This window comes from Zalophus californianus, chromosome 6 (genome assembly GCF_009762305.2).
Source record: "Zalophus californianus isolate mZalCal1 chromosome 6, mZalCal1.pri.v2, whole genome shotgun sequence".
Taxonomy (NCBI): domain Eukaryota; kingdom Metazoa; phylum Chordata; class Mammalia; order Carnivora; family Otariidae; genus Zalophus; species Zalophus californianus.
Genome location: NC_045600.1, coordinates 126,729,475 through 127,017,832, shown reverse-complemented (window position 1 = coordinate 127,017,832; position 288,358 = coordinate 126,729,475). Strand labels below are relative to the sequence as shown.

At 46.0% G+C, this 288,358-nt stretch overlaps 3 protein-coding genes across 6 annotated transcripts; all 3 read right to left on the bottom strand.

Annotated features, from left to right (window-relative positions):
* Positions 1 to 33,548: 33,548 nt before the first annotated feature.
* SELENOS (selenoprotein S) lies at positions 33,549 to 43,072 on the bottom strand. Of its 2 annotated transcripts, none has more exons than XM_027572568.1 (5): positions 42,916 to 43,072; positions 42,076 to 42,210; positions 40,000 to 40,106; positions 36,491 to 36,659; positions 33,549 to 34,139 (listed from the first exon to the last, which is right to left on the bottom strand). In XM_027572568.1, the coding sequence occupies exons 1-5, from the start codon at positions 42,989 to 42,991 to the stop codon at positions 34,060 to 34,062; spliced, it is 567 nt and encodes a 188-aa protein (XP_027428369.1). In that variant the 5' UTR covers positions 42,992 to 43,072; the 3' UTR covers positions 33,549 to 34,059. The 2 variants fall into 2 exon arrangements, with proteins under 2 accessions (XP_027428369.1, XP_035584173.1); XM_035728280.1 differs by lacking the exon at positions 42,916 to 43,072 and adding an exon at positions 42,771 to 42,867.
* A 5,640-nt stretch (positions 43,073 to 48,712) lies between these two features.
* On the bottom strand, positions 48,713 to 63,394 carry SNRPA1 (small nuclear ribonucleoprotein polypeptide A'). Its single transcript, XM_027571710.2, has 9 exons — positions 63,238 to 63,394; positions 61,275 to 61,422; positions 58,945 to 59,023; positions 54,755 to 54,801; positions 54,358 to 54,460; positions 53,667 to 53,746; positions 53,184 to 53,259; positions 52,426 to 52,519; positions 48,713 to 49,153 (listed from the first exon to the last, which is right to left on the bottom strand). Exons 1-9 carry the CDS (start codon positions 63,317 to 63,319, stop codon positions 49,095 to 49,097), a joined length of 768 nt encoding a protein of 255 aa, XP_027427511.1. The 5' UTR covers positions 63,320 to 63,394; the 3' UTR covers positions 48,713 to 49,094.
* A 7,783-nt stretch (positions 63,395 to 71,177) lies between these two features.
* PCSK6 (proprotein convertase subtilisin/kexin type 6) lies at positions 71,178 to 257,428 on the bottom strand. Of its 3 annotated transcripts, none has more exons than XM_027570880.2 (22): positions 257,132 to 257,428; positions 210,868 to 210,972; positions 195,857 to 195,967; positions 195,165 to 195,308; positions 193,874 to 193,950; positions 191,366 to 191,454; positions 154,824 to 154,996; positions 149,575 to 149,787; positions 145,759 to 145,859; positions 141,127 to 141,230; positions 139,286 to 139,403; positions 129,151 to 129,339; positions 125,500 to 125,636; positions 95,688 to 95,867; positions 95,482 to 95,520; positions 89,866 to 89,968; positions 88,772 to 88,968; positions 87,080 to 87,167; positions 83,633 to 83,736; positions 78,901 to 79,030; positions 73,599 to 73,711; positions 71,178 to 72,647 (listed from the first exon to the last, which is right to left on the bottom strand). In XM_027570880.2, the coding sequence occupies exons 1-22, from the start codon at positions 257,411 to 257,413 to the stop codon at positions 72,550 to 72,552; spliced, it is 2,895 nt and encodes a 964-aa protein (XP_027426681.1). In that variant the 5' UTR covers positions 257,414 to 257,428; the 3' UTR covers positions 71,178 to 72,549. The 3 variants fall into 3 exon arrangements, with proteins under 3 accessions (XP_027426681.1, XP_027426683.1, XP_027426682.1); XM_027570882.2 differs by lacking the exon at positions 257,132 to 257,428 and adding an exon at positions 225,481 to 225,498; XM_027570881.2 differs by lacking the exon at positions 95,482 to 95,520.
* Positions 257,429 to 288,358: the final 30,930 nt, after the last annotated feature.

Below are 288,358 nucleotides of genomic sequence, written 5' to 3'. Positions count from 1 at the left end.
AGTGGCTGCAGCAATTTACATTCCCACCAACATTGCAAGAGGGTGCCTATTTCTCCACATCCTCGCCAACACTTGTTTCTTGTGTTTTTTATTTTAGGCATTCTGACAAGTGTGAGGTGATGTCTCATTATAGTTTTGATTTGCATTTCTCTGATGATGAGTGTTGTTGAGCATCTTTTCATGTGCCTGTTGGCCATCTGGATGTCTTCTTTGGAGAAACACCTGTACATGTCTTTTGCTCATTTTTGATTGGATTATTTGTTTTGGGGGGTATTCAGATATATAAATTCTTTATACATTTTGGATACTAACCCTCTAACAGATATGTCATTTGCAAATATCTTCTCCCATTCTGTAGGTTGCCTTTTAGTTTTGCTGATGGTTTCTTTCACTGTGCAGAAATTATTTATTTTGATGTAGTCCCAATAGTTTATTTTTGCTTTTGTTTCCCTTGCCTCAGGAGACATATCTAGAAAATATGCTCTCTTCGAGGATTTTTATGGTTTCAGGTCTCACATTTAAGTCTTTAATCCATTTTGAGTTCATTTTTGTGTATGGTGTGAGAAAGTAGTCCAGTTTCATTCCTTTGCATATAGCTATTCAGTTTTCCCAACACCATTTGTTCAAGGGACTGTCTTTTTCCCATTAGATATTCCTCCTTAACTGGTCATATGATTGTGGGTTTATTTCTGGGTTCTCTGTTCTATTCTATAGATCTAAGAGTCTATTTTTATGCCAGTACCATACTGTTTTAATTACTAACACTTTGTAATATAACTTGAAATCTGGAGTTGTGATACCTCCAGTTTCGTTTCTCTTTTTCAAGATTGCTTTGGCTATTCAAGGTCTTCTGTGGTTCCATACAAATTTTAGGATTGTTCATTCTAGTTCTCTGAAAAATGCTGCTGGCATTTTGATAGGGATTGCATTGAATTTGTAGATTGCTTTGGGTCATATGGACATTTTAACAATATTTCTTCTTCCAATCCATGAGCCTGGAATGTCCTTACATTTCTTTATGTCAACTTGAATTTCTTTTATCAGTGTTTTATAGTTTTCGGAGTACAGGTCTTTCACCTCTTCGGTTAAGTGTATTCCTAGATATTTTACTGGTTCTGGTGGAATTGTCAATGGGATTGTTTTCTTAATTTCACTTTCTGCTGCTTCATTATTAGTGTATAGAAAGGCAACAGATTTCTGCTCATTGATTTTGTGTCCTGCAACTTTACTGAATTCATTCATCAGTTTTAATAGTGTTTTGGTAGAGTCTTTAGGGTCTTCTATATATATTATTATGTCATCTGCAAATAGTGAGAGTTTTACTTCTCCCTTACCAATTTGGATGCTTTCCATTCCTTTTTGTTGTGTGATTGCTGTGGCTAGGACTTCTGGTACTATGTCGAATAAAAGTGGTGAGAGTGGACACTGCTCTCTTGTTCCTGATCTTAGGGGAAAGGCTCTCAGTTTTTCACCATTGACTATGATGTTAGGTGTGGGTTTGTCATGTATGGTCTTTATTATGTTGAAGTATGTTTTCTCTAAAACTACTTTATTGAGGGTTTTTATCATGAATTATGTACTTTGTCAAATGCTTTTTCTGTATCTATGGACATGATCATATGGTTTTTATCCTTTCTCTTACTGATGTGATGTATCACACTGATCATTTTGTGAATATTAAGCCACGCTTGCATTCTGGGACTAAATCCCACTTAACCGTGGTGTATGATTTTTTAAAGATATTGTTGGATTTGGTTTCCTAATATTTTGTTGAGGATTTTTGCATCTATATTCACGAGAGATATTGGCCTGTAGTTCTCCTTTTTTGTGTGTCTTTATCTGGTTTTGGAATCAGGATGATACTGGCCTCATAGAATGAATTTGGAAGTTTTCCTTCCTCTTGTATTCTTTGGAATAGTTTGAGAAGAGTGGGTATTAACTCTTCTTTAAATGTTTGGTAGAATTTGCCTGTGAAGCCATCTGGTCCTGTACTTTTGTTTTTTGGGAGTTTTTTGATTACTGACTCAATTTCTTTGCTGGTGATTGGTCTGTTCAGATTTTCTATTTCTACCTGTTTTGGTAGTTTATATGTTTCTAGGAATTTATCCATTTCTTCTAAGTTGTCCAGTTTGTTGGCATGTAGGTTTTCGTAATATTCTGTTACGATTGTTTGTATTTCTGTGATGTTGGTTGTTATTTCTCCTCTTCCATTAGTAATTTTGTTTATTTGGGTCCTCTCTCATTTTTTTTTTAATGATTCTTGCTAGAGGTTTATCAATTTCGTTTATCTTTTCAAAGAACCAGCTCCTTGGGCGCCTGGGTGGCTCAGATGGTTAAGCGTCTGCCTTCGGCTCAGGTCATGATCCCCGGGTCCTGGGATCGAGTCCCACATCGGGCTCCCTGCTCCTTGGGAGCCTGCTTCTCCCTCCGCTTCTCCCTCTCTCTCTCTCTCTCTCTCTCTCTCCCTCCCGCTCTGTCTCTCATGAATAAGTAAATAAAATCTTTAAAAAAAAAAAAAGAACCAGCTCCTGGCTTCACTGATCTATTCTATTGTTTTTTTAGTTCCTATATCATTTGTTTCTGCTCTCATCTTTATTATTTCCTTCCTTTTGCTGGGTTTGGATTTTGTTTGTTCTTCTTTTTCTAGCTCCTTTAGGTGGTAAGGTTAGGTTGTTTATTTGAGATCTTTCTTGTTTTTTTGAAAGAAGCCTGTATTCTTATAAACTTTCCTCTTAGGACTACTTTTGCTGCATCCCAAAGATTTTGTAGCATTTTATTTTCATTTTCATTTGTTTCCATGTAATCTTTTATTTCTTCTTTGATTTCCTGGTTGACCTGGTTGATTCATTATTTAGTAGCATGTTATTTAACCTCTATGTATTTGTGCTCTTTCCAGATATTTTTCCTGTGGTTGATTTCTAGTTTCATAGTGTTGTGGTCAGAAAAGATGCATGATATGGCTTCGATGTTTTTGAATTTGCTGGGGCTTGTTTTGTGGCCTGACATGTGATCTATTCTGGAAAACGTTCAATGTCCACTTGAGAAGAATGTGTATTCTATTGTTTTAGGATGGAATGTTCTGAATATGTCTGTTAAATCTCTGATCCAGTGTGTCATTCAAAGTCACTGTTTCCTTGTTTTCTGTTTGGATGATCTGTCCATCAATGTAAGTGGGGTGTTAATGTCCCCTACTACTGTTGAATTACTACCAATCATTTCTTTTATGTTTGTCATTAATTGTTTTATGTATTCGGCTGCTCCCATGTTAGGTGCATAAATATTTACAATTGTTTTATCTTCTTGTTGGATTGTCCCCTTTACTATTATATAGTGTCCTTCTTTGTTTCTTGTTATAGTCTTTGTTTTAAAGTCTATTTTGTCCAATATAAGGATTGCTACCCTGGCTTTCTTTTGGCATCCACTTGCATAAGTGTTTCTCTATCCCCTCACTTTCAATCTGTAGGTGTCTTTTGATCTGAAATGAGTCTCTTGTAGGCTAGAAATGGTTTTAAATTTCAACTAGCCCTGCTGCCAGACAGAATAGTTCAGTCATTTCAATGAAGTTGAAAATAATGGGGAGGGGCACCCAGGTGGCTCAGTCGGTTAAACGTCTGCCTTCAGCTCAGGTCATGATCCCAGGGTCCTGGGATCGAGCCCCACGTCAGGCTCTCTGCTCAGTGGGAAGCCTGCTTCTCCCTCTGCCTCTCCCCCTGCTTGTGCTCGCTTTCTCTCTCTCTCTCTCTGTCAAATAAATAAATAAAATCTTTAATAAATAAATAAATAAAAGAATGGGGAAATTCTACTGACCTAGTATAATTTGTTTTCTTCTCTACATGTTCTGGGTTTCCTGACATTTTCCAATAAATATGTTATTTGATTAAATGAGAAAAAAAAATCTATGCCATTGCAAAATCCATTTTATTTCTAAATATTTCTTAGTAATAGAGCCAAGTGCTTGGGTTAAAAGAGGGCAAACATCAGAGGCAAGGGTGAGAAGCTGTATAACTTAGGCTTGGACACTTGCCTGGAACATATGCAGGCCCAAACCACCTCTGTTCTACTCCTTAGTGAAATTCTCTGATGTCAAGAGAGCAAAGCTGACAGAAACTCAAAGATCCCACAGAAAGCTCTGATCCAGCACCGGGACCACCTGGCCATCACGGGCCAGTCAGGGCCTAGAAAACTTGCCTGTTACTTGAACAAAGAGAAGTTCTGAAACTTCTGTGTGTGGTTTTTTTTTTTAAGATTTTATTTATTCATAGATACAGAGAGAGAGAACATAAGCAGGGAGAGAGGCAGAGGGAGAGGGAGAAGCAGGTTCCTCGCTGAGCCAGGAGCCCAATGTGGGGCTAGATCCCAGGACCCTGGGATCATGACCTGAGTAAAACTTCTGTTTTAAAAACAGTTTTATTGAGGTCTATTGATATACAACAAACTGCACATGTTCTAAATGTACAATTTGATAAGTTTTGATGTATGTATTAAATGCATCACTGCTATGGTCTGAATGTTTGTGTCCCTGCCAACACCTAATTCATATGTTGAAATCCTAATCTCCAAGATGATGGTATTAGGAGGTGGGGCCTTTGGGAGGTGATTCGGTCATGAAAGTGGAGCCCTCTTGAGTGGGATTAGTGTCTTTATAATAGGGACCCCACAAAGCTCCCTAACATCCAAGTGAGGAAATGTGAGGACATACTGAGAGGTCTGAGATGTGGAGGTGGACCCTCAGCCAGCCATTCTGCACCCTGATCTCAGACTTCCAGAACTGTGAGAAATAAATGTTGTTTATAAGCCACCCATTCTGTGGTATTTTGTTATAGAAGCTCAAATGGACTAAGACAACTACAATCAAGAAGTAGACTTACCGGGGCGCCTGGGTGGTTCAGACGGTTAAGCATCTGCCTTGGGCTCAGCTCATGATGCCAGGTCCTGGGACTGAGCCCTGCATCGGCCTCCCTGCTCAGCCAGGAGTCTGCTTCTCTCTCTCCACCCCTGCTCTCTCTCTCTTTCTCAAATAAATAAATAAAATCTTAAAAAAAAAGATTTGAGCAGGGAGCCCAATGCGGGACTCGATCCCAGGACTCCAGGATCATGACCTGAGCCGAAGGCAGTCGCTTAACCAACTGAGCCACCCAGGTGCCAATAAATAAAATCTTAAAAAAAAAAAAGTAGACTTATCTGTTATGCTCAGAATTACTCTATCCCTGCCCCCAACCTCCATCTCAGGCAACCACTGACTTGCCCTCATTCACTACAAGTTAGTGTGTTTTTTCCAGAGCTTTGTATAAATGGAATCATACAGTATGTACTTTTCTCATCTGGCTTCTTTCACACACACTAGTTATTTTAAAATCCATCCTTGTTGCTGCACATACTAATAGTTCATTCCATTTTATTGCTGAGTGGCATTCCATTCCATGAACATACCACAGTTTATCCATCCAACTGTTGATGGACATTTGCATTGACTGAGATTTGGACTATTACACATAAAGCTGTTATGAACATTCACATGCAGGTCTTTGTATGGATATATGCTCTCATTATCCTCAGGCAAATACTTATGAATGGAATGGCTGGATCATATGGTAGGTGTGAGTTAACTTTTTAAGGAACTTCCAAACGGTTTTCCATTTTATAGTCCTACCAGCACTGTGTGAGAATTCCAGTTCTTCCATATCCTTGCCAACACTTGGAATAGGAGTCATTTTAGCCTTTCTAATAAGTGTGTAGTAGAGTCTCATGGTGTTTTTAATTTGCATTTTCTTCATGACTAATGATGGTGAGCATCTTTTCATGTGCTTGTTTGCCATCTCTATGTCTTCTTGGTGAACTGTTTAAAACTTATGCCTATTTAAAATATTGGGTTGTTTGTTTGCCCTTCCTTCCTTCCATCCTTCCTTCCTTCCTTGTTTTCTTCTTTTTTTATTTGTCTTTCACCTCCCTGGTTGTTTATTTCTAGGTATCTTATTCTTGTTGATGCAACTATAAATGGGATTATTTTCTTAATTTCTCTTTTTGCTATTTCATTATTAGTGTATAGAAATACAACTGATTTCTGCATATTAATTTTGTATCCTGCAACTTTCCTGAATCATTGATCAGTTCTAGTAGTTTTTTGGTGGAGTCTAGGGTTTTCTATATATGGTATCATGACATCTGCCAATAGTGAAAGTTTTATTTCTCTCTTACCAATTTGGATGCCTTTTATTTATTTTTCTGTCTGATTGCTGCAGCTAGGACTTCTAGTACTATGTTGAGTAAAAGTGGTGAGAGTGGACATCTTCATCTAGTTCCTGACCTTAGAGGAAAAGCTCTCAGTTTTTACCCGTTAAGGATGATATTAGCTGTGGGTTTTTCATATATTGCCTTTATTAAGTAGTTCAAGTATGTTCCCTCTAAGCCTACTTTGTTGAGAGTTTTTATCATGAATGGATGTTGTACTTTGTCAAATGTTTTTTTCTGCATTCACTGAGATGATCATGTGGTTTTTACTCTTTCTCTTATTAATGTGATGTATCTTGTTGATTGATATGTGAATATTGAACAACTTGTAAGAGTGATGACAATGCTGACTCCATCTTTAGCCCTCCATCTTGTTCATACCCATGCAATGACCTCCCTTGGGGCTATGTCCTCCGGGTCCCTTAAAGATTGATGTATGCTCTGACCAGAAGGAGGGAAAGCTTGTTCTGATCCCACACCTTCTGTGTGCCACTCTAGGAGTGCCTGGGTGGCTCAGTTGGTGGCATGTTCCTCTAACATGGACATTATAATGGAGGGTAGTTGGAAGAAAGGCAGGCAGAGGCAAGGGACCCCCATCCTAAGAGGAAACTACCCATAAAAGGAAAAAAAAACCCATTCTGCTATTCTACACTACCCTGGAAGGAGGCCCCCACCCTTTCCCATGTGAACATCTACCTGAGAGGTAGATGAGTGCATGGACAAAAACCTGATTGGGTGATAGGCACATGGAGGGTTAATCAGATTAAAACAGCCTGCCAGCAATCTCATAAAAACCCCTAGACTGAGACACTCCAAGGGCAACCTTCCTGGGTCCCCTCCCTCTTTGGCAGCTTTGTACTATTGCTCAATAAATTTTGCTTTGCTGTCCACCACCCTTCATCTGGTCTACCTCTTCATTCTTCGAAGCTGTGTGACCAAGAACCCTGGAAACTAAAGGAAAAGAAATCCTGAAACAATTATATCCAAAAGAATCCAACAGCAGGAGGAACACTTAGAAATTACAGCGTGTAAGATGCTAAAGATGCATGGGTAATGGGTACAGACCACCGTGCACTAAAGTGAGAATTATTGTATCTCAAGCGAATTGGGACCCTAAAGCATGGGATCCCCCGGATGATGACTCCTCTGATGAGGAAGATATTATCATAGAGGAGGAAAATGATTTACAGGCATGCCCTTCAATTCGCCTGGGGGTGACCGAGAAAAAATTCCCACTCAGCAGGAAATGACTATGACGGAATATTCGATTGCTGAATTAGTGGCGCTAACTAGCCTCTTTAAGCAAAAGGGCCAAGAAGGGTGGCAGCTTGCGTGTTACAGCTGTGGAATACTGGAGGAGATGGCATATTAAATGGGTTTGAGATGTCAAAAATGGCCCCCATCACAGCTTAATCTGCCTTGCGCCAAAGATATATGCGGCAGGCATCGGTGAGAATCGAGGGCACTTAGCTAATTTGATGGACTGGATAAACGCTAGCATTAAGATAACCTGGAATCTTAATGGGGGATGTTGCCTTCCCCCCTACCCCCTGCCCCTATTACACTGGACCTCTATGGAAGAACCACAAGAAATGATATGTGAACAGGGAAGAGAACATGCCATTTATGCCCAGCCTTTTAGAGGCCCAGATGAAGAATTACTTTCCTCTGGCATGAAAGACTGTATCTTACGGTCAGCGCTGGGGGCATGGTATGGGACTTTAGTATCTGTCCTTGCCCCTGTGGTTAAATCAACCCATGGCTACAGTAGCCGCCATGGTGGCTGATTTAATGAAATTGAATTTGTCGTAAGGGAAATAGATGGGTTGAAAAACAGAGAAAAACAAAGGATCCTGCCAATGACAGAATGGCAGAAAGGGGGCCCATCAAGGTCTCTCGTAAGCAACTGTGGCAAGATCTAGTATTATCTGGGATGCCAAGAGAAAATTTAGGCAAACAACCCAATTGGTTCTTGCTAAGCCTATAGAAGGCGTTGCCCCAAGGGCATCTCCATAGTCCCACAATTTGTCATGGGATGGTAGACTGGAAAAAAAATATTGCCAGAGGACATGATATTTTATCATTATATAGATGACGTGATGTTAACTTGTGATGATTTACCCTCCCCGCCTCAAGCAGCTGCGTCATTATAGGCATAGTTAAAGTCACGCGGATGGCAGGTGAGTACCAAGATCCAGGGCTGGGTCGATCAGTAAAGTTCTGGAGGCATCATCTGGGCAGGTAAGACAAAAGTGATGCCAGAGGTGGTCATTGATAAAATACAAGCCTTCCCAATCCCTAAAACGGTAAAGGAATCACAGGCTTTTGTTGGTTTATTGGGTTACTGGAGACCTTTTATTCCCCATTTGCACAGATATTAAGACTTTCATATGCCTTGGTTTGGAAGGGAAGCAGATGGGATTGGGGTGCTAACCAAAAGGAAGCTTTCTTGAAGGCAAAAATGGTATTTAAACAAGTAGAGGCCCTGGGGGTATTGATACCAGATGTGAGTTGTGAATTAGACAGAAATTCATATCCAAAAGGGTTTGGCTGGGACTTGTGGCAATGACAAAACAGGAAACAAATCCCCTTAGGATTCCGGTCTCAATTATGGAAGGGAACAGAAACCAGGTACAGTCCCATCGAGAAACAACTAGAAGCTGTGTATCTTGCACGGCAACAGACAGACAGACTGACTGACTTGCCCGTGATGATACGAACCTCCCTGCCAGTAGGAGGATAGAAATAGGACAGGTTCAGCATACCTAAGAGTACCTGTGCCCAGGTAAGCACCTTACAGAAAAGGCATGCTTACCTACAGAAGAGGCGTGCTTACAATACCAGCCCACTGTGCCATGAACTGCACATGTTACTAAAGCCAGTCATTCCGCGTTGACCCAGCCCAACTTCCAGAAGTTGCTGACATGATGCTTTCCCCCTCCCCAAGTAAAGGAAGGAGTAGGCTTGCCTCCAGTGGATACAAGGTACACAGATGGCGGTTACTGGGGAAGCCCCCCTATTTGGCATTCCTCTGCTGTCTGACTGGATTCTTGTAACTGGGGCCCAAGGGTGCAAGAGCTCCTGGCTCCGCGAGTCTAAGACCAGGTTTGACCACCTGCTGCTGACAAAATCCAAAGGCAGAGAGAGATGAGGGGTGGTGCAAGAAGAAAGGAATTTATTTCAGTGAGGCCAACAGTGGGAGACTGAGGACCAGCATCTCAAAGACTGTGTCCCAAATACTGAAAATACTTCTAGGTTCGTAGAAGGAGAATGGGGAACAAAGGTTGGTGGGGGCATGCAAGGGGGCAGTGAAGAGCAGGGTCATTGTCTTGGGGTCAATCACGCAGGGTCTTGCAGGCATCAGGGCGATGATTGCTGTTCCCATCATGGGATGCTTTGCCCCCCAGGTCTTTGAGTTAAAGATAGGCTGGAAAGAACTGAATCAGTTAGAAAGTACAGACTCAGGTCAAAATGGAGGTCGTTGACATCCTCTTTCATTCTGATGTACTTTGGTTTCAAAGAAGGAACAAAACGAAGTAGTCAGTGGGCAGGATTGAGAGCAGTAGAAGAGCCAATCAGGCTGCAATTATAAAGGGGTTAACAAAACTAGAGAGCAAGTAAGGAACACCAACTCAAATAGTGATCAAGGGACACGTTTTACTGAGCATGATGTCCAAGAATGGGCATAGGACTGGGATATATTATGGACTTTCCACCTGCCATACTATCCTACTGCTACAGGTCTAGTCAAAAGGATGAATAGACTAATAAAAAAACACATTAAAGACGTTGTCACCAGACGGCTGTCTCAAAGGATGGTCTCCATGACTAACAGAGGCAATTTGACTCCTTGATGCCACGCCCACAGCAGGACAGACATTGGCCTGTGAACACCTAACCAACCACACCCCCACAGCTCAGGTGCAATGAGTGTAGATACTGTCATGAGGTTTGAGGCCTATCTGGGGGGAAGAGGGACTCCTTTTGTGATTGCCATAAGGCCTCCCACCTGGTAAGAGTTTAACTCATTGGAAACTGACTTGGAGTACCTTTCCTCCCCTAGGTGGCTGTGTCCTAATCCCTTGAGACCAAGAGCTCACATCCAGTATTATTCTTAACCCCTTGTTCTACATTGATCAGGGTCCAACACCCATGCAACTAACTGCTTCTGAAACTCTGACCCTTGGTACTGCAGTAGGGTTGTTAGTATGGGTGCCCACTGAAATGCCTCTGTACAATATGGGCACACCTTCTGATGATGTTAAGGGGCAAAATATTATGGTATCATCCCCAAGGGAAAATACCTAAGCCAAGGGTGGTATTGGCTCATGGGGACCAAACTGCTACCGTGTAGTTGCTAAATGAAATTTTGCCATATTTATTGCCTGTAAAATATTTGTCTTATCACCCCAGCCTCGTACGGCTGATGTTCCTGTTGCATCAGGAAATGTCTTCCCGTCATGGGCCATCACTTGTGTTGAAGTTCACAATCGCTCCAGCTGTTGGAGCTGCAGAGAGGACCTCTGTATAAGGTTGTTGAGGAAACATAGTTCTAAGTATTTTCTTTGCCTTATAGGTATATTAATATTGCTGTTGTGGCATAGGGATGCAAATCCCCTCCTGATATCTGGCTTTATGGTCATCATGGAAGAATGGCATGTAAAGATTATACAAGCCATAAAGATGGCGGGGGGTAGAGTGCCAGGAGTGTTGCCAACACTAACTCCATCTTTGGCCCTCCATCTTGTTCATGGCCATGCACTTACCTCCCTTGGGGCTATGTGTTCCAAGCCCTGTGAAGGTTAATGTATGCCCTGACCAGAATGTGGGGAGGCTTGTTCTGATCATCCCTAAAGTGGTACACAGAAGGCACCACTTTAGATAACTATCCTTTGACTTCACCACCATAATCCCCCCACTCTATAAAAGCTGTGGGTTAGGGTCGAGAGGGAAGCAGAGAATAGCTGTGTAGCCCCTGGGTTGTCACCCACCTGATTCCCCTGTCATAAGTTACCCTGAATAAAATTCTGTGTAACTGGCATGGGGTGACTTGTTTGGCTTTTCAGTCTCAGGGTACCTTTTTGGTACTTGGTAACAACAACCCCTGCATCCCTAGAATAAACCCCACTTGATTGTGGTGAATGATTTTTTTAATGTATTGTTGGATTCTGTTTATTAATACTTTGAGGATTTTTGCATGTATGTTCTCTTTTTCTGTGGTGCCTTTATCTGGTTTTCGTACCAGGGTAATGCTGGCCTCATAGAGTGAATATGGAAGCTTTCCTTCCTATTCTATTTTTTTGGAATAGTTTGAGAAGAATAGGTATTAACTCTTCTTTAAATGTTTGGTAGAATCCGCCTGGTCCTGGACTTCTGTTTTGTTGGGAGTTTTTTGATTACTGATTCCATCTCATTGCAAGTAATAGTCTGTTCAAATTTTCTATTTCCTCCTGATTCAGTTTTGGAAGATTATATGTTTCTAGGAACTTAGCCATTTCTTCTAGGTTATCCAATTTATTGGCATATAATTTTTCATAGCATTCTTATAATCCCTTGTATTCCTGTGGTGTCGGTTTCATTTCTGATTTTATTTATTTGGGTCTTCTTTTTTTCTTGATGAGTCTGACTGAAGGTTTATCAATTTTGTTTATCTTTTCAAAGAACCAACTCCTGGTTTCATTGATCCGTTCTATTGTTTTTTTAGTCTCTATTTTATTTATTTCTGCTCCAATCTTTATTTTTTCCTTCCTTCTGCTGGCTTAGGGATTTGTTTGTTCTTCTTTTTCTAGCTCCTTTAAGTGTAAGGTTAGGCTTTTTGAGATTTTTTTTCTTGTTTCTTGAGATAGGCCTATATTGCTATAAACTTCTCTCTTAGAACAGCTTTTGCTGCATCCCAAAGATTTTGGGCCCTTGTGTTTTCATTTGTCTCCATCTATTTTTTTTTTATTTCTCCTTTGATTTCTTGATTGACTCATTCATTTTTTAGTAGCATGTTATTTACCCTCCATGTATTTGTGTTCTTTCCAGACTTTTTCTTGTGATTGATTTCTAATTCCATACTGTTGTGGTTGATTTCAAACTTTTTGAATTTGAGACTTGTTTTGTAGCCTAACATGTGATCCATCCATCCTGCAGAATGTTCCATGTGCATTTGAAAATACTGTGTATTCTGTTTTGGGATGGAATGTTCTCTATGCATGTGTTAGGTCCATCTAGTCTAATGTGTCATTCAAAGCCACTGTTTCCTTATTAATTTTCTGTCTGGATCGTCTATCCATTGATGTAATTGGAGTGTTAAAGTCCCCTACTATTATTGTATTGCTGTCAGTTTCTTCCTTTATGTCTGTTGATTGTTGCTTTATGTATTTAAAATGTTAAATCCCATCTTAGGTGCATAGATATTTACAATTGTTAGATTCTCTTGTTGGATTGTTCCCTTTATTATTATGTGATGTCCTTCTTTGTCTCTTGTTACACTCTTTGCTTTAAAGTCTACTTTGTCCAATGTAAGTATTGCTACCCCAGCTTTCTTTTCACTTCCATTTGCATGGTAAATATTTTTTCCATCGCTTCACTTTTCTTTTTGGATTTATTTTTTTTTTTAAGATTTTATTTATTATTTGACAGAGAGAGAACACAAGTAGAGGGAGAAGCAGACTCCTGGGGAGCAGGGAGCCCGATGTGGGACTTGATCCCGGGACCCTGGGGTCATGACCTGAGCTGAAGGCAGACGCTTAACCGACTGAGCCACCCAGGTGTCCCTCCATCGCTTCACTTTCAATCTGCATGTGTCGTTAGGTCTAAAGTGAGTCTCTTGTAGATGGGTCATGCTTTTTTATCTATTTGTTGTATTTTGATTGAAGCATTTAGTCCACCTACATTTAAAGTAATTATTGATAGGTATGTACTTATTGCCATTTTGTTACTTGTTTTACAGATGTTTTTGTAGTTCTCTGTTCCTTTCTTCTCTTGCTCTCTTCCCTGTGGTTCAATGGCTCTCTTTAGTGTTGTGCTTGGATTCCTTTCTCTTCATTTGTTGTTTATTATAGGTTTTGATTTGTGGTTACTAGTGGGTTCATCTGTAACATCTTATGTGTATAACAGTCTATATTAAGTTGATGGTTGTTTAAGTTTGAACCCATTCTAAAAGCACGAAATTTTGGGGCACCTAGGTGGCTCAATAGGTTAAGCATCTGCCTTTGGCTCGGGTCATGATCCCGGGGTCCTGGGATTGAGACCCACGTTGGCCTCCCTGCTCTGCAGGGGGTCTGTTTCTCCCTCTCCTTTTGCCCTTCCCCCTTGCTTGTGCTCTCTCTCTCTCTCAAATAATTTTAATTTAAAAATTAAATTTTAGGGGCACCTGGGTGGCTCAGATGGTTAGGCGTCTGCCTTCGGCTCAGGTCATGATCCCAGGGTCCTGGGATCAAGCTCCGCATCGGGCTCCCTGCTCGGCGGGGAGCCTGCTTCTCCCTCTCCCTCTGCCTCTCCGCCTGCTCATGATCTCTCTCTCTTTCTGTATCTGTGTCTCAAATGAATAAAATCTTTTTAAAAAATCAAATTTTAATTTAAAAATTAAAAATAAAAATAATAGCACTAAATTTTTACTCCCCCCCCAAGTTTTTTGTATATGATGTCATAGTTTACATCTTTTTATTTGTGAATCCCTTGACTTATTTTTGTAGATATCATTGATTTTACTACTTTTGTGCTTTAACCTCCATACTGGTTTTATAAAGATTAATGTACTACTCTTATTTTATGTTTGCTTTTGCCTGTAAAATTCTTCCTTTTCATAATTTTCTTATTGCTAATTATGCCCTTTTCTTTCCACTCAAAGAATTCCGTATAACATTTCCCATAAGTCTGGTTTATTGGTGATGAAATCCTTTAATCTTTGTCTGGGAAACTCTATTTCTTCTTCCATTCTGAATGATAACCTACCTGGATAGGGTTCTTGATTGCAGGCTTTTTTTCCCCCTCTCATCACTTTGAATGTATCATGGCACTTTCTACTGGCCTGCAAAGTTTCTGCTGAAAAATCAGCCTGATGGGCTTTCCCTTGTATGTAACAGTCTTCTTTCCTATGCTATTTACTTTTCAAAATTCTTTATCACTACTTTTTCTTTTCTTTTTATTTTTTTACTTTTTGCCATCTTACTTACATTGTGTCTTGGTGTGAACCTCCTTGGGTTAATTTTGTTGAGGACTCTCTGTGCTTCCTGGATCTGGATGTCTGTTTCCTTCCCCAGATTAGGGAAGGTTTTGGCTCTTATTTCTTCAAATAAATTTTCTGCTCCTTTTTCTCTCTCTTCTCCTTTGGGATCCTTATAATGCAAATGTTATCATGCTTGATGATGTCACTGAATTCCCTTAACATATTCTCATTTTTAATTCTTTTTTCTCTTTGTGTTTCAGCTCGGCTGCTTTCCATTACTCTGTCGTCCAGATTGCTAATCCATTCTTCTGCATCCTCTAATCTGCTATTGATGCCCTCCAGTGTATTTTCTCTTTTAGTTCTTGAGTTCTCCATCTCTGATTGGCTCTTTTAAAAAAATTCTCTGTCTCAGCTGGCATCTCACTGGTATCCTCCACTCTTTTCTCAAGCCCAGTGAATATCTTTTGACCATTACTTTGAGTTCTTTATTAGACATACTGCTTATCCCCATTTCATTTAGTTCTTTTCCTATGATTTTGTCTTGTTCTTTCATTTGGGACATAGTCCTCTGCCTCACTTTATCTGACTCTCTGTGAGTGTTTCTGTGTTTTAGAAAGGTCAGCTGTGTCTCCTGATCTTGAAAGTAGTAGCCTGAAGAAGAGGTTCTGTGGTGCCCTGTAGCACACTGCCCCTGTCTGGGGTTGTCACAGGCTTGTAGTCAGGCCAGGTGCCTGCCCTCAGTCCATCCGTTAGGGCTGCAGTCACACCCAACTGCAGGGCACTCTCCCTGGGCTGCCCACTGAGGTTTTTAGTGGTGGGCAGAGCCAGCAGTCAGACCAGATGCCTACACCCCTCACCAGTCTGTCTATTGGAACTGCAGTCACACAGATCAGGGTGCTCTCCCTGTGCTGTCCTCAGACAGGTATTTGTTATAGGCAGGGATGGCAGTCAGACCAGATGTCTGCCCCCAGTCCGTCTGCCAGGGCTGCAGTCACTGATGGCAGGCACTGATCCCTTATGGGGTTGCTTGTAGGGTGTTTTGGGGCAAGAACTGCTTTGGAGGGATGCCTGTCAAGTGGGGCAGGCTGTATGGAATGGATCCACCAGGGAATATGGGGGTGGAGTGCATGGTGCTAGGAAGATAGATGTAGTTTTCTGGTTGGTTCCTGCAACGGTCCAGCTGTCTAGACGTGGGGAGATTGGGGAGAGAGAAATGGCACCCACTCTAGCACTTCTGTTGTTGAAGAAGTCTCCTATGCATCCCTGCTCCTTCACTGCACGTTCTGAAATTAGTAAATAAATCATCTGTATGTATACCATAAGTACTTTTCAAACTGCCATTTCTATGCTGGCTCTTTAAGGGTGGGGACTGAGTATCCTATTGTCCTGCAGCACTCTGTGAGTTGGAATGGCTGATTTTTAAAGTGCCCGGAGTTAAGCACCACTGGTTGTGAAAACTCAACAAGGTTAAGCCCTCCTAGATTTCAAAGCCAAATGTTACGGGGATTCAGCTTCCCACTGTGGATCCCCCATGCCTGGGGTACCTGGTGTAGGATCTAATCTTCTCACTTCTCCATGCTTGTGGTATCCCTCTGTTTGTGATTAATCTTGCCAGGGGTCTGGTTCTCAGCTACATTTCTGTCCCCCTACCCTTTTTGTTGTGGCCTCCTCTCTACAATTAACTGTGGAAAGTCTGTTCTGCTAGTCTTCCAGGTCATTTTCAGACTTAGTTGTACATATGTAGCTGTTATCTCAGGGTGTCCATGGGATGCGGTGAGCTCAGGATCCTCCTACTCCACCACCTTCCCAGCTGGTTGTTTGTTTTCTTTTTCTTGAGTTTTGAGAGTTCTTTATATATTCTGAAGGAGAGTCCTTTCTCATATATATGATTTGCAAATATATTCTCCCAGTCTGTGGATTATCTTTTTGTTCCCTTAATATCTTTCAAAGGGCAGACATTCATAGATTGTGCTTTTCCTTTTGTAGCTAAGAAAAATTTGCCTGACTCAAGATTACAAAGGTTTTTCTTCTGTTTTTTTTTTCCCCCTCCCCAGAAGTTTTATAGTTTAAGGGTTTTATTTAGGTCTATGAACTGTTTTGATTTAATTTTTGTAGGAGATTTAGACCAAAGCTCATTTTTTTTTCCTAAATAACTTCAAGTATTTTCAGCACCATTTATTGAAAAAGACCATCTTTTCTCTGCCAAATTGCATAGGCAACTTTATTAAAATCAGTTTTCCATATATATGTTTGTTTATTTCTAGATATTCTAATCTGTTCCATTGATCTGTTTATCCATCTCAATACCAACACTACTCTATCTTGGTTGTGGTAGCTTTATAATAAGTCTTTTTTTTTTAAGATTTATTTATTTATTTATTTGACAGAGAGAGAGAGAGAGAGAGAGAGAGAGACATCGAGAGAGAGAGAACACAGGCAAGGGGAGTGGGAGAGGGAGAAGCAGGCTTCCTGCAGGGAGCCTGATGCGGGGGCTCGATCCCAGGACCCTGGGATCATGACCTGAGCCAAAGGCAGATGCTTAATGACTGAGCCACCCAGGAGCCCCTATAATAAGTCTTGAAATCGGGTAATCTTAGACCTCCAACTTAGTTCTTTTTTTTTTTTTGAAGTTGTTTTGGCTATTCTAGATAACTTTACATTCTATATAAATTTTAGCATTTTAACAAAGATGCCTGCTGGAATTTTGATTGATATTGCATGGCACCTTTAGCTCAATTGGGATAGAAATGTCATCTTAACAATATGAAAACTTCTGACCTATGAACATAATATATCTCTTTATTTAAGTCTTCTTCAATTTCCCTCAACAATGTTTTATAGTTTTCAAAGTACAGGTTTTCATATGTTTTTGTCAGATTTATGTATTTCTTATTTTTGATAATGAGAATATAATTTTAAAATTTGTTTCCTGCTATTTATAGGTAGCATATAAAAATACAACTGGCATCTGCATATTGATCTCATGTTCTGCAAGCATGCTGAATTTATTTAGTAGTTCTAATAACTGTAGTTCCATCTGATTTTCTATGTAGATGATCATGTCATCTGCACACAATGGAAGTTCACTTCTTTCTTTCCAATCTGGATAACACTGATTCCCTAATCTTGTTTTGTTACACTGGCTACAACCTCCAACACAATGTTGACTAGAAGTGTCTGATCTTGGGAGGAAAGCAATCAGTCTTTTACCTTTAAGTGTCATGTAAGCCATTGGTTTTTGGTAGATGTCCTTTATCAAGTTGAAGAAGTTTCTTTCTAGTCCTAGTTTGCTGAGTTTTATTAGGAATTGATGCTAAATTTTGTTAAGTGCTTTTTCAGTGCCTATTGAGATGATCATATGATTTTTCTTTCTTATTTTTTAATATAGTGAATTATACTGATTGATTTCCAAATGTTAAACCAAGCCCACTTGATTATGACATCATGAACACTCTACTTTTTTAAATTATAGGATTTTGTAAAACTCAGCTTCATAAAATTTTGTTTAGAATTTCTGCATCTATGTCCATGGGGGGTGTCTTAGGGATATTGGTCTGTAGGTTCTCTTTTTGTGTTTTTGTGATTTTAGTATCAGGGTAATGTTATCCTCATAGAATGAATTAAAAAATATTCCCTCCTCTTCAATTTTCTGGAAGAGAGTGTGTAGAATTTATATTATTCCTCCTTAAATGTTTGGTGGAATTTACCGGTTAAGCCATCTGAGCTTGGGGTTTTCTTCATGGGAAAGCTTTAAACTACAGATTCAGTTTCTTTAATCGATATAGGGCTATTCGGATAATCTATTTCTTCTTGAGTGAGCTTTGGTAGTTTGTCTCTGTCAAGGAATTTGTCCATTTCCTTAAATTGTCAAATTTGTTGGCATAAAGTTCAAAATATTTCCCTTTTTTCCTTAATATCTATAGAATCTGTAATGTTATTACCTTCCTCACTCCTGATATTGGTAATTCGTGTCTTCTCCTTTTCCTCCCTGATTAGTCCGGTTAGATATTTTTCAATTTTACTGATTTTTTTCTCAAAGAACCAACTTTTTGTTCCATTGATTTTTTTTTCTATTTTTTGTTTTATTTTTCATTGATTTGTGTTTTCATTGATCTATTATTATTTACTTTGTTCTATTTACTTTGAGTTTGATGTTATTTAATCTTAATCTAGTTTTTTAAGCTAGGAGAAGTAAAAAATTTAAAACCTTTTTCTTTCCTAATATAGGTGTTTAATGCTATAAATTTTTCCGCAAGTACTGTTACTTAGCCGCATCCTATGAATTTTGAATGTTGTGCTTTTATTTTTATTTAGTTAAAAATATTGCCTCATTTCCCCCTTTGACTTATTTTTTTGACCATTGATTACTTAGATGTATTATTTGGTTTCCAAATATTTTGGGGTGGATTCCAAGTATCTTTCTGTTATCAATTTCTAATTTAATTCTATTGCATCGGAGAAGATACGTTGTATGATTTGAATCTTTAAACATTTTTGAGATTTATTTTATGGCCAGAATATTGCTTACTTTGGTAAATGTTCTGTGTATGCTTGGAAAAAATAATGTATGTCCTGCTCATTTGGGGTGGAATGTTCTATAAATGCCAATTAGGTCAATCGGGATGATAGTGTTGTCTAAAATATCCTTTACTGATTTTATTTGTTCAATCAATTATTGACAAAGAAGTATTGACAGCTCTGACTACAATGATGGATTTGTCCACTTACTTTTGCAATTCTCTCAGTTTTTTTTCTAAAGATTTTTATTTATTTGACAGAGAGAGACACAGCGAGAGAGGGAACACAAGCAGGGGGAGTGGGAGAGGGAGAAGCAGGCTTCCCGCCGAGCAGGGAGCCAGACGTGGGGCTCGATCCCAGGACCCTGGGATCATGACCTGAGCCGAAGGCAGACGCTTAACGACTGAGCCACCCAGCTGCCCCTCTATCAGTTTTTCTTGCAAAACTTTGTTACTAGATGCATAAATACTTAGGATCATTGTGTCCTTTTGATTAATTGATCCCTTTACACTTGAATTGTTTCTGACAATAAATCTCTTGTCCTATCTCTGTTCTTCTGCATGTACTACGTCTTTTTCCCTTCAGCTGCTTTTAAGACTTTCTCATTTTTACTTTTTATTTTATGTTTATTACTTATGTTCATCAATTTATTTATGATGTGTGCTGGTATAGCTTTCTTCATGTGTTTTTGTTTTGTTTGGTTGGTTTTGTTTTGCTGGGTCCCTGACTTTATACTTTTCATAAAATTTAGAAAATGTTGGCCATTGTACCTTCAACTATTCTCTTCTGTCCTCCCCCAGCCCCAGGACTTCAATTGTGCATATTAATGTGGCTGCTTGAATTTGCCCCAAACTCTATGCTCTTTTCATTTTCCCAAAAGGATTTTTTTTTTTCTCTCCGGGTCTTATTTTGGAGTTTTTATGGCCCTGCCTTCAAGGCCACTATCTTGTCCTCTGCAATGTCTAATTCCACCCAGTGTTAATCCCATCCAGGTATGCTTCTCTTCAGACATTGTAGTTTTCATCTCGAGAAGTTCTATTTGAGTTATATATCTATACATACACATATTTTGAGTTATAGATATATATATATACATATTACGTATCTCATATATGTAAAATCTTTCACGTCTCTACTTAACTTTTTGAATATATGAAATACAGTTATAATAACTGTTTTAACGTTCTTCCCTGTTAATCCTAACGTTTCTGTCAATTATGGGTCATTTTCAACTGTTTTTTTCCTCCTTGTCAACTGTTTCCCTGCATCTTTGCATGCCTGGGAATCTTTGGGTGTCAGAGATTATGAAATTTGCCTCATTGGGTCCTGAATATTTTTGGATTCCTGCAAGTCTTGAGTTTGGGCCTGGGAAGCAGTTAAATGCCTTGGAAGCAATTTGATCCTTTTGGGTCTTGCCTTTATGGTTTGTCAGGCAGGTCTAGGGCAGTGCTCAGTCCAGACTAATTATTTTCTGCCACTCAGGCAAGACTTTCCTGAGTACTTTACCCGATGTCCTATGAATTATTGCATTTTCCACTCTGACTGGTAGGAACAGGCCTTCTGTTAATATCTGAGGGGGATCCTTTGCAGATCTCAAGAGCTCTGTCTATACTTATCTTTTTTTCTGGTACTCTGTCCTGCAAACTCCAGCCACCTGGGTCTCCCCCAACTTTCAGTTCAGTCTATTCAACTCTGGGAGTCAGCTAGTTCCCACTTGGCTCACTCTTCTTTTTTTCTTTTAAAGATTCTATTTTAAGTAATCCCTACACCCAATGTGAAGCTCAAACTTACAACCCTGATGTCACAAGTTGCATGTTCTGCTGACTGAGCCAGCCAGGCACCTCTTGGGCTCACTCTTCTATATTATGTCTTGGAAACTCTCTGAAAGCAGTAACCGGGCCAGCCATATGACCATCTTGCATGTTCTCATTTATCTAGGATTGCTGTCTTTCATTACCTGATGACGAGTATGTTGAAACTATTATTTGTTTGATTCGGTTATTTCAGGTGGGTGGGTAAAAGGAGACACTGCTATCCCATCTTGGCTGGAAGTGGAAATCCAAAAAGAGATAACTTAATATAAAGACTTGTTAACTGGGCACAAAGTTGTTAACTTGTTAGGCAAAGGGTCAGGGAAAACACTGAGATATCATGGAAGCGGCAGTTATGGAAGTAGCTACTATTCCTAAGACTGAGGGAACAATGGGAGGAGGTTGGGATTCTTAAGACTTAGAATCTTAGAGGTGGGGCCCCACAGAGCTGAAACTCAGACATCAGAGGACGGGACCCTGGGCGGCAAGTGTTGGTCTCACCTGTGTCAGGGAAAACTGAATCGCATGAGCTGCTGCTGTAGGAAGGAACTGCCTCTGCTGGGATGAAGAAGCATGGCTGGGGTAATGCTCCTAGGAAAAAGAGGCAGACAGGAGAGAAAAGTCCCTTCACCCCCCGCCCCACCCTCCACTGTGCATCCTCCCTCCGGCACCCCCACCATTGGCAGTGACTAGCAAGGAGCTGCTGGGTCAGCAGAGATGTGTTTTGCCAAGTCCCAATCCACACGTCACAAACACCACCCACAGGAGAGTGGGATAAAGCCAAGAGAGAATTAGTAACCAGCATGCCAACCAAGGGAATAGTGAATAGACCTCTCAGTTAGGTGGAGAATGCCAACTCTTCTACATACTTGTTTAGTTTCCAGAGTATGAATCAGCCCTTAATGTTAACATACTGCACTGCAGGCATCATCAGAATATGTCATCAAATTATCCACAAGCCATGGCTGGCAAAAGCTTGGCTAGATTTACTGCAAAGATATATCATGGCCCGATTATAACTGCAAGAAGTTGGAAACAACCGAGGTATCCAATAATAGGGAAATGGTTAAATTATGGTATAGACAAACAATGGGGTACTATAATATTATTTTGTAATATGTATTATGTTGTGATATATTATTTTTACAGTCATGAAGTCGCTCATATTTTTACCCCTTTTGTTCTTTATTCCAACCTGCTTCTCCAACTTCCAACCAGGATGATTTTCCTTTGTATTGAAGAAGAACTTTTAGAATTTCCCTTGGTACAGGTCTGCTGATTGTAAACTTCCCGAGTTTTTGTCTAAAAAATGTCTTTATTTTGCCTTAATCATTGAAAAATAGTTTTCCTGGGTAGAGAATTCTAGGATGGCAGTTATTTCCTTTCAAGTCACTGTAGATATCATTCCGGTGTCTCCTGGTTTCCAGTAGTTGTTCTGATAGAAGCCAGCTATCAGTCTAACTGCTCATCGGGGATAAGCTCCTATAAAGATGTCTTTTTCCCATGGCTGATTTTTAAGTTCTTTCTTTGTCTTTGGTTTTCAGTAGTTTTACTATATTATACCTAGGTGTCTTCTCTGTATTGATTCCGATTGGAATCTGTTGGGGTTTTGAGTCTGTGGATTGATGTCTTTTATCAGGTCTGGAAGAAGTGTCTACCATTATTCCTTCAAATAACACTTCTGTCTGATTTTCTCGCTCCTCTTCTACTGTGACTACAATTCCAAATATGTTAGATCTTCTCTGTATATCTACTATGTATCAACTACAATCTTTACCTTGTTTTCTGTACCTTGTTTTCTGTATTATTCAGCACTTTTATTTCTCTTTGCTTCATTCGATTGTTTATTTTGACCTATCTTCCAACTAATTCTGTCTTTAGTTTTGACTAATCAGCTCTTCAACCTGTCCATGAGCGATTATTTTCGGCTACAACTTGTTTTCAACCCTAGAATTTACTCTTTTTTTTAAATCCTATCTATTTTTTAATGTTTTTTACTTCCATGGCAAACATTTCAATCTTGCTTTTTTATCTCCTTGTACAAGATAAACATCTCTGTTGGGGCGCATGGGTGGCTCAGTCGTTAAGTGTCTGCCTTTGGCTCAGGTCATGATCCCAGGGTCCTGGAATCGAGCCCCGCCTCTGGCTCCTGGCTTCGGGGAAGCCTGCTTCTCCCTCTCCCACTCCCCCTGCTTGTGTTCCCTGTCTCGCTGTTTCTCTCTCTGTCAAATAAATAAAATTTAAAAAAAAAAAGATAAACATCTCTGTTCACAGAATGTTTTATGGTTGTTATACTGGGAGTTTTAGTGTCTTGGATCCCTGAGAGTCCAAAGCTTGCTATTTTTCCAGTTCTCCTTTATATGGTCTTGTCCCCTCATGTGTCTAATTATCTTTGTGTGCTGGAAAGTACTTTAAAAATTATGTATGGAAATAATTTGAAGTGTAGGATGGGCTTACCCTCCTTCAGAGATGATTGTGAGTGCTTCTGTCAGGCATCCGGGAACGGTTACAGTTCATGACTACCTTCATTCTGGTGCCAGGCTGAGATTTTTCTGAGCCACCAAGATGACAGGAAGCCAGGATGCAATCTCTGCTCAGGCCTTGAAGTCAGGGCGAGGGATTTGCAAGGTTCTCACCCTTGGCGGGCCCCAGATTCAGACAATGTTTTCTAGTCTTGAGAGGTCAGAAAAGAATGCAGCTCAACCTCTCAGATATCTCTTATAGGCTGACAAATGTCCCAGGACAAAAATGGGTACTAGCACTCTTTGTACACCTTTCTGTGTTACTGCACCTTCTTCCCAGATCTTGGCCTAATAATTGCATGATTAAAAAAAATGTTAAACTTATCTTGTACAGTTTTTTAAAGTTTCTTTTAGAAGGAAGCCTGGCCTGAATCACCCGCTCTACCATTGCAGGAATACATTCAAGAAAAGGGAGAGGGTGCTGTTATAAGGGTCTAGTCTATTCTCCATTTGAGGGTTCCAGTAGCCAATACCAATTGTGAGGCATATGCAAGGTAATTTTTTTTTTTTAATTCAAGTGGCTCTGCCACTTATTAGCAAGTCACTTTGATTTTCTGAGTCTCAGTTTCTTCATGAAACATTCTAACCCTATTTCACAGGGTTAGAGCAGATGATGGATGTGAAATTGCTTTGTGACAAAGGTAAAAAAACAAATATTATCATTATTATTTTGATATTTTCCAAATGTAATTTTGCTTTTTACTAATAAAGGTCAAGCTCTAGAAGTTTGCAAGTGGCTGAAGTATATTTTTCAAATAAATAAAATGTTTATTAATAATAGTCAAGCTCTTGAAGTTTGTGAATGGGTTATATCTATATTTAAAATAGTTTGGGATTCTTGGTTAGTTGGATGTGATCAGCTTCTAAAAATTTATTGAGCTTTATATCCACAGTGTGGGCATTTTTATGTATATAATTTTATATTTCAATAAAATGTTTAAAAACCAAAAATTTAGATCTTATTTGAATGGGTAATGTATGCATATGGGATAAAATTTAAAAGGTAGAAAGGGGTAAAAATAGCTTTTCTTTTTATCCTGATCTTCAAACTTTCAGTTTCACTCCTCAGCAACCACCACTGTTGGTTTCTTTTCTCTTGCTCCAGGGATTACACAATGCATACGTGTGTGTACAGGTGTGTGTACATACATGATCCCCCTTTTTAAACTCAATGTCAGCAACCTGTACATGTTGTTCTGCAACGCACTTTTTTCACTTAATATAAATCATTCTGTAGCCCTACTTACAGACTCACAGTTACAGCTACTTAGTATTCTGTTGTGTGGCTATTCCATAATTTGTGTACTAATATTAGATATACCACTCTTTTGTACTATGTACCCAAGAATATTATTTACACACCGTTTGTGTGAATGTATCTTGGGATACATTTCTAGAAGCGGAACTGCTGATTTAAAGAGTATGTCCAGAGGTGCCTGGGTGGCTTGGTTGGTCAAGTGTCCGACTCCTGATTTTGGCTCAGGTCATGATCTCATGAGTCATGAGATGGAGCCCTGTGTGGGGCTCTGTGCTCAGAGGGGAGTCTGCTTGAGATTCTCTCCCTCTGCCCCTCCCCCCACTCATGCTCTCTCACTCACTCTCTCTCTAAAATAAATAAATAAAGCTTTAAAAAAAATAGTGTGTTCATTTAAAATTCTGATATATCCAGATTGCTTTCTGCAGAGGTTGTACTAAAATACACGCCCATCAACAATGTATGAGATTTGAGAGTGTTTGGGTCTCCGTACCCTTGCCAATATATTAAGCTTCTTTAATTTTCTTTCCATTTGCCAGTTTGATAGGAGGACAAAAGAAGGAAAACAAAGATATCTCCTTGCATTCCTTTTATATGGGTGAGGTTGAACATTACCATTTGTGTTCTTAGTGCATTTTTTCTAATGATCTGTTAGCCTTCTTTTTATTGGTTTGTGGTTTGCAAATATTCTTTGCTAATCTATCCTTTCACTTTGTGGTTGTTTTAGCCACAGAAATGTTTTATTCTTATGTGGCCATATTTACTAATCTTGCCTTTAGACATATAGACTCCATAGTATAAAGATGTTGATGCTCACAAAATTACTTTAAAAAAATGAATATAAACCCAATAAAAATACCAGTGAGTCTTTCTTCTTCCTTCCTTCCTTCCTTTTCTCTTTTATTTTTTTCTTTTCTCTTTCCTTTTCTTCCTTCCTTCCTTCCTCCCTCTCTTCTTCCCTCCTTCCCTTTCTTCCTTTCTTTGAAAGTAGACAGGCTGTTTCTAAAGTTTGCATGGAAAAATTAAAAATGCCTAAATAATCAGAAAAAAACTCCATAAAAGTTTAATGAATGGCAACTGTACCCATTACACATTTTAAAATATTACAAAGCTATATTAATTAAATCTGTAATAAATTACCCCAAACTGGGTGACTTAAAACAAGAGAAATTAATTCTCTCTCAGTTCTAGAAGCTAGAAGTGTGAAATCAAGGTGCTGGCAGGCCATGCTCCCTCTGAGACTCTGGATTGAATCCCTTCTTGCCTCCTACCTTCGGATGGTGGCTGTCAATTTTGGTGCTCCTTGGCTTGAGGTTACATCACTCCAACTTCCACCCCTGTCATCACATGGCATTCTCCCTGTGTGTCTCGTGTGTGTATACAAATTTCCCTCTTTTGAGGACACCTGTCATATTGGTTAGAGACCCACCCTACTCCAGCATGATCTCATCTTAGCCAATTATATCTGCAATGACCCCATGTAAAAATAAGGTCATATTCTGAAGTCCTGGGGGTTCTAACATATCTTTTGGCGGAGTGGAAGGGAATGGACTCAATTCAACCCCTACTCTGAAGGCGTAGATAGATGTCCACAGACCAGAATGGAGACCAAACTAAACCCGGATATATCTGGGGATTTGGTATATTATAAAAATGAAGGAAAGACAGAACAACTGTATAGCAATTTGGAAAAAAAAAAAGTTGGATCACATTCTTCCTTTTTATACCAAAGTAAATTCCAAATAACAAACCTTTGATTCAAGGTTTAAAAGAAGTACCGGGAGAATGAGGGAATCTTAGGGTAGAAAAAGCCTTTCTAAGCAGGACCTAAAACCCAGAATCTGCAAATTTACTTGTAAAAATAGAAATTAAGATAGATACGACATTCTCCTCACTGTGACAGCACCTCATTCGCTTCTGGTTTCTGGGGTGAGTGCAGAAGACACACAGTTACAGCTGCTCTGCTGGGGACTATGGGTGACCCTGGGCACGCTCATGGGGGCTGCAGGCAAAGCAATGCTGAGGTGAAGGTGATGGAAGACTGAAAATCGCTGAAATAAAAGGATAAGCTACCCATCACTCTGCTGGGCATTGTAGATTCTAAGACCAAATTTGACCAGTGGCCCATATCAACTTAGGCCAAGGTTGGCAGATTTCCTCTCCTTTTACCTCCGTTCCCTGGCCCCCTGCCTGTGGTAGTGTCTAATCCATCACAGCCCTCTGAGCGAGGTGATTCTCAATGCAAAAAGCCCCAGGTAGCTACTACCTACCAATACCAGATGAAGCCTACTGGCCATCATGGGCTTGACCCATTACAAATATTGCCTCCACTGAATTATGTGTTAGTGTGATACCCTTAACTTTTCCTGTTTGTCTTTAGAAGAAAGACCAGCATTCCGGGTTTGGTTTTGAAAAACACATTTGAATTTACTGTACACCTGTTCTTAGGCACATTTATTATGTCTTCTAGCATTTGCTTTTCTTCTGTTCAAGTCCTATGTCTGAAATTCGTCTTAAACTTTAGTGCCAGGATAAACTCTCTCCCCCCAAAATGCCTGGCATCTCTCTTTTTTCTAGTAACGAGAAGCAAACAACTTGTGGTTCCCTGTTTGCCTTGGCTACTGAGACACTCGGAACAAAATTAAATGCTCAATAACAGGAACTATATGAGGTCTTTTTCCTCCTTTCTTTGTCCTCATTTTATATGGCTTTTAGTAACTTCACTGTTCACATATCCTTTACTGTAAGCCACCCCAGAGCCAGAGAGCGTTTGCAGCACATGGTACAGGCCTCACTCTCTGGGCCCCCAGCCAACGCACCATGGGGTGGCCCCCTAGCTCTCTGGAAGGCTCCAGCTCTGTACTCTCCCTTGCTGCCTCAGGCCTGCTGGTGACAATGACCTCCGGAGTGTTGCCAGCCCTGGGCCACCAAACCCTCCCTTCTTCATCTCCCTAAACCCTGCCATGCTTTTGTATGCAGTCCCTTTATTAGGCTCTTCTTGATTACCCACTTCACGCAGGCCATCCATTTCTAGCCAAGACCCTGTCTGCTACCTACAGTGAATGTCCTGGGAGTGGGGCTGGGAAACAGATCCTCAGAATGGGACTGGGGATAATGCTGCATTGATCCCGGACTGAAGGAGTGAGCAACGGGACACCGGGAAGCCCCAGCATGTAGCGGCACGTCAGTCATTCAAGGTGTCACTGGTAACGTCATAGGAGAGGAAAGCAAAGCAATAGGAGATCCAAGGGCTGAGAAACAGTCCCTGTGGCAAAAAAAAAAAAAAAAGGGGGGGGGGCGGGGGACTGGAAAGACAGTGAGTCACCTCGCCACTTCTGATGGCCCCCGAGTGTGTAAGGAGGACAGGGAAGACAAACTACAGGTAGTTGTTTATGGTCAGTGCCGAACCCAAGTGGGAAATCAGAAAGCCCTGGCGGAATTCCTGCAGTGTCTGTGGTTGCGGGAGAGAAATGGCTGTCCAGGGCCTGACTGCAGGGCTTGCAGAGTTGCACTGCCAATTAAATAAATGCTCCGCCGTGTCTGGTCTCTCATGCTAAGGGCGCTGATGGGAAGGAGTGGGACCCTGAGCTATGTGTTGACACAGAGGAGGCTGAAGACTTTGACTTCTAAATCCCTTTGCCTCAGCCCCAGCCAGCCTCCCCGGCAGGAACATCATTCCACGAACACACCTGGGACATTACAGCCTCAGGACTCACCCCTCACCCTCCTCAGGGCCCTCCAGGCCCCAGGAAGAGGTTGATCCCAACATACCCCAGATGGAAGTGACCAGGCCTGCAGTGGGAGGGCAGAGCTATGCGCTAAAATGTGTGGCAGGACCTCGTCTATCTGCGCTGGCAGGAGTCTGGGAAGAATCACAGTAATGGACTCCAAGGGTGTCTGAAGGACAATGAATTATGAAAGGATTGCTGGAGCCAAACTTCTCAAAATGGAATCCAGGGTTTTAACATGTTGGCTGGAGCCCTCAGGAATGGTGTTCAAATCTGCTAGACTCCTTGTCTGAAGCCGGTGGTCAAAGTGGCCTGGAGTCAGCACCCCCGGATGCTGGCCTGAATGGACTACGGTTGATGACTCCCCGCAGCTGATACAGAGTCAGCCCCTTGGGGCAAGAACGGGGTGGAGAGTGGGTATGGAGGGGTAAACAGAAATTACCCAGCACTCTCACTACCTCTGTCCTTGATAGTGATGAACACTGAGGCCTCCTCATGAGCAGCATTTTTAATGTGTTGATGAAGGGGTGTCCTCAGGCCCACCTCTGGAGGGCATCGTTAAGGGGTGCACCATAGGCCACGGTATTAACTTCCTCTGGCTGCCATAACAAATAGCCGCAAACTGGGTTTTATTCTCTTTAAAGTTCTAAAGGTAGAGTCCAAAACTGAAGTGCGGTCACGGCCATGCTCTCTCCAAAGCCCCAGGGGAGGGTCCTTCCTTGTCTTTCTCAGTGTCCTCTTTTTATAAGGACACCAATTGCTATGAACGGAACTGTGTTCCCCGGAAGTCATGTTGGAGCCTTAACCTCCAGTACCTCAGAACGTGACTGCATCTGGAGGGGTCTTTAAAGACATAATTACATTAAAATGAGGCCTTAGGATGGGCCCTAATCCAACCCGACTGGTCTCTCTAAAAGGAGATCGGACACACAGATAAAGAAAGGCTGCACATCCACGTGAAGAGGCACGAGGGTGGCCATCTCTGAGACAGGAGGAAAGCAAGCCTGCAGACACCTTTGACTTCCAGTCTCCAGAATTGTGAGAGAAGAAATTCCTGTGAAGCTACCCAGCCTATGGTGTTTGTGAGGGCAGCCCTAGCAGACTGGTACACAATCACATCGGATTAGGGCCCACCCTAATTCAGTGGGACCTTGAATTATCTTTTTTTTTTTTTTTAAGATTTTACTTATTTGAGAGAGGCTGAGAGAGAGCGCAAGAGAGAGCATGAGTGGGGGGAGAGACAGATGGGGAGGGAGAGACAGACTCCCCGCTGAGCAGGGAGCCTGATCTAGGGTTCAAACCCGGGACTCCAGGATCATGACCTGAGCCAGAGGCAGACGCTTAACTGACTGAGCCACCCAGGCGTCCCAGACCTCATTTTAACTTGATCACATCTGCAAAGACCCTACTTCCAAATGAGGTCACATTCATAGGTCCTGGGGGTTAGGATTTCCAACGTACCTTTTGGGGGACACAGTTCAACCCATAATAGCCACCAGGGGATCAGTTGGCCAGTTTAGCTGGTATGCTGTCCCCAGGGACTCCAGCTTTCAGCCCAGTTCAGCCAGTGAGAGGCACTGGCAGAGACCGGTGGGTGGGAAAATGGGGTCAGAGGACTTATTCTGGTTCCTTCTCACTAGGAAGTGAAAGCTGGCTCACTCTACTACAGGCCTGTCTCTGTCAGGCAGCTTTCTCCACCAGGCCCTCTCTCTCTACAGGTTCTGGTAGCTCTTCTTTTTGTGCATCTTCAGGCTTGCGGGGTGGAGAGAGGGCATCAACAGCTCCCCAGTGTTGCCAACTGCCCCCAGTACTGTACCCTCCCTCACTGGTTTCCCTAGACCCCCAACTACACATTTGCAGTTAGCTCCTTTACGGACTACTCCTCCATCAACCGGTTGGAGTGAGCCCTGTTTCCTGCTGGGCCCTGCCGATTACCAGGCCATCTTCCAGGCTTCTTTTGGGGTTGGGGCGTGGTGTATTTATCCGAGCAGGATTCTTCCCCTTTGCTAGGCAATTCTCTTGATTACAAATCTTGGGGATGGTCCTCAAGGACCAAGTTGGGGGCAGCCTTGATCCAGACTGGGGATTTCATAGGCCGAAAGATGGATATTACAAGATCCAAGAGGATTTACCGTAGTTCCACTGCAAATAGGCAGTTTCTTTCCTTTCTCTGCATCTTGTGCGTGGTTTTTGCTTCTTCCATTGAGAAACGGTCTTCCTCCACCCCTTGCACTGGGCCTGGACTCAGGAAATGCTTTGGCTGATGGGATGGTAGCAAATGTGAAGCAAACAGACTTGGAAAGGTTAAGCACACTATTCTTAGACCTGAACCACCATGTGAACAAGCCCAGCTGGGCTGCCGGAGATTGAGAAACACATGGCCCAGTCACCTGCTGCCTAGCTGACAGCCAGCCAACCAGTGAGTTAGGTGTTTGTACATTTGTGGTTTCCACACCACCACTGACATTGGTTACCTTCTTGCCTTTTCTAACTTCCTCTAACCCCAGTGTTCAGCGGTCAGAAGGCGAGAAAAAAAGCACTGAGGAGTGGCCGAAAAGGTAGGAGAAAACCAGTCACGTGCAGAGTCCTAGAAGTCAAGAGAACAGTGTTTCTCAAGGAGTGCTCAATTATCGCAAATGATGGTCGCTTAAGGGGAGTATTGAGAATGATCCATCAGACCTAATACCACAGGTGACCTTTAGAAGAGCTTTGGTGAGGAACAGGGGAGAGAATGCAGAAAACTTTTTCAGGGAGGGAACTGGCAAAGGGAGAAGTGGGCAGTCGTGGGAGTAAGACCCAGTGTTTGGTGCTACGGCAGACAAGGAAGGCAGACGAGGAAGGGAGGGCAGCAGGGAGGGGCGAAGTGCTACCAGGCCAAATAAGGTGTGACCGAGAGTTCCCCCAGTTTGCAATCTGATGACCTAGTGAGAGCCTGGTCAGTGTGAAGCAGAGGGTAGGGCAAGAGGCAGAGGTCAGGCGGGAACCACTCAAAGTTTTTGCTACAGGGAAGGGCACCAGAGGGAGCCAGGGCTTTGTTTATTCAATGTGGCCTTGTTCTGGTTTGCATGCAAAGCATGTGACTATTTGGTGAAGAGCTAGCAGGGAAGGCAGAGGAAGGAGAGGCAAGACTGGGGTCCCGTGACGAGGGGATGGGATCCAAATGACTCTCTCTCCCCACGTACAGAGGCAGGTGCACTGGCCACGGATGGAATCCCAGCCGCCAGAGTTTCAACTGATAATTCACGCGTACTCCCAAGAATCTACTAACATTGCTCCATGATCAGGAAGGACTGGGTCACACATTCATCACTGAAAGCTTCTACCTCCCATGCCTGGCACACCAGTTCCAAGCTGCCATCCCAGCTGCAGCCCCTCCGCTGAGGCACGCGGCATGCGGCAGGGTCCTGCCAGTTGGACATGGCTCCGACACGGCCCGCTCCCTTCTTCCCCACAGGCCTCACGTTCTGGCCCCACTTCCTCATCGTTTCAAGAGGAGAGCAAGACCCACCTTCCCTGGCTACTTCCATCCACCTTTCTGGAATGCTTTCTGCCCTAGGCTTGTAGCACACAATTTTCACCCATTAATAATAATATTAATAATCAATTATTAATTGATAATAATCAATTGATAATAATCAATTATTAATATTATATTAATAGTATTACTATCCCACATAACTGTTTCATTAGCCAGACAGCTCCCCACCCTGGTTATCCATAGCCCTTGGCTATTAGGAACACAAGGGTGAAGCCGACCGCGGTGATCAAGGATCAGAATTCAAGCATCGTTTCTTCCATGTGCTCATGAGTCACTAATTTCTAGATCTGTGGAAAAAATGAGGCTTGAGGGAAATGAGTCACTCACATCTCAGAGTATACTAAAACATGCCCTTCTACTTCTAAAATGAATCACAGAGAGCAACTTAACACACATTTTCAGCTACAGAAAATACATGAAGGAAAGAATTATTAAAAAGTTCCTTTATAGCCCACAAGGGAATCTCTCGATGTAAACCAACAAATCTGGATGAAATACTTTAATCCAAGTCTGAAACTTCCCATGCTGTAAACCTTCCAAACTAGTTAAAAGCCAATCTAGTTAAAAACTGGAAACTGGGATCTCCTAAACCTCACAAGCCCCACCCTTGGTTTTCACTGACCCTCTCTTCTGTCTGGAACCCCCGCTGTCCGCACCCAAAATTAAACTCAAATGTCTCCAGACTCAAATTCTTAGTCTGGACTATTCCAGCCTATTTGTAAATACACTGTTCTTCAAGTGTTCTGTTTCTGTTCTCCCCAACCTTGTGCAAGGGACTGTAAGTTCCATAGGACCAAACTGTATTTTTTCTTTGTATATATCAAGAAGACCACCTCAGAATACTTCACACATACCAGATACTCAACAAATGTTGACTAATTTATATATGAGACTATTCTAGAATACTTTTCTGGCTAATTACTACTATTCTGCAGGTTAATTTTGTTTCTTCTTATGATTTCGACTTGACAGCAGGATCAGTAAACTACAGCACACAGGCCGAATCCAGCCCATGAGCTAATAAGAATCTTTTGTTTTCAACATTCCTTAAAGAAGTATGCAAACCCTGGGTGACAGATGTTAAGGAGGGCACATGATATAACACGTGGGTGTTATAGAAGACTGATGAATCGGGGCACCTGGGTGGCTCAGATGGTTAAGCATCTGCCTTCGGCTCAGGTCATGATCTCAGGGTCCCAGGATTGAGCCCCACGTCAGGCTCCCTGCTCAGGGGGAGCCTGCTTCTCCCTCTCCCTCTGCCTCTGCCCCTCTGCCTGCTTGTACTTTCTCACTCTATCAAATAAATAAAATCTTAAAAAAAAAAGTGATGAATCACTTACCTCCACCTCTGAAACTAATGATACATTTTATGTTAATTTAAGTAAAAAGATTTTTTTTTAAAAAGTATGCAAACCCAACACTATAATCCTGCATAGCCTGTAATATTTACTCTCTGGCCCTGTATGGTGTACTCCTGACAGAGCCTCTAGACAAGAATGTAACAAATGAGTCACGCTGCGAGAGGAATGACCAAAAGGGCCCTCCGAAACCCGGATGGCCCTCGAGACACCTCTCGACAAGATGTTTGTTTATCCTATTAATTTAGCAACTCGGCTCCGAGCACCCGATTCTGTGGACAAAACCCAAGGGATCCGACCACTCTGGGACTCACTGTAGCTGCCCCTCACCTTGCTCACCGTAGGTGAGAAACAGTGAGTAGGGAAAATAAGTAGCAATAGGAGGAATTCAAGTTCATAAAGAAACTTCCTTGAATTTAATAAAGATGCTAAAAATGTTTTTTGCATTTTTTTTAATATTTACAGTTTCTTTTTTACAAAGTTCTGTACATAAAAATAAATATACAGAAACAACCCCATCAACTGTCTGCATCAGTAATCCTCGCTGGTGGGCTCACCATTTACAAGGAAGACATCATTCAACGCAACCTGTCACAGAGACTGTCCTACCAGCAAGGACTTCTAACGTGAAGAAGCATCACTAGGTCTCTTTTATCAAGATTTTTTAATCACCTGGAGGGCTTTATCTACCAGCTAGCAATTACCCATGAAATCAATGACTGCAGTCACTGGCTTTAGTGAAGTGTGACCGACTGTCACTACCACTAGTGGTGATGTCTACATCCTACTCGGACTTCAACCGTTAAAGATGCAGTGTAGTTAAGGACAGAAACAAACCCCACTCCCCTTGGCTAGTCACTGTGAAAAGTGTGCGTAAGGCAATTGAATTGAGGGTTACGGATTCATCTTGCTAATGTCGAAAGCGACACTAACAAGATTCTTAGCCTCATCCACCCGATGACGGGCCTCTGCGTCCAGGTCTCCAAGAGCAGGCTCCACCTCCTTCACCAGACAACGGGTTGTAACCTAGGATGAGAGAAAGGAGGCAAAACAGTATTGGGAACATTCTGCATAAAACATAAAATCGTGAGCCTGACATGCAAAGCACTATGAAGATATGGATTCTATTCTCACAGACCTTTTCATAAAACCTGTAGCTACCATGTGAAAAAAATACTTTATTCTGTGATTGCACCTTGAATTACTTTCTGGTGGGAATAAAAGAAGCCATCTAGCTTCTTGGTCTTAACTCCTCAGAAACGTAAAAACTCCCCAAAACACACAAGAAATTTGCCCCAAAAAACCTCTCAAGATGGCTGGATTTAAGTATATGAAGGCTTCTGCGACAGTGCTTAATAAATAAAATGCATTCAAATAAGGACTGTGCAAGCTACAGAAAATAAATTAAAAAAAAATCAAAACAGAATGGAACTTGCCCCTTCTATCAGTCAGACCTGGGTCACGTATGTGCCCTTGCACTCACTCCTAACCCCACCCACTCATTAGCTTCCCAAAGTTAATGGACATTTGGTGACCAGGTTGAGTGCTCAGGCTATAGGCCAGCGAGACCTTAACTGAGGTGGTTTTGCTGTGGGATCTTTGGGCAATAACTCCCTGTGCCTCAGTTCCTTTATTTGTAGAACCGAGCAAGTCAGAGAGTATCTGCTCAGGATCGCTGGGAACACTGAAAGAGACAATGCACAGAAGCAAGCCATGCATTACATTTTCTACAATGGGGGCGCCTGGGTGGCTCAGTCGTTAAGCGTCTGCTTTCCGCTCAGGTCATGGTCCCAGGGTCCTGGGATTGAGCCCCGCATCGGGCTCCCTGCTCCGCGGGAAGCCTGCTTCTCCCTCTCCCTCTCCCCCTGCTTGTGTTCCCTTTCTCGCTGTGTCTCTCTCTGTCAAATAAACAAGATCTTAAAAACAAAACAAAAACATTTTCTACAATGTCCACTCCTCTCCTAAATATCCCTGCTGTTTGCTCTAAAAAATACCCTTCCAGCATATTTTTTTTTAAAAGATTTATTTAGAGAAAGAGAGAGGGCACATGTGTATGGGGGTGGGGGTGCGGGGCAGAGGGCGAGGGCGAGAGAATCTCAAGCAGACTACCCACTGAGTAAGGAGGCGGATGCAGGGCTCGATCCCACGACTCTGAGAGCATGACCTGAGCAGAAACCAAGGGTCGGATGCCTAACCAACACGCCCCCCAGGTGCCCAGAGGGGATGGGGCTCAGCCTGTACGGGCGGTCCCGCTTGTGTCCGCGCTGCCTTAGAGCCCACATTCCGGCCTCCCCGTGGTCCTCCCAAGACGCCAGCAGGCTTCCACGCCTATGCCTCCGCAGCACCTGCACAGAAAGCCTCTCCTCCCATGGAGAATAAAAGTATTCAGCCGAGAACTGGCTCCTCCACAAAGTGTTCTGGTGCCTTTGCCCCCTCCTCCTTCGGGATTCATGTGGAACTGCTAGCAGACCACAAGCATGACTTATTTTCATTTGTGTGTGAGTCACGTCTTCCCAAAAGGATGTGAGGGACCTCAAGAATGGGATGCGGGGCGCCGGGGCAGCTCAGTCGGTTGAGCAGCTGCCTTCGGCTCGGGCCATGACCCCGGGGTCCTGGGATCGAGCCCCACGTCGGGCTCCCCCTGCTCTACAGGGAGCCTGCTTCCTCTGCCTGCCACTCCCCCTGCTTGTGTGCCCTGTCAGACAAATAAATAAAATCTTAAAAAAAAGAACGGGATGGAGACAGACAGCGACCATATCACCTAGAGTGCAGAGGGGGTGGGGGCTGCACACAGAAAAAAGCGCTGAATAAACATCTGTCCGTGTCTCCTTGAGAAAGTTATTTGTAAGAAACAAGGTGGCCCCGGCTAAGAGGACAAAAACCACAGTGTTCTAGCCCCGTGACGCTCATCTGAAAGATGGGCAAGCTATCCCTCACCCTGCTTACCTCTTCCTTTTCCAGGGCCGTGTGGGACTAGGGTGAGATGCTTAAATCCGAGGGTCACCATGACAGTTAAGCACCGCAGCAATGACTCACCTCCCTTTTCGATTTCTTATTCAATGTTTGTTTATTTATTTTTTTATTTTTTAACACTGATGGGACACTGAGGCCAAGGAGGTTACAGGCCTCCTGGAAGCAGGACCTACACCCACATCCATGCCCTGGGACGCTGGGCAACAGGGGCACTGGACTCACCAGGTTGGCAACCGCCAGCCATTAAGGGGTGTTTTGCATGTGTTTCTTTTATTTATCTTCATAATCCCAAACTTGGGAATTAGCTTCAATTTATATATAATAAAAGAAAGATACAGAATCTTATTTTTAAAAGGCAAACCTACCCTGTAATTGCTCGGAATACTTTAGTGTCTGGTACTCACCACCTCCCCGCAGAGGCTTCCTGTCAGACTTTCGGTTTGGCAGGACCGATGAAGTAGAAGGCCCAGGACTGTCTTCTTCGGGAGGCTTTCTTGCAGTTCCTTTGTAACTTTTCCCTTCTTGCATGCTGTCCCACATTTCAATCTTCTGTCTCCTTTTTTGTTCTTCAAGCTGAAAAGAAATGCACGTTACAGAATGAATTCATAAGCTACCATCTTTCTCAAAGAAAATGCTAATTTTGATGATTTTTTTATTTAAAAGTCCTTTAAACCAAACCTTCACCTGTTTTCTTTAGTTAGTAACACTGCTGTCATCTAGTGCAATGAGTTTAACTCACAGAAACATTTTTTTTAGGATTTTATTTATTGGGGCACCTGGGTGGCTCAGTCAGTTAAGCATCTGCCTTCGGCTCAGGTCATGATCTCAGGGTCCTGGGATGGAGCCCCGTATCAGGCTCCCTGCTCAGCGGGGAGTCAGCTTCTCCCTCTCCTCCCCACTCATGCTCTCTCTGGCGATCTCTCTCTCTCTCTCTCAAATAAATAAATCTTAAAAAAAAAAAAGGATTTTATCTATTTGGGGGGGGTGGGCATGAGCAGGGAAAGGGGGAGAGGGAGAGGCAGAGTCCCCACTAAGCAGGGAGTCAGACTTGGGGCTCAATCCCAGGACCCTGGGATCATGACCTGAGCCGAAGGCAGAGGCTGAAGGCAGACACTTTACCGACTGAGCCACCCAGGCGCCTGTGTTTTTGTAAACTATTAAAGAAAGCAAAAAGTGTCACGGAAGAAAAAGTACCAATTCAGTTCTTCGGCAACTTGCCCACAGTAGGACATTTTTGTAACACAGAAGAACTCTGACTTGGGATGGGTGAGCGTGGCTGCCAGGCCTGCTCTGTTGCCGCCTGGCCGAGATACCCGAGGAAAGCCGCTTAATCCCTCTGCTCTACAGACTGTGGGGATCCAAAAAGGGCAGATGTGAAAGTGTTTTGAAAGTCAAGTACTACTGGAAATATAAAGGAAAATTAATCTCAGCAGAAAACTGTGCACAATGCGCACTTGAGAAAGCTTGTAAGCACACAGTGAGCAGGCTCCCAAGGTGGGAGGGGAAACCCAGCGCACCGGACCTTTGCTCTGCTTCCTACTCCTCGAAGGGCAACCTGCCTGTTGAGCAACCAGGTGCTGCATCTTACATATGCACAAACCTTCGTGCACTACGTTTCTCATTCCCCATGGAAGCCAGACCAGAACTGTTCGCTCTGGTTCCAGTTAACTGCGATGTCACTGGGATATGTGAGGAGATGCCTTAGTAAGCACATTTCCAGAAAATTTCTCCACGCCTTTCAGGGTCCGCTGCTAACCCCTAATACCTGGCACCTCATGCTTCCACTGTGTGCAAGGACAAGAGGCCCAGGGCTCGAAGGCTAGCCTATACTCCTGGCTGACATGCCGAGCCCCAGGACATGGAACACGGCGGACAAATCCTGGGACTGCAAACAGGAGAGCTGATTCAGCTGTGCGTCAGGCAGACTCCCATCAGTTCGTTACTATTGCTCTGCTTCTAAGTGTAGGAGACAGAACCCCATGCGCTGTAACAATCTTAAAAGCGAACACAGGCTTTTGTCCCTTTTCCAAGTTTGGGGGGCTCACACTACAATTTTATTTTATTTTATTTTTTTAAAGATTTTATTTATTTATTTGAGAGAGAGAGAATGAGAGCCAGAGAGCACGAGAGGGAAGAGGGTCAGAGGGAGAAGCAGACTCCCCGCTGAGCAGGGAGCCCAATGCGGGACTCGATCCCGGGACTCCAGGATCATGACCTGAGCCGAAGGCGGTCGCTTAACCCACTGAGCCACCCAGGCACCCGCACTACAATTTTAAAAAGTGATCTTTTAAAAGGATTATTTTCAGCTACATCAGCAAACTGCATAAATGATCAAGCTAAACACACACAAAAAACTCAGACGCTGAAGTCATCAATTCTGACATGGAGAAGGAACTCAACTTATTCTACGGCTCTTGGAACAAAGCAATAATAATTAAATGGTTGGAGATCAGCAAAGAAAAAAACTAAAATAGAATGGCTCAAAAACGGCATCTATGTATACTATGTTGCCATTTCAATGAAAAAAAATTTTTTTTTTTTTTTTAAGATTTTATTTACTTGACAGAAAGAGACACGGCAAGAGAGGGAACACAAGCAGGGGGAGTGGGAGAGGGAGCCCAACGCGGGGCTCGACAGGGCCTGAGCCGAAGGCAGACGCTTAACGACTGAGCCACCCAGGTGCCCCTCAATGAAAAATTTCTATGTGTGTTTATATATCGATAAATATTTCTAGAAAAATACCTAAAAACCTAAGATGGAATGCTTGGGCAGCAGGAGGTGGAGGAACAAGATCAGAGACTTAATTTTCATGGTACAGATGTTTATAACAATTTTTTTTTTTTACTTTGTAGGATTTAAAAATTTAAATAAGTTAACAGCAACGTGGCATTCTAAGTTAGTGATTGTGTTTAAGCTAAAAAACTGCAACTGAACAGAGAGGAAGGCTGCCGAGACAGGGGGACCAAGGAGAATGAATGTGTGGAGTAGGTGTGGCCTTATTCTGTCCCTTCCTCCTGGGCTCCGGCCAAGCTGGGGAGACCAGCCACGTCCCGGATGACCACGCAGAAACCACAAGAGCCTCTAGCGATGGCAGAAAGGCACAGGACCCTGGAAACACCAGAGACACAGGCAAAACCAACAGGAAAACCCATTTCTCTGCTGCCTTAGAGCATGCAGAGGCTCTCTTCTGAGAGGACGAAGAAGGGCCCAGAAACATCTGCATTGAAACTTCTTAAGAGAGCAGAGACTACAACTTGGTTGTTTCAGTTATACACACTGGGTCAAATCTGGTGGGCGGTCTTGCTCCTGTGAAGGGCAGCACAACCCACCAGATGCTCAGGTCATTTCCAACAGTTGTCCTTGGTTCCTTGGTTCTTCTTCACCCTGCCCCTCCTACCGCTCCCCAACGAAACCATGTGCCCTTAAAAAATCTTTCAAAATCTCCTGCTCCCCATCTCACCACTGCTGCCCTTCCCCTGGCTCTCCTTATTTCCACTGAAGAACGGCCCCACCCAGTTAGATCATGTGAGATACGTGGCTTGAAAGAAACAACGGAGCAAGAAGCTGAACGTGTACTCTGTGTGCCCAGCGGCATGGCACCGGAACACACGGTTTTGGGTGAGAATACAGTGCGAAGAAACCACTGAAAAGCAAAAAGGTAAATAAAAGAACACCTTTTTAAAAGAGTATTTTCCCCATAAACAGTTAAGATACTGCACAAGGAAAGCGTGCGGACCGATACTGAGCTAAGTGGAATCGATTCTGCCATAATTAGTTGTTCCAGTACCTGCCCTGATGGGTGGGGAGGACATGCAGGCAAACATGCTTATACACACACACAAACACACATTCTTTTACCCACAAAGCAGCAAAATATTTAAGACCATGTATTCAAACTAAAACCAGCTCATACCTGTCTTAGTTTTTCCTTATGCTTTTCAACTTGTGCATTTAATTCTTCTTGCATTTTCAAACGAGCAGCTGCTAAAGCCTCCTGTCGTTTAACAACAACATCGGGTTCTAAAATGTCAGGAAAAAATTGGAGAAAAAAAGAAGCTCTTGAGGGTCCATGTTATTAGAAGGATACAGAAGTACCGATGTCAGGCAATGCAAAAACATGTATTTTACATGAAAATTCTCCTGTTGTGCATAAATTTTACTGCTTATGGGGGCAGAAGACTGTCCTACCACCATAATTCTTAGCCCTAGTTAAAGATCCAGGGCACCAGAAATCCCTATTAGAAACATGTATTTCTGGGCTCCCTCAGCAATTCCAATTCAGAGAGTCTGGCATAGCCCTGTGACTGACATGTAAGTGGTCTCAGGGGCACCCTGAGACTCCATTCCACAACCTGGACATCTAACATCCAGTCTCCAGGCTGACCAGAATTCAAGACAACAAGGGAAGATAAAGTTTTCTGACTATTAGCCAACACTTATTTAGCCCAGATCCATACCACAAAGAGGTAAAGATCCTTAGGCATTTTGCCCTTGTTTCTACAGAAAAGGAAAATCCTTCCAATTAGCATTAATGCAAACTAGCTCCCCAGCTTTATCTACGTTTTATCTGCTTTGTAAAAAATAAAGCAGAATTATATAAATATATTGTCACGTTCTCTATCTACTCATCTGTTCAGACCACCATGTTAAGAACCACCACAGGGCAACTACACAGTGGTGTGGCTAATTTTTAAAGAAGAAAACAAAGTAGAACTACATGTTCACATCAGCACTTGCCAAAAGTATAAGCAACCATCACTACCTACACAGTGGTGGAAAAAGAGCAACTTAACTGAATCCACATAAACTGGGCCAAAGTATTGTGGTGCAGGTAGCAACGGGTGTGTGTCGGTGTGTGTAGTGGGAAAAATGATTGGAACTCTATCTTTAGAAACAAAACAAAATTACAGTTCCACTTCACAGAAATGAAAATTTTGGTAACGTGTGTAACTATCGGGTCATTCTTAGAATAAAATCAAGTGTCGATTTTTTTAACCAAATGTTCCTAACAAAATTGTGCAACAGCACAACATAATACTTTTGACCGCACATTTACTTTTCACAGTGCTTCACGAAAACAATTAAGCCTCTTTAAAAACGTCCAGTCTAGCATCATCTCATAAACCTACTCTTCAGTTGTAAGAGTGGGCCTCCCCCCGTGAGCACTTCACTCGTAGAGATGGCTTCACCAGGTGACTAACACTGCCACCCTCTTGAAATCCTGCATCTTACGCAAATGTGTAACTGTAATCTGTAGTTTGTTGTCATATGTACAGCCAACAATCAAAATGACTGAGAGAATGGCAGGACCACAGTTTCTTGGGAGAGAGGAGAGGTATGTTTGAGTGAAGGACATTCTTAAGTCTTTCCACTAGTTACTCCTTTTGTGTTACACTTGCTTTTCTCCCCAAACCCAGTAAGTGTGCTGAGTCAGAAGAGTGATTTGTATTTAACTGAGCTGTCATTCTCAAAACGCTTGACATTTCTTTTAGGTATGTCCTCAGAAACTAGTTTCTACCTCACGAAAAGGCTACTGTTTCAGAGGGACTATGTTTTCGAAACAGCCAAGAGTAATTTGAAATCAGATCTGATGAGGAAGTTGTGAAATCAAAGTGTGGTGGATATAAAGAACCAAGGCTGAGTTTCTTGTCACTCGCAATGGTTCTAGAGATTCAACAGGCAGACCCACAAGTATGGAGAAGCTGTGAAGTTTTCCTTTCAATCCATCCCATACATGAAAAACCGTTCTGCAAGATATGCAGTGAGTGCTCTACACACCATCAAGTAGGTTGTCCATCTCATTAAAATCTCTGAAATTTAAAAAAAAGCTGTTGCACATTCCCCAAAATCAATCCAGAAGCATAAAATGGCTTTCCTTTCATACAGATTAGAATCATGAACTTCTTACTCTTTCTAACAGACTAACTTTTAAATACTAAAAGAAATAGGCGTAAAGCCACTGTCTTCTCTTCTGTTACCAGGCACTAACCCACAGCAGCTGCAGCTCGGTCCAGCTGCCTCTGTCTCAAGGCCCTCAGCCGGGTGGAAAGCTTCTGAAACACCACGTAGAGAAGGATGCAGCTGAAGACGATGTACCAGCCGTAAGTGGCTAGCAGGGAGCCCACTGAAAAGAAGAAAACAGTTTTCAGGAAACTGAAAGTCATACCACTACTAGACTTTTCCATAAAATTCAACGAAGGCAAAGGAAGCGTAGCTCCTGCCCTCAAAACCCTCCGGGTCTAGTCGAGGAAATGGCCTTCTAAGTAGGCAGTTAAAAGAGAAGCGAGCACAATTCAGGGGTCACCGAGAAGGGACTTCTCAACCACCAGGGGAGTTGAGGGGCAAGTCCGGAGGGCGGAGGGCACCGCAAAGCGGGTTTTGATGGGTGAAGGGAAGTTTATCCGACTCAGGAGGGCAGAGGCCTTTCAGACCTCAGGAATTTATAGAAAGCGGGGGGGGGGGGGGGGGGGCGTGGGAGCCGACAAAGCGCCGGGTATGGAGCGGGAGGGTGACGCGAGGCCTGGAGGAAAATGCCCAGGGCCGAGAGGCCTCAGTCTCCGCAACCCAGAAGGGCTTGCTCGGCATAAAGTAAAGGATTCGCGCAAAACAGGGCCCGACGGCGCCGCCCGGAGAAGTGCGGCTCCGGGAGAGCCTCCGCGAGCGTTCCAGGCCCTCCTCCCGGACCTGCGTGCGTCGCCACCCGGCTGCCGGCCAGGCCTCCCCAGGCCTCCCCAGGCCCGGCCGGGTGCGCAGCAGAGGACAACCCACCGAACATGGCGACGCCCGGGGGAGCTGGCGGTACGAGCCCGTGGCCCGCGGCCCGACTCACCCGTGACGTGCAGGTAGCGAAACCCCTCCGTCTCCAGGGCCGGCCGCGCGGACAGCAGCTGCCCGTCCCGCTCCATGGCCGCCGCCCAGCCGCGCGGCCAAGCCGAGTCAGCTGGAGTCTTTCGCCTGCCGGCCCGCCCCTACGTACACGTGGCGCGCGCCCGAGACCAGCGTCCCGGAGTCCCGGCCAATCGTGACGCGACCCGGCCCTGAGGGCTCGGCCAATCACGGCGAGGGCGTGGCCAGCCGGGCGGGGCCGGGAGAGCAGGAGGGGGCGGTGGCAGTGGCAGACACGTCGCTGCTGGCCGGGATGAAGCCGTGTGACGGGATCTCCGGGCCGACTCCCTCTGGCAGGTTTACTTTTGTACTGATTGCGCACCGAGGTCACGGGGGGTTAGGGGCCGCCTGGAAACAGGATTTGCGCCCACATCCTTGCCCCGGGCCCATTGGGCAACAGAACTCGACCGGCAGAATCCCGGCAGATGAGGGTTGCCGCCGGGGTCCGCCCCCAAGGGGTGCAGATGAAACCCTGGCAGCCTCCTCCTCCAGCTGACCCCGGTTGCATTTCAGGCTAAGGAAGTCCCGCCGACCCTCGCGGTTCTCCTCCCCCCCCCGCCCCGCCCCGAGCCAAAACCTCTTGGGAAAGAATTAAAGCAGTGGCGCCAACACGTATCGACTCCCACTGGGTGTCACAGGCAGTATTAGTTGTTTATGATAGTTTCCTGGCTGTTGCCTCGCCTGCAAAGCCCTCCTCCACCGCCTTCCACTCCTCTCCCATCACTCCGCTCCCGAGTCTACTTTCACCACCCTACTGGAAATTTGAGCTTGAGTGTTTTTAGAGAAGGCTTTGACGTGAACACACCTAGCTGTGTCTCGAGAGGAGGGTTGAGAATCAGGAATACGGTTGTGAAAAGACAGCTAACGGGATGACGTCAGAGCTTTTCTTCACCTTGAAAATGGGCTCTAGAAATGGGGAAATGGAGGACTCTGGATTTTGTCAATTAAGGCTGTAAAGACAGCCATTGACTTGATGAGTTTAGGAGGGAGAAATTTTATGCCCTCCTTGATGTTTTCCTCTCGCTTGTAAAAGGTGATGAACCATCACTCTTTGTTTTGAAGTGGTTTCTCCCTCCATCTGGCATCTTGCAGGAACTCGATGTGCTAAAACTGAACTATTTCTTGGGATTATGGCTGCAATACTTGATTTGGGATCAGCTTTAAATATACCTTGTGTATAAGTAGTGATAACCGAGTCAAGAGATGGGCGTTGCCCATCTTGTTTGGTTATGCTCTGGACATTAGGTACACTATACAGTAGGAGTCACTGCTCATGGAAGCGGTTGGTGAGGACCTCTCTTTTCTCTTCAGAGCGTTAATATCCTGAAAAGGGATATGGCACAAGTTTCAATTAATGCTTGGTAAGTTCATTTTCTTACAGTAACTTAGTGGTTAAGATTGCTGGTGGCTTGGGTTGGCTAAGAAGGTTTTTAACAGATAGTTCCCTACCCTGACAAAAGGTGTCAGTTTAAGATGTGAAAGTTTCAAGAATGTTGCGGTGAACATCATTTCAGAGCTCCCAGTGTAGCTCAGGAATTAGGATATTTGGAGTAGCTATGGAGGAAGATCCTACCTCGCAGAGATCCTACCTTACTGTTTGCCAGCTTTCAAACCAAGTCAATGAATTGAGTCAACCTGCATATCATAAAAATGCCAAAATGTTGGATCTGGTAAAATGGGGGAGTAGAGTCTGCCTTATTTGCCTTGTTTACCCACCCTGCCCTGCAGTATCTGCAGGCATGAAGATGGAATAAATTTAACATTCAGTTTCTATCATTTAAACAAAAATAGCGAATAATTCCTGTCACTCAGGACTTTGTGATATAAAATAGAAACCAACACAACAGTAATGAAAATAATGCATATTTTTAAACACCAAGAATAAAGTACCTTTGCATACTATTATCAACTAGTGCCTCTGTTGACATATGTATTCAGTGTGATGAATAGTATATTCACCTAAAATCTAACAGATTTTGAATTACTACGATGCAAGGATAAAGGGGTTTTGCTTCAGTTCCTAGCACCATGCTGTTCTTAAGTTCCCACTGATAGAAGTTATTCTCCCTAGCCAGGCTTATGCGTTACCTTTGTCCCTTTAATCAGGGTGTATCATCTCACCTAGCTTATCTAGAACCATAAAGTTATTTCAGCACACACTTTGTTCGATTTAACTGCTCAGGGCTTATTTGCAAAAACAGGACAAAGATCTCCCAACCAGTCACGGACCACGGTCGACTAAATGATCAGCCCCAATTCATCATTCCTTCTTACAACCGTGTCCTCGCAATAGCCTCCAGGTGGAAGGAGTATTATTTGACCATCCTTTGGCTTTGGACTTGGCTGGGTGGCTTGCTTAGGTTAATGACAAGTAGGCAGATGTAACAGTGAGGCAGTTTTGAACGTAGGTCTTAAGAAGCCTCTAGCGTTTCCGCCTCGTGCCATTGCCCATTTGACTGACTTGCCCAAGAATGATATGCAAAGCTGAGCCACCCTAGTTAGCCCATAGACCTGCAATGAAAAGCAGAGCCAGCTGTGAGAATAAATGGCGGTTGTCACTTAAAAGCCTGAGTTTTGGAGTGGTTTGTTATGCCACATTATTGTGGCGAGAGCTAACTGGTAAATTGCCTAACCTCACCTTTTCGCAAAAGTATCTGGAACAAGACAGGATTAAAGGGTGTTCTTGGCTAAGGGAGATTACAGAGATGGCAATCAAACAGTAGTGTTTCTCAAACTTGACTGGCCCTTTCAGTGACATTCTTGTAGATTCCTATTGTGGCATTTAAAGATTTTATTTGGGGGGGAAGGGGCAGAGGGAGAAGCAAACTCCCCGCTGAGCAGGGAGCCTGACACGGGACTTGATCCCAGGACCCTGGGATCATGACCTGAGCTTAAAGCAGATGTTTAACCTACTGAGCCACCCAGGCGCCCCCTACTGTGGCATTTAAATTATGTTAAATATCTACATATGTAAATATATATATAGATATAACTACATATATTTCCTAAATTTATAGTTCTTAGAATCTCAAAACCTACTAATTACAAATGCTGTTACAGGATTTCCTTCTTCAGTGCCCCAGTTCTTGTTCACACCATTCCAAAGAATGAAGAGGTAGACAAGATCAAGAGTGGTGGGCAACAACAAAGTTTATTGAGTGATAAAGTGATAGTACAAAACTCCCAAAGAGGTAGGGGATCCCGGAGGGTTGCCATCCACTTTTCCAAGTCTAGGGGTTTTTATGGGCTTTGTTGGAGGGCTGTTTTAATGATTAACCCTCCCTGTGCCTGTCATCCAATCAGGTTTTGTCATCTGTCGCGTGGGAAGGGGTGGAGGGCTCCTTCCAGGGTGGTATAAAATCCTTCTAAGGGTGGTTTCCTCTTGGGTGTGGGGGGAGCACCTTGCCCCAGCCTACCTTTCTTCCAACTACCCTTAACCAGTATTACAAAGCTATTAATATTCAAATCAACACTTTTTTTTAAAGATTTTATTTATTTGACATAGAGAGAGAGAACAAGTAGGCAGAGAGGCAGGCAGAGGGAGAGGGAGAAGCAGGCTCCCCACTGAGCAGGGACCCCCGATGCGGGACTCGATCCCAGGACCCTGGGATCATGACCTGAGCCGAAGGCAGCCCCTTAACCAGCTGAGCCACCCAGGCGCCCCAAATCAACATCTTAATGTAGTTCCACAGAAATAAAGTTCTTTTGAGTGTTGCCATGACTGTGCCGCCGGTACCAGTTTCTACTATAACATGATAGAAGCTGTCATCTTTGACTGAACCTCATGTTCTACAAAACTGCACATTGAAACCATGGGGCTTCTGGGAAAAACTGGGTTGAGGCAATCCCCATTTTTCAGGTCCTGAGACACGCAGATATTAGTGGAGCTCTGAGCAAAGGAGCTCTCGCATTCATCTTGTCAATTTTTGCAAAAGCCTCAGTTGGGACAATAGCATAAATACTGGAGCAAAGGTCTTTTGTTTTTTCTTAGCAGCCCTCAAATCCTTAACCATGAGTCATTAAACTGGTGCCAAAGTAATCCCGTTTAGGCCAGATCCACTCAGGTCTTGTGTTACTGCTAAGGATTGCCCGCAGTCAAAGCCAGGACCCGAAGTAAGCTGGAGGTAGGGAATGTGACTGGAGGGAAATGAACTGCAACCAAATGGTTATCACTGAGGGTAACGACCAGAGGCTCATTCAGAGTCCCCTTAAGAGGTAGCTCGTAAATGATGGCAGCAGGGAGCCTCCCTGGATCCTAAGCGTGGAGGAAACTGGACTCATTTTAGTTGTCCTGACAAGCAGAAAAGGCCGACTCATGGCTTCTGTCATGAAAGATGTTGTCGAAGCTAAATTCTAATCCAGCCCAGGAAGATCTCTAAGACCACCCCACCCCCACCCCCACCCCCAAGGCCTTCTGTTCTGATTCCATGTACATTTACTAACACCTTGGTGAGGGGGGACAGCAGAGCATCAACTGCAGAGTTATCTTCCTCGCAAATTAAATTAACTTCTAGTTTATAAATCCATCTATTGTCTATTTGGGTTAGTTCCTGGGTGCCTAAATGTTCCAGGAAATCATTAAAAAACATCAACCTCGGGGCGCCTGGGTGGCTCAGATGGTTAAGCATCTGCCTTCGGCTCAGGTCACGATCCCAGGGTCCTGGGATCAAGCCCCACATCAGGCTCCTGGCTCAACGAGGAGCCTGCTTCTCCCTCTCCCTCTGCCTCTCTCCCTGCTCATGCTTTCTCTCTCTCTCTCTCTGTCTCAAATGAATAAATAAAATCTTTAAAAACAAAACAAAACAAAACATCAACCTCCCCATCTGTCCAAGTGAGGGTAAAACAGCAGAGCAACGCACCCTGGTTTGGGCCATCAGTGAATGGACTACAGGGATCTGTCCTTGAGGGAGTTGAAAGGTGTCAGGTAGACACTGAGGAAGGTGGTGAGAGGGAAGTCTGGAAATCTTGAGGAGCCCTGTCTTCTCAGGGACTGCACCAGCCCCCACAGGATCTTGCATTTGAACAAGGTGCCCTGGAAATTCATAGCACACTGGGGTTGGAGAGCACTGGTTTAGGGTCATACTGAGGAAATCTGCAGGCCAAGTTCTCCTGATACCCAAGTTCCATGCCCTTTCTGAACGCTCTGCCCTCTCTTCTACTGCATGGAGGTTTAGCACCACTGTTGCCCACGGTTCCATCTTCCCAGCTAGACTGCCAGCTCCTTGAAGGTCGAGTTCCTTCATGGCTTACGCATCTTGTGCACACTTTACAAGAAGGACAAATCGGCCCAGCAGCAATCACCCACAATTGTTCAGGGGTCTACTGACAAGAGTGTTTCTCACATTTTGTTTAAAAAGAAAACAACCCAGACTAACACCAGCAGATGAAAAGATGGGATGGTGAAGTTGCTCACCTCCACCACATTGTTTTTATGATTAGCCTAAATTGGCCATAAAAGGGTGTGATAAATGCAACGAAGCATCCAGAAGCCGTGAGAGGACATTGCCGTAGCCTGCTCATTGGGCAAAACCACATCCCCCCCCCGCCCCCAACCATGTCTTAAATGCTGGAACGTGCTGGCCCTCTGCTCAGATTCCAACAAGCAGGAGTTGCATTCCCCTACAATTTTTCAAATCAGTAATTAAAGCCTACCTGCCTTTAATGAAGCTGTTGTTATTCTTTATATGGGGGAAAAATGCACCAGATTGCAGAGTCTTACCAATAACCACTGGCAGCACACAGATAATCTTGAGTTTTATTAAGAATTTAAAAATCTAAACATTTTATAGAGGCCTGGGAAGCCTACCTAGAAACACTGCCCTCGGGCATTTCCAACTTCCACATGTCCGTATACCTCACTGCGCTGCGCACCCCCCGCCCCGCCCCATGACAGACAACGTGGCAGCACAGTGAATGTCGTGTTTTTACTATTTGTAGAAAACTGGCATTTAGGTTTCAAAATTAGTAATATTACAAAATTACCAGCAGCAGTCTTAAGCCTTTCAACAATGCTTATGAACTCCACTTCGCTGACCCAAACAAGGCTATTATTCCAAGTTCAAAAAGCAGGACTTGTCCCAAGGAGGCGTATCATACATCCTGCAGATACTCAGGCCACATTGCTCAGGACCCATTTGTGACCGTGTCTTCTTCCATCTCCTCTTCACCATCATCATTGGGGCCTAAAGAAGAACACAAAGCCAGATGTCATACTCAGTTCAGAGCACGGCCTCCTCTGGATGCGAGTGGCCATTCTGTGAAGCTACTGCATGCTAGTTCCTGGACTAGGTACAAACCCAGCCACAGGAGCTTAGCGTCCAGAGACTACTTCTTTGGCAAGTATCGGAAGGGATGGTCAATTCCTAGGCAAAGGGTCACAAAGGTGTTTTATAAAAGTCAAACTCACTGTATGACATTCAAATTACCCATTTTGGCTGCACTGATATTTCCCTTTGTTGTGACGGTAAAAAGCTTATACTTTGTGTTTTGTTCTTATCGCTACCGTAGGCAAAGAAAATGGGAATACTCAAAAGACATCTGGATACCTACTACATGCCAGTTAATGGGAATACTCACTGACTTATTGTCTCTAAAAATTAGAGAAACCATGGCAACAACCAAAAGTCTTACATTTGTTCATCAATTTATGACAGATACTTGGGTCAATGTGTTCTGAAAAAGGAAATCTTTTAACTGTCAGTGTGTGGGGAAATTATTCTTGTTTAAGCCTACTGCTTCTACAGTTAGCCCCAACATCAGATTTCTAGATACAAAACTACCAGGATGAGAATGTCAGTCAAGTTTTAGTGCACTCAGAAGCCTCGGCCCACTGAAATCTATGGAGTACCCTGAACCATGTCTCCCTTCCTCTTCCCAGTGAACCACCAGATCACAGTGAAAATCCAAGAGATCCTTAGGCCCAAATAAAACATTTCAGGGGAAACAAATCAGCTCAGTAACTCTGTCATATGACAGTCACAATAAGCCATTGTGATAAAGCCTCTTCCCCCACCTGTCACCACTGAGCCTTGAAAACCTTTGACATGGGGCACCTGGGTGGCTCAGTCAGTTAAGCATCTGCCTTTGGCTTAGGTCATGATCCCCCCGGCATCGGGCTCCCTGCTCAGCGGGGAGCCTGCTTCTCCCTCTCCCTCTGCCTGCCTGCCTACTTGTGATTTCCCTCTGTCAAATAAATAAATAGAATCTTTAAAAAAAAAAAAAAGAAAGAAAAGAAAACCTTTGACAGGTTTCTAATGCTCTCGGGACATAAGACCGCATTCATCAGTCTGCAGGGCCCTGTGTGGCCTACTGCATGCGTCCTCTGTTGGCCCATCTCACCACTTCTCCCTGTGCCTTGAACTTTACTCCCATTGGCCTCTTTCAGGTCAAGTGGGCAAGGCTCCCGTTTGCCACAGGTGCTTTGCCTATGTGGTCCCCCCTTCCCCCTAGAATGTCACTCTGCCTTTGTTTAGTTCAGCAATTTGCAAACACTTTAGTTTTAGGACCCAAAGAGCTTTTGTTTAGGTACACTTATCAATACCATGTTAGATTCATCAATACTGTATTAGACATTAAGATCAAGTATTTTAAAAAAATAGTAATTCATTAAAAAAAGTCTCCATTACATGTTAACGTGTACGTTTTTATAAAAAAATATAACATTTTCCAAAACAAAAATATTTAGTGAGAAGCTTGGCATTATTTTCTATTTTTGCCTCGCTCTATCATGTCTGATGAAGAGCCGTCAGCTGGACCCCGGTACTGGCTTCATCAGTCCACCTGCTGTAACGCTTTGTCTTCACTGAAGGAAATGAAGAAAATCAGCCTCACACAGACGTGCAGCTAGGAAAGGAAGGAGTATTCTAACAGTCTTTGTAGACTTTTTGTGGGTTTTCCTGTTTGATGCTATGCTAAAACGTGACAAAAGTGGTAGTTTCTTAAGGGTTAGTTTGCAATGTGGAGTCCGAAACCTTATCAATGAACTTTTCATACTCTCTTACTTGAAAAATCCATAGATCTACCTTTTCTTTGAAGTGACTAGTTCGCTTCATGTTCGAGAAGATGCCTGCCTCTCAAATAGAACAAATGTTCAAGTGCATGGAGACAACCCACCAACCTAGGCATGCGTTTGTGCATACTATCGTCCTGTCACCCAGGCTATCAAAAGATACGCACTTAAAAAGGTGACATTTAATAACACTAATCTCTTTGCTTTGTGAAGGATGATCTTAAGTGAAACATTTTCCTAAGAGAGTGCACAGCAGTTTAGAATGAGGACTGCTAATACATTCTAGGCCATGGCCTTGACCTGTGTCGAGGCCCCGGCAGTTTGACCCACCATTACTCTTGCGCGATCAGTGCAAATGTTAATGGTGGTAAAAGCAAGTAACACCTTAGCGTTATCATACGAAGTTTTGACCTCACAGATGCCCACAGGCTCAAGGGCTATACAGTGAGAACCACTGATCTAATTAATGTCTTACTCATTTTTAGCTTCCGTTCAGACATGACTTGCCCAAGGGAACTTTCCCTGAGTTGCCAGTCTAGGTAGAAGCACCCAATTACATTCATATCAAAACTCGTAATACACATTATTTTGGGTAGTTTTTACTTTATACCTCCAGCACCCAACATCCTGCCTGACACAAAGTTGGCATTCAAATATTAGAACAGCCAACACTTAGCAAAAAATGTATGCTCATGTCAGACACTGTGCTAAGTGCTACCTATAAACTCTCTTTACTTATCCTCCCAAAACCCCTTTGAGGTTGGTACTATATGTTATCTCAAATTTAAAGATGAGGAAACATGGGCGCCTGGGTGGCTCAGTCGTTAAGCGTCTGCCTTCGGCTCAGGTCATGATCCCAGGGTCCTGGGATCGAGTCCCACATCAGGCTCCCTGCTCAGCGGGAAGCCTGCTTCTCCCTCTCCCACTCCCCCTGCTTGTGTTCCTGCTCTCGCTGTCTCTCTCTGTCCAATAAATAAATAAAATCTAAAAAAATAAATAAAAAATAAAAAAAAAATAAAGATGAGGAAACGGACTTAAGATTAAGTGAGGCTGAAGAAATTCACCCAAAGACAGAGCTGGTGAGGCTAAGATCTGAGCTTCATGCTGTGTGGCTCTGAGGCTTGTGTTTCTAACCAACTACTAAGGAATCTAACACACACACACACACACACACACACACGGGTGAAAGTCCACACGGTTCCCTCTGGTGTTTGGTTACACTGCATGGCTAGGGAATAATGTATGCTTCAACTTTTACATAAAAAACCCTCAGAGTCCGATGCCAGAATATTCTCCATCAAATAACTTATCCTCAAAGATCATATAAAGGGATTTCGCATACGTTAGAGGCTAGCATTCCTGGGTCATGGCATCTGAACTGTTTTGGAATCACTTCAAGTATAACATTAACTGGGCAGCCCACAGACAAGAACACTGTGTCCTGACCTGATCTGCGCTCCCTGCCAGGTATCTGGCCAGACTGCAGCAAGCCCTTCAGCCGCTCCACTTCAGCCAGGGTGGATGCATTTGCTATAGCATTCTGGAGGACAGAAAACAACGGAGACGGACCATTAATTGCATCTAAGGATCCACCCAGAAAACCCTACACAAGTCCACAGCAACTTTGTGAGGGGAAGTATTAGTTTTGTTGGCGCAAGAATTTTATTGTCACATTGAAATCAACCCAAGACCGAATCATAAATTCCCAAAATTGGTAAACGGATGCGGACCCGCTCTGCAAGAGAGCCAACAATCACTGCAAATGTCCTAAAATTTGAGTGAATTCAAGCATCTATTTGGAACTATGTTACTGGATAATTTAGGAAGCAATATTATGAAATGAGGATTTCCCACTGATCATCAAGCAGATCTTGCGAACAGCAATCTTTGAAAATAAAAACTAAGGCAAACACTGAGCGTACTAAGGTAACTAATTGTTCAAAATAAAACATATCCTGGGAAAATGAGAAAGAACTAGAGCTGCCTCTGCTTTGACTGGCTCGTGTAAGTAATTCCAGTCAAAGTCAAGTAATAACTTTATGCTAGTTCCTTCTTACACAGAATACAAGCAGGAATCTAACTGGCAGCGGGGGGGGGGGGGGGGGGGGGGGGGGAGCTACAATGTTTAGAATTTGGTCTGTTACATATTTCATGTCCTAAACCCATGGCAACTCTCTCCAGTCCAAGAGTTAACACGTTATTACCTTGATTGCTTCTACATCCCCTGGAGATGGCCCACCTTTCTTTTTGTCAGTTGGCAAACCAGCACCTGGGTTGAAACTTGGGAGGGGGAGGGAAGAATGCAACTGTTAAACCCCGACCAATGGAAGGTGCTTCTCTTTTACTTTCAAAAAAGCTTTTGAAAGTAATTCAACCAGTGTAGTATCTTATCTTTGTTAACAAACTGATACAAGAAACTCTCTCCTTCAGAAACACCACCCAGTTCTCATCTTCCTCTAGAGAAAAGGCAGGAAGTATACAATGTTGCATTAAGACTAAACACGGAAGGATTTGCTAACCTGGTAGAAATCTCATGTGATGTGTGGACCATTGTTGGTCACGGGCTATCATCACACAAATTCAATACTGTATTAGGCACAGGTGTTTTAATTCTGTAGGAGGCAAAAAGCCAGACAGATAGTGTTTCTGAAGGTGAAGTGGAGTGAAGTTGGATATCCGTATCTTACGTTTTGCTTCTCCTGGCAATATCCTTTGCAAGTTGTGCACCCCGTTTGCCCTTGAACATTTTCTCTGCTTCCTGACGCTCCTACAGCAACACCACACACAGAGTTAATGGAAATAGGAATACCACATGCATTTAGATGCATCCCTCAGAAAACACGGAAGAAAACTCTCCTGAAATACTGTGGGCTGGTAAAAATACCAAAAGCCAATTTCAAATAAAAGGAGACAAAGGCCTTGCCTTCTCTGGTGAGGCGCCCTGAAGAAACTTCCCCCTCCTAGTTTTAAGGAGGGGCTCTGGAGGAACTAAGAAGGTTTAAAAAGAGAAAGAAAGAAAAACCAAAAACACTCCCAGTAAAGGGAAAATCACTCTAACAATTAAAGCTGCTGAAAAATGGATTATATTAGCTCCCCACGGGGAATGTATCTAAACAGTCTGCTGCTGACGGTGCTCACGGTGGCTCTGATCCCAGGCTGCCTGAACGGCCAGCACTACTACACAAGACAGTGTACCCCCCCCCCAAGTCCTACTATAAACTCTGAGATGCAAAATACATGATTTAACGTTTTCTTTCCCACGTTTTTATTACAAACCAATAGTAAAACTCATTAGGCAATTGAAAAAAATCAGTAACAAAGGTACAAAATAAAGTACATGAATCTATAATGACTTACAACCAACAGAACCATACTTACTTTTAGTTTCACCTTCTGGAAATCCAGTACTCTGACTTGCGGAACTTTATAAATTACGTACAGTCTGTAATGCTTCTTATTTGTTACAGGATTTCTCAGAATACTACAAGAAAAGAAATAACATAATGCCAATCTTGTTCATGGCGCAGCACACAAGAGGTCCATTTTAATAGCACCAGGTGAGTCCATAAACTAAGGAAAAGTTCACATTTTTTCACATTTCGGTGTTACTAAGTTAACATTAGGGAAGCTTTAATAGAGCACTGGACCTAAAGGAAATATTTTCACTCCTTGTTTTTAAAAGGTCCTTCTTACTAACGGATTGCTTTAAATTCAAGGCTGGTAATGGTATTATTATAAGGGACTTCACTGTCACCACCACCAATCATTTCCATACCTTAGGTAAGTCAGTGATTTCAGAGATGCCAAAGGGTCCAGATCACCCTGTAAAAGAAAAGGCCACAGGTAAGAACACGGAAACCATAGGCTATTTTGAGATTCTGAAACGGCAGATGCCTTTGGAGCAAGGACTCCTCTTATATTTTTTTACTGCCCTAGCATCTAGCACATACTAGCACAGCACAGATGCCTAATGAATTCCTACTGACTAAACTGGTAAGTAGATTTGAGCTTCTTAAACTTACAATCTTAGCCCTAACAGTTTCTGTCTCAATAGCAGAAGAGACAAAAAATTTTTTTATTTCCTGCAGCAACCTCCAAAGGGCTAGAATTTAAACCAATGATTTAGCAAAGAGATGTCAAAGTTTCTGTAACTTCAGAGCAAGTTCTTCACACAGGGAACCCCAAACTGGAACCTGGGGTAACATGGTTCTCCCTGCTAATACCTGTATGCGCCTGGTGGTGGTGCAGGCGTCGCATCATCTTGGGGGCAGGCACCTTTATTCAAGCCTCCCTCAAACTGCTTCAGAGTCAAGGACAAGGAGTATAGTTAAGAAAAAAAAAAAAAAAAGGACCCACTTATGGGACAAGAGCGGGTTAGTTTTTGAATCTTCCCAAAGCATCCCATAAAATATAGTACAACAAGGACAGCAAAAGCAAAAGCAAAAGCCTGTGGTCAACAGGTAGAACTAACAGAGATGAAAAGGCATTGTGGCAGGAAGCCTGAAACAGGAAGACGTAGGGACAGAGCACTGTGAGGACAGTGCGAGGCACACGGGCCCAGCATGTGCACAGGACGCAGCAGAGGGAAAGCGGAGACGCACAGGACAAACTGGAGTGCTCCGAAACGACCAAGAGGCAGTGAGAGCAGCCACCAGCAGATGGGCACATGCCAGTAAGGAGAGCAGCAAGGCTGGGGCAAGGCCCGAGGGGCCAGGCAATTTGGGCCCTCAGTCTTAATACTAACCACAAATGGTGTCCTTTCCAGGACAATGCCCTACAAGGAGGAGAAACTGCTAGGACCAGACTGAAATTGAGCGGGACAGGGGCAAGAGGGACAATGAGGAAAAAGTACTGATAAAGGCAAGGGGAACAGAGCCAGGAGTTCAGAAAAGCAGCTGCCATTAACAACCACCAGAGGGAGCTCTAGAGCACGCTACTGGCATAACACCACTCAAAGAACTACACAGGATGACCTAAAAAGGGACAAAGACAAACATCGCATGATCTCACTTGTATGTGGAATCTAAAACAAAAAAAGACCAACTCACAGCAACACAGAGCTGACTGGTGGTTACCATACCAGAGGCTGAGGGGTGGGGGAGAAGGGAAAATGAGCTATTGATCAAAGAGTATGAACTTTCAGTTATAAGATGAGTAAGTTCTGGAGATCTAATGTACAACATGGTGACTGTAGTTAATAATAATATACTACTGTATACTTGAAATTTGCTGAGAATAGATCTCAAGTATTCTTACCATACAAACAAAAAAGTAAATATGTGAGGTGATGGGTATGTTAGTCTGGTAACAGTAATCACTTCACAATGTATACACCTATCACAAATCACATTGTATACCTTAAATACATAAATTTTTATTTATCACCCATACTTCAATAAAGCTGCAAAACAAAACAAAAAGGAACGAAAGGCAACTTTTGTTAAACTCACACGCAGACACACACAAACTATGTAAAATATAATGATGATGACTTGATGGGTTTCTTAGACAGAATAAATAAATAATACGTTGGGAGGTATGAAATGTTTTTTTTTTAAAGTCACTATTAAGAAACTAAAGGTAAAAAAAATAAAGAAACTAAAGGTATTGGTTAAGTTGAAACTTTAGTATCAATTTTTAATTCCCAGAATACTAAGAGTGGGAATAAGTAATTCCTACACTATTAGTAGGAAAAGAAGAATGAGAGAGAGAGAGAGACAGAGAGAGAATGAACACAGTAAAGGAGAGAAAAAGAAATGCAGAATGGATGGATCAGTAATAACCTCCAGAAAAAAAGACAAACTCAAATACACCAGTAATTAAATTAAATGTGAACAGACCAAATACTTCATTTTTTTTAAAGATTTTATTTATTTATTTGAGAGAAAGAATGAGAGATAGAGAGCACGAGAGGGAAGAGGGTCAGAGGGAGAAGCAGACTCCCCACTGAGCAGGGAGCCCGATGTGGGACTCGATCCCGGGACTCCAGGATCATGACCTGGGCCGAAGGCAGTCGCTTAACCAACTGAGCCACCCAGGCGCCCCAAATACTTCATTTAAAAGAAAGACTTCACACTGTATTTAACAAAACAATCTTACCATATGCTGTTTTAATCTACAATATAAGGTATAGAAAAGCTGGAAGTAAATTTTGGGTGGAAAAAAATGATCATACAAATACTAACTAAAAGAAAGGTAGTTTTGGCATATTATAGCAGATAAATAGACAACAAGGTAAAACAGCACTAAAAGAGATAAAGAGGGACACGGCACAGTAATAAAAAGGTTAGTTCATCAGAAAGGTATTAACAATTTAAAATCTTGTATAACAACTAAGAGAATTTCAAAATATATAAAACTAAAATGGACAGAATAGAGGGCACCTGGGTGGCTCAGTTGGTTAAGCGACTGCCTTCGGCTCAGGTCATGATCCTGGAGTCCCGGGATCGAGTCCCGCATCGGGCTCCCTGCTCAACAGGGAGTCTGCTTCTCCCTCTGACCCTCCCCTCTCTCATGTTCTCTCTCTCTCTCTCATTCTCTCTCTCAAATAAATAAATAAAATCTTTAAAAAAAATAAAAAATAAAATAAAATGGACAGAATAGAGTTCTGACTCCAGAACATCTGACTCCACTACCATGTGAGATTTTGACGAACCTACTTCAGTAACTGAGAGCACAAACTCAGCCTTCATCTTTACAAACAATTTTAAATATAATTACAACATACACAAAAATACAAACAGCTCTGGGCACCTGAGTGGCTCAGGCCATGATCCCACAAACCCCAAGTCTGGCTCCCTGCTCAGCGGGGAGCCTGCTTCTCCCTCTCCCCCTACCCCCCACATGTGCTCTCTTCTCACTATTCTCTCTCAAATAAATAAGTAAAATCTTAAAAAAAAAAATTACAAACAGTTTCTATCATACCACACATTTCCTATGAATGTGCGTTTTGGGTTGAATACCTCATATATTTTAGAAAAGACAGGGCCTCGGACCAGTGCTTTCTTACTTCTGGAGTCAAGTACTCCTTTGAGAATCTGAAGGAAGCTCTGGACCCAGTCCACCAGGAAAGAAACAATCATGGAAACAGGGAAGGGAGGTAAGGTCATAATAACACAAAATCAAGTTATACAATACAGACTTACACATCCAGTGTTTAAGTGAAAAATTTAGGTTACAAAACATTGTATACTATGAGCTCAATTCTGTTAAAAATTATACATACAGAGCAGAAACTTAAAACGCATCAGAAGAAATAGGTCACCATAATTACACCCAAACAGAAAAATAAAACTTGCCCCTTAGCTCACAGGAAAACCAATTCCAAGTGGATCACTGATCTCAATGTGAAGAGTAAAACAAGTTTCCAGGATGTAACTGTCCAACAAAATTTAACATGTTACATATGTAACTGAATATTTTCTAGTAGCCAATTAAAAGAAAAATACAAGTGTAACTTATTTGAGTAGTTATTATTTAACCTATTATCCAAAATATTATCATTTCAATATAAAAAACTGATAACTTACATTTCTGGGGGTACTAAGTCTTTGAAACCCGGTATGTATTTTATAGTTCTTAGTACATCGCAATTCAGAGTAGCTGCTTGTGGCTACCATATTGGACACTGCAATTCTAGAAAACAACTTATGTTTACAGAAAACAACTCTTTCTGTAGTGGAAGGCTGACAGGCCATCAAAAGTACTAGCAACAACAACAAAAGACTGATAAATTGGACTACGCTTAAATTAGGAACTTTTCTATCAAGACACCCTCAGACTGTCAAAAGATGACCTACAGAGTGGAAAAGGCTATTTAACTGAAAGAAGCCCAGATCTTGAATTATGAAAAAGACAAAGCATGAGGACATACTTCTCTGGGTTTTCTAAATTGTCTGTAAGAGGCATGTAACACCTTTAATTCCTCCCCCCAAATACATTCCCCCCACGCCCCATTCGACTTACCAGTTCCACAAGACTATTGTTGGTGAGAATGAGTTCTGTCAGACAGGGTAGAGCCTGATCAAGTCCCTCACCTATACGGCTAAAATGGGGGGAAAAAAAAAAGACTTCGTAAAAGTGAAAAGTAGGTAAGCTAACAATTTTATCTAAGTCCTTGTACAGAAGATTTCAGACTCCAAAGGTGGAAGAACTTTAGAGATCTTTCTTCCAACACCCTAACTGACAGAGGGAAAATGAAGCACAAAGAAGAAAACTTATCTAGGGTCACAGGGTTAGTGGCAGAAGCGGGATGATTTTAGAACCCATGCCTCCTGAGGATTCCATGACCATTTTGTCTAGTGAAAGCTAAGGGAAGAAGAAACTGTGTAGAACAAACTACTTAGGTTACTTCATGACTTTTGTGCAGGTAGCACAGAAATACAAGTGATTCTGCATTCACAGCTCAGGTACATGACAAACAACGACACTATAAGGGAATGGTTAACTCATATGAGAAATACGCCCACTTTAAAAAACCAAGTCACTGGGGAGCCTGGGTGGCTCAGTCAGTTGAACATCTGACTCCTGATTTTGGGTCAGGTTGGGTTATCAGGGTCCTGGGACAGAGCCCTGAAGTCAGGTTCCATGCTCAATGAGGAGTCTGCTTAAGATTCTCTCTCTCTCGGGGCACCTGGGTGGCTCAGTTGGTTAAGCGGCTGCCTTCGGCCCAGGTCATGATTCCAGAGTCCTGGGATCAGGGAGCCTGCTTCTCCCTCTCCCTCTCCCTCCCGCTCCCCCTGCTTATGCTCTCTCTCTCAAATAAAAAATAAAAAATCTTGGGGCGCCTGGGTGGCTCAGTTGGTTAAGCGACTGCCTTCGGCTCAGGTCATGATCCTGGAGTCCCAGGATCGAGTCCCGCATCGGGCTCCCTGCTCGGCAGGGAGTCTGCTTCTCCCTCTGACCCTCTTCCCTCTCGTGCTCTCTATCTCTCAAATAAATAAATAAAATCTTAAATAAAAAAATAAAAAAATAAAAAATCTTAAAAAAAAAAAATCCCTGCCCTCAAAAAGCAGGAATTCTAAAAAAAAGATTCTCTCTCTCCCTCTGCCCTCCCCCAACTTGCATCTGAGTGCACGCTCTCTCTCTCTAAAATAAATAAATATATCTTTTTAAAAAGCAAGCCACTACCAAGGCATCTGGATGGCTCAGTTGCTTAAGTGACTGCCTTCGGCTCCGGTCATGATCCCAGGGTCCCGGGATCAAGCCCCGCATCAGACTCCCTGCTCCTTGGGAAGCCTGCTTCTCCCTCTCCCACTCCCCCTGCTTGTGTTCCCTCTCTTGCTGTGTCTCTCTGTCAAATAAATAAATAAAATCTTAAAAAAAAAAAGGCAAGCCACTACCTAGTACTAAAGACATTGTCTGTAGACCTTCAATAACATTTTCTGATAAAATTTACTCAGAGGTGATGAAAAAGGGTTAAAGAAAACTCCAACTTCAGTAAGTAATATTCTAAAAATCAGTTGTAAAGAAAAACAAATGGCAGAGGATATGAGGTAGAGACACTCAGTCAAAAATATAATTGTTGGGGGCACCTGGGTGGCTCAGTCAGTTAAGTGTCTGACTCTTGATTTTGGCTCAGGTCATGATCTCAGGAATAGAGTCCCGCATGGGGCTTCACACTTTGAGGATTTTTCTCCCTCTCCCTGCTCTCATGTTCAGGTATGCGCGCGCGCTCTCTCTCTCTCTCTCTCAGATAAATAAATCTTCAAACATACACACACACACACACACACACACACACAAATAATTGAACTTTACCTATCTATTTAATATAACCCCTCTGATAATTACAATTATTGTAATTGTACAATATGTACAATTACGTACATATTACCAAAATATGTACAAAACGGCATGTTTGTAATTTAAATATCTATTACCATGAATATGTAAGTATTTCTGAATAGATGCAAATAAAATGACACCAATACCAAGTTAATCTCTGGACCTATATGGGAAAAGTGCAGCTTGTTTCTCATTTAAGAAATATGTAGGCTCGGGGGCCTGGGTGGCTCAGATGGTTCAGCGTCTGCCTTTGGCTCAGGTCACGATCCTGGAGTCCTGGGATCGAGTCCCGCATCGGGCTCCCTGCTCCTTGGGAGCCTGCTTCTCCCTCTGCCTCTCTCTCTCTCCCCCTCCCTCCCTCTCTCTGTCTCTCATGAATAAATAAGTAGAATCTTAAAAAAAAAAGAAATATGTAGGCTCAACTGGCAGTTAAGTACTATGGCTTCTTCAGGGTTCACTGCAACATTACTCTAGGGGAAAAAAATTACTTTCCACTAACAGACACTTACCATATTCTATTGTTGTTCACTAATAATGTTTTCAGTCTTCTCAACAAAGGAAAACCATCCAGTTTCCTGATTTCATTGTCAGAAAAATCAATAGCATCAAACTGGTCTAAGGTAGCACCTAGATTTTCAATGACAGGAATTTTATACCCTGTAAAATAGAAGGAAAAAAACACACAAGTATTAATATGGTTAAAAGGTACATTAAAACCGTAGCAGTACTTCACAGTAATTTGATTCAAAGCTTCCATTTATTCAGAAAGTGTTTACCTAGCACCTACACTGTGCCAGACACTGTGCAAATAACTGGTACATAAAGTGAGGAACAAGAGTCACATGTCCTAGCTGCCACGAAGCTTACAGTCTAGGGAGTGGACAAGAAGATGGTCATGACAACAGGAACAAGGGCTACGGTAATGAGGACACTTATTAATAGTAATACTGGTAGCTAACATTTGCAAGAGTATTTACAGGGTGCCTCACACTGTTCTAACCAAAGCCCCAGAAATAGTTAAATGGCATGAGAATTTACACTGTAAGCTGCTTATTGTCAGTGTCCAAGTCTTGTTCATACATCATGGAAGACAGTTCTTAACCTCTTTTGCATTCCCACAGGCCCGATTCATGGAACTTATCAGATATCCTCTACACCTCCCCCAGCTCCAATTCAGACTTCAAGGTCAATGGTTCATACACAATAATAAACCACCCTGTGAACAATTCACTCAAATACTCACGGATTTGTCAAAATGGGCCTAACTACTGTTCTGGGTGCTGGCAGAAGAAAGAAATGAACCCAAGCCACGGTTAAAGTACATAATTCAGAGCTGCAAGGGTTACACCAAAACAAGTATCCTCAACACTCAATGCACTTCAGATACAGCAAAGATCAATCTGTGCCGAGAGCGAAAGTGGTCAGTTACTACTGAATCGAACTTTTCTCTAAACTTAATTTCAACAAAATAAAAACACTGGGCTTTGTCAGCAAGGAATCCAAACCAAAAGCAGAGCCCGAACTAGTGCTGCACCTCAGCCAGTGTTGTCCCTGTGGAGCCAAATCTCAGGCCTAAATTGTATTGTCTTATTCCCAGAAAAATTGCTCTTCATATCCTTCCTAAAGTCATTTCCTTGAAATGCTGATTAGACAGCTGCACTCCCAATTTCTTCGCAAGCCTAAGGTTTAAATGGCTACATGAATCTGAATAGTTCAGAGCTTCCACCACTTTACACAGGGCACTCGTAGTGCAAGCCTCTTTAAAAAGAAATTTCTTTTTAAGATTTATTTGAGAAAGAGAGCCCATAAGCAGGGGGAGCGCACGCAGAGAGAGCGCGCGAGCAGCAGACTCCCCGCTAAGAAGGGAGCCCAATTTGGGGCTCAATCCCAGGACCCCGGGATCACGACCTAAGCGGAAGGCAGACGCTTAAACGACTGAGCCACCCAGATGACCCTAAAATGTTTTGCTAAAAGGGACATATAAGACAACTGACGCTAATAACAAAGAAATCTTGCGGAAACAATCGCTTTTGTTCTCAGACTTCGTTTCCTCCCTCGCAAATTATAGGTAATTAACACGTATCCTAGCTATACTCCCACATTAACAGTTCAACGTATTTACTGAGAACCAACGAGCCGCTGAGCACTAGGATTACATTTTCCCAGCTCTCAAACAGTTCAGTCTGCGAAATACGCCAAGCAAGGCCTAGCTGAGGCCCACGGGTGCGGATCCGGAAGCGATCAATCAATCGGCTGGGCGAGTGAGTAGAAGCGGGGGTAACTGAAGCCTCACAAGGGCCTAGGGATGGTTTTTGGGCTGCAACGGCAAGACTCAGCCCCCGGCGGTGCTAGCGCCGCCCGGCCTGGCGCTCACAATGCAGGCCTGCTGGCCAAGCGCCGGCCCTCCGCGCACGCGGCGGGGTGCGAACCACCCGGCTGCGCGCGGAAGCCCGCCCACCCCCCTAGACTTACCCCGGAGGTCCAGCTCGCGGTCCCGCACGGCGTTGGTGTACTGAGCCGCCTGCTCGATCAATTCTGCCGTCAGTTTCACCATCCTGCCGCCTCCCGCTGCCGGTACTACAGCCCGCCGGCTATTCCCGCCGCCTCCCGCCCGCCAGACTTCCCGGCGTCCCCCGCGCCCCGCCGCCAGGCAACACCAATCGCAGCCGGCGCATGCGCGCGCGGCTCCCCGTCCAGGCCGAAGCAATCAAAGAGCCACGCCCCCGACCTCGTTCTCTTCGGAGGTTCGGGCGAGCGCTGAGCTTGTCTCAGGCTCTGGGTTCTTCCTTGGGGCGTATCTGGAGGAGGGCCCCTGATTCCAGATGTTTGTGTCCGCAAGTTAAGCAAAATGTGAAGGCACCCGAGTGGAACTATCTCCATGCATCGTTGCAGCTTGAGGTGGGAGGAGACGCTGTGTCTGTCCTCACTCCACCCGGGAGGGGCGGGCACCCGTGGGATCCAGTGAAGGGTCCAGGACTTCAGGTTCCCATTCCGGGCGGGTGCCTTGGCCCCCCGGGCTACCACGTGAGAACGAGGGCAAGGTCAATCACAGGGCCACTTCACTGGGATCGTCCTACCGCCCCGCGCGCCAGACCCGGCTCTGCGCCAGGTTCAGTTTTCTGTTAGGCCAGTGAGCTCCAGACCTTTAAATATTTAATGGAAGCATGATATAAAGAAAAGTGCGCAGACCAGGAATTTGCAACGTGACTAATAGCTACAGAGTGAGAACACCTGCGTTGCTGTCTCCCGGTCCAGAAAACGAACACTTTTCTGAAAGCCTCCCCGCCTTCCCAAGGCAACCAGGAATCGAATCGAACACCATAGATTAGTTTTGCTTGTTTTTGTTTGTTTGTTTTTTAAGATTTTATTTATTTGAGAGAGAGAAAGCACAAGGGGGGTGGGGTTAGGGGCAGAGTGAGGGAGAAGCCGACTTCTGCCGAGTAGGGAGCCCAACATGGGCTGGATCTCAGGACCCTGGAATCATAACCCCAGTGGAAGGCAGACCCTTAGCCGACTGAGCCACCTAGGCTCCCCAACTTTTGCTTGCTTTTGATACAAATAGAATCATGCAGTGTGCTTTCCTGCCCGGTTTCTTTGGCTTTGTATTATGACCGGAACCATCCAGTTTTCGTGCAGCAATGGTTTGTTTACTTTCGCGGCTGTATAGAATTCCATTGTGTATCTTACACCATAACTTAGCCATTCTGCTGTTGATGGACATTAGCGTTGTTTCCTTTTGGGGCTATTCTAAATAATGCTGCTATGCATTTTCCTGTACATGGATCCAATGCACACGTGCCTGAGTTTCTCCAGAAGTAGAACTTCTGAAACATAGGGTATGGTAAAAATGCCTAACAGGCCAAGAGGCTGAAATAATATACATACTGTAGCTGTGCGTAAGGGTTTCCATGCTTTCAACCTCAGCTTCATTGGTATTGTCAGTAATAATTGTGGTGATTCAGGGGAGCCTGGGTGGCTCAGTCAGTTAAGCATGGGACTCTGATTTCCCCTCAGGTCATGATCTCCAGGTAGTGGACTCCGCATGGAGCCTGCTTGGGATTATCTCTCTCTCCCTCTGCTCTTCCATGTGCACGTGTGTGTGCTCTCTCTCTCTCAATTAATGATAATAATAATATTAAAAAAAATTGGAAATTCTGGTGGCTGTGTAGTGATAATGCACTATTGTTTTGATTAGCTTTTCTCTAATAAGTAATGAGGTTGAGGACCTTCTCATGTATGTTGTCTATTCGGATATCTTTTGCCAAGTGCTCATTCAAGACTCTGGTCCATTTCCCCCCACCTCCTACTGGATTGTCTGCCTTTTTCTTATTTTTCTTATTGATTTATGGGATTGCTTTATATATTCTGGATGTGAGCACACTCTGTGGCTTGCCTTTGCACTTTTTGTTGTTGTTAAAACTGCTTAAATACAAAAGAATTCACAGACTTGTCCTTGTACAAATCACCAACGCTGCAAAACAGATTGTAATCCATTTTGTTCTGTTTAGGATAACATCCTATCCCCCAAATCACCAAGTCATAATCTGGACTGCAATTCAAATCAAAAGGCTACAAAAGTGGCCTCCTCACTCATTTTGCAATGGGAACAAGCTTTCACATGGTCCAATTCAAGAGGAGTCATCAGAGGAAGAACTTAGTTCAGGAAGCCCTACCCATTGACTGTCTTTTGTCCTCTTTTTGGGGGGGATTTCACTGTGGTCATGTAGGTCTGGGACAGGAAAAGTTTTTCTGCTTATTGGCCTTTCCACTCTTAGTGGTATTGTTTGATGACTAGAAGTTTCTAATTTTTAATGTAATTCAATTCATCTTTTCCTTTCTGGTTAGAGGGCTGTGTGTCTACATGTGTCCCCAAACATTTTGTTGTTGCTGTCTACTAGTGGCTTAATTGTTTTTCTTTTCACATGCAGCTCTATAATCCCCCTAGAATTGATTCTTTTTGAACTTTTTATTGAATTATGATATACTCACAGCAGAATGCAACCCAAGCACACCCAAGTTAACTGACATCCGGGTTAAGAACAGGACATTGGCACATTCTAGAAGCCCCTCCTTGTCCTTTCAGTGACATGCTTGCCCCAACAGTAACCACATCTTGCATAGATTGGTTTTGCTTAATTTTATATTTATGCAGATAAAATTGTACCTTATGTGTCTCTTGCTTAACATTGTATTTGTGTATAGGTGTAGTTAACCTACGATCGTTGTTATATAGTATTTCGTTGTGTGAATATTCCAATTTATCCATTCTGCTGTTGATGAACATTTGGGTGATTTCCAGTTTGAGCTATTATAAGTGGTGCACCTATTAACATTATAATACCTATCTTTAAGTGAACACATACGCTAATATATACATGGAAATGGAATTGCTGGGTCATAGGGTTAACTTACATTCAGCTTAAGTAGGTTCTACTAGTTTTCCAAAGTGGTTGTACCAATTTACATTCCTGATTAACGTTTGGTATTGTCTGTGTTTTTAATTTTAGCCATTCTGTTGGGTCACAGTAGTGGTATTGCACTGTGGCTTTAATTGCATTTTCCTAAGTACTAACACAGTTGAGAGCTTTAAAAAATATCTTTATTGTCCATTGGATCATTGCTTTTGTGAAGTGTCTGTTTAGGTGTTTTGCACATTTTTCTACTGGGCTGTTTTACTGATTTGTAGATTTTTATATTTTTTGGATATGAGATCTTGGGAGATATGTATGGTGAATATGTTCCCTCTCTCTGTGGATTGCCTTTTCATCCTCATAATGGTGTCTTTTGGTGAACAGAAGGTCTTAATTTTAATATAGTGTAATTTATGAACTTTTCTCTATGTGGTTAATGTTCTTTTAAGTCCTTTTAAGAAATTTGCCCACCCCCAAATCATGAATATTTTCTTCTAAAAGTTTTGTTGTTTTGGGGCACCTGGGTGGCTCAGTTGTTAGGCGTCTGCCTTCGGCTCAGGTCATGATCCCGGGGTCCTGGGATCGAGCCCCGCATCGGGCTCCCTGCTCCGCGGGAAGCCTGCTTCTCCCTCTCCCACTCCCCCTGCTTGCGTTCCCTCTCTCACTGTGTCTCTCTCTGTCAAATAAATAAATAAATAATCTTTTTAAAAAAATAAAAGTTTTGTTACTTTACCTTTCACATTTGGATTTGCAGTCTGTCTGGAATAGATTTTTGTGTATGGTCTGAGGCAGGGATTAAGAATATATTTTTTCCCCGCATGGATATTCATTTGACCCAGTTTATCATTTATGGAAAAGACCATCCTTTCTCCACTGCTCTGCAGTGCCACCTTTTTCATAGAATAAGTGTCCAAATATGTGAAGCTCTGCTTCTGGATTAGCTATTCTGTTCCATGGGTTTAGTTGCCTATTCTTGCATATTATCATACTGTCATTTAAAAACTTGACATTAGCCTTAAAAAAGGGCTCACAGTCTTTTTTCAAGATTGTCTTGGTTATTCTTGGCCTTTGTATTTTAGTATAAATCTTAGGTCCATTTTGCATCTAAGAAAGAACACATGCTTTGATTTATATTGTATTGGATTTGTAGATAAGTTTGGAGAATCCATGTGTTTATAGTATTGAGTATTCCAATCCTGAACATGGTGTAACCTTATATTTATTTAGATTTTATTTAATTTCTTTTGGTGTTTTATAGTTTTTTGTGTAGAGGTCTTATACATCTTTCACTAGACCTATTCTAGGTATATGATAGTTTTTGCTACTGTTGTAAACATCAAAATCTAAAAAAGCATCAAAAGCTAAAAAAAAATCCTATGTTCTATTAGTTTCTGCTACATTGAAATATAGTTGAAATACAATTTCAACAATTTCTAGTTGAAATACAATTAATACTAGCATTATATGCAGCTGTCTTGCCAAATTCACTTCTTAATTCTAATAGTTCATAACGATTCTTTTGGGTTTTCTATGTACATAACCATGCTATCTGAGAATAATGGCAGTTTTATTTCTTTCTTTCCAATTCTTATACTAGTTCTTTATTTTTTGCCTTGTTTCATTGGCTGGGATCTTCAGCATGATGTTGTGGACAATGCTATAAACAGACATCCTTGAGCAGGTGGAGGGGTGGGGGGAGAACCCTAATCAAGTGATCAGTGTTAATATCACCAATAATGAAACAAATCAAAATCATGATTCACTTACTAGAATGTGATTAGAAGGACACAGCATCAATTCTGGGAGATTCCTGTCCAAGATGCATGACCTGAATGGAAATGTGAGGAAACCTCAGATAAATACAGACTGAGGGACAGCCTGCAAATAACTGGCCTGTAGTCTTTAAAAGGTTTAAGGTTGGGGCACCTGGGTGGCTCAGTCAGTAAGTGTCTGCCTTTGGCTCAGGTCATGATCCCGGAGTCCTGGGATGGAGCCCTGCATCGGGCTCCCTGTTCAGCAGGAAGCCTGCTTCTCCTCTCTCCCACTCCCCCTGCTTGTGTTCCCTCTCTCGCTGTGTCTCTCTGTGTCAAATAAATAAATTTTAAAAATAAATGAAAAAAATAAAAGGTTCAAGGTCATGAAAGTCAGAGAACTGATGAATTGTTCTAGATTGAAGAAGACTAAAAAGACATAATGACTAAATGCAAAGAGTGACCTAAAGTGGATTCTTTTGCTCAGGGCATTATTGGGACAATTCACAAAACTTGAATGCAGTCAGAGGATTAGATGGTAATAATACATCAGTGTTAACTTCCTGATCCTGGTGGCTGTGTGAAGGTCCTTGTTTATAGGAAAACACTCTAAAGTGTTTTGGAGGTAGTGGGGCATCATATCAGTAACTTACTCTCAAATTGTTCAGGACAACATTTCTTTGTACTCTCTTTGCAACTTTTCTATAATTTTACTTCGAGATTGTCTCAAAATAAAAAAGTGAAATCAAAATAATCCAGAACACTTAATTCCAGAAGGGACCGCCAGGTGGAGTCCTTAGACCAGAGAACTAGTTTTACTTGTCCCTTCTCTTTCTGGATTAAAAAAAGGGGTTTCTTTATTTTGAAAAATGGAAGTTGTATGGGTTTCCTTTGCTTCAGTACACGAACAGGGACATAAATCAAACTATAGGTGGTTTTATTCATTGTACGACATCCCTACCAAGTTGAGATTACCTTTTTAAATTTCTTTTGGGTAAGTTTTCTCAACCTCAACACTGTTGACATTTTGGGGCTAGATAATTCTTTATTGTGGGGTCGTCCTGTGTACTGCAGGATGTTTAACAGTATCCCTGGCTTCTGCTCACTAGATGTCCCTTTGTGACAACCAAAAATATCTCCAGACATTGACAAATATCCCCTAGGAGACAGAAATCTCCAACAGGTTGAGAACCACTGTTTTTGGCAACAGAATGTTCTCTGCTCTGAGCACTTTGGTTCCTCTTTGCTCAACAGGGAGCCTAAGAAGTATATCTGATCACTCCTAGTGTGGCTGGTACATTGTGTGTGTGTGTGTGTGTGTGTGTGTGTGTGTGTGTGTGTGTGTCGGGGAAGAGTGAAACTTTGGGTGGTGGGAACCGAAACCCGGGACCAGGATTCTGGTGGGTGCTCAGTGCTGTATCACCTAGGGGAGCTGTTCTGTGCACAAACCAAAGAGCCTGGGGTGTCAGGAAAGGCCTTGGGCAACAAGCCAGGAAGGATAAGGCCTGGGCTCAAGGAAAGAAGGTAGTAGAGAAGGCTAGGGTAGGCAGAACCCAGATGCCTCCCAGCTTAATGGGCAGAACCTTAAGATGCTGGAGAATGGCCTTGGTTTCCATTATCCTTGTTTGTTCTCATTAAAATGTCCTTTCTGCTTCACTTCTCCCCCTCCTTCCCTTTCTATCCTCTGATCTGGACTTCCACCCTTCACCTGCTGCCAGGGGCCCCAGCATACCTCAAGCATTCAAGCGTACAGCCTTCTTTTAAATGCAGTGGAGGGCAGTCTCCCCAAACAAGTGCGCCCTACGGCTGGTCACCTTTACGCCATGTTGCCCTTCTGGTTTCTTTAAAGTTCAATTCTTCCCCTTTCCATTATAGGTATATCTTCTGTAAAAAGTGCAGCTTCCCCCAACCCTTTCGAGAGTTACAAAGTATCAAGTCAGCAGCCCCAGGACCGGCCAGCCCAGCCACTGCAATGAGGGTCATGCACTCTGAGGCTGCCTGGTTGGCTTCTTATAGTGGTGGGTGTCCTTTGGGAATAAAAGGAATTTATTTCTGGGTCCTTTGGTGGGTGTCCTTTGGGAATAAAAGGAATTTATTTCTGATTCAGTCCCAAACATGTTAGACCATAGCTCTCAGTGGCTAAAGAGCTCCAGGGGGCTAAAATGGTGCCTTGAACCAGAGATACTTAGCAATTGCTGGTTTTGATTCAATGTCAGTCTCATGGGAGATGTTGAACCCTTACCAATATTCTGCCCTAGTCCTGGCTACTGGCTCCCGAACACACTAACTCATTCCTTCGTTGCCTCACATTGACAGCTCCTGGTGTCATGCTCATGGTGGGTAGCTGTCAGGTTGTATGGCCTACCCCCACCTGCTGAGAGCTACACAGTGCTCCCCTCCTCTATCTCTGAGGTTGCTGGAAAGTTCCCTGCAGCCGTGTTCTACTATATAAACTGTCTCCGTGGCCACAGCTGATGGGGCTGGATGAACACTGATACAAAGCAGGATAACCAGGGCCAAGAAGCAGATTCAGAAAGCTTACCTAGGGAGTTTGATCTGTACCAGTTTTGCTTGGGAGATGTCAGTGGTCTTGTCATTTGTCCTAACTGGAGAGGCCAGGAGGACAGACTACAGGCAATGAGGGTCCAGGTCACATTTAATGCTGGCCCCAGGGTTCCCAAGGCCAAGCTGCACCCTTCCTGAAATTCCGAGTCAACCCTGGAGTCCTAAACCAGGGCCCCTCACCCACTTTTGTTTTTCCCTAAGTCGGTTGTAATTGGTGCATTTCCTTTATTTGTAGCCATAAAGGCTGCAAATAAATGCCAAAAATGTGCTGGATTCCCAGCAAGTACAAGCTTCTGAGCTCAAAGAGAGGCCATGATAAAAATCCCATGCAGCACAAAAAACCGTGGGTACAGGGATTTCAGTCACTGTGAAAAGACAAGCTGTGACCTAATTAAGTCCTACTTGGCAGCTATAGGTGAAGAGGCATGTGGTCCGGGCTGCGGAGGGCGCCCCCTTGACAGGAGGCAGGCATCCCTATATCCAGCCCCACCACCCAACGGGGCTTTGGTGGCCCGAAGAAGGTCAGTTACCAAAGGACACCCTGAGCCTGGAACTCTGGGATTTCTCCCGTGACTTCATTACACCAACATTCGCTAAAGCCCGAAGACCTTCCACTTAATGACATCAAAGAGATCCAAAACCATAAATAAAGCCATTTCACACATCGGTCAACCCCCAGGTTTCATCCTTGTGCCTTGGAAAGAAATACGGGCTTCTTTGTCATGGGATGTTAACACTTTTATTAACTTAGGGTTAACATTGTAGTTGCTTTGTGAATTTATCTTTTGAAGTTGTGGATTCAAAAAACAATAGCTGAGTTCCCCCAGCTCCTAGGGGACAAGGCAAATGCATTACGGTCAAAGAGGGGAGCAGGACAAAAATGGAGAACGAGCTCGAAAAAATTTAAGGCAAATGTCACTCCCATATTGAAGGGAACTGATCAAGCAGGTCTGCATTTCAATGAAAATATATGAAATATTTGTCAAAATAATTAACATTGGTAAAAATTAGAACATGTAGCTTATAAAATGCCTACACAGGTTTGGCAGAAATAAATCCAACCGTGTTGTTAGGCTCATAGTACACAGACACAGGAGCATCCACCTTAGGAACAAGTCTCCCGGCGAGCAGAGGCCAAGTGTATTTCAAAAGCAATTCCACGAAATGGGCAGTGATAGGATTAATGACTCTTGGGCTGGGTTTCCATTTTGGGAAGAGGAATTGCTTAAGTCACTGGGGCTCCTTGTGGCTGGCCCCCCGGGGATGCCTCCTGGGGACCCTCCTCAGAAGGCTCTGCGTCAGGTCGAGGTGATCATTCGGACCAGGAGACTCCTGGAGACACGACAGAACGCGGTGACAAGGTGCACTTGGTTCACCTCCAGGACAGGGCGGTGGAGAAAGGAAGGGTCTTCCCATCCAGATGTGGAATGGGACATTCTAAGACTTCGCTGCAGCTCCAGAAGTAGCTGACTGTGGAGAAACAGACGTCCTCCCCAGTGGTCATGTATTTCATGCCCCCAAGTCTATCTTATTTACAGTCTGACCAGACCGTCCCCAGAGTGCTCTGTGCCCGGCGGGGGAGGAGGTGCGCACCGGGCCGGGCATCCCACACCGGGAGCCCGGGGCCCGCGCCTGGCAGGGGAGATTCACTGAGGCTGCACGAAAGCACGGGGAGAAGAGTGATGTGTGAAGCCAAGCATCTTGCCTTTCTGCTTTGGTCTTGAAGATTCAGTAAACTTACGGTCCCAGAAGCTGCTCCAAAGCCGGAGCTGTGGATTCCGGCATTCCTGTCGTTCCCGTTGGGGGGGGTCTGCCAGAAGAACGGAGCCAGCAAGCAGAGTTTGAGAGGCGACCACTGTCTGAGGGACACCGCCTCGAGGCCCACCACCCATCTGGGCCGAGTGCTCAGGAATGCCGCAGAAGGACCTTGCTCCTGGGGAGATAAAGCTGTCGGGTGTGGGGCACCCCTGCGACAGGCTCGGGCTGACAGTCTGGAGAGGAGGCAGGTGGACGGCCGGAAAGGAGGGGCCCGGCCCTCTGCGGTCAGCTGGGTGCCCCTACCCCGCCAGGAGGCACGTGCGGCAGCAGAACTGAATGAACAGCTTCCGTTCACAGAGCCGGTTGGACTTCACCATCTCACAGAATGTCTCGTCAGCTGGGGTCCCACCAGGAACGAGAAAGGGGGGACGTGTCAGACTTTGGGGCCTGTTAGGATTGTTCCAACCATCCCCTTTCTCTGGCTCCCATGATGGACCGGGCGGGGGCGGGGAGGGAACCGGGGGTCACAGAGAAAGTGGGGACAGCGCCAGGGTGGCCCTCACCGTCGTCCCGCGCCATGCGAAGCCTGGTGTGGCAGAGGGGGCACCTAGCACGCAGGGGTTCATGCGGGGATAGACCGGGGGTGGGGGACTTGAGGCAGTGTGGAGGGTGGAGGGGCGCTGCACCAGCCGGGCCTCAGGGCTCCTGTGCACCTGTCTTTCTAGATAACTGTGGTGGGGGAAACCTAGTAGGAAGACTCTGGGGGTGGCGAGAAGCTAGGAGGGACAGGCATGGAGGCTGCTCCCGCATCCTGGGAGCACCCCAAACCAGATGGGATAGGAGGGAGAGCAATGTCAAGGCTAATGGAAAGGGGAAGGGGAAGAGGGAAGGAGGCCAGCCCATCCCAGCTGGCTGCTAGCTTTTGAAGCTGCCTGGCTGGTGATGGCACCTGGGAGACCCTCCTGTGACCGCCCCACTTTCCCGGGCTGGATACATAACCTGAGCAGGTGTCATCCTACAGAGGGTGCTTCCCAGCCTTTGAAAGCACACAATTCTGCAAACCAAAGAAACGACCAAACACCAAGGCAAGGAGGCCATGTGGAGCTCCGCAGGGCCCGCCGGGTTTCTGCTCGCCCGGGGCGGGGCCAGAGACGGCTCCACGGGACAGAACGAGGTTGAGAGGCGTCCCTGATGGTCACCCAAAGGAGTGGCCCGCACACCCGTTCAGAGGGTCCGCTGTTCTGCATCTCCTTTTCCTTTCTCTTTGACCAAACGCCAGGGAGCTGAGCTCCTCCAAAAGCGGCCCCGAGGTTAACTGAGGTGTCCCCGCTGCCCCGCGGGCGCTCACCGTTGCTGCACGTGTGGTTGGTGATGCACGTGTTCCCCAGCAGCGTGAAGCCCGTCTTACACCTGCTGCAGTTCCTGCTGGAGCCTTCGCAGCTCAGGCAGCTCTCGTCACACCTGCGGGAGGACAAGGTTCATGCTGCTGCTGGGGGAAGGGACCAGGCACCCCTCCCGCAGCCCCCCTACCCTCCTGCGCGGCACCAGCCGTGCAACTGCGTGAAACCCCAGTCAAGCGTCTGCACATCTTTCCACCTGCCTGACTGCACTATTGCCTGGCGGGGGGGGGGGGGGGGGGGGGATGCAGTCGGTCATGGCCAGTTGGCAGGAGCCTGCCCGCGGTGGGGGGTTGATGGGCTCAGGTCCCGGTGGCCCAGACTCCCTGTGGCTCACCTGGACACATTCTTGGACACTGTGGCACCCACCCCACAGCTGGCTCCTCCAGCAGCATCAGCACATGCACCCCTGGGCAGCTGCCCAGCTCGGACGGCCATAGGGTTGGCACTCAGGGACAGGCATATGGCAAACCCGTTTCCGGAGCGGGCCTGGGGGACCGCAGCGGCCCACGAGGCTGAGCGTCCTTCACAGTGATGCCGACCTCCCCCCAGGGCAGGCGGGCAGGGGGAGGCTCTTCCAGTTCCTGCCCCAGAGATGGAACCCGGGGCTCTTTCTAATGCAGAGTTCGGTGACCCCAGGGGAGGGTCGGCACACGGCGGCCCGCAAGCCACATCCAGCAGTTGTACTGCAACAGTCACTCGCTCATCTATAGATCATCTGTGGGGGCTTCCACCGCGGCAGAACTGAATGGCTGTGACGGAGACCACAGGGCCTGCCGAGGCCAAACTACTGGCCACCAGGCCCTCTACAGAAAGAGCCGATCGTCCCTGCCCCAGGGCCTGCATCCGCTCCTGCTGCCTTTTCTGAGTCCAGCTCCTGGTGACTGGGTCTCACCGCGCTCCGGCCTGCCGCCCACCTTCTCCGCGGATGCCCGCCGCAGGTGGAACCGCCCCGGAGGCGGAGCTCAGGCCGGGTGGGCGGGGCATCCGGAGCTTGAGCCTGGCTCCCGCCCCTCGGCCCTGCGCGGCCAGGTCTTTGCGGAGGACACATGCCACCTGCCCAGTCAGCGACAAGATGCCATCAACGAGGCTCCTGTAGGCCTCTCCCCGAAGCAGCCTTGGCTTCTGATTTCACCTTTGATTCTGCCTGCGTGGAGCCCCTGGTGGGTCACGCCCTCGGCCCGGAGGAGAGGTGGGTTTTGTTCTTCTGGGGCAGGATGGCCCCCACACTGGAGTTCAGGCCCGCAGTCTGTATTCCTAAATGGGTAAATCCCGAAGGCAAACTTGCCCTTCTGATGTCTTCCTCCGATAGCGAGAGCTTGGCCACCACTCCCCCCGCAGACAACCTGGAGGGGAGGGCGGGGCCTGCTCGGTGGGACCCTGTTACTGTGCACTTTGGGGAAGCCGCTACGGTCTGGCCCCGGCCCTGCTGCGCCTTGGGGGTGGCCCAGCCACAGACCCGATGCCACAGCACAAGGGATGACTCCCCCCGGGGATTCCTGGCTTCTTTTACCACCACCCCTGTAGGACCAGAACTAGGGCCTCACCTCACTCTTCAATGGGGGATCAGTCCTCTCAAAGGCCTGGGGCCAGCACTCTCAGGCTGTGGCTGAGGGCTGCTTCAACGTAACAGTGAGTGGCGCGTGCTAAGGTAGAGGACCACCTGCTTGGATTTGGAGAAGTAAGCCTTCTTCCACCAAGCTCAGGGGTCTCCCTGCCAGGCCCAAGTGGGAATGCAGGTGTGTCAGTCTTCTATGGCTGTGTAACAGACTACCCCAAACCCGGCAGCTTAACACAACACCATTCACTATCTCCCAGTTCTGCAGGCAGAGAATCCTGGGCAGCCTCCGAGCAGCTCCCGGCTTGGGGGCTCACAAGGCCCAGGTCAAGGAGTAGGCTAGCCTGGGTTTGGATGTGGAGGTCCCAGCTTAGGGGAAGAATCCAGCATCATGCTGTTCCCGGGGTGGGATGATGCTCCTCCAGGTAACCCCCCCGCCATCACCACCACCAACTGCCTTGAGGTCCCTGCTTCTCTGAAAGACCCTCTTGGCTCCCTTCTGCCCCGCAGGTAGTCCTCTTAGGCAGGGGGCTTTCAAACACCTCTGGTTCTGTCACTTTCTATGGCACCTGCTTCCCCCACAAAACACCACGGCCGCTTTGTCCTGGCAAACTCTGGAAGTGGGCCTGCCCACTGTAGCCCCTTTTCCCTTCTTCCCTGCTCCACTGCAGGGGCCAGGTCTTCTTCCTTCCGTTCGCCTTTAGGCTGTTCCGGGTGAGGGTCAGCAAGTCTTCCCACACTTCAGTCTGAGCACAGAACAAAGCAGAAGGCAGGCCTGAAGTCTCTGCCCCACTGATCACCCGGGAGGGGCCCAGGGGGCGGAGGGGGCAGAGCACAGTGGGGAGGCCTGGGGGCATGAGAGGCTAACCACCCCCAGGCACGTACCCCACCGAATTGCTCTCTGTCTTCAGAGAGGTCCTTGCTTGCTCTTCTGGGTCCTCTTACTAAGCCTTGGGGGTGTCCAGGGACTCTTTTGAGATCTTTATCATGGACTCTTTCCACTTTGGGCCTCATTTCGCGGGTCTTCTTGGCATCCTGGTTGCCAACCCAGCAGGCCTGATTCCTGGCCTGGCTTTTCCACGGAGCTGTCCTGGACCCACCAGCCAGGGCTAGCCACAGTACCACGCAGCATCCTGGGGCCTGGAGGAGGCCAAACCCTAAAAGCTGCACAACCAAGCAGCCCAAGTCTATTCTTTCAGGGGGAATCCACATGGAAGGGATCTTCGGAGCCAGGGGACTCTAAAGAGGGAAGCTTCCCCAAAGGCAGGCATTTCACCACCTCAGTGCCTTGTGTGGGGCTCCTCTTGGGGGAGTATCTCCCAGATCTGCTGTATGAGCCCCAGCACTGGACTCCCCTCTGGGCCTGGAAGCTTTCCCTCCTGTGGAAATGAGCACCCAGAAGCTGCTGTCCCCTAATGTCAAGGAGGGGCTTGGGGGGCTGCCTACCTCTCGCCTCCTGGGCTGGGGAGGCCATAGTTTCTGGGTGCCCCACGGGGGGCTGGTGGCCACACTCATGGGGATGCCCAACATCCTGTGGGCATCTGATGAACGAAAGTGATTATCACTGTTTAATTCCACATTCTCCCCAGGCTGCTGTACTTAGTGTAATTACCCTTGAACCAGCAGACTCGTTAAAATGAAAGGCTTACTTCAGATACCCATGCCGAGGATCCTACATAGGATTCAGCAAAGCTGGATGAAGGTGGCAAGTTTCCTATTTCAAATCAGCTCAAAAGAGGGGGCTGACTCCTGCCCAGATACATAACCCCTTGGGACCTTCTTTGGTGAGTCAAAAAAGTACAAGGACTTGGTGATCTCTCATTGGCTGACTGTAAGGTTTTGTTTGCTTTTTTTTTTTTTTTTAAGATTTTATTTACGGGGCACCTGGGTGGCTCAGTCGTTAAGCGTCTGCCTTTGGCTCAGGTCACGATCCCAGGGTCCTGGGATCAAGCCCCGCATCGGGCTCCCTGCTCAGCGGGGAGTCTGCTTCTCCCTCTCTCCCATTCCCCCTGCTTGTGTTCCCTCTCTCGCTGTGTCTCTCTCTGTCAAGTAAATAAATAAAATCTTTATTTATTTATTTGACAGAAAGAGAGAGAGCACAAGCAGGGGGAGTGGCAGGCAGACGGAGAGGGAGAATCAGGCTTCCTGCTGAGCAGAGAGCCCGATGTGGGGCTTGATCCCAGGACCCCAGAACCATGACCCGAGCCAAAGGCAGATGCCTAACTGACTGAGCCACCCAGGTGCCCCGCTTATTTTTGTTTTAAGAGAATAAATTAGAACCCAGAGCAGTTCTTAAACACAGCCTGGGGAGGCAACCCCACTGTGTGTCCCCATCTGTGAGCCGGAAGACAGGGCAAGGTCTCCCCAGCCCTGCCATAGTATGCGTCTCCAGGGTTCCCTAGTCTTGAGTTTATTTCAGAGGGAAGACCCCTCCTCCACCTCCATCATCATTATTACCCAGTCCGCCCTGCACCACCTCATTATTGCTCTCACCCTGAATAAGACGGGCTGCCCTGCCTGTCCTGGGATCTAAGTTATGAAGTCCCGAGGAAAGGCAGTAACAATTCAGCAAGACAAGAGGACACCCAAACAAACGGCTTCTTCTTCCATGGCTCACATCCAGTGAGAAAGAGAAGGAAAACTACAGGGCTGGAAGCCACCAAACAAGAACGGTGCACAATGCAGACACACATGGAAAGGAGAGTGAGAGGGGTTACAGTCTATGTTCACCGACTGCATAGGGAATGGTTTTAGAATGAGGACATTGGACCTAAATTTTCTCTAATGTAAAATGAAAAACAAAACAAAACAAAACCAACCACATGGTTTCCTTAATTACCACCAGTGTGACTGCATCCTGGGCTGTGGCACAGAGGGGAGCTCTTGTGGAGTCTGCTACGGGGGTGTGAGTACCACCAGGCAAGCACCCTGTTATTCTGCTCCCTGCCCTGACCCAGCTACAGAGCGCCCGGCACTCAAAACTCATTAAATGAACAAAGGAATGAAAGCCACCGACGAACTTGTGACCTTGGCAATCACCAACTACAGGGGACCCCTCCGCTCTAAATGGGTTCTGGTACCCCACCATACCTACGGCACTCTCTACAGTGATGTGGTGTGGCACCCTCCCCAGCCCCAGGGAAGAGGCCACCAGACTTGGCCCTCTGGCTGCTACTTCACTCACACAGGCAACCACCATTCCTGGCAATCCTTTTTTTTTTTTTTTTTTAAGATTTATTTATTTATTTATTTTGAAGATTGATTGATTGATTGATTTGTCAGAGAGAGAGAGGGAGAGAGAGAGAATGCACAGCAGGGAGAGTGGCAGGCAGAGGGAGAAGCAGGCTCCCCACTGAGCAGGGAGCCCCATGTGGGACTCGATCCCAGGCGCCCGGAATCATGACCTGAGCCGAAGGCAAATGCCTGATGACTGAGCCACCCAGGTGCCCCAAGATTTATTTATTTATTTGAGAAAAAGAGAGAGAGCATGAGCAGGGGGAGAGGGAGAGAGAGCATCTCAAGCAGACTCTGCTGAGCATGGAGCCCGACGTGGGGCTTGATCTCACAACCCTGGGATCATGACCTGAGCCGAAATCAAAAGTAGGACGCTTAGCCGACTGAGCCACCCAGGCTCCCCATCCCTTCCCCAGCAATCTTGGTCTGAGCCAGGAAGACCGTCCTAAAGGATTGCGTACCTTCGGCACACTTTGTGGGGCAAGCCCGTCATCTCCTCTGGATAGAAACCTTCACCACAGGCTGACACACATTTCCAGTCTTGGAAGTGCAAGTTTGCCGCACAGTGAATACATTCTTCTCTGCTGGGCCCTGGGGGGTGTGGGACAGAAGCAGATGTCAGGGACCGCCCGCCTGTGACCACGTTCCAGGCCTGCCACAGTGCCCTGGGGATCTGGAGTACGGTCCGGATGCCCCATGTCCACCACCGCAGCTGGGGTTCCCAGGTGCCCACCCTCTGTCTGTACCAGGCCATCTTCACCCACATCCCCATTTCATAGGGAGGGATGTGGAGGCATGAGCCAGGCTCAGCATACTTCCCACTGCCTGTGCCATGTCTGATGGCCCTGACTCCAAATATTTCCTTGCCAACAGGCCTCGGTCCTACTGCTTTTTGCTGGAGGTAGCCCTGTGTGGCTTGGAGCACTTGAAATGTGGCTGCACCAAACTGAGACGTGCTGGAAATGCAGAATCCATAACACACTGGATTCCAAACACTTAGCATAAAAACAGAATGAAAAAGTGCTTATTTTTTATATTCATTCTATATTGAAATGATAATATTTTAGGCACACTGGGTTAAATAAGCTATGTTATTATCCTTATTTCTGCCTGTTCCTCTAGGAAATTTAACATTGTATCAATGGCTGACGTGGGACAGATCACCCTGATGTGGGAAAAGCAAAGGAAGAGATCTGGGGGGTGGATGGTGTGGACAGGCAGTCGTGTGGACAACCAGGCCATTTTTGACAACAGAGAACAAACAACTAAGGGCTTATGGAGTGGGGAATGGGAACCCCAAGAGACAAAAGCTCAGAAGGAAGGACCAAGAGGGAGAACCTGCAGGTCAACCAAGTGGACTCATCAGCCTGCGGCAGACGTTGGTCTAGAATGAAGAAACTGCTATCAGTCTGCTCATTTGTTCATTCACTCATTTAACAAGCAGTATGCGTGGGAGTCTACTCTGCCAAATGTCACTGAGAAGCACCTGATGGGGTGTCAGAGGCAGCAAGGTGGCCACTGGCTGATAGCTTAGGGGGTTGAACATGGGGAAGAAGCCATCTTAGATGCGTATGGTAAACACAGACCCTTGTTAAACTTCGTCCTCTAAGTCCACTGCGGTCTTTGGTTGAGGCCTGGCAGCTAAGGCAGTGATCTCGGGCTCTCTTCCTGGAGTAGCTTCTGGACTTAGAAGGGGCCTCTTGGCTGTGTCAAGGGAAGACCCCCTTGCAGACAGGGGTCTGCAGGGTGGTCCCACCAGCCCCAAGGCTCAGTGCTCTGGCAGCTGGTTTCATCTCTCAGAACCACAACTTTAGGCCTGAAAGGGAATTCTGAGCTCATCCAGCATTGTGAGTGGGATGCAGAAGCAGGAACCCTTAGGGGTCAAGGGCCTCCATAATGAACAACTGCCTACCCACCCATAGTGTCCATGTGGGATGTCCTCCTTCCTTCACCACAATGCCCCACAAACGTGCAGGGTTTCTGTCCAGTTATGTTATGTCATTGTAGATGGAAGACTGCTCCTGTGCTTTGCCCCCCGCCGGCCCCCATCATTTATCTCCAGGGAGCATCTGGCATTAGCCACTTGGCCCTTGGAAGCCCAGAGCCTCAGGAGCTGTGCGGTCTCTGTGGCTGTCCCTGCTGGGGCCTCCCCTGCTGAACCCTGTTACCCACATTCTCCTGCCTTGGTCACTAGGGTCCTTAATGCCTAAAGAGCTTCTGTGGTGGGAAAGAACCCCCGTTTGTGTTTGTATAGTCAACCCTTGACCAACACAGGGGTTGGGGCCCCAACCCCTCATGATGTCAGAAATCTGCATATAATTTTGGATTCCCCCAAAACTTAACTACTAAGAGCCTACTGTCGGCCAGAAGCCTTTCTGATAACATAAACAGTCAATTACCACATATTGTGTGTTATATGTATTATATACTGCATTCTTACAATAGAGTCAGCTAGAGAAAAGAAAATGGTTAAGAAAATCATAAGGAAGAGAAAATACATTTACTCTACTGTATTTACTGAAAGAAATCAATGTCTAAGTGGACCCGCGCAGGTCAAACCCACGTCGTTCAAGGGTCAATTGTATTTATTTTTAAAAGTTCCATTTACTAAGCTTGAAAGTGGATGAAGCACATTCAGCTGGGGAAGAGGAGAAAGTTCCGGAAACGGATGGTGGTGAGGTACAATGTGAAAGACTTAATGCCACTGAAATGTACACTTAAAAATAGTTAAGATGGCAAAATGATGATAGGGAGATTTTGCCGCAACAAAAAAAGCTGATTAAACACAAATTTTCAGGACCAACTGTTTTCACAATTCCCACAATCTATGAACTTTAGAACCCAAAGTCTCTTAAGGATTCTATTAAGTCACAAGTCTTTACAGGGCTTCAGATACTTGCAAAGCATCCACAGATCCTAACACTAAGAGCAAAATGGGGTTTGCTTACTCGGGACCCAATACCTCATTTGTGGGGCCTACTACAAAGTGAACACGTGGGGTCCTTGTTCCAAATGCAGGAAAAATGTGCCATTAAGGGTACTAACATATAACATGCTTTCCTTCTGCAATCTCTCTCTCCAGCTGTCTTGGAGCTTTTATCTGCTATTGCATGCCCTTCTCCCTTGGGCAGAGGCCTGAGGAAGGGATGCCCATGGGTGAGGACTGACCCTCACACGGACCTGGGTCACCACCCCTCAACTCGTCATGCATATGCTTTACCAGCTGCACAGTCCTGACCAGTGTGCCATGCCCCAGCTGGGGACAAGTTGAGCCAGGCACCTCCCTGTCCCACGGGTCCTCTACAGCAACCCACAGCTGTCAGGCAACCCCAAGGGGTCACATCCTCTGTACCAGGACTCTGGGTATCTGGACCAGGATAGGCAAGAGGCTTGTCCAAATGCCCTGGGGCACTGCCAGCCCCGGGTGGAAACAGAAGCCACCATGTCCCACCCTGCACTTGTCCCTGACCACCACCCTGCCCATGACCATGCCCTTGTATTGGTGATGGGCAGCAATGATCACTGAGTTGGGGCACGGAGGGGAAGGCTAGGTGGGTGGGCCTGGGGCTTCCAGGGGGTGGGGAGCTGAAACCTAAGAACAGCAACTTCTGACACAGACTCACATCTGACACGTAGCAAAAAACCTCCAGGCAACTCAGAGCAGAGAAGTAGGTCCTCTCCCGGGGAAGCTGCCAGGGAGTGGATGTGTGCATGTCAGGAGCTCAGAAGGAAGAAGCCAGGCAGGCAGGCACATGGAGGAAGGGAGACACCCCCCATTCCCCCAGACAGCCTAGCCCTGAAGCCCTTGAATTAAATGCCTGAAGTGACAGAAAAGTCACTGTGTTGAGATAAGAGAAACTATAAGCATCTCTATAAAGCTGTTTGCCAACAGGCAGCCTGGGGCCACGGAGAAAGAAAAGTAAATTGAATTATTGAAACCAAAAGCAAGAAAAGTAAATTGAATTATTGAAACCAAAAGCGGTGTAAAGGGACACTTCTGAATTTTATGGATACGGTGACTCTGAAATTTAAATAAGTGACATCAGCGATGCTCCTTAATCAACCTGGGCTAAACAAGGGGACAAAGAAAACAAAGAATAAGAATGAGAGCAAAAAAATAAGAGGGCAAATGGCTAGGAAGAACAGCTGAACGGCCAGGGGTGGAGAACACTTCCAACTGCTGAGCTCCTGCTACTGTGGGGTTGTACCAGGAAGGGTGTCCCAGGAAGGCACATCCCCTGCAGGCTTCTGGGGTGCCGGCCCTGGCCACAGCCTCGCTTCCTGTCCACACCTGGAAAGCACAGCTGATGCCCACGTGGGGCTCACATGAGGGTCAGGAGGAGAAGACTTAACCTGTAGTGTATCCGAGCCCACAAAACTCATAATGCACTTCAACATCTAGTGCGAATAGCTCTGCAACAGGAAACCCCATAAAACGAGCACATTCTCTGCTCTTCTGCATGAAAACGGTGCCTGGGAGACATCTGTGCTATCTCTTTGTGGAGAATTAGAATACACATAAACTTGTTTATAGAAGCCTTTTCCTCTTTGAGTAAAATGTTCAAAATGAAAGCTAGGTACAAAGAAGGAAGGCTGTGTTTTTAGAGAGCCTCCTTGGCTTCACCACCGGAATCTGCCCCCACTTCTCGGAAGCTTTATATTCTTGCCTTTCTGACGGCAGGGCTGAGCTCCAGGCAAAGCAGCTCCTGAGCGTTCGCTTCCCTCCGCGGCCCCAGAGCATCCGCCGCCTGGCTGGGCTTCTCATGACAGGGAAACCCAGGCTGGCTCATTCAAAGTGAGGTCTTATGGTTTTTCTTTATTTTGAATTTTTAAAATTGTGAGAAAAGGAACAGAACATCAGATTTACCATAGTAACCGTTTTTAAGGGTACGGTTCAGTGGCATGAAATACATCTGCACTGGCATGAAGCCGTCCGTCACCACCATCCATCTCCGGAACTTTTTCATCTCCCCCAACTGAAACTCTGTACCCATTAAACGCTAATTTCCCCCTTCCCCCTCCCCCCACTCGGGTCCCCTGGAAGGGCCCCTGTGATTGAATGTTGTAATACCCAGCGAAGCCCAGGGAGTCTTAGGGTTTTCCTGGCTTTGAGACAGTTCGCCCAGAGTCAGTGACCCAGGTTCCCACCGTTGGGCATAATGAAAGCAAGACCCCTGCAGGTGATAAACTTACCCACACAGGTTTGGCAGGTGTGATGGCATTCCCCACATTTGATTAGCTCAGAATCAAAGTAGGTGCCCGGTTCACAGTCTGGAATGCAGCTGCCCCGTGCAAGGCTGTTGAAAAGAAAAGAAAAGAAAAAAAAAAAAAAAGAAAGCTTGTTTTCATACCCCTTCCAAAATTCCAATGAAATTACGATCTGCTCTCAATCGCCTTTCATGAGAGGAAAGGAAAGTTGCTAAAGCACAGCTCTTTGTGTCGCTTGAGTTCCAAGCTAACGAAAGCAGGGAAAGAGTGGTCCTAAGCCAGCTCGAGGCCCAGCAGGAAGGGATGCCCTGGACCCAGAAGCCCCAGGCTCCATCCCCAAATCCCCGGGGCCGAGTCCTCAGGCTCTCTCTTGGTCTGCGCTGGCTTCTCTTCACCGACATGAACCAAACTGGAAGCCAAACCCCAAGAGGAGAAAGTGAGCTTGTGTGGGTCACCCCTGGTGGCAGGCTGGCTCAGTCTGACCAATCCCAGCCCTCCACGAAGCGTGAGCACTGATGACGTGTGAATGGGGGTGGCGGTGGCCAGACGGGTCCAAAAAGCCCGATCCATGCCTGACTCTACCCTCAATGTTTTGAAACCTTCGGTGGTGCCTCACAACGAACTGGAAATCAAATCCGCTCCTGGGACCTGACAGGGCCCGCCTGATGCCCTTCCTTCCTTCCTGGCTCAGCCCGTGGATGCCTACTTCACCTTGCTCACGATGCAGCAGAACCTACAAGTGTGTGGACTCTGGAATCCTCTCTGGAGCCGGACTGCCCATTCCGGGATCCTGCCTTGGCCACTTCCTAGCTGTGCCACCCCGACCCCGGGTAAGCCAGCATGGGCTGCCCCCTCACCTGTCTCCTCTCCTGTGCACTGGGACAAGCATGGCTCCCGCATCGGAAGGCTTGTTTCGAGGACTAAATGAGCAAAGACTCGTGAAACCCTGCAATGGTCATCTGGCATACGGTAGTGTGTCTGCTACGAGGATTTCTTCAGTTCGCAGGATTACACTGCGTTTGAAGCACACGTCGTAAACTGTCTGCCACCAGGTGCAGGGGACAAGTGCTCTGGCGTGTTTGCGAGATCCAGAGAATCCTGTGTTTTGTGGGGAGGTGTCAGGGGGTCTGGAAGCCTCTCTGCATCCATGGCGGGTGCGGGCTCGGGGCTCCAGGGCCACCAAGACTGGCAGTTAAATCCAGTCTTTAGTAACTGATGTCTCCCCTCGAACTCTTCCTGCATTTATCCCCTAAAGAGATGGATGGCTGCGAGTCAGCAGCTTGGCCGCTCTCCCGCTTTAACGTGACAGTGATGATTTGAAGCCATAGCTTAAAAGGATATTGGGCAATAAAAGGAAGCTTTCTGTGGATTATGGCTGACGATGTTTTCCGAGTTTGCATGCCTCTCTGAATGCTTGTTGTGCCTGGAACTGCTGCTTCCATCTGGGTGGCTCCTCCTTGGTGGGCATTTTCTGTACGTGACCCTATTCCTGACCTGAGCAGCTGACCTCCTCTCTCCCACAGGACAGGACCCAGAAACCAGCTCCCTGGGACTCCCCCAGTGCTCCCAAGGCAGGAAACAAGTTCCAGTGAGTTGGACCCACAGAGCCTTTCCCCTGCCTCCTCCGAACCGCTGACACCTGCCTGGGGTTTGGGAGCCCAGGTGGGGAGGTGCCTGTTCGGGGCCCCCAGCTGTGGCCCCCAGCTCAATGCCACCTTTCCCCTTTGGGGACCTCCTTCCTTGACCACTTCATCCTTCCACTGTTAATCCTGCCTTGTCCAGCCAACAGGTTTACAGGACCACGGGCGTGATGTGTGACTCTGGGGGTCCTGCTTCCCTTGCCTCTCTCCAGACTCCCAGGAGCTTGGGCCGGGGACCTGCTTCTCTTCTGATCTTCCTCTCCCTGATCTGGAAGAGTAAGGGCAGGCTAAGGGGGACCTCATGAAGGCAGCGTCGTCGCACTTCCTGGGCAAACAGTTTCTCTCCCCAGTGAGTAAAATGGGAGTAATATTATCAATATCCCAGGGGCACCTGGGTGGCTCAGTTGGTTAAGCGTCTGCCTTCGGCTCAGGTCCTGATCTCAGGGTCTTGGGATCGAGGCCCACGTCACACCTGCTTCTCCCTCTGCCCCTCCCCCTACTCACGCACTCTCTCTCTCAAATAAATAAAATCTTAAAAAAAAATAGTATCTATGTCCTAGGTTGCTGTGAAGATTTAAATGAGGCACTATTTACAAGCATCTGGAAGAAGGGCTTGTAAAATTGTTCTCATCAGTACCTACTGCAAAAACATTCAGCTCTACTGGTGAATTTCAGTCCTGGCAGCATCCTCATCATCTGGGAGCCTGTTAGAAATGTAGAGCAGCGGGCTCTGCTCCAAGCCGGCTAGACCAGAATCTGCATTTGAACAGGAGCCCTGGTAATTCCGTGCGCTTACTCCAGGGGGGAAGCATCGCTCTCAAGGACCCTTCCCTTTCTTCCTTAACATGCAGACCCTGGTTCTAGTCCGTGGACTATGGGAGTGTTCATAGCATAGTTCTGAATACAATGTTTTCTAAGCTCTAGACAGTAACTTGGAGGAACATGTAATGTTATGTTTATTTGGTTGCATTCAGTGCAGTTTGGTTACGTTCAATGGGCTAAACAAACATTTCAAAATATTCCAATAAAAATCATTAACCCAGTAAAATGTTTTTAAAGCAGATGTGTGCCGAGCTTGGGGGGAGAGGGAAAACCAGGTATCTAAAAAGCATCCCCAGGGAGCAAACTCCCAGAGCGGGGAAGGAGATACCAGAGCTGGGGAAAAAGAGAAGGCAGAGACTAGAGAGGGAGGGTGGGCTTCGCAATGCCTCCTGCAATGGGAGGGGCACGGGAGTGGATGCTGTTACTGGTGCCTGAAAGCGGGAGCTCGTTAGAATCCTCACCTTCCCAGCAGCCACTCTGCTTTATATGGTAGGGCTGATTTTTGCTTTCACTAGTTCCCCAAGTACTGCATAAAAGGTAGAGATTTTACCTTTCCCCTACCTTTCTATTTTATTTTATTTTAAAGATTTTTACTTATTTATTTGGAGAGAGAGAGAGAGAGAGAGAGAGGGAACACAAGCAGGGGGAGGGGGAGAGGGAGAAGCAGGCTTCCCGCCGAGCAGGGAGCCCAACACAGGGCTCAATCCCAGGACCCTGGGATCATGACCTGAGCTGAAGGCAGACGCTCAACAACTGAGCCACCCAGGGGCCCCCTAACTTTCTGTTTTAAACATCAATCTCCAAGTGGAACTCTGGTTTCTAGACTCAGAATCTTTACCTTGGAGGGCTTTGGGCCTCTGCTTTTAACTTTTAGGAAAAAGTTGCCAAAACTGGGTAAACCAATGACAGAAACAAACAACAAAAAAGCACAAACACTCTGCCGTTCTTCAGGTCTGAAGGAGGGTTTTACCTGAATCCTTCTTTACAAACAGTACATTTTTCTGGTTCATCAATGCACTTTTTACAGCTTGGGTGGCATTTAAGGCAATTTTTCTGACCTGGAGAAAAAGATGAGAAGAGAAGGAGAAGAACAGATGTGACTCAATCCTGGGCAAAGAAGACTCTGGCATTTCAAAGCGGTGTTGATAGAACAGCTCGTCACTGGTGTCAGCCTCCAGGAGGGATGACAGAGTGATCAAATAGCCAGAGGGCACGTCCAGACCGCAGGCCCACGTGTGGGATCACAGGTCTCTCGACTCTCCTTTCGGGAGTAAATGAAAGCCCTTACACAACCTCGAGGCTTTGGAGTGGGGACCCTTTCCAGAGGAGACATGCTCTGCTTCTGTTTGTTTCAACCAGGACTGAAACCAGTTCCTGGCTGACTGAGCAGAGATTAATCAGGTGTAAGTCTTTATATATATATATATATATATATATATATATATATATATATATATATAGTGACAGGGTTGGAACCTGCAAAGGCCTCAGAGCTGCCCACTGGTGCCTTCATAGGGGACCTTACTGAAGACTTGGTAGTTACAAAGACTGAGACATAAATCTAGGACGCCCATCACACCTCCTGGGGAAATGCTGGATCACAACCTCGAGAGCATTTGCCTGTTCTTATCCGGTCTTTCCTTCTGGCGCCTCATCATCACCACCTTGCGTCTGGGCCTGGAAGCTCAGGGCTGTTTGCTACACCCTGTGCCTCCTCCTCGGGGCCCCATACGTGGCTTTACACACAGGCAGCAGCTGTTCAGCGAGGATGCTGCGTCAATGAGGGTCGCTGATTCTTGCTTTGGGAGCAGGGTGGGGATGAAGGAACCTCCACCCGGAAAACAGGCCTGGCTGGTAGCCCAGGGCAGGTGTTTGCAAAGGCAGTGAAATGCATCTTGCGAGATAATTGGTTTTTCCTCTAAAGAGATTCTGGTTCTACGGTGGCTTTATATGTCTTTAAAGATTTCCTGGCTCCTCCATAGGAAGAACTGTAATGCCATCACAGGCTGGATCAATGATCCCTCCTGCCTAGCAAGGGCCTCTGTGGGAAGGCTTTGACCTACACAAATTGCCAACGTCAAAACGGTAGCTTCTTTGAACTTGAGAACCGTCCCCCATCTATTTAACCCAGGCCCTGTCTTTTGCCTCTTCTGGGGCGAGGTGCGTTGGTGAAACCCTGGCTTGGGGTCCTGAGTCCCAGAGCCGCCCCATCCACCCACCTTCCTGGGCCTGGTGGAACAGCAGGACCCCTGGTTTTGCGGCTCTGAGTTCAAGTCCCACCCGTGCCATTACTAGCTGTGGGCCTTGTGCCGTCTCTCAGCTTCGTTTTCTCATCTGCAAGACCAGGAAAGCATCACCCACCTCTTAGGGGTGTGGTCACTACCTGTAAAATGTGCCACAAAGACTAACCCATCTTTGCTGAGCCCAATTAACACTGGCCCGGAGGCTCCTCTTTGTCTTTAAAGGACTGAAAACCTTCTGCCCATACTTGAATCCCGATTTCAGCTCTGCAGCTCTTCCTAGGAAGGGCTTTCTCCCAATGTTGACTACCAGGTCCATAAGCTGGTGCCAGATTCCCTGGGGAAATTCTCCCAGGAGAAGGGACCCCAGCCCAGAGAGGGGGGCTGACTCATCATTCCTATGCACACAGACATGCACTTACTTTCGTCAGCATAAAATCCAGCAGGACAGAATGTCACACAGGTGTTCATCTCCTGATGGTGATAGAACCCGCGGCGGCAGGACAGGCACTGGGTTGGGCTCCTGCCCGAGCAGGTCTCACACCCCTTGTAGCACCGACGACAGCGTCTTGCTGCTGTGTCCCCAAAGTAGCCCAGGGGGCACACGCTCACGCACTTCCTGTGGGATCAGGAGCCACAGAGAACCTTTCCAACCCCGCCCGCCGCCACCCTGGAAGCCTACTGCACTGCTGGGTTCTGCTAAGGCAGGGCACCTAGCTGGAGAGGAAATTCTAGCTGTCCCTCCACCCCCTAAGTCAGCAAAACTCGGAGGGAAACAAAGGCCCCGGGGTGAAGGTTAAACCATGTATGGCCATGGACTTGGTGAGCACAGCTGAGAGGTTCCTGAGGGAGAGGGTCCCGGATTGGATAAGAACCTCGGAATGCTTGCCTTTCAAAGTCTCCCCAGAGGGGGCGCTCAATAGCACCTGGATGATGGTATTTGACTTTTTTAGCTCTGCAGCAACCTCACCGCTTGGTGCCCTTGGGGAGGTAGTCTCGTGGGCAGTGAGTAAAGGCAGCAAGCACGCTGACTCTGCCTTTGCACGGCGCAGGGTGAGTGTGGCTGTGTCTGCGAGCTCGGGGACCCCACGAGGGTCACGCCCGTAGCCCTGCGTGGCTGCATGGCTGACTGGACATTCGGGGGTGGGAGCTCCCCAGCACTGGCCTCTAAAATGACATTTGTCTCTAGTTCCCAAGCAGTCAGCGTTGGCCTACTCAGTCTGACCCATTTCTGTTTAACAAAATGGCCAGAAGACAGTTTAGGAACACAGACAGCGCCTCCGATTTCTCTGTCATGGGCGTGAATTACTTGTGTGATGAGCACAAGAAGTTACTAAAACTTATACAATTCCAAAGTAGTTAATCTCAGTAGAATTTTCTTTTGGGGTGGGTATGACATGACTTCATAAGTAGGGCACCAGGCTGCGGGGGTGCTAAGGACACAGCCAGAAACAGGTCACCTTGGTGGCACTCTGAGGGGCTCCAGGACACGCGATCGGAAGCCCCAGCCCATTACCTGCTGGTCTTCACGCTCCCCAAGCTGAAGTGGACACAGTTCAAGCACTGGTCTGCTTTGGGGCCATCACAGCCCTTGTCACCACACTCCGGATGGCACAGACCTTAAAGAAACAAGCATTTCCTTTCACCCATAGAGATGCTTTGTCAACCCAATTCAGTCCCCTAAGAGCCTGGGTCAGGGCATCACAGCCTAGGAGGGGCCGGAGAAGCTTCCCGAGAGAGTGGTGGGGCTGCCGGGGCTGGACGGAGCGTCCGCCCCCACGGCAATTTGGCTACGGCTGAGAGCTGAGCCTGGCCCCGGGCTCCAGCGTCAGAGGGTCTGATGACTCAGATGGCAGCCCGAGGAAGAGGAAAAGAGCCCAAGGTAGGTGGGGACCCAGATGCACGAGATGAGCAGCGTGCGATGGCAGGAGAGAGGCCGGGAACACCCTTCCTCAGGGCATTGCCCTGCATCGGGGGGGTCATGATCCCGGGACTGGCCATCGCTCCTGATTCCCAGCATGAAGGACAAAGCAACGCAGTATGGGGTGTCAAAGGCATGAGGGAAGCTGCTGCCAGGCAGTGATGGTCTAACAGGAATTAAGCAGAAAAGGTGGAGAAGAGGATTCTCTACGTGCAGTGGGGGGGAACGGGATGGATTTGCAAGCTCAGCACCACGGGGTGCGGCTGTCCCTCAGTGGGGACGGGATGGGCCCTTTTCTGCAAACCTTTGTGGCTTCCCTCCCTCTCGGCCTCTGCTGTGGGCCACCCCATCTTCCCCCAAGTCCCCCGCAATCCCCACATTCTGACTCTGGGGCCTGCGGTGGAGAGAAATGTGGGGAGCTCAGTGGCCTCCAGCAAGCCTCATTCTTGCGGGGCTGCCCTGCGGGGGGGTGCCACACGGATGAGCCCATCAGGAAATGTCTGGTGCCCTCAGGCCCGGGTGCGGCAGGTCCACAGGTGTCCCGTTCACCTGGCCTCAAGAACGTGACCACAGCGTGCCGAAGAAGAACAAGTACTGTGGTGGGACCCTCCGCCTGCCTTATCCCTGACCCTGTTTCTCCCGCTCTGGGCAATGGCTCCAGAAAACCTCCCCATGTTGGGCGGGGGGCGGGGGGGGGGTAGCCCAGCGGGGTATTATGAAGGCTTTTGAGTCTTTAGAAGAAAAAAGCCTTCTGTAAGGTTCGAGTTGTTGGAAGGGGTGGGGAGCGAGTTCAGAAGCCAAGAAGAGGTGATTTGCTGGCCACCAGCATTTCATGGGGATGTAGGCAGAGACAAAAGTCCCCATTCTCTGCTGCCCACAATGGGTCTTTGCTGAGGTGCACAAAGCCCTCTTCATTCGTCCTTAAAGGGCCTGCAGACCTTCCTAGTGTTAGACCCGGTTTATTTTGCTTCCCTCCCCGAAGGTTTACTGTTGTTGATATTTCCAGAGTTTTCATTGTGGGTCCCCTTGTGAACCCCTTTCAAGGCTGCGTTCGTCCCTGCGAGCATGCTGGGCTGGGCTGGGCTGGGGAGGGCTCTGGAGTCCGTGCCTCCAGTCTGAGTTCTAGCACTGGGCCTGACGGGCCCAAAGCTTATCACTGAGCCCCCCCTCACCCCTACCCCCTTCCCCAGCTCCAGACTGTTGGGCTGTTTTGCAGTCAGTTCTCATTTGATTTGATTCCTGTCTGCCTTATTCCGACCATCTATGGGGGACAGCCTCAGAAAGCCTTGCTGCCTGCCACATTGTTTTTAGTGACCCACTGCACTGAAGACACAGAGAAGTTGGACTACTGGGCTCTGACCTTCCCACCCAGCCCCTCCTGCAGTGGCCCCGAGGATACATCACCTTAAGGACCACTGCCTTCTGTAGTGATCTCTCCCCCAGAAATCCAAGAGAAGCAGCAGGTCTGTCTTGTTTGATAAAGTAAACAATTTCTTCAGTCTTAAGGAAATTTTGGGGGGGACAGGGAGGAGAGAGGACAATTTCCCCACTCTTTCCTGGCATGGGAGACAGGAGCTGCAGGAGGCGGGATCTGGACTAGGGTGTTTATTGCTATATTCCCAGCACCTAGAAAGGCGTTTGGCATAGGGCAGGTACCCAATAAACATTTGCTGAGTGGCTCACGGGTGAGAGAATGGATGAAAGAAGAGTGGGTGGCAATTGGGAAACATCCACAAACAGAATGTTCTACGATGTCCCAAGAGAGGGATAGCCTTGGGAAAGGTCTGGTTCATACTGTGTGGACTGGACTTCACCCTCTTGCTCCCTCCCAGGGCCTCTCTGTGGTAGAGAGGTTAGTTAATAACCCGAAGGGAGCCCCGTGCAAGGATGGGGTCCACCCAACAGTGAAGGCAGCAAAACCCAACCAGGCGTCTAGCTAGCCGGCCATGTGCAGCCCCCAGTGAACAGCTTGGTAAGACACTGCTCAAGCCAGGACGCTTGGATGCATATCGATAAGCACCCTCTAGTATGGCTGTCGACTTGAGTTGTCTCAAAAAGCCCAGTATCAAGATTCACCTCTCGAGGAAGTGTTCTTGGATTCAGTCTACTTGGCTGGCTGTCTTAATCCCACTCTCTCCATCACTCCTATGATTGCACGTGTTTTTTTTTTCAGAATGCTGTAGCGCATTCCCTGGGTGAGCATGTATTCCCAAAGCTGCAGATACAAGGGGAGTGTGATTCATGCACTGACTAGCCGCAGACTCCCATCTACGGGGTGTTAGAATGACACAGGCTCATTTGGAATCTCTACCTTAAATCTTTTGTGAAGAAAATCCAGGAGTCAAAAAGCCCCACAAACAAATGTTAGAAAGCAACCTGGGAGTTCCAGAAGGCCTCTGCCATCAGGTGGTGCTTAGACCAGTATCTAGAGGAACGGGAGGACTTGCTCATCTCCATCTTTCCCCTGCCATTCATGTTGTCCGGGAAAAGCATGCTAGAACCTCACTGGCAAACCACTGGACATGAGGCGGAATGCAGGGACAGAGGTGGCTGACCGCAGACAGGAGTGTGGACGAGACTAACAGACCCCTTTCACTGCAGGTCTGGTCTTCCCTCCTGACAGCCTGGGACCCGGGCCTCGGCTCTGCCAGGTAGGCGCTGATGGGCCCTAAGTCTGTCACCCGACACAGTCCTGCACTGGACATGGCACACGTCCTGCGTATCAACTCCCCTGTGTCCATTGAGCTGCCCTGGAACGTGTCCGGGCCAAGGCTTTGGGGGCTCCTGGCTCCCCTCAGTGCTGACTACACTGTCCAGAGCCGTCCTTAGCCCATGCACCCTCCCTTCCTGAAGCTTGGGCTTCCCTTCATCTTCATGACCTTCAGTTCTTCCCTCGAGGCCGCTCTCCTGGAGCAGCCTGAGCACCTCCCCGGGGCCTGCCACCATCCTAGCTCCCCAGCCCCACTACCTGGAATCACCTAGCACAGTCTCCGAGCACCCCCAGACGTGCTGAATCCGCCTCTGGGGTGGGGCTCTTTAACCAAGCATCTGAGGTGGGTCACTGGGGTGGCCTCACTCGCTGCCATGCCTGGTGCTCTCCAGTGGCCTCCAGCTCGTGTCCAGCAGGCAGGCCATCACCACAGGCTCTCCATCTTCAGCACCTCAGCCACTCATGTTTCCTGGGCACCTTACCCAGCCACGCGGCTACTGCCCTACCTTCCTGCCGGACCCCCCAGCCTCCCAATCTCCCAGCCCTACCCCCTCAGTTGGATTTCCACACCTTCGTTGACCTCAGGAACCACAGACTCCACCACTACCGTGGATTTCCACTTGCCATGGCCCTGGGGACATAACCTGTGGCCACCTCCTCTGTCCCCGTTCCCAGGGGCAATGTTGGCTGAGAATTTGACCGTGGTCTGTCTGCATTATGGCCGCCCTTTCCCAGGACGGTTCTCCTGCTCGCTCTGGTGAGGCCCCAGACACCTCACACGGGAGTCTGGGAGGCTGGACTCTGCCTCTGCCCCTTGCTCCTCTCCTCCCCTTTACCTCTTGTCCTCAGGAGCGCTGGCCCCCCCATCTCTGCCCCCAGTGCAGTGCTGTCTAGCGCCCCCTGTTGCTGTCTCCTGGGACCACTGCTCCGTCAGACTCCCCTACACCTTCGTGATGCACAGGCCCTCGGTGGGGTACCACCAGGCTGTGCTCATCATCCCCATGCACCTCTGTGTCCGTGGCCAGCTCTCCGAATTCTTGAGAACCTTCTCCCCCATGCGACCACCCCTGCAAACTCCTGCTTCAACCTGCCCTACCTCGGCTAAAACTGCAGAAAGCTAATAATCATGGGACCACTTCAAAATCACCCTCTCTTTCCCTGAGCTTCGGTACTGGGGCTTATCTGTGACTGAGCTTCTGTAAGAGCCATGGACGAGCAGCCCCATCCCACAAGCCCTTGACCGCGGTATCTAACATGGATGCTCCCTCCTCCTCTCCCACGCCCCCCTCGCCCTTCTCCTTCTTCTCTCCTCCCCCCCACTTCTCTCCCACCGCCCTCCACACCACAGCACCCTCCTGATCTCACCCCTCTCCCGCTCTTTCCCTGTCTCTGGCTCTTCCTGCTGGGACAGGCCTGCCCGTCCCACTTGCCCCAAGACTGCAGGGACCTTCCCTGAGAGTCGGGAACACATCTTCTTCCCACGGAGACACCCTCTGTCCATCTAGGCTGGGCTTGGGCAAGACTAAGTCACTTGGGTTGCAGGGCAGTCTATTTGTGAGATTCCAGGATAGTGTAAGATTAGAGTCAGTAGCAGATTTTAAGAAAAAAAAAAAATCAGACCTTTATTAATAATTACTGAATCTTGCCACCACTTATAAATCACAGGGGGAAACAGAGCAGATTAGTCCATCCATAATTCAATGCTCCACTTTAAAGGGAGAAGAAATTTAAAATTGAATCAACTATAATTTATGCTCGATATGTATCGGTGGAATTCTCTGTTTTGTTACTTTTCTTTTTTCAGAAGCTATTAGATAACTCAAAACATCAATATCCTTAGATATCACCCATCATTTATCAAGCAGCTGTAATATTTTGCTCAGGGAAATATGCCCAACCAGAAACACTCGGTTTCTCACAAATCACCATGGGATGGTTCAGAGGGAAAGGGACCTAACATGCTAATCACAACTGTGCCCGGCCCAGTGGCTGGAAATGTCTGAAGCCCTTCTTCCCCAGGCTGCTGTCTCCAGGAAGGGGGTTGGAGGTCTAGAGCCAGGGGCCCACTGCCGACAATGGAGAAGAGGGGTTCCCACAAGGCATCTTTATTTCCTGTGAGATGCTTAACCTGTTTGTGGTGACATTGGTATCTACTGACGTAAGGTCCTGAGACCTTCTCCTGGGCCATCATCCCAGCCTTCAAGGGAGGTCAAGACCTCCACTGCTCACTCCTTTCCTGGCTATGTTCATTCAACCCAACCCTTCCGGGTCCATTAGGACCCACATCCTTCCCACCTTCTGGCTGTAGGGACCCAAAGTGGATGGACTTGAGAGGGTCGGGAGCCTGAGACATGAGACGAGAGATTTTGAGGATAAGACAGGGCCTCAGGAGGAGGCTCATTAGCCAGGGGGCAAGTCCCAGTTCTGGTTGGGCATATAGAACCTTCTGTTTCCCAGCCTGGGAAGGTTGGAGAATACTTACTGGTTTGAAGTATACTTACTGGTCTGTAAAATATTAGGAGAGCCGTGGGTGGAAGGAGCTGTGTGAGTGCAAATTACCATCATTATTACAACCTCCAGGAAAGAAGGAAGACCCACTGTCATAATCCCCAACTTTTGCCAGGAACGGTCCCACATTTTAAGAGCCGCAGTGGAAAACCAAAACTCAGGCTGGCCTGGCCATCTCCTCTGGCTACAAGTTCATTACCTGTGTAGTCCTCTTCGTCCTCAGGAACCTCGGTCTGGGGTGGTGATAGAGCAGCCTTGGGTGGCTCCAGCATGGGGGCCGAGAGCTCCAGCATCCGAGAGCGTGACTGATGGGAGCTGAAGGTGTTGTAAGGGTGCTCGGCGGTGCCGTACAAGATGAGGCTCCATTCTTTCAATTTCCCTGAAAGGTACCCAAGCCCAGACTCACTGGACAGCCATGAAACCTCCCCCAGAAAGCTCTTGAGGTGCCTGGCCCAACGCCTCCCTCCCTCCCTCACAGAAGTGCGAGGTGCAGGGCTCCCACTGCAGGGCTCCGCACCCACCACCTCCCTTCCTAGTCACCTGAGGACCAGGGATGCACCGCGCCTGCCCGGGCCATGTTCCCTGTCCCCCGGTCTCACTGCAGCTCCCTTGACTGGCCTCCTCTCCTTCTTGGAATATCCAGAGAGCAGATCTGGGGCCTGGCCCTGAGCCTTGCCCCATCTGCTTCCAAACGGGACAGCTGGGTTACACCAGGGAGTCCTGCTATTAGGAGCCCTCACCCCGGACCACAGGAAGATTGGCCTTGGGTTCCTTCCTGTGTAGCTGGCCCAGGTGAGCAGGGAAGTGTGATGGGGTGACAGTAGTAATGCAAACCCAAATGTCCCCAGAGGCTGGGTGTAGGGAGGATGTCCTCAAAAATGGCAGTACGAATGTCACAAACGCCAGACTATGTGGGGGGAGGGGAGAGGCATGGGGAGGACAGGCTACATGGAGCATATCCAGCCATGCGCAGGGCAGGGTATGGAGAAGGCGGAAGGCAGGGACCCCACCCGACCGTCCACCTCCGCGTGGGAATGATGGCCCGTGTTGCTAGCTCTTCCCCGGGCGTAAAGAGAAGTGAGAAACCTCAACTGCAATTTGCCCGTGAAATCCGCGATGTTAAAAAAAAAACGCATCAGAAGCCAAGTTAGACAGGCATGGGGGCCAGCCCAGGTGCAGGCCACAGGTCTGGCCTTCCCTGCTTTACTCTTGTGTCCCTGGGTGGTCAGAGCTGTGAGATCACGTAGAGGAGGTCACTGCTGTCCTTCTTGTGAAAATGAGGGGCCGAGGTCCGGTGTGACCAGCAGGGGACATACTGCTCATGCTCATGGACTCAGCGTGGCTCCAGCCCAACACACAGTCATCCAGCTGCAAGCCACTTTGAGGAACCCTCGTGACCGGCCACCGGAACCCAAGCTGGGGACAGTGGCTTTGGCAGCTCCATCGCTGTGTCAGACAGAGACAAATCTCTGTTTTCCTCTTCATTCTCTATCACTGGGGTTCTTGGCCATCAGAATGCTTTAGGTGAGGGACATGAGTGCTCCGATTCTTCGCTATTGATGTGTGTTTTTATTGTCACTTCTGCTCTTATTACTCCCCTTCTTGGCTCTGCATGGCAGGCCACCTGTCCTTAGATATCTGTCTATACACTATTTTTCAACATGGGCGGCTCTGCCGGTATAACTTGATCTTTTGTTTGAATTCCAGGAATATCTTACTCTCCCGAAATCTTAGAACAGGAGGCTCCTGCTTGCCCACAGACTCCAGAAGCCTATGCGCTGTAATCCATCCTGTCCGAGGTGCTACGTGGAGGCCAGAGGCAGAACTGGTCTGCACGTACCAGGCCACACTTGGGTGCTGTTCTAGTGGTGTGGGATGTTGATCCAGTTATACCATGGGGCACACAGCCACACCCTACCCAACTGAGGTCCCAGGCCCCCAAAGCCTGCAGCCCTCAAGCTATGCCAAGTCAGGCCCTGCATCCACATGGGTGTCTCCAGGCCTGGCCAGGGCTGGAGGATGCAGGTCCTTCAATTTGCAAACACATTCCTGAGCTACTTCCTAGGACACCAAGGACTTCCAAAGGGCCTGGTTCTTCTAGACGCTCCATGGCCATTCCTCTAACGCGTTCCCAACAACAGGCCACACAGCTGATGGCACCACGAGAAGTACTTGGCACGGGTGCAGGTGCAGAAAACACAGTCCCCGGTTATGAATTATCATCTGTTCTCAACCTCCAAAGACCAAATTAGAGCCAGATTTTCAAACCACACAGGAGCTGGGCACGTTAACTGCAGGGCAAGGAATTGATTAAGGGGGGAGCATGGGGACCACACGGTAGGGAGCAAGGGTCTGTAAGCTGTCATTTGAGGCCAGATCTGTTTCCACCCTGTATCGTGTCTCCAAAAACACCCACCAAGGGTGTTGCCACTAAAATTAGATTCGCATTTTCAGATATATCTTTGGTAGGACAAACAAGAGAGGCCACTCTGAGCTCAGGATCAGCACGCACCCAGCAGGGGGAGGGAGAGTGGAAGGAATTCCAAGAAACCAAGACAGTAGATCCTAAAAGTTCTCATCACAAGGGAAAAAAAAAAAAAATCACATTTTTTGGGCGCCTGGGTGGCTCAGTGGGTTAAGCGACTGCCTTTGGCTCAGGTCATGATCCTGGAGTCCCGGGATCGAGTCCCGCATCGGGCTCCCTGCTCGGCAGGGAGTCTGCTTCTCCCTCGGACCCTCCCCCCCTCATGCTCTCTCTCTCTCTCTATCTCATTCTCTCTCTCAAATAAATAAATAAAAGCTTAAAAAAAAGTTTAAAAAAAAAATCACATTTTTTTTTTCTTGTGAGTGTGCATCTATACGAGAGGATGGATATTAACCAAACGTATTGTTTCTATAAGTGTGTAACTATTTCACAATATAGGCAAGTCAGGTCATTATAATAAAACAATAAATAATAAAATATTATTATAAAACAATAAACTTGTACACTGCTGGGTGTCAGTCATAGCTCAATAAAACGGAAAGGCAAAACACAAAAAGAGTTTCAAGAAACCAGCAGTAGGAACTGCCTTGGGGGGAGGCTAGGGTTCAGGAACAGAAAAGAGACTTCATTTTTACTGTATTCTCTTGGGGACTGTTTGATTTTTTTTTTTTTTTTTAAGCTTCAGCATATATAATTTAAGAAGAAATTTAGTTTAATGAAAAAAAGTGGTTGTATAGTCAAAGAAAAAACATTTAAAAAACTGTGGTACTCAGAGCTTTTGGTTGATGTTTCTGAACAAGTAATAAATACGAATAGCTCAAAATCCAAACGTATAAAAGGGAATACGGCGGAGTCTCCCTCCAGCCCCGTCCCCTGGCCACTATCTCTCTTACCACAGGCGACCCCATTACTTGTTTCTTATGTACCCTTCCAGAGGCATCTTATTCATTTTTTTAAATATTTTATTTATTTGTCAGAGAGAGAGAAGGAGCGCACACAAGCAGGGGGGCGGCAGGCAGAGCGAGAAGCAGGCTCCCTGCTGAGCAAGGAGCCCGATGCAGGGCTCCAACCCAGGACCCTGGGATCATGACCTGAGCTGAAGGCAGTCGCTTAACTGACTGAGCCAAGCAAATATGAGCATATATTCTGCCCTGTGCCCTTTATTAACACATCTGGTAGAACCTTCCGCTCCTTGCTTTTTCCATTAACCATGCATCTTGGTGACCTTCCCATCACTGCATCAGAGAGATCCTGAGTCATTTACTTAACGGTCCCCAAATGATGGGCATTTCGGTTGTTTCCAGTTTGCAATTACAAACAGTGTTATAATCTTGGTCACATGAGGAGGGAAGGGATCCAGGGAGGTAGAAAGAGGTCCCAGTGTGTGACTAGGTCCCGGTGCTGACTCCCTCTATGCTCACCATCCCCAGAGTCTGCCCTCAATTTGGGGAGATGACACACATGGGTGTAGAAAACCATGGAAGAGTAGAAGGAGAACATATCTGCGGCGGGGGTGGGGGGCGGCGAAGGGGCGAGCTATGCCCGACCAGAGACTGGGTCCACCCTCAAAGGAACTGCCCTGCAGAGGCAGGAGGATTTAAAAATGTCGGCCTGCTTTGGTCAAAGCATTTAACCAGAACGTATTATTTACTATTCAAGATACTCGGCATGCCTGCTCAAGTTTGCCCTGATAAAACCCCAACCAGTACCATTAATTCCTTAATTTCCAGGAGGCGGGGGGGGGGGGTGTCTTCAAAGACATTCAAATCCAAATTCTTTTTTTTCTTTCCATCAGATTCCTGAGACTGTAGAAGAAAGAATGACAAAATCCACCTGCTTATTAACCACTTGGGGCGGGCACTGCCAGGACTCTGCCTCCAGATGTCACCAGCAAAGCCCAGGCAACAATAATGGTGTGACAGGCGGACGGTAATCCCGGCTAATGCCAATAAATGGCTTTATCATCATTCACTATCTTCAGTGCAGCGTTTCCCCTCGAAGGGTTGAATTGGTAATGAACAAACAGGATTATTCCTATTATTCAAAGGAAGAACCAGCATTAAGGGAGACTAGGGTTGGATTTGCCAATAGGAAAGTACCAGCAGTCATGAAGCTTTTCTTTGCCCGGCATTTTGAATCAAGCATTAGGAATCCTTGAGAGGGGAATTTACAATTGGAGACAAAAGAGGGTAGAAGTGGGGGCAAGGTTTTGTTAGGCTAAGGACTCTGAGCTAATACTTTCAAATTCTTGTGTTTTCTTTGGCCATAAGAAGTTATGAACAATAAAGAATGTATTAATCCTCCCCCCACACTTATATCGAAAACATACAGGGAGCAATTCTCTTTAGTCAAAACGTAGTAAAGAAAGAGGTCTAAAAAAAAAAAAAAAATCAAGAAATACTTTTCAGTCTCACCCCCCCAGTGGAAGTTTTTTCCTTGTGAGGGCCAGGGAACCTGACTTACAAAATTTGCAAACTTTAATGAAGAGGTCTTGGTGGAAGGAATAAAAAAGGCTCACCTCCCTGTTTATAAAAATATACAAAAACACTTTAAAGGGGGGATTTTATGGTATGTGGATTATATTTCACTATATTGCAATAAAGCTATTATATGAAATACACACAACACACACACACACACACACACACACACGTGTATTATACACACATGGAGAGAAACCCCAATATTTACTCAATAAATTTAACACATAATTAAAAATGCACTTTAGGTCCACATTATGGCAACAAAGATGGAGGAAAATAAAGGAATATAGGAAATGATCTGGAAAGGACGAGTGTAGACATGTGTGGGCCCCCCGTGTGCACGCGCGTGTGCACACACATGCACACCTGTGCGTGCTCACCCTCAGAGCCCGATGTAGGACAGGGAGATGGGAGAACCTTCTCTATGATCTTGTAGTCATAAAAACCACTCAAGATGATATTTTCAGGACCAGGAAAAGGATCTAAGAATCCAAGCTCCAGCCTTCATTTAGGTGAAGGGTAGAAACAAATCTACATTTGGCGAAGAACAATTGGCGCCCTGTATGGCAATGCAGAAAAGAGCATTTTCCTTAATGGCACCAATAAGGTGAGATAGGAAATGCTCAAATACCACCTTTTTAACATTTTTTACTTTTTTCAAAGTCATGAATCAACAGTTTGCCAAGTCAAGTAATGCTACACAGTTTAGACCAAAGACAGAAGTCCTTTACATCACCTTTTTGCACTTTGAGCTTGATTAAATTTTCATATGCTATGTCCTGGTTTCTCAATTTTAGACACCATCCAGTGACAACCTACGTAGGACATGGAGAAGCCCCACTCTCACACCATCCCTCATATACTCACGTCCTCCCCCATATCGCCAACACTCTGTTAACACCATTTCTTACTGGGTATTCGATGTCTTCTCCCCCACCCCACTCCCATTTCATGTTGTGGGAGATTTCCTCAGGTCTCCTAACCTGCCTATTGACTTTCTAATTTTTGCCTCATGTTTAAAATTTTCAAGGCATTGATCTGGTTCTCCCAATGTTCAATTTTCTCAAAATGCAGAAACCTGTTCTTGTTTTATAGATGAGATATTTTCTCTTGTCTTCCCTGAGGACACCTATGAGATAATAGAATTTATATATTGGTCTCTGCTCCAGTTCTTGGCACAGAGCTCCTGAGACTTTTGTCATTTCCTAATTGAGAAGAGCAATAGGAGCTTCTCTTGTTATAATATTTGTCTTGGACCCTGTCCCTGACTCAGGACTCCTAAAATCCTTGTAAATTCCTAAGCATCCTTTGTTCTATAGAGGTGACTCTGGGTGGGCTCCTGGATGGGGGCTGGTCACCAAAAAGACCAAGCTATGATTAGAAGCTTGGAATTTTCAGCCCTGTCCCCTACTTCTCTAGAGAGGGGCTAAAAATAAAGTCAGTAACTGATCATGCCTACATGAGGAAGCCTCCTTAAAATCCCAATAGTATGTGGTTTGGGGAGCTTCTAGGTGGGCAAACACATCCACACCAGGAGCGTGACACACCCCAACTCTGCAGGGACAGAAGCTCCTGCTCTGGGGACCCTCCCAGACCTCACGCTCCCTATGTATCTCTTCATCTATTCATCTGTATCCTTTATCATTTCCTTTAATAAACTGGTTGAGTTGGGGTGCCTGGGCGGCTCAGTCGTTAAGCAGCTGCCTTCGGCTCAGGTCATGATCCCAGGGTCCTGGGATTGAGTCCTGCATTGGGCTCCCTGCTCCACGGGAAGCCTGCTTCTCCCTCTCCCACTCCCCCTGCTTGTGTTCCCTCTCTTGCTGTGTCTCTGTCAAATAAATAAAATCTTGAAAAAAAATAAACTGGTTGAGGCTAAGTAAGTGCTTCCAAGAGTTTTGTGAGCTGTCCTAGCAAATCAACTGACTCCCAAGAGGAGTTCTTTAGAACACCAATCTATGACTAGGGGGTCAAAAGCACCAATGAAAACCTGAACTTGCTGCTGGTATCTGAAATGTATGTGAGTGTGTAGGCGTGGAGGGCAGTCTTATGGGACTGAGCCCTTAAGCTGTGGGATCTGACGCTATCTCTGGGTAGATGGTGGCAGAACTGAATTAAGTTGTAGGTCACCCGATGGGTGTGACTAAGAATTTCTTGTTGTGGGGGGAGAAACCCACAAACCTGGCGACTAGAAGTGTCAGAAGTGAAATGCTCTGTATGAACAGTAAAGGATACACACAGGAGGAAAACTCAGTAGGAAATAACTGGAGTTTTCCCTATGCAGGGGAGGAATAACTAAATTTTTCTACTTTATACAACCAATTATAGTTTTTCTAAAGTTTTCTTTTGCTGCCTGACTTGCTTTTTCCTCTCCAAGTTTCTTCTCTGTTAGGGTTTATTTCTGCTTTAACGCTGGATAATTTCCTCAAATGTCTGGTGGTCCTCAAGGGGGTTTTATCTTATTCAGTAGTAAGGTACTCAAAAGCTGACTGGAAGCTCTGTGTGCTGGAATATGGAAACATACTTTTTGTTTGTTCATTCATTTTATATATGGCACACTTGCGAGCTTATACAATATGAGAAAAGAAATGTTATCATAGTATATAAGGTGGCTCAGATGTAAACAAGGCTTACATAGTAAATGTAAACACTTCTCCTCAGAACAATGGAGGTCAGAGGAAAATGTATTATCTTTACAGCACTGAAATCTGATATATTTTTCCGGGATCATGACCTGAGCCAAAGGCCGATGATTAACTGACTAAGCCACCCAGATGCCCCTGAAATCTGAAATTTAAAAAATACTGCCAACCCAGGGAAACCTGCATTGAGCCTCTGACTCTTGATTTCTGCTCAGGTCACGGTCTCAGGGTCATGAGATTGAGCCCCAGGGTTAGGATCCGCCTGCCTGAGATTCTCTCTCCTCTTCCTCTACCCCTCCCCTGTTCTCTCTCTAATACATAAATACATAAAATCTTTTAAAAAATAAAAAAAAATACTGCCAACACAGAATTCCATATCCAGTGAAAATTCCATTCAAGACTGAGTGGAGTCATGGAAATATCACAAGGATTTCCCCAAACCAGAGTCAAAGTCAGTGTGTCAACAAATGAACAATTATACACTTTTAAAAACAAACAAATCAAATTGGTTGAAATAAAGACATTTTGAAGTAAATCCAACCTGAGCCAACTCATGGCCAGCAGGCCAACATGATAAGAAATGATAAAGGAGGGCCGCCTGGGTGGCTCAGTCGTTAAGCGTCTGCCTTCGGCTCAGGTCATGATCCCAGGGTCCTGGGATCGAGCCCCACATCGGGCTCCCTGCTCAGCGGGAGACCTGCTTCTCCCTCTCCCACTCCCCCTGCTTGTGTTCCTGCTCTCGCTGTGTCTCTCTCTGTCAAATAAATAAATAAAATCTTTAAAAAAAAAAAAAAGAAATGATAAAGGAAATTCTTCAGCCAGAAGGAAAATGATAAAAAACTGGATCTATAGAAAAGAATAATGAGCACCAGAAATGGAAATACATGGATACACAAAAAAGAGTAGCTTTTTTCCTTCTCTTTCTTTCTTTAAAAGACAAAGACTGCTTAAAGCAAAAATATCACTATAAAATGGAGTTGGTAATATATACAGAGGTAAAATATATGACATAATCATAGCATAAAGTTGGGGGGATAGAAAGACACTGTCATTAGGCTCTTACATTTGTGTGAAGTGTGACAGTAATTCTATCAAGTGAGAAGCCATGTAATAGTAATTCTAAGTAAACGGTAATGTATTAAGGATACATACTGTAATCTTTACAGTAACCACACAAATATGGCTAAAAGTTCAATAAAGGAAATAAAATATAATATTCAAAATGATTTAATTCCCCCCCCAAAAAAAGGCAGGAAAAGAGAAACTTTTTTTTTTTTTAAGGGGCGTAAGGGAGAGAGAGGGAGACAGAATCTTACTGACTCTACCCACGTTCAGCAAGAGTCCGACACGGGACTCGATCTCATGACCCTGATCTGAAACCAAGGGTCAGACACTCAACCGAGACACCCAGGTGCCCCAAAGAGAAACATTTTTAATACTGTTGAATTTTGCTTAACACTGAACTTGGAATTTTTGTAGTCATGTTCTTGAGTGAGACCGGCTGAAAATTCTCCATTTGTGCTGCTGGGATTTGGCACCAAGGATACACAGGCTTCATTCAACTACTGGGGACTGTTTCCATTTTTTCTACTGTGTGAAAGAATTTATGGAATATTGATGTTATTTCTTCCATTTGAGTGTTTAGTGGAATTTGCCAGTTCATCGATCCAGCCTTGACCTTCCTTTTAAATTATAGAAACAATTTCTGAGGATAATTTTAATGTTTTTTTTTCTTGTGTCAATTTTACCAAGTTGTATTTTTTCTTGGAATTTGCCTCTTTCACTTAAAATTTCTTTTTCTTTCTTCCTTCTTTTTTTTTTTTTGGTCACGAAGTTGTTTATAATACCCTCTTACAGTAACTTTAATGTATACAGGATGTGTTATAATAGTCATTTTCATTCCTAAAATGATATATTCTCATTTTTTCCCCTTGATTGATCTTCCTAGAGGCTTATCAATTTTATCCGTTTCCTCAAAGAACCAATTTATGGTTTTCCTGATTCTCTCTTCCATATCTTTGCTTTCTATTTTATTAATTTCTGCTCTTAAAAACATTTCCTTCTTTCTGCTTTCTTTGCATTGATGTTGGTCTTTCTCTATCATCTTAAGTTGGATGCTTAGCACATTCATTTCCAGGCTTTCCTCCTTCCTAATACATACGGTTAGGGCCATAAAATTGATGAGAGAGAAGGCAAGCTGAAGACCAAGCACAAGCTGACACCCTGCAACCTCCCCCCATCCCCCACTCCTGGGTGGGACAGGTGTGACATTCCTCCAGGAAGATCCCAAATATCTTAACGTTAATGCCTTGCTAGAGGGAAAAACAACCTAAATTTGACAAAAGGGCAAGGGCTCCAGATAACATGCAGAGTCTTCTTTAACATATGAAAATCCTTTTGAAACCTCCCTTTTCCTTACCTCCACCAACTCCCAAGTATATAATCAGCCACCCCTCATAACCCTGGTGCCCCAGCTCTTTCTGCCCAGGGGTCCTGTCCGGGTGCCTTAATAAAACCAGCATTTTGCACCAAAGACGTCTCAAGAATTCTTTCTTGGTCGTTGGCTCTGGACCTCACCCCACCAATCCTCACCTACATTCCAAAACCACATCAAATTTCTCTCTCTCCACTACTCCACGCTGGCATCCCACTTGTTTGCATATGTGCTATTTTTATCATCGTGTAGTTTTACATATTTTCTAATTTAAATTATAGTCTTTTTCCTTAGACACATGAGTTATTTAGAAGCGTTTTTCAATTTCCAAGTGTATGGGCTTTTCCTACTTATCTTTTTATTTTTAACTTAAGTGTAATGTTAGAGGACAGCGTTTATATGCTACCAATCCTTAGAAATATGCTGAAGCTTGCCAAATAGCCCACTGTGTGGCCGATTTTCATAAATATTCCGTTTACACTTGAAAAGAAATTGTATTCTTCTGTTGCTGGGTACAGTGCTCCAACAGGCCCATTAGAACTAACTTGTCAGTTGCGATGTTCGAATCCTGCATTCTTACTGACTGTCGCTGTTTTACTCATCAAATATATTTGAGGCATATTAAATCTCCTACCTTGCGTGTGAGTTTGTTTTTTTCTTTTTGTAGTTTTAACAGCTTTTTGCTTTCTATATTTTGAGGCCATGTTAGAATTGAACCAAATCTTCTATCAAGGTGTAATAATACTCTTTAGTTCTAATGATGCCTATTGTCCTGACATTTCTGCTTGTCTGCTCCTAATAAAACTATACCAGCTTTCTTTTGGTTGGTATTTGCTTGGTATGTCTTTTCCCATCTGCTTTAGTTTTTAACTTTTCTGGGTTTTGTGTGTGTGTGTTTTCTGTTTTAGATGCCATTCTTTAGAGTTCTATGGGTCAGTCCCAGCAGGAAGCAGACAGCATAATTAAACTGGGATAATCCACAGAGGCTTTAATAAAGAGGCTATTTACAAAGGTGTGAGCAGAGCAAAACAAAGCCGCAACTTTGGAAAGTGAAGTTCTTTGGGGCCAGTAACAGAAGGTGTGTTAAGCCCTTAGGTATACTATATTCTACTAGCATCAGGAGGGCTGGGTTGAGACCCTGAGGGATGCTGGCTGCTGGGGGCAGCTAGAGGGAAACAAAACAAAACAAAATAAAACCTCATAAATAAATATCTCCTACCTCCCTCCATTCTCCTGTGGAGTTTCCCCTGGCTGAACTCAACGGTAAGCCACAGGCAAAGAGTCTGTGATGAGGCCAGCCTCCTAAGATAGCGTGGAGTGGAGGAGAATTGAGAACGGGGCCGGTGGGCATGAGAGACACACCCAACACAACAGCAAATACATTTTTTTAACAGCAAATACATTTTTTTAAAAAATCTACTACGACAATTTTTGTCTTCTAAAGTGAAGCCAATGGACTATTTACCTTGATTGAAACTACTGAGAGTTGGACTTGTTTTGTGTGTTCTCATTGGTTTCTTCTTCTTCTTCTTCTTCTTTTTTTTTTTTTTTTCCTTAATTTTCTGTGCCTCTGAGGTCCCAGCTTTCTGCAGGTGCTATAAAACTCTCTGGGTAGGCTCCCCAGATCCAGCAAATACCCTAAGGCACAAGCCACCATCATTATTACTCCACTGACCTCTCTGACTGTCAACATTTCAATCAGCATTTAAAATTCTCTCTGTGGCCAGGCAAGACGCTTAGTCTTCCTATGGCCAGAGGTAGGATTCTAGAACATCTTTTAATACTTCAATTCTGTCTTTGACTTGGGGTAACTTGTTAGTAATTTAGAAAAAAATATTTACCTTATACTAAAAAATTCAAACATTATGGAGAAAATCAAATCCTAAACAAACTGGGAATGAAAAAAAAAAAGAACTATCAAAACTCTGGAGGAAAATTTTAAGATTATCTGTAAAAAATTAAAGGTCAAATAGCATAGCAGAAAAAATATTTATAGGAACTATGACAAATCCTGGGTTATTATTACATCCGTATTTTTACCTGGAGTACTTCTCAGCTTAGTAACGACAGCACTGAGACCTCTTGGGACAAAACAGAAATGGCAATTTTCCAAAGAAAAAACACACTTTGTACACAAACATTTGGAAAAGGTATTCATCCTCATTAGTAATCATCACAGTGCAAATTAAAGGAAGATATCCTTGATTTTCTCTAGAGCTGACCAGTGAGTGTGCCTGGTGAGATTGTAAATTGGTTCAATTATTTTGAAAAGCAAATCAGTAGTAATACGCATCAAAAAGTAGATATGCTTCCATCTCTTATTTGTCCCAGTGATTTACTTCTGGTGAATGATCCCCAGGAAATAATTTTAAATTTAGGAGAAAGCTTTCTGTACTCTGCTGTCTATTTACAATAGCAAAAAAATGGAAAACAGCTTACACGTCCAACAATAGATGTATGGCTTAAATAAATTATGGCATTTCTACTTGAAGTTTTATTAAAAAAAAATATAAAATGCTGCTTACAAAGGATATATAATGACATTAAAAAAGTGCTTGATATGCAAGTAATAAAAAGAAATACAGAGTTATGAAGGCAGCACGGTTAGAACCATGTAAAATATCAGGGGGAAAAAAAAGACCAAGTAGAAACATAGATATATTTTTGAACATGACATGTTTCTGAAAAAAAAGGAATAAAGTCAAATGTTTAAAAATTAAATACACTTAAGGGCGCCTGGGTGGCTCAGTCGTTAAGCGTCTGCCTTCGGCTCAGGTTGTGATCCCGAGGTCCTGAGATCCAGCCCCGCATCGGGCTCCCTGCTCAGCAGGAAGCCTGCTTCTCCCTCTCCCATTCCCCCTGCTTGTGTTCCCTCTCTCACTGTCTCTCTCTATTAAATAAGTAAACAAACAAACAAACCCAAAAAAGGGGTTTCAGGAGAGCTCTTTTCTCTTCATCATTTTATTTTTCATTTTCAGCCACATTTAGAATTTTATCTGCAACAGTGAAATATTAAAGAAAAACTTCCTCTTTCTGTTATGTTCACCATCGGGAGACACAGAACCGACTGGCAAATGCCATGGTTCACAACCACGCACCACAGCAGTGGGGTTGGGCCCTCACCAGCTAAGCAGGAATTGATACTTCTTTTTTCCTTGAACTAGGACACCTGGGGAATGGTGCCACTCTTTGCGGTCCCTTGAACTAGTAGAAGGGAGGCAAAAAGACCAACTGAAATACTGAGTCCTATCAAAGCAAAAGGGGTTAGAAGTGAGACTTTGGGATAGCTGTGCGTATGCTGACCTTTTGAAAACCGTACTGAGCTCTCGGCTTCTGTTTCAAGAGAAGCAGGAGTGATACTCTAACTGCACTTTCCAGAAACCAGAGAGCTCAGTGACAAACTTGCAAGCCAGCACAGGAGGCTCCTGATTTCAATCTGACTTCCTTTCTAGCTGCCAATACAAGAGAGATTGAGCCATTGATCACAGATTGCAAAATTTCAACTCATCCCACCAACGGAGATGAGCTCAAAACAGATGTCAAGTAAAGAGAAGTCAGTAAAATAACAATAAAGTGAGAACAGCTCTGCTCTTAGGAAAAAAGAAATGCATGAAAAAGCTAACTGAAAGGAAGTCAGAAAACCATGGAGCTTTTTATGATTAAAAGAAAAAGGGAGGGAACCCAGTCACACAAGAGAGACTAATTTCTTCCACTTTTAACCGATTATTAAATGTTTTACTGAGTGTGCACAGCCGAAAACAGAGCTGATTAAAATTATACGAGCTCTTGATTTAAACAAGGTTCATGGATGCACGCACATTCAGTCACTCAACAAATCCTCCTCGACCTCGCTCCAAGTGCTGAGCACCGGGGGCGGGGCGAGACAAAAGCCTTAGCACTGCACCCCAAAGGCAAACTCTGTCTGTCTGCCAACACAGGAATCACATTGCACCCGTTCTAAATACGATCCTTTTGATCATCTCTCCCTCTCCACTATTTCCTACAGATTACTAAAACTCATGTTTGGGTTGCTACCTGAAAATGGGCTTTATTTAGCCTAGGTTCCCTTGAAAACGGGAGTCTGAGGCCAAGCCTAGGGGCTGAGGGCTGAGGCTTTTTTGGGAGGTAGGACCCAGGGCAATGGGAGCCAGGGGAAAGGGCAAAGGCTGGGACCACAGGAGCACCAAGCTGGCTCAGCCTTCATAACCAACCAGCAGGGCTCTTGGCCAGGGGACGTCTCCCACAGAGGCTTTGTGGGACTGTAGGGGAAGGGCAGGAGCTTATCTCCTGTCTCTCCTTGGGCAAACCTCCTGAGCACTTCTGGTATGCCCCCTGCACCCCTCCAGGCAGCTGGATGCTGCGGAGCAGCATGGCTTCCCCAAGTCCTGCTGAGAAGGACCTGATCCCCTGGGGCCACTGCAGCTCCTAACTGTGTGGGAACAACTGTGCCCTAGCCCAGCCTTCACCTGGGGGCACTGAGGAGATAAGTTGGGGGCCAGACCTCTCCACTGGGCAAGAGGCCAGGCCCAAGGGCGCAGGGGCTGAGCCATTCTGGAGGGGCACATAAGAGGTCCAGTGTGACATTTATGGGGTAAAATGCAATCATTACATGTGCTTGGAGGTAGCAGGCATGAACTAGCATGAGCAGTATTTGAAAAGAAAAGAAACTTTTCCCCTAGGCTTTCTTTGGTCTTCCATTCAAGTGAGCATAGCACCTTTGTGAGATACTAGAGAAGAGGAAAAGGCAGACTTGCAAAATTGAGCACCTGAGACGCACATATAGGTTCCAAGATGGCTTATCACCGAGAAATATGTGTTGGTGCTTTTACTATTTCAGGCACTACGGCCGAACTCCGAACTTCATTTTTTTAAATAAATATTTTATTTATTTATTTGTCAGAGAGAGTGAGAGAGAGAGAGAGAGCACAAGCAGGGGAGGAGCGGCAGGCAGAGGGAGAGGGAGGCTCCTCGCCGAGCAAGGAGCCTAATGCGGAACTCGATCCCAGGACCCTGGGATCATGACCGGAGCTGAAGGCAGACGCTTAACCAACTGAGCCACCCAGGCGTCCCTGATCCAAACCTTTAAAAAATCCTCCGGAAGTATTTTTCTCATATAAAATCTTCCTACATTTGAATCTCATCCAGGCCCAGGAAGCAATAATTCTAGAGTATTCATAAGTACTATAATTCCCGTCACACATGTGCAGTAATGGGGACCGAGAGAGGTTCTGGGACCAAGCCAGCAAGTGGCCTCGTTGGAACCCAGACCACACCTGCCAGACACCCTGCTCTGGGCTCACCCCAAACAGGTCCCAACACCTGAATCCTGTGCCCCGACTCCAGTTTAGGTGGCAGCCTGGTCTTCCTCCCGCCACCCACAGGGTCACGGTCAAGTCAACTAGTGGACTGTGGCTCGGGCTTGATCTTCACGGCTTCTCTGTGCCCCTATAGTGTACTCTGCAGGTTTTGGCAAACGCACCAAAATTCTTCCTAAACTTCTTTGATCTCGCCCCAGCTTCAACTTTCACATTTGTGCTAAGGAGAGAAGCAAATATGGGATTCCACAGAAGCAAGCAGGTGGAGTCAGGTGTAACCGGGCTGAGCTCCAAAGAAAGCCAAGATGTGTGAGAACTTCGTAAATGGCTCCGGCCCCAGGGGAACGCACCCGCGTGCGCGCGCGCGCGCGCGCGCGCGCACACACACACAAAGGCCACTGAAAAGCCAGTCTGTTGGTGGGGTAGGATCTCCTCACAGCAGTTTCAAAAGCAAGCTGTTGGTTAGCAAGCTTTGGTTTCTCTGGTTGGGAAAGAAACACTGCTTAAGAAGAAGAAAGAATAGACATGTACCTGCTCAGTTTAAGGCTTGAAAGAGTTTTCCATTTAGTCTGTTGACTGGATGGTGAGCCAGCTTGCCCTGAGCACAGCAATCCTGGATTCTGTTGTTTCCCAGTTCCTGGGTTCTTCAGAAAAGCAGAGCCAGTTTAATCTTCCTCAAAGGCACTGAGACTGGTCTCTGCCAGTTACCTCTAGGCCAGAACTTCCCCAGAGGGCAAATGGACCAGTTCCTAAAGACTGTGGTTAGAACATATGCTTCTAGGGGCGCCTGGGTGGCTCAGTCGTTAGGCGTCTGCCTTCGGCTCAGGTCGTGTTCCTGGGGTCCTGGGATAGAGCCCCGCGTTGGGCTCCCTGCTCAGCAGGAAGCCTGCTTCTCCCTCTCCCACTCCCCCTGCTTGTGTTCCCTCTCTCGCTGCGTCTCTCTGTCAAATAAATAAATAAAATCTTAAAAAAAAAAAAAAACTGCTTTAAGAACATATGCTTCTAGCAAGCGAATGGGGGCAGGGGGTGAGGGGGTGAGGGACCTGAGTTTCCATGACAACCCACTATATGCCAGGTTGTCCTAGAAAAGTTCACTCCCATCAGGTGCTCACAACCTGACTGTGAGAGAATTATTATTACTCACAAGGTCCCCCAGCTAGTAGCTGGTAGAGCTAGTTTTGGGTCTCAGGCCTTACTACTTCTACATTTCATGTTCTTTTCACCAAATTACACCGTGATCCCAAGTGCAGCATACCACGGACATTCTGGTATTTGTTTCACAATCTCTGGAACTTCTGCTTGTTGGCTTGCTATCACAATATTTACCCTCCCGTGTTTTAATTTATATTTTCTTTGATTACTACAAAGACTGAATATTTTTTGTTCACTGGTTATTTGTATTTTTTCTTTATAAATGGCCTTTTTAGGCTCTTTGCTGATTTTTCTACTGGGGTGCTCAGCATATTTCTTAGTGATTTGTAAGCATTCTTCATATATAAAGGCTATGATAGTATAAAGCTTTGTCTGCTTTCATCTGACTATGGGGGTTGAGATGCTAGAGATAAAGAAGGTGTCTGCCTGGGTATTGCAATTTTTTTTATGCCAAATATTGTTTTTTAACTCCCTGTCTTGGAAAAGTGACTTTTTAGCATATTGAGAATTCAAACGATAACTGTTTACTGATTAGAAACATTTAGGCAGAAAAACAGTTTGATTTGTTAAATAAGCAGTTAAACCAATGGCAATTAGACCTTTATCCTTCTGAGTGGGTCTTGAGAAGAAATAAACCAAGGAAATGAGAGCCCCTGATTGTGATGTCTAGTCCTGAGGGAGGGACCGAGGCTCTACTCAGAGATGCGCTGACTCTGTTGGGATAACGAGGGGTTGGGGAACAGAGCACATTATAGGGTCTGAGCCTTGGTCATACACTAAATGCATCTCCCTTAAAGATACCCATTCCAAAAGATAGTCCTTTACCTATATGATTCCCAATAAGCAGTGGTGTGCTAGGGCGGGTTTGCATTGATGTACGACTTGTCAACATTTTCAGGAACTTTGTGAACTGATTGATAAATATAGCCATTATTAAAAATATGGGACACCTGCGTGGCTCAGTCGGTTAAGTGTCTGCCTTCGGCGCAGGTCATGACCCCAGGGTTCTGGGATGGAGCCCCACAGCGGGCTCCTTGCTCAGCAGGGAGCCTGCTTCTCCCTCTGCCTGCCACTCCCCCTGCTTGTACTCTCACTCTCTCTGACAAATAAATAAAATCTTTTTAAAAAAAATTTAAAAAACCTAAATGATATAAACTTATACTTAATAAATATATTGAAAATAAAGATAACAAATACTCAAAAATCGTCACTTCCTAATCATTTTACTGGATTTTGTCATTATCCATGCTTTGAGGATTACTTACATTTATTCTACTTATACAGTAGAAATACTATCTACAGGTGGCTACTTTGTATCTCTGACATCCCACTGGAGGCTTGGAATCAGCCATGCTGGGAGCATTTACACGTGGAAATTGATAAACACTACAAAACAGGGCTTGATTTACTGCTGATTTTCTAGACTTAAGAAAGTGATGGAGGAGGAATTAAACTTAAAAGTGCATTACAGGGGCGCCTGGGTGGCTCAGTCGTTAAGCGTCTGCCTTCGGCTCAGGTCATGATCTCAGGGTCCTGGGATCGAGCCCCGCGTCGGGCTCCCTGCTCCGCGGGAAGCCTGCTTCCCCCTCTCCCACTTCCCCTGCTTGTGTTTCCTCTCTCGCTGTGTCTCCCTCTGTCAAATAAGTAAATAAAATCTTTAAAAAAAAAAAAGTGCATTATATCTGTAGCCAGCCATTACATTGGCGACAGCATTAAAAAATTGAGGCAATATTTTTCCAGTGTTTGAAAACTATCATCCAATTTAGCAATAAGGTTGCCCACGTCACCGACAAACAAGTTCTAACTTATATTTATGCCAAAGGACAGTTGTTCATCAATTGCAACCACAGATTGGTTATACATACAAGAGTTTGGCAAAAATCAATGAATGCATTCTCTCAGAATCAATGGGCTATATGTAATTTACAATGTGAACAGTGTATTTTATTATTGTTTGCAAACTGTGTGCTACGCATACCCTTGTATCAGCAAAATTTATAATACTGTTCACGCGCATGCACACACACACACACACACACACACACACACACACACACACGTCCCCTGGAGTGCACATAGGACAATGGTGGTCCATGGGTCGGTAAATGGGGAAGGGATGACAGGCCTCAAATAACACCCAAATAAACAGGCCTCTTAATTACAAGGTAACAGAGTACTCCATTCAACTGCAATTTGTAAATAGGCTAGAGCATAAAGCAACAATGACCATGGACCCACCACCTGATTTTGTATAGTGATGTTGAAACAGCATATGCATTCATTTACATACTTTCTATGGCGGTTTTCATATTATAATGGAAGAGCTGAATGCTTGTCAGAAAGCCTAATATATTTACTATCTGGCCCTTTACAGAAAAAATTAGCAACCATCAGGCTTGAGTGAAGTGAAAGAGACCATCTGTGGATTACTCGAGTTCATCCAAAATATTTCATAAATATTTTTCTAATTTTAATTTTATGGTATTTTTTGCCAAGCAGAAGTTTCTAATTTTATGTGTATAAATCTACCAAAATAATGCTCTCTTCTCCAAAAGGTTAGCCAATTGTTGAGAGCTTTTATTCAATACCTCATTCTTTAGCCTCCAATTTGAAATGCTATATGTAGTGTTTCTCTATGGGTCCACTTGTGGACTCTCTTTTCTGTTCCCCCTGATTTATCTGTCTATACCAGCACCAGGGTCATACTGTTTTAATTATTTTAGTCTAAAAATGCAGTTGAGCTGTGAACAACATGGGTTTGGACTGCATGGGTCCACTTATACATGGATTTTTTTTGATAAATACAGTACTGTAAAAGTATTTTCTTTTCCTTATGATATATTTTTTAAGATTTTTAAAATTTATTTATTTGACAGAGAGAGATAGCATAAGAGCACAAGCAGGAGGAGTGGCAGGCAGAGGCAGAGGGAGAAGCAGACTCCCCACTGAGCAGGGAGTCCCAGGCGGGCCTGGATCCCAGGACCCTGGGATCATGTCCTGAGCCGAAGGCAGACGCTTAACCGACTGAGCCACTCAGGAGCCCTTCCTTATGATATTCTTTTTTTAAATTTATTTTTATTTATTTTATTTTTTATTATGTTATGTTAATCACCATACATTACATCATTAGTTTTTGATGTAGTGTTCCATGATTCATTGTTTGCGTATAACACCCAGTGCTCCATGCAGTATGTGCCCTCCTTAATACCCATCACCAGGCCATTCTTAATGACATTGTCTTTCCTCAAGCTACTTTACTGTAAGAATATAGTGTATAATATATACATAAAATATGTGTTGTTTATGTTATCAGTAGGGCTTATGGTCAACAGTAGGCTATTTGTAGTTAAGTTTCTGGGGAGTCAGAAGTTTTTTGTGTTTTTTTTTAAGATTTATTTATCTGAGAGAGAGAGAGAGCAGGGGAGGGGCAGAGGGAGAGGATCTCAAGCAGACTCCCCACTGACTGCAGAGCCCGATGTGGGGCTTGATCCCACAACCCTGAGATCATGACCTGAGCTGAACCCAAGTCAGATGCTTAACTGACTGAGCCACGCAGGTGCCCTGCGAGTCAGAAGTTACATGTGGATTTTCGACTGTGCCATGGGTTGGCACCCCTAACCCTGTGTTGTTCAAGGGTCAACTGTACATTTGAATACCTGCATTTAATTTTGGGGGAAGTTCTCTTGTGATTCTCTGTGCTCATTCTTCCAGATGAGCTTTATATTCATTCAGTTAGGTTCCTCCCACCTCCTTCATTTTATGGTAATATTGATTGAGATTGTCTTTAAATGGTAGACTTGTAGGGCGCCTGGGTGGCTTAGTCGGTTAAGCAGCTGCCGTTGGCTCAGGTCATGATTTTGGTGTCCTGGGATCGAGCCCCGAGTTGGGCTCTCTGCTCAGAGGGGGGTTGGCTTTTCCATCTCCCTCTATGCTCTCTCCCCTTCTCTCTCGCTCTCTCGCTTTTGTTCTATCTCAAGTAAATAAATAAAATCTTTAAAAGAAAAATAAATGGTAGACTTGTGAAAAATGGCTATCTCAATGATATTGAAGCTTGAAACACAGTACAGAGGAAAACCCTTTAAAAATCAATAACCATCTATTCTAAGTGCCTATTGTGTTTCAAGTGCTCTGGTGGGTCAAAAAAAAAAATAAAGGGCTGTGCCCGCAATCATACTCGCTTGACTCTCAGTCCAGGTGAAGCAGCCTCTCAGCAGAAACCCTTTCTAGAAGTCATGCCCATAGCACACAGCAGATGTTCCTGGTACAAGGCACCTGTTAGACTTCAATATTTGATTTGATCTTTATAATTAGGACACTTAAAATAAAACAAACAACCAAAAATATCCTAACGCCCAGATATAGGAAAACCACTGGCCACAGGGCTAAAAAGAGAAACATTAACTAAAGGCTGCCTGTGGTCACTGAGTCCAGGCTCTGCCCTTGTGGCTGCGTGAGCTCGGTCAAGGTCTTCTGTGTAGCTTGGAACTAGCTTCCCCTCCCACAAAATGAGGATCAAAACACTCATAATAAGATTGCCATGAGGAGTCATGTTAATAATATAACACCAAGCACTTGGCCCGGACTTCTAAATTTAATCCTTCCAACAGCCCAGGAACCGAGATTCAGAGAATGGCAATGACCTGTCTGGGGCCACAGCGGGCAAGTGGCAGAATATAGATCTGATGAGCAGGCTGGTTCCAGAGCTGAACTTCTATGGTATGCGGGTCCTTTAAAAACAAGCAAATACACACACACAGACACACACACACACACACACACACACACACACACTCATATATGTACCCACTTACACCCACACCAGACACACAATACATTCATGCATACATACATACCTGAATGTACATATATACACACACACGATACCCACTCCATTCCATGTACACACACACACACAGTTTGATGCCCTGCCTTATTCCTAGATAGATTTCAGGGTAAAGAAAATCCAAAAAACCTAGTCCAAAGAAGCTAGTTCTCCCATGGCATACTGAACCTTTTTTGTTCCTCACACACATAATGGGGGATTAAGATATATTTGCTCCCAGGCAACTTTATCGTTGTTATTTTATTTAATTGTGCCACTTAAATCTCTAGGACAGTCTTTCATTTTTGACCTCTTGGGAAGAAATGTTCCCCCTAGGTATATTTTTTGTTTCCCAATTTCATGACGGAAATTTTCAAATAAAGACAAAATAGAGAAGGCAATACAGTGAGTTCCCACGTCCCCATCACACAGGGCCAACAATCACCAACGTTCTGCCCATTTTTCTCGGTCTATCCCCTCCTCACTGCCCCCACCCCACATCCCCTGAAGTATTTATTTTTTAAACTTGTATCAGCAAAATTTATAATACTGTACAAAGAAGCTAGCTCTCCCATGGGATACTGAACCTTTTTTGTTCCTCACACACATAATGGGGAATTAAGATATATTTGCTCCCAGGCAACTTTATCGTTGTTATTTTACTTAATTGTGCCACTTAAATCTCTAGGACAGTCTTTCATTTTTGACCTCTTGGGAAGAAATGTTCCCCTTAGGTATATTTTTTATTTTTTAGGTAAGCTCTACCCCCAACGTGGGGCTTGACCCCAAGATCAAGAGTCCTATGCTCTACTGAGGGAGCCACCCAGGCGCCCCTCCCCTGAAGTATTTTAAAGCAAATCCTAGGGGCTCCTGGGTTGCTCTGATTCTTTTTTTTTTTTTTTAAGATTTTATTTGTTTGACAGAGAGAGACACAGTGAGAGAGGGAACACAAGCTGGGGGAGTGGGAGAGGGAGAAGCAGGCTTCCCACCAAGCAGGGAGCCCGATACGGGGGTTGATGCGGGGCTTGATGCGGGGCTCGATGCGGGGCTCGATGTGGGGCTCGATGTGGGGCTCGATCCCAGGACCCTGGGATGGAGCCTGATGCGGGGCTTGATCCCAGGACCCTGGGATCATGACCTGAGCCAAAGGCAGACACTTAACAACTGAGCCACCCAGGCGCCCCCGGGTTGCTCTGATTCTATACTGACTTTTAGCAATGACACCAGTACCTGATGGATAATAGAGAAGCACTGACTATCATCCCACTCCCCTCTTTGATACATTTTACTGCTCCCCCAGATTAGTGGGAATCTGGAAATGCTGGTGAAACCAAGAAAAGCCTGGCCCATGTGGGTTGCTGCTCTTTTGGAATCAGAGGCAAGACGAGGGGGAAAAAGAGAGAAATTTCAATCAGGGAGAAAAAGTGAATTCTCTGCATTCAAGAGAAATGACACAGAGGTTTTAAAAATGCCATCAATTGTCCGAGACAGTCTATTTATGACTCTGTGAATACCAACTTTGTGAAACTAAAGCCCATCGGAGCCCTGGGATAAGATACACGGTGTCGGTTACAGAGAGAGGATTGGAAAGCATGCCTGATGATATTTTCCATTTCAAGTCGATGCCTCACAACTCCCCTCACGGGGGAAGAGGGTGGGAGGTGCCCAAGCTCCTCAGGTGGTTGTGCAGGAAGCATGAGCCCAGGACCGGGACAAACCACAGCCCTGGTGAAGCTCTCCGTGCAGGGCATGGAGCTGAACCCTTAGGGCGGAGTGGGGTGCAGAGGCGAAGAATGAAGAAGCATGCTTCAACCTGCACCTGCCCAGAGGATCCGGCGTGTCGCCCGTGTGCAGTCTAAGTAAGTGCATGCTGAATGAATGAGTGCGCGCCGAGCACAGGTATTCCTGGTGCCCCTCAAGGCCAAAGTCACTTCCAGCTGAGCAGGGGAGGACCCACAGTGTCATGTGCATCCGGGTGCTTACAGGAGCCCCAGGTCACAAGGAGGTGCTAGGGGCTTCCCCGTGCCCGAGGGGGCCACACAGGATACCTACCAGGGCAGGGGGGCTAGCCTAAGTGGTGCTCTGCCTTGTGCCCCAGGTGTGACCACCAACGTGGGCTCTGAGGTGAGGGGGGCGGGAGGGGGAGTGGGGCCCCGGTCCTAAGTTACTTGTCTTATAGGAGAAAAGGCACAGCAATAAGGTCAGGTGTCATTATGGACTGAACGCTTGTATTCCCCCAAATTCATACATATATTTATTTTTTAAAGATTTTATTTATTTATTTATTTGAGAGACAGAGAGCAAGAGAGAGAGCATGAGCGTGGTGAGCGGCAGAGGGAGAAGCAGACTCCCCGCTCAGCAGGGAGCCCGATGAAGGGCTGGATCCTGAGACTGCGGGATCATGACGTGAGCCGAAGGCAGATGCTTAACGGACTGAGCCAACCAGGTGCAACAACCCCCCCCCCTCCCCCCCCCCCCGCCGCGCGCCACAATGTTGAAACCTGCCCCCAATGTGATGGTATTTAGCAGGTGGGGCCTTAGGGAGGTGATTAGGTCAGGAGGGTGGAGCCCTCGTGAATGGGGCTATTGTTTTACTAAAAGTGACCCCAGAAACTTAGCTCGCTGAGCTTCTGCCATGCGAGGAGACAAGGAGAAGGCGACCACCTGCAATGGGGAAGAGAGCCCTCGCCGGAACCCGCCCACGATGGCAGTCTGACCTCTGACTTCCCTGCTTCTGCTTCCAGAGCTATGAGAAATGAAATTATGCTGTTGATATACCTAGTCTCCAGCACTTTGGTACAGCAGTTTGAATGGACTAAGACATCAGAGATTTGGGAAAAACGGAGGCAGGAGGAGCCGACTGATCCCAGGCCTGTTCCAAACCAGATGCCGGGGACTGAGGCTGACATGTTTCCCAGGGGACTGAAGCTTCTTGCATTCAGAAAGACCCAGACTTAAAATTTTGAGCATTCTAGATGGAAACCTTCTAAAATGCAGCCATACTTCTCCAGAAGATGTTCTGCAAGGTGGGACCTTTGCTCTGGCCCCTTGCAGGCTCTGGATGGCAACTGGGGTGGTCTGCGGGGTGCTCGGCTTGCATGCCCACCCTGGATGCTGAGCTCCCTGCGGAGCCCACTCTCCCACCCCTTGGCCCACGCCTGCTTCCTGGTGAGGGGCAAGGTCCTAGTGTGCCGGGATCCAGCACTCAGTAGAGTTCAATAAAGGTGTGCTAAACGCAAGAATGAATGAAAAGCCACTTGTAAACACAACACAGCTGTGAATCAGGATGCGCACTCCTTTCCACTCCTTGCTTGTCTCCCGGAGGAGAGTGATCCTGGGAGCAGACACACCCTTCCCTTGGCCCAGGAACTGAAGAGAAGCAGGAATGACTAATCTGCTACACAGTTTTCAAAGAATAGTTTTAAAGTGAATGACATAAATCAAGTTCAGTCTGACAGGAGGTGAGGATTGTTTGAGCTGGCATATTCAGAAGACTCAGTTACTTAATAAACCCTGGTCTTAACTGAGATTTTAAAGTACTATTCCAGAGCACTCCATTGGAGCGGTGTTGGTGGTTGGTTGGTTTGTTTAAGCAATTAAGTGAGTTGCAGAGATTTGAAGGATATTGAAATGAACCACAAAGGAACCAGCACCTCGCCCCCAAAACAGGGTCCCAGAAGCAGTGTAGAGAAATGGGAACAGCCCTGCTCTTTCTGGTCAGCCTGTCTTTGTATTTGCTGCATTATTCTTGGCACTGAGGCTGGCAGTGACCTGGTACCGAGAGGCCTCCCTGACCCGACAACCAGGGACAGAAAGATGTGCTCTGGGACCGATCATGCCCTGGGCACCGACAACACTGACGGGCAGCTCCCAGGCCCACCTTTCTCCTGGGCCCCAGAATGCTGGACTCAGTGGGAAACTGGTCAACTGGCATCGCCTTCTGTGGCTGAGGTCAGCAACAGACACGGCCGGACAGACCCGAACGTGTCAGCGTTGCGGATAGCCCTGCTGTGAAAGGCAGACTGGTTGAAAGCTCATTCTCACTCCTTTTTTTTTTTCCCTCTCCCTCCCTTCACCCTGGAGAGATGCTGCTGGAACCAAGACCAAGTCCACCTCTTGCAGAGGGAGGAGACGCTAATGCCTGGGTGTGATGAGCGTGCAGCCCAGAGAGAGGCACCCATCCTGCTTGTGCACAGAAAGAAGGGCTTGAAGTAAACAGCAGTGGTGAGGCCGCTTGCCTGCACTTGTTTCTGCAAAGGCCGGCTCGGGAGTGGCACCTCCCTACGGGGTAAATCTCGTGCGAATGAACCGCCGTAGGAACAGCCACAGGAACATGCAGACTCTCTGTGACAGTGTGTCCCAGTCCCCCAAATTCCAATAAACCACCGAAGGTCAGAGCTAGAAGAGCTTCTTCTGGTCCTGTCTCACCCAGCCAAAGACCCAGGTTCTTATCAGGCCCAAGGATGGACATTGGCCTGTGTCGGGACTTCATGCGGGGGGGGGGGGGGGGGGGGGCCTTGGGAGGTAACCCTTGCATTGCTAAGCCGGCGTTCAGCTGTAGTACTGAGAGCAGCTGATCATGTGGTGATCACAGAACGCTCCAACTGGACTCATTCATTCACCAAAATGACCACTGCACACCTGTGATGACCCGCACAGCAGAGGTGCTGGGAACCTGGCAGGAGCCAGAAGACAAAGTTCTAGAGATGAGCGTGGAAGATGAGGGCAGGAGCCAGGGAGCTGAGGAGGTGGGAAGGGGTGTGGGGAGGCGCGCAGCATATGAGTCTCTGCTGGGTACCATGGCAACCCCCAAGCTTGGTACCTGCACTTGTGAGAATCATCATGGCGTAAATAGATCTCCTCCCAGTGCTCACCCCTGGAGGATTCCAGGGTATCCCCACTCGCCCCTTGGGAGAGCTTGTCCACACTGTGGCTTTCACTACCAGCTACTTGCTGATAACACTTAAACGTGTATTTCCAGCCTGGACCTCCGCCCTGATGGCCAGGTGCACATCTGAACCTGGATTTGTCACAGGTAACCCCCCACCCCAAACTGAGCTCCTGATCTTCTCTCCGGCGCCCCCTCTCTTGCAATGTTGCACATCCGGGAAACTGTTAAGTCCATTCATACACTGCACAGAACAAAACTTCTGGAGTCATCGACGCCTCCTCTTTTCTCTCATAGCCCACATCTGATGTCAGCACATCCTCTCAACACTGCTTTTGGAATCTGACTGCTTTGAATATCTCTACTGCTACCACCCTGGTCTGAGTCACCTTCTCTCCTATTGTGATGACCTCTTCACTGGCCTCCTTGCCTCTCCCCACCTCCAACCACACTTGAGGGTAGTATAACCAAGCTGTCAGAGGGAGCCTGTTAACCCAAAAGTTCAGGGCATCTCTCTCCTCTGCTTAAAATCCCCCAGTGGTTTCCCACCAATCCTTGCGATGGCCTACAAAGCCCGGCGCCATCTGGTCTTGCAGGATCTGGGGTACCACTCAACACACCCCATCAGCACCTGCATGTTGATACACCCAGCCACGGGAAGTGCTGGTCCGGGGGTCTGGGATCTCCTAGGTGCCTGCGATCTCAACACCCACCCCACCCCTGCAGGAGAAGGACAGCTCCAGCGTGTCTGGAAGAGGAGTGACATGTGGGCAGGCTAGAGATGGGGAAAGGGTAACCTCAGGCCAGCAAGATCCCCTCCAGGATGTGGATGAGCCACATGGGCCACAGCCTTGGAGAGAGGCACTTCCTCTCTTAGATTTCAGAGAGCATCTTGCTCAGATCTGTTTCCCAGCCAGCCAAGGACACCAAGGCCCAGACCTGACTTGCAAAGTTCTTAGAGGTATAAATAAATATCTACCAGAATCACAACAGCGTGCATGTTCTTCCCCGCTACAGACATGGGCTTTGGACAGACAAGTTGTGCCGTATGAACACACAGCCCCACAGATGCATGTATCTGTGTGGGTGCAGTCGCCAGTCTCAGTCGCGCTGGCCCCCAGGGCAAGGGGCGGTGCTGACGGGCACGGGAAGTCTGTGGGGAATGCTTGAGGATGCAGGTGGCAGGAGACGTTAATCCTTAACTTTTAACAGCAGGCCAGGGCACTCCGGGGCTTTTAAAAGAATTCAGGAGCTTCTACTTTTAAAATATGTGAATTCCAGGTGATCTAAAATTTTGCATTTTTGTATTTTTAGAGTTTGTTACAGTAATGTCTTTTCAAGACGGTCATTTATTATCCTAAAGGAAGAAAGAAAGTGATTTTTTGGGGGGGGAGGCAGGGGAACCTTATAGATGACTTGATCATTTAAGTCAATTTTCTACATAAGGCAAGTCAATGCTCTTTTCTTCTCCCTGATTAAAAAAAAATCCCCCGAAACTATGCTTCATGAAAAATTCAGAAAAGGACCAGAGCAGGAGAAGTTTCTAGGGTGATCAAGAAGTAGGCCCCTGGGAACAACAGAAAAATGAAAGCAAACCGCAGAGAAAGGTCTCCACAGAGAAGCAAGACTGGAGCCTAGTTCCTGCCCTTCACTATGAGTCCGAATCCGACAGAGAGAGATAGGAAGACATCAGAGACCGCTCTCAGTGACCACAGCAGAAGACGTAATGATTATTCTCATTTTCTCTCCTGGTGTAGCCCCATCACCTCCCGCAGTGCCTGGCCCAAAGTAGGGATTCAATAAAGATTGCTTCAAGAAATGGTTATGAACCAAAAAGAGAGTGATGAAAGGCTACCTTCCCAGAGGGGGGGGAAAAAAATCCAGAGGCAAAATTAAGAAAACCCTTCCGTTTACAGTAGCATCAGAGAGAACAAAATACTTAGAAGCAAATGTCACCAAGGACGTACGAGATGTGTGGACCGAAAACCACAAAATAATGCTGAAAGAAATGAAAGAAGATCAGAATAAAGGAAAAGACATTCATATCCATGGATTGGAAAACTCAATAATGTTAAGATGGCCATATTCCCCAAATTGAACTAGATTCAGTGAAATCTCTATCAAAATTCCAACTACTCCCCCACCCCCGCAAGAAATCAACAAGATGATCCTATAATTTGTATGAAATTGCAAGGGACCCAGAGTCGCCAAAACCATCTTGAAACAGAAGAACAAAGCTGGAGAACTCATAGCTCCCAATTTTGAAACTTGCTACAAAAGCTATGGTAATCAAAACAGTGTGGTACTGCCCTAGGGACAGGTGAACAGACCAGCGGGATAGACCCAAGAGTCCAGAAATAAACTCATACATCTATGGCCGATTAATTTTCAACAAGGGTGCCAAAATCATCCAATGGAGGCCAGAACAGTTTTTTAAAACATATGGTGCTGGGGCAACTGAATAGCCATATACAAAAGAATGAATATGCACCTTTGCTTCGCAGTATATAGAAAATTGATTCAAAATGGATCAAAGTCCTAAATGTAAGAGTTAAAACTATAAAACTCTTAGAAGAATATAGATTTCAATCTTGCCCTTAGATCAGGCGATAGTTCCTTAAATATGACACTAAAAGCACAAGCTATAAAAGAAAAAAAACTGAATTTCATTAAAATTGAAAACTTTGGTGCATCAAAGGGCATAATCAATAAAGTGAAAGAACAACCCACAGAATGGGAGGGAAAATTAGCAAATCGGGTATCTGATTAGGATCTAGTATCCAGAATATTTAAAGAACACTTACAACCCAATAATAAAAGACAAACAACCCAGTTTTTAAAACAGGCAAAAGATCTGAATAGACATTTCCCCAAAGAAGATGTAAAAATGTCCAATAAGCCCACGAAAAGATGCTCAGCATTATTAGTCATTAGGGAAATTAGTGCAAATCAAAACCCCAATGAGATATACTTCACACCCACTAGGATGGTTATAATGAGAAGGAAATGAAAATAACAAAACAAGTGTTGATGACGATGGAGAGAAACTAAAATCTTCGTATCGTGCTGGTAGGAAGGTAAAATGGTACACAGCCACTGTGGAGAACAGCTGGACGGTCCTTCAACCAGTCAAACATAGCATTACCATACAACCCAGCCATTCCATTCACAGGTATACAACCAAGAGAACTGAAGACGTACACCCAGTTGGATGTTCAAAGCAGCATGATTCATAATAGCCATTAAGTAGAAACAACCCAACTGTCCATCAACTCATGAAAGGATAAACCAAATATTATAAACACAATCATATACATACACTTAAATCGTATTTAGTCGGGAAAGGGAATGAAGCATGGAAACATACCACAACATGGATGAGCCTTGAAACCATTATGCTAACTGGAAGAACCAGTTGCGAAAGGCGACATATTGTGTGATTCCGCTTACGTGAAATGTCCGGAAGAGGCAAATCCATAGAGACAGAGAGTTGATTAGGGGTTGCTGGGGGCTGGGAGAGTGGGGATAGTCTGATTCACGGGTATGGGGCATCCCTTTGGAGTGATGACAAAGTTCTGGATTTAGGTAAGTGGTGACTATTTTACAACGCTGTGAATGTTCTGAAGGCCAGTTAGTTACACACTTTAAATAAAAAGGATTTCCGTGGTGAATTGTACCTCCACTAAAAAAAAAAAAAAAAGACTTACCAGAGACATTACAGTTAAATAAAAGTCTGGAGTTGACAAAGGGTTGAGATACGAAGTGGAGTGTGAAATTTCTTTGAGCCACTGACCTTGCTTCTCTGGGTTGCGGACCTGGGACGGTATGTCTTGGATTTCCAAGGTCCATTCCCCCTCAGCCTTTTCTCCCCAGCAGTGCACAGTCATGAATTCCCAGTTTGTAAACCCTTCATTGGAATGATCCAGCAATCTGCAATTGGAGACTCAGGATGAGAACACAAAAGGGTCAGGAAAGGAGTGGTGGGGAGGGGGCCAGGTCTGAGGAGGGCTGTCTCCCGCCTCGGAATTACTCCCTGGGTGATGGGTACAATCATCCCTCTGAACAGCACCCCAAGGGCAGCAGCTTTGAGAACGGAAGAAAAAGAGGTCTGGCCCTCAGCTGAGGTAAAGGCAGGTAACTGCTTTCAAACCCTTGCATGATGACCCCGCCCTGGCCAACAGTTTCCCCTCCATTATTCCATTGGGTCCCCCAAATATTCTGAGAGGCAGGCAGGCTGGCAGGACTCACTGTTGCCCAACAGGGACTTAGCCAGTGATGGTCTCCCTCCTGCCACCCTCATTTATAGACCAAGAGATCTCAAGTGTCGTGATTAGTGGCAGGTCCAACAGCCAGTAACCGGCCGAGCTTAATGGAGTTTCAACAGGTGCATTTGGGGGAGATGACATAACTAAGGGGTCTGGTTGTTTTCCAGTGTGTGCGGGAGGCACCCCTGGGTGCAGCGTGGGGTTGGCGCAGGAGCTCCCTCCCCTCAGCCAGCCTCCCCCTCGGGGTTCTGATGAGCCTCCATACCCCAAGGTCTTCCCAGACTGGGACTTCAGCCCAGAACCATTTTCTCTTGTTTGACTTGAGCAGGAAACAGGACGCAACTCATGGGCGCCCTCTTTCTTCCAATATCCTGTGAACAATCTCCAGTTCTTCTCCCTTCCCCTTCCTTCCCCATCTAACTTCGCATCTCTTGGAAGAGGGTCTTAATCCAAGGGCTCTTTATTGCTCATCAGAAGTTCAGATGCATGTTTTGTGTGATGTAAGACTGGAGTCCTGATTTGGGTGTTCTCTGAACATCCAACGAACGTATAAACATGCTTATAGAGAGAACGTTCCCTGCGTGGAGAAGAATGAGGGGAAGGGGCACACCCTGTCCTTTCTGCTAAGAAACTGCAAAGGTCAAGGCTGATTTTCACACAAGATGCCAAGCCAAATGCAACACACTCAGGACAGAACAAAGACAAACTGTCCTTTAAGGGCTGAAAGACTTAACGAATGTCCACTTAACTCGTTGTGAAAAAAATATTGCAACCTGAAAAAGCGGCCAAATTGAGCGAGATGTGAAGGAAAGGAGAAGGTAATAGATCCCCAAATACACACTCTTGACATAATCACAATCTGTCCCTTGGAAAAAAAACAAATTCCCAAGATGCAGAAGACTGCCAAGTGGCCGCAAGGCAGGTTTAATGTGCTTGATGGCACAGGAACAGCAAACGGGTCGTCGTGAACCCAACGAACTTGGAAGGACCCACTCTCTCTCATCTGAGGGGTTCACGCTGGGCCTGAGCAGGATGGAGGTAGGAAAACCAGAGTGCAAGCAAGCCAGTGGGGGGGGAATGCCCGGGGTGCGGGGGGGCCTGGAAAGTTCTTCCAGGTCAGGTAGATGGATGGAAGCTGGACAGGACGGGAAGCCAGCTGCCCGTGCCAGGCATTTTCTTCTGCATCATCATATCCAGTTCTTATAGCAATCCTGCCTGCAACAGGAGTAAAGTGACATTTCCGGAGGTTAGGAGTAAAGAGGGGAGAAATGGCTGGCTCCTGGGTGCCCCACTGGGAAGTGAAGGAGCAGGGGTAGAAGGAGCTCAAGTCTCTGGGCTCCAAAGCCCATCTTTGGTCCTGGTCCTTGCAGGTCACGGCCGCCCCAACCTCTAAGCCTCACGGTGGCTCTCGATCAACCCAGGTCACTCTCTGGTGCCTGTACCCAGCTCCTGCCCCGAAGTCAGGGCTCACCACCTTGGATGCCTCCTTGTGTCCAGCCTGCAGCAAACGGGGCTCCAGGGAGGTGACCTCGCGGGAGCCCAGAGAAGCGGAGCCTTGCCTGGCCTTGGGTGCCTGAAGCCGACCCGCCCATCTGCCCAGCTCCAGTCTGGAGTTCGCAGGGGGAACGAGAGCCTACAGCAGAGGACTTCCGATCTTCCAAGGAATGCTAGAAATCTGGACTTTTCCACGGAATCTCTCAAAGTCCCAGTAATAGTAATTTGCAACTCTGGTTGCAAAAGAGCACAATGCTGTGGCTGACCAGCTGGTACTCTCAGGCTGCTCACGGCCTTGCTTGTCTCCTCTGGGCAGAGGATGGCCCCGGCCTACCCCCAGTGGGGAAAAATGCCCCCTGTGGCTCTTGGGCTACGAGGGTGGAACCTAACCTGGTGGGGCCTGAGCCGGATGGCCAAGCCCTGGGAACCCATGCAGCCAGGATCTGGTCTCAAGGCTGGTTCCAGGGCACCGACCACAAACTCAGTGCTGGCCTGCTGGTCGCTGCCTGTCAGCCCCCTCTGCAGTGAGGTATGGAGGGCAGGGCACAGCTCCCCACCCCGTCACACAAAGGCTGGCATCTGCCTGTCTGTGCAGCAGGCCAATCCGTCTGTCTTCTGCCAAGTAGGGGTGGGGTGGAAGGGGGCTAAGAAAAAGGGCAACTCCTGCCCGGTCCCGAACGGAGGCATTCTCGCGACCCCCAATTCTGAACCCTACAGCCCAACTCTGGCTGCCGCCCCAGGCAGGTAACCCAACTAGGCAAGCGGGCCCAGCGCGGGCAAGCAGGGAGTGGGGCCACAGCCCAGGGGACGGGGACGGGCCGTCCCTGTCAGGTACCCTCAGGGTACCTCCTGAGGTGGCGGGGGACACAGTTCGGTTGCCAGTTCTTTTTCAAGAGAAGCCAGAAATGCTCACTTGTCCTGAAACCTCTCTGTTCCCTCTGCCTCTCAGCTAAGGGAGCCGAAAAGAAAGCCCCAATCCCTCTCCGCCTCCCCTCAGCTCCCACAAATCCCTTCACACCAGTGACCTGCTAGTGACACAAATGCATTAAAGCACTTCTCCTTGTTTCTGACCTTGTGGAAGAAGTGGCTCCAGGACTTTCCATGAACTGTATGTGAAACCCCAGAATTCAGAGCCTGTTTCTCGGGACTTCAGCTAAACAGGGACCCTTTCAGGCACATGCATGACAATCCTGCCCCAGAGCAGCCTCCGGGCGCCCCATGCAAGCCACGTCTCCTGCAGAGCGGAGCCTCCTGCCCACACAAGTTCAACAGCGCTATGTACAACTGGACAACCGTGCCGAAGCTTTGGGAGGCAAGGCAGTCCTCCTCTGATACGTGTTCTCACTTCAGATGCCGAATGAATATGAGAAAAATGACCTTCAGCGCACTTCTAAGAGCAATTAAGTCATAGCCAGGATTCCATAAATCCCTCCGTTAAACAAAGCAACCACAAACCCTTGTCACTCCTGCCTGGCAACGAAAGTTTTCCAGGACGGTGTTGAAGGCCAGGTTTCAGGTTGGGGGAGGGTGGGATGGTACATGTGAATGTCACCAAGAGGAAGCTGCTGGAAGGAAGAACCAACCCGCCTGGGTGCCCCGCAGGGATGCTGTGGCCTCGGGTTGGATGGGCCCTCCTGTTAAGCCCCAGCCCCCGCCCCAGCCCCGCTAGGCCAACCTGGCCTTACCTCTTGGCCAATAGTTGAGACTTGGTTCCTGAGGGAGAAATGAGGTGGATCTGGAGGTCTCCCCGGCGAGGGTGGGAAATAGAGATGCGAGCCATCACGTGCTCCAGGTAGCCCACGCGCTGGTCTGAGTGGTCAGCACAGGCAGTGGTCAGGGCGGTGGTCCGAAGAGTCTGCACCACGGGGATGCTCCTGGAAGAGGAGGAAGGGGCTCAGGTCTCCACACCAGAGGCTCCAGGTCTCGCAAGGGGGCAGTGGATTCAGGCCCTCCCAGGGACCCCCAGGGACAGCACCGGCCCCTCTTGGATGCTCCCATTGGAGCTACCTTGCCAGCCAGAAGATGTTTGCTGTTCTGGAACTTGCTTAGAGATTTAAAGAATGGCTTCGCATACAGACTCAGCTAACATACCCAGTGATCAGCCCCCTCAGTGCCCAGGAGCAGGCTTCTCTCTAAGTAGCCTTTGATCAGCTCATTGCCTCAACTGCTTGGGGTCAGCAAGGCTTTCAAACTTCAAACCCGACTACTTTGTTTAAAAGACTGGCCTTGATAATATAAGTCACAATGCTGAATAATAACAGCAAACATTTCCTGAGCAGACTGCGTGCTGGGCACTAGATGTAGCATTAGTCTGAGAATTTACAAGGATTAATCTATTACATCCAGAAAGAGGTCACACACAGCTACTGAGAAGCAGAGCTGGGATATGAGGTCAAGTTCACTGCCTCCACCTCTGTGCCACACTGTCCTGCAAGGATGCTGGTGTGGATCCATACTTGTGTTCAAGATACCGAGGAAGAGGAGATCGACAAGGTATCCGGGGCCAGAGCTGGGCTCTTGTGCTAAATGCACCGGTCAAGGCCATAGTGACTGGACCAGGGTCACGGAGGATGGACAGGAGCTGGTCTCCTCCCTACTGTTGTGCTGGAGACTGGGGTCCCCTCCCTCTCCTGTCCTCTGATGGGAATGGATGACAATTCTCTTAACAAAGTCAAGGCAGTTTTACCACATGGGATGGAATCTGAGGATAAGCATCAAGTCCCAATCACTCACGAGTTAGTTCCACCAGAATCTTCTAACACTCCCTGGAGGAGGTAGATACAAAGGCTGCAACTGCATCCAGGCTGGGCACTCCCATCTATTCTGGGCCACCGTGGCTCACCCCCACCACTTGCGAACTGAGGAAAGATCTCCCACCGCCCAGCAGCACATTAATAATTCCCCACTGCTCAGCCAGCGCTCAGTTTATTACGGAGAGCGCTTTGCTCACTTTGCCTCGACTTTCCGCTCAGGAGGGGAGCCTTGAAGCATAGGCTCAGCATCTCTCAGGAATTACATTGCTTGGCTCTCCTGGGCCTGAGTCATAAAAAACAACCAAAACAGCTATAAACAGTGATGTAATTCCCTCGGAGACTCTGTAAATATTTGAAAACATGATTTGCATGCATCATAAATTGATTTAGAGATGCTGACTTCTTTCACTGCCTTCTCCGGCATTTTCCTGTCTGTGTTTACAGGTCAGCAGGCCCCCCACTGTGGCAGATGCAGAACCTTTCCTGGGCCCAAGAGGAAGATCAAGTTAAAGCAGAAACAAAAGCCATCACAAAGTTTTAAAAACCTGCCCCATCCCTCTCACACCTTTGGCCAATGGGGAGGAACAATCACTGACCTAGAAATAGACCTGAAATCCCATCGAGGAATCCTTAATCTTAAGGATAAGGCACAGGATTTCAGAGAACAGGAACAGGGTATGAGAAACCGCAACCCAACCCCACCCTCATCTGCCCACCTCCCTGTGGCTTGTGGTGTCCACATGGAGAGGAGAAAAAAAAAAATCTCAAGGAGTATTAAATACTCCATTAGATTATTAAAAAGCTTCTTGCATTTGACACTCTTATTCTTGCTAAGGGACTCTAGTTGCTAGGCCACCCCTGAGGTCAGAAAGCTTGGTTGGTCTAATGCACAGGGGCTGCCTTGCAGCCGTCCCGGGGCGCGGGGTGGGGGGGGGTGGGGAGTGCTGGCTGGGGGTAAGCGGTCCACAGCTCCTTCTGGGTGTTAAATTCTAGCCTGATTAGATTTTCAAAGCTGAGACATTACCCCCAGCTGGGGGCTTGGAGTCCCTTCCTCCAGGGAACAAGGCTAATTATAACAATTAGTTCTTATGAAATGGCTCAGTTACAGGGCACCAGACCCCCTCATTTGTGCAAGTTCTAGGGGAGGGTGGGGAGCCCAGACAGCCACTCAAGGGCAGTGAGTTGTTACTCTCCTTACGTGCATTTAGCCTTCCCCACATTTTATTTCTGCCCCCGTTGGAACAAATAACCTAATATTCCAAATCAGGAGATTTTCCATTTCCTTTAAAAAAGGGGGGTGGGGTGGGAAGAGGCTTGAAAATGTTTCAGAATAGTCGAGCTGAAATTTTTCTGTTTTTCAGATAGAAACTCCAAGTAGAAGAGGGGAAGTCAAATATCAAAAGCCATCACTTTGTAAGGATTAACTCTTACCATCAACAGCGGGGGGGAAAAAAAAGGAAGTTATTCCCCATCCTACAGTTATTTCAAAGATAACACAGAAAATGCAAGTTGACTCCAAAACCAGTTTATTTTTTAGTTTAAACAACGTGTGGGGATTATCTTTGTCCCCTGAACATGGCTAGGTTGTACTTTAACCATGAAAATTGACTGAGAAAGATCTTCAAGTTCCCAAAGTAACTAAAAATGTTGCACTGTGATTAAATTCTGTAATTGTTGTCTGTGTATGCAAGGCCATCCTCCTAGGACCCTAAAGGACCCCAAGGGGTTAAAAAATCCCATAAGACCTACCTCCAGACCCAGTGATATTTAAACTATGGAGACTGCCCTACTTTAAACCGATCTCTGAGGACAGACTTGTCACTTCCTGTTGAACCACATTTCAGACTTAATTACTGATACTCCAGATGTTCCTCTTTCATCCTGAAGTCTCTTAAAACAGCTCCCTTCTCCTGAGGGGGTGGACGGTTCCCAGCGACAGGCAGCCTTGACAATGACTTCCTAGTACCTCCAGACCACGACTCTTTCGACCTCCTACCTCTCTCCAATGTGTAACAGCATCTTGTATCTTGTAAATGTGTAGAAACAAGATCCACATCTACTCAATCCAAGGCCCTCGCCAAATCACAAAGCTCAGATTCTTCTGACATCAGAGTGAAATCCAGAGCCAAAGATAAATATTTTCAAGGACGGGTTTTCCCTGCTCTCTGAAAGTAGAGCGTTCCTATGAAAACTTTCTCAAGCTGAGAGCAAAGGCGTAAAGCAAAGAAGCAATTACCATTCATTTATATGGCAGAAAAAAAACAAAACAAAACAAAACCTGTGTGAGCATTCCCAGACCCCAAAAATTAACCTTTGGCTTTCCTGATACCTTAGGACACATCCTGCTAACGGAGGCACAGAATAAATTGAGATAAAGCATAGATGCTCAAAGACACCATTCAAAGCCCAGGCAGCTTGATGCTGAGCTGCTGAGTGTAGTTCCTGGGGATGAAGTTTGGGGGGCCCCCTCTCGCTGCTCAGGGCACGTCCTGCCTTTATCACACACAGCTTGCTGCAAAACCCATGCTCAATGTTATTTTTGCTTTCTGTCCCTTTTTTGGGTAAAAGGAGAAATCCTCTTCCGATTTCTTCTAGGTACTAAGGCTTTTGTAAAAGCAAAGTGGTGTAAGGTGAAGCTTCAGAAGTGGGAGATAACTACAAACCAGGTGGCCAGGGAAAGCAAGGGGGGAGGGGGACCGGTAGCTTACCGGTAGAAACCCTCCAGTGTTGCGCTTGTCTTTCTACCCTGCCTGGGAACCCACGACAAGCCAGTATTTCGCACTCCCACCTTGAAGACCTCTCCAGCTCAACTACGAGGGCAGATCTGTGCTCTAGCACAGAGCATTTGCAGGGTAATGCCACCTTCCCAAGCTGCAGGGCTGGGGGCGAGAGCAGCCCAGCTCCTCATTAGACAATTCTGAGATCCTGCCGAGTGGGACCCCCACCAGAATCAGAAGGCAGGGGTTCCTTTCCCCCTGTTGTATTTGGTATCTGTGTTGGGGAGATGAGGCTGCCGCAGAGCCCAGGACCATTACAGTGGAAAGAACCCAGAAGGTCAACCAGGAGACCCTTTCGCAGACCTTCTAAAGGGTAATGAGTGGAGTGAAGAGGGGTTAATTGGGACAGATTTGTTAAATGAAGCTGTATGAGAGCAGTTCAGTCTGTTGGAGGACACAGAGTCATCTGAATGGGGACAGTAAGAAGCTTCAGAGTCACTTCTTAGATGTATGTTCTAGGATGAACATTCTTGATAGAATGGTCACAGAGTCTAGGGTAGATAGATTCTGTATGCTTCTTATTCATATTCACTGACATTTAGGGTTTTCCTTAGATGAAATCCCTTTCGATCATGAAACCACAGTACATCATTTAGGCTAGAAATAATATTTAAAAAGAAAAAGGCTAATCCAGTACATTACTCGAGACATGCTGTTCATGATTAAGTTGTAAGGTGTTTTGATACACAGTGTTTCAATTTATAGTGCTTATTTTTCTTCTGTGCAAAACAAGGAGCTAAATTAGCTGGCTCTAAACATCCCTCCCAGCTCTGAGATTCGATCTGATGGGGAGTGAAAAAGACAATACGATATACAGTCAATTCTCATTATTCACGGTTCCATATTTGCAAATCCACCTAAATCAATACTTGTGGTGCTTTTGTGATCACTTGTGGATATATGCAGAACTGCAAAATATTTGAGTTGCCTGGTAAACATGTTCCCAGGTAAGGCCAAACAAAGTGACGCTCTGCCTTCTGGTTTCAGCTCTCATAGTGTGAATAAGTGTCCTTCCTATGATCTATTTTTAATGCCATGTTTTTCACATTTTCCTTTCTTTTGTTGGTGGTTTAATTGCTTAAAATAGTCCCCAAGCATACTGCTGAGGAGCCATCTGGTTTCCTAAGTGCTGGACGGCTGAGATGTGCCTTATAGAGAAAACACGTCCGCTGGATGACTTTTGTTCAGACATGAGTTACAGTGCTATTGGCCTTATGGTCAATGATAATGAATCAGTAATATATATTAAATAAAATGCTTTTAAACCGAAACACACATAAAGCAAAGTTACATATGGATCAGTTGACAAAAATGCTGTGACCGGAGGCTCGCAGGAATCTAACCCTGGATGTCCCCTAGCAGCGATGCTTCTGTATTTGCAAATTCGGTGTTTGTGGTGATGTCACAGAACAGCACTACCATGCATAACGAGAACTGGCTGTATTATTCAAATTCGAATAGGAATTTTTTGAAGTAAGTTGCATTTATAATTTGGGGGAAACAGGTTTGTGGCAAAAAAATAAGCTTGGCAGGGCAAAAGGACTGTAGGAAAACAGGCAGCTTGCTAACGTTCCCAGGTGTCTCCAGGGGCGGCAGGAAGCAGGACAAATACCAGGACCCAGGTATGGTCACCCCCCCAGGGCAGGACAGCAGAGCACGAGTTTTCTTAGGACACCCAGCCATGCCCTGCGTAAGAATGACACGGTGGAAGAAGCCAGAAGCAAGGGCCTCCCTCCTATGGTACCCAGGAGTACACACCATGAGATGTCCTGGAGAGAGTTGCCGGGTGGGATGTGGGGGCAACCTGTATACAGTGCAGACCGAGCCCAAAGGTAAGAGGGAGTTTTAGGTTTTAAAAAAGATGCTAAACTAGGCTGTGTGAAGTTGGGCCCTTATGGGTCCCAGCCACACAGGTATTCCCTATCGGGACACAGGAGACATGTGGCCTTGCCCGCTTGCCTAGCTAAGCTGCTGCAGACAAGACACCTGGGCCAGGCCTCTGGGGTGCTGGCAGCTGGTCAGGGCTGGAGGAACCTCCAAGTATCCAAGTAGCCAGAGTCAAGGTGATTTCCTGTCCTCGGGGCCAGTGTGCCCAGCCGGCTGGGGATGGAGACAGAAGACAGGGAAAGTGTCTCCTGGAGAATGTGCAGGTCACACTCCACTTGGTTGGGTCCTGCCTGAGTTCCTGTGATGCGTCCCTTCCCAGGGGAGGCAAGGTGGGCTCCAGAGACGGACAGCCTGGGGTAGCAGCTCAGCCCTGCCACTGCCCAGCCCCAGGCTACTCCTCGACTCTTCAGTTTCTTCAATATATAAATGGGGGAAAAAAGTAGTTCCCAAACTTCACATCCTTGGTGGGTGTTTTGAATGTATGAGTACACAGAAAGTGCTGAGAACAATGTCTGGCTCATAGTAAGTATCTGATAGTCATTATCCATTACGCTTACCTATGTATTTATAAGTAGAGTTGTTATAAAGTGACCACCACATGTGGTCTGGTTTAACGAAATTAACGTGGTTAATCCATAGTTAATTCTTGAACATCTATAAATATATGGTCTGGCCTACAGATGATTCTTAACATTCAGAGCCTTCAGGACCGAAGTATATTTTGGGGTTGTGTGAGTTCTTTAAATGAAAGACCAACCACACTAAACTGTAAACTCTGGATGGTAACCTTCCAAAACCTACGAAAACTGAAGAGAACTAGATAAGGTCTTACTGCTTGAAGAGATTGCTGTTGTTGCTGTCTTTCCAGCAGGGAGTAGAGAGTCAGGGGTGTCAGAAAATGTCTCATGGGAAGGGCACCTGGGTGGCTCAGTTGGTTAAGCGACCGCCTTTGGCTCAGGTCATGATCCTGGAGTTCCGGGATCGAGTCCTGCATCACGCTCCCTGCTCAGCAGGGAGTCTGCTTCTCCCTCTGACCCTCCCCGGTCTCATGCTCTCTATCTCTCAAATAAATAAAATCTTTAAAAAAAGAAAAAAGAAAATCTTTCATGGGAGCCTGGATTTTTAAAGACACAAGGGAAGTGCCGGCTAGAAACATCCTAAGGGTCAACGAAGATATTTAATAACTGGGCCTTTTTTTTTTTTCATTCATAGGAATGATACTGATGTTGATTTTCTTTTTCACTTTTAGAAAGGTTCTAAAAGTATCAATTTTATCTTACTCTGACACACAGACGTAAATAATTTGGCACAGGCAATAGAAAAGTTCTAAGTAGACTGAAATCCATCTGTGCCCAAGACTGGGCAAGGATCTCTCCTACAGCCTTGGAATGTTACAAGGCATTCTCTTTTGCAAGAGTTACCTGCCAAGCTGCAGTGATCTCCCCCTTGCTGTTGCATTAAGATTTAGCATTCGCGGACAGTGCCTATGATGCACGGTGGGTGCCAGAGAGCTGGGCGAGACTCCATGGCCTCTGTTTTGGGGTCAGGGGGTGACAGGCCGTGAAGAGATGGCTCAGCGAGATCTGGCTGCACCTTGGAGAAGGGGGCCTGGCCCCTCTCGTTCCTCACCACCCCCACCCCTCTGGTCCCCTCTCTCCCCGCTTCTCCAGGCAGGCTCCCTGACCTTCTCCAGGCTCCAAGGGACTTCTAGTTCTCTCTCAGGAGGAGGATCTAGACACAGACAGGCTAAACTGCAAACCCCACAGTCCTTAGATGTACAGTGTCTGGACTAGAAATGCTGACCTATTGCTTGGGGTCCCTGTATGGCTTCTCTTTAAAGAGAATCAGTCACACCTGTTTCCTGATGGGGCTCTTCTTGTCTGTCTGCAGCGGCAGCCCAGCTTCCCTCCACTGTGGTCTTTCCTGTGCTGTCGGCCTTTTTGCCCCATTTTAGCCTGAGTGTGACTCGGGGTAGAGGTGGCATCAGACAGGACGGTCCAACAGAGGAACACCAACGGGGACTGGGTGGTCATTTGGGGCCCAGTGGGTGCCACGCTCGTGTCTGAGCACAGGTTGGGGCAGCAGGGGGGCTCTGCAGAGAGGGTGGCCCGTGGATTCCTCCTGCAGTGGCCGTGAGGACTATCTCCCTGAGCCGTGACCTGTGCCAGGAGCAGAAGGCCAGATCGGGGCTGAAGGGCAGGAGAAGATGGAGAGATCACTACTCTTCGTTCCTGCCCTGGCATGTGACCACCAACACCCAGGTCCTCTGACTCAGCACCCCGTAGGACATTACTGTAGAAACAGCAGGTGTGGACACGAGCTCCTCTAGGACGTCCATCCTTGATGCTCCATGAACACAGTTCCCTGACCTTCATCACGCCAGGGTGGCCCTTCTCTGCTCCCCAAGAGGGAAAAGGTAAATGTATCACATATGTTACACACAGGTACACACGGGATGGCCACATAAAGAGGCTCTCTCTCTCTGTCTCTGTCTCTCTCAATCTCCCCATCTCCCTCTCTTTCTCTATCTGGAGGCCCTTACGTCCTTGGGAACAATCGAGCGTGCAGTGAAGCAAGTGCTTTGGGATAGCAGGCTGGCTGTATATTCTAGAAAGAGCCTCAAACCGCTAAATGTAAAGATAACTTTTCTTCTGAAACAGAAGTCTGATTCATCCCCTCTGTTGGAATTTGCAGAGTCCTTTCTTCCCTCCAAGGACAGGAACAATGTCATACTGTATGTTACGGCCAGTTGCCTCAGCTGTCTAGACTCAGTGTGCTTTCACTTAAAAAACAAAATAAAATAAAAATAAAAACCACCCTTCGCCACCTAGGCACCACTCTACCATCTTAAAACTATTTCTGGGAGGAAAAGAATGCTTCATTCAGGAGCCGCCCTGACGGGGAGACCAGTGGAAGGGAGGCGGGCCTGGACGTGGCGGCCTCACGGGGCAGGACCCAGCTCCCAGAAGCCCAGCATCACCTTACCTGGAGTCTGATTCTCCATGTGCCGGGCATTTTCCGACATGCAAAACAAAAGAAAGCAAAGGGCCTTCTTGATCTCAGAGAACCTCCCACTTTCTTCTGAAATGACAGGCTAAGGCTCCCCGGAGAAGATGATGCTTGAAAATGTCAAGATGGAGATCTGCTGCCTGCCTACCAGCCTGTCAGGCCCAGGAGGCCTCACCCAGCCGTCAGCCTTCACAATTAGCAGCAGGATGTAAATGTAGTTTTTCAAAAGCGCCATTCCTGGCTACTCATGCAACAAACACTTTCTGAATTCCTACCGCAGGGCCAGGTGGCAGCGAGAAACATTTTTCTCAACATTGCATGGCAAAAGAACATTATTATAAGAGGTAGATGCTTTCAAAAAGGAGGCAGTATCAAAGGGAGGGAGCTGCATTTGCTGATAAAGCAAGGGTCACTTTTAATCACTCCAACATTTCTTTTTCCAAACACACATTTTCCCAAAGGTAATAAATAGTTACAGCTAGGAAGAAAAAAAAAGTATTCCATTCTTTATCAGATATTGAGGCCTAGAGAAACACCATTCTCCTTCTTAAAAAGTATAGCGGCAATGGCAGAACTCAGAAGAAGAATCTGATTTCCTCTCCTAATGGAGGAGGGTTCTTGCTATCTGATTTACTTTGCAGCCGTTCTTTGTTTTTTAACAAAAATCTCAATGAACAAATGTGTCTGATTTAGAACAACTCACTACAAAGGGCAATGCTGGGAGTGTCCTAACTGTGGAAAAAGGAGAAACCAGGGTCCTACAGCACACCGCTCAAGGCTTGTTAAAAAATCCCGGTGCTTAAACCTCAAGAAGGCTATGAAAGTCCAGATTCAAGTGACACAGAGGAGAAGTACTCTGCACTTTGGATAATAAACCCCCTTCTGCATCAGGGAAGGGGCAGATGCCGCCTCTCTTGTTCACAGCTGATGGAATCACACTGGGGGCTCTTGGGACAGGTAGGGCTGGGCTGGAGCTAGGGCTCCCACCTGAAAAAGAGGACACTCATCACTGCTGCCCGCTTCACCCTCCTGGGCAGGCCTGATCGCCAGTCTGGCCAGCTATGCTAAATATTCTGGGTAAGAATTTCCGGTACGAGGGACTATGGGGCATCTGACTCCCTACTATGGGGCGGTCTATAATTGACAGCAAAAGGCCTCAAAAGAGTCACGAGTTAAGGAGTGGTTCTTTTCCAGCTCCAGAATCCATAAGAGAAAACACAGACATGTCTATACACACACTACCATGTGCACACAATGCCCCCCACACGTGTGCCCACCGATGTGCATAGGAACGCATGTGTGAACACCCTTACACCTTACACTGTGCCTTACAGCACAGTCAGCTCCGCACTGACATTCCTGAAAAGCCAACTGGTGCCTGAGCTGAGGCTCACCTGGGTCTCTTGTCTGTGGTGGCGACACACACATGCTGGGCAGGCACTGCTCTCCACTTCTTCGCCTCCGTGACCAGGGCCTCTGCATCCACCAGGCCGAATCCATAGAGATGGCTGACTGAAAAGACAGAGCCTTCAGAAGCCGCTGCCCCCCAGGAATGGAGCAAGGCCCAGCTCTTGCACTCTGCTCGGCTCCCACGTAGGGCACCAGATCCATGGCGGCCACGGTCCTGGGACACACCACCTGCACCACTCATGGCAGGGCAGGAACGCGGGCTACCTCCTGGAAAGCCCAGGCTGCAGCCCTTCTGAGGACTGCTCCAAGATCCCAGCTACGTTAGCCTCCCCCTGACCTGTACTCCTTCAGGTCAGGAGTGCGGCCCCCGAAACGTGGCCCATTTTGGTGCAGGGTCGGAAAAGAAGTGTGGAGAGAGCCTAGTACTTTTTTTCTGCAAGACATGGATGGGTCCCCCCCCCCGCCCGCCCCCCCCCCACCACAGAAGGGACCTGTCGGCGTTTGAGCTCCTCAAATCATAAATCGGACTAGAGAAACAAAAACCTGAAACCCTTTGGTTCATGCAGCCATGATGTGTAATAAACCAGAAAGCAAGGCCGGGTTCATCTTTTTTTTTTTTTTTCCCCACCATTTTCTTTGCCTGATCAATTCCCAGGGCATCCTGGGAAAGTGGTATGACTCAGAACTCAGACCGTGAGTGCTTGTGAGTTGGCCCGATCCAGTGTTTATTGGCCACGGCAGTAGAGTTTCAAAGTTTAATTTAAGAGGCAGGGTCAAGAATGAGATACAGTCTATTTTCCTATTTAATTAGGCCAACACTGAAATGTAGGTCAGCTCTTGTTACAGCACACCACTACCACCAACATTCTTGCAAGACAAGGATGCATTAGGCCTGATCGATGGCTTTCTTATTAAAAGGAATGTCCCTTGGAACTTACAGTGACAATACTTGTCCTATATTTTACAGATAGTAGTATCAGGCTCGGTGTCGAAATAGTTGGGCCTGAGCTTTAGAAAAGGAAAAAGAAGTCCTCCCTAACATACCTGGGCCAAATGGAAATCTTTTTCAAGGATCTCTGGTAAGAAGGCAGGCAAACAAAGCCAGTACCACAGTCCTATAATTATCTGCTCGAGAGGCCCCAAATACCTGGGTTACAAGCCCTGACTGTGGGTTGATTTCATGGAACCTCTGTCAGGCTGGGTTGGGGAAAGAAGCCTTGAGTTACTTCTATAACACAGAGAGAAATTTTATGGTTAGAAAATAACTTAAAACATAACTATCTCAATGTCCTCATTGTACAGATAAGGAAACTGAGGGCCCGTTTCAAAATCATAGAGCTACTCAGGACTAAGAATGCAAGATGCCCTTAGGTGGCACACAACAAACATTATTTATCTTAATAGTCATGGATTTGTTTTGATGTGCATTAAAAAAAATAAAAATCTACCTCAAACCCGTGATTAACTAGATATAATAAAGTTTCTTTTTAAAATATATTTCTTTATGTAAAAAAAATGCAAGTCCATGTAAAGAGAACTATTACATCAATACTTGGTACAGGTGGTCTCTGGATGACAAAAGTCGTGATGTTTAGGGAACCCTGAATTCTACTGATCTTAGGCTTATTTCTTAATGTCAGTGTGAGGTTACTTTTCCTAATTCTCCAGCTATGTATTTCTCACCCTTGTGATTCTTTGAGGATTTGGGGATTCTTCTTGGGAAGCTCCTGGCAGCCCTTTAATAGAGATTCCAGAAGGTCACCCAGTGGGCCCTCTGGGACAGGCTGTCCATCCCCGCCCAGCCCAATGGGAGCCACCCCCGCACCTTTATGACCGGCACCGTTGACTTTCCAATCATTGGCTTTCAGATGTGCCGGCCTGGATGTCTTTACCAGCAGGTGCTGGACGTCCCTCCAGGTTAACTGGTTACTGCAACGACACAATGACAGACCAGTGAAGCCCAAGCCCGCATGGGTCAAAATGACGGCTGCCCAGGCCCATCGGTGGTGGTGTGTCAGGAGCCAGCCCCGAGTCGGGACTTGAGTGAGCCCTGCAGGCTCCATTCCTCAGTGAGGGTTTATTTCATAACCTCTTTGTAAAGAATGGTTTCCAGGGATTAAATCCTAAGATAAAACAGTGCAGTGGGTGACCTAAAATCCATAGCGTTAAAAACCCAGCCCTGCTGCCAAGGTACCTGAGTGTGTCCAAGGGCTACCGAAGAAATTGAGGCAGGGGGAGAGGGACATCTTGATGTTTCTAAGTCCTGGGGGTTATTCTTCATCAGGACGAGCAAATGTTATGGTGCATGAAAGCATGCTTGAGCCTTCATCTGCCCAGACCCCACACCCTCCACTCCCTGCCCCCTGTGTGGACCCACCTGCTACCTATTGTAATTCAAGATTTTAGTAACTCTAAATTTCTAATACATTTGTTTTGGTGCAAAGTAGAAACGTTTCATTGAACAAACACATGCCCACTAATAAAAATGCATAGATCAGAGTTTTGTGAGTCTAAGATACATTGTCCCGCCATTTTTTTTTTTTTAAAACACCTCTGAAACCAGGATCCATCTTCTGATGATACTCTATCATAACCCTCTCTGTTCACAGCATCAAGACCGGGTCACAGACAGAGGCTGGAAGGACCTGCACTCCCTCCTCTTGACCCAGGGCCTGCCCCACCCCCACAGCAATTACAACTGTCTTTCTAGGCACCCACTCTTTGTGTGTGTTTAAAAATATACATAAAAGGGGTGCCTGGATGGCTCAATCTGTTAAGCATGTGCCTTTGGCTCAGATTGTGATCCCAGGTCCTGGGATCGTGCCTCATGTGGGGCTCCTTGCTCGGTGGGGAGCCTGCTTCTCCCTCTCTCTTTGCTGCTCCCCCTGCTTGTGTTCCCCTCTCTCATTTTCTCTCTCTCTTGCTCGATCTCTCAAATAGATAAATAAATAAACTCTTTAAAAATATATATATACAGAACAGAAAATTTACCACCTTAACCATTTTTCTGTGCACAGGGCAGAACCATTAGGACCTGTACCTGGTGGTATATCCATCACAAACCATCCATCTCCAGAACTTTTTCATCTTCCCCATGTGGAACTCTGTCCCCATTAGACACTAACTGCCTGTTTCCCCCTGCCTCCAGCCCCTTGGCCACCACCATTCTGCTTTCTGTCTCTATGAATGTAACAACTTTGGGAACCTCATACACATGGAATCACACAGTACGTGTCCTGTTGGGACTGGCTTGTTTCACTCAGCCTGATGTCCGCCAGGTCCATCCACGTCGTACGTAGCAGGTGTCGGAATTCCCTTCCTTTGGAAGGCTGAAGAATACATCATGGCTTGTATGGACCACATTGTGTGTATCCATTCATTTACTGATGGGTCCTGGAGGTATCTCCTCCTTTTATGGTTAGAATAGATCCTACAGCGGCTGCACCATGTCACGTTCCCACCTTTTTGCCTGTTGTCCACGGGGACCTCACCGTGGTTTGAATCTTGGGGCACACATACATTCCTCCCTTGGGACTCACTCTCCAGGTGCTAGCCCCGCCCGGTATTCTCTGATTCCTCCAGCATGTTCTTGTCTCTGTGTAACCTCACTGGCTTCCTGGCCACCTCCCCCGCAACTGTGTCCATCAGTCCAGTTTCCAGGCCTTTGCTTGGCTTTCCTCCCCCGCCCTACTGCCCCTCCTGAGGGCCCATGGCCGACGTCATTGTTCAGGGGGGATTCTGAGGCCCCGCGTGGCCCAAGGCCTCACCCTCTTGCGTACAGACACAGGCTTTAGAACTCAACCAGAGTAGATGGGGCTGCACCCCTTGTTTCCCGTGTGACCTGGCAAGTTACTGCGGGGCCTATCAAGGATGGCTCCAGCAGAAGGTGCCAGGAAGCAGGAGCCGCAGAGCTCAAGACAGAATGGGTAAAGAAAAGGAGAATGTTAGAAACTGTCTCATTATGAAGACATTTTTATTTTGGACTCTGGTAATAAAATCAGACATACAGTTGTATGAGAAACACAGCTAAGAAATGGCACTGGAAATGTTTTTCAGCAAAGATGGGACTGATGGGAAATCCCAGGATGGCCACAAACCAGGACAACCTCTGCACAGTTCGTACCCACGAGGGTCTTTCTTCATTTTTGTTACATGCTGTCCACAGGCCCTCCCTGACCCCCTGAGACCTCCTCCACCCAGGACGATCTGGCTTTGCCTGGATGCCTTCTACGGTGCAAGTGAACAGAGTCGGAAGGCAACGCTGGGCGCAGGAGCGGCAGGCCTGCTCCCTGGACACCTGCACTACCCCAGTCTCCAATCTCCTCACCTCAGGCCCGCAGGGGCCCTTGTTATAACCTGTCTCTTCTTTGACCAGTCCTGCAGGTTTAAATGCTCTGAGCTAACACCGTTTTCAGACTAGCCACCTGTGAATTTCTGAGGAGGAGCTGAAAGGGCAAGGATGATGACTACCAGAGTTTTCATGTGTCCACAGGCCAAGTTTAATGGAACAAGCGGGCATGAAGTGAAGCTTGCTTTCTATTTAATTTTGACTAACAAAATTCCTTGCATGCTTCCAATAAGGGATGGAAGGAACTATAAAACAATGAATTGCTAAGTATGTGAATGCCACTTTCCACACAAGTAAGTAATTATTTAGAATTCTTTTTTTTTTTTTTTTTTAAGAGACTCAGGACACAGAAGCCAACATTTTGGCCTGAAAATCAAAAAATATTTAGCTATTCCTTTGTTAAGCTGGTAACATTTGAGTTGTATGCTCTTTTGCCTCAGACAAACCGACATGCAAATATCCGTAATTGTAAGGATCGAAGCAACCCAAATAGGATTTTTTTGAATCATTTAAAAAATTTCATTGACAACAACGGACTACTTCAAACGGCGGGACTGTTCTGAGCCAGTTTTGACGTCTAAACTACATTTGTTTTTGACACCATGATTGCAGGTGTAGTAAACTCTCTTTTCTTCCTGACCCATCTGGACACTAACAACTCCAGAGTTTTTATTTGGCTTGTGACAGATAAAACATCACCACTGCCTTGTCAAGTTTATCAACTAAAGTTTATGAAGGGCACCTGTAGTGGCCCAAAGTGGGATTTTGGCACGTGATGCAGAATGGGAGGTAGGCTTGGGGTCCTGGCTCCCCCAGGTCTCTGTGGTTCTACAAAGGGCAGGAGACGGTGAGCTTTAAAAAGGAAAAAGAAGGGAAGGAGTCTCTTCATATCCATTAAGGGTAGCCTTAAAAAGGAAGGAAATCCTGACCCATGCTACATCGTGGATAACCCTTGAGGACACTGTGCTATGTGAGCCAGTCACAAAAAAACAAATCCTCTGTGATTCCACTTACATGAGGTGCTTAGAGCAGTCAAACTCATAGAGACAAAAGGTGGACTGGTGATTGCCAGGACCTGGAGGAGGGGTTACAGGGAGTGTTATGGGCTGAATTGTGCCCTCCCAAATTCATATATTGAAGCCCTTGCCTCCAGTCCTTCAGAATATGACTGTATGTGGAGATAGGGTCTTTAAAGAGGTCATTAAGGTCACACGGGATCATTAACCCACTATGACCAGTGTCCTTATAAAAGGATCTAGACACATACATAGATGGAGGGTAGACTGTATGAGGACACAGGGGGAGGGTGGCCATCTACAAACGAAGGAGAGAGGCCTCAGAGGACACCAACCCAGCTGACACCTTGATCTTAGACTTCCAGCCTCCAGAACTGTCAGATCATTCATTTCTGTTGTTTAAACTGCCCAGTCTGTGGTATTTTGTTATGACATCCCTAGCTGACCAGCACAAGGAGTTGCTGCTTACTGGGCGTAGGATTTTAGTTTAGGATGATGAAAATGTTCCACAGATGGATGGTGGTGATGGTTACTCAAGGTGAATGTGCTTGATGAAATGTACATTTAAAAATGGTTAAAATGGGGCGGAGGGGGTGGCGCCTGGGTAGCTCAGTCAGTTAAGCGTCTGCCTTCAGCTTAGGTCGTGATCTCAGGGTCCTGGGATCGAGTCCCGCGCCAGGCTCCCTGCTCAGCGGGAAGTCTGCGTCTCCCTCTCCCTCTGCTCCCCCCACTCATGTGCATGCTCTCTCTCTCTCTCTCTCAAATAGATAAATCTTTTATTTTTTTTAAAGATTTTATTTGTTTATTTGACAGAGAGAAACACAGCGAGAGAGGGAACACAAGCAGGGGGAGTGGGAGAGGGAGACGCAGGCTTCCCGCGGAGCAGGGAGCCCAATGCGGGGCTCGATCCCAGGACCCTGGGATCATGATCTGAGCTGAAGCCAGACGCTTAACGACTGAGCCACCCAGGCGCCCCATCAAACAGATAAATCTTTTAAAAAATTGGTTAAAATGGTCACCTTTATGTGTATTTTACTGTAATAAAAATGTATAGAAAACAAAGGAAAAGAAGGGGAGGCAAGTGGGAACTTACTTTGCTTCTAAAGCCAAGGCGATGATCCCCGCCACCATGGGGGCTGAAACCGAGGTCCCTGTGTGGCCGTCAGTGCAGCGCTGCCGCAGATCCGTGGTGACCTGGGGGACAGGGCGGCAAGAGGCGAAGTCGGCTCTCAGAAGATGTCCGAGGTCAGAGGCTACTCAAGATGCTGCACCTGGACAGGTGTGGCCCCTGGTCCCAGGGACGGAAGAGGCACTACAGAGATGCATCTCCCCAATCAAGGTTTGTGTCTGCTCCTCGCTGCTAATCTGCTTTGCTCTCAAACATAGAACAGGGACCCGCTGCAGGAGTGAGCTAATCACAGGGTGGGGACAGGGAGATAAGGCGAAGGGAAGACAGGCAGCAGGAAGCCGCACAACCTCACGGCTGCAGATGAGCGTGCTGAGACACAAAGGTAAGAGAGGGGCCCTCCATGGCAGAGTCCCCACCTGCCACAGCCCATGTTAACGACCCCCAAGTCACCCCTGACATCAGAGCAGCTGGAAACAAGGTGGGGAGTGCCCAGGTGGCCCAGAGACCACCCCTGCCTTTACCCAGATCAGAGATAAGTCACAGAAGGTCACAGATCATTCCCTACCAGGATGTCCTCCTCAGATAGTTGACAGTGTCCTAAAGCACCCAGTTCCATCTGCAGCAGATGAACCTGGAGTGTTCGTGACCTTCACAGGGCCTGCTGTGTGGGACAATGAAGCTGGCCGTTGTCCTTGGAAAGGCAAAGCTGACTGCAAACCGAGGGGGCTCTGCATGCCTTCCTCTGAGACACTGACTCCGGGCCAGGTGGGGATATTGATTCTGGACCTCATTAGCACACAGCCTCATTTGTTGCTTGTCTTTGAACTGACATGGAGAAGCAGCACCGTGGAATCACCATGCATGGGTTCAGCCGTGCCACACCTACTGTGCTAGATGGGATTCTGGCCCTCAAGTTACACCCGTGCATGCTGCAGACGGCATTAAGTTTGCTAACCAGCACACCTTAGATCAGTGAGACAATCCTGGATTGTCCAGTGGGCCCCATGCCCTCACCGGGCCCTGAAAAGTGGAGAGAGGCCAAAAAGTGTGTCAGAGAGCCGAGGCAGAAGAGGGACCCAAACCGTCTTTGCTGGCTTTGACGAGGGAGATAGAAGAACATAAGCCAAGGAATGTGGGCAGCCTGGAGATGCTGAGAACAGCCCTTCGCAGACAACCCACAAGGAATCCAGAGCTCAGTCCTATAACCACAAAGAACTAAAGCCTGCCAACAAACTGAATGAGCACAGAATGAATTCTCCACTAGAGCCTCTAGAAAGGAACACAGCCCGGCCGGCACACGGATTTCAGCTTCAGGAGGCTCAGAAGAGACGCAGTCGAGGCCGTTGCCCTGCTGACCTCCTGAACTCTGAGATTATAATTCTGTGCTGTTTTAGGCTGCTGAGTTTGGGATAATTTGTTACGAGAGCAATAGGAAACTGATAGCCACACCAACAGCAAGGTTCTAGTAGCCGATCTGCATAACCCTAAAGAATGAATTTCCCCAGTCATAACAATCCAGATCCTCTCCCCAACGGAGCATCTTCCTTCATCACATTCTGGCTGGGCTGACAATCACCCAGGAGACAGGATCCAGCCTGCCTCATGCACATGCCGGAAGACTGACAGGAACACTGGCAGAGACCAGCCTCCTCCTCCCCTGCATCCTGCTGTTCAAGGAAGGGCAGCTGAGGGCGGGGAAGTCCGGACAAGGATGCAACCTCTGACCCCAGGATCTTCATCTGCAAATGGGCCTAATGATGCGTCCTTCACAGGCTTCTTTCTGGTGAAAGTCATAGCTGGCGCCTGAAACATACTTACATTCAGTAAATGGTGGCCAGTGATGGACACTGAGGGTGTCTGGGCAGGAGGCCACGCTCCCAAGAGCAGGGGAGGCCCATGGCTGGCTCTCCAGCCTCTGAGAACTGGGGAGTGAGCAGAGGGCCCCCCTCTGCAGGGAGGGGATGGCTCAACCAAGGTGGGCAGCCCCTGCTTCCTGAGACCAAACGTCATGCATGGAACTCTGCTCCAGGTCAGCGAATGAAAGAAAGTCAAGGAATGAATGGGTGAGCAATGCTCTGCCGGGCGTTACTCCTTTTATTAAAAGTCATGTGTCAGTACCAGGCAATCCCCTCCCTTCAGGCGAACATGGCTCGGCATTCGCTGGACAGAGAGGAACAGAGAATACGGGATGGGACAGAGCCTTGATTTCCAGCTGACACCTGCCTGAACCGCACAGCCTACAAGCTGCCAACCATCCAGAGAAGTCCATCCCCTTGCAGGTTCTCTTGGAGGACTCAGAGCAAAAGCTTGGCTCTAGTTGAGCTGAAAACCACCACCACCACCACAACAAAAACAAAAACCCCAGCAAAAATGCCATTCATACTCTCAGAGGAGAAGCCTAGCCCAGGAAGTACACTAAGTGATTTTCTCTTTTACCCTCCTCTGAACTACACCCTTCTGACCTGTATATTATTGCTTGGAGAAGAGATTAAAAAAAAAAAAAAAAAACAGGAAGGAAGAAAGAAAAAAGAATTAAGGCATTTTGTAGCTAAGGTGTGTGCACACGCAGTGTGATTAACTAAGCAAATAAAGCAGCAAGCCCTGCTCCCAGGGATGGGAGACACAGGCGTCCCAGCAGGAAGCCTCTGGTACAAAGCGTTCAATGGCAAGACTTCTGTTTTGAATGCCTCCAGCCGGCAGGCCTGTTTAACAAGACTCCAGCAAGCCCGTGTTCAAATGAGCTAGATTCCTAAATGAACAGGATACCATTCAGAATCTTGGCCGCCTGTCCCAGGGGCGCGTGCTTCGGTAGAAAAGGAAAATAAATTAAGACCTCTGTTTACTAGCCCGGACCACTGCCAGGCTGGTGGCCCAGCAGCCGTGTGGCTCACCTTTCAGCAGGTGCGGGGGAAAAGCGGGGAACAGGGAGCCTGCATGCTGCCCCCGAAAAATGTAAAAAAATAAATTTGCAAATAATTTCTAGAGATGTGGCTCAGCAGCAGGAGAAATAAAAAGATGCTAGTGAGCATGCTTTAAAATTAAACCATGTCTGGCCAGCTCCACGGTCTCATTTTTTTAAACATCTAAAAACCAACTTAACGACTGTGCATTTGAATTCTGCATTAATTTTGGCTCAAAATCCTCCCCCTCTTTACTTTTCTTAAAGTAGGAAAGCCTGTGGGGAAGGAAGAAAGCACAAATTCCACCCATATGCTGAAAGAAAACAGTCCCTTTTTAAAAGGATGAATCACGCTGGTGTTCATTGAAGTGAATGGAACAGACAGAAACCACTGCTCAATTCGAAGTGTCCGGGGAAAGTCGTTTTGCTGGGGGAAAGAACCTCCTGGAAGAACACTTGGATCTCTAAAAGGTTTCAGTATAAAACTAAGACTTTCTCTTACTCTCTTTGGCACGTTGAAACTGAACCGGTCAGTTGGATCCCAAGCAATGTGACCACAGAAATTTAGAGAGCTAGAAGGAGGCATGGTGCTGAGAAGGCACCCCGTTCTTAAATGCTATTTTTAGATCCCTAAAGCCAAGAGAGGGTTTTAATTGGTATTTTGTGCAAAAATTAGAAAGGCAGGGTCTGAGGGTGGTTGCCAAGGGACTGGGGTTTCCCTCAAGGCACAACCAGTTCACCGATGGGTAAGGTCAGTACTCTGGGACCCGGTACAGACTGGCCTCAACCTGGTTCCTCTTTTTGTGAAGAGGGAAAGAAACTTGCCCCCAAAGGGCCGAAGGCGTGCGTCCTCGGCTCTCCACCTGGCCAAGAGAACTCACGATTTTCCGATCATAAAACGCGCCACTGCTGTAGGTGGTGGCCAGGGTGGACGCACACTCCTCCAGGTACCACGGCTTGTAACCGTTCTCGGTGGTGCTGCTCACGGAGATGGTGTAGACGCTGTTGGTGTAACCATCACAGGAGCAGTGGTCCCCCTCTCTCCCGCCGTTCCCAGAGGCCCAGACGAAAATGGAACCCAGGCCCTGCCGGCCCTAGAGGGAGGGGAAGAAGGAGAACAAGGCGTCAGCCCCGGCAGCCGGAAGCTCGAGCGCTGGGTCTCGCGCCGGCCTGGAGTCCTTCCTTCGGAATGTCCCTCCCAAGGGTCTGAGAAGGATGTGTTCAGACCATATGGATGCCACATGGTTCTGTGGGCTCTCGTTTCATTTTCACAGAGCACTTTTGCCTGTGGCGACAGCCTTACAACGGCAGAATCACAGGATTGCACTGAGGCGATGGCCCAGAAAGCCCTCTCTGCTCTTCAGGGGAAAATCAAGGGCCCTCGTATGAGCTGTTCCACTCCAGAGCCATGCCTGTAATTTCCATCCTAATGACCTAGCATTGTAAAGAGTAAGCAGTGCCACAAGTATTACTGAGATGAAAGCTGATGGCTGAATTTATAACATTAATTTTTCGAGATCGAAACCTGTGGGGAATGAAAGAGCTGGTCCTTTGGGGCAGAGGGTGAATTTTCCTGAAAACCCAGTGGAAGAAGCACATTTCTTGGAGAGCAAGGTTTTGAAAAGAGGGGGTGGGACTGTGAATTCTGGGTGAAGACTGAACAGGTAAAATGGGTCATGGTCCAGAATCCATAGCTGCTTGGGGCCATCCTATGAGTTCCCCAGGGTCTCTGCCATGGGTACACATTAGTCAGGTGGGGCACCGAGGTGCCTCAGTTGATTAAGCATCTGCCTTCAGCTCAGGTCATGATCCCGGGGTCCTGGGATCGAGCCCCACATCGGGCTCCCTGCTCAGCGGGGAGTCTGTTTCTCCCTCTGCCCCTCCCCCTGCTCATGCTCTCTCTCTCTCTCATTCAAATAAATAAATAAAATATTAAAAAAAAATAAAGTAGTCAGGTGGTCAATGCCAGTCAAAGCCAGGAGCTTCACCTGTGTGTAGGTCTTCACTTTTCAGAACATACATGTGAAAGCAAGTCTCTGAAAGGCAGTGGCCGTCAGGGTCGGTTCCTGCAGCTCTGTTTCATCCCACACCCACAGAATCAAGGATTTCTGACTCAACCAAGTGCTCACCCCAGTCCCAAACACAGTTAAACATCAATCCAAGACGGACCTGACCCATTCTGTCCGAGTGGCTGGACCTGCTGGTGATGCACAGCCAGGCCAAGAGAACAGCGCCAACACCCATCTCCATGAAACCAGACCCACAGGACTGGTTACTTTGGTGTCCTTGTCAAGGACCCTCCTTTCCAAACATGTGGGAAGAAACTGATACTTATGCTCAACAACTGGCCAATTTAAAGGAAACTTGCAACAAAATTCTGTGATCCCCACAGAGTCCAACAGAAGCCTTGCTGTTGACTGGATGCGTTACACTCACCCAGAGTTCAAGTCCACCCTGGGCTGAGCGGACCCACCTGCTCGGAAAGCCCCATGACTCTCCACTTTGTAGCCCAAGTGGACGACAGTTCCTTGCCCTTTTGTGCCCATTTGTCATGACTCTGACCTTTCCTCCAATTTCTAACCTGAGGCTCTCAACGGAGCCCCCGGGAGGTCCCTCGTGCTCACCCAGTCCCGTTGCTCAAAGCTGCCTCACTCACACTGCTTTCCACATCTCCTAGGCGGACCTGTCCGCATGGCCAAGAGCTCCACAGAAAGCTTACTCACATTTAGCCAAAAGGTCAACCTTCTGGAAGAAAGGCACCAAGTACTGTGGAAATGGGTGTGTCTGTGCATATAATTACCTACAGGGAGAGATTAACTGGCGGGGCTAGTTCAAAGAAACTAAAATCAAAATGGAAAGGTATTTAACCCATAGGAGCCTATCTTTAGTGCATGAGAATCATCTCTAAGACACTCCCCACCCCACTCTAAATTATTTATGAAAGGCTGTCATTTTGCAAAGTGGAGCCTAGAACTTTACTGTTCCAGCAGCACAGAGAACACCCCCAGACAGCACTCCTCATACGTGAGCGTGCACACAAGTCACTGGGGGTCTTGCTACATGGCAGACTCAGACTCTGTAGGTCTGGGGGTGCCCTGAGATTCTGCATTTCTAATGAGCTCCCAGGTGATGCCCGCATGGCTGCTTCTGGACCCCACTTTGAAGAACAAGGGCCTAAAATGCCAAAGGCCCCCATCTTCCACCTTACGCTGCGTAGTTACTCCTAGACTAATCCATTCTCCCAGGTGTCAAGGCATTAAACACCTCTCTCCTTCCTGCAAAGAATGAGGTGGAGGAAACACCCAGATCTGAGGTGCGACGAGATGTTTTAGCTGTCTCTGAGGATTATATATATTTTTTAAAGATTTTATTTTTTTATTTGAGAGAGAGAATGAGAGAGAGAGAGCACGTGAGAGAGGGGAGGGTCAGAGGGAGAAGCAGACTCCCCGCCGAGCAGGGAGCCCGATGCGGGACTCGATCCCGGGACTCCAGGATCATGACCTGAGCCGAAGGCAGTTGCTTAACCAACTGAGCCACCCAGGCGCCCACCTGAGGATTATATTTTCACTTGCCATGTCTTGGAAGCCATGGGACAGAAGCTACAGGGGACAGTTCTACCCTAGCCGTGAACTGGTGTTTCTGTTCAGGAAAGTCACAACCTCAACCTGATCCAAACGTATTTCAGCGCCTCGCCTGGGAGGTGAAGGGTTCATCTGTGAACTCCAAAGCACCGTGCCTGAGGGCTTGCAAATACCCGGCATCTGGACAAGGCCAGTGTTTCCAGGCTCAGCGATGTTGCCTCTCCCCTTCGGAAGGACAAGCCACGCAAGGGGTAAGGCTTCCTAAGGACCGACATCAGGCACATCTCTGTGCCAGATGATGGCCTCTGAAGTCTCCTACCACCAAACCACATCATCTACCAGAGATGAAGTCAGGCTTGACAGAAAAAGACTGTAGCTGACAAATGGGGCATCGAGAAGGAAAAACAGATGGGGGGGAAATGTGGTCTGGTTTGAGATCATCAAATTTCGAGGAGGATTTTCAGTGACAACTTCACACAGCTATGATTTAAGGGCCCCTATATGACATATTTTACTTCAGAATGACTGGGGAAAAAATGGAATGACCTCAGTATTTCAAGAAACTGTGACAAGAATGATGGGGAGCCACACGGTCCCCTCTGCACCTTCTTCACTCCCCTGACAGCCTAGTAAAGCCGGTGCTGCTCAGAATCCGGAACGCAAAGATCCCCTCTCTGCAGCTCCCGACTTTCCAAAGCCCCACACAGGTTCAGTCGACGCAAAGCTAAGCGAAGCTGTGATACCCAACAATCATTTGAAAACAATCATTGACCTCTCCAGGAAATGGGGGGCCCTGTCCTGAGACCTCAGATCTTTCGAAATCTCAAAGAAGGACACGTTAAGGATTAACACTGTTCCAAGCAGTATCTTCCACACAGAAAATGCGATCTCTAATTGACAGCTTAAATTAAAGCTTAACTTTTAGGATGTCCCACTTATCATCAAGAGTGAGATCCATGTGATCTAGTGGGTGGTAGGAGCCGAGCACTGGAAAGATAAGATAGTTTTACTTCGCAGCCCCTTGTAGGCAGCAGCTGACTTGGTCACACCTGAACCTTCCAGCATCCCTGGGCCAGCACCTGGCACAGCTCAGGGGCTCAGCAACCTGACAGAAGCAGCCTTTGCATTTTCTTTGAGTCACGGGGGACAAAGGCAGTTGGGTGGTGTCCCAAACATGACCATGAGGTCAAGTGCCAAGATTGGGGACATGCTAAGAGATAAATACTCAAACCCCATAAAAAACTCATAGAAAATGACCAAACTCAATTTATCCAAAAAAGCAATCAAATTCTATTATTTAGAAGAAAGAAAAAAGGGAACAGAGTTAAAAAAAAAAAAATTGGTCCTCTATGGGGCGGGACTGGTGGGGGGAGGATGGGGGGAGACAGAGAAAGGCTGCTTTCAATAGGATCCTCTGATAATATCTGGTTTGTTAATTAACTACTTATTAATCACACTTTAATCATGGCACATAGGTTATAATAAAATAAGGACTTTTAAAAAACGTTCTAAAGCATAAATAGTAAAAGGGACCTGAACCACCCCCGCCTTTGCAGCCCTACTGTCCCACCTCCCATAGGAGAAGTCGGAAGTACAGATGCTGGCCCAGGGATGCTTGGACTTCCTGCCCAACCCCCCGCCAGCATCACCAGGCCATACCTTGTACTCTGGGCTGGGCCTTGGGCCACCCAGGGCCACCCGGACACTGACCGCAGCTCCATCTGTCTGCTCCAAGAAGCTGTCCTCGCCCAGAAATCTGCCTCACCAGCTGGCTTATAAGAACTGGGTCATCTCCAGGTCCCTCTCCCGCGCCCCCCCCCTTCCCTGCATGTTTGACTCCCAAGGATCCAGGACTAATGATCCCAGAGTGACTGTGGGTGGGCTTCCTGGCCGGTGGAGAACAAGCCTGACAGTCTCCTCTGCTTCCCCTCAGCCGGTCAGCGGAGAACCTGTGCTTGGATGTTTGCTCTGTTTAGTCCCTGGTGAGGCTCTACCAAAGAAATCCTAAACATGTTAGGCTGTGTGCTGGCAGGGAGGGCAACAAGGCCAAGACTTCCTGTTTGGTGGTGGGGGTGGGGGTGCTGGATTAGTGCACACTCCGTGATGGACACGGGAAACTCCATGGCTGGGTGTTTCTGTGGGCAGGGGGACCGAGGCCCAAGACATCCCCTTCCACCTACACAAGTAACAACCCAGGTAGTCAGACTAAGACCCCTAGAGCCCACCTGCCCACACCTCTCAGCTGGGGGCTGTCAGGCTTCAAGGCACAGAGTCCTGGGCCTGGTGGGTGACCCACGGGCACCTGCTAGAATAGCCTCTCTATGACAAGGTGAAATCCTTCTGCTCTGGTTGGTAGAGAGCCACTCCCCTGAACCTTGAAATGCCTTCTCCCTCACACCGGTCGTGGCACGGCGGGGCCTTCCCGGCCCCATTTTGGGGGCTCTGGCTTGTGTCACTCTAATTTTTAATTGCTAATTTTTTTTTTTTTTTTACTATTTCCCACCCCCCCTACCCTGGCGAGATGCACCGTAGCCCTGGAAGACTCACACCTTTTTAATGCCATATTCGAAGGCCTGCTTAGCCAGTCGGCCAGGCCCGTCCACCGTCTTCCCGTCATCATCTGGTCCCCAGCTGGCGCTGTAAATGTCGATGTAGTTGGGTCTGATGCCCAGCGACTTGGCTTCAACCACATCCGTCACGTCGCCGTCCAGCATGCGGATGCCTGAAAGCACACAACGAGGCCCCGTGCACGCCCGCTTGGCACTTTTTGGGGCCGCACAGACTGTGACCCTGGGGCGCAGCCAGATAGCCCCCCACACCACCCCCCAGCTCAGGAATGTTCCAGCCTCATTCTGGAAAACCTCTTTCCCCATCCTGTGCTGATGTGAAGGAATTCAAATGACATCTGGGGCCACGCTGTGACATCCCCAGCATGGGACAGCAACAAAGGAAACGGAACCGTTTGGAAAAGATAGGATGTAAACTGTTGTAAACTGTTTCCTTGGTAGCACGCAGTCACTCTGGTATTGAAAAGTGGAACATAATAGAATGACTACGATGATTATTTCTATAATAGAGCTCCGGAGTCATTTTCAACTTTCCCTGCTGTCAACAGTTTATTTCTCTTTCTTATCTCTCTTTAAAAAAAAAAAAAAAAAAAAAAAAAATCACACCCATCTCTGATTTGTAACTAGGAGTTTTTAACCTGGACAACAGAGGGCCACACCATAGTCTCTCAAGGAACAGGCTTCTTGTATCTCAGTGTGCGTTCAGGTTTTGTGTGTCCCAGAGGGGTCTTTAGGTGGTGGGGACTACCCCTTCCTCAAGAGCACCTCAGAAGGAGAGGGACGGAGCCACGAGCCTCTCCCAATGCCTATGTTCTTGACCGAGGGTCCCCGCACACCCCAGGCCCAGGCTTTGTCTCCATTACTGATCATACTCTGTATCTAGCAGGTGTGGTGTCCCCAGGCTTCACCCAGAGAGGGGGTCTCAGCAATGCTGGTACATAACTGGGAAGCAGGGGTAATGACAGCCACCAGCACTTCCTGCCTGGACACTAGCAGATACGTAAAACTGGACTTCTTGGAGACTCAGTAAACCTGGGCCAGCCGACCCCAGATCGACGCTCTAGGTGACTGCTCGGTCCCCACAGCCACCCCGTTCCAAGGCCCCCAGGAGCTCCTCCTCCACCAGGCCCAGCCCCATGTGGGCAGTGGCCGTGCCAACGAATTTTAAATCTTGAGCTATTTAAAACATAACAGAAAAGAGGACTTTTTCTGATTAGAAGCATCACATATGCTCTTTGCAGAAAGTTTGGAAAATAGAGAAATAACTAGTGATAATATTTTGGTTGTTTTCTTCCAGTACTTTTCTTTGGCCCCAGCACGCACTTTCTCTCCAAGTTCTTTTTTTACTACAGAACTTCATACAGAACATTTCCCTGCACCATTAAAGACTCTTCTAAGACACGATTGTAAATGGTTGCAGCTTCCCCTCCCATGCACCCCAGCCCAGGCAGCACTCTCCCTGAGGTTCCCCTCACTGAGCAGAGAGGCCCCCAGCTCCCCCAGCCTGGGCTGGATCTATTCATGCCACATCCCAGAATCTGTGTCCACATACAGCGGGTATGCCAAGAATAGAAACTCAGAAAACGAATGATTTTAAAAGACAGAACAGTGATTTATCCCCAGGATGAAAAGAGATGGTACGGGGCTCAGGCAGGAAGAACCATGCAAAGGAGACTCTTTGAGGGGACACCCTCCCCAGGTGCTCAGGGACAGATGTTTTATGTAAATTACACTGTAATTGTGGAGATGCTCTGCTGTCACTTTTGATGGATGGTTTGAGAGTCAGAGATCCCGAACACATAAATTTCAAATGATATCCAATCTCTCACCCAGTAACACATGGGTTGTAGATGAACAAATAAAAGCACTTTATGATTAGTCAGGGTGAGAGACTTCCTACTGACAGAGCACATGAAGATGATTGAAATGCAGTAAACTCTTCTAACCCTATCAATTCATGCTGCCCAGATTTGAGAGTTCAGGTTGCCCTGACGTGTTCTCCTTAACATCTGCCCTGTTGTGAGCTGAGACAGAAAAGGTCAGAGGCCCTGGGCGGCTGAGTAGGACAGTCGTGGTTGTAGGAGGAGGGGGCTGCTGCTCGAAGGTGTGCCATTTTGGCCCTCCACTTGGGTGGGGCACTACAAGCAAACTGGAAACTCCTGCTCCAAAAGTCTGGAAATTGTACTCAAAATCCGTGTCAGAGAAATTTATAGCCAAACAACAGTGAGACTGAGGTCTGGGAGACAGCAGGAGTTCAATGACAGGGCTGAGAGCCCCTCGGGAGTGTCAGCCAAACAGGCACAGGCGGTGAGAGAGGGTGCTGGAGTCGTTAGAACTATTTCTTTATGGCCGCAAGGCCTTAAAAATGACAAGTAGAAATAAATTTTAACTTCAACACTGTCTGTTCTATCTTCCGGCTCCCCATCTATTTCCCTTCCTCTCTTTACTACCCGTGATGGACTAAATGTTTCTGTCCCCCCACCCCAAATTCACATGTTGAAGCTCCAACCCCCAGTGTGATGAAGGTAGGAATTTTAGGAGGTAATTAGGTTTAGATGAAGTCATGAGGGTGGGGCCCCCCGTGATGGGCTTAGTGCCTATTATAAGAAGAGTTGGCAGAGAGCTTGCATCTCTGTCTGTCTCTACCATGTGAGGACACAGAGAAGGTAGCCATTTGTGAGCCACAAAGTGGGCCCTCACAGGGGAATAGAATAGAATGGGCCAGTACCTTGATCTTGGACTTTCAGCCTCCAGAACTGTGAGAAATAACTGTCTGTTGCTTAAGCTCTCAGTCTGTGGAATTTTGTGATGGTGGCCCAAGCTGACAGAGATAAGACCTCAACTGCCTGGCTTAGGATGGCCCCTGTTTAGGCACTAAGATGGTGCCACATGGCAACTGGATGTGGACCCCTCATCACTACTCCCAACGAGAGGCCCGTGGAACAAAACTCTCACCCACACTGTGCCTTGAAGCTGGCAGGAGGGTCATAGGGCATGCCACAGGTGACAGCCCTGCCGTGACCACCAACTAGTGACTCTGGGAGTTTACCTCATGTCCACCAGGCCTCCATTTCCTGTAGGTTGTAATGATGAAAGTAATTTTATCTACAGAGGTGCCAGAAAAACTAAAAAAGATGATTCAGGTAAAGTGCCTGGCAGTAAGGACCCAATGTGCATGTTAGTGGCTAGTGGGAACCCACTGAGCCTCAGTTTCCCCATCTGTAAACACAGGAATAAAGACAACAATTTCCAGGGGTTGTTAACAGTAACTAATCCCTTTTTACCTTTATTTTAAAAACATATACTCTTTAATATGTATGAAGGATCATATGTTACATAGATGTTAGTGATAAAGCCTAAAAAAATAATTGACACCCATGAACCCTCCATCCATTCAGTGCAAATATAAACATGACCCACTGGGGTCTCTACCCATGCCCTGCCCCTCACAGAGGAAACTGCTCAGAATTTTGGATGATTCCTTTCATTGCCGTTTAAAAACTAGTGGGTTGGGCGCCTGGGTGGCTCAGATGGTTAAGCGTCTGCCTTCAGCTCAGGTCATGATCCCAGGGTCCTGGGATCAAGTCCCGCATCGGGCCCCCTGCTCCTTGGGAGCCTGCTTCTCCCTCTGCCTCTCTCTCTCTCTCTCTGTCTCTCATGAATAAATAAAATATTAAAAAAAATAAAAAATAAAAACTAGTGGGTTAATACAATTGTATGCTTGCTTAAACTATATATGGCTAAGTTTTGCTGGTACTGGGAATTAATCCTCTGTTGGTTATACACATTATAAATATCTTCTCCCAGTTGATGCCTTGTCTTCTCACTTTGTTGATGGTGCCTTTTGATAGACAGAGATCCTTAATTTATTTATTTTTTTAGACTGTTTTTTTTTAAGATTTTATTTATTTTATTTGAGAGCGAGAATGAGAGAGAGAAAGAGCATGAGAGGGGGTTGGGTCAAAGGGAGAAGCAGACTCCCTGCTGAGCAGGGAGCCCGATGCGGGACTCGATCCCGGGACTCTGGGATCATGACCTGAGCTGAAGGCAGTCGCTTAACCAACTGAGCCACCCAGGCACCCGATCCTTAATTTAAATAGAGTAACAACAACTTCCCTTTGAAGATCAAGGGAGTTATAATGGGGGCCAAACTTGTCGGAGTTTATTGGCATCTCTTGTGGGGGCCTTTCTCCCTTTCAACGGTGGGGCTGTCCCATCAGCTCAGCGCACCTCCTCTTTTCTGATTTCTGGCTGGACAAGGAGAATCAGGTTGATCTGAAATGTTATCGCTCTCCAGTCACTAGTCTGTGAGCCCAGGGCTTCCCTCTATGTCAGGGACACTGGGCCCAGGTGCTCGCTCAGCCATCAGCCCAAAGAGAGGGGCCATAACCAGTACAGGACGTCGGCCATGTGGTGTGGCAAAGGGTGTGGCCTCTGGCAAGATAAAGAGCAACTCGCAGCAGGGGGAAATGGAACAGGGGTCACAGAGTCCTGGGGTGGGATCTCAGCTCTGTCTAACCTTGGGCCAGGATCTCAAATTCTCTGAGCCCTCGTCTTCCACAATATTTACCTGGCAGAGTAGTTGAGAGGATTAAATATATGTTGAGGCCGTAGTACCTGGTGCTGTTGGAGAAATGGTAGCTTTGTTCTATGTACCCTTATATTCCACAATGGGCTTGCCAGGGAAGGAGAAGGCCCTGCCAGCCACACAGGCAACCAAAATCAATTCTGATGTTCTAGTGCTGAAATGTAACCTGATATTCTAGACTTCTCCATGCAAGTTATAGGTATGGGAATGCCTACTTTAAAAAGAATTTTTTTTTCAGTATAATGAGCGTACAGCATTATATCTGCTTCAGGTGTCCGATATAGGGATTCAACAATTCTATGCATTGCTCAGGGCTCAGTGCCTACTTTTGAATAAGAAGAACGAGATGCCAGAAGACATCAAAAATATGTAAAAACAGACGACCAGAATAATTTCTCAACACCTCTCACGATGCTTTTCATCTCGGAAGAAGAGCGACTGATGTGTGAGGAAGAAAGTATAACGTATTTAGATTTTAATGAAGCATCTATTTTCCCCCAACACTGACAAGTTGCCAACAAAGAAAAGGTAAATATTTTCAGTGGAAACCTGCTGTTCCAATATTAGCTTTAAATGTGAATGGTTCTCTGGAAACGCCAAATCGAAGAAAAACAATCATCATTTCTCTGATGAAAAAAGAAAGACCCAAGTACAAAAAAGAACTGGGGCCAGGCATTGGTTTGGCAAATGAGCTCCGGGGGGTTGGCGCGCTCATGCGGCAGGACAAACACGTGCCCGACTGTCCACTATGAGGACCAGTCTGTGAGAGGAGCACGGAGGAGAAGGGAGGAGAAGGGAGGAGAAGGAAGATGGTGCTTCTCAGGATCAGATGAGTTTGTGTCTGGGGGAACAGCTCAGAGTGTTCTGGGGGCTCAATCCCCCAGCAGGCAGCTCTGGTGTGCACAGAAGCCGCGTGCAGGAGCGAACCCCACTTAGGTGTGTCTATAAAACTGCCTGGACCCAATAATATTTTACATGCCCTGGAGAACTTGCTGAAATGGATGATTTTACGTCTCTTGGTCCAGTGTCAATAACCAGCAGCCCTTTTTTCAGAGTCACCTGTCCTTCCTCCCCGCCCCCACTACTAATTTATAGTGCAACTTTCCAAATTACAGGCCCATGGACCTAGCGTTGACCCTGTAAAGCAGCCTGAGACACAGCATTGCCTCTGAACTTTGTGAGGAAGCTCCATGTTAAAAGGCATGGCAAGGTCAGTGTGACTGGATTTGGAGATAAGGTCTTTCATGAGGTATTTACAGGAAAATGAGGCCAGCTGGGTGGGCCCGAATCCAAGATGACCGGTATCCTTATAAGAGGAAATTCAGATCCAGACAACACACAGACCAAGTGATGACCATGTGAGGACACAGTAAGCAGCAGCCATCTACAAGCCAAGGAGAGACCCCTCCAAAGAAACCCAACCTGCCAACATGTTGATCTTGGACTTGTAGCCTCCAGAATGGAGTGAAAGTAAATTTCTGTCGGTGAGCTAAAATAAAGGGGGGGGGGGGGGAGGGAGAAGAACGAACACACACACACACATACCCCCCCAATACAAGAAGTCAGTTATCAGCCCAGGTTGTTAACATCTGGAGGAAGGCGGGGGAGCAGGACACGCTGGGCCCACTTTTGTTTATTGAAAAGTAATGTATTTTGCCTTCAGCAAATGAATGGCAATGTAAGAGCAATGAACAGCAGAAAGTAAAATTAGACTGCAGCTTCCTGAGTGTGACAAATAGGCCTCCCCAACAAATTTTGCTCATTAATCCTGAGTTTATTTTAGTAAATCCACAGAGAATTGGTTTTTTTGGGGGGGGGGGGTTGTTGTTGTTGTGGTGTTTCGGTTTTTTTGTTTTTTTGGTTTTTTTTTTTTATCCACTAAGACTACAGGACATTCTGTTCTACCAGCAGCCATTCTGGGCCAAGTGAGGTTTCAACAGTTGTTTAGAAATGTTACAAATCTAAAACGTTTCTGTCAACTCCACTTATTGCCTAAGACTGTAACAGGGCTCTCCAATCTCTAAATGTGCCCACGCGTGACAGCCTTGTTCTACGAACCCCAGGGAGCTGTGGTCTGCTGAGGTGTCAAGGCCCATCTATGTGCGCCATTGTGACATGAAATGCTTAAAGACCATTGGTTGACAACCAACTCAAGTCTCTCTTGGTCTCCTGCTCTGTTCTTGATCTCCTGATGGAGCCAGGCCATCTCCTTCCAAAGTGGAAATGCAGCTGTATACCAGGGGTATACCACTAAACCCCTGGGCATGTCCTACCATAGCACCCAAGGTCAATGAGATGAGGCCCATGGCAGCAAGGGTCTTGCATTAACCATGTTTTTTATTTTCTGTGATTCTGATGCTTTGACCTCTTGGGGCCTTGTTGATTCTGGAGGGACTGCTCACCCTCACACCCCAGGGCTGGCCAATTCCTCAAAATAGTAAAGAACTCTCCCAGGAGGCATGTCTTCCATGTACAAACTAATCAATCTAGAGCCCACACCTCTAGCTATCTCATTTATGGAGCTCTTGGTGCTCTGGGCCACCCTCCACCTGCCCCAATTACCCCATAACCAGGAACCAGACAACCAAGGACAGCCCCTCAGCCCCAGAGCCCACTGAAATTATTCAAACGAACCAATCCTAACCCTGCTTACTCTTCCATGCCCACTCTTTCTGGCAGAAACCAGAAAGGCTTCAGCCCACGACTTGCCTTGCTCCCTCTGACTCCTGACCAACCTTGGTGCTTGCCCTCCTGGCCTCCATGGCTTAGAGTACTCTCTCCTCTTGGGAACTGTGAGTCACCAACTCTCTTTGATGGCCATGGTCTCCTGATCTGTTGGCCTCACCAGGCCTAAATAATAATGAAAGCTATAGCTTGAAACAGGTCACTCTTTCATAATCAACTTCTGTTAATTTTTCAAAGAATGGTAAAAACTAGAAGAGCCTCAGTCCCTCTCTTGAGATTTGAAATCTAGGCGGGCTTTCTTGGTTTCCAGCCCGGGGAACAGGGGCCAGAGAATAATAGTGGATCACCCGAAAGCACAAAGAGTTTTAGGGAGAGTTCGAGGCCTGGGACACTGAACACGACAACATGCTTCTGAGCCAGATAGGGCACCCATATATCTACTTGGCAAGTGGGGACAGAGAGCAAGGGACCCTGGCGGGATGTGTACCTGTGATGGAGTAAGAGAGCACGTGCCCTGAACTGGTCTCTAAAGATGGTAAAAATAAGACATTCACATTACCATGAACAAAGGCCGCCTGAGGCTCAGCCTGTCACTTAAGACTTGAGTGTACCCCCTCCCTGTCTATCTTTCTCACATACCCTCGGAAGCAGCTACTTCTCATTCAGCCTTTGCGAGGGCAATTTCAGGAGCCCAGATGGTGCACCCCAGGGCGTTCAAGAACCAGTCTTATCTGTCCTCTGGGGTGGGGGGGGCGCTGCAGGAGGGTGGCTTGGGAGGGCATGGCCACCTAGGAGACACGGGTGAGGCAGCGATGGCCAGTTCTTGTCCAACTCCTCCTTCCCGTGGCTCCTGCTTAGCCTATGGATGCTCACACCCAGCAGGCGGGGGCCTTTGATGACAATATGGGGGTGAGGAGTCGGGGGGAACCCCAGCTCCCTGAGAGCACAGCTCCTAAGTAGTAGTTGCCCACATTCACTAAATCCCCCCACACCTCCCCAACGCATTTTAAATCCTACTGCAGTTGAATATCTACTTGGAGGCTTTGAAGATTAATCTGTAGCTTAAACTGTCCTCTTAAAAGGCTCACAAGCCTAAACTGCTTAATGGAAACGCTAATGAGACTGAGAATTCTGTGACTCTGAATTAACATAATTAACTAATTTATGAGCCCGGATTAATTTAGCTGTTATGTACTTAACATTTTCATGTTTATGAAAGGAAAAACATGATTCAGCTCCCCAATCAAAATATGGAACAAAAACACCAAGGGAAATTTGGCAGTTGCTCTTTTACTTTTCCTTCCCAGAACCAGAGTAAACACAGGCTGTAAAGATGCGCGGACTTCTGGAGGCCCGAGTAGGGGCGCTTTTCTGTTTCTAAGTATCTGCCAGGCCCGAGGAGGTGGGGAGTCCTCGCAGCCTCCAGCTGCCCTGCTCGCCCCTGCTGCCGGGTCCGGAGCAGCGTTGGGACCTGCCGCTCAGGCCAGCGGTGCTTCTCCACTTCTGGAAGCACGATGGGCTGTACCAAACACGCTGTGTCCCAGGGGACACTCGTCGGGCCTCAGGAAAATGCCTGAATCTCGTTAAGCATCAGCGCGGGTGGGAAACTTGCCCAAAGCGAGGCACCTCCGAGAGCCAATGGGGCGGGGCTTCACTCACCTGCCCCACAGGATGCTGGGAGTCCCCCCCCCCAAGACCTCGCCCCCGCCAAGCCATTAAGATCTGAGGCTCTGGCCAGGCTCGGACCCTCACCCCACGGTCTGGGAGGGGCCTCTGAGGACGGGAGGAAAGGCCCCATCCCATGGAGCGAATCTTGTAGGTGAGCTGCTGTTGCTGCCCGCAGCCAAGTCGGAGAGCTGCCCACCACCGATGCCCACGGGAAGCGGAAGGGCTAAGAGGGTCGGAGGGCTACCCTGAACAAGAAAGACCGAAAGGATGCAAGGGGCTGACTTTTTTTTTTTTTTAAGTGATGAGCCCTGGGTGTTAACGCAACTGATGAGTCATTGAACAAACAGTACATCAGAAATTAATGATGTACTATATGTTGGCTAATTGAATTTAAATAGAAAAAGCGAGTAAAGAAAAGTGTACTGTAAAGCTCTGACAGATTTTTTTTCGTTGTTGTTCATTAGTTTGGTTGGGTTTTTTTTGTAATGCAAGTGCCTGATTAAGCTTTAATTGCATAAGGCATCCATTTCAAAAGAAGCATCCACTTCAAAGACTTTATCTATCTCAAATAAACAAATTGCAAGCCGCAGCAGATAAAGGGCCAGGCCACCTCCCCCCACCAAGGCACCGCTGTTTTAGAGATCTTGGTTGCTTTTGATAAGGGACCATTTGGGCCACTTGTCTTTTCTCTTCCCAGCACTTTAAATTCCCACTCTTGTATTTTAAATTCACTGATAGAGTGAGTCCATGAAACTCTAGGTCCTAACCCTCAACCCCTAATGAAAGCCAGAGCCCCCGCCCCCATACACACCACCTGGGCACACGCACTCTCCTTCTCTCTCTCTGTACCTATAACCTTGCTCTGTGACCCCAGCTGTGTTGTGTCATTTCCAGGTTGTCAGTAATAAACCTCTATTTTTCAGTTTCCTGATGCCTGTTGCTGAAGGGTGTCTAAGAATCACGAGGGTCGGTCCAATTCTAACACTGGTTTGGAAAGGGGCGAAGTCTGTGCGAAGCTCACCGGGGCCCCCAGCAAATGGATAGCATTACTGTCAATGGGCTGAGCTGAGCACACAACAAAAGGTTAAGTGAGAAGAGAGGCTAGGAATGATGGCCACTATCCTTTGTCTCTGCCCTCCAATGTTATTGCCATTATCAGTCGAAGGTTGAAAAGCCTCGTTTATTGTATTTTAGGCTAAGAAAGAGAAACAAGGCCAGAATTATGTTTGGAAGGAATATGAATTTGGTCGAGGAAAAGAATACACATGCACACCATGGAACCTTCCTTTTTGCTTCTGTTCCTGCTCACAGGGCTTGGTGGCAGCTGTTCTCATCTGGTCCCTGCTATGTCCCAGCACTAGAGAGACACCACTGCAAGGGACAAGCCGGGCTTCAAGTTCAGCAGGCCTGAGTTCACATCTGGGCTCTGCCTCCTAGCAGCTGTGTGAGCCTAGGCGTGGTAGGTGACCTCTCTGATTATCGCTTTCCCCAGGTATGAAACGGCTCTAAAAATTCCAACTCAGGATCGTTCTGAGCACGAGATGCAAGAAAAACACTAAGGAGCTTGAACAATGATGGAAAACTGAGTGCTCCATCTCCCTCTCCCCGGGGCCCAAATCCTCAGAAATAACATGAAAAAGAGAAGAAAAAAAACCAAATCAGGAACAGCTCTGGAAAACAAGATCAGAAGAGGAGATCTTTCGAGGAATGGTGGACAGACATCAAGCAGATAGGATCAGCCAGCAGGAACAATTCCAGAAGTGCCTGACATCCCGAGGCCTGGTGTATCAGGACAGGAGGAGCGCCCCCGCCCCGCCCCCCCCACCCCCGCACTGCCCCTCCTCCCCCGCCAGCAGGCATGGGTGGGAGGAGCTAAGGAAGAAGCAGGTTAGCTGCCTCCTCCAGGCTGAGAGCAGGGAGTCCCAGCAGGCTTTATTCAGATACTAACACAACGCAGTGCCCTGCGGCCAGAGAGGTGGGACAGTGCCTCCCTTGGCTGAGGGAGTCCCCCCACCACCCTGCCAGAAGTGACACTATTCAGCAACCAGTCCCTCCCCTCCGCATCAGAGACAGACTGTTGCCATCAGGCCTGACAACAACCACAACCTGTGAGCACAAATACCAGTCCATAACCAATAATCAGCAAGTAGGAGGAAAACCAATGTCAAGAAAGAGAACCACCACCAAATTAAAAAGCAAAACAAAACGACAATAAGATGAACCCAAGGAGATATGGTTAATGAAGCAAATGCGAAGAAAACTTCAAAGTAAGTATCGCTAATATCCTTCACATGATGTAAGAAAATATTGCATCTTAAAAAAAAGGCAACTAGAAGCATTTCCCCCCATTCTTTCTGCTAAGAAACAAACATAAGACTCTGAAAGGTAGAGAGAAGGCAGACTACCTTGGGATCTTGGGACCTAAGGAACAACATGGTGGTGAATTCCCTGGGATTCTTTGTCTCACATATTGCTGGACTTGGAAATGGAGATGCTGGTAACCTAGAAGTACCAATGGGAGCAGACCCCAAAAAAAGTCCCCCAAAGCCTGTTCCCTCTAGCCAAAGCACCAACAAAGAGAGACACAGCAAGACAGAAACTTTTTACACAATCACCACTCTAGCCAAACACAACAGAAAAGATTGTGGCACTATCCCCACCCACAGCAGCAAAGACTAAGTGGGGAGCCTAGACTTTCACCCTTGTCAGGCTATAATGAGGAACTCCAACACCCGTCCTAGATGAACAAAAGCAGGGCTTTCCCCCTGCCCACCAAAAAAGAGGCTCACCCCCATGGTGCCAGTGAAAGTCCTGTGGGGAAGCTTGGTCTTCCACCCTACCTGGCAGTGAGAAGGTGTCTCTCTCCCTCCCCGCTGGAGTCATATCAGGAGGCCTGGTGGTGAGTCAGGGTTTTCATCATCAACCACAGTAAGAAGGTGACCCCTCAATGGAGGCCACATGAGGAGCTGGAATTCCCACCCTGCTCAGCACTGGTGAGAGAAGCCCTTCCACTCTCAGATGCCAACAGTGGGTGAATGAGCAGACTTGGATGTCTACCTACACCTGGCAACAATGAAGCAGTGGAGTCCCCTTCCCCCACCTAGCAGTGCCCGAGAAAGCCATCTGAAACAGAAGGTTTAAATAAGATCCAGAGCATCATAATATAATACAAATATGTACAGGTTTCAGCTGAGAGTCACACATCATAAAAAGAACTAGCAAGACCACAAATGGAATGATACAAGACAATCAATAGGTGCCAACCACTGGGGTAACAGGGACATCAGATTTATTTGATAAAGATTTTAAAGCAGCGATGATACAAACGTTTCTCTGAGCAATTACAAATATGCTTGAAACAAATGAAAAAATATAAAACCTCAACAAAGAAACAAAGGCTCAGCAAAGAAATAGAAGATATACATAGGGAACAAGTAGAAATTTTAGAATTGAAAATACAATAATCAAAATAAACTAAGTGGATGAATCGCACAACAGAATGCAGTGGGCAGAAGAAAGTGAGTTGGAAGACAGAATAACTGACAACAGAGAGAAAACAGACTAAAAAATAAAACAAAATAATAACAGCAAACAAAACTCAATAAAAATGAACAGAGTCTGAGAGACTTCTGGAACTATAACAAAAGGTCTAAGATTCATGTCCTTGGAGTCCCAGAAGGAGAGGAGAAAGAGAGCAGGGCTGAAAAAGTGCTAGAAGATATAATGGCCAAGTTCTATCCAAATTTGACAAGACACACAAACCTTCAGCTACAATAGGCTTTCCTTCTTTCAAGTTTTCTAAATAATGTTTAATGATTGGAGCAAAAATTATAATACTGTCTGATGTGGTTCTGAATGTATGTAGAGATATATTTAAGACAATTACAAACAGGAGAGGGTAATAGGATGTAAGAGAGATAAGGTTTCCATACCTCACTCAAGCGGGTAAAATGATAACACCCAAAGACTGTGATGTGTATATATAACGTAATACCAAGAGCAATCACTAAAAAAAGTTATATAAGAAGATACACTTTAAAAGGTCATAGATAGGGGTGCCTGGGTGGCTCAGTTGGTTGAGCGTCAAACTCTTGATTTTGGCTCAGGTCATGATCTCAGGGTTGTGAGACTGAGTCCCGTGTTGGGCTCCACACTCAGTGGAGGCTCCAACTGAGTGTGGAGCCTGCTTGGGATTCTTTCTCTCTATCTCTCCCTTGCCCCTCCCCACTCTCGTGCTCTCGCTCTCAAAAAAGGAAAAGGCTATAGATAAACAAAATAGATTCTAAAAAGTATTCAAATAACCTATAGGAAGATAAGAAAAAGAAAAGAAACTAAAAACAAAGAGAACAAACAGAAAACAAAAGATAAAATAGCAAACTTCAATCCTAACATATTAATAATTACAGTAAGTATAAATGGTCTAAATATAGCAATTAGAAGGCAGAGATTGGCAGGGTGGACTAAAAAACATGGCCCCGGGTGCCTAGGTGGCTCAGGCGTTAAGCAGCTGCCTTCGGCTCAGGTCATGATCCCAGGGTCCTGGGTTTGAGCCCCGCATTGGGCTCCCTGCTCAGCGGGAGGCCTGCTTCTCCCTCTCCACTCCCCCTGCTTGTGTTCCCTCTCTCGCCATCTCTCTCTCTGTGTCATATAAATAAATAAAATCTTAAAAAAATAAAAAAAAAATAAAAAACATGGCCCAAACATAGGCTGTCTACAAGAAACTCATTTCAAATATAACAATATAGGTAGGATGAGAGTAAAGGACAGAAAAAATATATCACTAATATAAAAACTTAATCAAATGAAAACAGATGTAGCTATATTAATATGAGACAGACTATAGAGCAAAGGAAATTACCATAGACAGAAAGAGATATTTCATAATGATAAAAGGGCCAATTCACCAAGAAGATATAGTAATCTAAATGTATAAGCACCAAACAACAGAGCTGCAAAATATGTGAACAAAAACTGGTAGAACTTGGAGAAATACACAAAGCCACAATTACAGTTGAAGACTTCACTACTCTTCTCTCAGCAATTAATAGAACTAGACAGATAATCAGTAAGTATATGGAAGAACTCAACAACTCAACAAATGTTCTCATCAACATTTGTGTGTGTGTGTGTGTGTGTGTGTGTGTGTGTGTGTGTGTGTGTGTGTTTGAAGATTTTATTCATTTATTTGAGACAGAGTACTCGAGCATGAGTGGGGTGGGGGATGGGCAGAGGGAGAAGAAGAGGGAGAAGCAGACTCCTGGCTGAGCAAGGAACCTGATGCAGGGCTCGAGCCCAAGACCCTGAGATCATGACCTGAGCTGAAGGCAGATGCTTAACCAACTGAGCCACCCAAGAACCCTATCATCAATGTTTTTAGAACATTCCACCTATCAACAGGAGAATAAACATTCTTTTCAAGTGCCAACAGAATTTATACCAAAATAGATTAGATCCTGTGTCATAAAACAAACCTCAACAAATGTAAAAGAACTGAACTCACACAGAATGTGTTCTCCAACCACAATGGAATCAAACTAATAATCAGTAACAAAGATAACAGAAAAATCTCCAAACTGTTGGAAACAAAATACTTCTAAATAATCTATGGGTCCAAGAAGGAGCCTCAAAGAAAAAAAAGATACACGACATTTAACAAAAATGAAAAGACAACATATCAAAATATGGGAGACACAGCTAAACTACTGTGAGAGGGAAATTTATAGCACTATTGTTTATGCTAGAAAAGAGGAAAAGTCTCAAATCGATAACCTAAGCATCCACTTCAAGATCCTGGAAAAAGAAAAGCTAAGCAATCCCAAAGCAAGAGGAAGGAAGGAAATAATATAGATAAGAGCATAAGACAATGACACTGAAAATGAAAAACACTGGAAAAAATAATGTAACAAAGAGCTGGTTTTGTGAAAAGATCAACAAAATTGATAAACTTCTAGTAAGAATGACAAAGAGAAAAAAAAGAGAAGACACAAATTACCAGTATCAGGAATGAAACAGAGACTATTACCACAGACTATACAAACATCAAAAGTGTATGTAAAGTAAGACTACAAACAACTCCACACACATAAATTTGACAACTCAGGCAAAATGGACCACTTCCTCAAAAAATACCAACTGCTAAAACTCACCCACTATGAAATGGGTAATTTGAATAGCTCTAATACTTTTCAAGAAATAGAATTTGTAATTAAAAAAAAATTTCTCCCTAAGATCTCCAGGTTTGTACGATTTCACTGGAGGATTCTACTAAAAGTTTAAAGAATTAACACCAATTCTACACAATCATTTTCAGAGCATACAAGATGAGGGACCACTTCCCATTTCATTTACTGAGGCTAGTATTACCCTGATACAGAAATAGACAAAGACAGTACAGGAAAAAAGAAAGAAAGAAAGAAAATAATCAACCCAAACTCCTCATGAATATATCCACAAAAATCCTCAACAAAATAATGGCAAATCGATTTCAATAACATATAAAAAGAAAACACCATTACCAAGTGGGGTTTATTGCACAGATTCTAGGCTGGATCAATATTCAAAAATCAACCAACCTAACTTACCATATTAACAAGCTAAAGAAGAAAAATCACATAATCACATCACTCACTGAGGAAAAAAGCAGTGACAAAATTCAATACCCATTCATTTTTTAAAAATTCTCCAAAAACTAGAAATAGAAGGGAACATTGTCAAGTTCCTAAAGAGCATCTACAAAAACCTGTAGGTAACATTATACATAATGGTGAAAGTCTTACTGCTTTCCCTTGAAGATCAGGAACAAGATAAGGATGTCTACTCTAGGTTTTAAGTTCTTAGCCAGGGCAATAAGGCAAGAAAAGATAAAAGGCATGTAGATCAGAAAGAAGAAATAAAACTACCCCTATCTGCAGATGACATTATCGAGTATAAAATCTCAAGGAATCTCTTAGAACAAATTAGCCAGTTCAGAAAGATTGCAGGATACAAGATCAACATACAAAAACAATTACATTTCTATATGTTAATGATGAACACATGGACATCAAAATTCAAAATACAATGCTCTTTGCTTTGCTTAAAATACAATGAAACACTTAGGTGTAAATCTAAGCAAACATGTACAGAACTTGTATAGTGAAAGCTACACAATGCTGACAAAGAAATCAAAGATTTAAACAAATGGAGAGACACAGTGGATGAGCTAAAAGACTCCACATAGTAAAGATGTCAATTGTCCCAACTGATCCATAGGTTTAACACAATCCCTACTAAAAGCCCAGCAAGATTTTTCTGTAGATATTGACAAGATAATGATAAAAGTTGAATGGAAAGGCAAAAGAACTAGAACAGCTAAAATTATTTTGAAAAAAGAAAAAGTGGGAGCAGTTTACCCTGTTTCACAACTTTTATATTGCTACAATAATCAAGACTGTGCCACACTGGCAGAGGGACACACACACAGATGGACAGACCGGACAGAGAACCCAGAAATAAACTCCCACTGATTTTTGACAAAAGTGCAAAAGCAACTCAATGTAAGAAAGATGGGCATTTTAACAAATGGTGCTGGAAAAACTGGACATCCACAGGCAAACAAAACAAAAAACCTTGATCTCAGTCTCACACCTTACACAAAATCAACTCAAGATCTCTCAAGATGGAATTCAAAATATAAAATTTAAACCCATAAAAAACTTAAAAAAAAAACAACATAAAATATCTTCAGAATTGAAGACAAGGCAAAGAGTTCTTAGATTTATACCAAAAACCTTGATCCATAAAAGGAAAAATTCATAAATGGATTTCATCAAAATTAAAACTTCTACTCTGCAAAAGTCCCTGTGAAAGAGAATGAAGACACAAGCTACAGAATGGGAGAAAATATTCACAAACAACATAATCATCAAAGGACTAGTAGGTAGGATATACAAAAAACCCTCAACACTGAACAGTTAAAAATCAAACATTACAATTAGAAAATGACCAAAAGATAGGAAGAGACATTTCACTAAAGAGAATAAATAGATGGCACCACACTGATATGAGGAACTCTTAATCTCAGGAAACAAACTGAGGGTTGTTGGAGTGGTGGGGGGTGGGAGGCATGGGGTACCTGGGTGATAGACGTTGGGGAGGGTATGTGCTATGGTGAGCGCTGTGAATTGTGTAAGACTGTTGAATCACAGACCTGTACCTCTGAAACAAATAATACATTATATGTTAAAAAAAGAAGAAGAAGAAGAAGATAGCAAGGAGGGGAAGAATGAAGGGGGGGAATCGGAGGGGGAGATGAACCATGAGAGACTATGGAGTCTGAAAAACAAACTGAGGGTTCTAGAGGGGAGGGGGCTGGGGGGATGGGTTGGCCTGGTGATGGGTATTAAGGAGGGAACGTTCTGCGTGGAGCACTGGGTGTTATGCGCAAACAATGAATCATGGAACACTACATCAAAAACTAATGATGTAATGTATGGTGATTAACATAACATAATAATAATAAAAAAGAGAATATATAGATGGCAAATAAGCACATGAAAAGCTTTCCAACATCACTAGCCTTGGGTAAGTGCAAATTAGTATCACTACATACTTATCAGAATGGCTATAATTAAAAAGTGATGTTACCAATTACTGGCAAGCATGCAAAGAAGCTGGGTCATTCATACATTGCTAGTGGAAATGTAAAATGGTGCAGCTTCTCTGGAAAACAATTTGCCCATTTCTTTCTTTCTTTTTTTTTTAAGATTTTATTTATTTATTTGAAAATGAGAGAGAGAGCACAAGCAGGTGGAGGAGCAGAGGGAGAGGGAGAAGCAGGCTCCCTGCTGAGCAGGGAGCCCAACACAGGGCTTGATCCCAGGACCCTGGCACCATGACCTGAGTGGAAGGCAGACGCTTAACCACCTGAGCCACCCAGGAACTCCCAATTTGCCAGTTTCTTAAAAAAAATTAACACATAACTATTAGAGAACCCAGCAATTGCACTCCAGGATATTTATCCCAAAGAAAGGAAAACTTACATTCATACAAAACCTATACAAGAATGTTTCTAGGTGCTTTATTATTATATTTATTATATTATTATTATATTTATTATTATAGCCCAAACCTAGAAATAATCCAGATGTCCCTCAATGGGTGACTGTGGTACATCCATCCACGGAATACTACTTTTTAATAAAAAGGAACAAACTACTGGTATACACAGCAGCCTGGATGAATCTCCAAAGAATCATGCTGAGTGAAAAAAACCAACTCCAAAGGCTACATAGTATATGGTTTCATTTATATAACATTCTTGAAATGACAAAATTATAGAAATGGGAAACAGATGAGTGGTTGGTTGCCAAGGGATTAGGGAAGGAGTTAGGGTGGGAGTATGTGTGCTATAAAAGGGCAACATGAAGGATTCTTTTGGTGATGGAACTATTCTATATTGTGACTGTATCAGTATCAACATCCAAGTTGTAATATCGTACTATTCTTTTGCAAGATGTCACCATTATGGAAAACTGGGTAAAGGAAAATTGGATCTCTGTGTATTACTTCTTACAATCCATGTGAATCTACCAATTATTTTAAATAAAAATTTAATTGAAAACATCAACTAGAAGTACTAGATGAGAAACTATTTTCAGAATTTACAAACCGGACAGATAGGGTATTAGAGAGCTGGAATACTGACTTTAGGGATTCTCCCAACACCCAAGACAATGGTGACCAAAGAAACTGGTCCACTTTTTAGTTAAGCTCACATAATTATTGAAGTGTAATGTTTAACTGTTAATAACAATATGGAGTCTTTAAAGGGCTCACTGAGAGCCAGGCAGGAAATGAAAACAAACTCACATCCAGACACAAAGAGGTTGAGTCTGAGAACAATGAAAAAGAAAAATCCTGAAGCTTTCTGGAAGATAAAAACAAGTTATCTGAAAAGGAACAAAAATTAATATTGGCATTGGACCCCTCATCAGCAACACTAGATGCCCAAAGATGAAAGGGACAATGTTTTTAAAATTCTGAGTGAAAATTATTTTGAACCTAAAATCTCAACACAGCCAAATTTGTTGGGAGAAAATAAAGCCTTCAAGAACTCGGAAGAGTTATTACCTATATAACCATCCACCTGTATGGGAACACTCAAAAATGTCTTTTAGAATGAATGATTTAATCGAAAAGACAATCTTGTAAAATAAAGAATTTAACATAAAGAATGATATAAGATCAAAGAAACAATGGTGACCAAAGAAAATGGTCCACATTTATGAGTAAGCTGACATGACTGTTGTTGCATCATGTAAAACTGTTAATAACAATATGGAGTGAAAATCCTGGAGGCCCCAATTTTGGGAGGTGATGAAGGAGAAGAGAAGATGGCAGAGGGAAAGGAAACTATGGTAAGGTTCTTCTTTTGCTCAGGAGAAGGGGATAGATACTGAGCAACGCTACACAGCGTAGGAAAATATAAATTCTAGTATGTGTGCCTCAGAGGATTAGAAAGACAGAATTAGAATGTAAAGATTTCAAGCCATTAGAATGAAAGAAAGCAAAGAAGAGAGCAAAGGGCAGGGAAGTAAAAGAAACAGAAAGAAAAAAAAGTAAAAATAAGTCGGTAAGGGGGTGGAGCAAGATGGCGGAGGAGTAGGAGACCTGGATTCCGTCTGGTCCCAGGAATTCAGCTGAATAGGGATCAAACCATTCTGAACACCTACGAACTCAGCAGGAGATCGAAGAGGAGAGTAGCAACAACTCTCTGAACAGAGAAGCGACCACTTACTGGAAGGTAGGACGTGCGGAGAAGTGAATCCGAGGCGATATTCGGGAGGATAGACGGTGGGGGAGGGGGCCTCCGTCGGCCGCTTCTGGCAAGTGCTAGAGCCGCGGAGCACAAAATCGGACCTTTGAGAAGTCGGCTCCGCTGAGGGACGTCGCTGCAGTGGCTAAGCGGGGGGTGGAACCCTCGCGGGACAGTGTGGTCTCAGGACCCTTGGGGTCACAGAGAGACCGGGGGTGCCTGAGTGCGCCAGAGCTCCCAGGTATCGGAGCGGGGAAGCCGGCTGCAGAGACGGAGCCGAGGCGCGGGCTCTCAGCTCGGGGTTGCCATAAACTGTGATCCGCGGCCCAGTCGGGCCACTGCTCCTCCAGCAGGGACCCAACAAGCGGCAGAGCTGGGGACACTCCCCTTCCTCCCCGGGGAGGAGCAGCGCGGGAACGCACCGCAGGGATCTGCTGGGTTTGGAGACTCCACACGGGGTTGGGTGCCAGACATAGAAACGCTCGGTCACAGGCCGGGTGAGCATGGAGTGCGGCCGGAGACCGGAGACACGGGAGTGACTGCTTTTCTCTGGGGGCGCACTGAGAAGCGGGGCCCCAAGTTCTCAGCTCCTCCTGGGTGGAGATGGCAGGCCGCCATTTTCACTGTCGTCCTCCAGTGCTGTTCGGAAAGCTTGCGGGGAACAAAAGCTCCTGAGAGCAAACCCGAGCAGCTTGCTTAGCCCCGGACCGACAAGGGCGGGGCAATTCCGCCTCCAGCAAAGACATTTGGGAACCACGGCAACAGGCCCCTCCCCCAGAAGATCAACATGAACAGCCAGCCAAGACCAAGTTTACCAATCAATGAGAACAGGAGAACTCCAGCGCTAGGGGAATACTGCACATAGAATTCATGGCTTTTTTAATATGATTCTTCAGTCTTTCAAAGTTAATTTTTTTAACTGTCTTTTTTTTTTTTTGAATTTTTCTTTTTCCCTTTTTCAACCAACATCTTATCAATCCCTTTTTTAAAAAAACATTTTTATTTTTTATTTTTAGAGTCATATTCTATCCCTTCATAGTAGTTACCCTCATTTTTGGCATATATATATATGTATATATATATATGTTGTTCTCTCTTTAAAATTTTGAGATACAGTTTCTTCTAATAGATCAAAATATACCCTAAGTCTCTACTGTATGGCTTTGTTCTAGTCTCCTGCCTGATCACATTCTCTCCCACCCCCTTTTTTCTTTTTTTTTTTAAATCCTCTTCTCTTTTCAAACAACTTCTTATCAATTCCTTCTTTAAAATTTTTTATAATTTTCATCTTTAGTCATATTCCATCCCTTCATCGTATCAACCCTTATTTTGTACACGTATGTCTTTCTTTCTTTAAAATTTTTGGAGGCACTTTCTTCTAACAGACCAAAATACACCCAAAATCTAGTGTGTGGCACTGATCTATGCACCAGCCTGATCATATTTGATCATATTCTGTTTTTTTTTGTTTTGTTCTGTTTTTGTTTGTTTTTATCTTTATCTTTTTCTTTTTCTCTCTCTTTTTTCTTTCTTTCCCTTTCTTTTCCCCTGGTTTCAGGTCTTTTCTAATTTGTTTAGAGTATATTTTCTGGAGACGTTGTTAACCTGCGAGCATTTTGTTCTCTCATTCATCTATTCTCCTCTGGACAAAATGACAAGATGGAAAAAAATCACCTCAGCAAAAAGAACAAGAGGTAGTACCGTCTGCCAGGGACCTACTCAATATGGACATTAGTACGATGTTGGACCTAGAGTTCAGAATCATGATTTTAAGGATACTAGCTGGGCTTGAAAAGAGCATGGAAATTATTAGAGAAACGCTTTCTGGAGAAATAAAAGAACTAAAATCTAACCAAGTCAAAATCAAAAAGGCTATTAATGAGGTGTAATAAAAAATGGGGGCACTAACTGCTAGGATAAATGAGGCAGAAGAGAGAATCAGCGATATAGAAGACCAAATGATGGAAAATAAAGAAGCTGAGAAAAAGAGAGATAAACAACTACTGGGTCATGAGGGCAGAATTTGAGAGATAAGCGATACCATAAGACGAAACAACATTAGAATAATTGGAAGAAAGAGAGAGAGGGGCAGAAGGTATATTGGAGCAAATTATAGCAGAGAACTTCCCTAATGTGGGGAAGAAACAGGCATCAAAATCCAGAAGGCACAGAGAACCCCTCTCAAAATCAATAAAAATAGGTCAACACCCCGACATCTAATAGTAAAACTTACGAATCTCAGAGACAAAGAGAAAATCCTGAAAGCAGCTCAGGAGAAGAGATATGTAACCTATAATGGTAGAAACATTAGACTGGCAACAGACCTATCCACAGAGACATGGCAGGCCAGAAAGGACTGGCAGGATATCTTCAGAGCACTAAACGAGAAAAATATGCAGCCAAGAATATTATATCCAGCTAGGCTGTCATTGAAAACTGAAGGAGAGATAAAAAGCTTCCAGGACAAACAAAAACTAAAGGAATTTGCAAACACGAAACCAGCCCTACAAGAAATATTGAAAGGGGTCCTCTAAGCAAAGAGAGAGCCCAAAAGCAGCATAGACCAGAAAGGAACGCAGACAATATACAGTAACAGTCACCTTACAGGCAATACAATGGCACTAAATTCGTATCTTTCAATAGTTACCCTGAATGTAAATGGGCTAAATGCCCCAATCAAAAGACACAGGCTATCAGATTGGATTAAAAAACAAGACCCACTGATATGCTGTCTCCAAGAGACTCATTTTAGACCCAAAGACACCCCCACATTGAAAGTGACGGGGTGGAAAACCATTTACCATGCTAATGGACACCAAAAGAAAGCTGGGGTGGCAATCCTTATATCAGACAAATTAGATTTTAAAACAAAGACTGTAATAAGAGATGAGGAAGGACACTATATCCTACTTAAAGGGTCTATCCAACAAGAAGATCTAACAATTGTAAATATCTATGCCCTTAACATGGGAGCAGCCAATTATATAAGGCAATTAATAACAAAAGCAAAGAAACACATTGACAACAATACAATAATGGTGGGGGACTTTAACACCCCCCTGAATGAAATGGACAGATCATCTAAGCAAAAGATCAACAAGGAAATAAAGACTTTAAATGACACACTGGACCAAATGTCCTTCACAGACATATTCAGAACATTCCATCCCAAAGTAACGGAATACACATTCTTCTCTAGTGCCCATGGAACATTCTCCAGAATAGATCACATCCTAGGTCACAAATCAGGTCTCAACTGGTACCAAAAGACTGGGATTATTCCCTGCATATTTTCAGACGACAATGCTTTGAAACTAGAACTCAATCACATGAGGAAAGTCGGAAAGAACTCAAATACATGGAGGCTAAAGAGCATCCTACTAAAGAATGAATGGGTCAACCAGGAAATGAAAGAAGAATTAAAAAAATTCATGGAAACAAATGAAAACAAAAACACCACTGTTCAAAATCTTTGGGATGCAGCAAAGGCAGTTGTAAGAGGAAAGTATATAGCAATACAAGCCTTTCTCAAGAAACAAGAAAGGTCTCAAATACACAACGTAACCCTACACCTAAAGGAGCTGGAGTAAAAACAGCAAATAAAGCCTAAACCCAGCAGGAGAATATATAGAGAAATAATAAAGATCAGAGCAGAAATCAATGAAACGGAAACCAAAAGAACAGTAGAACAGATCAACGAAACTAGGAGCTGGTTCTTTGAAAGAATTAACAAGATGGATAAACCCCTGGTCAGACTTACCATATAGAAAAGAGAAATGACCCAAATCAACAAAATCATGAATGAAAGAGGAGAGATCACAACCAACACCAAAGAAATACAAACAATTATAAGAACATATTATGAGCAACTCTATGCCAGCAAATTAGATAACCTGGAAGAAATGGATGCATTCCTAGAGATGTATCAACTACCAAAACTGAACCAGGAAGAAACAGAAAACCTGAACAGACCTATAAGTAAGGAAATTGAAGCAGTCATCAAAAATCTCCCAACAAACAAAAGCCCAGGGCCAGATGGCTTCTCAGGGGAATTCTACTAAACATTTAAAGAAGAATTAATACCTATTCTCCTGAAACTGTTCCAAAAAATAGAAATGGAAGGAAAACTTCCAAACTCGTTTTATGAGGCCACCATTACCTTGATCCCAAAACCAGACAAAGACCCCATCAAAAAGGAGAATTACAGACCAATATCCTTGTTGAACATGGATGCAAAAATTCTCACCAAAATACTAGCCAATAGGATCCAACAGTACATTAAAAGGATTATTCACCATGAGTGGGATTTATCCCTGGGCTGCAAGGTTGGTTCAAGATCCGCAAATCAATCAACGTGATACAATACATTAACAAAAGAAAGAACAAGAATCCTATGATCCTCTCAATAGATGCAGAAAAAGCATTTGACAAAGTACAGCATCCTTTCTTGATCAAAACTCTTCAGAGTATAGGGATAGAGGGTACATACCTCAATATCATAAAAGCCATCTATGAAAAACCTACAGCGAATATCATTCTCATTGGGTAAAAACTGAGAGCTTTCCCCCTAAGGTCAGGAACACGGCAGGGATGTCCACTATCACCACTGCTATTCAACATAGTAGTAGAAGTCCTAGCCACAGCAATCAGACAACAAAAAGAAATCAAAGGCATCCAAATCGGCAAAGAAGAAGTCAAACGCTCACTGTTTGCAGATGATAGGATACTTATGTGGAAAACCCAAGACTCCACCCCAAAACTGTTAGAACTCATACAGGAATTCAGTCAAGTGGCAGGATATAAAATCAATGCACAGAAATCAGTGACATACCTATATACCAACAACAAGACAGAAGAGAGAGAAATCAAGGAGTCGATCCCATTTACAATTGCACCCAAAACCATAAGATACCTAGGAATAAATCTAAGCAAAGAGGCAAAGGATCTGTACTCAGTAAACTCTAAAATACTCATGAAAGAAATTGAGGAAGACACAAAGAAATGGAAAAACGTTCCATGCTCATGGATTGGAAGAACAAATATTGTGAAGATGTCAATGCTACCTAGAGCAATCTACACCTTCAATGCAATCCCCATCCAAATACCATCCACTTTTTTCAAAGAAATGGAACAAAGAATCCTAAAATTTGTATGGAACCAGAAAAGACCCCGAATAGCCAGAGGAATGTTGAAAAAGAAAAGCAAAGCTGGCGGCATCAGAATTCCGGACTTCCAGCTCTATTACAAAGCTGTCATCATCAAGACAGTATGGTACTGGCACAAAAACAGACACATAGATCAATGGAACAGAACAGAGAGCCCAGAAATGGACCCTCAACTCTATGGTCAACTCATCTTCGACAAAGCAGGAAAGAATGTCCAATGGAAAAAAGACAGTCTCTTCAACGAATGGTGTTGGGAAAATTGGACAGCCACAGGCACAAGAATGAAACTGGACCATTTCCTTACACCACACACAAAAACAGACTCCAAATGGTTGAAAGACCTCAATGTGAGACAGGAGTCCATCCAAATCCTAAAGGAGAACACAGGCAGCAACCTCTCGACCTCAGCCGCAGCAACTTCTTCCTAGAAACATCGCCAAATCAAGGGAAGCAAGGGCAAAAATGAACTATTGGGATTTCATCAAGATAAAAAGGTTTTGCACAGCAAAAGAAACAGTCCACAAAACCAAAAGAGAACGGACAGAATGGGAGAAAATATTTGCAAATGACATATCAAATAAAGGGCTAGTATCCAAAATCTATAAAGAACTTATCAAACTCAACACCCAAAGAACAAATAATCCAACAAGAAATGGGCAGAAGACATGAACAGACATTTTTCCAAAGAAGACATCCAAATGGCCAACAGACACATGAAAAAGTGCTCAACATCGCTCAGCATCAGGGAAATCCAAATCAAAACCTCAGCAAGATACTACCTCACACCAGTCAAAATGGCTAAAAATAACAATTCAGGAAACAATGGATGTTGGCGAGGAATGCGGAGAAAGGGTAACCCTCCTACACTGTTGGTGGGAATGCAAGCCGGTGCAACCACTCTGGAAAACAGTATGGAGTTCCTCAAAAAGTTGAAAATAGAGCTACCATATGATCCAGCAATTGCACTACTGGGTATTTACCCCAAAGATACAAATGTAGGGATCCGAAGGGGTACGTGCACCCCGATGTTTATAGCAGCAATGTCCACAATAGCCAAACTGTGGAAAGAGCCAAGATGTCCATCGACAGATGAATGGATAAAGAAGAAGTGGTATATATATACAATGGAATATTATGCGGCCATCAAAAGGAATGGGATCTTGCCATTTGCAATGACGTGGATGGAACTGGAGGGTGTCATGCTGAGTGAAATAAGTCAATCAGAGAACGACATGTATCATATGACCTCACTGAAACGAGGAATTCTTAATCTCAGGAAACAAACTGAGTGTTGCTGGAGTGGGGGTGGCGTGGGAGGGATGGGGTGGCTCGGTGATAGACATTGGGGAAGGTATGTGCTATGGTGAGCGCTGTGAATTGTGCAAGACTGTTGAATCATAGATCTGTACCTCTGAAACAAATAATGCAATATACGTTAAGAAGTAAAAAAAAGAAGAAGAAAGCAGGAGGGGAAGAATGAATGGGGGGAAATCGGAGGGGGAGACGAACCATGAGAGACGATGGACTCTGAAAAACAAGCTGAGGGTTCTAGAGGGGAGGGGTTGGGGGGATGGGTTAGCCTGGTGATGGGTATTAAAGAGGGCACATTCTGTGTGGAGCACTTGGTGTTATGCACAAACAATGAATCATGGAACACTGCATCAAAAACTAATGATGTAATGTATGGTGATTAACATACCAATAAAAAATTTAAAGAAAGAAAATAAGTCAGTAAATTAAGTCAATTAAGAGAAAGCAAAATAGGGTCAGTCACGGAGATAAGCCTAAATATATCAAATGTGAACATATCAAATTCCCTCTTTGAAGCGACTCTTAAAATGTACAAGAAAAATAAGTAAATAAAGCCAGATACAGGCTGCTTATAAAACTAAGGGTAGAAATAAAGGAATGAAACATATATGAGGCAAATGATGATAAGAAGAACAACGAAAGGCATAAAGACAATGAAACAAAGAGAGGATTTTCATATTGATTAGAGAAAGATTCATTACAGCAACAAGAGATGATAACTTTTGTGCCCTTTGTAACACGGCTATGAAACTTAGACACCAAAACTTGAGGGAAATCAACAAATCCACAATCATCATGGAGACCAACATCCCTTCTCAGCAACTGACCAGGCAAAGAGAACACAAGACTCCCAAACTTTTGATAGAGCTTGATCAGGCCCACTGGTGACACACATGGATCCCTCAGGCACCAGGAAGGCAGGACAAATGGCTGAAGGGGAAACGTCGATTGAACCAGGCAGTGAGGGAGATGGATGAAATGCTCTTTGAAGGAGCAGTCACGGTGCATACCCAGCTAACTGTTGCCATGAAGGAATGAGGCCCAGCATGGCCAGACCTCCTGATTTTTGAAGATAAACTCATATTTTCTTAGGAAATCCCTTGATTTGTAAATTTCTGCATAAGTTTAAAAAAAAAAAAAACATTTGTGTGGGTCACACAAAACACATCTGTAGGCCAAGGCAGTCTGTGGGCCACCAGTTGCAACCTCTGATAGATTTTTCTACTCAATAAGCAAAGAATAAAAATATTCTTCAAAAACCCATTGGAATATTTACAAAAATTAACATGCATTAGACCACAAAGAAACACTCAACAAATTCCAAAAGGTAGAAATTATACAGAACACAGCTTCTGATCCCAACGCAATGAAGTTAAACATTAGTAACAAAAGGAGTGCCAAAAAAATCTACCCAGTTGGAAAAAAAAATTTAAATCCCTTATAAATAACTCTTGGGTTAAAAAGTCAAAGCTCAAATAAAAATTATTCAGAAACAAATAACAATAAGAACGCTGTATAATTAAGCCAGAGATAGGTAATGGGAGGAAAGTATATAGAACATTTATTTACTTGTTAGAGCACATCAAAACCTGAAAATAAAGAACTAACAAGCATTCTTTACAGGGAGCTAGGAAAAAAACTACAATAATAAAAATGAAAAAGCCAAAGAAATTAATAAACAAAGGAAAGTAGAATTCATGAATTAGAAAACAAAAGAATTCAAATAGTAATAATAAAAAAAGATCAAAATCTTGTTCTCACAAAAAAACTATTTCATAAAATAGCAAATTTTTCATTAGTCTGATCAAGGAGGAAAGGAGAGATGCCACAAGTAAGATTAGGAACAATTTTGTTTATTTATTTTTTAAGATTTTATTTATTTATTTGAGAGAGAGAGAATGAGAGCCAGAGAGCACGAGAGGGAAGAGGGTCAGAGGGAGAAGCAGACTCCCTGCTGAGCAGGAAGCCCGATGTGGGACTCGATCCCGGGACTCCAGGATCATGACCTGAGCCAAAGGCAGTTGCTTAACCAACTGAGCCACCCAGGCACCCAGGAACAATTTTAAGTATGAATGTGGAGGATATACCTTTTTAATTATAAGAATACAATATTAAATTTATAGGTCATATGTTTGAAAATCTGGAGAAATGAATAATTTTGTAGGAAAATTTAATGACCAAAATTTCCTCAAGGAGAAATATAAATCCTGAATAGACTTAGCCTTTTGAAGAGTCATCCCGTCTGGTCAAATTGATTTATCAGTCCTATGAACATTTAAGAAAGCAGGCAATGTCCCCAGTACACGAACTGTTTCAGAGCACAGTAAAAGATGGAAAACTTCATAATTCATCCTACAAAACCAGCATAATTCTGATACCCAACCTGGAGACGGACATCACAAAACACAACAACTGTAGTTCAAACTATCTGATAGACAAAGATTCAAAGACCACACATAACATATTAACAATTGAAAACAGCAAGCAGTGTATTAAAAGAACAATACTCATAATGATATAGAACGTATTCTAAGAATGGAAGAATGAAATTTCCACTACTAGGAAATATATGACTGTAATTTACTACAGCAAACAAATTAAATAGTAAACTTGAAAAGCAATATAATTATCTCAATAGGTGCTTTTTAAAAAGCATGTAATAAAATTCAATAAATCCATTCCCAATCAAACCTCTTAGAAATCTAGGAATATAAAAATTTCCTTTAGTAAAAAGTAATTACAGAAAAACTATGGAAGACATCTACAAATGGTATAATACTAGGAACATTCCTGTATAAACAGGAAATAAAACAACAAGACCTATAAATCACCACTATTTAATACTCAGCAGGAGTCCCTATACATTGAAATAAGACAGGAAAAAGAAATGAGAGTTATTAAAGAGATAAAAACCACCATTACATTTACAGAGAGCTTTTATTTACATCAGTCCAGAAAAGCCAAGAGAACAAAAAATTATAATACTAATAGAGTTCATTAAGATGGCCAGATACAAAAACCCAGCACACAAAAATCAATAGTTTCCCTATATCCACTTCAATAATAACCAATTGGAAATACAATTTAAAAAACTGGCCTAGATACACACCTAATAAGAAATGCATGAGATTGATATGAAGACAGTGATAACACTTTTAAATGATGTCAAAGAAGACCTGAATAAAGAAAAACATACCATGTTCCTGCGTGGGAAGACTCAATATTGTAAAGATGTCAATTCTCCCCCAATTAATCTATAATTTCCATGCAATCCCAATCAAAATCCCAACAGGATTTTTTATGGAACTTGACAAGCAGATTCTCAAGTTCATCTGAAAGAGAAAATGTGCAAGAATAGCCAAGAAATTTTTGAAAAAAAAACCGTTAAGAGGAAATTTGTCCTCTAAGTTATCCAAAAAATCCTCTTAAACTATAATAATAGTGAAGTCTTGTTTAGGGATTGAAAACAAATAAGCTAATGAAACTAATGAAACAATGGAGGATAAGGGTGGCATGTGCACATCACTAAATATAAACTGCAGGGAAAAATAAAGTTATATCTCTCCTTCACACCATACACAGGAATAAATTCCACATGGATTAAAAAGCTAAATGCAAAAGACAAAACCATAAAAGCTTTAAGATGAACTCTTCTAAAGCTAAGTTTTTAGAGGAAATCCAGGACAATCGATTTATTATCTTGGACTTTTCTAAGCAAGATCCCAAAGCCAAGAGTCACGAAAATGATGAACTAATCTAACAACATAAAAACATTTTAAACAGATTTTTACTGAAATATTAAACATAGAAAAAAAGGAACAAATCATCAATGTACAGCCCTACAACTTAATAAAAAATTTAAAATTTCTATGAAATGAAAGAGACTTCCAGTTAAACACAGAGTACCCCACTCTCCTCTCTGGAAACAATGAAGATGACACATGGCTCTATGATTCCCTAGGGTGCGTAATTTCTCCATAAAGTAGGTGATGCACCTGAGGACCTTATGACCAGGGCACAGGTGGCTGGGGGTTGAGGGGAGGGTTTGTTTCTTTGCCACACTACGTTGCTTTCACAGCAAAAGTGAAAAGTCTATTATTTTATTTTATTTTTTTTAAAGATTTTATTTATTTATTCATGAGACAGAGAGAGAGAGAGAGAGGCAGAGGGAGAAACAGGCTCCCAAGGAGCAGGGAGCCCGATACGGGACTCAATCCCAGGACCCTGGGATCATGACCTGAGCCGAAGGCAGACGCTTAACCATCTGAGCCACCCAGGTGCCCAAAAAATCTATTATTTTAGAAACATTGAGGTCTGACCAAGAATTATACAGACACACTATCTTTCCAAGAACTGGCATTTTGGGGCACTGGGTGCCTCAGTTGGTTAAGTGTCTGACTTTGGCTCAGGTCACGATCTCAGGGTCCTGGGATTGAGCCCCACATCGGGATCCCCACTCAGCGGGGAGTCTCCTTCTCCCTCTCCCCTGCCCCTCCCCCAGTTTGTGCTCTCTGTCTCTCTCTTAAATAAATAAACAAAATCTTTTTTTTTCCTTAAAAAAGAACAGGCATTTTTTTGTGACATGGTTTGTTGGAGGAGAAAAAGTAAGTGACAATCAGCTCTGCCCCATCCCCACTGTTGTGAGCATAACAGGAGTTAATGCTAATCCAGTAGCTCCTAAAGCTACTAGACTGGCAGAAGAGAAGGATCTGGGTCCACAAACCCAAGTCCTCAGTGCCTGCAGCCTTGCTCCCTCCCCTGATCCTCCCCGCCCCAACCCCCATATTTTAGCATCTCACTGGCCTAGAGAGAAAGCCTTCATCTGCTCTCCAGCCAGTCATTAATAATAACCAGAAAGTGATTAGCATGACATCTATGCAACAACATTATAAGAAACAAGGAAAAATGGGGCATAACAAGTACAAGAGAATGATGCGAGCATAAACAAACATTTCTGCATAATTTAAAGAAAATATAATTTCTCTCTGAAGCAAGAGATCAAATATATACAAGTGTTCAATGAAGAGATGACAAGGCAACAGAAAGAGGCCCCAAGTGTGTTCATCCTCAGGACAGAAGTAGAAGGAAAACATTAAACAATTTTAGAAATGAAAGCCTTACTAGAGTTTTCTCTAGGAAAAAAGACACTGGTGAAACGGCCAAAGACATGGAGGACAGGCTTGAGAAAAACTGAAAAAACTAAATAAATAAAATGGGAAAGAAATGAAAAGTTAAATATGATTAGAAAGAAATACAGAAGTCAGGAACTAGAAATCCAATATATGTATAAGTGGTACACACGAAGACTAAAACTGCATATATGGAACCCAAAATGTTCAAAACAATAACAGAAGAAAATTTCCCTGAAACAAAACAAAACAAAACAAAACAGATCTTTTGAAGTGTATTGAATCCCAAAACAGCTGGTTAAGCGTCTCCCTTCGGCTCAGGTCATGATCCCAGGGTTCTGGGATTGAGCCCCGCATCGGGATCCCTGCTTGGTCGGCAGCCTGCTTCATCCTCTTCATTGCTTGTGCACACACTCTCTCTCTCTTTCTCAAATAAATAAATAAAATTAAAAAAAAAAAAAGGAAGTTGGCTACCATGTTATGGTGACGCTCTAAGAACCCTATGGAAAGCTGCACATGGTGAGGAATCAAGGAAGAAGGGCTTCTGCCACCAGCCAGCAAGGAATGGAGGGCTCCAGCCAATAGCCAAATAAGTGACCCATCTTGGAAGTGGATCCTCCAGGCCAGTCAAGTGTTCAGACTATAGTCACAGCCAACAGCTTGACAGCAACCTTATGAATGACCCTGAGCCACTATCTCTGCTGGTTAACACATGTTTGTTGGTTAAGCAGATACATTTTGCAATAACTGTCACGCAGCAATAGTACGAAATACATCATCTATTTGGTAAAGAAACCACAAGTTATAGTTCTAATAACAGCAGAGTAGATTCCATCATGCTAACTCCTCTAAAAAATAATAATGAAATTCTCAACAAAAGATTTATTGAATAGAAACACGACTTTATAAGGGCATTGGAAAGCAACAAGAGGAAGGCAGAGGCAGGCAGGGGATTCAGTTCTTGAAAGAAGGGAACCATATTGGGTATGATGCAAGTTTAAATAACTTTTCTTCTGAGGGAACTCCCCAATTCTCTTGGTATGGAGACACTAGAACCTAAGCAGGAAAGTGCAAACCAATTCTCCCGGGGAGGCATGGAATGGAGTTTGGGACTGCTAGAGCAGCTGGAAATTGAGATGAATCCCAGAAAGGAGAGAGCCACAGAAGAGGACATGTAAACTCCCCTCAAACACTTGGCTGACCCCTGAACTAAACATGTTTGGGCAAGACTCTAAGAAGTTCAGGAGGAAAAGACCAGCTGGAGGCTGAATGAGCGGAGTAGATATTTCAGCTGCTGCCTACTGCAGGGCAGTCAATTTGGAGTTTGACTCTTGTCAAGTTAGAGGTCTTGGTAAACATTTCAATCTTTCCACTGAGACGCCAAAAGGGTCATGATCTAAAAGTAAAGACTATGTGGTTGGGATAAAGAATCTTCCCTAAGGCTAAGGGCAAATCAGAAAGAGATCAACCATAAAAAATGAATAATCAAACCTCCACATGTTCAAATTGAGCTGACTGCTAGAACAAAACTCAACAGCATTTAAAGATCACAGAATCCAGAGTCTCTACAATGTAGCACAACAATGTCTAGTGTACAGCAAAAATTTACTAGCCATGTGCAAAGAAAGAGGAGTATATGACCCATTGTAAAAAGAAAAATCAATCATTAGAAACACTCAGAAATGACCTAGATACTGGAATTAGTACAAGTCTTTAACTCTTACAAATATGTTAAAAAATCTAAAACAAAAATAGAAATAATGGGTGAAGAAAAGAAGAATCTCAGGAAGGACCTGGAAACAATAAAAAAAAAAAATGTCAAGTGGAAATCACAGGACAGAAAGGCAGGAGATCTGAAAAGTTAAAAAAAAAAAAATTCATTGGATGGAATTAACAACATACTGGACGCAACAAAAGAAAGTATTAATGGACCCGAAGACGGTGCAATAGAAATCACACAATTTGAAGCACAGAGAGGAAAAAAGGACTTAAAAGAATGAACACAGCCTCAGTAACCTGTAAGGTATATCAAGCAATCTAACAACTATAACTAGTGCCCAAAGAGAGGAGAGAGAAAATAGGGTTGAAAAAAATTAAATAATGACAGAAATTTTTCCACATTTGACTTAGACCAAAAAATAAAACAAGCCAGTAGGAAGCCAAGCAAACCCCAAGCTAGATAAACATGAAGAAAATTACACCAAAGGACATTGTAGTCACAGGCAAAGCACAGGAAAAAAGTAATCACATTATGTAAATGGGGAACAACAATAAGGATTATAAATGACTCATCATCAGAAACAATGGACACCAGAAGACAATGGAAGAACATTTTTAAAGTGTTGAAAGAAAAACAGGTCACATTAGAATTCTATGTTCAACAAAATTTCTTTCAAAAATGAGGATGAAATAGACACTTTCAGATGAATGCTGAGATAAATTGTCATCACTACACCTGCACTTCAAAAAATACGAAAAGAAATTCTCAGGCTAGAGAAAAATGGAAACCACATAGAACTCTGAAGTTAGAAAGTAAGGATGAACACTGGGAATGGTAAATATGTAGGTAAATATATTCCTTTCCATTAATATTTTAAAGTCAACTGTTTAAAGCAAGAATAACAATAGCACAAAGCATGAGAGTGAGTGTGAATTCAAATAATCTGTTTTAGGTTCATATCTAATACATGAAGTAGTCAAGAGTGATTCCAGATAGATTGGAATAAGTTAGGAAATATACTTTAATCTCTTGAGCAACAGCTAAAAAAAGAAAAAATTAAAGGGTAAGCTCATAGTCAGTTCCATTGGCATCTCAGAAGTTTCTGCTGTGCATTAGCACACTCAGAGAGGGAGGCTCTGTCAGCACTGCCTGAAGGTCGCCTTGTCCGGGGGTGTGCTTGGAGGAAGAAGGGGTCACGGCCTGCGTGGTGGGGCTGGAGCTGTGTACAAGCATCTTTGCAGACATAGCTGTCAAGGTCCCCTGGGGAAATGTCAGCCTCGAACCCCACACTTGCGTCTCCATGGCCAGCCCCACCCTATGGTCCCTAACCCTACGTGGCATGCCTCCACGCTGCAGATCCTATTTTTCCCTCAGCACTTTGTTCCCAGTCGAATTCTCTCATGTGGAGCTCATGCCTTATCCTCATGCTTCTGCCCTCACTGAGTGCTTGCCCTGCCAAACTTAGGACCCCCTGTCTGCCTCTGTCATTTCAGTACTTGGTCTTGTACTATCTTTCGTGTTTTTGCACTGTTCACCCCAAAGATGTGCGGAGCTCCTAGAAGGTCCCAGATTGCGTCTGTCTTATCCTCATTCTTCCCCTCAGTGGCTAGCACAGTATTATATGTATAGTTCATACTCAGAGATATTAAATACATTAACTAAAAAATATTCCTGTTCCCAAGCCCTGGTCGTAGAAGTGATCTCTTCAGAATTTGGGAAACTGGGGTAACAATTTTGCACAGAGTATAGAGTGAGAACCAACCACACTCATGTGCACTTTCTCTGGAGGTTCTTTTCCTCCTTAACTCCACTGGCTGCTCATCACGGCCCACAATGTGGGTGTTACCTACCCGCCTGACTCCAGAACCCTCTAAACCAGCACATCTCAAACTGACATTTGTTGTCACACCCTCTAGGGATTTTGTTATAACGTAGATCTTGACTCAGTAGGTCTGGGACAGGGGCTATGATTTTTTGCACTTCTAACAGCTTGCAGACAATGTCAGTGCTAGTCCAGGGTCTTTGGGGAGCAGGGTTCAGACGATCCCAAAGGTGGGGTCTACCCCTCATGCAAGGCAAAACAAATCACTTTTATTCTGCCTCCGAGTTTTAGCAGGAGGGATGGAGTTGCTTGGAGTCCCCCTGCACACTTAGCCCTCAGCCAATGCTTTCCACACAGAGTGTCTCAATTCATGGTCAAAACAGACCCAGGGAGTCAGCTGAATTACTGCCATTCTGCCTCCACAGATGAAGGAACCGAGGCTCAGAGAGGTTACACTGGTCATCCAAGGACACACAGCTAGCGGGTGGTGGAATTGGGATCGGTACCCAGGTCAGCCTGGTCCTACAGTTTATGGAGAGACTTCTTAGGGGTATTTATTCATCAAAACCTCCAGGGTGATCCAGGGAACCCAACCGCTCCCCCTGTGCAGCTCATAGGAGACCTGAGGGGGCTACAGTCACCCCAGCAAAGGCAAAGCAGCAGGGAAGGCAATGCCCTGGGAAGGCAGCATCCTAGCACACCCACTGAGTGAGCATGAGCACCTCCAAACCGAGAGAGTCCCAAGTGAGGACAGGGGTGCCTCAAAGCCATCTGGATGCTCAAGGACCATTCATGCCCATGGCATGCACCTGCTCAGCTCCCAGCTCAACGAAATGCTTCTAATTGATACTTCGAAGTACCTGTTGATCGCCAGTTTGGATAGTCAAACTGCCAGGCTCAGATGGGGAAGAAGACATGTAACTGTTTGCTCTAAAGCCTTATCCTAGCAAGAGAAGCCTGACTCATAAATGGAGAAGTTAAACAGGAGAGGCAGAAACACCTGGGGTCAGGCATTGCTCCTTACAGGGACCCGGAAGACGCGGTCCCCCACCGCTGTGGTGAACAAGCCGAGGAGCAGCGGAGTGGGCATGGAACCGAAGGGAGAGAGGCGGGAAGAGGCTTTGGGGTGATGGAAGGAATGCTGTAAGCCCAGGCCTAAATTGGGAGGACCACATGTGACTGGGGGACACCACAACAAAGGTCCCCCTGAAAAGCTGAGGGGCAGGGGCAGGACAAGTGGGCCAGCAGGCTGGAGCAGGGACTTCCGTTGTGGAGGTGACAGGGAGCCACTGCAGGGCTATGAGCAGGAGGGAACCAGCGTGGCCTTTTCGGAGGGGCGGTTTGGTTGACCGTGGTGCCTCAGACTAGCAGGGCCAGAGAAGAGAAAGGGGGCGCCTTCCCGGCGGCTTTTCGGGCAACACGGTGAGCAATTCCTTTGCCCCTAGGCCCGGGTCACGGGGTGCTGGCTGCCTGGCACCAGGCTGCAGGCCAGTGCGGGGGGTGGGGGGGCGGTGAGGGTGGTGTCTGACACAGAGGGCCAAGGCTGGCCGCGGTGAAGCTGCTGAGCCTGGCGGGACGGGACAGCCCAGCATCCCTGCCGCGGGCCCTGAAGCTCCCCGGCTGCGTGCCCCCGGATCTTACCTCCTATTTTGGCGTTGTATGCTATGCCCACAATGCAGTAAGAGTTGTTGGCTGAAGCGGCGACCTCTCCCGCGCAACGAGTACCATGTCTGAAGCAAAGCAGAAAACAAAGTTAGGGCTCGGCCCGGCAATCAGTAGTGGATCCGAGGCATTGCTCAGGTTTCCTGCGAGGAGAGTCAGTTAGCCTCTGTCCTGCCGCCCCTCTCATCGCCACCTCCCCCTGCCGGTTCGCTCCTCCAGGAGGGAGCCTCAGACCCGGCTTTGCCCAGCCCTGGGCAGTCCTGCCCCTGCCACACTCCACACCGGCAGGCCAATAAGGCCTTCCGGGCCACCCTGCACAGGGCGAGCACTTGCTCAGGGGCGTCTCTTCCCCATAACCACAGGACGAAGGGAGGGGCTTCTGCTGGGGCTGGCCTCCTCCCGAGCTATGCATTCGCATCACTGACAGCACATCGCCTGGCACACTGCAGGTGCAGCATAGACAACCGCTGGGCGGACAGGATGGAAGGAGAACTAAAGGGTCCCCTGTGCACCTGCGACCCCCATGCTCACCTCGGGACAGCCCTTCCCTCACCTCCACGGCCACTTAAGCAGGAGCTGAGGAAGAACGCTCTAAATCGGAACACTCACCAGCAGTGGGGGGACTATGAAGAAATTACCAGTAAAACAAATTGCTTTCTTCAGTAATTACCCCATTTTCCAATGTGCTGCATCGTGGCAATTCCTCTAGCAGAGAGGCCAAAATACAGGTAAGTTTAAACAGCCCATCTTTGAAAAGAGTCCACGGGGATTAGAATCATTGATTTAAATTTAAAACCACCTTTAAAAACAGTCCCGGGTCTGCGTGCTAGCCTTCTGGAAGGGAGTCATCCGTCCTTCTGTGGACCTCGTGCAGCCCCCCAGCCAGGGCTGTCCCCAGTGTCACAGAGCTCCATGTCTCACCCAGATTCAAGCCTGCCCTTCACGGGTCACCGTGTCCTGTCTGGATCATTCCTCCCTGCCCCCTGGATGTGTGGCTGGGAAATGAGGCACCCTGCACCCCAGGCGTGCTCGTCACTGAGCAGGAAGGGCACCTTGGGCCATGACCTTGGGATGTGAGGCAGGGAAGCAGGCCTCAGGGCTGGGGCCTCCACAGGCTCTGGGGAGCTCTGGGCTCTGTTGTGTTGAACACACCAGCCTGGCTGAGCCTCCCTGCACAGCACGGCGTGGGCACCAGTATTTGAACCTCACCATGGAATCTACAGAAAAGCAAACTACATGGGAGGGAGAAGGCACCTTGGCAAGCTTTGTGTCAGCTGGGAGACAAAAGAAGGGGCTTTTGTTCTTTTCCTCTAAATATTTCTGGAGGAACGGTAAGAGCTCGGGGCACGGGGCATGCCAACAGAGAAAAGACAGGCAGGACAAAGCGAAGTAACGCCCAAGGCCAGGTCTGCGAAGCTGGACTCGACCCCCCCAGGGCTGTCACTTACAGCACACAAGTCACCTCATCTCTCCAGGCCCCGCTGCCTTCATTTGCAAAGTGATGAAAACAACTATCTAGACTGCACCCCCACAGTTTCTTCACCTGTCCGCTCACCCCTCCCACAACCCTGGGAGGTAGGGAGCATGGTCTCCACGGGAAAGTCTCTAAGACTGAGACGGAGCCACACAGCCAGGGATGGTAGAGCTGGGATTTGAACCCAGATTTATCCAAATTTATCCAACACCACTCATGCCCCTTCCACCTCTCTCGTAAGGTCATAGACAGAGACAAAAGAGCTCAGGCATGTGACCTCTGTGCTCAAACAGGCCAAACCACTGTCTTTTTTTATTTTTTTTATTTTAAGATTTTATTTATTTATTTGACAGAGAGAGAGAGAGAGAGAGAGAGCACAAGTAGGCAGGCAGGCAGGCAGAGGCAGAGGGAGAAGCAGGCTCCCCGCTGAGCAGGGAGCCCGATGTGGGGCTCGATCCCAGGACCCTGGGATCATGACCTGAGCCGAAGGCAGATGCTTAACCGACTGAGCCACCCAGGCGCCCCCCGCTGTCTTTTTTTAAAGAGTTTATTCATTTGAGAGAGAGAGAGAAAGAGAGAGAGTGCATGAGTGAGGGGAGAGGCAGACTCCTCACTGAGGGGGTAGCCCGACGCGGGGCTCGATCCCAGGATCCCGGGATCACGACCTGAGCTGAAGGCAGATACTTAACCGTCTGAGCCACCCAGGTGCCCCCAAACTGCTGTCTTCACACAGCTGGTCACGGACACAAGGTTGGAAACAGGAACAATGTTAGTCAAATATCCGTTTCTAGCTGACCCGCAGAGGTGACACCCCTCAGGAAGAGGCGAAACCCACAGAGGCCGTCTTAGGCCTGAAGGGCTGTGCCTGGACCGGCTTCTGGCTCCTGGGTAAGCCCCAGACACCGACCAGGCAGCCCCATCACCTTTCTGGAATCCCTATTGGGGCCAGTTCAATAGTGATTCTTCAGGGAGAGGGCCAGGGAAGCAAGGAAGGAGGAGACAAAGTGACGTACTTATTTTCATTGCTGGCATCATAGCGTGGAGATGGGTCATAATCATTTCCGTTGACGTCATAGCTTGCATAGGAATCCTAAGAAAGAAATCTCAGTGACTAAAATGGCGTAGCATGCTTTAAATGATTTTTATGCCTCTATTAGAAAGTAGAGAAAAGCATATACTTGGTACTCTCTTCCTTAACTATCATCTTATATACATTTTTATTGCGGTAAAATACACCCGACAAAATGTAGCCTCCTATCCATTTTAAAGTATAAAGTTCAATGGCATTAAGTACATTCACACTGTTATGCAACCATCCCCACCCTCCAACCCCACACCCCTTCATCTTGCAAAACTGACACTTGGCACCCACCAGACACTAACTCCCCACTCCCCAGTCCCCCAGCTTCTGGCAAGCCCCCATTCTGCTTTCTGTCTCTAAGAATGTGACTGTTCTAGGTGCCTCCGATAAGCACAATCATACAGTATTTGGATTTTTTCATGATTGACATCTTCCATTTAAAGTCCTCAAGGTTCATCTGTGTTGTAGTATGTGTCAGAATGTCCTTTATCTTATATTTTTAATGTTTGTGTCTTTGTTTATATACTCATAGTCATGGTATTCACATCATTTCACATTCTCCTTTTAAAACACTTCAGAAAAGCTCTCCCGGGTTGTTGACTTCAACACTGTCATTTTTAAGGGCTGCATAACTGTCTCTCAAACAGACATGACATGGGTGAACTTAACCTTTGCTACACACGTAGGCTTGTTAGAATATTGAATGCCTTCATTCTATGCACTGTGTGCTAGGCTCTCTTCTTTACACTTACAAAGACATTCAATCCTCACAATAACCTGATGAGATACCATTTTACAGATGGTGACACTGAGGCCCAGAGGTAAAGCAACTTGCCTGAGGTCTCAGAGCTAGCGAGCAGCAGAGCCAGAATAGAAACCCAGGCAGCTGGGTCCAGAGCCCAGGCTCTAATGGTGTCATGTTTCACGCTGCTCGTGTTAGTCCGATGACCAGCTCCACCCAAGTTTCTGAATTCTTTAGGACCCATTCTCAGGAGTACATGTGACTCCTCAAACATCTGGACCAATCCTTCTGGGCAACCCCCAGCTCCAGGATGGCAGAGGGAAGTGTGTTTCGCCAACCTTCCCCATCATGGTTTTCTGTATCATTTAATATAATGAGGGGGGGCGTGGGGGAGAAATGGCACCTTACGGTTTTTAAAATTTGTACTTATTGAATGATTAGCATGGTTGAATATCTTTGCACGTTCCTAGGCTTGACTTACATAGTTTGGTGCCAGGTCGGGGTGATTCCGCTCTATGCCATCATCAAGGATGGTGACCACCACGTTTTTCCCAGTGTAGCCCTTCTTCCACGCCGCCTGGACGTTCATTTCCGATCGGCAGCGGTTGTTCTTGTCACCACAGTGCTGTATGCACAGAAGACACAAGCCCCCACCCGCCCCCCAGCACGGACTCCTTGAGGCCACACTGTGGCGTAGGATGGACACACTGCATCGCATAAACCCAGCAGGGATGTTCCTAAGTACATAAGGAGGAAACACTTCCCCATGCCCTACAGAGCAGACAACCCCTTTCTCCCACCCATTTCTAGGAAGAGTAAATGTGAAGGGCTCCCTGTGCTTTTTCCACACCTGGCAATCTTTCATTTTCCTAGGGCATCATCTTCCTGTGCCAGCTCTCAGTCTTTACTGTTTACTTAGTCCTAAGCTTGCATGAAATCACTCCCCCACCCAGAGACTCCCCTGCCACTCCCCCGGGGCATCTCGCCTCATTCTTAAACCGTTCACAAGAACATCTGTGCTACACAGCCTTGAAGTAGGGGTTTCACACTGATAGGAAGTGTGTCTGTTTCGAGTTGCCCTGAGGATTTAGCTTTGCTGGGGGGAAATTAAGCCATCTCGGCAACATTGCAGTGCAAATGCCCTGGGGGCAGCGAGGCCCACACCCTACTCACCATGTACCACATGTTGGACCAAATGGGGTCGTTGAAATAGAGGGTCTGAGGGTCATTTCGCACCTGTCTCTTCACCCTGCGTTTAACTTCTTGTTGTTGGAGCCATTTTACCTGGCAGGGAGAAATGCAGTTACTATTTATTTTATTTCTTTACAGTTCCTTTTTATTTTAAAGGGGAGCTCATGATTGTGTCTGCTGTCTCTCGGCAGGTGCTACAAGTGTCCTTTTTCATGAATATCTGTGTCACCGGAGTCTTGGACGGTAAATACCAAGGAGACATTTTTCACTTCAAAATGACCACATTTGAAAGATGAGAACTCGTTTGTGTATGTGGCAGGGGAAATAGGTTTTGAAATCATTCTACTAAAAAAATAAAAAAGAGAGAGAGAGTGAAAGCTTGTGCAGTTGCCAGTGAATTGTCTGGTGACCCTTGGCCTGAATATGAAGGAAATACATGTATGAGAATGGCAAAAGTATGAAGAGGGGAGAAATTGATCAAACGGTTCTTGGAAGTTGGAAGCAAGATGTTCTACAGAGAGGACAGGAATCAGTAAATTACAGTAATCCATACGTTGGAATTTTTAGCAGCCGCGGGAAACATGGTACCAAAATAAGCACAGAGAAAAATCTAGAAAGAGATACGGCAAAATATTAATAGCCGCAATTCTTTGGTGGTGACATTATTGCTAATTCAAAATTTCTAAATTATTTTAGAAATTTAGAAATTTAGGGTTTTATAAATTTCCCATTGGCATGATCTGCCTTCACAACCAAGGAAAATAGTCTGAGAGGGCGTATGCATGATATTTAAGAGCAGGAATCCAGGAGCCTAGCGGCCTAGATTCAAAACCAGGCCCACACTCAACCAGCTGTAAAACTGAGAGTGGTCCAGTAACCTCCTGGCCTCAGTTTGCCTATCTGTACAATGGGCACCATCATGGATTGTCATGAGGGGGCACTGGCATATGAACTGGTGTATATAAAGCACTCACTTCAGTGTGTGTGTGTGTGTGTGTATGTGTGCGTGTTCAAGGTAGAAGACGTTTGTTTTATTTTTACTTTTAAAAGATCATGGGGAAAAGAAACCACCCTTCCCAAGTATACAATTCAATGGGGTTTTTTTTTTTAAGATTTTATTTCTTTATTTGAGAGAGACAAAGGTAGTGAGAGAGAGCACAAGCGGGAAGGAGAGGGAGAAGCTTCCCCCACTGAGCAAGGAGCCTGACACGGGGCTCGATCCCAGGACCCTGAGATCATGACCTGAGCTGAAGGCAGACGCTTAACCAACTGAGCCACCCAGGAGCCCCCAAGTCAGTGGTTTTTAGCGTATTCCCCATCTTGTGCAGTCATCACTACGATCTTATTCTGGAGCATTTTCCTGGTCCTGCTGCCGTGGTCCCACCTGATTCAGTAATGGCTCCCTTTGGGGCCTGGTCTGGCTCTGGGGTGGAGATGGGCAGGGTGAGGGCACTGGGGCTCTGCTCTCGGGAGTCTGTGCTCTAGGTGCGGGCTCCCACCAAGCAGCCCAGAGTGTGATGCAGGCTCTGAAGTGGCAGACAGGTAGGGAAGGTGGAGTGAGGAGGAGAAGGAGTGGGGGATGGGAGCCTCAAGGGTGGGGGCAGTGGGGGCCAGGGCACGCTGGACACCAGGCACGGCTGGTGACCCCAGGCTCAGACCCAAGGCTGGCATAGCCACCCGGGGGAGCCACCCGAGGCAACTTTGGAAGGGAATAAAAGGTACCCAAGGGCAGAGGGGCAAGATGTCTTCCCTCAGACCTCTCTTGGCCTCAACCTCGCCACACTGTCCTGAAGGGGGTATGCAGAACACCCCCATATACAGCCTCACATTTAAGGGTGGGGACTGACCTGAAAGGCAACACGGGTCAACAGGACAAAATGCTTAGAAAGGAGTTATCACAGCCTGTCCCACTACCAATGTGCTTTGTTCCTGTTTCAGGAACCAGCAGACAGACCAGGTTCCTTAGAAACACCACAAACAGCTCAAAAACAATTTTGGGCTAGGCACTAAAACTAGCCTCGGCCCCAAGTCCTAGATAATTTATGATTTCCATGGATAGATACTTCCATGGAAAATAAAACTAGACAATGAGACATTTTGTTCACAATACCCTCTGACGGCATTTTGCAACTTCCCCATACATCACTGCCTGAACCAGAAAGATTTACTTGGTATTAAACACTTAATATTTCCTAATTCGCTAAACACTAATTACAAAATAGAGTGTTACATGTACCACTAATGGCCCCAAGCTCCCCGGCATGTTCCCAATCCATCTTGCCCCACTGACTTACCACCCATCTTATTGACATCCAGCACCTTCTGACCACTGTGGACACCAGGCCCCACTTCCAGTTACAGAAGAGAAGGAGGTGAACTCTCCTCTTCCAAGCCCAAGTGGGTGACTTGCCCAGATCAGGGAGGTGACATGGGAAGGCAAGTTGCCGGAAGTCACAAGATAGTCCCCTAGTGGGATGAAAGACTATGGGCATCCTGGCCCCCAGTCATGGCTGGACTCTGGGTAAAAACCAACTTTAACACAGAGTTCTGAGGGCAGGCTATCATGGCACGGGTCCATGGCACAGTTGGGGGCTCTCCCTCTAGCGTGGTCTCAGCGGAAACCCTCTCTCCTGCAACAGGTCATGATAAGTCTTTGACAACCAGCGAGGCACTGTCAGGCCAATGGAACCACATATAACAAATTATTCAGATGGAATCGCAGGTGACCTCACTGTCACAGGATGATTGGGCCAGTGGTCCCTGAGTCTGGGCTTGCTTGCCATTTTCTTTCTCTGGGCTCCAGTCACTGCCTTGTTTCTCAGCCAAGTGCAGGGAAGTACAAGGGGATCCTAGACGCTTGTATCTCGTCATTTGCCCGGTCTACCTGGCCTCATTCCTCTGGACGGTACGGCCCCTCTGGTTGCATATTCAGTTGCTCGCTCGACAAAGTTGTGTTGAGTCTTACTGTATGTCTGATGCCTGAATACCACTGCGTCCCATCCAGGACCAAGGCACCCTCTGCCTGCACCCCCAGCTCAGATACAGGGTTCTGCAGAAGCCCCTCAGACTGGAACCCAGGAGCCATCTGGCCTGCCCAGCAAGGTCACAGGTGCTAACCCAAAACCACATGACTAAAACTTTAGCTCTCCCATCAAACAGTATCTGCGCCTGTCCTTGCTAAAGGGGTGACCCTCCCACAGGCATGTCTGAGGGTCTTTGTTCATGAACACTGATGTGATTTATGAGAAAGGGATGGGTAGTTTAGGATCTCCAAGGAGGTGTCACTCATGCAATGATTCTTCTGCAGAACTCGGGAACAAATAGGGCAAAACAGTGAAGTGGTCCTGATGGTGGGTGTCGAGGCTGGGAGGGAGACCCCACTGAGGCTGTTTTCCTTGACGCATGTGATTATCTTTCTTAGAAAAGGCAGCCCAGGATCCTTTGTGGGATTTCAAGTATTCTTCATACCATTTCTCTATACAAACACCTGGATTGCCCCTTTACATTGAACATTCACTCATGCTCTATCCAGATCCCTCACCTTCCAGGGGAGGCGTCCAGACGTTCTCTTGGTGAAAAATGCAGGGGAGGAGACAGTAGTACACACGATCTACCTTTCAAGGCCACAGACATAGAACTCAGAAAATCAGTCCTAAACTCAAGTAAGTCTGCAAAGGAGTGGGCCTGGAGCATACTGAAATACATTTAGGGCCTAAGTATGCCTGGTAAGGGTTGAGCCCAACCTTCTTATGAAGACAATGGATCGTGCATCAAACCTTCAGATCACTGGATTGAAGGAAGAGGGAATATTACGCACAAGAAAGTGCCTGCTCGGAGAGGAAGAATGAAGGGGAGTAAGTCAGAGGGGGAGACGAACCAGGAGAGATGATGGACTCTGAAAACAAACTGAGGTTTCTGGAGGGGAGGAGGGTGGGGGGATGGGTTAGCCTGGTGATGGGTATTGAGGAGGGCACATTCTGCATGGAGCACTGGGTGTTATGAACAAACAATGAATCATGGAACACTACACCAAAACAAATTATGTAATATATGGTGATTAAAATAACAATAAAAAATTAAAAAAAAAAAAAAAAAGAAAGTGCCTGCTCGTTCTACTTCACTCCCCACAGGCTTTTTTTTTTTTTTTTTTTTTAAGATTGTATTTATTTATTTATTTTAGAGAGAGAGAGGAAGGGCAGAGGGAGAGGGAGACAGAGAATCTCAAGCAGACTCCACACTGAGCACGGAGCCCAATGTGGCACTCGATCCCATGACCCTGAGATCATGACCTGAGCTGAGATCAGAGTCAGATGCTCAACCAACTGAGCCACCCAGGGCCCTCCATAGGTTTTATAGTAGGTTGATGGTGGCCTCCCAAAAGGTATGTCCACCCAGAAGTAACTAAGTTAAGGATCTCCAGATGAGATTACCCTGGATTATTTGGGTGTGCCCTAAATTCCAATGACACGTGTCCCCATACAAGAAGACAGGAGGACAGCCCTTGGGAAGACAGAGACAGAAACAGAGACGGGAGGGATGCAGCCAGAAGCCAAGGAACGCCCGGAGCCAACAGAAGCTGGAAGAGGCAAGGAAAGATTCTCAGCTGGAGGCTTCAGAGGAGTTAATGCCCTATGGAGACCTTGATTCCAGACTTCTAGACTTCAGGACTGTGAGATCATAAATTTCTATTATTTCAAGCCATCCAGTGTGTCACCATTTGTTACAGCTGTTCCAGAGAGTAATATAGCTTTCAATAGTGGCCTTAATCAGGGCTGGGATTTTTCAATGTTTAAGAATCCATGAGGCTGTCCTGCTAATGGAGGATCTGGGATTCCCAGCTCGGCCAGACCTCCCCTCTCGTCGCTGGTGATGAGAACACATGGGACCCCAGAGGAGGGGCCCCTGTGGCTGAGGCTGCCCTGGGAGGTGCCCTGGGCCAGGGAGAGATGCTCGAGGCAGCTGCTCTTTACCACTATTTTCAACCCCAGAACAGCTCTCCTGGTGTTCCCACCGGGGCCAACTCTGGCTAGAACCACCTCGCATACAGATCTGTAGCTCTCGCCCCAGCCACTCCCTGCCCGACAGGTCACACGGCCCTGCTTACCTCTCCCCTGTGAACCTCACTCTACCCCCAGGCTACTCTCACCTGGCCTTCCACAGCCAGCAGGCCGGGCTGTGCCGTGTGCCCTTCCCCCTTCTCTGGGCCACTTACTTATATTCATCTTCGGACCTCCACACGTGCTGGAAACCTTTTCCGACATCCAGGCTGGCCACTGAAGGGGTCCCCCTCAGGGCTCCTAGACTCCCCTGCCTGTCTCTTTACCACTGCCCTCACCCCCCCAATGTGCACACTGTTATTCAGGAGCCCTTCTTTCCTCTCAGGAGGGATGACTGAGGTCACCCTTTTTTCCCCAGCTCTCAGCAAACACCTGCCCTGGAACAGGTACTAGCTCAGGAAAGCTTTGCTGGACCAAAGTATCGTCCTCTTTCTTACGGAAAAGGCAAATTGAAAACTGACACAGGATGAATACAAACTTCGGTGAGTCTCTGCCCGAGGTCAAGGGCTTGTCCCGCACCTCATTCTTCTGGCACTGGCCAGTCCATGATTGGATGTATCTGGGGGTCCGTCTGATCACCCTCTGCTCCCCACTGACCTGTGGGCAGGACTGGGTTTTCCTCACCACTGTGTTTTAGTGTGCCAGGCAATGTGTGGCATATAGAAGGAGTTCACTAAATGCTTCCTGAACACAGGAGTGAAGTTCAATGAATACATTTCAGATTACAAATATAACCACAAGTAGACTATTCAAAAACACATTTCAGAGAAGAAAATGCAATTGAGTCTTAATGACCACCCGATGACCTTGACTGATTTTGTTTTGTTTTGTTTTTTTTTTTGTGGAAGATCAACCATAAGTGATTTGGGGCAAGAGCAAGGTTTGCCAAACGTGTGGCCCAAACACAAATCATCTCTCTTAGCACACCTGTATAAACCTGTATAAAATGTCTTGATTTCTTCAAAGTCATGTTTTGAAGGTGGAACTTCATACTGACCCTTTTCCTTTTATCTATTTTTGGGGGGGTATGTTTCTTGCTAAACCTACAGCATATTTATCATAGAAAGTTATCTGCTCTGGGGAAGAGAATTCTAGGCATGCGGAAGACTTCATCATCTTCCCAAGGTACGTGAATAGCAATGCTTTCTTTTGCCGGGGATGCCCCCACCCCATCTTTCTTCTTGAGAAGTCAAATTAAAATTAGGCATCTGGTGAATGCCATTCTAGAGAGAAGGTAAAATGTAAAGATGTGTATAAAGAGGGGACATAAATGAGCAGGATCCCACTAGATGGCCTGTGGGTGTCACGGGTGATCAATGCTTACTGAACTGTAAAAGTGTCCCAAGTGTCATTCTGGCAGACGTGCCTTGGGCAGCCCTGGGCACATCCTCTTCCCTGTGGGCCACAGGCATGCTGCCAGACCAGAAGCTGGCCCAGCACAGCAGTCATGGGCTCGACAAGTGACAAACTGTTTGTTTTATAGCTTCCTCCCATAAGCCCTTGTCACCAGCGAGAGCATGAAAGCCCAGCTCTATTCCACCCAAAGCCACCATGTGCTCATGCCCTGCTACAAAGCCCTCAGTGGCTCATGGGGGACCCACTATGGCTTCAGAAGCCTGAGGAAGTTGGTAGGAGCTAGAAAGTCCTAGAAGGGGGCTCCAGGGTCTTTGCCCTGAGATGCAGCTAAGGCAACAAAGGCCATTCGCAGAGATCCTTGCTCCCACACCTTCTCATGACCCTGCTACCTCCAGGGGAAGGGCACGCATTTGAACTGAGTTGCTAAACTCCCTTGAAGTGCCCACTGGTATGCTCAGTTTATTGAGAGTTAATTCTGTATAGGTTCTGTGTTCCATGCACGGTTGTATCCAGAGCGTGGGAGATAGCTCCTGCCAGCTCGCTTTTTTCTTTCTCCCTTAGTGTCATCAAAGTGAAGGGCAGCCTCTTCTGTAGTTGCTGAAGGACAGGGAATTCCCTCTATTGCTTGCTTGTGTGCAAGCCAGCCCTGACTGCAGGCCAGGAAATAGCTGTGGAAGAAGTCAGAGGCCAGACCCCCGAGGGCCAGGTGCCACCAAATCCTAAGACCTCCTCCAGGAGAGAACAAGCTCACCAGAAGGAATGTAGACGATAACCCTCTGTCTTCACTCTGCCTGTGGGAGGCTGGGTGGCCTGCCTGGGCTTCAGCCTCCAAGCTGTAAGGTCAGGGGGTCGGGTCAGCCCATTTCTGAGACGCCTTTGTACTCCATAGTCTCTGATGCTTAAGATCTTGGTTCCCGTCAACACTGACTCCTCTCAACACCTTGGCCCAACGTTCGTTGGGCCAGCTTTCAACCAGGTGAAGAGCTAAGAAGCTAACCCATGGAGTGGAGAATTGAAAGAAAGAAAAATAATACTCCCCGACAAGTGCAAGTCACCTTACAGCTTGCAAGGTGGCCCCTGTCATGTGATGGGCAACGGTTAATGCACACATGAAATGAGCCAGGAGCTAAGCTGGGGCCTTCTTCCCCTAGGGCCTAGGGTCCCTCAGGAATGGAAGGACAGGCGAACATCCCAGGGAGCCCCAGAAACTATAGGCAAAGTAGTGTGGACATGAGGACATGATTTCTTTTTTCCTCTGGAGAGAGAGAGAGAGAGAGAGAGAGAGAGAAAGAATCCAGAACTTTCATCAGCTTTTCAAAGGGGCCTGTGACTCCAAAATGGGTATGAACCATTGAATTCAGCTAGGCTCACAGAGTAGAAAGTGGATCAGGGCTTTCCATATGAGGAATTGAGAAGTGCAGTCACACTTATGTTCCTGGGGGTGGGGGGTCTGAGGGACCAGCCCCCCAAGCAAGCAATGACTGGATAGCCTCATTACCCTCAGTGAGACGCCCGAGCCCCTCCGAGGGTATCACCTTGGGGCGGGGTGGGGGATGCTGGGCTGCTCTGGCAGTTGCTCAGCTGGAAACCCAGGAGCCAGGGCAGTCGATGAGGGAGAAGAGAAGGAAGATGAACCAACAAAATAAAGGGTATCCTGACTCAGCTTAAAGACCCACCATCCTAGGGCGCCTGGGTGGCTCAGTGGGTTAAGCGACTGCCTTCGGCTCAGGTCATGATCCTGGAGTCCCGGGATCGAGTCCCGCATCGGGCTCCCTGCTCAGCGGGGAGTCTGCTTCTCCCTCTGATGCTCTTCCCTCTCGTGCTCTCTGGCTCTCATTCTCTCTCTCTCAAATAAATAAATAAAATCTTTAAAAAAAAAACAAAAAACCCACCATCCTTCTCCTCCCACGTCGCGGAGGCAACCGGGACCTAGCCCCCAATCCACATCCCCACCCACAGCCAGAGCCGAAACCCATCTCCAGCCCTTGCCATCCAAGCCGAACCACGTGGGCCATGACTGTTTCACTTGGTGAGAAATGACAGCACCCATTCTGCCCGTTTCGCAGAGTAGGAAGTGTGAAAGAACTTTGGGAAATGGACTCTCCTCGTTCATTTGTAAGTTAGTTCTTACTCTGCTGAAAGGAAAGAGAAGGTAGTCCTGTGCCCCCTTGAGTATCACCTGCCTCTACTCATGGACAACAGGGCAGGTGGCTAGGGCTTAGCCCCCCCACCCCCACCCCCGGTGTTCACCAAGTCGACACTGGTCAGCACTGTCACTACCGCCGTACACGATGCAGTGTGGTAGTTCATTCAAGCCCTTTCTCGGATTCTTGTCATCATGTTACAAAGGCGGGCCACAACTCATTTCTAATGTCGTTATATAAAAAGAAGGGGATAAGCAAATGATAACAGATATACCTTGATTATGTGAACCTACTCTGTGCAAACTGAGATATGTTTCAGTAAACATTGACCAAGCGTCTGTCTACTATTTCCTGGGTAGTCTGCTAGACTCGTAAGGCAATAAAAACAACTCAGATGTGGCCTTGGCCCTCGAGAACTTTATAATCCACTGGAAAGAGGTGGGCTCACATGCTTCTATCTATAAGCCCTTGCACCTCAGGTCAGCTTACCTTCCCATGGCCTCTCCTCGGGATCTGGAAAACTGCAGTCTCCCCAGCCTCGTGCTCCCAGCCCCCTGGGAACCATCTGTAGCTCCTGTCAACCCCGGCCCTGTCGCTTACCAGATTCCAAGCACACTAAACCACTCATCACTCCCACCAAACACTGCCGTGCACTCCTGTGTGCTCCCACCTGGGCCCTCGATCTTGGTACTATTTCCAAAATGGCCAGGAAACAGATGTTTACAGGAACAAAAGGGAGGAGGCCGTGGTCAAGTAAATCCAACAGTGGCCCAGCTGGACAGGCTTCTTTCCTGCTCTTGTGTGCACTGGGAGCCTCAAAGAGGACAGCACAATTTCTCCTACGTCCACGTGACCACTAAACCCTTCAAGATGGTGCATCACCTGTGACCGCGGGCAGCTCGGAACGAACGCTGGACATGGAGCCCCCACCTAGAACCTCTCTGGCCCTGCCACGCTCAAGTGTCCGACTGGGACGAGAGCAGTGAGATAAACAGACATGACCCCTCCGCTCTTGGAATCCAGTGAGGAAGTCTCACAAGTCTAGAATATAAACATACAACCGTATGGAGAGCAGGTCAAATCAGAGGATGCTGAGCTAACTTCTGGTGGCAGGCACACAGGAGCTGAGACGAGTGAGGAAGAGACAGGGTCTGCAGGAGGAAAGAGCCAATGCCACATGAGGGGGGCTGGAAAGGCCAGTGTGGCTGGGGTCCAGGGGCCACAGAGAAGCCAGAGGAAGAAGGCAAGGAGCTCCCAAGGGCCAGTGGCAGCATCCCATATGTGTTTCACAGGATCTCTTGGGAGGGCGGCAAGCACACCGGTGAGGGGTGAGGAAGCCCAGGGCAGACCAGTGAGGGGGGCAGGGCAGTGGTCCAGGTGAGAGCGGGCCGGGGTGCGGGGAGCGACACGGGACAAGGGCAGCGCAGAGTTGTATAGGAGACGGAACAAGTGTGGTGTGAGGGAGGTTGCCGCTCACGCCGTGGATGCAGATGATGTTTCTCTTTGAGACAGAGGCAGGGTCAGAGGTGGTCAGCTGGGTCGGGGACGCGTGGACTTTGACATGTCTGTGAGGCATCTAGGCGGAAGCGTCGAATGTGCTGGTGGAATAATAAAGCTCCGTGTTTTTGAAGTGTATTTTAAAATTCTAATTTTTTTTTTTTTTTTTTTTTTTACCAGTTCAGAGTAGCCATTCCACTTGACCCAGTCAGGTCGTCCTGAAAACATGAAGAGGCACCCGGAGATGTCTCTTGTCCTCAGATGGACAAATCCATTGGACCCTGGGTGGCGGCCCTCCCCTGCCCTTGGCCCCCAGCTACCAGTTCATCGACCCTGAGAGCAACGTGGTCACTTACTGTCTATGTGCTTGAATTTGCCAGGAACTTTCTATTTGCACTTCGAATGGCTCTAGCACACAAAACTCTCAGATAAAACTCCATCTGTGGTTAGTGGAAAGATCTGCTTAAACGTTGCATCACTGCTGGAAAGAAACCTGAGCTTTGATTAAACTCTGGGGGCAAAGTCCCATCCCACAAAACAGAATGCCTACTCTGGTCGTAGAAACCATTTCCAACTTCTGAGCTTAAAACACTGACATAAGGCCTCGAACCGAAGGCTCCCACCGCCCCAGAAGGAGCCACGGAGGGCCTGCCTGATAACATCTTTATCCTTCCATTTCTGTCATCAATCTGGCTGAGAACGGAAAGGAAGGGAAGGGCTGAGCCACAGTCATCGCACTAAAATGTAAGGGTTGGAAGATGCAGCCAGCCACGCTGAACTATAAGCCAGCTTGGAACAAAATCAAAACAAGTAATTTAAAAAAAATTTGTGAGCCCTTACAGCCATTGGCCGATGCTTCTGTAACATCCACCCTTCTCCAGACTTTTGGCAAAAGAACAAGTTAAAAACAAATGCTTTCAGTTTGCTTAAATGACAGCCCTTGGAAAAACCCAGTGACTGATACTGCGCGCGCGAAGAACAGTCGGGTTGTTCTCCCAAGGAGAGGGCTGATCCACAAAGCCCTTGGAGCAAAATGGCCCTTTTCCGAGGGTGGTTAGAAAAAGCATCGAGTAAAGGTAATTAAGAATGTAAAGAAAAATGACGGCACAATTCTGGGATGGGATCCGCGCAAAAAAAAAAAGAAAAATGCTGAATAAACGCGTGTGTCTGTTCGCGTGCGTGTGAAAGGGAGTCTTCAGTCTTCAGTAGTCCCTCCCCGCTTGTGTTTTGTTTTGTTTTGTTTTGCTTTGTTTTGTTTTGTTTTGTAACAAACGTACATTCTATCAGCTCTTTTGTGAGGTAGGGGTGGATTGTAAATTCCATCCCTTATCAAAGCGCTTTTTATACAATAGGGGCTGGAGCTAATTACAATAAAATACCATCTGCATTCGATCGCACTGTACTCGAAGCCCTGTAATGTTCATTTCCAGTGTGGTCATTCGAACCCAACGGTGACTTTGCATTCCAGTGTCTCTGAATAATATTAACTCATCTTGTCCTTCCCTTAATAATACTAATCACACAATCTCCACATGCCTAGGTGTTGCCGAAATGCTTCACTGGTGTAGGAAAGCGTTCTGGAGCGCTGCAAGAAGAGGTGACACGAAACACTTCGGTAAAACAGCTAGTTTTGCCCAATATTTCATCAGAATGACGAGGCCAAGTAAATATTAAGTCAGTCAGACTGACAGCTAATTGATGTGGTTTGTATTCAACTAGACTGATTTAAACAGGGGGATTTCGCTTGCGATTCTGAATTCATAATTGGGTCAGATGTCTCTCTGCTTTCCCCGCGGCTACAAATTTAATTAGTGCTGCGAGAGAGCAGTTTCCAATCGCACGGAAGAGGCAGGCAGGGCTGGAATGTGCAGGCTGTTTACCTTTTCTCTCTTTCTTCTATAGTGGAACGATGCTTTGATAGCAGCCGTGCCAGGAGCTTATTAAGCTCTTGTATAAAAGGGACTTTTATTTGAAAGAAGCCTAACTGCCACAGTCTTTGCTAAGAGAAAGTCTATCCTTCCTTCTCGTCCCTTCAAGGACACGGCTGATCGCTGGGAATGGTTTGCCCTAGTCCCAAACGGAACGGAGTACTCTGGATGCACCTCAAAAGCCCCGCACCTTAGATGCTGCAGCAGAAGCGGGTCTGGACACACCTACCCCGCACCCTCAAGCCTTCCCCGGGCTCCTTCTCTGCTGCTTCGAACAATCTCATGCCCGACTCTGGTGCCCTGCTCTGCTGGGAGCTCACCCAGGGCAGACACCAGCTGGGTGGGCATCTCTGCTTCCCCTGGGGCACAGGGCCTGGTACCCAGCAGGTACACAATCAATATTTGGGGAAGGAAAGGAAGTGCAGGCAAGTTGAATACCTTTAAATGTTTTTGGGTTTTGTTTTTTTAGGTTTTTTGTTTGTTTGTGTTTGTTTTTAGTTTTTTAATTTATTTACTAGAGAGAGAGAGAGCACAGAGGGAGAGGGAGAACCGGACTCCTCACTGAGCAGAGAGCCCAACGTAGGACTCGATCCCAGTACCCTGGGATCATGACCTGAGCTGAAGGAAGATGCTTAACCGACTGAGCCACCCAGGCACCCCTGTTGTTGTTGTTAAGATTCATTTATTTATTTATTTTGAGAGAGAAAGTGAGTGAGTGGGGGGATGGGCAGAGGAAAAGGGGAGATAAAATCCCGAGCCGACTCTGTGCTGAGCACAGAGCCCAACGTGGGGCTCCATCCCAGGACCGAGATCATGACCTGAGCCGAAATCAAGAGTCGGACGCTTGACCAACTGAGCCACCCAGGTGCCCTGGATACCTTTAAATGCTTTAAAATTTAGTCACTTAAAAAAAAAAAAAAAGGATGTCTATAAAACTCAGGGCCTATTTGAACTCTGCTGTAGTTCTAACAATGGAGAAACTGCTAAATTCTCAGAACGCCCTGTGGAAAAGGGGCCAAGAAATGCACTGCCCCATTATCTTCTCATTGCATGCTTCTGTGGGGGGATGGGGGCGCCCCCATTCAAACGGCTTGCCCTTTGTTGTAACTATCTGTGCGGTCACAATTTAATAACTCTGAAGACTTCCGATGAAGAATAAGCATGTCGTCTTCACAAGACTGAGCACACTGTTTGCTTGGAAGTGAAACTGTGGAGGGCCTGGCAGCAACTCTCTTCCTAGCTCAGAAGTTTCTCAACGCTTTGACCAATGCTGCCACTGTGAATCTCAGCACCCCCGTTGCAGCCTCAAAGAATGCACGTTTCTTTGGTGACCAGCACAGAGTACCCCTTCCTCTCAATTTTACACTGACGGAAGCATTGGGTCTGCTCATCCTTCTCTGATTGTCCCGTTCTGTGGGAATCAGCAACTACAATCTGGCTCTGCTTCCAAGAGGAAAAAAATATACCAGCCCCTTTGAAAACCCATTCCTTCCAATTCCACAGTGTGAACGCACGTAGGTATAATCATAGCCCCCGATGACCAGGTGAGCTGATGTACGTTAAAGTGCTCAAACACACAGCAGTCCCTTAATAAACATCGAATTCTTTTTCCCTGCTATGAATGAATAATGGGATTAGCATAATGCTTCATACCTATTTCCTTCTATCTAACCACCTATCATCCATTCATCCACCCGCCTATAAAATCAACTCAGAAATATGTACAAGACATGTCTGCCTCGTCACAGCCCAATTACATGAATGAGTTCCACGAGGACCAGTTTCTCATGTGCTCGAAATCAGAACACCACAAAGTGATACTCTGGAGAAGCTTGTTTCAGGTACTGTGCCCAGGGATAGCCCATCTCTCCCGCGCACCACCCCCCCCCGCCCCCCAGCTCAGCCATTACAAAAGGAGCCATGATGGTCAGTGGGGTGACCTGGGACAACACCAAGAACCCATTTCTCCACGGAAACTTTATTATAAATATTCTGTGGGAATAAAGACATAGTATTGTGTACCAGCTTGGAAACCCAAACTAACACTTAGCACATTGCTTTTAAGAGAAGGCGATTTCCACGTTCGAAAACTATGATTTACCAATGGCCTCATTTCTTTGTTGGGACCGCTACTGCTTCTCACATGAACTTCATCTTCCCTCCTAGCACTCATCACCCTGTGACAGATCACCTATTTTTCTACTTACTGCTTCATTTTCTATCAGCCTGACCACCCACTCCAATGTGCTGCTATGGACAGAGCCTGACCCATGGCTGGTATTCCAACATCACCTGCTGAATGAAACGAAGTCCTCAAAAGCTAACCTGACCATCTTGAAGTGTTAAGCTTACCAAGTATCTGTTGACTGGCATTTGTGAAATAATATCTCAAATCTATTCAGAGAGGTTGTATAATTAATGACCCAATAAACATGAATTATATGAAAACAAATTGTTAGCCTCTTGGCAAATTATACTTGTTCTAATCTCAAAGATCACATGAATTTGTAAGGGGAAAACAGTTATATTTACTGCCCAAGTTTTTAAATTCATGGTAACCATTAAGACATGTGTTATGACAGTCACAAAAACATCCATCAGCCCAATCTCTGATTTCATTACTAAAACACTAGCTTGAATTGCCTAATCTTTTTGCTTTTGTGGGTAGTATTCATATACTTATCTCCTCTGATTACTGTGTGTTTTGTTGATTTTTAAAGATTTAAAATATCAATAGATATATACTCATTTGATTGTTGCTTCAAACTGAAGTCCAGAATTGAAATTCTCCAGTCTGACAAGAGACCAAATATTTTGAGCACTCAGATGGTCTGATGTGTTGCTGTGTATCTGTCTTGCTTTATTCAAAGCAGATAAGGAAAACTAATGACTATGTAGCATCACGTTAAAAATCAAGACTCAGTTATTTTTAGAACCACAGACCCAAACTAAAAGCAAACAACACTCCAGGCCTTAGGAAAGGGTCCTATCCAAGGAGCAGAGATCTGTACCTGGGGGTCCATTCTGAGGAAGGTATGAGGGCCTCTGCTACTCAAAGTCGATCTTTTAAAGGTTTTGCTATGATAAAAATGGTAGTAATCTTCCAGGTTTCCAATCTGCAAAACAAGAAGCAGGATGTTATCAGTTAATACAGTCTTTTTAAAATTTTTTTAAGATTTTATTTATTTGAGAGAGCGAGCACACAAGCAGGGGGGAGGGGCAAAGGAGAGGGAGAAGCAGACTCCCCACTGAGCAGAGTAGATGCAGGGCTGGATCTCAGGTCCCTGGGATCACGACCTGAGCCAAAGGTAGACGCTTAATTCACTGAGCCACCCAGGTGCCCCCAGTAAATAGTCTTTTTTTTTTTTTTTTTTGAGAGAGAGAGAGCACGAGAGGGAAGAGGGTCAGAGGGAGAAGCAGACTCCCCGCTGAGCAGGGAGCCCCATGCGGGATTCGATCCCGGGACTCCAGGATCATGACCTGAGCCGAAGGCAGTCGCCCAACCAACCGAGCCACCCAGGCGCCTCCCGGTAAATAGTCTTATAACCGGCTTCAAAAATCCTCCTTCCCACAAAAATCTTCCCCTTCTCTGAGAGACTCGTTCTGCTCCCAAAGGACACACACTCTCCATTACGCTTTCCCACTCATCTCTCTGGCCAATATTCAGTGTTTACAAACACGAAGGTGGATTTAGATACTCCTTTTGGGACAAAAAATGCAGGGTAGTATTTCCAATGAAGCATATGCTCTTCCAAATCTTGTGGTAAGTTCATAGCCTTTAAAATTTGTCCTCTCTTGGCCAAGTTTTGTAGACAAGAATTAATGTTCATTTAGGGTCAAGCATCCCTGAAGTAGCTAAGTTAGTGTCAAGTCAGGCCTGCACCAAAATATTCATTTATAAACAAACTCCATACTCTCCACCCCACGGGTAAACTGAAATATCTAAGAATGAACGTTCGCTCCCAAGTGCAACAAGGGAGCCAAAGAAAACACGCGGGTCCATCTGCTTGGGGATTGTGAAAAGGTCAGATGAGAACATCCAAACGCCCAGGGTGTCCCAATTTTCTGCCAGGGGTGGTTTGTCGAGACAGATTTCAGCTTGAGGGCTGGACAGAACCAAGAGAAGCAATGGATGTGGCCTTCAGGACAGGCGGGCCCTCGTGCCTCAGTGACCCTTGAGTATCAGGACGTTGTTCTCAGAAGACCTGTTTCTTGTTCTGACTTTTACTGGTTGTTGAAACTAGCTTGCTGGTCACCGTCCTTGAAAGCAGAGCCTTTTAAATGAGACTGGACCAAATATTACACAGACTTTCGAGCTGCCCTTCTCAGCCGAAACTATCCTAGTTTCTTTTCCAGTTTCTGATCAAAGGACGAATTTAGGACAATTTGTACTCTAGAGTGGCACACATGTGGTGATTCTGATATGAACATGGTTCAAACCCTGCCCTCCCCCTTCACCACCACTGGCCATGTGACCTTGGGCAAGGGCATTCGCCCCCTGTGATTCTTGATTCTTTCTGTGTAAAGTGGGGATAAAACTACCCAACCACTGGAGTTAAGAATAACTAAAGTCTGCGTAACTCACAACAACCTTTAGCTACACCCACCTCACTCAAGCCATTTTGTCTGCTGTGACCTGACCCCAGGAGGGCTGACCGGCCTGGGGGGAGACCTGGATGGATGTGGATGCTCTGAGTGGCCATTTCCACATCCTTCCACAAGGCCAGAGTCCTCCAGCACTCCCGCCCTCATTTCCAGCAATCCCAGGCAGCTGGGCTCCCTCCTGTTCATGAGTGGCAGGAGATACCCTGTTTGTCCTTGAAATTAAAAGCCTCCTTTTTCACTTAAGCTTGCTCCCGTGTGTTCCTGTTGCTTACGACTATGGAACACTGAATACTATGATTAGTCGTGAGGACTAAACAGATATCCTCTGTATTGTGTCTAGAATCTGGTGGGTGTCACCCAGTGCTGGTTGGTGTGGGGAGCTGGGTGGGATTCTCTGTCTGGCTCCTCTTCACGGCAACTCCGTTCTCCTCATTGGGACCAGGATGCTTTCGATTTTGGCCAAATCTGGGTCTGCATTCTAACTTGACCCCTTCCTGCGGGGTGACCTGGGCTTAAGACCCTCTTTGAGTCTTAGTTTCCTCATGAAAACAGGAACTACTGCCTTGAAGGGTTGCTGTAAGACTTAAATTACATAAATCTAGAGAGAGCAAGTGGAGTGCCCAGCAGGTAGTAAGTGCTCAACAGATGGTTTTCCACAATGAACATTCTCAGTTCATTTTCTACCTTGAGGCATTTTTTCCTACGACCATAAACCTCATGATTTTGGCCCTATTTTGCACAAAAGCACTTTTATTTCTCCTACAGATAAGTCACCTTGCTCACTTCTTCAACAGAGTTAATCGCCATATATGTCAAAGGCTCCTGCTCACGCACGCCAGAGCTGTGATTTAGAACCAGAAGCAATAATGGAGTCTTAACTTCGAGCCGTATTCAATCAGCCTGTTTGCTTCTGAGCTGCCACCATCCCTGGGCGATGTTTCACGACTTCTGGTCTTTTAACTCTGGGCATTCAAGTCAATTCCCATTCAGGGACATGGAGAAACTAAGAGGTGAATCAAATTTGCTGGCAAAGGGATGGATGGCTTGCAGAGCTGCTGACCCTAAGCAAACCCATATCAGGGCGGTCCTGAAAGCCATTCAGGGCAGCACCTGGCCTTAGGGCAGCCACGCTGGGCCAGAGGCAACCAACCCCAAGGCCATCCAGCTTCCTGCCACTGAGCCACCATGACCATCCTTAGCAACGGCTCAAAGGGTCTGAGCTAATGAGAGTTGTTCTGCTCGAGCAATCCTTTGGAAGAAGAGATGCTCCCCCATAGTGCTGATCGAGTGGCATCAGTGACCGATGCCACATCTGTTTGGAAACTTCTGTCCAGCCCAGCATGGGGGTGGAAGGTCCACTCCCAGTGCAGAGAAGGGGACACCAGCCCAGGTTGTCCTCCTGCCCCTACAAAGCTAGCTGTAGAAGAAGCTGGAATGTGTTTCAGAAAAAAAGGCGAGGGGGTCAGGGCATTTGCCGTTCATAAATTTGAAAGCAGCTGAAGGGTCCTTCTGAGATTCTGGGTACCTCTGTCCACCCTCTGGGTCCTTATGGAGTAGGGTTGAGGGGGAGGGAAGCAGCCACAGTCCTTCCTCACAACCAAAGATTTGAGGCCAGATAGTGTAATTCAGGGCAGCGTGGGACAGAAAGCGTCACCCGATACTGGAATTACTGTGAGGGGAGGAAGAAGAGCCCAGATCCTCAGGAGGGAGAGCCTTGACTCCCTGGTGGGCACACATAGTTTGCAGACCAGATTAACGTGATGCCCCCAAGGTAGGGTTACGACTGTCCTCCCAAAGCCTGTAGAGAAGCTGTGGTTAATAAAATACCAGTTCTTTCAGAGTAGGGAGCAGAAAACTGTGGCCCATGGGCCAAATCTGGTCTGCCTCCTATTTATCTTATTTTTTTGGAGGTAAAATACACATCATATAAGATTTACCATGTTAACAATTTTTAAGCTTGCATGCAGCTTAAAGGCCACTGAGTACAATGTTCTGTGACCAACACCACCATCCATCTCCAGAACTTTTTCATCTTCCCAGACTGAAACTGCACCCATTTCACTAACTCTCATTCCCCCCTCCCCACCATTCTACTTGCTGTCTCTGTGAGTTTGATAGCTTGGGATAGCTCGTATGAGTAGAATCATTTGTGCTTTTGTCACTGGCTTATTTCCCTAAACATGATGTCCTCAAGGTTCATCCATGTCGTGACATTTGTCAAGATATTTTTCCTTTTTAAGGCTGAATAATATTCCCTTGGATGTGTGCACCACATTTTGTTTATCCATTCATCCACTGATGGACACATGGATTGCTTCCTCCCTTTGGTTGTAGTGAATGATGCTGCTATGAGTATGGGTATGCAAACATCTGTTCATGACCCTGTTTTCAGTGCTTTGGGCTATATATACACCTCTCATTTTTATCAATCAAGCTTTACTGGAGTACAGCCACACCCATTCATTGACCTACTGCCAGAGGCTGTTTTCATAATACGATGGCAGAACTGTGGAGTTGCTACAGAGACCCACAAGCCTAAAATATTTCATATGTGGACTTTACAGAAAGAGTCTGCCAGGGCGCCTGGGTGGCTCAGTTGGTTAAGCAACTGCCTTTGGCTCAGGTCATGATCCTGGAGTCCTGGGATCGAGTCCTGCATCGGGCTCCCTGCTCAGCAGGGAGTCTGCTTCTCCCTCTGACCCTCCCCCCTCTCATGCTCACTCTCTCTCATTCTCTCTCTCAAATAAATAAATAAAATCTAAAAAAAAAAAAAAAGAAGAAGAAGAGAGTCTACCAACCTATGATTTAGAGCATTTGCTGCTGGGTGTATTTTGGGAGTCCAGCAAAGGCTCTGACGATGAACATGGCTTCATGACGATGAACAGGTCCTTCTCTGGTCCTCAGCTTGCCTGCCACAGCAGTGTCAGCCCCAGGTATGCCCCTCCCAACTCGGGGAGTTGCTCCTTTAGATCTCTGGGTATCTACAGGAGCTAAGAGGGCGGGATGGCTGGGAAGCCCCCATTCTCCCATCCAAGTACTAACCAGGCCTGACCCTACTGAGCTTCCGAGATCAGATGAGATCGGGCACATTCAGGGTGGTATGGTTGTAGACTGGAAAGCTCCCATTCTCGAGCAGGGTCACTGGGGACATGGCCACTAGCCTGGTTAAACATGAGGGACACCTGATCGTTCTGTGGCCCTGACCTACAGATGAGGGTATGGGAAAGAAGCATGGGCACGGCCCCATTTTACAGATGGGAAAGAAAACAGGCCCAGGGAGTTAAGCCCCATTGTTACCCTCAGAGTTTCCCAATTCCTGAACCAGCAATTTCCCCTCTCAACCCACAGATGAGTAGGTGACAAGACCTGACACCAAATGACCTACAGTACACAAATTCGGGTTTAGGATGATTGCAACACATTTGGTACACCTTCAGGGTCAAACTGACAAGAGCCGGAATCATAAGAATGGATAGAAAAACAGGGGCAGCATAAAGACTTTTTGAATTCAAGGTAATCTCCTAAGTGAGGAAACATCCTTATTTTGATTTGATTTCTGCACTAAGTAGCTTCTCCTCCCGGCTTGGCAGGCCTAGCGATCGATCCCATGCCATCCCGCGCTATGGCCCGGGGTGGTGTTTATACCAGGCCCCCCTGTGCTCCTGTGGTCACCACTCATGTGCTCTGTGAACCACGTCCCGAGCCAGGATGGAAGCAGCCTCCCTTTATGAACACAGGGTACAGGGTCTCCCACAGAATCCTGCTGTTTGAGGGCCCCGGTGGCCTCCCCTTCCTTCCCCTCCTTGAGAATGGAAGAGAAATTCTTCCCCCAGCATCCCAGGCTGCCTCCCCGTCCTGCTCAGCTCTGAGTGCTTCCAGAACCTACCTCACCTGGCTCTCCATCAATGAAGCTGATCTCTAGTCTACAAGGTGTCTTTTTTTTCAAGTCATAACATAAAATTTCAGTAAGTGCCTTTTCTCTTTCTTGTCTGTGTATTTTCACGATGCATTAATTAGAGCCAGTCCCTTAGTACCCCATCCAAGAAAATGAACAATCTGCTGAATATGGAACGCTCGTGTCTCTTTACTCAACAGTGATATGTAATTATACACATTAGTTGATAAAATTGGTAACATCATTAAAACATCATTAAAAACCCTGCTAAGTGTTCTGGGCCACAGCATTGCAAGAAATGAGATCAAAGAACCCACAGTGAAAAGAGTTGAGTGTGGTTTCTCCTTAACATGGTACTCTGTTAGCCTCTAAAAAAAATTTAGATAATGGATGCATATGGTACAAAATATGGACAATACAAAGGTGCACAGAGTTTGTAGGGAATGGCAATTCTCCCTCCTTCTCCTGCCTTCCAGCCACTGAGGGTCCCTGACTTTTACTTGGCTCATAAGAGCAGCTGACCCTTGCTGAGCGCTCACTGCATCCCAGGCAGGAAACTCACAGTTTAGATGCATTCACCTGTTTGATTCTCACAACATCCCTAATGCAGTAGATGCTATGATTATCCTCATCTTGCAGTTGGGGAAACTGAGGCACCGAGTGGTTATGTAAGACCACATCTTTAGTAAGCAGCACTGTCAGGATTTGAGCTCAGAGTTCACACTCACAACCATCACCCCTTCGCCTCTTGACACATTTCCGGCATCAGTGGCCACGGGGGACCCCATTCACCTTGGTTTTCATCCTTAGCAGCGGGTTTATTCACAGAGGGCCAAGCGGCTCAACAAGGGTCCACTCTCCTTCATTTCAAGCAGAAATCATGAGAGCCATATATTATATTCCATGCACGTATCTATCCCATTACGTCCGTACGTGAGCATATGTGTGCCTACGTACATATGGATATGTGTTTATGTATTTATACGGGCATATATGTATCTGGATGTGAATGCATGTATTCAAATATATGTATACACATGCATGTATGTATATGGAAGTGCAAATGTTTATGAGTGTATATTTGTATGTATTCAGATACATATGTGTGTAGGTATATGGATGTAGGAGGGTATACGTATGTACACACAGGTGTGTGAGCGTGTATATATACATGTATGTGTGTATTCAGATATGTGTGTATATCCATGTGTGTAGGTATACAATTGTGTGTGGGTGTTTATGTAAGATTCACCAATAAATGGCTCTGAAATACAGCCAGGCAAGTCTTCGGTTTTCCCACAGCCCTCATAGCCACGTGGACCTCCTAAGCCCACTGCTAATTGCCCTAATTCAGAAGTTCTGGGTCTGTGGCCTCCACCTTGGTCACAGTCAGTGGACAACATGAGCACAGCGGCTGTGGACTAGCCCCCTGCACTGCCCCCCTAGATGAAGGTTCCAGTTCCAGTGGTCCCAGTCACCACTGCCCATGTGGATTCTGAAACTCTTCCCTGGCAGACGTGGAGCTGCATCCAGGGACCGTGTTGAATCCCTTTCCAGGAGGCTGCACCTCCCTTGCCTGGCTAATCCCCACTGGCCTTCCAGGCTCGGCTCAGCACCAGCTCCTCTGTGAAGCCTGTCCCACCCACACGGGTGCCGAGCACACCTGTGCTCTACAGGCTGAGTCCTCGGGGGCCCAGGCCATACCCTAGCCATCTCTCTCCTTGTTCCTGGCAGAGTGTAGTGGGAGGGGAGCAGCCCCCACGATGTGCGTGTCCCAGATGACTCAACCAGAGCAGCCATCCTGGGGTTGGCATCTTCTTGCCACCCTCACTCACTTCCAGATCTGCTCCTCCTCCCGAGGAGTCCCTTGTCTTGCTGAAACGGCACCATATCCCCCACATGTGTCCAGTGCCACCGAACCCTCTGCAAGTGACCTGTTGAAGGGTTCAAGCCTGGCTGAACCCCATCGCCACTGCCCCAGCAGAGGTGGCCCCATTGCCCTGCTTGAACCAAGGCAGGCCCCTGGCCTCTGACTCTTCTGCACCATTACACTGCCATTCCCACCCCAGCTCTGCCTCCTCTCAGTAGAGGAAGCCTCAGCCCCTCACGGGGCACATAAAGATCTCCACCACTGGGCCACACCACCTCTCGGCCACAGGCCTGGCCCCACCTACACCACCTCTGTCCTCCGGTGATGCTGTGTGCGGGAGGGACTCTGCTGTCACCTGCTATTTCACACCTCCGAGCCTGCTTGTACCAGCCCCTTCCCCCCAATAAGACCACCTCCCACTCTGTTTTCAACCATCCTCTGAGCTACCACTGCCTCCAGGAAGGCCTCGTAGACCTCCCAGGCCCAGGTCTGCCCTGGTTGCTGTCACAACCCACCCTCCCTCCATCCTTCCACTGTAAGCTCTCAAAGACAGGAATTGTCTGTAAATCCTCAGGCCTTGGCCATGTCAGGAACGTGGCAGGAGCTCAAAAATGTTTGGTGAAATGAACAGACTTCAAGTGACACTGGAAGGACACACACGTCTTCCCCTTTCCCCCTACATATTAGTTGTCCAGTGTGGCCCTGGGGCCAACTAAGACCCCAGCCCCGTGACTGTTGTCTTGCCATTAGGGCTCTTTCTAGCCCCCCTCCCAGGACAGTCCCCCCTCCCAGGACCATCTACCAGCTGTGTGGCCTGGGCCGGGCCCCATGCAGCTCCTCTAAGCTCCCACGGGTGCAGGCAGAGCAAGGCAGGCCAGCCATGACTCTGCACTCCATCCACGTGGCCTGGCACCCCTCATTCATGGTGAGCTAACCGGCCTTGGAGAGGAAGCCTCTCCAGGACTACAGGTGGGATGAGTGTAAACAGCTTGCAAAGCCAAATAAGGAAGGGGCAGAAGCCAAGTGTGGTGGGGGAGAGGCCTGGGCTGGGGATGTTTACAGGAAGAGCCTCTCTTATCCTGTTTTCTTTTTTATACCCCCCCCCCTTTAAATTTGAGTACATCCAGCTTCAAATCACTGCTTATATAGGGCAGGTGTGAGGTCCAGGGGATCTGCGGGTGCTAGCAGCTGGGGCGCACACTGCCTTCCTGAAGAAAAAGATGACCTGTCATTTTTTGCAGCTCCGAAGGCACGGTGTAGAGCCCCATCTAATATATTACATTTGATTTGCAGCAAGTCACTGATGAGCAGGCCAAATCCACCCCAAATGACATCGATTGTTCCAAAGGTCCACCCGCCTACTCGGCCCTCCAATGAACGTGACCTCAGACGCAGGTGCAGTTCCCTAAGTCCTCAAGTCAGCAAGCCGGGCTGGGGGGATTGGCTAAGTGCATGCTTTGGTCAGTGCACAAAAATGCCACCCCACCTCCCAGGCTCCCACGGTTAAATCCGCCTCACGGGAACAGCTGATAAGCAGCCACGAAATGTCACAATTCAAGGTCTCAGAAATGAATGGGCTGTAGATGAGACTTCTGACTTTGCAAAAAAAAACTCTTCACTTTATCACTCCCAGAGCCTGCCCTTGGCTGGAAACAGATGTTTCAAGCCCCGTCCTTGCGGGTGCAGCGTGCCGGCTTCTGGAGCTGCTGGTCTTTATGGCCGGCATCTTCCGGGGGGGGCCCTTGGCTTTGGGGGAAGAGTCTATGTTTCAAAGTCATGGGCGTCAGAGTTCAGTTATATAATATTATTGATCCCACTTGATCTGCTTAAGAAAAACAGAACTAATTAGAGCCTATAAAACCCTACACACCAAATTAATTGTCTTGCTCTAGTCACTCCTACCCGAAGAAAACTATAAATATAGATGGCCACTGAACCTATATTTAGCCAGCACTGAGTTACCTGGTATTTATAATTAAGGAAGTCCAGAGAGGGAGAATGAACATTTTGTTGTTATTTTTTAAAGCCTTAAAAAAGGAAAAAAACCCTGCTTCCCATTTCGGTCACATATACACATAGCGACATTCTGTTACTGCAATAATTACAATTCTGACCCAAGTTAAGATTATTGCACAATTTCCTAGTCTCCTAAAATTGCTTTCTTCAACACATATCCACCCAGAGCCTGCAATTAAGCTGCTCAACTTCCTACAGATTCCTGAAAAATCATTAAGTTTTACTTAGCAACCTTCATTTCTCTTTTCCCTGAAGTTGCCAAACCAAATGGTCTGACCTCCTATGAGGAGGTTTAATTTATACATCTGGCCTCGACCTCTACCTTTAACATCCACAAAGAGCCATCTGAAAAACTCTACAATCTTGACTTTGAAGATCTTCCTTTTAAACCATTTACTTGTTAAAGGTTTCTTTACAGCTGTCTGGAATTAGTCATTTTACCAGATTTCTAAACCCAACCCTCCTTCTGTATTTATTTTTGCCTCATTTTGACTGAAAAATAAAAAGTAAGACTCCTCCTCCTGAAAAAAATCAATCCTAAAGCCATGTGGGGCACAGCACGGCTTCTGGTGCGTGTGGGGAGGGCATGGGGGGGACACCGGGGGGAGACCCGGGGCAGCCCAGAGCAGGTCGGTGCGGGGGGAGGTGTCCATGCCAGGAGGGGACAGCCCAGTCTGGGTATCAGAGCCCAAGTGCATGAGAAGCACAACCACACGGTGAGATGTAGACAGAACGCATGCACACTGGTTACCCACAGGGAGAAGGATCAAATACGGTTAACACACTGGGGCAATGAGAGCATTTTCTCACTGCTGGAGAAGAAAACTGGAAAGAACTCCGTGGTGTTGGATTGGAATTGGATAACTGTGTGAATTTAGTTTTCAAGATAGACAAGTAGACAGACAGACAGACAGACACACACACACACACACACACACACACACACACACAGGCAACCTCTCCTCACCGGATAGGCCTGTGAGCAAGCAGCAGCACGTGAACCCACCCAGAGCCCGGATCTTGGCTTCTAAATACCATTTGTACTAAAAGGAACCAGGGCTTTTTGGAGAAATGGCTGACTCCAGAGTCAGGGCAGGGAAAATGCAAGAGGAATCTGTAAGACCACGTTTTGGGAAGAAAGCAAGAAAGGGCTCCAAGAACCCTGGAGACACATCACTAGTATACAGAAGCCAGACTTGAAAGGCACCCACAGGCCAAACCAGGGGCCAGTTGAGAATCAAAATAAATAATCGCTCTGCTCTCATAGGTTGCAGTCCAAGAAGAAAATAGGAAACCATGAGTCCATACAGATATACTTAATAACAAATCCCAAGCTGTATACCAATTGGCTATTTTTACATCATCTCGAAGTATCTCTCTGCAAAATATTTACTAATTTATAAAGGGGAAAGGAGAAACTTGACAGGCAGACAAAGCCCCTTAACCAGGTGATCAACAGGCGTGCCACCAGCAATGAGGCAAACTGAAACGGGGGCCGTGGGGTTGGATGCAGTGACTCACTTCTGTGAGACTCGCCCAAAGTGCAGAACCTGAACCTCACCGGGTGCAAACGTCAGACAAACCCCCAACGGAGGGACCTTCCACAATATAACTGGCCTGACATTGGCAAGTGCCAAGGTCACAAAAGTCAAGAGAATGTTGAGGAACCACTCTAGACCCCGAGACAGTAAGGAACAGTGCTGTGTGAAGCCACATTGGAGCCTGAGGCCAAGGAAAGATCAGTAATGCTGATTTTTATTTAATTTTTATGTAAATTTCTGAGATTTCATTCACTGTGGATTTTATTAATTTCAAATTTTAAAATATTGCATCAAAATGTTATTTACCTCGATTACTGAATTTTCTTCTGGCATCTGTCCCTTCTCCTTTGTGCCCAAGGTGAGTACCTCCCCGCTCCTAATCCTAGGCCTGACCCCACAAAAGAGCCCCGATAGCTGGATGTCACACCTGACTCTGAACAGGATCCTTTTCTGTGAAGACCACTGTTGGACAGTTGGCAATAGTGACTAAGGTGTGAGGATCAGATGGTGCAAGGTACCATCCGCAATCCCCCGGTTTCCATGGTGCCACAGTCCTGTACAGACTGGCCCTGTTTATGAAGAAAGACATACCAAAGGATGAGGTGTGATGAGGTCAGCTCAGTGATGTACTCTCAAGTGGCTCAGAAAAAGTTGTATACTGCACTCCCAACTCTTTCTGAGAGTTCATGATTATTATATTTTTAAAAAAGAATATTTTAATTGCCAGATCTCCTGAAAGCTTCCAGAGAAGCCAACACTCAGATTCTACAAGAGTTCTCCCAAGTTTTTAATATCAGTAACTCATTTTAAAATGTTAACATCGGGCACCTGGGTGGCTCAGTTGGTTAAGCGACTGCCTTCAGCAGCTCAGGTCATGGTCCTGGAGTCCCGGGAGACTGCTTCTCCCTCTGACCCTCTTCCCTCTTGTGCTATCTCTCATTCTCTCTCTCTCAAATAAATAAATAAAATCTTAAAAAAATAAAAATAAAAAAAGTATCTTTAAAAAAATAAAATAAAATAAAATAAAATAAAATAAAATAAAATGTTAACACCACTGTGCAGCCCCAGGCCTCAGGGATCCCGTGTTCCCTGCAATGGAGGGACCCAGACATTTGGTCTAGACTTCCCTGACTCTAGGAGGCCCGCTGCTTACTTTTCTCTTTCTGAGTATGCAAGACAAGTCTCACCTGGAAAATGCACCAGGGACATGCTAAGATTTGCTCTTAGCAAAAAGCATCTCGGCTTGTGAATGGAATGAAGCGTGTGACTTTCGGCAGCAATGGTCATGCACAGCACACCTGGCAGGCTGGTTACACCGAAGATCCAAGAGCAAAGCGACACTAAGAACCCAAGGAAACCAGGGGGGTCCATCTGGGGATCTCCAGAAAGAGAGGCCAGCACTGGGCTGTCATTTGGGGCTGCTTAACTGAGGAAGGTCAGAAGGCTGCAAGGTTTGGGGGGGCGGGAAAAAAAAGAAAGGATTTTTGTCCTTATGAAAGGTATGTTTAAAATTCAAACTTTAATATCTAAAACACTCTCAATGGAGAGCAGTTATCCTAAGGGAAATTAAAAAGGATTTTAGAGAAATTAATCTTCAAATTTTTCACTTTAAAAATAAATAGCTCCTATACCCCAAAGAAGTGAAAGCAAGGACTTGAATAGATATTTGTACACCCATGTGCATATCAGCACTGCTCGCAATTGTCAACAGGAGGAAGCAATCCAAGTGTCCATCAATGGACGAATGTGGTCTATGCATACAAGGGATTATTATTCAGTCTTAGAAAGCAAGGAAATTTTGACCCACATTACAATATGGGTGAACCTGGACGACATTATGCTCAGTGAAAGAAGCCAGTCACAAAAGAACGAAGATCGTTATGATTCCCCTTTGATGAGGCACCTAGGGTGGTCAAATTCATAAAAACAGAACGTAGAATGGCGGCTGCCAGGGGCGGAGGGAGGAGGAATGGGGAGTTAGTGTTCACTTGGTAGAGTTTCAGTTTGGGAGGATGAGAAAGTTCTGGAGACTGGTGGTGGTGACAGTTGCGTGACTATGAGAATGCATTTAATGACACCAAACTCTACACTTAAAAAAATGGTTAAGATGGCAAATTTTATTATGAATATTTTACCACAGTAAAAAAATATATCTCTTCCACATTCTCTCCACACCTCTCCTAAAACTGACTCCTCTCCTGTGACACGCAGGGTGCTGGGGACCTCAGCCCCAGTGACAGAGGCATTTGGAGGCGCACGAAGGAGAGGGTGCAGCCAGCCCCAAGGAGCAGGTACAACAAAGCTGCCCGGCTGTAATGACTAACTGCTCTTGGTTCCGGGCAGCTCATCCCCCTCCTGTGTTTCTATTACGTGGTTTCCCTTCCAGGGGAAAAGGGTACCGGGGAGGAGATAACAACGCTCTTGGAGATGGGCCAAGTTCACCTGACCCCATCACCCCAGCTTCCTTTTATCCAGATGTCCATCCCCAGGGTTGGCCTTGAAGGTCTGCTGACCAGACAGCCCCATACCAACCTCCTAGGCTGACCTCGGGGGTTTCGCCCTCCTGAGACAGGCAGCTTACGTTACACGAAGATACGGAGCGCGGTGCCGAGCTCAATAATGCCAATTAAAAACAGACGTAAAGAGAAACATGCTCTGTCATTTGGCTTCTGTGACTCAAGCCCAAGCCAGTGATTAAAAATGAAGAAGCCACTGATGAGGCAGCTGTCATGATTTCACCAAAACACAACTTGAGGGACAACCCTTTCCCGGTTGCAAAGCACACCCTGGTTTGTAAACTAAAAACAGGGCTTGCTGTGACCCTTTTCAGGTTAGCCCTCTTCCTGTGGCATGTGGGGCTTTTCGTGCAAGTGCTGTGCTAAGGAATCAGGGACCCAGATGGGCTGCCCGTCTCTGGCCCCTCGCTGGCTCCCAGCTTCTCCTCTTTCAAGGGAGGAGCTGGATTCGCTTTTCTCTCCCTTTCACGCTAATGTGATGGTTTACGGAATATCTGGCAACAAAAAATTTCGACAGAACCTCTGTATTCAAAGTAAACTTCAGAAGTGCTAATTCATAGGCGAGAAGTCATTGTGGGAAGGAGAGTGGAAGAAAACATCCCCAGCCCCCTCACTTCTGCCTGTCATTCACTGAGACAGTGCACACAACAGTGCCCTGTGGACAGGGGACCGGATGAACAGCCCCTCCCCCCCCACCCCACAGTCACCAGCTCTTCTGCAGTGACCCTGCTGTATATTTACTGCTAGTGTCTTAATTTCTTTGCACCTCTAATTCCCTTTCTGTGCAATGGGGATTAACTGTCCCACCTCCATGGTTGTTGGGAGGGTAAATGCAGTTGGCACATGGCAAGCTGTCATGCAGATCGCTCTTTTCACCTCATTTCTTACAGAAAAGAACATGAGCGCATCTCACTTGCCACAAAGCCAGTTGCAAAGGCAGTTCAGGAACAAATCCCATTTGCCCTTTGATTCTAATTTAAAAAAAAAAAAAAAGTGGACTTCTTTATCACGGGTTCCTGTGGGGAAAATAATCTCTCCTAGACAGAAGCAAAAAGGTCAGCATGCACGGTATCACCCTGCTGGCCAGGCCTGTGGGGCATGTGGGAACAGGAGCTGTGCTCTGGGCACTCAGGGGCGTGCACACCTGCAGGGACGCAGCGCCACACGCATGCGGCTCTTACCATCCTGGAGCGTGATATTCTCCCATGTCGGCCGGTCCAGGGGTTTTTCAGTTCCCTGGAACTAACTTTTCTCTCACCCCTTTCATTCTTCTCAACTGTTATAAAATGCGGCTGCCAATAAATGATCGATTCCAGGCTGACACATGTTTTTAGGTTCTAGACTTCTGATTCTGTAAAACGAATTCATGCCTTATGTCATCATTCATGTACCCAAGTCTGCAAAGATAAATTCACTTCAAGGGAGAAACGTGCTCATTAGGTACTGTGAGATCCTGTCTGATTTATGGTCACCACTTGCTCAAGCCGAGAACTGGCATTTCTAACACGTACTCTACCTACACACACTCCGATGACACATCCCCTGAACAGGTGGAACTGGATCCAGCAATTTGTTTGGCAACTTGCAACTCAATGGCTACACACCTGCTCTCAGAGGGCTTAGTGGCTGTTCTTCATGAGCTGGGTGATCAGTGAGGACCTGACAGGGCTGGGCTGCTTGTCTGCTCCCTCCCCGGGAACGACCAGCAAAGCCCCACTGCCCTGCCCCCACCCTCACTCAGGGCTATTTCTACCAGATGTTGCTGGGAGGCTGAGCTAGGGTGTGGCAGAGGGAATGCATGTCACGAAACCCAACAGGACACCAGCAATCTGTGGTCACTTTCCCCCTTGCCCTGCCTGTGGCCCTAGAGGGAAGGGGCCAGTTCTTCCTGTTTTTCAAGAGAAGCTAGAAATTCAAATATCCTATCTGAAATCTGCCAAGGTTTAAATGTTGAGAGCTATCCCAACTTTCTAAAAACATTCTAGTCAACATAAAATACACCTGGAGGGCTGGCTCTACTCATCCCTGGGTCACCACGGGGCCTGGCTTCCCTGGAGGGCCCTCCACGTGGCCCTCAGCCAAGCTCCTGGCTAGTGCTGGCTCACCCATCTATGAACCATCATCCATTTCCAGGGACCATGCCCTGCTCAGCATTTCACGAGCCATTCCCCCTCAGGGTCCCTGCTCAGCCAGAAACAGACTCCAGATCCCACAGTGTGTTTCACAGTACCAAAGGTTCCAGAGTTCTCTGTAGATGGCCTCCTTTTGAAGACTTCCGTTCTGTTCTGTCTCCCCAGGGACAAGTGCAGACACAAACTTAGTCAAACAATCACTCAGAATTCTCAGTGAGGGGTCGAACTACTCCACACGCCGCCTTTCTAACCTCTTTCTTTTCCAAATCCAGGCTAAGTTTAGCTGCTTTTCGTATATCTCTGTCAGCATCTACATAATTCCTACATATCCACCTTTCTTGGAAAAGCACAAATTGCCCTCCATTTCATTTGATTACCCCTACAAGCCCATGTAATCTTTCCTCGGGAATTTTTATGCACCTAGCTATTTACTACTGGCAGTTCTGCTGTTGTGGTTCTGCATGCCACATTTTCAAGCAGAAGAGTTGTGCATGTGGTTTCTCCTAGCCAAGGAGAAAGGCTTTGGGATAGAAGAAAAGATCAGGGGAAAAAAAAACCCTAAAACTTAACTTGTTTGATGGGTTGTCTCGATCCCAAGTCAAAGAAACCATCGCCACCTTCCTCCCAGCAACCAGAAATCCCAGAGCTTAATTGGCCTGCAACTCATACCAGCATGCTGGGGGGCACCCTCCAGGCTGGCTAGGTGCTCACGCAGCCAGCACCTGCTGCAGCCAGCCAGCCATCTCTTCTGCCTGTCCAATGTAACAGCCTGACTTCCCTCACTCCACCTACCCGCATGTGAGTCCCAAATTCAGACACCAACTGCTCCTCACTCATCCCACACACTCAAATCCTCTCCAGGTCACCTCTTCAACCCACCACCTCCAAAGAGCCCCACCCAGCCCCACTAAACCTATGGGAATTGTTATTATTTTAAAAATTTTTTAAATGGAATAGAAAAATTATTTGCAAATCATATACCTGAAAAGGGGTTAATATCCACAATACATAAAGAACTCCTACAACTACAACCACCGCAATTTAAAAATGGGCAAAAGATTTGAATAGACATTTCCCCAAAGAAGATATACAAATGGTCAATAAGCCCATAAGAAATATGCTCAACATTACTAACCACTAGGGAAATGGAAATCAAAACCATAGTCAGATACCCTATCGTACATCTTAGGATGGCTACTACCTAAAAAACCAGAAAACAAGTGTTGGCAAGGATGTGGAGAAATCAGAACCCTGTGTGCTGCTGATGGGAATGTAAAATGGTACAGCAATGTGTTTCTTCAAAAGTAAACGTAAGTTTACCGTATGATCCGGCAATTCTACTTCTGAGTATATGCCCCAAAGAACTGGAAGCAGGATCTTAAAGAGATCTATGTACACCCATGTTCATAGCAGCTTTATTCACAACAGCCAAAAGGTAGAAGCAACAAGTTTTCACTGACACATGAATCAATAGCCACAGACAATGGAATATTACTGAGCCTTAAAAAAAGCAGGAACTTGCTACAACATGGATGAACTCTGAGAACATGATGCTAAGTGATTTTTGAGCCAGTCATAAAAGACAAATACTACATGATTCCACCTCTTTGAGGCACCTAGAGTGGTCAAATTCATAGAGACAGAAAGCAGAATGGTGGTTGCCAGGGGCCGGGAGTGGGGAGAGTTAGTGCTTAATAAAAAGTTTCAGTTTTGCAAGACAAAGAGTTCTGGAGTTGGATGGTGGTGATGGCTGCTCAACAATGTGAATGTAATTAATGCCATCGAGCTGCACACTGAACAATGGTGATGATGATAAATCTTACACTGTATGTATTTTGCATACGGGTTTTTTTTAAAAGGCCTCAAACAAACAAATATAAAACTCTTCTACCCTTTGGTATTTGCTTATACACGCCTGTCTTAGTTGAAAACTCCCACTTACCTGATAACCTTCCCTAATAAATAACACTTGTCTAGTTTTTCTCACCCTCGTTTTCCTGCGTAAGTCTTCATGGCTCTTATTTTCACTCTTAGAAACATAGGGGCTGGATGGTAAGTTCTGTGGCCATGGTCATCCTCCCAGGAAATAATGTCTCTACGCTTTCAAGGGTCACTGTGTTTCTTCTTTGCAAGTCTACACGACCTACTGTCACCACTCCTGTCCCTTGCCATACTCCTAATTACCATTATCAAGGAGCTCAGCCTCCTCCTTTGTCACTGTTTTGCCACCAACACATGACTGACACCCAGGTAAATGACCTTCCTAATACCCTGGCCTCAAAATTCCTGACTACCCATATCCTTTCCCTGACCCCTCCATTCCAGCAACTGTGAGCATGGCCCCAGCCAGTCTCCTCCCTCACCACGATTCTCCCCTCCCACTTGTTATGACCTTGAGCGCTCTGGATTCTTGGCCCATCCTGCCCTACCTGGTCCCGGGCCTTTCGGGCAGCTGTCTCCACCATGCTCTCTTTAGAACCCCAGATTGCCTGTCCCTTCACCTTTGGTCCCCTTGCTTCTCCAGTCCCCAGGCATGTCTGAGGACATCCTTACCACTCAGTCATACCATTACCATGGCAGTGTCACCCAGCTCAAACCACCCAGGCTTCTCCTATCTTCACCCCTCAGACCACTCTCTCCTGCCTCTCTTCTAAAAAATAAAACCTTTCCCAGGGTCTCTTGTTCTTGCCCTAGTCACCTCCCTTCCCTCTGGTCCTCTCCCCAGAGCCTACATCCCTCCCTTTTCTCAAGAGTATTTATGTTATTCCCTCTGCCTAGGCCCTCCTCCTTCCCACTCATTCTTCCAGGGACAGCCCAAATACCTGCTCCTCCTTAAGGAGTCCTCAGATTCCAGAGGTCAAAAGGCACAGAGGTATTCCTAAACAACAGAGGGTTACACAGAGAAAAAGTCAGTGGCGGTGGATGGGATCTGAGCAGCTCTATCCAGAGGTGTACTCTCGCAGACTTAGAACTCTGCACCCAACATCAGAGGACAATACTATTCTCCAGACACACAGGACATTTTCAAAAACTGACAGGTCTAAAGCAAATAGCATATTTCTTCAAAGTACCAAAGAACTGGTTTCTAGGACGGCATAGGTCTCTGATCATGGTGTGATTAAGTGAGACATAGATAATATAAAGAGGGATTTAAAAATCCCACACATTTGGAAATTAACGAACACATGTATATATAACTCATGGGTTAAAGAAAGCATCATTTTGGAAATTTAAAAATACTCAAAAGTGTAATGAGTGAAAACACTATATATGACAACTCATGAGCATTAATGACCATGACACTAGAAGGGAAGGGTCAACCTTAGGTGTTCATATTAGGCGTAGACATGCTGAACATTCATGAGATTATCTAACAAAAAAGTTAAAAAAAAATAAACTAGAGAAGAAAAAAGATAATAAAGTTAGGAGAACTCTATAAAACAGAAAATAAGTTTATAATAACAAGACTAAACAAAGCCAAAAGTACTTCTTTAAAAATCCAGCAAGATAGGCAGACCCACGGCAATACTGATTTAAAAAATGAGAAGGCACAAAGAATATTATAAATAAAAACAGAGATACAACTACAGATAAAGCAGAAAATTAAAAAATAATAAGGAAGCACTATCAATGATGTTAAGCTTACAAATTTGAAAACTTAGACAACATGAACGGATCCTTGGAAAATATAACTTATGAAAACTAACTAAAGAGGAAATGCTCATAAGACTAGTCAGATTTTCCATTAAAGATACTGAAGCACTAGCTAAACATCTTTTCTCTTTCCCACAGACAGGCTTAGAGAGTTTTACAGGTAAACTCCACCAAAATGTCAAGGTGTCGATAATCCCAGTCTTGCAGAAACTCTTCCAGAGAAGAGAAATGGTAAAATCTAGTGAGGCCAGATTATTCTTAGTGTTAAACAAGACAAGGACAGTATAAGAAAAGATTGTAAGTCCATTTTACCCATAAATATAAAAGCAGAACTCCTAACTAGAACATTAGAAAACCAAATTCAGCAGTGAGTAAAGAAGATAATCCACCATGACCAAGTTGAGTTTATTCCAGAAATGCAAGGGTATTTTAACACTAGAAAATCAATAAATGTAATTAACTACATTAACAAATTAGAAATATAGGAAAAGTTTTTGATAAAATTAAAAACCCATATGAGAAACTCTTAGCAAGTAGAAAGAGAAGGTAACTTCCTTAACCTGTTAGAGTTGTCTATAAAAAACAAATAGCAAATATTAATAGGGAAGTACTGAAAGCATTCTCTGTAAAATCAAGAACATTATCTATAAGCAATGCTTTTATTGCTCATTATACTGAAGGTACTAACCAGCACCACCAGCAATAAATAAGTAATTAGCTTAAGTATTGCTCAGGAAGAAACAAAGCTAACATTATTCATTAGTGAAATGACTACATAGGAAACCATAACATCTATAGACAAATTATTAGAAAAAATAAGGGTGTTTATAGCAGGGTGGCTGGATATAAGGCCAATATAAAAAATAAATCCACTGCATTTCTATACACTAGCAACAACTGTTAGAAAGCTTAAGGTACCTATACATTTAACAAAAGATGTGTAAGTCCTATACATAGTAAATTATTAAACTTTACCAAGAGATATTAAAGGAGACTTAAGCAAATAAGTATGCCATATTCATGGATACGAAGACCTCATATCATAAAGACATAACAGATACATCAAATAGATTTATATATTAAATAACATTTTAGTCAAATTTCTGACAGCGTTTTTGTCTGGTTTGTGGAACTTGTCAAATGGACTCAAAGTTAATATGGAAGAACAAAGGGCCAAGAATAGCCTAGATACTCCTGAAAAAGAACTCGCTCTACAAGATATCAAGCCTTATCATAAAGCTACAGTACTAACGTTTGTGAGGCACTGCATCAGAGACAGAGAAACTAACCCATGGCACAGAAAAGAGAGATAAAACCCATACACATACAGAACTTGATTTATGCTGGTACATCAAAAGTGAAAGGAAGGACTTATCATCTGATGCTGTTGGGAAATTCCTATGGGGAAAAAAATTCCTACTTTTCATGTAATGTATGGTGATTAACATAGCATAATAATAAAAAAAAATTCCTACTTTTCATCAAACACAAAAACAAATTTGAGCTAGATTAAGTACTTAAGTGTGATAAAACTAAAACTTTTAGGACATATGGAAGTGGGCCAGATAGCTCTATTTGCCCCTCGAAATCTACTTTTCAACTTCCTCCTCCGGGCTCTCTGCCCCAGGAACGTGGACTCCAGCAGTGGGTTCCTTTGCCCTCTGGCTGTGGGTTGGGTTTGGTAATGAACTACCCTGGGAAGAGATCAAAGAGAGGACAGAGGAGAGTGAAGATGTCCTATTGACTCCCCCGACCCTCCCTATAGGGTTACTTCGGGCTAGAGCAGGCCACTGCTCTTCTTAGGGCACCCTGTCAATACAGTCTCTTCTCTTTATTCTTTTGGGGCCATGGGATGGAAAAAACTCTGCTATTAATAGTCCCTGGTAGTTTCTTGAAACAATGCCCACACCTTTGAAGAAGGTTAATCTACCTAGTAACTCTCCTCAAAGGGTTACCCTAATTTGAGTGTGTCTTACCTTTCTGATTGAGACCCTGACAGATAAAGTCATCGTTACTAGAAGTGGTCTTAAGATAGATCCTCAAAATTGGACTCTGGGATTGGGTTGTGCATATATTCCAAGAGCACTGGGATCATCACCTTGCTGAGGGCAGGGTTGTGTGTGTGTGTGAATAAAGATAATCCACAGCATTTGGATTATATGCAAAACCAGAGCGTTCTTGATTACACATAGTAATACATGGGAATGAAATACAGGAGGAGGGTGTGGCAACAGCAACTTTTAAAGGCTATGAGGTCAGATAGCTTCTGCATATGGCCTTACAGAGCATATATAGGGGAAAAAAGAGAAATAAGCTAAAAACAATTAAGAGCACATCCAGAGAACCAGAGGGCCCCCATGGCAGCCCCCAGAGTGTGATTTTAAAGTTCCAGAGTCAAAAAGCTGTGGAAATGCTTGACAGTCCTAGGTCTCTTACAAGTAGGAAGGATGGGGAAGAAGTGGGCCCATCAGACATAGGCAGACACGGGCTGCAACAGAGAACTCTGACCTCTTTTGTCGGCATACACAACCCTCATGCCAACTGTGAGGGAAAAGACCTCTGTGAAAAAGCCTTGCAACGGCTGCTACTGGGCTGCTGCCCTTTTTCCTTATGACCCAGTCCACACCCCTCGCTGCCCAGACCCATAAAATGAGCTGGATCCTAGAGGTCCAGCATCCGCTTTGGGAGGAGAGGGCTATTGGGCCCCGCAGGAGCCTGGAATATGTGTCAGAGTAAATTTGATGAGCGTGCAAGGAAGGAGGGTGAATGTAAATAGCCCAGATCTGAACGAATTTGAGGACATGGGTGGTTTCCCCACCATGAGAGTATTTCATGTGTAACTCAGATACCTAGGAGGTGTTTACCATCTATAAGATTGGCTAGCCGACATTAAGAATGAACAAAAACCAATAGCTGGTGAGGCCAAACTGCTGGGACTTTCTGATCCCTGTGGAGCAATGGCTCGCCAAGTTCTAGCAAGCCTCTAAATGCTGCGGAGGGCTTGTTAATTAAACCCCCATTTCTGGACTCACCCCCAGGGTTTCTAAGGAAGTAGGCATGTAGTAGGGCCCAAGAATTAGCATCTCTGCATGGTCCTAAATGATGCTGCCACTGGTGGTCAGGTGGGAATCGGGAGAATGGGAATGTTGGAGGGCTGTGTTATGTGAAATCTGCTAAGCTACCCCTACCAACTGTCCCTTTACCAAGAAGTTAAGAAGATTCCTGGACAAGGCACAGCAGCATCTCTAAAGAGCTCGGTGGTGGCTGCCCTTTCTATCCTGTGGATGACCAAGGGATGCTCCAATGGCCCTGGGTTCCTTCCCTACTGTCAATGGGAACCATGGGATCCTAAGAGGCAGAGGCCAGTGGTAGGTACAACTGACAGAGGCAAGGAGGGTGGGATGCAATGATGGAGTATAATTGATATGCTAAGAGAAGAGATAAGATGAAAATATCTACAAGTCTCCATTATAATCAGAGAAGGTAGAAAAGTTGGGGTCAGGGGAAGACAAATGCAAACAGAAAACATGATAGGTATTAATCTAATGTTACCAACAATCACTTTAACTGTGAATGGTCTAAATATACCATTTAAGGGGCGCCTGGGTGGCTCAGTCGTTAAGCGGCTGCCTTCGGCTCAGGTCATGATCCCAGGGTCCTGGGATGGAGCCCCGCATCGGGCTCCCTGCTCTGCGGGAAGCCTGCTTCTCCCTCTCCCACTCCCGCTGCTTCTGTTCCCTCTCTCACTGTGTCTCTCTCTGTCAAATAAAAAAAAAAAAATCTTAAAAAAATAAATAAATATACCAATTAAAAGAGAATGGAAGAATAGATGGAAAAAACAACAGCTTTTGTGCTACAAAGGGCACTATCAAGAAAGTGAAAAGACAATCTACAGAAGGGGAGAAAATAGTTGCAGATCACATAATTGAAAATGGACTTGAATTTAGAATATATAATAATAAAAGACAAGCCAATTATAAGTGGGCAACGGATCTGAACAGACAGTTCTTTAAAGAAGAGACACAAAAGGCCAACAAGCACATGAAAAGATGCTCAACAACATTAGCCATCAGGGAAATGCAAACCAAAACCACGATGAGCACTAAGGTGGGTACAATTAAAAAAAAAAGACATAATAACAAGTGTTCATGAGGATATGAAGAAATTGGACCCCTTGTATACTGCTGATGAGACTGTAAAATGGTGGAGCCATTTTGGAAAACAGCCTGGCAGTTTCTCAACATATCAAACAGTGAGTAATCATATGACTCAGCAATTCCACTCCCAGGTATAATCCCAGAGGAGTAAAAACATACATCCACACAAAAACTTGTGCATGAATGTTCATAGCAGCGTGATTCATAATGGCCAAAAAAGTGGAAACAACCTCACCATCCATCAATTGAGAGACAGACAAAGCATCCATATACTGGTACATCCATACTGTGGAATATGATTTGGAAATAAAAAGTATGAAGTATTGATACATGTTACAAAATGAATGAGCCTTGAAAACACACTAAGTGGAAGAAACCAGTCTTCTTCCAGAAGCCAGACCACCTACTGTGTGATTCCTTTATATGAAATGTCCAGAATAGGTAAATCTATAGAGACAGAAAGTTGAGTTGTCTGGGGCTGGGGTGTGGGGCAGAATGGGGAATGACTGGTAATGGGCATGGGGTTTCTTTACGTGGTGATGAAATGCTCTAAAAGTGATTGCAGAGATAGCTGCACAACTCTGTGAATATACTAAAAGCCACTGGAGTGTATGTTTTAAATAGGTGTATCATATGGTATGTGAATTACAACTTAATAAAACTATTATAAAAAAGAGAAAAGACTGATAATACAATTACATAAAAGTTAACTTAATTTAATCAGAAGACACCTATAAAAGTTTTTTTAAACATTCACAAGCTGGAAAATGCTATTTCCTACACTTGTAACAGACAAAGGGTTGCTATCCCCAATATATAAACCCAGTCATCCCATTCTAGGCAAGTGCCCAAGAGTCTGGTATAGGTGCACCAGAGGGTCATGTACAAGATTATTCTTAGCAACGATGTTCTTAATAAAAATCGCAAACTTTCACTGCCAGGAGAATGGACAGATTGTGATTTGTTGGCCAATGACTATTGTATCTTAGTGAAAATAAATGAACCACGGTTAAACAGGGTAGCTACAATGTGGCTGAGCCTTAGAAACATGATGTTGAGGGAGGGGAAAAAACCAAATCCTAGGCCACGGGTTCTCATACATCATTTTTATAGAGCTCAACAACAAAACTGAGCAACGCATCGTTTAAGCGTATTTACACGTGCGATGCACCATTTGGACAGCCGTCACCCTATGGAGCTGGACAGGTAATGGCCAGGTGGTGTTAAATTAATTAAACAAGGAGGCCATTAGACTGAGGTGGTTCTGATTCCTCAGCAGCCTACATAAGCAAACCAAAACCTAAGCCTGTAAATGCCTCAAGGCTAAGAAATCAAAACCCAAGGACAGCCAATCACAAACAGCCAACAAGGCAACAACTTCGGCTACAGCCAATCAAATCATTTCTTTGCTTTGCTTTGGCATCTTCTTCTCTCTTGCTCCTATCAACAGGGCATTCTGGTTTGGTGCTGCTCCATTCACATAGGTTTTTGCTCAAATGAATTCTTAAAATTTTTAATATGCCTCGTTTAATCTTTTAGCAGTGGTAAGATAGAAGAGAAATATACAGGTAATACTGATGATCGTCTAGTTTCTGGGCTAGGTGGTGGCTTCACAAGCGCTATTATTATGCTTTTTATAAATAACATGTGGGAACTATTTTCTATGTATCAACTAACATTTTATTTTTTTTAATAAAGATTTTATTTATTTATTTATTTGACAAGAGAGAGACACAGTGAGAGAGGGAACACAAGCAGGGGGAGTGGGAGAAGGAGAAGCAGACTCCCCACTGAGCGGGGAGCCCAATGCGGGACTCGATCCCAAGACCCTGGGATCATGACCTGAGCCGAAGGCAGACACCTGATGACTGAGCCACCCAGGTGCCCCTCGAATAACATATTTTAAAGATAACGAAGTAGAAGTATGTGTGTTGTCAGCTCTGGTTCTGCCATGTCTAATCTGAGGAACTCACTTAACTTCTATGTGCCTCAGTTTCCTTATCTGCCACCTGGGGGGCAGGGAGAGGTACCTACTTTGTGGGGTGGCTCTAAGGAGCAAATGAGAATTTCCGGCCCAGTAAGAGTTTACCATCCTTGTCATTGTCCATATTAATCATCCTCACAATCATTATCCCTAGTATCATCGCGACCCTCACCATCCTCATCACCATTATTATCCTCACCATTCTCCCAGCCTTCTCTTCACTATTTTCCTTTGGAAAGTGGGAGTGATCCCCCACTGCCCAGTCCTCCAGTTTCACTTGCACCCCTGCTAGATAATTCACCACATTCTACTGGTATATGGTTATTGGTACAGGCATGTCCCTTGCTAGAGAGCATCAAGGGATGGGACCACCTGGCCTGTCTTGGGCCCCTCTGCATTCCTCACAGCAGTTAGGTCAGGGCCTGCCCCTCACTGAATTGCTGCTTCATCTGAGCAACATTAAGAGGTAATTTCTCTCTTGTGATAGATAACACAAGGCTCTCTCCTCCCCCTCTCCTTCCTGATCAGCCATAAGATAGTGGGAGCACACTACAGTCACTGTGAAGCGTGGTTGGCTGATCCTACCTCTTTTTTCAACAACTTCTCCACTGCCCACCCTTCTAGAGAGATTGTAGAATCTAAAATCCTGATTTCTCAGACTCCCTTGCAGCTAGCAGGGCCATAGACATAGTTCTGCCACATGAGATGTCAGCACAAGTCCCTGCGGAAGGTGACCCTTCCTGAACAAAGAGGGAAAGACCTTCACTCTTCGACCTTTTGCCCCCCAACCCTACCTGGAACTTGGGCATGAGGCCTGAAGGTGCCCCAACCACCATGCCATGGCCACCAAGGCAGAGACCTCCTGCTGAGTGTGGCCGAGTAGACAAAGACACTGCCAGGCAGAGCGCCAACCAGGAGGGCCCATTTCCAGACCTGCTGTGTGAAAGAAAGGACCCTGGCCACCATCTTCTGGATTTGCATCTGAATGCATTCCTTGTGACCATCTGATAATGCCCCAAAATAGGTGGCACAGGGTGTATTATTCCCCAGCAGCATGCCACCTATCGGCTCTCAGAAGAGGAGCTTACAGATTACCAGTTAAATTGGATTACAGCAATTTGATCATTCCAAATTTCAGCTCTCCCATCAGAAGCTGGGCTGTGACTCCAGGGCTCTACAAGTACATAGCATTGCCCAGTGCCTCCAAAATCCAATACGGAACCAACCCAGGCAAAATGTGGGGGAGAGGGCTGAAAGGGGTTCTTGGAAATGGGGGTGACCACCCACCCTCTGGGCCCTGCACCGGTGGTCCCGGCGTGGATGGTGTGAGGCTGGAGCATCTGTCACCGAAGGAGGCCCACTTCACACCTGCCCTGATAACGACTGACCCCCTCAGTTACACAGAGTCTTAAGTCTACACTGTGATCCAACAGCCAGATGAGAACACTATTTGGGTAATGATCATTACAATCATACTTTACAGAATGAATATATGACTCTACATCCGGAGACATTAAGTGACTCGCCAAATGTTGACCAATTTATAGACAAAAGTGTTGGAATCAGAATCCACCTCTTCTAATTCCTAAGTCTGTATTTTTGCCACTGGCTCTGTCTGCAAGAGCTACCAGATCGAAACAGCCCTATAAAATGAAAAACACACATGTCTTCTTCATGCATCATGGGGAAATTTGGCTATTATGGGGGGGTGGGGAGCAAGAGAAGAAAAAACAACCGGTCCCCTGCCTCCTTGCTCCCAGAGTCCCATTATGCCTCTGGCTCATTTAATTAGGAGAGTCAGTGTTCTGTGCAATCCATCCTGAGTGATGCCCAGACTAAGAAAAGTTTGGAAAAATGCGTAAAAAAATCTAGCATCTCCAGGCACCCAGTTCTCCTTTGGAAATGATCGCAGACATGGGTCAGCTATAATTAGTAGGCAAATGTGCACTGTGGAGAGCGGCTCCAGGCCCTCTTTGGCCATGTTCAGGCAACAGACCACTCCTTCATAAGCTCTATGTGGCTCCCAGATGCCCACATAGGCTAACTGACATGGAGAGTTGCATTTAATCCAAAGTCTTGTTTATCCTCAAGAGAGGATCATTAATTAGTTCCAAGCAAGAAGGCTCTCTTTTGCATCACTGGTGGTGGGCACAAGCCCAGCTGAGTATGCCAGGAGCTGAGATGGGCACCTTCCACGTGCTGTGAGCCAGGCACCTCACTGGGAGTGAGCCCATGAGCATGCCCTGCAGCCTGGGATGTCCTGGCTTTGTAAACTATGGCTCATTAGCTCTTTCTTCCTTTTTTTAAGATTTTATTTACTTATTTGAGAGAGAGAGAGAGAGATCACAAGCAGGGAGGAGGGGTAAAGGAAGAGGCAGGCTCCCCGCTGAGCAGGGAGCCCCATGCGGGACTCGATCCCAGGACCCTGGGATCATGACCTGAGCCGAAGGCAGACGCTTAACCGACTGAGCCACCTCATTGGCTCTTTCTTAGCCTGGCTTCACTTCTGCCCTTCCCATCCTAAACTTTTCGCATCCACGAATCTTCTCCAACCTGCTCCCCCTCAAAAGATGAAAGGTTAAAAGAAGCACCCTATTTGCAATCATCTCTGGGTCACCTTTTACTAGCTCTGAATCTGCCTCCAATGCCTGACATTGAAAGGACATGTTATTTCCCTCCCTTTTGGTATTAATAATCACCACAATGATAATATTATTAGCATTAATATGCGCTGAGTGTCTGCTTCGGGCCTGGCGCCGTTCCAAACGTTTGATTGTTGGAGGTGCTGATAACTTCCACTATTTCAGTAGAAATTGCTGAGGCCCAGAGAGGTTGAGTTACCGGCACCTTCTTTCATGCCTTAATGCATTAGATTTTCATCTTCGAGGGTAGTTGCGTTGCTTTCCCTTTTGAGTGTGTGTTTTTAAACTCCTTACTTTAAGGAATTCTCATTCATTCATCTCATTCATCAATTCGTTCATTTGAAAGCGCTCGTTTGATTCCAGGCTGTCTGATATATGTGGCCGCTTACTTTGTGTCTTGTCCCATTAATGTGTTATCACGGGGATCAAAAATCTCCCGTTTTATATGCAGGAAATAAGGCGCAGGCAAATTATGGCTATTTACATATTTTATCATATTTGATACATTTTATTTAGCCAACTCCTCTTAACGCATATTATTTAGTTTTATTTCCTTTTACAACAGTGACATTTTATTTATTTGTCTCTATAATGTAATTAGTGTAATCTCTGTCTTTGTTTTCCCCTTGAGTCAATTTAACACTTTCTCCTTTTCATTATGAAATATTTTTATGTTTCCTTCCAAGTCCTCTCCTCACCAACTCCTTCTTTTAATTCACTTTCCCTGTGCCGTGTGCTCGAAGACGATTTTATTTCAGAAAAATGTCACATCTTCCTCTCGGTACGGAGACTCTCGTCTCATTTTACCATTGTTCTCTATTTTAGCTTAATGTCCTTTCATTTCTATTATGTGTTACGTGTTCCAAGTTTTATATCCCTCTGGCATTCATTTTAATAGAATTAGGAGAATCTATAAATAAAAGCAGCTTCTTAGAATAATGCTTTCATTTTTCTCCTCTCTCCCTACCCCCACTCCTCACACGTGCCCTAAATTTACCAGCAGACCAGGAGCTTCCTCTCCCAGAGGTTCTCCCGCAAGAGAACCTGATGGCTGAGTCTCTGCTGCACCTGGTCTGGGACAAGTCCCCGGGGGAGCACAGGGGCCAGGGGCCAGCTTAGGACACCCATCCATGAGGACTCTGTACGGAACGGCTGCTAAGTCCTGTTAGCTCTTCCATTCGACAGCATGAGGGAGGCTGCAAATTCTACATAAAGTCAATAATTCAAATCCCAGAACTAGAAAAACACTGCAGAGCAAGACGAGAAGATAATTAGCAGGCAAGCAACTCAGACGACCATGGCCGTGCCAGGGGTATCTGCTGCGGGCTTATCTTTCCTCTGCAGGAAGGTCCTTAAACTGCAGGACTCCGCTCATTTACATTTACTGGGATGCTCCTCCCCAGGGCTGAATCTTTCTGTCCCTGGAAAATGAACAACTGAGGGGCTCAGGGAGCCAGTCATCCTTGCAAATGCCAGTGTGACCAGAACATACATTACAAAAGCCTATGTCCCTCCCAAGTCAGATTCCACGGGGCTTTCTTTGATGACCTCATTTGCCCCATTAAATCCCTAGGCTCTTAATCCTCATCTCCAAACACAAATTTATAAGTATATGTCTCCAAGGACAGTAGATTTCTCCCAAATCCATCCTATCCCCACCACTACCCTAGGAATCTTTTTCCCCCAATATTTTCTTCTGCAATTTTTCAAGCATACAGCAGAAGAGAAGGAATTGTACGGCAAACACCCAGATACCCACCACCTTGAGTCTACCATTAACGTAATTACTACAATTGCTCTATCCCATTTCTCTTCATCTATCCATGTCTCTCTCTCCATCTGTCCATCCATCTTATTTCTGGTGCGTTCCAAGGTAAATCTCAGTATCAATATACTTCTCTCCTAAAGACTTCAACATACACATCATCATGGAGGGTTCAGTATTCACTTATGGCTTTTCCCCTTTGAAGTAAAACTGACATATGATGAAATGAGCGAACACTCATTGTACATTTGTTGTTTTGCTAAATGTTTATACCTACATAACCCAAAGCCCTAGCAAGCTATACAACTTAGCCAGCGCCCCAGAAAGCTTTCCCATGCGCCTTTTCAGCCCATTTCCACCCCTACAGATTAGTTTTTTATTCCACTACACATGGGTTTTGCCTGTTCTAGAACTTGCTATAAATGGAATCAGATAACTCTTTGGTGCATGGTTTCTTTTACTCTGTATTATGTCTATGAGCTTGTCCCTCCTGGTTGTCTGCTCCTCTTTCTTGCTGAGTAAAGAGGGCCCATTACATGATACGTCACATTTATTTATCCATTCTCCTACTGATGGACCTAAAGAACTTAAAAAATTATGATAAACAAGCTGAACGTTCCAGAGACAGAACCTCGGATTACAGAGAAACTTTGGACAGGGGGACAGGCAGACCGGGGACATGCTTGGGCCAATGGAAGCACCTGTTGATTTGATTCTCTTACCAAAACACCACGACCTGCCAGGAAAGCCAGAGCACTGGTCATAGCAGTCAACACATTGTCCGCTGCTATGGAGAGTGGATGCGGAAATCAAACTGGGCTCGACAGTAAGGAACCTTCCCCAAAAGCCCTCAGGACAAGGACACACCATGTGAAATGGACTTGTTAGGTTTGGTAAGATGGCTCCTCCCACCCAGCGGCACCCATCATCCCTATGATCTATGATCTTTGAGCATCTCTTTTGTGCCCACAGTGCAGGCAGAAACACAGCCCTGCCTTAAGACTTGTAATTCAATCCCTACAGCCTGACCACACGATTCAAATAAAATCTAGACACTGAGGGGAGAAAAGTGGTGGTGAGTGCACACACAGGTTCCCCTTGGCTTGGGGGGCGAAAGATCTCTTGGTGGCAGCACCCGGTCACTGAAAGACTCCTCCCAGGAGGTCAGTGTGCAGGAGCAACTCAGGGAGGCCGCTGAGTAGCCCTCGGCAGGAAGGCAAATGCAGGCTGGCACAGCCACGGGCACTGACCAAGTAAGTGCAAAGCACTGTAAGTGACTAAATTCAGGAAAGGAACCAAGGGCTGGAAGGTAAAACCAACTTTCAGTAACGCAAACAAATTGGCTTGAAGATAGGCTTTTCTATAGTTTTATGCAGCCACTGAACTTCTGACACGATTAGAAAACAGAACCATATCCAGCGGTCTTTGTGAGTGAATATCAAAAGGGAAAAGCAGAAAGATTCTCCTAGTTAGGTTTTGGATAGGTACCTTTTTAGAATAGGAACGCCATTAAGACATGGCTCACCATTATGTGGGTGGCCCCCCCACATGAGCCTTATAAAGATGGTTAGGGGCTTCTAGAGTTAGGGGATCCATATCTACCTCTGGGGGGTTGTCTGGATTTGAAGACTATTTTCTGTGAGAAGGAATCAATTTGGTTTCACAATGTTCCTGGTGTGGCCAGATATCAGAGGAAAGTAGAAAACCACATTTCTTACCACATTTCTTGTAAAAGTAAAAAAAAAAAAAAAAAAAAAAAAGTAAATCCCACCCTCCCACGCCCACCCCCAGCCCTGGCCCCACAAAAATAATCCCAGAAAGGACGAATGAGCTCATTTTGTATAAGAACATGAAACTGCAGGAACAGAAAGCATTCATTCCCACAAATGGGCTTTTGCATCTTGCGCTAAAAAAGAAAGGGTTGTGAGGGTCCTGAATTGGCAAAGTTGTGGTACATAAACTTGTTTAAGCCACTGAAACAAATCCTGCTTCTTGTTCGTGGCTAATCGTGTCATATTCCTGCAAACGAGAAATTAAGAGACGTGTGTTAAAAAGACGGTTAATGAGCTCAGTCGTGAACGGTTACTTTGATAGCAAGATAGAAATAAGGTTTCTTTTCTTTTTTACAGAAATTAGCTTTATCAAGGGGTTTTTTCTTTTGTTTCTTTGTTCAAGTTTAAGAAAACAGCAGAAGATCAAGATGTGTGTTAGCCCAAGGGCAATGGTGGCCAGAAGTGGACTTATTTTTCGTGCTCAAGTCTTGTCCTCCGACAGACACACATAAATAAACTCTGGCTGGAACAAGGCGGCACAGATCCAGGTACGTGGGGTCTAACAGCTACAAACGTGCACGCCTGTGCTGTGACCCTCCTAGAGGACACGCGGCAAGCTAAAGCTGGTGCCGAGGCACACATCCCTGGAGGCGAAGCCAGCCCGACGCATCTCTGCGGCTCACTACCGTTCATGGGGCCAGGCTTGGAGGCAGCCCCCAATAAACAGCCTGGATAAAAGAAGTGGCAAATGAATTCCTCTACCCTCTAAAGGCATCAGGGTGCTTGCTGAGCTCTTGCTATGCCCCCATTTTTTTTCCTCTCCTTTTCCTTACTGTGCTGGTTATTGTCCCTTCTCTGCCTTGCCCTGTGCCCTTCCAACAACCCCACCCGGACCCCACATCTTGAGGGTCTGGCCAGTGGGCGGAGCCCGATGGAACCTGCCTCCTTTGCAGCTCCAGCTCCTAACAGTGCTCTGCTAGCCTGTTTTCTCCCTTGGTCCTTTCGGTTCAAGGTGAGTAGCAGCTCCCCACCCCTGCTGCTGGTCTCCAGGTGCCTCAACACCTTTGGTTGGTTCCCCGTTCCCCACTCGCACCTCTGTAACTAGCCCCTCATGAGAGTCTCTACCTAAGCCAACAAGGTGAGCTGTTTTCCAACAGGATGCAAACGGATGTGCTCAGTCGGGATCCACCCGTAAAAACACCGTTCCTTGTTTTTCTCTCTGTAAAAATCAGGTGGGCCCTCCAAGGTGTGGCTCAAAGCCTTCCCTGAACTTCCCAGGTGAAAAGCAGCTCTCCTCTCTTCTATTATCCTAAAGCATCTGGCCCCCGTCTCTACATTAAGTTCACTGTTCCTCACTTAAGTGCCTGTCTGTTGTAGGTAAGGACCCTGACTGAACAAATTATACTCACTGAATTATACCAAGTGACGAGCCCAAAGCCTTGCAAACCAATAAAACTTCAGGTTCTACTTCAGAAAACAAGCAACCAAAACCCTCTAAATAGTGTTCAAAGAAAAGTGACAGATGGGAGAAATATCTGCAATGTATTTACAAACAAGAGATTAATATCCACACTATAGAGACAGCACCTACAAATCATTAAGATAAAAGAAAAATAACCCAAATGAAAAATGGGCAAAGAATGCAAATAAGCAATTCAGAGGAGAATTAAAATGACTAATAACTTTATGAAAAGGCATTTAACTTTAACAGGAATCAGAAAAAAGCAAATTAAAACAACCACAAGACCTCATTTTCACCTGGAGGACCCAGCAAATACTACGACAATTGATAATCTCCACCCAAGATTAGTGAGGACCCCTCATGCACTGCTGGGGGCGGGGTTGGCACCGCCTTCCTGGAGAGGCACCTGCCGATGTCTAACGCCACATAACATGCATATGTACTTTGCCTCCACAGTTCCCCAATCTCTGGAGCCGGAGCATCTTGGCTCAAATCTTGACTCTAACACTTCGATGCTGTGTAACTATGGCTGAATTACTCAACCTTTCTGTGCCTTGGTTTCTTCATCCGTAAGATGGGGATAATAACAGCACCTATTTCATAGGGTTTCTAAGAAGATTAAATGAGTCAATACCAGGAAAACACTTGGAAAAATATCTGGCACATAGTAAGGGCCAGATAGGTGTCTGCGATGATGACTTATTGTTATAAGTATTACTTGGTCTTGTTATTATACATCGTACAGAAATTCTCATAGGTGGGCACAGAGAGGCATGAATAAGGATGGTCACCACAATGTTGTTTATAATACCAAAAAAAAAAAAAACCCAAAAAACAAAAAAACAAAACCAGAGGCAAATCAATGAACATTAATAGTTGCACTGGTAAAATAGCTTAAAACTTTTAAAATAATGGAGTATATCAAACTCCATACCCAAAGAACAAATAATCCCATCAAGAAATGGGCAGAAGACATGAACAGACATTTCTGCAAAGAAGACATCCAAACGGCCAACAGACACATGAAAAAGTGCTCAGCATCACTCGGCATCGGGGAAATACAGATCAAAACCTCAATGAGCTACCACCTCACACCAGTCAGAATGGCTAAAATTAACAAGTCAGGAAATGACAGATGTTGGCGGGGATGCGGAGAAAGGGGAACCCTCCTACACTGTTGGTGGGAATGCAAGCTGGTGCAACCACTCTGGAAAACAGTATGGAGGTTCCTCAAAAAGTTGGAAATAGAGCTACCCTATGACCCAGCAATTGCACTACTGGGTATTTATCTCAAAGATAGAAATGTAGTGATCTGAAGGGGCACGTGCACCCCAAAGTTTATAGCAACAATGTCCACAATAGCCAAACTATGGAAAGAGCCTAGATGTCCATCAACGGATGAATGGATAAAGAAGATGTGGTGTGTATACACACATACACACACACACACACACACACACACACAGGAATATTATATAGCCATCAAAAAAAGAAATCTTGCCCTTTGCAATGACATGGATGGAACTAGAGGGTATTAGGCTAAGTGAAATAAGTCAATCAGGGAAAGACAAGTATCATATGATCTCACTGATAGGAGGAATTTGAGAAACAAGACAGGATCATAGGGGAAGGGAGGGGAAAATTAAATAAGACGAAACCAGAGAGGGAGACAAACCGTAAGAGACTCTTAATCTCAGGAAGCAAACTGAGGGTTGCTGGAGTGGTGGGGGGTGGGAGGGATGGGGTGGCTGGGTGATGGACATTGGGGAGGGTATGTGCTATGGTGAGCGCTGTGAATTGTATAAGACTGATGAATCATAGACCTGTACCCCTGAAACAAATAATACATTATATGTTTATTTTTTAAATAAAAAATAAAATAATGGAGTAGATCTCTATGTACTAGAGTAGAAAGCTTTCCAGGATATCTGGTTAGACTTAGGCAAAGCTAGGTGCAGAAAAACATGTTAAGCATGATCCCATTAATATAAAACAATAAAACCTTCACATACATGTGTGTTTCTGAAACAGACACTCCCATGTGAAAGTGTGGTGGCGTCTAGGGTAAGAAGGCCATTGGAGATGGGACGAGGGGAAGAAGATTTTGGAGTTTTGCTCTTTATACTTCTGCACTGTTTGAATCCTTTAGGATGGGAGAATATATAATACACATGTGGTTTTATAAAATAAGAAAAAAATGCTCAATAAAATCCTTGTGACTTGAACAAATGGTATCAAGTCCTGGACCATCTGCAAGGCCAGTGAGGTGGGATGGGGAGCCGTGGGGAAATGTGCTGGGCCACTGCACCCGGTGGAGGGGGCCAGACATGTCAGTGGGAGACAAGGCAGTGGCAGAACTCCTTCTGCCTCCCTGCACGGTGCTCACATTCCAGACCAGACTCCCCAACGAGTTGCAAAGAGTCCACTGACCTAAAATGTCAGGGGAAAGTTGAAGTAAGTATGGACCAGCCACTAAATGATGCGCTGAGCAGCCATTAAAAATTATGCCATAGAGGGGCGCTTGGGTGGCTCAGTCGGTTAAGCATCTGCCTTCGGCTCAGGTCATGATCCCAGGGTCCTGGGATCTAGCCTGCATCGGGCTCCCGGCTCAGTGGGTGGGGAAGACTGCTTCTCCCTCTGCCTCTGCCCCTCCCCCTGCCTCGTGCGCGCGCTCTCTCTCTCTCTCCCTCTCTTAAATAAATAAATAAAATCTTAAAAAAAAATTATACCATAAAGTAGTTCTAGGCTTGGGAGGTGCAAGGTACCAAACTGTACACTCCTATATGTAGAAGACACACATGGATGTGTGCGGCTGTGTGCACACACATATACACAATATGTACATACTCCTATCCAGATATATGCGTGCACACACATGCTCACACATGCATACACATGCACATACACACGCACACATGCGGTTTAAAAACAAAAATAATGAAAGGACATAGTCCAAACCGTGAACGGTGACTATTTTTGGGCAGGAGGACTTCCGATTTTTGGAGTTCTCTTTGTTCTTTTTCATGTTTTCCAAATATTCTACCTATGTGTATTCCTCTTATATAACACCAAGACAATTTAAGTAATGACAATTCTGTAATTTAAGTAATGATACCATTTTATAACTGGGCTGTGCCACCCTTCTGGGTGGGACGGCACAGACACCTCCCTGGGTGCCCCTTCTAGCCCAGCCCTCCATCTGCCTGGACTTAATGAGCTGGTGAGCCCCACCTCAAGCTCCATGGCCCGCTCAGGTGTCGCCAGCTCTCTGGGCATGGCCTGTGAGTAATGCCTGGAATCCAAGTGGTCCAAGTTGAAAGCCTTGCTCTGAAATTTACTAAAGCTGCAGTAAGTGACTCAACCAGCTCAGAGCCTCCGTTGGCTCATCTGGGTCACTCCTAGGGCGCTGGGGTGATGATCAGAGCAGGGCTTCTTCATCTGTAGGGCCAATAATATAGGAGTTGGCCGGTGGTAGTTGTGCTGGGGGTACTGGAACGCAGTGACTCAGTTATACCCCTTCTAATGAAACACAGTCACCAGGTATATCTGAGAGGTGGTGGCGTGGGGGCAGTGAGTGGGACAAGGGCCTGAGGAAGCAGAGATGAACAAAGATGAGGACCACGAGACCCTCCCATGCCGTGTCTGTGCATGTGGTGGGTGGCAGGGGTTCAGCTGAGACCCTTCGTGGAGCTCCAAGAATACTGTGCTCAGGCCTGTCGGGAGCAGACAAGTCAGGAAACACTACTCTGACTAATTCTGAAGAACAGCATTCTCCAGGTGGACCATACAGGGAGTGGGCACCCAGGTTAGAGCGACTGCAACAAACAGCAGGTGCAAAAGAAAGAAAAAAGTATAGGGAAAGTTTGGAGAACTCAAAGGAGTGGCTGGAGCACTTGACAAAAGGGAAGGATTCTGGGTTGAGGCCAGAGTGGACAGGGCCATGGCCAGTGGATGTATCCCAGTTTCCAGCTCACAGGACAGAGGATGAGAAAGGGCGAGCCTTCTCCTAGCCCGGGGGAGCTGCGGGCCCTTCCCTGACAAGTGGATACCCCACCTGCCCCACTGTCCATCTTCCCAGACTGTCCATCCTGGAGAGTCTGACAAGATCATGGGAGTGGTCTCGCCCCCTCCCCCGCCCCAATGGGCAAGAAGGAGGTTCCGATTGAATGATCACAGGAGATCATCTCTGAAAAGTGCTGACACAAGTTTCTGAAACAAAGGGGAGAGCGTCTGGAAATCAAGGACCCTTCCAAAACCCCGCCTGCCACCATGGGACACAGATTTATCCACCCCTGAGGCAAATGCAGTCTGGCTCACCACCCGGCACTTCAGGAGTCTGATCCGGTTGGGCTGTTTCTTCCCACTGCGAAGCCAGATTCACCCAACAAGGACTCTGTAAGTGACTGATGTCAGCCAGCGACAGCAGTTCAAAGGCCCAAAGGAGGGGTAGGAAGCTGAAGCCGCCGGCCCCCCTTCTGGCCCCAATTCTGCGAGCAGGTTGTATACCGCCGGGGGGCGCCACCCGTTGGACCAGAGGCTTTTGGTCCCTGCAGGGAGCATGGTTGGTTTGCACCCAAGCAACCCAAGGGGAGACAATGAGACTGTTTCTTCCTCTCAGCAGTGGTACCGTCTTGACACTGAGGGCATTGATGGGCTGGTTACCATGGGAACCTAAGCTGCCGAGCCCATCCCATGGAGCATGAGGCTCCCTTCCAACAGCTGATGGCTATTCATCCCTGTTCTTTGCCGCACAGGACAGAGGGCCTTGTGCCTGCCACCGGGTCTTCCAAATCCTCCAACAGCAGAGGCACAAGGACATGGCGAAGATCTGGGATTTGACAGGATGACAGGACCCATCAGGTCTGAAGCCGCCGTGGTAGGCTGCAGGCCACTGCTGGGCCATGCTCCCCTTGTCGCTGACCTGACCTAGAAGCAAACTAGAGCATCACACAGAGAGTCGCCCCAGGCACGAACACAAGCACAAACCCAGGAAAGGCCGTCTGCTGGGTGACTCCAAAAAGAAAGGGATTAAAATGTAAAAAATGTGGGTGGCGATGGCTCAGCCAACTGATGTGGAGACGTAGGAGGCAACCTTGCTCCTTCGCCAGTGCTCACCACCTCCTCCACCGAGAGGTTCTTGCAAGGCAGAAGCCACATCTCTTATCTCTGAGGGGCCAGCACCAAAGAGAGCACGCAGCAAACTCTGAGTAAATGAGTGCATGTCCTCTGGCTGCCCTGGAGGGACCCCTCCGCCATCAGAGAAATGGCAGGACTGGAACCAATCTTCGAGAACAGCCTGGAGGACCGACAGTGGATTGACTTCCCCAGGAAGCCCAGCGCCCAGGGACAGAAACAGACAAGCCAGCAGGCAATGTCAGGGCACCAGGGCTGGGGACATCGGGCAGGACTGCAGATGGCTGGGAAGGACAAGGGGCTGACCAGGGGGGTAGGAAAGGCATCCTAGGTAGAAAGAACAGTGTAAGGAAACCTGAATGGAAGCAGGAGCACGAACTGGTTCGGCAGAGCTGGAGCCGGGGGCAGAGCAGAGAGAGGCCCTGTAGTAGGACACCCAGGTAAGAGGTGACAGAGTCCCCAGTCTGCGCTGAGCAACAGCTGTAGGAAGGCAGGGGGGGCCTGAGAGCCATCCAGGAGACCCATGAGACAGGCCGAGGTACAGACCAGACAGGAGGCATGGAGGAGGGGGGGTGGGGGGGAGGCGGTGGTGACTTCCAGGCCTCGAGCTCAGGCACCCAGGTAGATGATCCCTTCTGTAGACAGGGACCGCATAGCAAGGAGAAGGTCTGCAGCAAGGGATGAACAGTCTTGTTGATAATGTGCAGTTTGAGCAATGGAGTGTAGCATCCATCCTAAAAGGACTGGAGGGATTGGGGCATTTTCTTTTTTTCCTCCCAAACGGAGAGGTGTAAGTTTCATTTTCTTTTTTTTTAATTTTTCATTTATTTGGGGGGGGCACACGTGAGGGGAGGGGCAGAGGGAGAGAGAAGCAGACTCCCCGCTGAGCAGGGAGCCTGATGCGGAACTCGATCCCAGGGCCCTGGGATCATGACCTGAGCTGAAGGGAGATGCCTAACAGACTGAGCCACCTAGGTGCCTGGAGAGATGTTTCAATACTGATGAGAAGGCGCAAGTAGAACTATTCTGGAAAGAACAATGCAGACATGCAGCAGTGTGTGTGTGTGTGTGTGTGTGTGTGTGTGTGTGTGTGTGTGTGTGTGTGTGTGTGTGTGTGTGTGTGTGTGTGCGCGCGCGTGCGCACACATGTGAGCCAGGTGGAAAGAAGGAGAAACAGTGGCTAGTGGGGTCCACATAGGCTCTTTGTCAATGGCAGAAGATTGCTGAAAGGCTTTCTGGCCTGGTGGCTCACCCTTAGCTGAGAAACAGGGATGAGGGCCAACTGCCAAAGGTGATGATGGTGGAAGGGGGCTCAGAGGGGATGCGTTTGGGCCCTGGCCTATCAGGCACCGGTTTGTGACCTGCACAAGTCAGAACCTAACTGGACCTGAGCTCTCCTCATGGTTAAATAGGCCTGGTGCAAGGCTCCATGAGTGAGAACACCCAACACAAGAAACACTGGCTTGGGCACAAGCACGTGCCAGGGCTTCTGGTCAATGCCAAGGCCAAGCCACAGTCCGAGAGCCAGAAGGGAGGGGGAGGCAGTCACAATAAATATTACTCAGAAGCCCTCTGCATGCCAGGCCCTGGAAGAAGGGGGCGGTGGGGACACGTCAGCCACCTGGCCTGGGCTGGGGAAGATCAGAGGAACTACGTTTTAGAGGCAAAATCTGTGCACAGGCTCAGAGACCCAAAAGAGCCCAGGATGTTCTCCAGTGTATGAACAGTCCTTTGTGGCCTTTTTGCCACCCAAAGTCCAAGGCCAGGCAGAGGCCTCAGACAGGTTCTTCTCAGATGGGGCTCTCCACCCCATGCACCACTCTGTTTGTCATGTGAACACTTGGCTTCTGCCTAGAGAAACCCAAACCCTTCCAGTGGACCAGGCAGCTGATCCATCCCCTCGGGCCTGACTTTGAGTCTCCTCCTGGCCACCTGGCTCCACGCACGGTCACTCAGCTTCAGGCACCACAGCCCCGGTGGCTTACAAGGGCAGGCCACTCAACTAAAACCATGTCCACCTAAAACTGTCACCATCTGAAGGAAGATGTCAAATGCCAGCATATGAGACCAGGAGCTTTATAATCCCAATCTTGTCTGTACCCACCCACCTCACACCCAGAACCTCTCCCTTTCTGCTCCCAGGCCAGCCGTGCGCATGGCTCCTGGCTCAGACCATAAATGCAAGACAGCCTCAGACCAAAAATCAAAACCAGATAACAAGTTCACAGGTGACTGCTACTCTGAGCCTCCCCTTGTCCACCTTGAGCTCCCAACTCTCAGATCTCAGATAGAAACAAATGCTGGCCCATTATTTTAACACCTGGCTAAAGCTTCAGCTTGTTTTTTTATCCTAAGAACAAGCTGTCTGCAGCATGACAATACTCCCCTGCTGACAAGTGAATTATGCAGGCCCCCCTGAAATTCTGAGCCAGGTATGTCCCACTCCGTAGCTATTTTAAGCAAAACTATTTAAGGCAAGTTCAAAATCATTTAAGGCTCTTAGATCTTTTAGGAGCCCTGGCAGCCAGCCTGCCTTTTTATGTTCAGACTCAGAACCAACAAATTAGCTCAATACCCCAGGCAAAGCAAAAATGCAAGGGAAAGTATGGTGTCTAAGCGCCACTTTTAAGATAAACATCACCTCCAAAAGCTACAGATGCTGAGATGTTGTGATTTGGTTTGTGAGAATTTGTTGCCATTCCTTTTCTGCACTTGGAGTCATCAGCCTCAAAGGCTGCAATGTACATAGGTTAGAGTGAGGGCCACGTGGGCCCCAAGATGTTTTGAAGGAGAAAGAAGCCTGGTAGGAGAGCAGGGTTCCAGCACTCTGGGTCTGGCTCTGTCCAAACAGCCCTGTGATCCGAGCCAGGCCTTCTGGTTCCCTGAGTCACCAACTGCTTGACAAGCCAACTGGCCCAGCTCGGGCCGTCTAAAGCAGACGCTTCTGACCCCAGCCCACAGGCACCTGTGCGCCCACACAGACAGGCTTCAGATGATCCAGGAACACCATGACGTGTGCGTATGATGTGCATTTTTCTTTTTTTCCCCCTTGCACATGTCACATGTACCTACATATATGTGTATTTACATGCATATCTGCACACGTGTATGTTACTATATAAATTTTTATAGAAAAGCACAAAATGCTGAGACACAATTTTGTATATAATTTATATGTTACATATACAGATGTAAGTACCTACAGATGTATATTATGAACTAGAACACTGTGGATAAAATTTCTTCCTTCCTCTCCCAGTTCCTTCCCCTGCCCTCCCTTCTTAGAGGCTACCACTAACCTGAATTTGATGTAGATGCTTCCTACACATGTAAGCATTCATAAATAATATAGAATTACTTAGCGTGTTTTTTAGAGTTTACGTAAATACTACTGCACTGTGCATCTGCAATGTGCCTTTTCACTCGCCATCATTTTTGCCATTTATCTATGTAGATCCGTATCCGGTTAATGCCTTTTTCACTATTGTACAGTATTCCATCATGTGACTATTTTGATTTCATTCTCCATTCTTCTACTGATATATATTTAGGCTGTGTTTCCCTTCATTTAAAAAATGCCTCTGGGCAGCACTCTGCAAGGCTCCTTGCGCCCTCCTGCAAGATCATCTCTCTAGTGGAAGCCCAGAGGTGGACCCGCTGATATAATTCTACCTCACTGCTAAGTGCCCCATTGCTCTCCGAGGTAGTTCTACCAATTTCTACCGATCCCCACTTCTACCAGCAGCATCAGGAAGCTCCGTGTGCTCACATCCTCACCAACGCTTGATACGAACACTTCTCCATGTCTGCCAATCTGATGGCGTGAAGCAGTCTCTCTCTCTCGTTACTGCCTCACGTTGTGTTGCCCCCCCTAACTCCCAGGAAGGCTGAGCGGCTTTTCTCGAGTTTACTGGACCACTTGACATCCCTCTCCCAGTTTCTTCACCCTCCCTCCTCAGAGGCTACTACTAACCTGAACTTGAGGTGGATGCTTCACATAGGGCATTGAATTCCCTATACATACACTTCTCCATTTTTCTACCTGGCATTTCACTTTTACTTATTGACTTATTTGATTGCTTTTTATTTTATAAGATTTTATTTATGTGAGAGAGAGAGAGAGTAAGTGAGAGAGAGAGAGAGCACAAGCCAAGGGGGGAGGGGCAGAGCGAGAGGGAGAAGCAGACCCCGCCCCCCAGCAGGGAGCCTGATGCAGGGCTTGATCCCAGGACCCTTGTATCATGACCTGAGCCGAAGGCAGAGCTACCCAGGTGCCCCGATTTAAAGCTTTTTAAATAATCTATGCCCTAACCTGTGTGTTATATGCCATAAATACTTTTTCTATTCCATTATGTGCTTTTAAACTCTGTTATGATGTGTTTGTTATACAGAACTCTTCATGGATCAATCTCTTCCTTTATTAGTTCTTTTCGTGTCTCCTTTAAGAAATCCTTTCCTGTCCCAACGTCATAAAGGTATTCCACTCTGGTTATTTCTAGCTGGATTTACTGTTGGGTAGTGTGTGGTGAGGTCAGGATCTGATTGTTTTCCTGAGTCATTTCTTTCAGCACCACTGATTGAAATGCCCATCCTTCCTCATCCATCTGTAACTCTTCTGTTCGCACATACAAATTCCCACACCTGCCCGGGTTTGAGCCAATTCCACTGCTGGATGGGACCATCCCCGGGGCCAACGTCCAACTGTCATGATCACCCCAGCTTCATGGTAAGTTTTGCTCTCTGGCAGAGCACACTCCCCTCCCTTCTCAGGGTCATCTCAGGGATTCTGGGAACTTACTCTTCCATGTGAATTTTAACATACATTTGTATGATTTCATATCCCATATAAAACCCTGTTGGCACGTCAATGAAATTACATTGAATTTAGAGATTAATGGGGGGGGCATCTGATAATCAGTCCTCCCATCCATGAACATGGCTTATACCTCCATTATTCAGACCTTTTCTTCAATACATCTTTCAAATATTTTATAATCTCCTGGTAAGTTTCACATTTTTTCAAAAACGTATTCCTAGGTATCTAACGGCTTTCATGCTAGAGTGTATTATCATTTCTTTTATCTTCTCCAGAGCTGCTACTGTCGATCAAGCACCCTGTTCAATTCTGTGACTACTTATAATAGTCTCTAGGTTCTCTTGGATTATCCACATAGTTATGCCATCTGTCAATAATGATGTTTGACTCTTCCAAACTTTTTTTCCTTTCTTTTCTTTCTTTCCTTCCTTCCTTCCTTCCTTCCTTCTTTCTTTCTTTCTTCTTTCTTTCTTTCTTTCTCTCACATTGTGGTGCATTACCTAGGACCTCAAGTATCATGATGAATAAAGAAGTAAAAAAGAGGTTAGTTTGTCTGGTTCCTGATGATGCACATTTTTCAAAGAAGATCCACAGCCATGATCAATCCGAAAGTCCTCCATGTTCAAGAAAGGTGAATAACCTTTCACCTGAATAACCATCTCAATTACCTTTGCACCATGTAAAATACACGGAATCGGGTTATTAGTTGCATGAAAGGGAGTAAAACATTCGAACCAGACCTCAGAGCATCGCAAAGGCCCACGAGAAAAGCAGGGCTGTGTGAGTCAGGGCAGGTACCAGGCATAACACTAATTGCCCATTGAAGGTTTGGGGAAAGAGTCACACAGAGGACACTGAGACCAGAGAATGTAGCAGGAGACAAAGAGTGGGGAGCATAATTGTCGGAGGTGACACGCACTGTGTAGACACAAACAGCTTCCATGCCTGGCTTCCCCTCAGTTTACTTATCCATAAATCAAAGCTAATAATATCTACATCTTATTTATGAGTCACAAATTTTCCTGGCTGAAAAAGGCAAATAAGGTTTTTAAAGAGTTCTTATTGAGTAGGTAGAGGGTGGAATGCTCCAGGCCTTTTCCACATTAGTAGTTTACTTGGGGGAGGGAGGGAGAAAAGCTGGTTTTGGAATAAAGAGTAATAGGCTCTCCTTGAGTAATCTCACACACACACACCTCTGAGACTGCCCCGGATCCCCAACCAACTAATCCCCTCTGTTTGCAAAGGTCTCCACAGTGGCACCCCCACCCCCAGCACCCTGCCTCCCAAGCTGAGCCACCAGGCTACGTGCAGTCCACCCTGGCTGCACTGGACAGAGCTGGGGAGACATGGAGAGACTCCCCCAGAATGTCCCAGGTCGGGCAGGTACATACCTGAAGGAACCTCCCCCACGGGCAAAATGAGAACAGCAGACTGCGTATGAAATTCAACTCAGGCGGGTCGGACAGAAGTTGTTTCAAAGCCCTGGCATTTTTGATTCCGGTGGACAGGAACCATGAGGGGGAATCGCTGTGTGTGCCTCTCGTGGAAATGTCCAGGAGCCGTACAGTTCAAGTTCAGTACCCCACCCCCGCTCCTTTAATTATAGGAGCCAGAAGCCCAGGCACTTTGTAATTTACCGTGCAGCTCAAGAGTCACTTTTAGCTGAAGACAAATTGCCAGGCCACCTGGGCAGAGCAGTGAGGTGTATCAGGAGCCGGGGGGCCTTAGCAATCAATGGGGATGGAAGCCTGAGGACCACCTTCCTCGGTCTGGACCATCAGCCAGGGAGATTTAGGAACCACAGGCAGAAATGAAGCCAGTGCTGCCCAAAGGCAAAAACTTCAATCACAGGATGTCTGCAGAGACCTGAGCAGTCCATATAGACAGACAGATACAGATACACAAAAGACAGGATGGCATCCTCCCAGACACACTCGGACCCGCCATGTAGGTACAGAGCAAGCAGCAGACTCTACTTTTCCAGAAGGCCACACATTTCACATTAGCAGCGTCTGTGTGGGACTTTGGAGGCAGAAGAAATGTCATTTACATTAGGGCCACACCACACTTTGCTGGCTTCTGTCACGGATAATGATGAAACTAAATTTAACACTGCCTGACACCACAGTTTGAGTTATGAGCTGGCGCTTCCCGGCCGTTTCGCTTGATCCTCTAAGTGTATAGTTTGTAGGAGATTTGTTAACGGCGCTGAAAGGTCCCCTGGTGGGACAGCACATTTCAGTCCCCTGCAGCCCCTCCACCGGCCATAAACCAACCCTTGGCCCCACTGCCACTCTGGGGTTGCGGCAGGGGAAAGGAATCTGCCTTGGGGGTCCTTTGGAGTTATGCCACCTTCGCACCCAGGGCTTGTCCTCTCTTGCTAACCCAGTAATAGCGACAGCCCGGGCCGTGGGAGGACTCTGGGCTCACTGAGCAGGGTCGAGCCCTGGCCTGGGGTTTTGCTGCCGGCCAACACTGGATCTTCCCAGCAACTGCAGCCGGTATGACCCACACCGCCCCTACAGATGAAGAAGATGGGGAAGTGACTTGCCTAAGGTCATACAGCCAGTATGCGGACAGCTGCCATTGGACAGCTGCCATTGGAACAGCGACTGAAGCCGAGAAACAGCAAATTCCAGGGGCCTGGAGGGGTTTTCAACGCAGGACCCCCTCCCCCCCCCCACCCCCTCCACCCCCGCCTCCAGGCCCCCTGCGCCGGCTGCAGAGTCCTGAGCAGCCGGTAAAGCCTCTGACGGCTGCCTCCAGGCTCCGGCACCGGGCCGCCCTCCCTCCCCTCCGGGAGCCGCGGACACAGAGGGAGCACGGGCCACCGAGACTCTGGGCCATGCGCCTGTCAGCGCCGAGCGGCGGCCGGCAGCCCCGCGCCGCCCGTCGAGGGCAGCGGGGCCGGCGTGGCGGAGCCGGGGCTCCGAGGCCAGGGAGAGCGTGGCGGGCACTGAGGACAGCGCTCGTGGGCAGAGCGCGCGGCGCCCGAGACCGGCTCCCTCTCCCGCCCCGCCGGGCAGGTGCCCGCGCCGGGCCGCTCGGCCCCGCGGAACTGCCCCCCGGGGCGCGCCAGGCCTGCGTGGACGCCCCCCCAACCTCCGCGGGCCACCAGGTGGGCCCCGCCGAGCGTCCCCGGGCGCCTCGGTCAGCCACCCCCCACCCCCCGCCTCGACCGCGCGGGCCGAGCTGTTCGGGACTCCTGCCCGCGCGCGGCCGCGGCGGCGCCGCGAGCCAGAAGGAGGCGCCCCCTCGCGCCGTGCCCACCGGCGGCCGGGAAAGTTTTGGGCGCGCGGGGCCGGCCGCACTCACCTGGCCCAAGTTGAGGTAGCCGTGCGCCGCGGCCACGCGGTCCGCCGCGGCCGGGCCGCCCAGCACTTGCACTGCCCAGTGGTTGGTGTAGACGGGGCGCGGCGGCGGCGGCGCGGAGCAGGCAGCGGGCAGCGCGAGCAGCAGCAGCCAGCGCCAGGGGCGCGGCGCGAGCGGCCGGAGCCCGGGCCCGCCGGCGCCCCCCGCGTCCGCGGCGGTGGCGGCGGCGGCGGCGGCCCGGGGCGGCAGCCGGGGCCCGGGCGCAGGCGGCGCGCGCGGAGGCATGGCAGCGGCAGGCTCGCGCGGCGCCCGAGCGGCGAGTGCGCCGGGGGGTGGGGTGCCGCCTTTTAAAGCCGCTCCGCGGCGGGGAAGCGCCGCCGCCACCGCTGCGGGCGGGAGCGAGGGAGGAGGAGGCGGCCGCGGCGCGTTCCCGCCCGCGCGGCCCGGTGGCGCCCCTGGGCCCGCGCTCGTGCGGCCCGCACCGGGACCCGCCAAGCTGCGGGCCGGGCGGCGCGGGAGGCCCGAAACGCCCCCCACCCCCACCGAGGAACTTCTCGCAGACTTTTGGGGCTCTCTGGACAGGCAGGCCAGGGCGGCCCCGAGCGGCGGCCTTGGCCCCGCGCTCCACCAGGAGCCCCGAGGGCCCCAGGGGCAGCTCAGGTGAGTCTAGACTGGTGAGCTGAGGCCCCGGCGCCCTCCCACCCGTCGGGCATCCTGGAGGCCTCGTTCACCAGGTCGAGTTCAATCTCCTTTAAGGGTGGCCTTGCTCATCTCCGTGTGAGCTGGTGGGCTTGCAAGGGCTCTGGGTTCTAAGGGAAAGAAGCCACACGGAAAGGCAGAGTCATGGCCCGGTTCAGAAGGAGGCCTGATTGAAGAGGCACGTTACGTGGGGCAAAGACAGTTGACAGATTAGCCGGGTTCAGTGAGTGCGCAGGAGAAACCCACGGGTACAGCCCCGAGGCTACAGCCCACCTCGGGAGGCAGGCGGTACAGGTGCATCCCCAAGCTGTCCACTTCGTATCTGCGTGATCTTGGGCACGTTGCTGTCCTTGTTGAGCGTGGGGCTCCACCTGTAAATGGGGATGACAATAGTATCTACCCCGTAGGGCTGTTTTGAGGATGACATGAGCTCTCGCAACGCAATAAGCTGCCCATAAACGTTTGTGTTTACGAGCTCGGGGCCCGCCACACGGTAGGTGTTCACTTGGGTAGACTCTTAAAAGCTCCCACTGAGCTGGGACCAGTCAGTGGGAAAGTGAGTTGAATCATCCTTGCCCCTGCTGCCCAGAGCAGCCTAGAATGCACTAGCTAATTATTTGGTGCACCCTGGAGAATTACAGAATGTTCACACTGTAAAGGAGCAAATGGTGAGAGGCGAGGACCCCTTCAGGATTTCTTCTCCCACAACTTTCAAGATCTATCTATTGGTCCCAACTGGCCTCATGTGGAAAGCAAGCCTTGACCCGATTAATACAGGAGAGGAAACAAAACATAGGCCCAGGAGGCCTTTGAGGTGGGAAGGCAAAACCACTGATCTGATGTTCAGTGCCTAGAAGAAATTCCTGTATAGAGCTCACTTGAGTCTGTGGCTTGGCACACAGAGGTTCAGCAGTGAGGGGCGGGAGGGGTGGGAGAGAGCAGGATCCATGGAGGTGGCTTCCCCAGTCCTTTCCAGCCTCCCTCTCAGGAGCCCTTTGGTTTCGTAACCCACATGATTCATCCTTTCTGCAGGCGTGAGTCACCCTGAATGGAGGTGGGAGAACGGGAGGTGTGGTGGGAGGCCCAACAGGGACAAGCCAAATCCTTATTCACAAGGGCTCCTACCAGGGGCCCCTCTTGGAACCCAGGGATTGGTTTCCCACACGTTTTTCTCTTTTCGGCACTAGATGCAAGTTCTGCCACCTTCCTTCCCCTGGCCAAGTGTGGTCAATTCCCTGGGCAGACACTTGAGGCCTGCACCACACTGCAGAATGCAGGCCCCTTGCATCCCTAGACATTTGCCCGCCCCTACTCACTTAAGAGACAGCAGGCCCTGGGGTAAGCGAGGCTGCCCTAGAGGAGATCACACCACCCCTATCAGGCAGACACATAGCCAGAACCCTCAGCCTGTCTCTTCCCGAGGTCACCCTACCTGTCCCCAGAGAAGGGACGCTGGACTGAGCCAGGGGGTTGGATTAGAGGCCTCACTCTGTAACTAACCAGCAACACCTCTGGGCGACACCTGTCATCTTTCTGGCCCCTGGACTGTGTCTTGGCTCTGTCCCAGATCCTGTGTTGTACTTCTTCAGGTAGGTGGCCCTCTTCAAAATAAGGCTACACTGCACATCATCTAAGTTATTATGAAGCAACTTGTCCCTCCCAAGAGGGTCCTCCCAAGACAGCAGTGATTTTGACAGGCAGAGATAAGGGTTTTTCCATAATAATTTGGTAGATTAAGGGATTCAGCCCACTGAACCAAGGAGCCTAAAATGCATCAGAATTTTTATTTGGTGGGATCTGAATTTATTTCATTAACAGATCTGGTCCTTTCGGGCTAAACTTTGCATTTATTGTAGAAGTGTCTGGACAACTGTCTTGGCTTCAATGTTAGAGGAAGACCAGCTTCCCAAAATGAACATCCTAAATCAAATCACCTCTTGTGGGTTTCCTGTTGATTTACTCAGTGACAGCATTAGCTCAATCACAGAAGTACCAGCCCTTGCACCGTGATAGGATCTGTAATAAAACTTGGCTGGTCTTCCTGCAGGGAGGGAGATTTAATCCTTCCTTAGGCTCCAGCTCTCCAGATGGCCTGTGAGGGTCCCACAGCTTGGGGCAGGGGCCGGGGTGGATGAGGTGAGAGGGCTAGTGGGGACAAGACATGGGCCGGAAAGGTGATTGGAGTCTGGTCGTATTTCAGAAGGTTTTTTTAAAGATTATTGTATTTATTTATTTGAGAGAGAGCGAGAGCATGAGCAGAGGAGGGAGGCAGAGGGAGAGGGGGAAGCAGACTCCCCGCTGAGCAGGGAGCCCGACACAGGGCTCGATCCCAGGACCCTGAGATCATGACCTGAGCCAAAGGCAGACGCTTCACTGACTGAGCCACCCAGATGCCCCCATATTTCAGAAGTTTTAGAAAATGCTAATACAGAGATGTAATATTTATACTAGAATCTTCCCAAATCAGACAAGAGGAGGGAGGGATCAGCACTGGGAAGATGTTACTGAATTCTGTGTTCTCGGGCCCACACTTGACCCCTTCACAGCAAGTACAGAATGGCACAGCTGGGGCCAAGGAATGCCCAGTACTGCCAGGACCGCTGGGCAGCACAGGGCATCACACAGCCTCCTCGGGTGTGTTGAGACAGAAATTCGATGCAGAAGTTGCATCCGTTTAAGCAACAAACGCTTTACTGAGAAATTGCATTTTGGAGCTGTGCTCGGTCCTGCGGGCCAGGGGGGCCTCCCTCAAAGAACGTCTGATGGGCACCACCTTCAGGATATTGGAGAAGAACATGCACTCAAAGCCCAGCTTCACCATGATTCATGTGCCACCTCCGGCACGTTGCTCCCAGTATCTTCTGCTGGAAACGGCAGTCATGGTGCTGTCCCCGGGGCTGGGCCCTGGGAGGCCAAGAGGAGCTCATGCATACAGAGCCGCTGGCCCAGCACCTGCTACTGCTGAGTAAGCACTCAAAGTGGTGACAGTGGACAATGGGGACCACGCTGCTGCTGAGCTCCAGGAGCCCTAGAGTGAGGAGGATGGGATGGGCCAGGCTGCACGCTCTGTCCCTCTGTGGGGTTCACGGGCATGTGAACATTCAACCCTTCAGCGATGTCTAGTTGCACGTTTTCTCAAATGTTAACATCTCGGACAAGAGAGGTCCTAGGAAAGATAGGACCTCTCCCTACCTCCCACCCCTTCACCCCAGTCCCCGAGAAACTTCTCCGCAGTCCCAGGTTTCTACAAACCAAGGGTCCCCCAGCTGGTTCCACTTTCTCCCATTCACACTTCTCTTTTCTCTCTTTTTCACCCATCCCAAATCCCACCTGAGGCTGTTCCCTCTGAGTGGTGGGTCAGGGGTCTTCCCCTTCTCCGTCCTTCTCGGAGCTCTGCCTTCCACACTGTGTTAATGCCCATAGATCTTGATGTCTCCCCAGTGTGGGCTCTGATTCATGTTGGACTCTACTCCTTTTGTCGGGGGTGGGGGGTGGGGGTTGTTTGACCATCGAGCAGCACAAAGCCCACTCCACTCCCGCCCACTCTTTGCCTCCCTGGTTAGACTTTCCCTTTATATCTAGATACTCATTGTCTTAAGAAAGAGCCTTGTAAAAACTGTTTCTCCTGCAAAACAATTATCTCGCAATTATGTATCTTAGTGATCCTTTCATAAACTCCCACGTGGAAATTTAGTGTCAAACAAGGAATTTAAGAAGCAAAAAAGCAGAAACTCCCTGAGAAGCTCTTCCCGACTAACAAGGAGAGCATTGCAATTTATCTGGTTTCCCTTTTTGCCTTGGCTTCCAGGAGGCTCAGAGCCACGTGTGATAGACAATCACAATTGTTTATTTCCTCCTCCCCACAGCAGTTAGAATGCCTTTGGGTTTAAGTGCTAGAATACCCAACTAAAATGAGCATGAACAGTAAAGATGGAATTTGGTGACGGGTGGAACCAGGGTTGCTAATTCAGCAGCTCAGTGATGTCAGGGCTCAAGATAGCTTTTCTGGGGGTGCCTGGGTGCCTCAGTGGGTAAAGGGTCTGCCTTCAGCTCAGGTCATGATCCGGGGTCCTGGGATCGAGCCCTGCATCCAGCCCCACTGAGTAGGGAGCCCACTTCTCCCTCTCCCACTCCCCCTGCTTGTGTGAGCACATGCACACACACTCTCTCTCTGTGTCAAATAAATAAATAAAATCTGTAATTAAAAAAAAAGATAGCTTTTCTGTACTTTGCCTGGCTTTCTCCTCTTGTGCCTAAATCACTCCCTCAGACTGGAGCACTTTGTTCTCTCAAGATAGCATCCAAGGAAAGAAGGCAGGACACCCAGCTTATTTCCCCTCAGGCCCTACTGATCAGAACTGGGTCACAAGCCCACCCTATCTGCCAAGTCATCATTGACCACATGAATGGGTTATCCAGGTTGGTTTGTAGCGGTGTTGGTTCTTCTCCTGGGGCAACATTACTGCCCCGGAGTGAGAAAAACCAGAGATCTGTTTGCGAGAGGCTGCTCTAGGAAAGCTGTTGGGTGGGCACCCAGCACGTTCTACCATCTCTTCTCTGTTTCTATTATATCGCCTTCCTATAGATCTTGCTGGCACAGGGCGGACTACAAATGAATATTTATTGAAAGGAGGGAGAGAAGGAAGGAAGGGAGGGAGGTGCTGCCCTGAAGCCAGCCCCCCACCCTCGTGCCAAGCAGAGCCTCAGGATCACATTGCACTTTACCCAAGTCTGGCATACCAGCAGCAGGATATACATCTTATTCCTGTGTGAAGACATCACTCCGACTCCAGGCTGAGTTTCGGGTTCATTGCCTAAGTACTCTTCCCGAGTGAGAATAAATTAGAAGTTGGCTCCCTTCATAGTCATGGCAAATGGGGCGAGGCAGAAGATGAGGTGGGAGTCAGGGGTTTGCAGTCACAGGCCAGGGAGAAGAAGAGCTAGACACGAGTCCTTTCTCGACAAGAATCGTTTTGGGAACCGGGGTGTATAAATAGATAGTGGGGAGAGTGCATGCCAGGGGACATAAATGAAGTAGCCTGGCTGCAGAGGGTGGCAGAATCGGCTGTTTGGATTCCTTCTGGAAAGTTCCCCTTCCTGGAAAATAGATCCCACCCTCCAGCTTCTCTCTTCCCCCAAGGAAACAAAGACCAGAAGGCACAAGCACAGTTACTTTTCTGCCCTCCTGCCCCTGGGGATGGGGGTCTCCCTGCCCCTCTACAAAGCCACACCTCCCTTATTGCCTGGTCCTCACGGCATCCCTCCCTCCGTGGGATCTTGCTCTGCCGGTTGCCCACACTCCTGACCCGTTCATCTTTTCCTCTCCCCAGACCGTTCCCTCAGCAGCATAGTTCCCGGAGCTCCTCACCCTGCACAGGCACCATCACCCTCCTTGGCCCTTCATACCATCTCTCTTGCCCTCCTCCTTCCTTCACAGGCAAGGTCCTGGAAAAGGTCACTTCGGTCTTCACCTGAGTGTCACCCTGGACCCAGCTCCCTCCTGACTCAGCAGCTGCACCCGCAGTGGCAACCAACCAACCAACTGCAGCTGGAGAAGAGACAAAACCACCCTGGGTCTCCCTGGACGTTCCTCATCACACAACTCCGTAGTCATGTTGAAAACCCAAACCCACTGTTCTCAATGGCTGTTTCTACCTTCTTTCTGCAACTCCCACCTGCTCCCCCCCCTCCTTCCTTGCTTCCTTCTTAACTCTTTCCAAGGAGAGACCTCCCCGCCCCACACCTGCCCTGTGGCTCTGCCTCGCCCCCCACCCCACCCCCGCCCTTGCTGTAGGTGGGCACGCCCTGCTCCCTTGGAGCATCTCTACTCCAGTCTCCCCTGACCCCACCCCATCTCACGACGGTGTCCCTGGGCCAACTGCTGAATTCTCTCTGTGCACTTCTCTTGGCTGAATTTTTCCTGCTGAATTATCTCTGTTTCATGACAAACATGCTATTATTCCATCCATCTTTAAAAAATTTTTTAAAAATTAAAAAACCTTGGAAAAAAATGGAAGCTACCCTTCAATTTCCTTTCTTCCCTTCATAGCAAAACAACATGCTCAAAAGAGTTGCCTTCACCCCCTGTCTCAGCTTCTCTAACTCCCTGTCTTTTTTTTTTTTTTTCCTAACTCCCTGTCTTAAACTCACTTCAATCAGGCCACACCCCCACGCACTGTCACGGTCACCAGCACCCCCTGAGCTGCTAAATCCAGTGATCCGTTCCGAGGCCTTGTCCTAGAAGCCACACCAGCAGCGTTTGGCAGGCGGAGCCCCTCTTGTCCCTCAAGCATTCCTCCTGCGGCCCCCGGGACACCCTTCCCCACCTGCCTGCTTCTCTTCCCAGCTCAGTGGCTGCCCCTCCCAGGCCCCACTGACGTTTCCTTCTTAGCCTCCAGTGCCCAAGTCCCGGTTCTTGGGCTTCTTCTCTCTCCTCGACCCTCACTCCCCTGGTGAAGTTAACCATTCCCATGAACTGTGGGGACCTGTTACATGCTGATGATTCCCATTGTGTGTCGCTGGCTTGGACGTCGCTCCTGAGCTCCAGACAGCCGATGACTTTTCCACTGGGATATCTAAGCTGCATCACAAACACCGAGCTCCTGGTCTTCCCGGCCCCTACCCACCCCCACTTTGCCCCATCACAGTAAAGGGCATCTGGTTGTTGCGACGTTGGAAATCTGAGGTGAGTCTGACCACTTGCTGCCACTCTTGTCCCTTGCCTGGCAGAACTCAGTAGCCTCCTAAAATGCCCCCCTATTCTGCCCTTGCCCCCTTGAAACAAGCCTCAACACAGAGGATCACGTGAAAACCAAGGTCAGATAGGCTGTTCCTTGGCTCAGAGTTCTCCCAAGGCCTCTAGTCTTATGTATAGCAAAAATCAAAGTCCTTCTGAAGCCCCCAAGGCCTCCTATGGTCTCCCCCCACCACGCCCCGTGGGGTCTGTCAGATCCTAGAAGAGCATTGAACTAGGAGGTTCAGGCTTCCCGATGGAAGTGACTTTTAAGCTGAGCTCAAAGAAATAAACAGTAAGCACCTGAAGGAGGGGATCATCAGTCAGGTCTAAGTGGGAAACTAGAGACCACACCAGTTATTCACAGTAAGGGGATTGGTGACACCGGCAAGAGAGAAAAGCTGAGATTAGCGCAGTCTCCCCCATCCCCAGCTGGGTTACCCAGGTGTTACCCACTTCCCTGCAGGGCACCCAACAGTGGGACCGGTGTGTGCAAAGGCCCTGAGGCTGGAGGAAGGTGGTGTGGTAGAAAAGCTAGCGAGGCAGAAGGGAGGAAATAAAAAGGGACAGGAAGGACGGCCAGAGGCTAGGCTGTGATGGCTCATCAACCCCGGCAAGAATTTGGACTTGGTCCCAAGGGGAGTGGAAGGCCACGGAGGAATGCTCCCACCGCTCCAACCGGCCTCCCCTCAGTGGTTCTCAAACCTCCATCTGTCTGCAGCCTTACTCTGTCTTCAGAGGGCCTCACCCGGGCCCCCACATCTTTCTCTCCCTACCCAACACCTTCACTGTCTTGAGCCTCTTAAACCCAGAGCGACCTACATCAGCCTCCTCACCTCCAAGCTGCCCGGACCCTGCCCTTGAAGGTCCCCTGTGGCACTCACAGATGTGCCAATCCCTCAGTGACACCGAGTAGTTTCTGCCTGATTCTAGCCTCTCGTCCCGTTCCTTCCTCCCCCTCCCCACGGCCCCCATCCCTGCCGAGGTCCTCGTCCTGCACACGCGGGGTGTCGTGATCACGTGGTGGATCTGGCTCCAGCCTGCCGTCCCCCCAGCCCACTCACCCAAGGCTTAGTTCCCTCAGACCATTTCAAGTCTTTGCAGCCATCAGGGTGGAGCCCAAGCTCAGGGACTTCACCAGCCGGTGCTATCTTTCTTGCTCGTCCTGCCCCGCCATGGGGCCAAACGCTGTTCCGAGCTAACTAGCCATTCAGGCCCGGGCGGCTTGGCTTTCACCACTTCCTCCCTGGGCATGCCTTTCTCGGTTCTCCGCATGCTCAGATTCCTGTTTGCAGGCCTGCACCACAGGTCCCCTCCTCTGTGAAGCCTTCCTTAACCGAAAGTGCCCCTCCCACGCGCCAGCCCTCCCCGTCTTTGTCCCCAGGCAGAATTGCTCACCCTGGCTATATTGCCTTACGCTTTGTGGCCCAACCGTGATGACTGGTCATGGGATCTCTCATGCCCGGCTCAGTGCTCAGCTGGGTGTTGGGTCTCAGTAGCTGCTTCTCATCTCTCGGGGCTCCCTGGGCCACCTTTTCCTCACTGGTAAGATGAATCTTTAGCCCTGGTGGTCTTGCTCTATGCCTGTTTAAACAAGATAGGACCTCGGATCTAGTATTTTCCTCTTCCAGAACCTTGGGAGGGGATTGGCTGGTCTGATGTGGGTAGGCACTGCGGTGAAGGGAATCCAATAGGTTTAAAAAAACAAAAACAAAAAAAAACAATTAAAGTCCTGGATTTTTTTCCTACAAATGTGATAGCCAGCTATAATCCTAAATGTCACCCTTTCCAGGTTATCTTTCCCTCAATATTAGGTGACAGTGATTTTCCTGAAAGAGTCAAGAACGGAAGACCCGATTGTAGATATCCAGGAACCCACAGAAGACACAGGGCCAAGGGCGCCAGAGCTGGGTCTCAGTTTCTGCCAGACGGGCCTGTGATCAGGGCAGACTTTCCGCTGGCTGAGCTGGGACCACAGGAGTGCCAAGGGGCTTTATGACAAGTCAACGCAGGAAGCGAAATAGGGTCCATGTAGACGAGAGAAGGCTGGTGACCACAAGGCCCCAAGAAGCAAGACCCACAAAGGCATTCACGTTCCTTTCCACATGCCGCTTTGATTTTCTGCTGATTTTAGTGTAACTTCCTACGGGACTGCCTGAGGGTGGGCCTCTGCGGCACAGTGGGGCAGTGGTGAGGGGTCTGGGCTCTGGGCTGAGCGTGGAAGCCAGCCTGGCCCTCGCTGGCTGTGTCACTCCCGACAGGTCGCTTATGATCCCAGGCCTCACTTTCCTCCGCCGTCCGTGATACTCTAAGTGGTACCTCCTTGTGGAGAGCGAGTGAGGTGATCCGTGCAAGATTAGACAGACCTTGCAGCCCGCAAGCTGGCAACGAACCTCCCCGCGATGTGTGTCCTTGGTTTGGCAGACACTGGCAAGGGGTTGTGGCGACAGCAGAAGCGTGGGGTGGGCGGGCACCATGCCAAGTTACATTTAGATGTTACTAAAACCTAAATGGTCCCTGGTATCCTGCTTGGATCTACGTGGTGGATTTAGGGCTTCCAAAATCCAACTCGAAGCTTTTTACATCCTCCTCACTATTTATAGTCTAAATTCTCCCAAATCGCCAACCCAGCCAGAATCCTTCCCGCTGTGTTTTCTCTCCACCCAAGCTCACTGGCAGCCACGTGATCCGTGGCCCCAACAAGCCCCTTACTCTGTTTCCTTGAGGAGAGAGACATGGGATTCCTCGGCCCTTCGCAGGCTCGGCCACGCTGACAGCTCAGGGAAGCCTGCCATCCCTCCGTTCCCCCCATGGAGGTGAACTCCAGCAGCCATACCAGTTTCTGCCAAATGATACTGTCATTTTTAAAGGTGGGAAATTTGGTAAGCAAACAACATTCTGTGGCTCGGATGATTTTGTGTCTGGCTCTTCTTCCTCTGGATTGGAGCCAAGTCCCTTATTCTTATTTTTTCTCTGCCTCCCCTTATAAGCCCCCTCTCCCTTCACCCTGTAAACTTGATCTTGCATTAGAAACCAGTCAAATGGAGCAGCGTGCTTCTTCCTGAGCACGTAGCCAACGCGGGTCACAGGGGTCACCGTCGTGAAGAGGGAAACCTAATTCATTCCTCACCCTTGGGAACCTTCTCACTCACGGCCAAACTGTGCCTCTCGAAGTTCATGGAGGACATGCAGCACACAACAGGCCATGTGACGGGAGGTGATGGTGTCAGGTTCTGTCCCACGGACTAGGTAAGGAAGGGTCCGAATGGAATAGGAGTGCCCAGGCAGGAATATGAGAGGCAGCATTCACTACGGTTAGAGCAGAGATTCTTGAACTGACCATCTCGGTTTTCATTCCAGCTCTGCCACTTCCTAGCTATGGGACCTTGGGCCAATCATTTAACCCCTCTGGGCCTCAGTTTTTCCAGCCAAGCATAAGATGGGCATAACATTCGTGTTCACCTAGAATGAGTCAGCGTAGATAAAGTTCTCTGACTTGGGCCTGGCACTTAGCATCATGTAAGAGCTATGATTCTAAGACCAGAGGTTTGGTGATAACTGATTGCTCCTTGCAAATGTAGATGGTGCTAGAAGTGTCTGTGTGTGTGTGTGTGTGTGTGTGTGTGTGTGCAGCTGTGTTAGCACAGATGTGTTCTGGGCTGGCCAGCCCCACAGGGCTAGCCTCACATCTCCACCAGAAGAGATGCACAACCCCGGCAGCATCAGCTCCCTCCCGATGTGTGCCTGATAAGAAGGAAGGGACCAGGCAAGGAAGCGGGGGGGGGGGGGGGGGGGGGGGGGTGGCAAGGAAGAGAAAAACACTCACATTTATATACTGAGGTCTCTGTAAGGCTTGCGTGTACATTTGCGTCTCACTTGTTTTTAAAACCACCCTGTGCAGTGGTGATCCTTCTTCTCTTTCTACAGATAAAAAAGTGAGGACTCAGAGGAAAGAAGGGCCTTGCCTAAGGCCTCCCAGCCCCTGAGGTTAAGTGAGCTAGCAAATGTTCTCATGGGGCGGAGGGGGTGGCTGTGAAGGCAGGAGACAAAAGACAGAGGGAGGAAGCTGCATTGTAGCTCAGAGGTCCCTGTCTCTTCCTGCCAAACAGCAAGGGAAATCCTTGGATGCTGATCAAGGCACGAGAAGCCCTGAGGAAAAGGGAAGCTGGTCTACCCATGGGTCAGTTGAAACAGAGGGCAGATGTGGGGGAGTCACTGGTCATGTGTGGCATCCCTGCCCAGGGGCTGTGCTCCTGGGACCTGGGGAGTCCCTCCAGGACTGCTCCCTGGGGATGAGGAGGCCGCACTGTCGCCCCCTAGAGGACACAGAAGGAGGGAGAAGCCATGCCTGAACTCCCCAGCCCACTGAAGCCCCTGAGGGAGGCCAGAACATCTGAGGTGGGAAGAATTTGGGTGGCTTCCAACCCAGGAGCTGCCTTGGTTGTCTGTGTCACTCTTCAGACCTCCCTGTCAGGGAGAACTCAAAAAAGTGAGTCCCTTGGGTGATGGCAAAACTGCCCCTTTGGACTAGAAAGACCAGGGATACGCCAACACCCTCTTGGGATGTAGCCACAATGGAGGGCATGCATTGTCTGAGTCTGGGGTTAAATGTCTTCATAGAATGGTTGAGGGATTAGCTGGTGAGGTTGACAGATAAATACTAGATGCCCAGTTAAATTTGACTTTCTGATAAACAACTTAAAAAATTTTTTGTGGTATACGTATATCCCACACTATAGTTGGGATATACTTACACTAATGAAATGATTTGTTATTTTTCTAAAACTCAAACCTACCTGGCTGTCTTGTGCTTTTATTTGCTAAATCTGGGGATCGAATGCTCAAGTTGGAATTGGGGAGGGCAATGTATCACTAATCTTTTAAAAAGAAGTGCCAAGCTGAAGTTTTGTTTTTAAAAAATTCAGAATACCTTCTGATGGGGCCAGGAATCAAGGTAACTCGAACCATTAAAAGTGTCTCACTTTCATCCTTTTGATACCTCCCTGCTGAGGGATAAGTCATTCTTTCTGTCCAGGGTCTAGAAATTTCTTCCTGTCCCCAATGTCTGTTTAGAAGTCAAGTCTACCCCTGCCAGTAGCATTTGGGTATTGAGTTATACCTTCTTTAAAAAAAAAAAAAAAAAGGAAAAGAAAAGAAAAGAAAAAGAAAAAATCTTCTCTCCAGGGCGGCATTCAGATGCCCATGAGCTCTGCCATCAAATATGAATATTCTCTTAAAAATAAAAATTATGGTGCACTTAAAAAGGAGCATGTTATGTCAGCACTGGTGATAAGACAATTTATTACTGTCTACAAAAAGAAGGCTCAACCGACATGGTGGAAGCTGGCTCAGCGGGCTGTAAATTATGAGCCATTCTCTTAGTGGCAGAAATAAAGCCTCTTGTCAGTCACTGCACTCTTCCCTTGACAGGCCTGCAGGCTGCTGGGAGCAGGCAGTCAGAATTATATGCCCATTACCTGCAAGACCTGCCCCATTCTGCTTCTCCGGGCTCACCCCCCAACACTCCCACCCGAGCCCTTGTGCGGTCTCTACTCACGTCTTTAGGACACATGTCCTTTTTGACATGAAAAAAATAACAAGTGTGCGTGGTCTTCTAGCAGGCAGAGAGAAAACAAGAAAGCGAGAACTGAGTTCTGTGGGAAAGGAGCAAGATTCCAGACCAGAGGCCTTGGCAGAACTCCCTGCCTCGAGGGAAACTCCGCTGGCCTCTCTGAGCTGGGCCTTCCTTGGCTGGAAGATGGAGTGGGGCTGAAATGGCAAGGCAAGAGGTAGCTCAGCTTCTGCACGTGGTGTGCTGGGGTGCTGCTTGTGAGGTGGTCTGCCTCTTGTACTGGGAGGGGCTCACAAAGGGTCAGGGGGAACCTGTGGGCGACATTGAGAGAGGCTTCCTTTACCTAAACTCCAAGAAGGTGAACTCACAGGGACTCCCAGGGCCAGCTGCACAAATCCAGAATTCTGTGTAAGCAAATCCTGCTCGCATGGACCCCAACCCTGCCTCTGATGAAGCTGGTGAGTGCCCCACATCCTCCCTTCCTGTGGACTCACCACCTTCCAAGAACAATCTGTACCATTAACTCCCTACTATGAGGGCAGCATTTTAAGTACCCCTCAGAAGGGTACTCTTGGGAGCTCACTGCCTGAGACATAACTGGACATGCACACCATGAACGAATAACATGGATAATTGCTGGGCCATAAATATGGTTACATGAGTCTATTGCATATGAAAATAGGGTTGCATGTTTTCATAGAATGCTTGAGGGATGAATTGGCAGGGTGGCCAGATAAATACTAGGTGCCCAATTAAGTTTGAATTTCAGATGAACAATGAAAAAAATTTTTTTTAAGATTTTATTGATTTATTTGAGACAAAGAGAGTGAGCGAGAGAGAGAGCATGAACGGGGTGGAGGGGCAGAGGGAGAGGGAGAAGCAAACTCCCCACTGAGCAGGGAGCCAGACGTGGGGCTCGATCCCAGGACCCTGGGATCATGACCTGAGCTGAAGGCAGACACTTAACTGACTGAGCCACCTAGGCGCCCTGAAAAAAATTTTTTTTCAGTATATATCCCACGCAATCTCTGGGATATCCTTATATTAATATAATGGTTTGTTGTTCATTTAAAATTCAGACTTACCTGGCTATCCTGTACTTTTCTTTGCTAAATCTGGCAACCCTTGATGGGGGTCAAATACTCCAACTGGAATTGGGGAGGGCAGTGTATCGCTAACATTTTAAAAAGAAATGTCAAGCTAAGGTTTTGGTTTTAAAATTCAGAACACTTTCTGATGGGGCTAGGAAGCAAGGCAAGCCAAACCCCAAAGGGTGGCTTGCTGAGCTCAGGTGTGGCCCATTAGGCATCTAGACAGATTAAAATAAAACAAAAATAAGTAAGAACAAAGAAAGAGACAGACGGGAAGAGAGCTCACAACTAGGTGGGACATCTAAGACCGTCCTAATAACCCCGGGGGCCTCAGGCAGCAGAACCCATGAGCGAAATGATGGCTCAGAACGTGCACACGTTAGGGAAGCTTTGTGAGCTAGTATAGCTGGAAGGGCTTGGGTGACCTGGGGAAGAACCCCTTTGCCTTCGAATCCTGGCCTCAGTGGGCTCCGCGGTGGGTAAGCACAGAGTTGAGAAGGGCCCATTCTCCAGAGCCTGGGAGGGCCCAGGCCAGGAGCACCAAGCACCAGCACCATTTGCTTGGTACTCGTTCCTCAGCCTCCTCTCTGTGCCCCACTCCGCTCTCACCATCAGCTCCCCCGCTACCTCAGCAAAATGGGCCGTTGTCCAACTCACAAGCACCCATCCCACACAGTTTTTATTTCTTCTAGTTTGTCATTTCCCTTAACGTCTTATCTGTCCTCCTTGATTTTTCAAAGATGTTTTTCCTTTCTTGCTTGTTGCTTATTTCCCTTTCCTCCCACCCCCAAATGGTTTTCTGATGGTCAGCGAGACCCTTGTCTCTCTGTATAACACAAGATGGATTCCCAGTCCGTCGCCCTATCTGACCTGTAAGGCAGAACCTTTCCGTGAACTTTATTTGGATGGAGCAGCTAAGAGCAGCCTGGCCATTGGGGGTTCTGTAGCCTGTGAACTTTATTTGGATGGAGCAGCTAAGAGCAGCCTGGCCATTGGGGGTTCTGCAGCAGCTGTGTGCTACCACAGCATGAGAAACACTTGGCATGTGAGAACCGATTTGTTAGGGCAGCTCAGACACCAGGCAGGAGGCCATGGGGACACACACTGCCCTTTGCAATGAGGAGTCCAGCACGGTGGAGAAAATGTCACCAACACTGTCTTCTAGCTTCAAATGTTAGGTTGTTGAGGTAAAGGGGGAAAGGGCATGGTTATGGACAATTTTTCTTTTTCTTTTTAGGTCGCGGACTATTAACTGTAGTTCAGTGTTAACCAGCCCATTTAAGGGTCTATAGAATAATGACAATGTTCAAGCCATCAACGTCAAGGTTGCAAGGACTCCCAGGTCTGTCTGAGTCATGGGTTAAATAGAATCCATGACAGAGTATTTTACTGAACTGTTTTCTAATTACCTGAAATTTGGTCATTCGTGTCTGCCAATACACAGTAATGTGCCAACCACACAGTCTGAATAATCTGTACTTTGTCAGGTTAACAGAAGGCTGACTGTACCTGCCATCTCTGGACCGAGAATTCTTTCTATTCTCGATTATTTTGTGCTTTTGCCCAGAGAAAAATGATGGATCAAGGCAGAGAAGCAGGTAACGGGCCATCCCCAAATAAGCACGTTCAAAGGCAAAGAGTTATCGAAATGTCACAAACTTTTGCTACCAGCCCATCATTTGAATGCTTTTCCAGCCAAGGGCATCTGCAGTGACATTCTCGCCTCTCTGAGCTCCATCAGGCAAAAGGAGACTCCCTGCTGACCATCACCGGGGACACGGACCAAATTCTGACAGGGTGGGTTATTCCTGAGCACCTGAGGAGTCGTTAAGATGTGTCATGTCAGTAAGTGTCCTGGCAACTTTTAGATCAAGCATTAATAGCCTACGATGGCCCCAATAATTCTCTCACATCGTTGTGATTCTGCTCTTACCTTCTTAGTATGCTTTGCATAAAGGCAGTTAAAAAGGTAAGAGCAGAGTCACCTAAATCTCACACCTAAATCTCATTTCTTGTTTATGTGATGCAGCAGTGCACACTGATCTCCATGCAAATACACTTCACCCGGGGCCTTTCCTATAGATGCCAGGCAAAATGTCCAGCCCCCAGTCCCAAAGGGAAGAGTAACCAAGTGGTCATGAAAACCAAGAAAAATACAATCACAGTACAGTTCTAAGTGTCAGTAGAGAACAACAACACTGAAAAGAACCTGAAGGAATTAGTAGTAAGATGGCCTGCAATTTTTGGCCAGGTGAGAATTTTTCCTAGTATAATATGTAAGTGATCTTCCGAATTCTGCCATCATCCTAAAACACCAGATTTGATTGAAAGACCAGAGCATTCACTGATACTGAGAATCAGGGGTCCCCCAGGTGGCCCACACCATCCTTATGGAACTTGCCTATCAGGGTGGTTAAGTGTGATCATGAGGAGTTAGATCACCTGGGGGCTTGTGCCCACGTGCCTGAAGTTTCGGAGTCAAAGGGACGCTGTGCCCAAGATCTGGGCTGTTAGACATGGTCCATGGGAGGTTTTGCGTGGCATGTAAGAAGTCATACAAAATAGGAACTTCCTCCCACAACTAAAGGGGAGGGAGACCTGGGAGAATAGGAAGCCATTTGCACCTGCCAAGTGGAAGGTCAAACAACCAACTCAACAGGGGGTCTCTCTGTTGGGACTCAGAGGTGGTTACATGGTTATGGAAACAGAAAGCAAAAAGAGTCTCCAAGTCTCTTAAACTAAGGGGGGCTTTCTTACATGATTCTCTCATAAGACCAGCACACAAGAGACTCTTATTGTGACCAGCGGTCAATGTAGAAATTTGTCAGAATGGTGGGTCCTAGGTGGCAGTTGGCTGTATCATGATAAGTCATAGTAATGGACTTTCACTTACACTGAGCCTTTTTTGGATCTTCTGAATCACATTACATATTAAAAAACAACTTGGCAATTTTGATTGGTAACTTGGACACTTCACTTTTCATGTAATCCCACTGGTGCATGTGTGTGCACACACCGCCATCAGAGCAATACCTCATGCCCACTGTAAGTTTATCCTTAATTTGGGGGTAAGAAATACTAATGAAGAAGAGACTGTCCCTTCTACCTACAACAAGGCCACCATCCTGGAGACTGGTGGCAAGTAGATGACAGATACCGAAGACATTCATGTCCTCATGGTCTAAGAAATTGCGTTTCACCATCAACACATTTCAGAACATGGATGTATTCGTAATTCAACATTTATTTTATTCATTTAAAGCATTTTAAAATGTTTTATTGAATATGCACAGTAGATGAGGATATGGGATTAAAAACAAAAAATCACCCACTCCCTGCCCTTTTACCAAATATAGTCCACCATGAACCTGCATTTGACTTTTCTGATGGTTAGCATCCTAATTCTAAATGGCATACTTATATCTCTATCTTGATATTCAACATAGCACTAGCTATGGACTCCTTGCTAGGAAACATGAGGCTTTAGTTGATTTACACTACATCCTCCCTAAATTTTAACAATTATTATTTTTAGTTTTTCTGTTGGTCACCTTTGTTTAAATCTCACACCTAAATCTCATTTCTTGTTCTATTATTTTCAGACAATATATTAATTTCTTTCACCAGTACCATGACAACTTTTACTTCACTAGAGTTGATCATTTTATGTGCTATTTTATGAACATAATTAGCTTTTTCATGTTTTGTTCACAGGATGGTTTTAAAAACCTAAAAACAATAAAGACTGTTTATGTTATTATGACTTTGTAAATATTGTTTGTTCAAAGTCAATCAGTACAGTAGGGTTTTATTTCCTTCTCTGTGGGTCCAGTGTCATTAACTATAAGTCCCATGAAGGGTCCGTTGTTAAACTCATGTCACATTTTTGTTTCCTTCATATTTAGACAAACATGAGTTTCTGACATAACTTTTTGGTTTTCTTGGGATTTTTATTTGCCTTAATTTTTGTTTCTTAAGAAAAGAAACATGCCTTTACTAGATCTTCATGATTTACAAATCTCTTAATCATACTATTTCTTGAAGCCTTTTGCTGGACTATATCCTGCAGTAACAGAAAAAAAGCTGCTTTGGACACAAATTTTCTCAATACTTATAAATCTAAAACTCTGTTTGCTTACATGCATAACAATTTTCTGGGAATTGAATATTGGGTTTTAACATATTTCCCAGAATTTTTTATTCTACTATCCAAAGTTCTGATAAGATGTCTGAGGCCAGTATTATTTTTGCTCTTTTGAGGGTGACTTTTTCTTTTCTTCTGGAAGTTTTAGGAGTTTCTCTTTATGTTTCATGTTCTGAAATATCTTGAGCCTGAATCAAGGCATAATTCTTTTATTCTTCACCTACTTGGAACTTGGAGGGTCTTTTAGTCTGGAAATAACTATCTTTCTTCAGTTCAGGGAAACTTTCTTTTATCATGTCTTTATTCTTTTAATTTTAATAAAAGCTGTACATTTACATGATTAAAAAAATTAAATAGTTCCACAAGACTTACAATGAAGCTCAGTTTCCTTCCTACCCCCCACTACTTTCAATGCTTTTAGCTTTCTGGTATTTGCTTCCATATTTCTAAATAACATACTTAAACTGCTGTTTATTGATTTGTTTGTTTTAAAAATATTTACTTCAGGCAATGGACAATAAGGGTTTAGCTCTCTTCCTCCACTTCCATACCCTTAAGTATATTTTTTTCCTTCCTTTTCTTCTAAAAGAATGATGTCATAATTTTTGGACAAATTAACATTTAGAATTTATATTGTTATGGCTGTAACCCTATAGTACATTAAAATTTTCTTTCCCTTCTTATGCATTCTTTGTTTTTCATTGCCGTGTTTTTTTATTCACTTAGTTTTTTAATGTACCTGTCACAAATCCATCCTCAAGCTCTTCAACAGAAGAGAAAATCTCCTCTTCCCTGAGTAAGAAAATATGAGCAATTGTAAAAAAATTTGAGATATTGCATGTCTGAAAATGTCCGATAGTCCTTATTCTATCCTAAGAGCATATTCAGAGTTTGAGGATATAGAATTCTAAGTTAGAAATTATTTTCAATAAGAATTTTGAAGGTCTTGCTCCATTATCATTCAGCTTTTAGCATTGCTATTGAGAAGTCTAGTGCAGAACTAATACTAAGCCTTTTGTATGTGACTTACTCTTTCTCTCTCAGAGCTTTAGTACCTTCTCTTTGTCCCCAGTGTTTTGAAACTTCCCACTGATGTGTTTTGTGTGACTCTGTTTTCATTCATTGTGCTGGGCACTTGGTGAGTCCCTCGGTCAAGAAATTCATGTCCTTTGTGTCCAGGAAATTTTCTTGAATTGTTTCTTTGGTAAATTGCTCCCCTCCCGTTTTCTTTCTTCTCTATTTTTGAAAAGTCCTATTATTTAAGCTCTTCTACTTCCCATCTAGTCTGATTTTTTTAAACATACTTTTTAGCTTCTATTTTCCATTTCTTTGTTGTAATTGTTCTAATTATTGGGAGATTTCCCAGCCTTCTTTCTAGGCTTCTACTAAAGTTTTCATTTCTGCTTTTTAATTTTTAAATTCAAAATCTTTTTTGTTTTCTAAATATTCATTTCTACAGCAACATTCCTTTATCAGCTTGTGTACATTGTGATAAATTTTGACAAATGTATATACCCATGAAACCATCACCACAATCAATATAATAAACATACCCATCACTTTCAGAAGTTTCCTCATGCCTTTTTGTAATCCTCTCCCCCCTGCCCTTTGCACCTCCTCATTCCATCCTCTGATAACCACTACCCTGCTCCCAGTCACTGTAGTTTAGTTTGCATCTTCTAGGACTTTATATAAATGGAATCGTGCAGAATGTGTTCTTTTGTTTGTTTGTTTGTTTGGCTCCTTTCATTCATTTCATGATTTTGAGATTCACTCATGTTCTATGTATCAATAGTTCATTCTTAATTACTCTTCGTGTTCCATTGTATATTGCTTATACCACAATTTGTTTATCCATTTACCTGTTGATAGACATTTGGTTTGTTTCCAGTTTGAGGCTATTCCAATTGAAGTGCTATGAACTTTCATGTACTAGACTTTATGTGGACATATGCTTTCATTTCTCTTGGGTAAATACTTAAGAGTAGAATGGCTATACCATATGGTAGGTGTGTGTGTTTAACTTTTTCAGAAACTGCCAGTATTCATAATCTATTGCCATGTAACCAATTACCCCAAAACTCTCTGGCTTAAAACAACACAATTTATTATCCCAGAATGTTTGTGGGTCAGGAATCCAAGCATAGTTTAGCTGAGTGGAATCAAGGTGTTAGCTAGCCCTGAAGTTTCCTCTGAAGATTCATTGAGAAAGGACCAGCTTTCAAGCTCACTCATATGGTTGTTGGAAGGATTCAGTTTCTTGAGGACTATTGGACTTAGAGTCTCAACTCTTTGTTGGCTGGAGATCTCTCTTAGTTCCTTGCCATATAGGCCTCTTTGATATGATGACTTGCTTTATCAAAGCCAGCAAAGGAGAGAGTCTGTTAACAAAATGGAAGTTACAATCTTTTATAACCTAGTCATGGGAGGGACATCCCTTCCATGCTGTTACATTATATTGGTTAAGAGAGGGAATTACACAAAGCCAGACAGCTAGGAGGTGGGGATCATTTGGAGCCCTATCAAAATCATGCCAAACAGTTTTCCAAAGTGGTTGTATCATTTTACATTCCCAAAAGAAGCATATGAGAATTTTAGTTACTCCTGTCCTTACCAACATTTTGAATCATCAGACTTTCTATTTTTAACTATTCTAAAAAGTGTGTATTAATATCTAATAGGGATTTTAACATACATTTCCCTACTGAACATCTTTTTTATGTGCTTATTTTCTATCTATCTATCATCTATCATCAATTTATCTATATATTTTCTCTTTTTTTGGTGAAATGTCTTCTTAAATTTTTTGCCCATTTAAAAAATATGGATTATTTGTTTATTATCACATTTTGAGACTGCTTTATGTGTTCTGGATACAAGTCTTTATCAGATACAGACTTCCAAATATTTTCTCCAAGTCTGTGGCTTATCTGTTTATTCTCTTAACATCTTTCAAAGAAAAGAAGTTTTTAACTTTAATGCAATAAAACTGGTCAGTTTTTTCTTATATGGATTATGTTTTTGATGCCTTATCTGAGAAATCTTTACCTGACTCAAGCTCACGAAGATTTTCTTCTATGTTTTCTTCATCTAGCTTTGTAGTTTTAGGTTTTACATTTAGGTCTATGATCCTATGTGAACCAATAATCAAGGTTATTTTTTTGCATATATATATTTAATTGTTTAATAAAAGTAATATATCCTTTTCCCCTTGAATTGTCCTGGCAGTCTTTTCAAAAATCAATTGCCCATGTATGTGTGAGTCTGTGTCTGGACTCTGTACTCTCTTCCATTGATCTGTCTTTACACCAAACACTACACTACTTGATCATTGTAGTTCTATCATGAGTCTTAAAATCAGGTAGTGAAAGCCCTTTGTTCTTCACTTCAAAGTTGTTTTTGGCTATTCTGGGTCCTCTTCATTTCTATATAAATTTTAGAAATAGCTCATCAATATCTACAAAACAATCTTCTGAGATTTGTATTGTGATTGTGGTAAATGTATATGTCAATTTGGAGTGATTTTCATCTTAATAATATTGAGTCTTCTGATCCACGGACAAGGCCTATCTCCCCATTTGTTTCAATCTTCCTTAATTGCTCATCAGCATTGTTTTCTTGTCTTCAATATAAAGGTCTTGCCCAGGTTTTCTCAAACTTATTCCTAAATAGTTTATATTCTTGATACTATTGTAAATGGTTTTGTTTTTGGAATTTCGATTTCTAACTATTCATTGCTAGTATATGGAAACACATTTTAATTTTTTTGTATGTTGATCTTACATCCTACAATTTTGTATAATTACTTCTTACCTCTAGTAGCTTTTTTGTAGACTTGTGAAGATTTTTTGTAGACTCGTGTAGATGATCATTTCTGCAAAGGAAGACAGTCCCCCCCCCCCCATCTTGATGCCTTTTATCTTTTTCTTGCCTTATTAAATGGGCTAGAACTTCCAGGACAGGGTCAAATAGAAGTAGTAAAAGCAGACATTCTGAATTGTTCTTAGCCTTGGAGGGAAAGCATTCATTTTTTTTTTAATTTAAAAGATTATTTTATTAGAAGCACAAAGTAATAATCATCAAAGAAACTTAGTGGGGAGCCTGTGTGGCTCAGCTGGTTAAGCATCTGAATCTTGATTTCAGCTCAGGTCACAATCTCAGGGTCGTGAGATAGAGCCCCACATCCAGCTCCACGTTGGGTGTGGGGCCTGCTTAAGATTCTCTCCCTTTCCCTCTGCCCACCCCCTGCAACTCTCTCTCTCCCTCTCTCTAAAAAAAAGCAAAGGGAAGCAACTTTGTGAGGGTGAGGTGAAGTCTCCTAACAAAACACAACATGCTGAAATGTTACATGGTGCCTGCTTTCCTTTTTCTTTTTTAGACAGGGCAGTGTTAGGTTCACAGCAAAAATGAGTAGAAAGTACACAGTTCACCTATATCTCCTGTGCCGACACATGTACAGCCTTGTCCACGATCAACATCCTGCACCAGAATGGCACATTTGTTACTGTCTTTTTAGTGTCCCCATTGTTTTGCTTTTTCCAGAATGTTGTATAGTTGGAATCATATGGTAATTATCCTCTTCAGATTGGCTTCTTTCACTTAGTAATATGTATTTAAGTTTCCTCTGTGTCTTTTCATGGCTTGATAGCTCATTTCTTTTTATTGTTCAATAATATTTCATTGTCTGAATATACCACAGTTTACTTATGCACTCACCTACTGAAGGACAAATTGGTTGCTCCCAAGTCTTGAATTATGAATAAAACTGTTATAGATCCATGTGCAAGTTCTGTGTGGACATAATTTTTCAACTCGTTTGGGTAAATAAATACCAAGGAGTGAAATTGCTAGATTATATGGTAAGTGTATAGTTTTGTAAGAAACTGCCAAAATGTCTTCCAAAATGGCTGTACCATTTTACATTTCCACCAGGAATGAATGAGAGTTCTTATTACCTCACATCCTTGCCAGCATTTGATGTTTTCAATGTTTTGAATTTGGATGCTAATAGGTGTATAGTAGTATCTCGTTGTTTTAAGTATTCAGTTTTCACCATTAAGTTTGATGTTAGCTATCAAATTTTCATAGATGCCCTTTATGAGATTGAGGAAGTTCTTTTCTATTTCTAGTTTGTTGAGAGTTTTTATCAGGAATGGATGTTGGATTTTGTCAAATACTTTTTTTTTAAATAAATTGAGATGGTCATGTGATTTCTCTTTTTTAGTTTGCTAATGTGATGAATTACACTGATTGATTTTCACGTGTTAAACATTGCATTCCTGGGATAAACCTTATTTGGCAATGATGCATTATTTCAATTTTTTTGTTAGATTCAGTTTGCAAAATTTTGTTAAGTATTTTTGTAAAGGGTATTTGTCTGCAGTTTTATTTTCTTGCAACATCCTTGTCTGGTTTTGGTATCACGGTGGTGCTGGCCTCATAGAAAGATTTGGGAAGTTTTTTTTCCTCTTCAATTTTCTAGAAGAGTTTGTGTAGAATTGGTATTATTTTTTCCTTAAATGTATGGCAGAATATACCAGTGAAACCATCTGGGCCTGCAGTTATCTTTTTGGGAAGATTTCTACTTACAAATGAAATTTCTTTAATAGGTCTACTCATATTCAGAATATGTATTTGTGAGTCAGATGATCTGTTTCAGACTCAGATTATTTCTTTTAAAATTTTGTATTGTGATAAAATAATCATAACATACAATTTACCATTTTAAACATCTAAATGTATAATTAAATGGCATTAAGCACATTCATAATGTTCTCAAACCATCATCACAATCTATGTCTATCTATGCATCTATCTTTTTTTATCATTCCAAAGAGAAACTCTATAACTATTAAACAGTAAATCCCCTTTTCCCCCCTCCCTGGTAATCTCGATTCCTCCCTATGAATTTGCCTATTTTAGGTACCTCATGCAAGTGGAATTATATAATATTTGCCCTTTTGTATTTGGCTTACTCACTTAGCATAAAATACTCAAGGTTCATCCACATTGTAGCACGTATCAGAATTTTATTCCTTATTACAGCTATCTATTTCTCTTTGAGAGGGTTTTGATAGCTTATGTCTTTCAAAGGATTTGTCTCTTTCATTTAAATTTTTGAATTGATTAACGTAAAGTTGTTAGTAAGATTTCCTAATTTTCTTTTAATATCCATAAAGTCTGTAGTGATGTCACCTCTCTCATTTCTGATATTGGTAATTTGTATCTTCTCCCTTTTTTCCCCTGATACTCCTGGCAAGAAGCTTCTCAATTTCATTGACTGAATCAAAAAACAAACTTTTGCTTTCATTAATTTTTTTTGTTTTTCTATTCTCTATTTGATTTAATTAAACTCTTACCTTTGTTGTTTCTTTTCTTCTGCTTTGAGTTTAATTAGTTCTTCTTTCTCTTACTTCTTATGGTATAAACAGAAGAGACTTTTTTCTCTAATGCAAGCATTTGGTGGTAAAAATTTCCCTCTGCATAGTGCTTTCATTGCATCTCATAAACTTTGATGGGTTGCATTTTCATTTTGATTCAGTTCTCTCTGGATTTCTTCTTTGACCCATGGGTTATTTTTAAATATGTTATTGAATTTTGAAATATCTGGGTATATTCCAGCCATCTTTGCATTCCTGACTTTTCATTTAATCCCATTGTGGTCAGAGAACATACTTTGTTTGACTTAAATCTAGAGGCTTTTTTTTTTTTAAAGATTTTATGTATTTATTTGACAGAGAGAGATGCAGCGAGAGAGGGAACAGAAGCAGAGGGAGTGGGAGAGGGAGAAGCAGGCTTCCTGTGGAGCAGGGAGCCCGATGCGGGGCTCCATCCCAGGACCCTGGTATCATAGCCTGAGCCGAAGGCAGACGCTTAATGACTGAGCCACCCAGGTGCCCCTAGAGTTTTTTTTTTTTTTAATCACCAAGAATATAGCTTATATTAGCAAAATTTTGCACTGCAAAATAATGTGTATTCTTTCATTAGGTGTAATGTTCTATAAATATCAATTAGATCATGTTGGTTGAATGTCTTGTGCTAGTCTTCTATATCTTTGCTGATTTTCCACTTACTTGTTCTGCAAATTATGGAGAGTAAGATGCTGAAATATCTAACTATACTTTGGATTTGTCCATTTCTCCTTACAGTTCTATCCACTCTTGCTTTATATATTTTGAAGCTCTGTTGTAATGTACATTAATGTTTATGTTTGTTTTGTATACTCTTGATAAATTGCCTCCTTTATTATTATGAAATTGCTCTCTTTATCTCTGGTAATATTTTTTGCTCTGAAATTTATCTGATACCCGTTCCTGATTTCTTTACATTGACATTAGAATAATGTATTTTTCTGTCTGTTTTTCACCTTTTATGCCTTCTTTCAACTTTTATTTTTAACTCATTCATGTCTATAGTTTAGTGGGTTTCTTATAGGAACCATACGGTTTAATCGTGCTTTTTTATCCCTTTTGACCGTCTCTGCCTTTTGATTGGGGGTGTTTATACCATTTACAGTTAGTGTGATTATTGATAAAACATATCAAAACCCAAACAGGGTTTCAATATATCACCTTCTTATTTGTTTTCTATTTGTTCCATCATTCCTTTGTTCCTGTTTTCTTCTTCTGTCTTTTGGACTGAGTATTTTTATTATTTAATTTTATCTCCTTTGTTGGCTTATTAGCTATAACCCTTTGTTTTCTTGTTTTAGTGGTTGCTTGAGGGTATATAGTGTACATCTTTAACCTTACCATAGTTTAACTTAAAGTCATATTATACCATTTTACGGATAGGATAAGAACTTCATAATAGTATAATTCCATTCTCCCTCACCTGAACTTTGTGCCATTGTTTTCCTACATTTTATATATGTTTTAAACTTTATCAACTATGGTTACCATTTCCATATTTAAAAATTAAATAATATTTTTAAAGCAAAAAATAAGTCTTATATTTATTCACATATCATTTATGGTGTTCTTTATATCTTTATGCAGGTTCAGTTTCACATCTAGGACCATTCTCTTTCTCCACATGACTTCTTTTAAAACTCTTATAGTGCGTCTGTTGCTGATAAATTCTTTCTGCTTTAATATGTCCAAAAAGTCCTCATTTTGCTTTTGTCTTTGAAGTATATTTTCACTAGGTATAGAATTCTACTTTGACTTTTTTTTTCTTTCAGTACTTAAATATATTGCTCCACTGTCTTCTGACTGCTTTGTTTCCAAAAAGAAGTTGCTAACACTTTCATTGAAATGCAATGTATTTTTTTCTGGGTGCTCTTAAAATTTTCTCTTTGTCTCTGGTTTTAAAGCAATTTGATTATTATGTGCTTTTGTGTAGTTTTCCTTATGTTTCTTGGGATTTAGTGACTTCCTTACACCTGTGGATTTATAATTTTCATCACATTTGGGAAATTAGGGCCATTATTTCTTCAAATATTTTTTTCTGTCTCTTACGCCCACTTCACCCTGCTATCATCTTCTCCTCAAGTGTGGATTACATGTATAATAGTATCTTCAAGTTGTTTTGTGGTTCACTGATGCTATATTCAGGGTTTTATTTATTTATTCATTTGGATCATTTTTTGTTATGTTCTCAAGCTCTTTTTCTTTTTCACTGTCTAATATACTGTATTTTTCATCTTTTGAATTTTGACTGGTTCTTTTATGTCTCTGATATCTCTGCTTTAGCATGCTACATCTTTCCTCGACCTCCTTGAACACAGAATATGGCTATAATAACTGTTGTCTAGTTTTATCATCCTGATCATTTCTGTGTTTGTTTCTATTGATTTTTCTCTTCATTATGGGTTATATTTTCCTGCATGTTTGATAAGTTTTTAGGTGATTCCAGACATTGTGAATTTTACCTTATTGGGCAATGAATGTTGTCCTACTTATATAAATATTCTTTTTTTTTTAAAGATTTTATTTATTTGACAGAGAGAGAGAGTTAGTAAGAGCAGAAACACAAGCAGGGGGAGTGGGAGAGGGAGAAGCAGGCTTCCCGCTGAGCAGAGAGCCCGATGTGGGACTCGATCCCAGGACCCTGGGATCATGACCTGAGCCGAAGGCAGACGCTCAACCGACTGAGCCACCCAGGCGCCCCTTATATAAATATTCTTAAACTTTGTTCTTGCATGCAGTTAAGTTACTTGAGAACAGTTTGATATTTTTGAGGTTTTGAGATATATTTTGCTAGGCTGCACCAGAGCAATCTTTGCCCCACTACTAAGGCAATACCTTTTTGAGTACTCTACCCAATTCCCCATGAATCATGAGGTTTTCTACTCTGGCTGGTGACAATATGAAGTATTTCCAGCCCTGAGTAAGTTCCAGAGTTGGTCTTTCTGCCCTTTTGGGGTAGTTCTTCCTTAGCCTCATGTCATTTCCTCGCAGGCATCCACTTACCAGTACTCACTGAAGACCGCTGGGGGTCTTTGAAGATCTCCAAAGCTCTCTATCTCTTGCAGTTCTCTCTTCTTTAGTATCTGCCCAGTGAACTCTAGCTGCTTTGACCTTGCCAGACTTGCAGCCCTATCTCTTCAACTCAGAGAGGCCACAAGGCCCAAACTGAGTTCCTCTTTCCTGTGCTGAGACCTGCAAACTCTCTCCAGTCAGTACTCTGGGCCAACCTAAAGGCTCACTTCTTTTGTTTTCCCTCTCTCAGTTATCATCCCCAATGTTGCTTGATGTCTAATGTCCAAAGGTCAGTTTCATCTATCTTTTCAGATTTTTAGTTGCTTCAGGAGGGTGGATAAATCTTGTTCCTGTTACACTATCATCAGCTAAAACAGACATACAGTAATCTTGTTTGATGGATAAATTTATTTCTGAGATTTCAATTATTATTTTTAAGCTTTCTTCGGCCCATTGCATTTTTTCTTTTCCAGGTTTCGTTTTTCTTTCTGTTTCTGCTTGTCTTCTTTCCTGTTACAGGCTTTCCTTACATGTTGAGTGATCCTTGCTTGCTTGCAATAATATTTTGCACATGTGAGGGAAGCCCTAAGAATCTGACCTACAGGGCTTGCCAAGTACTGGGATTCACAATGGGTGACCTGGTTGAGCTATTTTATTGGGGAAGCCCCAGCTGTCAATAGTGGAGAGCTTATCTTTTTTCCTGCTCAGAGTCCCCAAAGGAAAAAAGTCTCCATTTTCCTGCATTTTGCATCATCTAGGTTACCAGTGTTTCTGGCGCAGAGGCAAGTAAAGGAACTGAGAAGTCTCAGCCTTCAGTATGTAGACTCTGTCCTAACCTCTCCTCTTTAGTTTTGGAACCCTACATTCTTGGTGCCTGGTGTTCCTGAGTCTAGAGTCTCCGTGGTTCAGTTTCTCAGAGTAAGCTCTGACCTTCTGGGAAGGGAGGGTGATGGTGACTTGAATGCACAGGGTGAGGGAGGGGATCCTTGAAAGTCTATCTACTTCTTGTATAGATTTTCAACCAATCTTCCTCATTTGAACCTCTCTCAACGCCTTCATTGAGAGTTAACTGATGCTTACAACTCCTGAGTTCTCTTCAGTTTCTGAATTTTCCCAGAGCTAATGTAGGCTTCACCTTTCTTGGGCCTATTAACAGTTACCACTCATCCAGATGCCCCCCAGCTTCTGATTATGTAGATGGAAAATCACCCCTAAATTTCTCTGAGGATACTAACTTGATTTGTCAAGGTGTCTCTGTTTCCTGGGTTATCTTTTTTTTTTTTCTCCTATGGGACCGGATATTTTGTTCAATATTCTTGGTCTTTTTCTTTCAAATGGCCAGCTTTCCCATGGGCCTGGTTATCCTTGGTCTTCTCTTCATATTTTAGGATGAAGGACCATATCTACAGTAGCTGGCATGTTGTGTCTCTTCAACAGGCCATACACTTAAAAAAAAATTTTTTTTTAATTTAAATTCAATTAGCCAACTGATAGTATATCATTAGTTTCAGGCGTAGTGTTCGATAATTAACAGTTGCATATAACACCCAGTGCTCATCACGTCATGTGCCCTCCTTAATGCCCATCCTTAATACTCCATGCCCCCACCCACCTCCCCTCCAGCAACCCTCAGTTTGTTTCTTATAGTTAAGAGTCTCTCACGGTTTTTCTCCCTCTCTGATGACTTCCCATTCAGTTCTCCCTCCCTTCCCCTACAGTCCTCTACCCTGTTTCTTATATTCCACATATAAGTGAAACCATATGATAATTGTCTTTCTCTGATTGACTTATTTCACTCAGCATAATACCCTCCAGTTTCATCCACATTGAAGTAAATGGTAAGTATTCATCCTTTCTGATGGCTAATATTCCATTCCACTCCACTGTGTGTGTGTGTATATATATACATATATATGTATGTCAGTGGACAGCTCAGCTCTTTCCATAGTTTGGTTATTGTGGACATTGCTGCTATGAACATTGGGGTGCAGGTGTCCCTTCAGATCAGTACATCTGTATCTTTTGGGTAAATACCTAGTAATGCAATTGCTGGGTCATAGGGTAGCTCTATTTTTAACTTCCCGAGGAACCTCCACACTGTTTTCCAGAGTGGCTGCACCAGCTTGCATTCCCACCAACAGTGCAAGAGGGTTCCCCTCTCTCTGCATCCTTGCCAACATTTGTTGTTTCCTGTCTTGTTAATTTTAGCCATTTTGACTGGTGTGAGATGGTATCTCATTGTGGTTTTGATTTGTATTTCCTTGGTACCAAGTGATGTGGAGCATTTTTTTATGTGTCTGTTAACAGGCCATACTCTTAAGTTAAGAAAAGCCTTGAGTAGAGGCAACCTGTGTGGGGATGGCCCTGTGAATCAGTAGACTTTGCTTTAAGGTTTACAAACAGCATTTTGGCGCTCTTGGGACCCTCTCTGGATATTAGAATAGGAAGCACCAATACCTACACTAAGCACCATGGATCTCCTTGGTCAAATGTCTTTAGGAAGAGCCTTCTGCTTTGTTAGTTTGTCAGTTTGCCTAGGGATAAACCTCCGATTGTCAGTTCCTCCCTGTGAAGTGGGGAGGGGTTTGGGGAAGGGACGGATTGACACAACTGTTTTGTTAACAAACCTTTAATTAAACATCCTGGTTGATTTCTTTTTTTCACTTTTCAGCTGTGATATCCCACAGCCTCTCCATGTTCTGCTGGGAGGGTTGGCCACAGCTCTGAGCCTCCCGCCATGTTCTCTGAGCGCTCACGCTTGGCTCTGTTCCATTGGTTATCTGTGCCCTCTGCTCCCCTTCTCCCTGTATCCATTTTAATGTCTTGTTTACCTATAACCCCTTCTTTAACCCCCCTTCCTGTTTTGGGAGATTATTTCATTTTGTACCTCTCTATTGGGATTTGGAAGAAAAAAGAAAAATCCATGTGTAAAATCCACCATCTTAAATCAGGAGTCTGTTTCCCCCTAGTTTTATGAGCCCTTAAGCTTCCACAGAATAAACACACAATTGCTTTTTCCTTAACCCAGGAAAATATCTAAGTTGGAGTCAATGAACCTTCCAAGTTCTTGAGCCAACCAGTGCCATGTGTCTGTGATGCACAGACTTTATGTCCACCAGTTTATGGGGGTAGAGCACTCACCTGGCATGGATCTGAAGCCATATTTGCTGTAACAAGATCTGTGACTCCCAAGGATTACAAAATGCTGAATTATGACAATGTAGACCTGATAAGGAAACTGAAGCTGCATCTTGGAATCTGAGTTAGAGCCTGGCACGTTGGTCCTTGGGTGATTCTATCTCACAAATAATACATTATCTGCGGCCCTGTGCTGGAGGGGGATTGCTCCAATATCCAAGGGACCTGTTGCTCAGGTGTATGCAGTTCCAACCCATCATCCAGGTGCTGTGGTTTCACTGATGCCAGAGAGTCCTCACGGGTGATGTATCACACAGCAGGGGGATGGCCCCTGGAGGAAATAAAAGAGCTGCAAGAAAACTCTTAATAATTACTGGAGAAAAAAATAGCTACCATGCTGCGTATAAAAAGTCTTTGCCTCTCCCTCCCAT

Coding starts and splice junctions, on each gene's coding strand:
- SELENOS (XM_035728280.1), bottom strand. CDS start 42,861: ATGTTCGGTGGGTTGTCCTCTGCTGCGCACCCGGCCGGGCCTGGGGAG. Junction 42,211..42,770: donor CCGGGTGGCGACGCACGCAG/GTCCGGGAGGAG, acceptor TCTTCTTTTCAG/TGGGCTCCCTGCTAGCCACT. Junction 36,660..39,999: donor ATAAGGAAAAACTAAGACAG/GTATGAGCTGGT, acceptor ATTTCTTTTCAG/CTTGAAGAACAAAAAAGGAG.
- SNRPA1 (XM_027571710.2), bottom strand. CDS start 63,319: ATGGTGAAACTGACGGCAGAATTGATCGAGCAGGCGGCTCAGTACACC. Junction 54,802..58,944: donor ACAATAGTCTTGTGGAACTG/GTAAGTCGAATG, acceptor TTTCTTTTACAG/GGTGATCTGGACCCTTTGGC. Junction 53,747..54,357: donor TCCAGAAGGTGAAACTAAAA/GTAAGTATGGTT, acceptor GTGTTGCTGTAG/GAGCGTCAGGAAGCAGAGAA.
- PCSK6 (XM_027570880.2), bottom strand. CDS start 257,413: ATGCCTCCGCGCGCGCCGCCTGCGCCCGGGCCCCGGCTGCCGCCCCGG. Junction 191,455..193,873: donor GATGCCAGCAATGAAAATAA/GTACGTCACTTT, acceptor GCTTTGCTTCAG/ACATGGTACTCGTTGCGCGG. Junction 125,637..129,150: donor TCTCAACTATTGGCCAAGAG/GTAAGGCCAGGT, acceptor CTCCAATTGCAG/ATTGCTGGATCATTCCAATG.